The sequence below is a fragment of the Barbus barbus genome (genome assembly GCF_936440315.1).
Source record: "Barbus barbus genome assembly, chromosome: 26".
NCBI lineage: Eukaryota > Metazoa > Chordata > Actinopteri > Cypriniformes > Cyprinidae > Barbus > Barbus barbus.
In genome coordinates, this window is record NC_136754.1 from 11200613 (window position 1) to 11488970 (window position 288358).

Genomic DNA, 288358 nt, shown 5'->3' on the forward strand with positions numbered 1-288358 from the left:
TAATAAATAAGTGGACAAATCATTCACTCTTGTTCAATGCGAGTGCCGTATGCTGGAATATGAGCATTTATTCCGTCATCACCCGGGTGCTGATAGCGCGCGCACAGGTGAGACCTGAACAGCACACGTTGATATCGGTGTTTAGACTAAAGTCATGTAAGCTTTGCCAGCTCAAATATTCAAGAGCCAGAGGACGCGAGCTCGCGCGCGCTGTGAGAAGATTTGTGCGTGCGCTCATCAGAAGCGCACAAACCTGCGCCTCAGAACGCGCGCAAATATGAAGCTCTCTCTGAAGTATTGTGTTTTAATGGATAAATTCACACAAAATTCTGTCAAAATGCCCGTCTTGGTAAGTATCCTATAGCAGACATAGCCGGCTGGGCGTACAGTATCAGTGCTTTCTCTTAAAGTGACAGTTAATATTAAATAAACAGCAACAACAAAGAAATCACTCACTGCTCTTGATTGAATCGCTTTTGTAACTTTAATAAAGAGTAATCTTTAATTTATACAGTCAAATATGCAATGCTGTTTTACCTTTGATTACTTTAATCGTACTTCAATTTCTGTACCTAAAAACCCCCCTGAAAATCACTGATTATTTTATTTGTATCTTTACTCTATTGTATTTTTATTTGTGCTGTTGCTTGTAGTTAAAGGTCTGCTTTTATTTGTGTACACTCACAATGAAAACAAAACAGATTTTATATATATAACATGTAATAATATTTAGCATTTTCACATCAAAATAAAAGAAACTGAGCAAAGTACATGTCTTTTTTTTCCCTGTTGTACCGAAATTGTATCGAACCGTGACCCCCGAACCGAGGTACGTACCGAACCGTGACATCTGTGTACCGTGCCACCCCTAATATATATATACACATACATATACACACATATACACACACACACACATAGACTGAACAAAATTATAAATGCAACACTTTTGTTTTTGCCCTCATTTTTTATGAGCTGAACTCAAAGATCTAAGACTTTTTCTATGTACACAAAAGGCCTATATCTCAAATATTGTTCACAAATCTGTCTAAATCTGTGTTAGTGAGCACTTCTCCTTTGCCGAGATAATCCAGCCACTTCACAGGTGTGGCATATCAAGATGCTGGTTAGACGGAGCATGGCAAATTAGCCACATGCTGAAAGATGAATTTATATCAATGCCTTTTCCTGCAAACCACACTATTTTAGACAGTGAAACAGAGGAGTGTGGGTTTAATAAGCATGGATTTCTGAAAGCGGATGTACACCAACCTTCTCCCAACCCACTGTCCTTTGCTACCCTGCCATTACTTGTCCTTAATGTACCAAGGAGTTCAGTTCGACTGTCCCCATGTGCCCCCATGGCCGTTCTTGTTCTACTGCTGGTTTTAGAAGAGTGATTTATCACGTCAAATGTGAGTGAGATAAGATTTAATCATACCCCATCAGGTAGAGCTCGCCAGCACACCGCACTGACAAACTCATTGGTGTCGTCCTCTTTCTTGTCCTTGTCCAGGACACTCTTCACAGTGTCAAACTTGAAAGTCAGCAGCGTCTTGGAGAGCCCCTTGTAGTACAAGTACAGTGAGTTGTTTTCACTTCCTGTGGGGTATATGAAGTGAGAGCATTATTGAAGAGTTTTAGTATTTGTTTAACCAGATAAACATTTATTACCTTTCTACTTAATAATATCCCCTTCATTGATTTGAAATGATTAGAGAAGGTTTAATCAAGCAGCATTATTACAGTTCTGATTGTAACCAGATTGAAAGTTTTTGTGCCAAAAGCAAATGTTTTAACCAGTTCTGCATAGTGCCACTCACCACATGCTACATAGTCTCCATTAGATGCCAGACCCACAAAGTTCTTCTCGTTTATGTGGCCTTTAAATGACCGCAAACAATGTGGCTTGTTCACGTTCCAGAGTTTCAGCTGGCTGTCCGTTGATCTGTGAGGATGTTACAATTTAACTCAAGATGTTTGGTTTTCAACTCGAGAGTTGTTTGTAATTGCTGGTGTAATGGTTCAGATTTCTAATGGTGCAGTTTGGATCATGGCTCTGGTTTGAATAGCAATGCAAATGTTAGGAAATTAGAGTACGATTTGATAACCAATATTTTTGTAACACAACAAGCCAATACTGTTCCGGTAGCTGATGTTTTGATTAGGTTAAATGATACAGCAATACACCATTAAAAATTGTACCATACAATGTTTTTTCCAAGAACCGTTTCACCCCTATTATTACACATTAACTTCTTTCCACTGACTCTTACAATCAATACATTTTCCCAATGATATAGGATAAAAAAGCCGAGGAAATTTCAATGTATACATACGCAGACACAATCTCTTCTCCGTTGACAAATTTGGCATAGGACACTGCTTTCCTGTGTCCTTTGAAAACCATGATGGGCTGCTTAGTGTTTCTCAGGTCATAGTAGTGCACACAGTGGTCTGGAAAAGATTTAGAGTGAATTGAAAGGTTCTACGATTTGAACGAAAGGTAAAAATTTTAATAGATTTACTCAAATTAATAATGAACCTGCACATCCGAAGGCAAGGTGATATCGAGAGGATGGACTGAACTTGACACAGCATACATTGGCCTTCGCTTCAATGCTGGCTACTGAATTGTCCAGGTTGGTGGACCACAACTTGACTGGGGAAAAAGAGAATTCATTCTTAAGTATTTATAGAAGAATATCTCTATAAGAATCCCAAATGAAACAACTCAAAAATACCTTTTGCGTCATCTGATCCTGATGCTAATAGCTTGGGATCCATAAGGTTGAAATCGACACTCCAACACCGCTTTTCATGTTCCTGTGGAAATTAAACTTGAAGGTCAGAATCCAACTTAAATTAAGTCTGACGGAATTGCAAATCCCAGATGTATACACAAACACACAGTATTAAATTCAAAACGAACCCAAGTCTCGAACTTATCCAGTTGATAATAAAAAATAGTTTGTTTTTCATATATTTAATTTTTAATTGAATCTGTTTGTCATATTTAATTTATTAAATAAAATTTTAGAAAAGAATGTTGGTCAAGATGTGGAAAAAACATGTTTTCTCAGTATCTACAAAAATACTTTTTATCCCATTAATTGCAGAAATAATCAACAAATTAATCAATCATAAAATCCAACATCATTGTACATTACCGTTCAAATATTTCGGGGCAGTAAAAAAAATAAAATAAAGAAAAATAATAATAATCTTCAAATAAATTAACACTTTTATTGAGCAAGGATGCAATTGATTAAAAGTGACAGTAAAGACATTTAGAATTTTACTAAGGACTTCTATTATATATTTTTCCTATTTTATGTACTATAACAGAAGATGACAAGTGGATCTCTAGTAGGCTGTGAGTTAAGAAGGAATTTTGTAAAAACTGCTCTCCTACGCAAAGGGGTATAAGAGTAATGAATGTCATATGGCACTGCCTGACACATAAGGGTACCTGGTAGACCTTTGACCTCTGTCCCGTGAACCCATCCCAAAGAATGACAGTGCCCTCATAGTCGCTGCTCGCTAACAGATTTTTGTGGTAGCTACTCCAACTGATACAGCTGGAAAGAGATAAGACAGAAGAAAATGTGACATTCAGTTGCGCTACTGCATAATCTACCAAGAACATTGAGGCCAACCCCTGATTTCAGACACTCTTTATACCTAATTTTAGAGTTACATGTCATCTCGTTGACAGGATAATGAATGTCCACAGCATCCTGGATCACAGTGCCGTACTCAAACACTTTAATTTTCTTAGTGACACCGGCAATGGCAAAGTAATCACAGTCGCGGTCAAACTCAATGCTGCAAAAGAGGAAAAAAGGGGAGACAGAACAAGTGTTAGCACAGCGAGTTCTCCTGACTGTGCATGCTCATTATCTGCTCTACTTCCACTCAAACACGAACACTGAAAGAGACAAGAGCTGTAATGCATCCAAAACAGCCTCTCAGACGCTTAGGTGATCAGATATAAGCATGTCTGAAAATGTTGGTGTGATGAAATAAGCACTTTTTATACAAGCAGAGCAAGGTTCTTTGGTTGGTTGAGGATTGGTGTAATATATCTGAACATTACATAAAACACTGAAGTAACGGATGATTTGAGACAATTATTTTATTTGTAAACCCAATATTAGGCTTGGGAATTTAAAACTGAACCAAATGATTTTCATGACACTTGTTCTTTCACTGATGTGGAAGAAACACCATTCTAAAACACTCAAATCATGTTTCCTGCAACGTTGAATCTATAAAAGAAAATTGTTTAAAACTTAGTTGAGAGCTTACAGTCTGAACATAAAGTGATAAAAAAAAAGTGACTTGGCATGCCGTGAAATATACACTACTGTTAACAATTTTGGGGTTGGTAAGATTTTTTAAATGTTTTTGAAAGAAGGCAACATTTAATTGATCAGGAATACAGTAAAAGCAGTAGTACTCTAAAATATTACAATTAAAAAAAAAATGTTTTTGCTTAAATATATGTAAAAATGTAATTTATTTCCTGTAATGGCAATACTGCAATTTCAGCAATCATTAATCCAGTCTTCAGTATCACATGATCTTTTAGAAATGATTAATATGCCGATTTGTTGCTCACAAAACATTTCTTATCAATGTTGAAATCAGGGCTGCTTAAAGAAAAAAAGTTTGAAATATAAATAATTTATAACTCTATAAATGTCTTAACTGTCATTTCTGAATGATGTCAAATATGAATTTAACCCTTGTGTAGTGTTCATATTTTTGTTACTCAGCCAGTGTTCCTGGGTCAGCGGTGGACCCGCTGCAGTTTTGGGTTTTTAATTCAACAATCAAAAATTATTTGTTAAAATAATCAGCTGTTTACTTCATCCCAATTACAAGCAATATAAACAGCATATATGGTCAAAATTTGCCGTTTACCTTTGTTAGATCACATTTATGAATTAAAGTGCAGTTCTCAATAAATGTGCGGGAATGGCAGGGGCAGAAACAACACACACACTCGTACAGACTCTCTCTCTCACACACACACAGGACCTAAAATTTCCCCTCTTTTGTTTGCCCCTGTATGTAATATAAGTGTGTGTAATATAAACGTTTATTTGTTCTGATAAACGTTCTTCACAAAAAATGAGCCAAGGCCAATGAGTGAGTTTGAAATAATAATTAATAGTATCATTTTTCATTTTACCCGAATACCATACAAGGGTTAAAGCTTAACCCTTAATTACGTTCAATTTAATTGCTATATAAAGTATTTATTTCTTTCAACAACAATCAATAAATCAGTAAATATCTTACAGACCCAAAACTTTTGAACACTAGTGTAATGAAAAAAGGGCCTTAATAGATAGGACATATTGTTCTTAAACCTTGCAACAAGCATACAGCAAGACCTGCAGTTCAATTTTTTTAAATATTACTTTGTTTACGGCTGATTTAATGAATAGGTGAAAACGATTTACAAGAAAGCCTGAAGAAATCAGTAAACTGTCTCACTCACACATTCAGATCAGTTTAATTAATATCTGCTTTACCATTAAAACACAAGCCATTACTTTCAACTCTAAATAAACCAAGAATGTTACTTTGTTATGCTTTACTCAAGTTTTATCAGAATGAAATCTGTGTAATTGCTGACTTATTAATGTGAATGCACAATTAAAGATAACATTTGGGCATTTTGTTGAAGCTGATGATCATTTATGGTACAGAGATGAGAATCTTGATCAATTATATATTTTATGTATAAGCTGGCCACAATTTCAGCTTTTGTAAAATAGATGGTACTCAAAATTCACAAGCAATAGCTGTGATGTTGTTCAGTAATGCAATACTACCCTCTGCTGGTTACTTCAAGAATGGAACTGAACAACATGTGGTCTGAACTTCAATTAGAATTTTTGCAAACTTACCTGGACACAATACTGGAGCCATTATAGAGGTCACTAGCATAAGATAGGGTGGCCAGAGGCCTCACAGAGTTGTAACGGGTAAATTTTGATAGACACTCCATGAAATCATCCAGTTGGTTAACAGTTCTGCTGTCATCTATTAATGAGAAAAGTGACTGCGTTGAATATATCAGAATATTAGTTTTTATGAAAAGATACACAGTATGTATTGCTTTGAATCCACCAACCCGTTATTCGAGACATCCTACTGGAGAAATAACACTGCTCCAGATCCTCAAAGTGTGCCGTTAGTCTCTTACGTCGTGACGCCAGAGTGCTGTTGTACCAAGTTTGTCTTTTACCCTAAAAGTAAAACAATTAACAATGTATATCAGCATTACTCAAAGGGATATACACCAGCCATAACAGCAAATGAGAACAATTCATGAAGAAGAAAACTAAAAATTACTTGTGAGCTTCCACCAAAAGGGTGCTGCATGTATTCTGTGGGGTCTATTATGCTACTGCTGGAGACAGAAACAATAAATTATTTATTAAATAGAAGAACACTGCATAATTGTTAATAATTAGACTGTCATCTTATGTATATGATTTTAGACCTTTTTATTATTATTTTGAAACGCTATTAATGGATTTATTTAAAAGACTGCAAACACTTGCATAGTTGGTCTTACCTGGGTGCAGGAGAGGGAGCTTCAAACTGGGGTACAGTACTGTCTAAATTGGGGTCCATTTCACTCACTGTGTACATACCGCTCATTTCCTAACATAAAATATAATCATATCCGTCAGATGTACACTACGTTACAAAAGTTTGGGGTCAGTAGCACTTTTTCAACAGGCATTAAATTGACTGAAAGTGACAATAAAGACATTTATAATGTTATAAAAACATTACAAAACATTATAAAAAGCTATTTTTCTTGAAATAAAAATAATCCAAAAAATATAGCTGCAAGCAGCAATGACGGGGCCAAGCACATCAGCGGCAAAATTAGGATCTAAGCATAGTACGGAGCATCAGAACAACGGCAGAAATGAGTAATTGAATCCATTTCAAGATTTTTATTCGTCACATACACAATTATACAGAGTATAACCAGCAGTGAAATGTAAGTATTGCAGTCCAAATGAGTGAAAAATCATTTAAAACTAGCAGTAATAGGATTTATTGACTTTTAACCAACAGGTGGCACCGTTATCAAATCGATGTGGTGTGTTCTGTGTGAGGTGACAATGGCACACACAAAGTTTGGTGTCAATATGCCAAAGCATTGCATAGATACGGCCTCAAGTGTCGTTTTGGCATCATGCCTCAAATTCGTTGTTGTGGCATGTGAAAACCGTTTTGTCTATCAACACGAAATCCATAACTTTTTGTCAGCATGGTCTGAAGATGATATGATTCGATTTTGGTGAAAATCGGACCAACGTTCTAGGAGGAGTTTGAAAAAGTAGGTTTTTAAAGAAATTTAAAAAGAGCAGAGAGGAAGTTTGGCTGACTATGGCAAAATTGATATCACTACTCTCTGCATGACCCAAGGAATCCATTAATATGAGTCTCATTACAACAGGCAAAATTCACAGAAAGATACAAGCATTTATTTGAAATTTCATTATGGCTTTTGACCACAAGGTGGCACTGTTTCAAAACATTTTGAGCACTTTCAGGTTATGGTCTCCATGGTACATATAAAGTTTCATAATGGTACACCAATGCATTCGTAAAATATAGCATTTTTAATCATTATACCCCATTATAGTCAATGGCAATTTCATGTTTTGTTCAATTATAGCGCCACCAAGAGGCACAATCCCACCTAATTGTTTATGTGTCCTTAGAGTGTGCCCATACATGTGTGTGTTAAATTTGGTGAACATATCTAATTTTGTTTCGGAGTTATAGACATATTTGTGTGTAAGTAGATGAAAAATGACTGACTCTTGACTTTGTTTGCATTTTTGTGCCCCTTACTATCAAAATTTTGGCAATTGGGTATTAATATTTAGCTGGGACGCTATGTTTCCGAACTTCCCACAGTGGTTTCGTGTCGATCGGAGTAACTGTTTGTAAGATATTGGCAAATGTTTTTTAAGCGCTAAAATGCAAATGTAGCACAAGCCATAATGCTAAACCTGGCAAGTCTGGTATCGATGGACTCGGCAACGATTCAGGAGTCTAAAAAGGTGACTCCTGTAAAAATATGTCAACCCCACCCAAAGTTATTAGCATGTTTAAATTGGATTTTACCACTAGGTGGCGCTGCTTCAAAACTTCTCAGGCTCCTTCAGGACATCGTGCGGATTACCCATACCAAGTTTCGTAACGATACGTTAATGCGTTCGTAAAATATAGCATTTAACTACAAAATCCAACATAGCCGACGCCCAAAATGGCTGACATGGGAAAATTAGATATAGTTGGACTCGGCATGATGCACCAAATCTAATTTATATGACTTTTGGCCAATCCATTCACAAGTTATAGGCAAAAATATGCATTTTTCATATCTCCTGACCACTAGGGGGCACAGCGCCGAAACACTGCAGGTCGCCTCAGGTCATGCTTGTTATAACACATGCTTGTCATGCTTGTCATGCTTGTCAATCCGTCAAACCCTTGCGGAGATATAGCCTCAGATCCATTTTTGCGTGCTTTTCTGCGAATTCGTTCGCTCATTATTCGAGAACTGCTAAGCGAATCAACTTGAATTCCATACATTTTTACCACCATGGTCTGTTGATGATCTGAGCCAATTTTGGTGAGAATCGGACGAACCGTCTAGGACGAGTTCGACATAGTAGGTTTTACGAACAATTGAAGATTGAAAAAACTAAACCTTACGATTTTTTAATTTTGGACTTGATTCGACTTGGCTTGAGCCAAGGATTCAGAAGAAAAAATAATTTTCAGTTTGTGGCTTACGGTTCAAAAGTTATTAGCATTTCAAAATTGAATTTTTGGACAAGTGGTGGCGCTAGAGAGTTTGAGTTAGAGACTCCAAATTTGGTGTGGTTACTATTGACAGTATCATCTATCAGTGTGCCACATTTAACAGCTTTCCCGCAATCGGTTCTATGGGCTGCCATTGACTTTCGGCGGAAGAAACGGAAGAAGAAGAATAAGAACGCTAACGATTACAATAGGTTCCTATGCACCTTCGGTGCTTGGCCCCTAATAATAAGCAGCACCGCAACTACTTTCAACATTGATAAATGTTTCTTGAGCACCACATCAGCATATTAGAATGATTTCTGAAGGATCATGTGACACTGAAGACTGGAATAATGATCCTGAAAATTCAGCTTTGCCATCACAGGAATATATTACATTTTAAAATATATTCAAATAGAAAACAGTTATTTAAAATTGTAATTATAATCATTTGTAAATCCATAATTTATAATATAATCCTAATTTTATAATATGTTTCAACAAAAAACATGCGTCTTTCATAAACATTTTTAAAATCTTACCGACCCCAAACTGGACCGTAAAAAAAAAAAAAAAAAAAAATCTGGTTCACCGTATTAAACTGACCTCAACTCGTTTGATATCCTCCTCCAAAAAGTTCAGTTCTTTTTGTAACTGCTCCAGTTGCTGTTGAAGTACAGACAGGGAAACTTTGAGTTAAAGACCTCATTACTGTCAACTGTGCATTACTCAACATTTTAAAAATAGATGTGGAACTCAACCTCTCTTTTATTTCTTCTGGCTTCTTTCAGGAACTCCATTAAGATCTGGCGCTGAGCAGCTTGTGATTCCTGTAGACAGAGATCATTGATGGATCAGCAAAAGAGAGGCACTTGGTCTTTATGGGTCACAGCGGGGGTTTGGTACCCCCTTATAAGAAAAAAATTATCGTGACATCAACAATCAACCACGCTTCCAGGCTCTTTAACAAAGCTTTGAATCTAATGATCTTTTAAGCATTATACAATCTGTTATGCTTGTTAATGTTAATGAAAGTTATAAATTGACACCTATAATTTATAGTGAATATAAAGTTTTTTTTTTTTTTTTTTACAAATCAGAGTTTAGTCAGTATTTCGTATCAGTTAATCAGTCACATATAATAAAAGTCAGAAAAATGTGGCCTTTAATTGTAAAACTACATAGCAGACATGCAGTGTCTTTGCTGCTTACATTTCCATTTCACCACATGGCAAATAATATTTGATACTGTAAAAATTCTGCCAATTACTGATTGCCATTTAAGACATTTTAAAAAGATTATTACTTGCATATTCTTTCACATTCCTGTGCCATGCGAATGTGGTTGGTTGTGGTTTATTTGGCCTTATTTTTGGTCAAATGAAATGATTAGTCACAACTTCAGGGTTTGTGTGATCATATCTTGTGAAATTTGGTTTATTTTAATCCACAGAAAATAAAATAAATCTACAAAATTCGAATCTGCCAATCTTGGGAGTTTCAACAGCCTAGGTGCCACAATGTGAATGAAATGCTAATATAAAGCAGCTGTTCTCAGGGTGCCTGAAGAACCCAGAAGTGTTGGGACAGGCAACAGTAATGTTATCTGAGGATGTGTACCAACCGCCTCCAGTTGTTTCTTTTTTTGCAACAGGTACTCTAATATGTAGTTGACATTGGCTAAATCCATATTCTCTTGATCTGCACCAAGGACATCTTGGAAAACCTGCCATTTGGTTCCATTCTATAAACAGCATATGAAGCATGAACAATAAGACATCGTTTTAATGTGGTTGTTTAAACAGTTTCCACTCGTTATACAAATTAAGAGATGGATGCACTTACAGGGTGATCCCGTTTCAGGCGCTTCTCTTCACATCTTTGTTTTTGTTTTAGAATTAGTTCATTCACTGTAAAATCATTAGAGAATCATGTCAGCTAAGCAATCCATAAAAATGAATAATCAACCAAATGTCTGATACAGACACACATATAGTGTGTGGTAACTAGGGTTGTAACGGTATACCGGTATGGCGGTTTATCACGATATTGACCTGTACGATTATATCGTGCACATTTGCTTATCCGCGGTTTTGAAAAAAAAATGAAACCAGATCTCACCTGCGCTGCAGCGTATATGCAACTTCTTCCCACTTGACTGCTTAGACTCCACCCATACCTGTACAGCGGCGAAAATGTCAAGAGACAGAGGCTGCGAATTCTAATCTCTATCCCCCGCCGAAATTTTTTTTAAATCTGCAGTATGGGAATATTTTGGGTATCCGAAAAACGATCGCGGGGTTGTCCTTGAAGATGGATATCCAGTTTGCAAGAAATGTGGACGAAGAGTGGCTGCAAAAGGAGGAAATACGTTGAACATGTTCTCCCATATTCGCGAACACCGTTCCTCCGTTCCATTTATAACTTAAGGCCGTATTATTTCTGTGATGCAGAGGGAATCCCAGAATCCAGTCATGTAATTGGAGTCAATTACAGTATAATATAGATGCCACGTAAAATGTGCGATTTGATAGATAGATGGATGAATAAATCAAAACATAGCTGTGCAGTAAATCAAATCGCGATGTGCGTGTCTGTGAATATACAGCGCAAAAAGACTGCTATATACTGTAATTCTATATTCTGCGTGTCTCTGTATGAATGAGCAGTGCCGTTTCAACTAGTAGATCTAGTACAAACTGAAGTACGCATGATGCTCATGGTTTTTAAAGCGTCTGCTGTCTCACTCACTATGTGAAGACGTGAACACATGAACATATCCAGAGCTACTCTGAGAGAACACTTAATCATTTTATAATTTTATTTAAAAGAATAATCATCAAATACACTGACTGAAACTCATATGTGTTTAGTACAACCTGTCAAAAAAAAAAAAGTTTGGTTTAGCCTGAAGAAATAATGACTGAAATATATTACTATTGTGTATAGTTTTTTGTCCATGTTTTAATTTAGTAAACCTCTCGTGTAGACAAACACAAATTGTTACATTTCATCTGATTGCATTTGCAATAATATATTTTGTATTGAATTATAGAATCCAGACCAATTATATCAGACAACCCAGAATTTCTGAGGAAATAAAATACATTTCATAAGACTCTATTCTTAAAATAATAATTAATAAATTAAGAATAAAACTAAGTTCAGTTTTTTTTAATACAATTTATTAGACATGTTTTAGAATTTTAACACTTTGAATTAGTTTGACCATCCAAGTTATATCCACATTTCAGTTCCTATTTACATCCATGTTGTTGGTTCATTATTTGGTTATATGCAATTACATGCTAATTTTTTTACATGCTAATCATGTTTATAATTCTGTTAATTCTTTAGGGTCAAACTACCACTGCAAAGACGCTTCCTGATCCAGCTCAACCAACTGTGTCACAGTCACTTGCAAAAGGAATCAAGTTAGATCCTACATCCAAACCAGTGAAAGAATTGAATCATGCTGTAGCTTATTTCATTGCTAAAGACATGATGCCCTTTAGAGTAGTGGAAAAACCTGGCTTTCTCCACCTGATGAAGAAGGCAGTCCCAATGTACAAGGTACCATCAAAAACATACTTTTCCACCAGTGAAATCCCTCGCATGTACAAAGAGGTAAGGGCCAGTGTTGAAGAACAGCTGAAGGAAGCTGTGTGGATTTCAGCCACCACAGACCTGTGGACCAGCAGTAGTGGAGGTGGGGAGCCATTCATAAGTTTTACAGTCCACTACCTCTCCTCAGATTGGCAGCTTAAGTGCCACTGTTTGGAGTCTCATTTTTTTTGTGAAGACCACACCTCAGAAAACATCTCTGAGATGTTTGAAAATATGCTCCAGGAATGGAAGATTTCAAAAGAAAGTCTGTGTGGAATTACCACAGACAATGCAACAAATATGAAGAAGGCCTTTGCAGAGTTCCCTTGTGTTTGGCTCACTTGTTTTGGTCACAATTTAAATCTGGCCATTAGCAAAGCCTTGAAGATCCAAAGGGTTGAATCTGCTGTCAGGGCATGCAGACACTTGATTCAAGGATTTTCTCTGAGTTGGAAAAGGAAGAGAGAATTAAAAAAAACAAAAAAAAAAAACAGGCAGACCTGGAAATCCATGAGCATGCCCTCATCCATGACGTGGTAACAAGGTGGGGATCAACTTATGAGATGATCAGCAGGCTGTCTGTGCAGTCCTGGCTAGTGACAGGAGTACATGGCATTTCATGCCAAAAGATAATGACATTGCCACTCTTGAGAATGTCAATCAGCTCCTTCAACCACTCTATGACCTCACTGATGCCCTGGCATCGGAGAAACGGGTCACACTGTCCTCACTCACACCAGTACTGGAGCACATTGGCAGCGAAATCCTCTCTGGGCAAGCTGAAGACAATCTACTCATCAGACAGATGAAGCAAGTAATGAGAGAAGACTTGCAAGGGAGATACACAGAGCAGGTGGAACGAGTGCTACAAATCTCCAGCTTTGTGGATGCCCGATTTAAGGGAAGCGTCTGTAAAAACCTGGATGACACAGTTGAGGCATGTGTGGAAGAAGCTGTGAATCTTGAAACAGCAGTTCCTTTGGATAGAGAACATCCTCAAGAAGAAAGAAGAGAAAATTGGGCAGAAGCGGGAAGCAGCAGTACTACCACCACTAAAAAGAAAGAAAAAAGTCTATCTGGTTTGCTACAGCGAATCACTTCATCTAGGCAGAACAAGGCAACCTCAGGAAATGAGAATGTCAGTGATAAGGTGCTGTCTGAAATGACGATGTACAAGTCTCTTCCAACCATCAGCGCGGACACTGACCCACTGGCATGGTGGAAAACGCATGCTGACGAAATGCCTCTTCTGGCAAATGTGGCCAGAAAGTATCTTTGTGTCCCTGCCACGAGTGTACCTTCGGAGAGGATGTTTAGTACAAGTGGACACATTCTCTCACCTCAGCGGTCAAGAATGAGCCCTGAAAATCTCAACATGCTTACATTTCTTCATCATAACCTGACCTGAAAAAAAGCAAAGAAATGCATGCTGCTATGATAATCTCAGGAGAATATTAACAAACATGACCCTGCACATTTTGCTCTCCCATATATGCTGTTAAAGAGGAAGGACAGTTTGGTTTATTCTGGTCTAAGAGAAATAACTTATTCCTTATTTTGTTCAAATGGGAGATGTGCAGCTTTATTTTTCTTTTTTTCCCCCCAAAAGGCAGACTCATACTTCCATAAAAAGTTGTTTTATTTTCAAAAAAAAAAAAAAAAAAAAAAAAAAAAAAAAAAAAAAAAGTTACAATAAACCATGTTCAACCAAAAAAACATATCTGCTTTTATTCATTTAAGGGTCATTGTAGCTGATGATTACATTAATAATAATAGTTTAATACTGCGAAACCGTGATATTTTCTGAGACGAATATCATACCGTGAAAATCTCATACCGTTACAACCCTGGTAACAACAATAAAAGTTTACGTTGTCAAATTTGAAAAGTGATGAACATATTATTAGAATATTATTAGCATACACGTACCTAAGAAGTTGGGGTAGAGTTGATCCACGTTATCAATGATATAATTACATTTTGGGCATCTGTTGCTGTCCTCCAAACTCTGCCGTATACATTTATAACTAGATAGAAATGAAGACATGACTGTTTAAGTCTGCAATGGTTTGGAAAATGCAACATGAAAAGGCAAGAATAAACTCTCAGTTTAGAGAACAACAAGTGCTTCTCACCAGAAACTGTGGCCACACTTTGTCATGTGAGCTTCCTCTATCATCTCAAAACATATAGGGCTGTTAAGAACAAAAAGAAAAAAATGACATGCAAAGCTTGCTTCCTTTTTCCAATAAATCAACAAATAGCTGAGACTTGACATATGTTTTGAATTAGTACACAGTGGAGTTTAAAAGTCTGAGACCACCACCACACTTTTAAATAAAAAAATTCTAAATCAATGTGAGTGAAAATGTAAAACTTTAAAAATGACTTACAAATTAAACTTTAATGGTGGCATCACTCAAGCTGAAGTTTGTCAGATGTCAGTATAAAAGTGTCAAATGTCAGATACATCTATATACAATTTCATCTTGTATTATTTTCTTAATTTTGTCGATAAAATGCCTGTCTCTAACATTGTGTCCAATATCTCCTTTCATGGTCCAAATAAAAAAAAGCTCATATAAGTTTGAAACAACATGAGTAAAAGACAGACCTTTCCTTTATGGGAGAACTACCCCTTTAACACCGTTGTTGACAATAATCCATTATCTTTTTCCTAGGAATTACAGGACTAAGTGCGGAGATAATCACAGGATTTGCAAGATAAACCTGCAATTAAGCCCGCATGTGGGGAATTGTTCAAAACAAGCACACTCAAACTTCACTATCCAGTGGCTTTCGCTCTCTGCAACCTAGTGAGGGAAGGTGAATCTACTTACCATACAAAATCATTACTCTTGTCCTCAAACGGATTGATCAGACCGTTGTACAAGGGTCTTTTTCTGCTCGACGAGCCCGGTCGAGCGCTCTGTCCCTCGGCTAACGAGCCCAGAGTCCGCGAGGACACCCCGTTAGCCGAGCTGTTCCCGTTCTGAGCGCCGCTGCTCCCGCTGTTCGCTCCACCGGCGCCGCCGCCGTTACTGCTGCTCATACTTCCAGAGCTCGTCCCGGGGACGGACCCTGCTGCACCGCCGGACTGCTGCTGCTGCCGAGTGCTTGACATGATTGAAGCCGTTCGCGCACGTCGGAAGGCCAGAGCTCAAGATAAAACTGCGGGGCTTCACCGCATCCGGGCGGCTGTGGGAGATACGCTAACTAGCTAAAGCGACACCGATGAGAGAAAAGAGGCAGAAACTTCCACCAAGCGCACTGCTAGCACTGAAAGGCGCTTATTTGAGCACAGCTGAAGCGGTTCTTCTGCATGCAAGAGGTTCGCATTGGGTCTGCTCGAAGCTAATGTGGATATGCAGCTCCGCAGAGATTTGTTGACAACTCTGAGAGCTTTAGAAATTTCAATCCACGGTCTGCAGGATGTTCACGCGAGAACTTCCCCAAATCAAAGGTTCACGTGACTCGGCGACGGCATCTATTGGTTTGGAGGAAAACTGCAGGTGTCAATCAAAACAATTTTTCCAAACAACTGGTTCTGAAATTCTTCATTCTAACTAACCGTCGTAGATATTTTTAACCGTTTTTTTAATGCCTCAGTTTGTAATAATTTGAATATAGGCTATACATTTATATAAAATAGCAAAATTTTATGTAAAATTTACATTTACATCTGCATTTTTCAGTTTCATTCATGGTGATAACATGAAAAATGTGCTATAGTTTAGTGGAAGTTTTCTACAGAAAACTATTTTTATTTATTTTTTTAAATTAAAATAATATGAAATTTCATCTAAGACCACGAGATGGCTGGATCCAATTACTCAAGGCTCATTTGCTGTTTCCACATAGGCAGCCTACACACATTTTCTCAAGTTCTTTATTTAGATTTATGTTCATACATTATAAAGTCATTATTATAACAATAATAATAATAATAAAACTCTTTGTTTGGCATTAAGCATAAAGTTAGGCATTTTTATGCTGAAATATCTTGTGGGGTGTGTGTGATCATGAGCCTTTCACATTGTGAATGTGTTACATCCACAGAGAACTTTTTTATTCTTCTTTTTTTTATCAATAGCACATGAAGGTTAAAATGAACAGAAAAAAAAAAACATTAGATTAAGCATGATTAATTTTTTTAGCAATTATTATTAAAGCAAAAATCTTACCTAAGACACACCATAAACAGTTGCCAAATACGTTGTATTGTGTCACAGTTTTCTAAACAATATGCACAATATATACAGTGTTGGTCCTCTTATATAGGCTATGTACATTAAATGAATGCTAATAAAATAAAATGGTGTTTTAATACTTCTAACACAACTATTTCTTCCATGACTAAACACATTTTAAAAGTTTTAAATATGGTATTTTATTAAATAATTGATTTTATTTTTAGTGTATTAATTGCACATGAAAACTCAAAAATGTGACCTTCAGAGTTTACCATATTTGATGCTGTCTTACAACGTCTGATGCTATATTTAATCTGTCTATACTTTCATTTTGGCTGAACTATACAATATTGTCAGTGTCCACAATACATATTGTTGCATTTTTGTATTGTCATATACTGTGGCACAATACATTGTTACACCCCTAATAGGTAGATCAACCAACATGGTAAAGTTATGTCGGTCTAGGCTGTTCTGTTCAGTAGTCTGTGTGAGCAGTGCAGCAGAGGCTTCAGCTGAACAAGTCCTTTTGCATTCCGCTTTTTATTTATTTTTATTAATTTTCTTTTACAAAAAACCTCTTTACTTTGATTTTTCCCCAAAACATGTCCTCATATCCATCCTGAGGAGTGTAGTCAGGATGTTTCTCTACCTTAAGCTGTGGCTTTAGGAAAATAGAAACAGAGCCCCCCAACCTGTTCCCCCTTCTCCATCTACTTCAAAAACAAAGTGGTCAACATCAGTAGCCCACAGTTCTACAGAACCCACTCTGATCCAGACTCTTTTTGAGACCATGCCAGAGGAGAAGCTGCTCCAGCTTTCTACCACCCACCGTGTAACCACCTGCCCTCACGATCCAAAATATCTTCTCTGATCTTGTACCATACCTTCTCTCTGTCATTGGTACACGTTGACCAGAGGATGTGTCCCATCAGACTTCATAAATGGATATTTCATCCAAAAATAAAAAGATCTGTCATCATTTACTCATGCTCATGTTGTCTGACACGTCAAGCTTCATTAAGCACTATAAAAGTATCATGAAAGTAGCCTATAGAAACTCTACACTATTTTCCAAGTCTTCTGAAGAATCTGAAGGCACACCAAAAAAAAAAAAAAAAAAAAAAGAATGTTAAGACTGTAGGGTTTTTATTATTATTATTTTATTTTTATTTATTTATTTATTTGCTCTGCTAAATACATTAAGATACTATATATATATATATATATATATATATATATATATATATATATATATATATATATATATATATTTCTCAAAGTGATGTTAACCAGGCATTTATTGAAGAGCTTGAGGCCATTAGTGAGATTAACTAGTGTCAGCCTACATGTTCTGTATCTGTATACAATTTGCATTACGATTGCATGGCAGCATAAGAGCTATGATTAATCAGCTTTACCTGCTTGTCTGAAATAATTCCTATAGACACTCATGGCTGAAGTTTCCATTTTACACAGCAGGGGGAGTAATGTATCTTTAGAAGCACTACAGCCAGAGATTCAAATGAGGACACAGGTATCACTATATATCTATTTGACAGTCAAATATTATTTTGAAATTCTCAATTATGCAATAAATTCAAATAAATTAAAGAGACCACTTACCACATAACAGAACTGAAATGTTAACCCTTTTAGAATGCTGTGTATGGGTGAAATCTGGTTTAGGTGTATTAAGAATTAAAGATTATATAAAAACAAATATTTCTAGCAATTGACTTTATTTACATTTATTTAAACAGTTTTTTATTATTTGTTAAAAGTGTTACTGATACATTGTACATTTTTGGAATCAAGTGTTTTATTCAGTTTGCATAATCTGGAAAAATGGTAATTTGTTGCAGATTTACTGGATATCTTGCAGAGCACATGTGAGGACATGTGTAGAAATAATCATATATATATTTGACAGGGAACCATATCAAAGATGAGAATGGCTTATACTATTCTGATTGTACTGCCATATTAAATGTTATTTTGGTGGGAAAAATCTTTTTCTTCACATGCAATAAATTAATTACAGCACTGCTCTCCTTGCCTGACCTCCGTAATGGACCACACTTCAAAGCCCTAACACTTACTTTTGTTGATTCAGATGTTCTTTACTTGTATCTCATTGGAAATTAAGCTCTAATCACTGGAGTTGTTCATGCAGTTAACAAAAGCATTTAAAGCCAACTTAAATTCCAAATGGATAAGCCCTCATCGGAGTGAATCGGGCAAAATGTCTGGATGAGTTGTGGCTGCTCACATTGGCCAGCACTGTCTCAATTACAAATGGGCTAGCTGTGGTTGCCATTTTAAACATTTATATATCTCTTGTGCTTCTGTTATAGCCCTAAAGGGAGAAATAACCCCCTTTTAACTGATAATACACTTCAAATATTGAAGAGACTTAACTGATTTGCCATTGTTGAGTACAGTGTGTCTTTTGGAAGGAAAGTGGTAAATTACACCACTCAAAAAAGAAAAGAAAAAAAGGAAACATTATTTTGCTATTATCATGCTGAATTCATGTTTCTGTTCTTATAAAGCAAAAGAACGATCAATTCTATTGTTAATCTCTGGCTGAAAGGATAGCCTTGATTTATTTTACAAGTTTGTGATTGTCTTTCTTAAAATCGTATAATTTAATTGTTGAGACCCAACAATCATTCGCATGCACTAAGGATCCAATGGTCCAAAAAAACAATAACAAAATTAAATCTTTTAAAACATTAGGCACTTTAATTAGATCAGATGTCTGTCTTTGATATTAATGGGCAGCGCAGGAAAATGAGTAACAAATCCCAGCTGTCCACCTCCTGCCCGCCAACACACACATATGCACACACACTGTCATACGGATACAAGCATACAAAACAGATATATGATGCACTTACAAATATTACAGTGCATTTAATGATTGAGACAGTACTAAAGGAGCCACTTTATAAATTTACCACATATAAATATGCTAACATTATTGAAATATGAAGTGGTTATTTATTTATTTTTATTTTTGAGGATTTATTTATTTCTCTTTTTATTTATTCAGATTATCAAGAAAAGTGGTTAGAAGACCCCATAGTTCTGGCTTGTTGAAGATGAACTGTATCAACTCTCTCTCTGTCTCAAAATCCACTGAGATGTGTTTCTGAGGTATATCTAGAACATAAGGAGGGGAAATACAGAAAAAAAATGCCGTCAGATGCTCACTCCGAATAATCCAGTCTTAAAGCCAAGCCAGCCATGACTAACTAGGAAATGACGTTATAGTTCACACAGTGCACACCTGCTTCCCTCACTGTATCTTTTCAAATATCTATTCTGTGGAATTATTTGCTCTGTCGTGGAAGTTAGTTGTGTCTCCCAAAGAAAGAATTGGTTTTGTCACTGGTTGAAAATGTGGTGAGTATCTGCAATGAATTTATAGTGTCTATTTTTGATTTTCTACCTCTGCTGAAGAGGGAGGAATGGTTGGACTAGGCTCCTTGTTTTTTTGTCCAGCACATCAGGTTGGATTTTCCCATTGCGTTTCTGGTCATTTAGAATTGGTTTGGGGTAGGGCAGCCTCAAATGAAGGATTATCTCTTAGTGGTCCTTTGCAGTGGGGGGTGAGCACCGGGAGCGACCATTCACTTTTTTTTTTTACACAATTGCAGCTGTATCTCAAAGCACTTTGATACAAAAAAAGCTGAATGTTTTGCAGGCAGATCCTTGGGCTGGTTGTAGAATTCTTACCTCCCACTGTTAGGGCCCTTTTAACCCCGAAGGGGCCCCTGCCATAACTGCCAGTTACCCCAAGTCGGGGGCCGTTTGCAAATTGAGCCTGACAAAAACAGTGAGGCGAAAACTAATACGTTTAGGAAATTAAACAGTTGTAAGGTGTTGTGTGTGGTTGCTGAGTTGTTTTGTGGTCACAAATCTACTCATTTGCAAGTCACATCACCGTATATGCACCTGCAGTGCTGAAAGCCATTCAGGGCTATTATTCACTGTACAAAACAGTAAAGAATCTCTGACATATAAAAATGTGGCAGGCGAGCTCTGATATGTTCTTCATTGATGCGCTTGAGCTCTCAGCTGAAAGTGGAAATTCATGTATATTTTTGGAAAGAAATATGGCACACCAGAATTAATGTAATTAGATAAAAGTGTGTGTCCAATGGCACTTCATGATTCTGAGTGTTTAGAAGAGAATTGACACATTAAAACGTAATGTGCAGTTTATTCACAAACATAATCAGAAACATGACTAGTTTTAATCCATTAAACATTTCTGGGTCTTTCAAATTAGATTTTTCAAGAATAACAACACAAATTCCTGAGGGAGAGAAATGAAAGTTTTTACTTAAAGTTATCTTTGGTCTTAATAAGGGGAACCACTACGGCTTTCCCTAACTGCATGTTTTCAATATGACTGGAGCATAGCCCAGCGACTGAAGTACAGTAACTACACAATTCATATCAAATAGTAATAATAATAAATCACATTAGTAATTTAAGTTGGCTTGCTTTATAGGAATTCACTAAAACTAACTGTTAACAGTTAAACTGTTAGAACAAATAACTGTTATTTAGTATGTGAACTCTCATAGAATGCACAGCAAGGAAAAAGCCCCAGAAAGATGCAAACTTCCACACAGGGAAAATTGAGGCAACACACAGATATATTAATAAGCATAAATAGATTTGATTTGTTTTACATTATGTATAGATTAAGCAGTTGTCTCTCTCCAGCCATTTCACAACTAAACACCATTGTAAGGGAATTCTGTGTATTAGTTTCAGTGCTTGTTAGGAACAGGCTGCGTCTTGAGTTGTTGTTGTTTTTTTATAAACACAAATAAATTACAGATGCCTGCCTAATTTACAGATAAATTTTAACAGAGCAGTTTGAGCTAGAGGCTCAATTGTGTTCGGAGACATTTCTGTAGAAAGGAAAAGGGGAAGAGACAGATATGAACTGTACTCACATTGACAAGTCCTTCCAAACATAAATTTCTTATATAACACGATTTTAATGTTTACTAGCGTAACGTGAAAGGAGATTTTACTATTAATGCAATAAGTAGAAGCAGGTCCTTTTTGTCAAATTAGATTGTGCAATAAAATAGCTCCTTTATTTTTATTTGCCAAATTTCCAAAAGTTGACAATGATTTTATTGTAATAGCTAATTTGTTATATAGCTGAAATATTTACAAATTCCAAAGATTTGGCCTTTTAAATGTTTATTTATTTGTTATTTAATATTTTAAAGCCATTGTACATGCATATTTTTTCATATATTTTAAGGGGTCATTGTGTAATTCAATATTTCCAACATACAGGTAGAAACAGTAATAATATTAATTTATTTTGAAACACAACAGTATTAACAGTATTACTTCAATAATTGTTCAGTTTGGGAAAATCAGATCCACCTGACTATGTGCTTTTCATTCCCTCAGCATCTTTTAGTCATTTCTGTTAAGTTCTCCTTAAGAGAGTGTTCTGGAATTGCTCATAGGTCCATCCTTTTTTTTTTCAGTGTTTACACATCTCTCACTTGTCTTTTCCTACATGTGCAGTGTTTCAGCCCTGCTTCACATGTCAGGCAGATGTGCTGTCTCTTGCATTACATTACAGAAGTAGGTGTAGCAGCTAGATGTCAATGGCACTGGGGGAGAAAGTGAGAGGAGATGCATGCATGCAAAGGCTGGGTTGGACCTGGGTGAAGTTTTCTTCCCCTAATGGTTGGGTAAGGGGCTGGGTTTGTGATGTCAGGCTGGAGGAAACAGATAAAACGTTTAGCGCGTTAGTTTGATCTGATGTGGAGATGTGGAGAGCGCGTGCAGAGGGACTGAGCCTGGGAATATAGACACACACGGAGCTCAAGAGGACTCTCCGCACCATCTCAAGGTGATCCAAAGAGCCGTTTTCACTTGGACCAGCATGCCAAAAAGACAAGTCTCCTTTCAGTACCTCCACATTCTTGGATATTGATCCATATTTTGAGAAAATAAACTCTTTTAAGCGGACTTTGACAGATCCCTGATATCTGAAACACTCCATTGTCAGAATAAATCTCGACAGACTTTTTATTTGACCGTTTTGGCGGTTTATTCGCAGAACGAAGCGTGACCTCGAGCATTTGGACGAGACCCATTGCGCGCCGGTGAAAGGTGGCAATATCAAAAAACCTTTATCCAGCGTTGCATCTCTCCAAACAACCTTACACTGTACAGACAGCAAGCTATGTAAGTCTGCAACCAAACGCGGTATTATCGCTTTCATTCAACCACAACGAGGATACATTATTGCGCGTGTAAATGAAGTACAAGTGAATGACATTAGACTTTTACGCAGTCATTGCGCCCAAAGAGGCAGCTTTAAGTAGATACCTGAGACGCGAGATGTTCTGTTTGAACCTACACAGTCAAAAAGCAATGAGGAACGATTTAAAGTAGAACGTTTGCTTTCGGAAAAACAGACTCTCCACCTTAATTCACTGAAAATTTCGACTTCCCTTGTTAAGTAAAATTTTACAATTAAGTAAAATAGAAACTCATTAACACACCTATTGTAAATTAAACACAATTTATGCTATCATTAATGAAGAAAAGGGACCCAAAACAATTTAAGCAAATTAACTACTAGCTCCCATCCCAAGTGCAATTAAAAAACAAAAAACAAACTGATGTCCACGCGTTGAAAGCTACAGCTTCACCTCAATAAAATGATGTTTTTTAGACTACTGGCTATTATTCTTGCAGTATTTCACACATGGCCCCTAAACAGGGCTCAGCCAGATCATATCCAGAAGTATAAGCGGACACTGGCACAGAGAGCGGACCGAGCGCTTGTTGGAGAACAGTGTGGCTCAATCAGCAGCAAGCGGCCGCCGCGCTCCGCGGCGCAGCAGTACCCTCTAGCGGGCGTCGCTGGACGGTACACTCGTTTGATAGACTTGCACTTAAGGAAAAGTAAAACGGTGAGGTCGTGTTCAGGAGAGTGCGGCTCTAGTGGCATAGATGCGGCTGAATTAACTAACTGGGATATTAATGAGAAGGACACATTTGATGAACCCCAAGAAGAAACTTTCATATGGAAGAAAGAAGGCAAACAGTTAGGGGCCACTGATTCTGGCTCTACTAAGTCCATAGCAAAAGGACACCCTTTACAGACAGAACAGGGAAATGACAGAACAGACAGCTTTTCCTCGCTAAGAAGGGTTGCAAGGAGCCTTCCGGAGTTCAACAAAGAAGAGGAAGTCCGAAAAGATACACAGCACATCCATATTCACCACACTGACTTCTCTACAGAAAATGAAGAGTATTCCGGGGAGCAAGTGGAGCTGCAGAGCACTGCTGGGGAGCTGGGGAGGGCAGATGTACGCAATGTGCCTGCAAATTGGATGACAGCCGTATATTTCGGCGGCCAGGCAGAGCAACTAAAGGTGAACCCTGCCTTTGGCATAGAACTGCCCCGCTCCAGGTTCACTTTAGAGCTGTGGGTCAAGCCGGAGGGTGGCCAGAATAATCCTGCCATCATTGCAGGTAGGTGACTGTGCATTCATACATCATTCTCATAGTCCAAAATCATGTTTTCCATGTTGGAAGCAGGGATGCAGCTTTTTCTTAGGTTATTAAAATTGTTTTTCTAGGAATTGGAATTGTCATTGGCTATTACTTAAAGCAGCAGTTATAAATTGAAGGATGCATAATTTTCAATTAGCAACTGTCTAATCAGAATAAATAGTGCTGAAAGGCATACAGTCATACAGACCAAAATGATTATGGAAAGTCAGATTCATACCTCGAACTCGCCTCAGTTCATCAAGTGCATCAAATGGTGTGCGGCGGACTCTGTGTTGTGTCATGGCTTTGACACGTTGTTGTTTCATTTAAGAGGCCTTTGTTTGAGGATATCAGCTGACAAGCAGATGAAAGGAGAATGAGGAAATCAGCTGCTTACGAGGTGCAAACAATGAGTAGTGCTAAGGGAGGAGGAACAAGTGGCCACCACCTGCGCAATGTGTCCTGTCTGCTTTATTTAATCACTTGTGTAATGCATATGGTGCTTTGTGTTTCCAAGGTTTGATTCATAAGCTGCATGTTCTGGACACTGTATTCACACTGACAGCTAGCTGCCATCCAGCACAATTGTTTGATACATTTAAAAGATTTCAAATCAGAAACTAGGAGTGTTTTTTTCAAGATCATCAAACAAATTTTTAATATTACACAAAGATAATGCAAGTAAATACAAAATGCAGTTTTTAAATCATGATTTCATTTATTAAGGGAAAAATATGTCCAAACCTACCTGGCCCTACGTGAAAAATGAATTGCACCCTCCTGGAAAATCATGAAAGAACTGTGATTAACCACATTATTTTAGAAAGCTGAGTTAAATTTCACTAGCCAAACCCAGGCCTGATTACTGCCAGACCTGTTGAACCAAGAAATCACTTAAACAGAACCTGTCTGATAAAGTGAAGCATGCTTACAGAACAACACATCATGCCGCGATCTAAAGAAATTCAAGAACAGATGAGAAACAAAATAGTTGACATGTATCAGTTTGTAAGTGTTTTCAAGCCATTTCTAAGGCTTTGGGACTCCAGTGAACCATGGTCAGAGCCATTATCCACGAATGGCGAAAACTTGGAACAGTGGTGAATCTTCCCAAGAGTGGCCAGCCTACCAAAATTGCTCCAAGGGCGCAACGACGACTCATCCAGGAGGTCATAAAAGAACCCAGAACAACATCTAAAGAACTGCAGGCCTCACTTGCCTCGATTAAGGTCAGTGTTCATGATTCAACAATAAGAAAGAGACTGGGCAAAAACAGCATCCGTGGGAGAGTTCCAAGGCAAAAGCCACTGCTGACAAAAAAGAACACAAAGGCTTGTCTCACATTTGCCAAAAATATCTTGATTATCCCCAAGACTTTGAACTTTTGAAGTTGAACTTTTTGGAAGGTGTGTGTCCCGTTACATCTGATGTAAAACCGACATAGCATTTCATATCACCATCATACCAACAGTTAAATATGGTGGTGTTAGTGAATTGTGCACTCTATCAGAAAATCCTGAAGGAGAATGTCCTGCCACCAGTTTGTGACCTCAAGCTCAAGCCCACTTGGGTTATGCAGCAGGACAATGATCCCAAATACACTAGCAAGTCCAAATCTAAATGGTTCAAGAAAAACAAAAATAAAATTAAGATTCTGGAAAGTTTGGACTTAAATCCGATTGAGATGCTGTGGCATGATCTTAAACAGTCCTTTCATCCTCGAAAACCCTCCAATGTCCAATGAAATCATTATTTCAAAACTGCCTTTTGTATTTACTCGGGTTATCTTTGTGTAATATTAAAAGTTGTTGACCTAAATCATTCAAGTGTGAAAAATATGCAAGAAATCAAATAAGAATAAATAAAAAAAAGGAAGGGGCAAAAACCTTCTCACGGCACTGTATATATATATATATATATATACATAGGACCTTATTTTCCTCCAGCATGTTAGTTAGAGTTATCTTGCTGTATGGCATCTGAGTTTACTTTTTCAAAGCACACATTATGATTACAAAAACAAAAACAAACAAAATAAGATGTGGAACATCACAGAAGGTGCTGGATCCCCAAGGGAGCTTTCATAATCAGGTAAATGTGCATTTTTGTGTGGCTGCTGAGGAGGGTCAATGTGGAAATGATTATATTTGGAAGTGCTTCTGAGACTAGTTCCCAGTAAGGAGAACAAAGCCCAGAGTTCTCTGGTTGTAACCTGCGCAAGGCTTTTCCTCTACCATGGATGCCAAAATACATGCTTTTAGGCAAAAGGGGGTGCAAATATTATTCATCTGTTTCTAACACTGATGAGTCATCTATCAGACCTCAAAGAGAGCATTAGATATTCCATTTTAAAATCATCCACCACTTGGAGAAAATCAGTATTCCCCAATGACGTCAAATCTCACAAACCTCTTAAATAAATGAGGGGTTCTACCATCTTGCTATTGTTAAGATTGTATTATTTCCCTTTGACATATTCGTCATCATCACTAAAATTATGTGAACATTCACTTCAGCTCTTTCTGAGGTCAATGGATTTATTTTAACAATCAGTGGACGAACCTATTGTTATAAAGCCAGTTTTTAAAAAAATCCCTCACGTTGCCAAATGAGGGTTCAAAGGCTTTACTGGAAGTGGTCTTTTCAGTGCTAACTGCTAAGTGATACTGTTTGAAAACATTCACTTTTTCTCTGTCTCTCATAAACACTTATCATATCGAAGCCATCAGTTATACGAGGTTACAAAGATAGTATTTCTTCAGCACACTTTGTCTCCAGCCGTACTCAGCACTCCTGGCCAGTCTGAGGTACTACTATTATGAGTCTTTTATTCAGTGGGAGACAGACACTATAAAAACAGTAATATAAGAACTCAGGCTTTGAACATGTAGTAGCATCCAAGTGGATAGTACTCTGGAAAGGTTTGTCTTCAAATTCATGACTTCAGGGTTGATAAACGCAGAAATTAGCAGATGTTGTCACACGTTGCAGCTCTGCACACACATCGGCAGGCTTTTCCAATGAATGAAATTTCAGTGTGGTCCACATCCCTCAGGATATTTTGTTTAAAGCTGCCCATCTCTCGTTCTCACATTTGCAGGGAATAATGCACCCGAGTGTGTATGTGCTCGCATGTGCGTGTGTTGTTGGGAGGGTGAAGGGGTTCCCTGACCTCTCTCTGTCCTTCGCCAGGAACATCTGCCTGCCAGATGTGACTGCTCCTAAGAAAGGCGGCTGGGAATATCAGTGGATTTGTTGAATGGAAATGACTTTAACTCTTAAACTCTTCAAGATAATTAAACATCAATTACTCTGTGCTTGATGAAGCTCATTGACTCCTTCGTTTGTGCTTTTTTTCTAGGCGTGTTTGATAACTGCTCGTATCCCTTGAGCGAAAAAGGTTGGTCTGTTGGGATTCGAGCAGCAGACCCTACAGGAAGAAAAGATGGCAGGTTTTTCTTCTCCCTTCGCACGGATCGGGTGCTCAAATCCACCACTATCATCACGCACCAGCGTTACCAGCCCAACAGCTGGACTCATGTGGTGGCCAGTTATGATGGCCACAAGATGGCGCTGTACGTAGACAACTCCAAGGTTGGCGAGAGCAGAGAACAGTCGGGTGACCTATACAGTCCCTACATCAAGGCCTGTCGGCTATTTCTGCTTGGTGGGGACCAGTCGGATCACGAGCACAGTTTCCGCGGACATTTGGGCGGTGTCGTGCTTTGGGGTCATGCGCACACTCATGAAGAACTTCTTAAAGGTCACCAATCCCATGCAGAGAAACAAACTCCCATATTGTCCCAGTGGGCAGATTTCTCCAAGGTTGAGAATCAGTGGGCGCCCTACAAAAACCGTCACAACCCAGTCATTGTGGCTCTTCCTGTCCCAGAGCGGCAACTTGTTTCTCCATTTCTTCCACCTCCATGTGGCGTGACCATGTGTGACAATGCCGACTTCGCCCTCAGTTACAACCAGCACTGGCAACTGCGAGCCAAGAAGCGCCTACGCTATCGCATTGTGAACATCTGTAAGGATGATGGCAGTGACCCTACGGTCTCTCTCCAGCAAATCCAGCTCCAACACCAGGCCTTGGAAGATGCCTTCCGTCCTTACAACATCACCCTTGAGCTCAGCATTCACACCATCTACAACTCTTCCCTCCAGCAGCGATTTATCCTCAGCAACTGCCACATTGCCAAAGTGGGGAACCGCCACTGCGATCCCGAGTGCGACCATCCTCTTACGGGCCACGATGGGGGCGACTGCTTACGCATGGGGCCCTGCTACAACTGGAAGCGGAGGGATGGAGTCTGCAACCCCGAGTGCAACAGCATTCACTATGATTATGATGATGGTGATTGCTGTGACCCCGAGGTCACAGATGTCGCAAAGACCTGCTTTGATCCTGAGTCTTCTCAGAGGTGAGCATGTGCTTCAATATGGTTCCACTTTGGCAACTAACTTGAACCCAGGCATACTTTTAGTGGGATGTGCAAGAGGGGTCGTGTTTTGGTCTTAATTCAAGAAATGCAAAATCTTTCTAGCAAAAAAAAAAAAACCCCTCAGGATGACATCTAACTGCCTGCTTGCTTCTACAGAAATTGATGCAGGTACCATAGTCAGCTACCATATCATTACATCAACTATGTACATTAATGTCCTTAGCCGATGCATTCCTACAAAAACTGCTTGCATTAAAGTGCTAGGCCGACAAAATGATCGAAAGCATTCCCTATCCCTCACTCAGGATCACTGTGAACTGGTTATGTGCTTGTTAAATGTTCTCATAGCAGCATCAGGAAAAAGGAAACAAAAGTGTCTTATTGTGAAATAGTGTTCACTTTTTAATTTTTTATTTTTTTTTATTTTCAAGATTGTCAGAACATTCTGTATTACTCAACATGCAAAGCATACAAATCGGCCTTCTGGAATAACTTTAAAAAGCATGCAAAACTTGGATACAGAACTGAGCCAAAGTATACACTTTATGTCGCTAAACAACAAAACCAGAGGTCTCGGCACTATTCACTGTGAAAGTCAGAACAGTTTTGCTCCCATACAAATTGTTTGATGGCTTACTCGCAGTGTCTTTTATTTTTTCTGATGCTACGTATGCTACGTAAGCATGTGTACAGTTCACAAAACCGTAAAATCCTGAAAATGTGATTACACCAAGTCTTTTTATCAGCAGGATTAATTTGATATATGTCAAATTTCCAGATGCAGTCTAGGAAGTGTTGCTCTAGGCTCAGTGTGCAACAAGACCTTGTGTCTCAGCCACCAGCTGTTGATATTTTATGGTTGCTTAAAAACAAGCTTTCTTCAAGAACCGCCTATCTGTTCCTGAAGGTATCCTATAGAGATTAATAGGGCCCCAATAATACCATTGGATGTTGGTCTAAGAAACACTCTTTTGGTTGTTTTGCACTGAGACCCTTTTAAAGAGGACAACAGCATGTTCATAGCCAAAATCCACAGGCAGAACATTTCTTTCTCTCCATAGCTGGTGGATAATAAATCAGCTGAACGCCATCTCAATGCTGTTTGCACCAAGGGGTTAAGGTTTGACTGATTAGCATGACCCTGTCCCCCCTGCTGGAAGATGACGTACTTGCATACTCTGCAGTTCATTTGCCCTCATTTACAATAAATTATATTTTAAAATTCATTAAATATAAAACAGTTCTTTAAAATTGTAATATTGATTCACAATATTACTGTTTTTACTGTATTGTTGATCAGATAAATGCAGTCTTGGTGAATGAGATTTGTTAAAGCATTAAAATCATACCAACCCCAAACTTTTAAGCTGCAGTTTATATATCATCAACATTTCTTTGAATGGCTCTTATAAGTGTGAAATGGATAATTCTCCTTTTCAAAGATCCGGATTGTCACTAAAGAGCTTGGGGCTTGTTCCACTCAGCTTTATCATGATGTAAGTTTCCTGCGTTCCTGTGCCAGCCGAGTAACTGCCATTGAGATGAATGGGAATACTAAAAGATGTAGCCTTTGGGGAATTTCAGACCTCCTTATTTCCACTAAAACTAACAGTTTGTAGTAGTGATGACCTGGAGTAGCATACTGTCCTTGGCACGTCATATTCAAAAAACAATCCAATGGTACTGAATAACCCAAAGGTTAATTTACTGGACTTGTTTTCCTCTAAATATTTTGTGTCAATAAGCATAAATGCTAATAGCCAATAGGACCATATTAACCTTGGGCTCATAGACTAAGTCCTTAGAGAGGTCTTTCCTTACCATACTGGAAGAGTGTATGGCTAAGGCCGAGGTCCAGAGTTTGCAGAGAATTAATGCAGGGATGACATTTTGATGGCAATTGTATAGCGTCCTTTTTATGTGGAAGTCTGGGATTTCAATGTTTTGCTCTGTGAGTTATAACCCAGGTATCTGCTGCTGGGCAGTGAAGCTCGAGTACTTGCCAATGGCTGTCACTACGCAAATTTGTTGTTGAAGCAGAGAGAAACAGCACAAGGGAACCACCAGGTGCTTTTTGGCAAGCTCCAGAAATGGAACGAGAAGAAAGCAAAGACATTTTAGTCCAGACATTTAAGCCAATAGAACTGAACTACCTGATAACTCTTCTCTTTAGTAATTAACTTTGATAGATGCTAAGAAATTTCAGTGATTTATGATGTTTTTATTATTTTATTAATTTTGCTGCGTGATAGTGGATCAGTGTTTTTTAATGGATGACTTCATGGAAGTATGAATACCCAGAAAATGTGCCTTGTTTGAGTTATCTGACATGTCAATGGTGTGAGTTTAGGATAGATGCACCTTTTTGTTTGAAAAAAAAAAAAAAACGAATTCCAGAAATGTTGGCACGTTTTTTTTTTTTAAACTTGAATAAAATGAAAACTAAAAGACTTTCAAATCACATGACCTAATATTTTATTCACAATAGAACATGGATAACATAACAAATGTTTAAACTGAGAAATTTTACAGTTTTATCCACTAAATGAGCTCATTTCAAATTTGATGCCTGCTACAGGTCTCAAAAAAGTTGGCACGGGGGCAACAAAGGGCTGAAAAAGCAAGACATTTTGAAAAGATTCAGCTGGGAGAATATCTAGCAACTAATGAAGTTAATTGACATCAGGTCTGTAACATAAAAGGGATTTCTTAGAGAGGCAGAGTCTCTCAGAAGTAAAGATTCAGATGGCAGAGTCTCTCCAATCTGTGAAAGAGTGCGTAAAAAGATTGTGGAATACTTTGGATGCTGGTGTCCTTCGGGCCCTCTGACGACACTGCATCACTCATCAGCATGATTTTGTCATTAACATTACTAAATGGGCCCAGGAATACTTCCAGAAACCACTGTCAGTAAACACAATACGCCGTGCCATTTGCAGATGCCAACTAAAGCTCTATCGTGCAAAAAGGAAGCCATATGTAAACATGGTCCAGAAGTACCGTCGTGCCCTGTGGGCCAAGGCTCATTTAAAATGGACTGATTCAAAGTGGAAAAGTGTTCTATGGTCAGACGAGTCCAAATTTGACATTCTTTTTGGAAATCACAGACGCCATGTCCTCTGGGCTAAAGAGGAGGAAGACCTTCCAGCGTGTTATCAGCGTTCAGTTCAAAAGCCAGCATCTCTGATAGTATGGGGGTGCATAAGTGCAAATGGTATGGGCAGCTTGCATGTTTTGGAAGGCACTATGAATGCTGAAAGGTATATAAAGATTTTACAGCAACATATGGTCCCCTCCAGACGACGTCTATTTCAGCAGGACAATACAAAACCACATACTGCAGCTACTGCAACAGCATGGCTTTGTAGTAGAAGAGTCCGGGTGCTGAATTGGCCTGCCTGCAGTCCAGACTTTTCACCTATAGAGAACATTTGGCGTATCATTAAACGAAAAATACGTCAAAGATGACCACAAGCTCTTCAGCAGCTGGAAACTTATATCAGGCAAGTATGGGACCAAATTTCAATACCAAAACTCCAGAAACTAATAACATCAATGCCCATATATCTTCAAACTGTTTTGAAAAGAAGAGGAGATGCTACACCATGGTAAACATGCCCCGGTCCCAACTATTTTGAGACCTGTAGCTGGCATCAATTTTGAAATGAGCTCATTTAGTGGATAAAACTGTAAAATTTCTCAGTTTAAACATTTGTTATATTATCTATGTTCTATTGTGAATAAAATATTAGCTCATGTGATTTGAAAGTCTTTTAGTTTTCATTTTATTAAAATAATAATAATAATAATAATAATAATAAAAAAAAAAAAACCGTCTCAACATTTCTGGAATGTCTGGAATTAATGAGTGCAAGTCAAGAGGGGAAATATTCAGATGTTACATGTTTGTGGCAGAACCCACTTCCATCTCAGGATTTAACCCTGTGCCAGTCAATCCCTGGTGTCTACCAACCCGAGTTTCCCCGACATCCGTGATTGCTCTGATTAGAGGACTGTGCTGACAGTTTAACATTTTCATTGGCTGTTGTTTAGACATGTTGTATTTGTTCCCTGAATAAGCATTTTTGTGGCATCAGTTGGTTTGTGGTTAGTATTAGATTTCCTTGTTGGTAGCTTCAGAAACAATGGACAATATGTAATTTTTATTTTTGCTTATTTATTAGCCTATTATTATTACTATTGTTATTTTTTTCATAATTTATTTGATTAATCTGTAAGTATAAATATATGTTCTTCCTCAAACATATTCAAAGATTGGACTGGTAAATACAGTCAGCGCTCTCTGGGTACAATTATTATAGTTGGGCTTGGAGAGAGTATTTATGTGTTTTTTTTTTTGTTTTTTTTTTCGTGACGTATTGTCAAGTAGGGTGACCCATACTCGAAATTGGTGCTCTGCCCAATTTTTTGTTTAACCCATCCAAGTGCACACACACAGCAGTGAGTAGTGAACAAATGCGCACACACACACACACACACACACACACACACACACACACACACACACACACACACACACACACACACACACACACACACACACACACACACACCGTGAACACACACCCGGAGCAGTGGGCAGCCATGCTGCGGCGCCCGGGGAGCAATTGGGGGTTCGGTGCCTTGCTCAAGGGCACCTCAGTCGTGGTATTGAGGGTGGAGAGAGCGCTGTACATTCACTCCCCCCCACCTACAATCCCTGCCGGCCGGGGACTCGAACCCGCAACCTTTCGATTACGAGTCCGACTCTCTAACCATTAGGCCACGACTTCCTTGTATACTGATCACGAAAGCCACTAGAAATGTTAATTGTTTTGGTCTCCTACTCTGTAAAATGTGATTTGTTGCTTAAAAGTACAAAGTTTGTAATCTAGTTGCATTAACTTGATTTAAAATTTTTGGTAATGTTTAAACCACTAAACCAGTTAACCAGCCAATCAGTAAAACCAGTTCACCCAAAAATGAATGAATGACTTTATATATGAATATATAGTATAATATGAATTATATCATCATTTTCTCACCCCCAGGTTGTTCCAAACCTGTATAAATTTCTTCTGTTGAACATAAAAGAAGATATTTTAAAGAATTTAAGGGGGGGGGGGGGGGGGGGGGGGTTTATTCCTTTTCTACACAGTTCACACTCACTTTCTGTAAGGAATGCCAATTCTTTGAATGGATTTGTATGAACATTTTGTCCAATAAGACAGCAGAGGAAGTAGGCAAGATTGATTCGCGACACTCAAATATGTGTCCTTGTGAGTTCACACCTTATATTTGTCATGCCCATTGTACCATGGCTCATGCCTTGTCTTATACTTAGTCTTACACTTCATACAATGGGTCATGCCATATACTGTATTATTTTACCTCTCGTAATCATTTACCACTGTCTACCGTTGTCAATATTTATTATGGATTTGTTTAAATGGCACATTAATCCAATTCATTTTTCAAATTCGATTTTTAAGACTCACTGACCTTGTGGCATTATTGCAGTTGGTGAAATCAGATCTGTTCAGTGTATCTACATCAGTTGGCATTGTGGTGACATAAGAGAATCATTTTGAGAAGAGAGGACAGAGATTTGGAAATTTTGCCCATGCACATGTCCATGGTGTTCAATATTTGGTCTAGCACTCTCACAGTATACTTAATTGACAACAATTCACAATGTAAAAGAAAATAAATGTTCCAAAATATATTTGTATTTTACAGAACAAATCTGGAACAGCACATTGTTTAAGTTATGTGAACGTAAATTGTAAAATCATTTGAATTCTATTGCTCAATTAGCCCTGTAGGAGAGATTTAGGCAACACTCAAGAAGTACTCAAGAAGACTGGCTGAGCCTTTTCTTCTTGAATGAAAAACGACATAAGTACAATACTTGGTTTATTCTCACATGGAACAGGTCCAAGAAACAGTAGGTGGTTCAGCTAATAGGCTTGACCCTTTGGCATGATCCAAAGGGCATTAAGAACCAGACCTTTTCAAACCAACACCTCAATGATATGAGGTGAAAAGGCTTAAGCAGCTATGAAAGCAAAGGAGAAAAATGGCATGTGACATATTCCAAAGTAAAAATAAGTTAACATCACACATCAAAGCGCCTCTATGGCAATTTATCACAGCAGGGAGTAGAATAAAAAAGTCGTTTCATGCGCCATAAGCAGTTCAAACAATTAGAATCCCTAATCATAGTGACATAAAGTGATTTTTATCACTGTTGTTATTAAAACTGCTAATAAAAGTCAAGATGCGAATAAAAAAAAAAATGTATGACATCGTACTGCAGTAATTTTTTATGTTAGTTCTCTTACAAATTCCATTTGCTTACATCTGATGGCGTGAACTAAAACTATTTAAACCGTTGTTGTTTCAAACTCGTAATTCAGTAAAACTTGAAATTGTAATTCACTTCTATATCTTGAATAAACCAAATCATTCAAAGAAAAATATTGTGCATGTTGTTCATTCATGTTTATGGCAGTTTCCTTAATGATAACTTGTTTTCTATGCAAAGTTTCTTGACTTTCTGTCAATATCTCTGATGCAGGGCTTATCTGAGCGTGAAGGAACTGAAGGAGCTGCTCCATCTGAGCAGTTCAGACACTCTCAATGTGTTCTTCGCTAATAATTCGGCACGCGAGGAGCTTGCTGGGGTTGCGACCTGGCCATGGGCAAAAGAAGCTCTTACTCATCAAGGTAAGATGGATTACAAGAGCTCATGAACATTATGAAGTGAACAACCCAAGTCCAGTTTTATTAGAAGTGAGGTTATGTGAAAGTGAAGTGAAAAACCAGCCAAGTGAATTTGAAAACTTAATGATGGCTTATGACATGATTTGACTACACTGTGGTTTGGCTGGTTAGCATGGCTCATTAGCTCCTGATGGTAGATGCTGTAACTACACATCTGGTTTTAAAAAGCATCTTTTGTCCATTGATGGCCTTTCAAAAGACAGGAACACTTTTTTTTTAAAACAGAATTTTAAAACAAAAGACAACACAATATTTCATAATAAAAGACCCAGGACTTTACACAAAGACCATTCTGCTAGATCTGCCTCTTGGCCTCTAAACTCAACTGGGTTCATTCATTCTACCACGGACAATATCAAGTTAAAAAGTTGTTTCCTGTCACTACATTCCCCACAGCACATGTGTTTTTTTGTACCTAATGCCATACATCTTCTTGTTCATGACCGATCGCCTTAAATCTTTTCTTTAAAGAAACACATTCTTGTCTTTTCCTCCTTGTTGTGTGCATTTTGCCTTTACAAGATTAATGGGCCGTAATCTCAAGCATAAAAGAAAACACTTGCAGCACGCATAGATTTCCCTGTAGATTGCCCCTTAATCATTAAGGCTGTCCACTGGGAGAGAAGAAAAGGAACTCGACAACAACCAAACAAAAACAAAAGAAGGGTATTACACTGTTGCCATCTCCATCCAACTGCCAGCTGATTTTATAGTTCTCGTCATTGCTGTGTTTTAGAGCTCATTACAGCGGTCTCAGTTAAGTCCAGCTCCTTTATAAAGGAGATTTCTCTCAAGCAGGAAGGTTTCTTATGTAAGTTCCTCTCCCATTGGTTCAGGATGCATGACCAGACATTGTGGTCTTGGCTTTTTGGGTTATAGCCTTTGTTAATGAGATCATTTTGGCCTCTGCGTAGAATGTGAACTTTTAAACCGATATTAGCATGAGTAACAGTCTGTTTCTAATGTGTGCATGATAACACTTTGCATTCATGTTTAATTTGTTAACATTTAGTGCATTTATTAGGTACAAACAATTTTACAGCATTTATTAATCTAGAGTATTGCTAATTTCTTAATATATAGTTGTTCATTTTTTTTTTCATTCGGATTTGAATTTATACAACTTCTAAATGTTAAAAATGGTTTAGTATGCATATAAATGAACATAAAACTAAGAAAATAAAAAACTAATAAAAAATAAGAAATGCTGTAAAAGTATTGTTTTTTGCTATTTTTTGTTGCATTAATATCAACATTAAAATCATATTGCAAAGTTTTACCATACTTCATATATTAATAAATTTAATTTAATTTTAGATTCATTTTCATTATATTTTTACCCTCTTAAATATATATTTTAAGTCCCCCAAAAGTTATTTATTATGTGCTTATTACCCGACTTATTACCTGTTGTATTCTAGACTGCTAAATTGTACAATTTCACTGTTGTTTTCTTATTACATAAGTAGCCATGTAATAAACAGGATAATGCCATCGGCCTGTCTATAGCTATGTTTCCATCCACCTATTTTTATGCACGTTTTGGAATATCGCATTAAAAAAACGCTCGATAGAAATGCAAAGATGTGCAGAGATTCTAAAAATGCCCATAAAAAATTACACGCACAACTGAGTTGGATAAACTTTTTATCAGATAAGAAAAACTGCACATATACTACAATGGAATCACATTTACCAAATAAATTCCACCATGCGCATCAAAAATGTCATGTGACTTTGCACGATGGGACGAGATAACTTGACTAACCAGCAGACCGATCTCATTGCACAGCATCTGAAATGTTGTTTTGGTCGTTCTGAAATCATATATTATTATATTAAGTGGCTTCTTCTACTCTTCTTAGTGATGTTTAGTTCCAGTTTATCAGGACATGACGACTCGTTAAAGACTCGTTTATTCGCAAATGTTTTATGCGATATTCCAATTTTGTGCATAAGTTAAAATTCAAATCTTTGGATGGAAACATAGCTATTATCACAAAATAAACGCCTTCAGGCAGGAGTGGGTCCTCAGTGTCCTGATCACCCTGCTATGCTTGATTCTGCTCTCAATTGTCCTGTTAATGATCTGAGCAGAGAGTTGGCCTGAGACATGAAAGGTAACATGAAATTCATGAATGACTGGTCGTGGTGCTTTGAATCACCCAAAGATATGGCCCCTTTCTTATTTTCGCAGAGATATGGCACATTCTTATTATGCCTATAATCCACCTCTGCTTTTGATTTACCGTCATGTCATAACAGTCTTTGGTGCAAGACGATTTTTGTCCACAAATGTTTCGCTGGACCTGCATGGACGTTAAAAAGCAAGATTAGGTTCTCATAAATTAGGAGACTCGGTATGGTTTATGGTTTAATTTCACATAAATCACGAGCTTATTTGCAAGAGTACCTTGATGTCTAATACTGAGGAACAAGGTCAAGCTACTGCTCTGAATGCTTTAAGTGAAATCAGACCATAGCGTGGACTGCTGATCTTGTGGTATAACTGTAAACGATCTGTGTCTGTCAGATGTGTCTAGCCAAGCTCTGTCCATTTGTCTGAACTCCCATAAAACATGGATATTTCCTAAATAAAAAGGTTGTTTGCTCAAATCTTATATATCCGCTGTAAATGGCCTGTCTGGTGTGGAGCACAAATCTCCAGAAGAGAAAGATTTTCGCAAATGCCCACATAAACCAACTTCTGTTTTTAATTAGTAAACAAATTCTGTTTTTGCTTTAAAACCAAATAGCTTATATAAAATGCAAGTGCAATATAACCAAAATTATGCAAAATAGTCTCACAATGTAAATTCATATTTGTTCTTAAACAACATCTTCATGGATTTTAAACTGTTATAAATGTCACATTGTTTTAAGCTTTTTATTACATTATTTGGATATAAAACCAGATGCCAATGTGTTACTTTTCAGCAGGTGTGGGATCTTAAATATATTTTAATGTTCTGAATGTGGTGGTAGAACATTAGACAACACTGATAACCAGATGTATTGTTCTAATCCTAGCCACGGTGGTCCAGTTTTACAGGATAGTGCACACTGTTTTATGCAGCAATTTTTCAGAATAAGTCAGTTTCATATACTCACAGACTTCTGGCTTTGAGATTAAAGTTAACTTGAACATTTACACCTCAGTGTTCTGTCAGGTGAAAGCTTGTATTGTTGCATCAACTGCAGAGATGTCAATTTGTGTTATTTTTCAGGCGGAATGATTCTTAACCCCTCCTACTTTGGCACCAAAGGACACAACAACACCATGATCCATGAGATGGGTCATATTTTGGGACTGTACCATGTGTTTAAGGGTGTGAGTGAACGCGAGTCATGTGATGACCCCTGTCAAGAGACCACTGCATCAATGGAGACGGGAGATCTGTGTGCGGATACAGCACCAGCACCAAAGTCTAAAGTTTGTCATGACCCTGATCCAGTCAATGACACGTGTGGCCTTACCCAATACAAAAACACACCTTACAACAACTACATGAGTTATACAGGTAGACATGATCAGTTTATGTCTTCTGTTTGCTCACCAAATGCAATCAGCTTTACTTTTAAAATGATTTTATTGCCACTTATTGCCAGAAGTCACACCTACATGTGTGTCGTGTAATGCACAACCATTCAGAAGTTTGGCATCATCAGTATGATTGTTTTTTATGTTTTTGAAATAATTCTTGTGTTCACCAAGGCTTTGATCAAAAAGACAATGTCACATTGTATAAAAAAATAAAATAAAAGTTTTCTATTTTAATATATCTTATAATGTAATGTATTCCTGTAATAAGAGCATTTATTTAAAACAGAAATCTATTTTTTGATCAATTTAATGCATCCTTACTGAATAAAAGTATATATAACTAGTTATATAAAGACTTTAACCTTTTTTTTCATTACAGATGATGACTGTACAAACCATTTCACACCCAATCAAGTAGCTAGGATGCACTGCTATATTGATTTGGTCTACAAAACCTGGGTCCACAGCAGAAAGCCCACCCCTGTTCCTCTTGCACCAGTGGTGATTGGTCAAGATGCAGATTACGTCACCATTCATTGGCTGATCCCAATCAGTGGGCCACTTGCCCATAGGTAAAGTAAGGAGCATACATATAACAGACAAAGAGGGAATACATGTTTCTCAATGGTTCATTAGTTAACATTAGTTAACAATATTAGTAAACATGAACTAAAAATGAACAGTACTTCTACAGCATTTATTAATCTTAGTTAATGTTAATTTCAGCATTTACTAATGCATTATTAAAATCATAAGTTGTGTTTGTGTAACATTAGTTAATGCACTGTGAACTAACATGAATAAACAATGAACAACTGTGTTTTTATTAACTAACATTAACAAAGATTAATAAATAGTGTAATAAATGCATTGTTCATTGTTTGTTTAATACATTAACTATTGTTAATAAATAACACATTATTGTAAAGTGTCACCATTTATTTTTGTAAAACAGATATGAACCATGCCATGTGAATAAATACTGGAGCTCATTTTCATGATTATGCTAACTAAAGTATGCTGATGTAGTTGTGTTGCAAATGTGCCTCTCTAACATGCAGTTTTGCAGTGCAAAAACCTGCACTTTATTCATTAACAATTGCAATGCAGATTAACCGGGTGTTAAATGTTCTTGAATACCACAGCAGGGTATTTAAATTAAGTTATTTCATTCTATTGTGAACACAAAGAAATGTGATTCCATTGCTATCCAAATCACAGCACAGGATGTGATGTATTTTGAGCTCCCCACTATATCACTTTTATGGTGCTCTTGTTTAAATGCTTTTTTTTGTGGTTTTGTAGGGAAGGTGACATGAACTGTCATCTCTGTGATGAGAATGGAGCGCTCCATCAGTACACCCATGAGGCCACTTCTCCTCACGCCTGTGATTCCACTGGATACTGGACACCAGAGGAAGCAGTCGGTCAGTACTCAGTCATTCTTTATTATAACATTAGTCACACAACTTTACTTCATACTTGTGCATGTGGAATAACACAATCCATAAAAAAGTCTCATTGCTGTTGCGCTGTATATCAGCACTGATGAAATCCTATACGGCCAATCAAATTAGAGGACCAGGACCAACTGCTGTATTATAGTTTTTGTGTCATGATCTTACAAAGATTCCCTTCCAGGAACTCAAGCTGCGTCGAAAATGCTAGGGGAACATCTTTAGCATGAATACATGTGTAATCTGTCCAATGGAAGGGCGAGACGTCCCGGACGGGTGACGTAATCGACCAGGAAGCATAAAAGCACTTGCGTTGGAACCGGCGTCAGCTTTTTGTCATTCAGCAACCGCTACTCTGTGTGTGTGTCTGTCGATCTGTGTTGTGAGTCTTATTTAGTGTTGTTTGTCCCTACACAATCACTTGAAATACGCTCCACAATGTGTGCAAGCACTTGGGCGAGAGCAGATCGCATTACAGGCTGTATGTTCCTCCCTGTAAACGTTACATCACTGCTGGGGATACACACAGTCTGTGTGTGGTCTGCTTGAGAGCAGAGCACGCAGAGTCAGTTCTGGAGGGAACTGACTACCCGCTTTATTGAGCATTTTTCACTGCGTCTGCTTGCTCTCGGAAGGCTCTCTTTGAGGAGTGAGCTTTCACTAGCGTTCCTCCCGGTGCCGGTCCCGCTTCTGCCGAAGAAAAAGAAAAAAAGGGGGAGCGGCGGCTGCGCTCGTGGGAATCGCACATGGATCAGGTGGAGGGAATGAAGATGGGCGAGCCCCTATCTTCTTCCTTTCCCATCAGATCCAGCGCCTGCTCTCTGGGATCGGAAGCCCACCCCGCGGTTCTTCCCCCCAGAGAAAGGGCTCGACGCTCTGCCTGTCTTCCTCAGAGGAGGTGGACGTGAAGGACGTCAATGAGCTTTGTAAAGCTGCAGTGTTTGCACAAGCATATTATGAATGACAACATCATTATATTCGCACCGTCAGCTCTAAGTAATGGGGCTGATTGTGCTTCTCCCCGCCGTACGATCTCGAGGTCCCACCGCTGCTGAAGCACGGCGGCGAGTGAGATCGCGGGGATCGCAACATGGATCTGGCGGACGGGTTGGAGACGGGTTTGCCCTATCTCCCCCTGCATTCCCCAGATCTAGCGCTCTCGCTCGGGGCTGGAAGCTAGCGGTGCGGTTTTTCCCCCTTTGACTGAGAGCTCGCTGTTGTAGCGTGCATTGCCAAGGCGACGCATGCATTACGTCATTCTCATTCATATCAGAAGCAATGCCCCAGTTGGAACAGACGCTCGCGAGCTATCTGTCCCTGGCGCAGAGTCGTCTCTGAAGGCTCCGACCTCGCCCACCAAGACGCTGCGCACAACTTCAGCATTGGTGGGAAAGGGGTACGAGGCTGCAGGTCAGGCTGGTGCATGTCTGCACACCATGGCGGTGTTACAGGCGTACCAAGCCAACATACTTGCTTAAAGAGCTAGATGAGGGATAGAAGCTCAAATCTACTATTTCTGAGCTCCGTAGAATCGCTGGCCTCTGTGGTTTACCCTATTTGACATGGAGACGCCCCGCTTGCGCCTTCTGGCCTGTTCGGCGATACCGTCAATTCTGTCGTTGACAGGTACCAGGAGGCCCGTATACAGGCGGCGGCGTTCCTGCAGTTCCTCCCTCGCCGATCTCTAGCTCTGGGGGTGATGGAGCAGCCCCCGCTGTGTGCCAGCTCCTCATACAGAGAGGCACAAAACAGAGCGTTCCTACTCACGCACCCCTGTGGTGGGGCCGAGGTGACACTCTGGGTCAGGGACCTCTAAGTCTAAGCCGGATCTGCGGACCGTACTTTAATCTAAGAGGTCCTCGGCCAAGAAGCCCTGACGAGCATGGCCCAGGGCTTACTAGGGCAGGCCCCTCTGGGGAAGAGCGGGGTACACCTCATTATACGGTGTCCGTCTCACCCCAGTGCCCTCGGGAGACCAGTCTGCCAACCCTGCCAGAGTTCCAGGGCGCAGCTGGCTCCAGCGAGCGCTTCTCTCAGTTACTTCCGCCCCAAAGTGTAGCGGAGCTGAGAAGCTCGCCACCCCTGCGGGGGTCTCTAGAGCTCCTGGTTCGGCCGTCTCCTGCCAGTCCTCCGCATCAGGGCACTGAGCTAGCAGCTCTGAGTACATCAGATGCCAGTCTCGAGAGACTGGTTCCCTTAGTAGACCATCTGGCAGCGTGGAAACTACTGCCAATGTGACTCAGCGGGTCCTGCGTACTGTAGAGAAAGGCTATCGTATTTAGTTTGGCGCTCTGCCGCTGCCTTTCAATGGGGTGGGCCCCCGAGCAGGCTCTGGTCATGGAACAGGAAATAGACACTCTCTTGAGGAAAGGGGCCATCGAAGTGGTCACTCCTCACGAAAGAGAGTCCGGGTTCTACAGCCGGTACTTCATAGTTCCCAAGAAGGATGGAGGGTTGCGTCCCATTTTACATCTGCATCAGTTGAACCGCTCAGTCAGCAGACTGAAGTTCAAGATGCTCAAAATTCAAACAGGTAAGTATCTCAGATCAAGTCCGAGGACTGGTTTGTCACGATTGATCTAAAGGATGCACACTTCCACGCCTCCATCCTTCCCACTCTCAGGAAATCCTTTTGAGGTTTGCTTTTGGGGGTAAAGCTTACCAGGTTCTTCCCTTTGGCCTTGAAACTCTCACCCCGCACTTTTACATCAACGATTGGTAGCTCAATTAGAGCAGCTGGCGATTCGACATCGAGATGTCGTTCTCGCGCACTTGAAAGAGCTGGGGTTGAGACTGAACGCCTAGAAAAGTGTGCTTTCTCCAGTACAGAGAACCACTTATCTAGGCGTGGTGTGGGATCCGACCACGATGCAGGCACGCATGTCCCCTGCTCGGTTTGAGTCGATCCTCATTTCAGTCAAGAGAGTGAGAGAAGGCCAGTCACTCACTGTCAAGCAGTTTCAAAAATGCTGGGTCTGATTGCAGCTGCGTCCAACATGATATCTATTGGCCTGCTGCACATGAGACCCCTACAGTGGTGGCTCAGAACCAAGGGGTTCTCCCAGAGGGGAAACCCACTTCGCATTCAAGGTCACGTGGCGATGCCTACATGCCTTAGACATGTGGAGACTTTCTTGGTTCTCGTCTCAGGGCCCGGTCCTGGTCGCCGCAATAATGCTAGCGACGGACGCATCCCTCACCGGTTGGGGAACGGTCATGAGTGGCCACCCTGCCCGCGGTCTGTGGAGTGGTCGCCATCTCACATGGCACATCAACTGCCTGGAGATGCTGGCCGTGCTTCGAGCACTCAAACACTTTCTCCCAGACCTAAGAGATCACCATGTGTTGGTTTGCACCGACAACACAACGGTGGTCTCTTACATCAACCACCAGGGAGGTCTGTGTTCACGCCCCTTGTACAAGCTGGCGCACCAGATCCTTGTGTGGTCCCAGGGCAGACTTCGCTCGCTGAGAGCCGTCTATATCCCTGGGTATCTCAATATGGGAGCAGACATCCTGTCGAGGCAGGGGCCGAGGCCTGGGGTCATCCAGCTCCACTGGGACTGGATGCTATGGTACAGACTTGGCCGAGGCTTCATCTGTACGCCTTTCCCCCGATCGCTCTGCTCCCGGGAGTTCTGGCGAGAGTGCGCCAGGACGAGGTTAGTCTACTACTGGTAGCACTGTTCTGGCCGGGCCGAATATGGTTATCGGACCTGATTTCTCTCCTCAACGGCTCTCCATGGGAGATACCTGTCAGGAGAGATCTCCTTTCACGGAGGGGGGGCATTATTGTCCACCCTCGCCCGAGCTCCCTCTACGAGGAAACTTGTCACTTCATGGTGCGGAAACTGCCACCTCGACCCAGTTAACTGCCCGATTGGTACAGTGCTAGAGTTCCTGCAGGCCCGTTTCTCCGCAGGGGTAACCCACTCCACCCTGAAGGTTTACGTGGCGGCTTTTCGGCCTACCGCATCCTTCTCGGTGGCCTCTCAATGGGTAGGCACCCCCTAGTACATGTTTCCACCAGAGGCTGAGACCTCCGGCCAGAGAGCTTATGCTATGTGGTGGATCAGGATGCCATTCCATAGCCTCGAGTCCTCTGCTCTCCCCCTTCTTGGGGATCAAGACTCACTTCTCAGAAGTTGGCCTTTGGGACGCAGGCGCGACCACTTTAGCCACTCGTGGCCCTTTTTCTCTCGCCCTCGCTGTGCTCCTGAGGGATACACACAGGGCAGGTACTTGGAAGTCTGGTGGCGTGGGCGTTTCGTTCCCCTAGCGTTTTCGACGCAGCTCGAGTTCCTGGAAGGGAATATCTCAGGTTACGTATGTAACCCTGGTTCCCTGAAGGGAACGAGACGCTGCGTCTCTAGGCCATACTTCCAGCATCCCTGCCGGCGGTTGCTTCATTCCTAGAAGCTGATGCCGGTTCCACCGCACATGCTTTTATGCTTCCTGGTCGATTATATCACCCGCCCGTGACGTCACACCCTTCCATTGGACAGATTACACATCTATTCAGAGCGTGGTCACGCTGAAGGCGTTCCCCTAGCGTTTTCGACACAGCGTCTCGTTCTCTTCAGGGAACCAGGGTTACATACGTAACCTGAGACGTCTTCCATATTCATATGTCATGAATTGTAAGATGGTGAGCTCATGACTGAATGCCATCTCTGACATAAATATTGTTGGACGTGTGCTTGATGCTCAACACACCACTGAAAATGTCACAAATGATCGTCAATGTAAAAAAACAATGCCTGGTCTTTGATTAATGAGGATAGAGAGAATTTAGCCCTGGCTTCTTTCTCCGAACTTGTGCATTCACATTCAGGTGGATCGCTCAGACTCATGCGGGCCAGGTGCGTGCAAGTCTGGAAATATTTAGGGAATAAATCATTAAATCATAATTGCCTGGATAAAGAACACACTTTTTGCCATCAATGAATAAAAAAGGCCCTTGGCTCAGCTTCAAGTTTATTGCGCCCCATCATAAAAAGCGATGTGTATCCTGTGCAGCTTTTCAACTTTATACCTCACGTAACAGATGTTGTTGATTACTCTAATCAGAAATCTCTTAGCATCTGGTCTGCCCACTCACTGACGTGTCACGGATAAGACTGTGCTTTGAAAAGTCCACCCAAAATGTGGAAATCCTCCCCTGGTATGCAGTCGTCTTCATAAAGCACAGTATCATGAGAGAGGTCAAACATAAAATCATCCAGCTAGGTGGTTGTGGAGAGTGATTTTTGGCCCGGAGTCTTGTTTTGAGAAACAGATTGATGAGAAATGAAGTCTTAAATCTGAAAAAAATAAAAAATAAATATATATATATATCTCTAAGAAAACAATATCTTTGCGATATTAATGATGAATGAGATTTAATACCATCGGTTCAGGTCTGTAATAAGTTACGGTAACCTATTGTTTTTGGTTTATTTTTAAAAACATGATAAAGTGCATGATGACTACCTAATGTGAATTATTTTGTCGGTCAGTTAATCATGCCAGAAAGACTTTAAGAGCAATATGACAACACTGTTTGTGCAGTGTGAAATAATGCTCACGGTAATACCACAATGAATCATTTGATAACTTTATAAACGCAGACCAATTTGATACCAACAAATCATACAGTACCTGGATCTCTTACATGTACCGTAGCCTTGGTATGTGCTATAAGGCAGCTTTTTGAGAAATAAGGCTCGATCCAGGGTTAGCAGAGACCTGGTTAAGGTTGCTGAAAGAAGGAAGGATGACACGCTCACAGATCTTGCCGCATTGCTTCTCCCGGCGGGAGCATTACACCACATCTGATACAGTCATTAATTCTACCCTGCGTGGAGGCCCTCGCTCTGTTTATCTGACCAATTGAGTTTTATGGTTTGCCTTGGCCTGCTCCTGTTTACCCTGTACACATCCACACATGTGAGGCCACGCTGGTTGCAAAGGAGCGCTCTGTGACTCAAGGCTGCTGTATGTCTATCTGTCTCTTTCGACCTGGAGTACAGTTTAATCTATTATTGTAAAACCTTAAAGGCAGAGAGTTCACATGGCTTGATATTAAGACTTGTGCTCTTTACATTAATACACAAGAGGAGGAGTTTATCACTTAAGCATGCATTATTTGGGCATAAAACTGTCTTACAAATTAATCCCCTTCAGTTCAGTTTAACTAGGCTGTATTAATTTCCTTACATGTAAAGGACAATTATTATAGAAAATTTATGATTACAGGGTTATTAAGGGACAAACAGTACTTTTTCCCTGGAATAATTAACAACACACTGCTTTTGGCTGCAGGCTGAGATTTATTTGGTACATAAACAAGCAAATCGGTATAAATAAGTTTATATCCTGACAGGATTATATCCTTTTATATCTAAATATTATACAGTATATACTGGTGATTTTACTAAATTTTTTCATTGTTCATAAAGTCTAACTTTTATTTACCTTTATATAAATGTGTTTATTTATAACAAGCTGATTTACACATCTCTTTAAAAGTTTGGGATCAGATCGATTTTGTTTAAGGGAAAATAAAACTTTTATTCAGCAAGGGTGCATTCAATTGATCAAAAGTGACAGTAAATATATCTATAATGTTACAAAATATTTATATTTCAAATAGATTCTGCTCTTTCAAACTTTCTATTCATTTCACTGTAAAAAAAAAAAAAACATACATACATATATATATATATATATATATATATACATATATATATATCAACTTAAAATAATGTGTTACCCCGCTGCCAATTTTTTTTGTCTAGTAAACTCAAAAAAGTTTAGACAACTTATTTTATTTGACTAAGCAAAAAATAGTAAGGCAACGGGGTAACAAATAATTTTAAGCTAGAACTTTTTTATTTATTTACAGTGAATCCAGAAAAAAAAAAACATTGAAGTTTTCACAAAAATTAAGCAGAACAACTGTTTTCAAACTTTGCCATTACAGGAATGAATTGATTTTTTTTTTTTTAAATTAAACTAAAAAAAGTTATTTTAAATTGTAATAGCATATCACAATATTTCAGTTTTTAATGTATTATTGATCAAATAAATGCTGCTTTATCGACTCTCAAACTTTTGAACTGTAAGTGTCTGGATTGCAGTGGTGGAGCGAAGCTGTACAGTCCTGTGCCAGATTGTAGTAGTCTGCTGCATCTTAACACTGAAATATAAACAACACAGGCGTTGATCATGTGTGCAATTAAATGTTGCTATCAGTGGGGGTAGTTGATTCTTAGTGAAGCCCCCTGATTAGTTAGCGAGAGTGCCACCCCAGGGCTCTCCTGGGATCACCTTTCCCTGTCTCACTCCTGTTCTTCAGGCCACCGCGGGCATTAGCTCTTTGTTAAATAAATTATTTTGTGAGCCCTGTCTGTCCCAATTAAGGCACCAATCTGTCTCCTTTGCCAAGTTGCACCTGGGTCTTATGGTCGATTGAGGTCTGTGGATATGTGCTTCACATCCATTGCCAAGACATGTGTTTTTTTCCCAGACACTCTCTTTTTCTGTTTTCTCTTTCACTTGGTTTCTCCGTCTTTGCCTCCCATCCTGTCTTTTTTCGAAAATTGTCATAACAAGGTTGAAGATTCAAGAGATTAAATGGTTGTTCATAATAAACTCAAAATGCTCAGTTCCAAAATCAAGTGAACTGCCTGCAGAGGCACCATTTTAAAGTGTGCACCCAATGCAAATGCTGTTATAAAAAGCTTTGCAAATTAATTATGCTGCTTTTATTTTAATTCTAATAAGGAATAATTGCATGCATCTTGCACAAAGAAGTTAATCCCAGAATGCATTTTGATGAATGCAATTTACATTTAATACACTTGATTTTTTTTTTTTTGCTTAATTACTTAACTGATTTTTTTGTATATTCTATCTTTGTTAATGCTTATTGGCCTACCTTATTGTTAGCTTAGGAACATGCTAACATCCATAGAGGTAGAATGCTCCCTGAGAAGAAGATAGGCAAAGAGGCAGCTCACAAAGATAGTGAGTGCAGTTATAAGTGCAATGTGCAAAGCAGCCCAATATTTTGTCAAGTTTTTGAATGCATTGCTATGGAAATGCCCGTTTTAGGGCTTATATGGCAATTTTATTGCAATAAATTATCTCATCCTTCCAGGTGTATGTTCCATTTGCCAAAAAGATTCTTAGCCTTTGATTGCGATTTACAGTATTCTCTTTTTGGCTTTGGATGAAGTTTACGTGCATTTTTGCAGGGGCCCCTGATGTGTACCAGCCATGTGAGCCCAGCATGCAAGCCTGGAGTCCTGAAGTTAACCTGTATGAGCCCAACATGACCACGCCGTGCCCCCAGATCGAGGGCTGTGTGTTGGAATTGCACTTCCTTCACCCGGTTATCCCTGACAGTTTGACCATGTGGATCACTTACACCTCAGCCAGTGAGTACTGCCTGAATAAATCAAACACCTGACATTATGGGAATATACACTACTGTTCAGAAGTGAGGGTTCAGTAAGATTTTTCTTTTTTTAGTTTTGTAAAGAAATGAATACTTGTATTAAGCAAGGGCACATTAAATTGATCAAAAGTGAGAAAGACTTTTACATTGTTATTTATGTTTCAGTTAAATGCTGTTCTTTTGAAATTTCTAATCACAGTTTCTACAAAAATATCAAGCACCACAACTGTTTTCAACATTTATTATAGTAATGAATGTTTCATGAGCACCATATAAGCATATTAAAATGATTTCTGAAGGATCATGTGACACTGAAGACTGGAGTAATGGCTTCTGACAATTCAGCTTTGCCATGACAGGAATAAATTGGATTTGAAAATATATTTAAAATAATTTAATTGTGATAATATTTCACAACATTACCATTTTTTTCTGTATTTTTGATCAAATAAATGCAGCCTTAGTAAACATAAAAAACTTCAAACACATTAAAAAATCTTACCAACACCAAACTTGTGAACGATAGTATATGAATATTTATATGAATGAATTCTTGTTTTTTTTTTCCACAGATCAAAAGGCAATTGCTAATATTGTGCTCATAACTGAGAATGGCGAGATGCTCCACACAGGTCCTCAGCATGCTTTCTGTGACATTCCTTTGACCCTCCATTTACATACTAGTAGGAAGGTCAAGGCCGTTAAAATCTCCACCTTTGATAAGAAGCTGGAGATCGATGCTGTTTTGCTGACCTCGCGGCCCCAAAATCCTCTTTGCTCTGGCTGCCATCCCCTTCTCTACAGAGTACTCAGAGAACCACCAATCAGAGAGGACCAGAGTCCCGTCATCGTCAAACAGCCCACATACACTGACAGGTAAGAATATGCGTCTTTGTATGATTAACAATAGCACTTTGTTTTGTACGCAGACACTTTGAAAGACTATATTTTAAAATATTTATTTGAAATTGGCGAGTCATTAGTAATACTGTCAAGCGTTTTCAAATAATAATTTCTCTGTCATATTTTTATTGTGTTTCTAGTTGATTTACAGCATTTCTGGGAGTATTATTTTAAGTGTGGCTTAAGTATAAATGCTGAGCATGTGTTTCTAAAACTGTCATCGAATTGTATCTTCGGCATATCACTATTCAAATATTGTGCAATGGTTTTGTTTAGAATAACAATATCATGGATTTGACGTTGTCATTTCATTAGCCATTAATTTTACAAGTATCAACGCATAGCCAATTTCTAGTTCAGTTCCTGTGACATTTTATTCTGCTTGTTCCAATACTATTCTGCTTGTTCCAATACAAATTCATCAACGGGCACTGGATTGTTGTTCAAGTGCTTGCAATAGGTCAACATGTCCAGAGATTAATAGTGTGGATCAGAGAATGTAACATATCCAGAAAAGTTCCTTCCACAAGTCCTGTAAGCTCAGAAAGATGGAAACTGTACTGGGAATTGAGCTATGTGGATAGGGAAAGGAAAGAAAGACAGATTGGATCTGTGAGAGAGGTAGAAAGAGAGAGAGACCCAGAGAGAGAGAGTGGTACAATGAAACCCTGGAATATAAACCAAATGTGACCGCTTTACCCGTAGAAACAGTAAACACCCGTGGCTGTTTGTAGCTGCTCTGAAATTGTTTCCAATCTCTTGCTGAAGGGAGTAGTGTGCTTGATGTAGTTAGTGTGCAGTAAGTGAGAGACCTGTCATTTGGCATGCACGGAGACAAATGCGTGACAACGAGTAGAGGATGAAAAAGGAGTGGGAATGAAGATGGTTTTGTGGGAAAGTAGGCTACAGTGCCACCGTGAGGTCTGCAGCAAAAACAAAGCACTTTCCATGAAATGGGTAATATAGCAAACAGCTAGTGAAAGGAGGTGCTTAACCTTCAGAAAATGTTGATCGTTAACCTTGGGAGGACCCATACTAAATATTATATGAGCTGTTTTATTTTCTATGCATTTTTTATGAGATTTGTGGATTTTGCCAACATTTAGGGGACAGTAATATTAAATCCCAATTCTGTATGATGTTTGTGTGATTTTGTTGTATTGAAAAAATAAAATAAAAAATAAAAATATATAAAATAAAATGAATAAATATTTATAATAATAATAATTATTATAATAAAGATCAAAATATTGTTTTGAAAGTTTGTGGTCAGTTTTTGAAAAGTCTGTTATGCTTACTAAGACTGCATTTATTTAATAAAAAATACAGTAAAAACAGATATTATTTAAAATTGTAATTCAAAGCAATTTTTTTGTTTATTATATATAATTGATTTCTGATTATTGGAAACTTTAAAAAGAACAACATACATACATAAATTATAATATGGATGGATATATATATATACATATATATATATATATATATATATATATATATATATATATGTGTGTGTGTGTGTGTGTGTGTGTGTGTATTATAGATAGATAGATAGATAGATAGATAGATAGACAGACAGACAGACAGACAGACAGACAGACAGACAGACAGACAGACAGACAGACAGATAGATAGATAGATAGATAGATAGATAGATAGATAGATAGATAGATAGATAGATAGATAGATAGATAGATAGATAGATAGATGATATGTATATAGATAGATGATATGTATATATACATATGTGTGTGTGTGTGTGTGTGTGTGTGTGTGTATGTGCATATCTATCCATCCATCCATCCATCCGTAGCCTATATAGATATGTATATATATATATATGTGTGTGTGTGTGTGTGTGTGTGTGTGCGTGTGTATATGCACACACACACATTCAGTGGGGTTTAGTTACTTAGGACCCAAATATTGGTTTGTTGTAATTGATAAACTTGAATTTTTTTTATCATTATTTCTAAGAGTAACTTTTGTAAAAGTGCTGAATCATAGAAATGCAATGCTGCATTATTTGTAATTTTGTTGCTGAACATAAGAATGGCTTATTAGATTAATTTACTTATATTTACTTATTATGCTGTAAAAATTGTCTAAATATTACTTTTTTGGATGATGTTTTTCATTGAATGCTTTAAATAGTTAGAGTCAAGAAGGTCAAAACCTCTGAGGTTACACAAGCCCAAATGTGTACAGACATTTGATGCGTTTAAGCTCAAGTGTGTTATGTTCTCCTTAGTCACCTAGATGAAGGTTTCATGGGACTAATGGCCATTCTAGTGTACAGCCGCCACATAAAATATGTTATACCTCACCAGAGGTGGTCTTGTGCTGTAGGTCACTGCCTTTCTCTATAACTGACTGTGCTACGAAGAAAGAAAGAAATATGACTTTATCTTATCACTTGCACAGAATCCTTCATTGGATCTCCCTTTGCGACCTCAGAACAATAGCAAAAGTAGTCTCTCTCCCCTTCCCTGTCCCTGAAAGCAATCCATAATTAATAAGGGCAATTTGTTGAGTAATAAGACCCGCTGGAGAAAGTAGATGATGCTCAGTTAGCTAGGCATCCTCTTACCCCAGCCGGAAAACGACTGAAATCAAACAAGCCTTGGCAATCATGGCTAGACTCTTTTTATAGGGTCATTCAGTCAGATCAGATCGATACCCCCGAGGTACTTTTCAGCGGGACATGCAGTGATACCCTCAACATTAAAAGGTCATTTCCATTTTTAACAAGGTTAGATTTGAGTTCACCCTGAGATATAGCTTAGATCAAGTATTTCTGCAGCATATTTCAGGTTCATATTGTGCATTTGAGCTGTTGTGCTGAATATCATCACATCTGTGATTCCTCGGTATGGTTTATGATCACTTTTAAAGGAATATAGTTCACCCCAAAAGGAAAACTTGCTGAAAATGTACTCATCCTGAGACCATCCAGGACTGCGTTTCCCAAAAGCATCGTAAGCCTAAATTGATCGTAGCTCTATTGGTTTCAATTGGTCTACGATGTACTTATGCTTACAATGCTTTTGGGAAATGCAGCCCAGGAAGATCGGAACAGATTTGAATAAATTTAGCATTACACTACTCACTCACCAATGGATGCACTGCAGTGAATGGGTGCCGTCAGAATGAGAGTCCAAACAGCTGATAAAAACATCACAATAATCTATAACCTACTCTAATCTAGTCCTGTGAAGTGAAAAACTGCATGTTTGTAAAATCCATCAAGACGTTTTTAACTTCAAACTGTTGATTCCTCTATACAAAATATTTCTTTCTCAACTATATTGACACAGTTAAAATAATTGTATACAGTATGCCTGATTACAGTTTGAAAAATATAACTTTATTACTAAATATAGTATAAATTGACTACACTTTATTTGTTTGTCTGTTCATTTACGTACAGTGGTGGCCAAAATAATTAGAACACGAGTATTTTCACCAGTTAAAAAGAGGTTTCAAGTCAGTTATTTCTATCTTTTGCTGTAGTTTGTCAGTGGGAAATATCAGTTTACATTTGCAAACATTCATTTTGCCATTAATTGTAGTAATCTAGTGATATTTTTGTTTGCACAAGGGGTCTCAAACCATTTTTAGCTTGTGAAAATACAAGTGTTCTAATAATTTTAGCCACCACTCTATGTATTTACAGTGGTGTGAAAAAGTGTTGCCCCCCTTCCTGATTTTTTATTTTATTGCATGTTTGTCACACTTTAATGTTTCAGATCATCAAACAAATTTATATATTAATCTAAGATAACACAAGTAAACACAACATGCAGTTTTTAAATGAAGGTTCTAACATCTAAAGAACTGCAGGCCTCACTTGCCTCAGTTAAGGTCAGTGTTCATGACTCCACCATAAGAAAGAGACTGGGCAAAAATGGCCTACATGGCAGAGTTCCAAGACGAAAACCGCTGCTGAGCAAAAAGAACTTAAAGGCTCGTCTCAGTTTTGCCAGAAAACATCTTGATGATCCCCAAGACTTTTGGGAAAATAGTCTGTGGACTGACGAGACAAAAGTTGAACTTTTTGGAAGGTGTGTGTCCCATTACATCTGGCGTAAAAGTAACACAGCATTTCAGAAAAAGAACATCGTACCAAAAGTAAAATATGGTGGTGGTAGTGTGATGGTCTGGGGCTGTTTTGCTGCTTCAGGACCTGTAAGACTTGCTGTGATAAATGGAACCATGAATTCAGCTGTCTACCAAAAAATCCTGAAGGACAATGTCCGGCCATCTGTTCGTGACCTCAAGCTTGAAGCGAACTTGGGTTCTGCAGCAGGACAATGATTCAAAACACACCAGCAAATGTACCTCTGAATGGCTGAAGAAAAACAAAATGAAGACTTTGGAGTGGCCTAGTCAAAGTCCTGACCTGAATCCTATTGAGATGCTGTGGCATGACCTTTAAAAGGCGGTTCATGCTCGAAAACCCTCCAATGTGGCTGAATTACAACAATTCTGCCAAGATGAGCGGGCCAAAATTCCTCCACAGCGCTGTAACAGACTCATTGCAAGTTATCGCAAACGCTTGATTGCAGTTGTTGCTGCTAAGGGTAGCCCAACCAGTTATTAGGTTTAGGGGGCAAGCACTTTTTCACACAGGGCCATGTGGGTTTGGATTTTGTTTTCCCTTCATAATAAAAAACTTCATTCAAAAACTGCATGTTGTGTTTACTTGTGTTATCTTTGATTAATATTTAAATTTGTTTGATGATCTGAAACATTAAAATGTGACAAACATGCAAAAAAATAAAAAATCAGGAAGGGGGCCAACACTTTTTCACACCACTGTATATTGTATGAAATTGTTTTTAAGATTTCAATAAACATGAAGTTTATATTGAGTAACTTTAAATATTACAAATATTTTAGATGCAATATTTCAAGTTACTTTGATTTTAGTGCTTCAACAAAGATAGTTTCAAACAAAGCCACAGCAGAACCATTGCATCACCCAGCCACACACAGTAGTGGTGTTTTGTTCCTGAATGATTAGAGTTTTTGAACAGTGTTTAAACAAATTGTTTGAGGGAATAATCCAGTAACTCACCCATAAAGACGGTCACATTTCACTCCTGGATGAGTCATTGTTTTTGAAGAAAATGGTTGAATGAACGATTCGATTACTAACCTGCAGAAAGAGTCACCAAAAATCCCAACCTCTATTCATTCATTCATTCATTCATTCATTCATTCATTCATTCATCCATTCATATTAAATTCGGAATGCTCTCACTGCTTGCTTTTTGCTCAACTATGTAGATTTGGTCCTAAATGTGTTTGTGTGCTTAGTGATGTGCAGAAGGACGTTCAGTACCTGTACAGGATCCAGGTGGAATCAGACGGTTTGTTCAGTGAACTTTCCCCAGGCCTGGTTTACACTCATGGAGAACATTTCTGTGGTGATGGCACACTACAGGGGTCAGTATAAACTTATAGGGTCTGTCAGAGGCTTTGCATGTTATGTGCTTTAGTAATTTTTAAACAATGTTTCATATTTTTGAGTATTTGTTTGAGTCTTTTGTGTTTTGAAGCATAACCAAAGACCTTCCACATATTTCATAACTGTAACCCTTGGCATCGCTCTCTCTCCCCCACAGGACTGAGGATTGTGATGACGGGAATCTCTTAGATGGAGACGGCTGCTCAAAAAAATGCCAATTTGAACCAGGTTTCAAGTGTCATGGTGAGTCACACTCAAAAAAACAAATACTCTCACTGCCCACTGAGAACTCTAGCCCTCAGACTGTAAACACCACAACAGAAGTGCCAGAAAACTTCCTTACAGGACAATAAACCTTGGTAATAATCATAACCAGCTCTCAAAACAAAACAAAGCAAACCAAAACAATATAATATTGTTGTCTCCTGTAGATTCAGATTCCTCTGCTACTGTTTTTCTCTCATAGTGATATTGACGGGAATGTTGAGGTTGTCTTATTCAAAAATGTTCCAAAAATGCAAAAGCCCCTAATAATTACTGTACCTGAAGTATTCCTTTTGAAACTCAGCATTATGAATAAAATGCAACAGACAGTGACAATTTCCTCAATCCATTCTCATAATACTAGATGATTATAAGAAAATATAAGAATGAATGAACATAATGAATATATAATTTATATTTTCATTATGTTGCAAAATATTAAGTTTATTTCTCTCATTAGTCATTTTTAACATTATTGTGTCTTTTACACTAAATGCTGTTTTACATTTAAATGCAGTTGTTTTTATATTTCCATTCATCAAACAATTGCAACTTTTTCTATCGTTTCCACAAAAATATTAAACAGCACAACTGTTTTCAACATAGATAATAATAATAAATATTTACTTAGCAGAAGATCAGCATATTAGAATGATTTCAGAGGGATCATGTGACATTGAAGAATGGAGTAATGGCTGCTGAAAATTCAGCTTTGCCTTCACAGGAATAAATTATTACATTTTAATATTTGTTAAGAAATCATTTGTAGGTACGTGAGATGAAAGTACAATATAAACTAGAAAAAGTTTATATAAGGTCTGAGGAAGGTCAATTGACCGAAACTTTGCTAATAAAAATATTTATGTGATGATGCAATTTTTAAATATTATGCAAGATTTGTATATATATTTTTTTCATTTCTTAAAATACAAACCGTTTTTATTAAATTAATATTATTGAATTATTATATTACATTCTATTACATTAATATAATTACATATATTATTAAAGTATAATAAGATTTTACAGTATTACCGTTTTTACTGTATTTTTGTAAATACATCTTTGGTGAGCATGAGAGACCCCTTTCAAAAATATTAAAATCTTACAGACCCCAATCTTTTGATCTCAGCATGTAAATAATTATTTTCTGGAGTAACTTACACATTGTTATTTTTTAGTCCTAACTCTGTTAGAATGCAATAAATTCTGCTTACTCTAAAAGTCCAGTATACTGACAGTCAAAATAATAGTGTAATTGTGAGTTGTGGATCACCAGATCTTACTGTTGCTTTTTTTTTTTTTCTAGGCTGACCAGAAAAAAATAAAAATAAAATCCTCATTATGAATAATGAGTAATTTCCTTGACAGCAAAGTCTGTGATATCTGACAATCTGGTCTGAATATTTGCGCAATACATATGCATTCAAAGATTCAATCCAGATTGCAAAGTATCCAGTCCAAACTGTGGATTTCAGGTCATTTACTGTAACACAGCCGGTGGTATTTCATATAATCAAGATCATCTTATTCAATATTGTCAAAGTTTTATGTCATCACACTATTGGAAATGGTCCAAAGTGTTGCACATACAGTGTTTCGTAAGCTTCTTAACAATCGAAACACTCTAACTGTACACCATTATTACATAATGCACCTGAGTGAGAGTAAACGCAGTACAGGAAGAAAAAAAGGAAAATACTTCACCAATTAAGTCAATGCTGTTTTCGTGACTGAAAGCGCTACATTTTCTGTGAGCGTGAAGCATGAGAAGCCTCTAATTCAAACATGACCATAGACGAAGCAGTGACTGACTCACATGCCTCGAACTTCCCAATGTTTTCATAGTAGCTTGTAACCGCATTTTTGTGGATTTAGGGCATTCGGGAATGGCTTTTTTGCGATATTTACTCTAAAGCCACATTAGGAGCTCTCATATATTATCTCCACAAGCGTATTTGGGGAGCAAAGATCAACAAAGCTTAGGAGTAAAGCCTTGGGCATTGGCATGTGGGTTAGGTTAGCTGTTCTGCAGCAGAAACGGCCAATCAAATGCTTTTGTTTTTCATTTGTTGTTAGAACACTTTTGAGCACCTCGCCTTTGATAAGCTGTTCCCGCCGATTACCTTTCAGCATTCTCAGACAAGAGCTCATGCAAGACTCTGATGTCATTCACACGTGTCCCTCTCTAACAAATTCGCTTTAATGGTATGCTAATTCCCCTTTTAGCCCCACGTGCACTTCTGCAATAACTCATTCATACGCCATGACATCATCCACATATTTGCATGATCGTTTATTTAATCGTCCCTGTGGAATCACGCTCCTTTTTATTTTCAATTCACACATAAGTGAAGCTGAGTCTCACTGACTTACTATGAAAACACAATTAGATCTTGACAGTGGAGTCATTATTTGTTACTTCTGATGAGTTTGTGCTCACTCTCTCTTGCTTTTTCCGTCTCTCTCAGGTCGGCCGAGCCTGTGCTATGTTTATGAAGGGGACGGAGTGTGTGAGGAGTTTGAAAGACGTTCCAGCATCCAGGACTGTGGCTTTTTCACTCCTCAGGGCTTCACTGATCAGTGGGCGTCCACCGCCTCGGGCTCGCATCAGGACGAGAGCTGCCCTGCCTCAAAGGTCACCGGGGAGCCTGTGCTCACTCAGGTACACCAACTGTTTAGAATTCATTAGCCATTATGAACCATTTATTTGCCTCTCTAATGAACATGAATGAGCCACTGAAACGCATATTTTAAATATCCTTTTCTTTTTATATCCTCACCAGATGTGCAAGTCGCAGTATTTTGACATTAATGAAGTAGTGGCTCATGATGCCTGGAGCCCCTGTACTGCCCATCTGAACGGTTACTTTACTCAGGATCAGCCTATCTGGCTAAAGGTACACACACACTTGCTTAGTGAACAAACACTGAGTGTAAAGACTTTGAATTTGACAGATTATTCAGTCTATATTGATAGAAGGCCATTTGATAGAAGGATTAGCTTCCCTCTTTGCTGACCGCCTTCTCAATGAATAATGCACATTTTGTGTTTCCAAATATGCTTGAGTAAATTTGAATAATGTTTAGTAAAATAAAGGAAAATTTATAGAATTAAATTTGAGCAGTTTTATGTTCACTACTGTTTAAGTTTGTTTTCAAGTACTGTTTAAATTTTATTTATTTATTTATTAAAGAAATGAATACTTTTATTGAGCAAGGATGCATTAAATGAATGAAAAGTGACAGTAAATTATTTTATGATGTTACAAAAGATTTCTATTTCAAATAATGCTGTTCTTTTGAACTTTCTATTCATCAAAGAAAGTAATTTCCACTTAAAAATTAAGCAGCACCACTGTTTTCAACATAGCTAAAATAAAGAACTGTTTCTTGAGCACCGAATCAGCATATTAGAATGATTTCTGAAGGATAATAAAGACAACATTTTAAATTGTAATATTTCACACGTTTTTGATCAAATAAATGCAGGATTGATGAGCATAACAGACTTCTTTCACAAATCCCCCCCCCCCAAAAAAAATAAAATAAATAAATACATAAATCTGGCCACACTTTATTTTAAGGTCCAATTCTCGCTATTAACAAACTATTAACTACATTTTTGCCTCAATAAGCTTCTAATTTGCTGCTTATTAATAGTTAGCAAGGTAGTTGTTAAGTTTAGTTATTGGGTAGGATTAAGGATGTAAAATGTGCTCATGCAGAATATGTACTTTATAACTACTAATAAACAGCCAGTATGTTAATAATAGGCTTGCTTATAAGTAACTTGTTAATAGAGAGAATTGGTCCCTATAAAGTGTTAACAAAAATTTTACCAACCCCAAATTTTTAACGATAATGTATGTTCAGATTTATTCTATATTTATGGCACATACATGCCATCCATACCCACTCACACGGTTTATAAATTATGTTAGCTAAGGAGCCATATATTAATTACTAATAATACTGATACTTTGTTTTTGCAGGTAGGATTTGAGCGACCTGGTGTAGCAGCCTCTGTTATTATCTACCTTGCCTATGATGGTAGTTGGTCTTGCGAAAATTGCAGGAAAACAGTGACCATTGAACTGTGTGACACTACCGGAAAAAAACACAATATTGGTAACACATAATGTCCTTAATTTGATTGTGAAAGATTGTAAATTTTGTATTTTTATGTGACTTCGTTGTGTGTGCTTGTCCACAGGTTCGTACGAGCTGTCATGTCAGTATAACCCCCTAGTGGTGAATGTGACTCATAACCTGAGTGTGCCCTTCTACCAGACTTCAGCAGTGCAGCTCAACTTCTCCTCTTCTCAAGTGGCGGTGTTGGCAGTTGCATTGCGTACATCTTGTCACTTCAGCGCCTTTGCCCTGACCGGGTGCGCTGAGGGTGGGGTCTCCCACGACTTACAAGCACGCACACACACACACACACACACACACACATATATGTATATATATATATATATATACTGTATAAACACAAGTTAGGGATCTGTGCTATTTTTTAATGTTTTTGAATGGAGTCTCTTATGCTCACCAAAGCTGCATGTGTTTGATCAAAAATACAGTGAAACACATTTTTTTATGTAATTTATTCCTGTGATGGTAAAGCTGAATTTTCAGCATGATTTTGTGCTCAAAAAACATTTGTGCTGCTTAAAAGATTAAGATTCTTTTATAAATAGAAAGTTCAAAAGAGCAATTACTTGAAAAATAAATCTTTTGTAACATTATGAATGCCTTTACTCTCACTTTTAATCAATTGTATGTGTTCTAGCTGAATAAAAATATTATTTCTTTAAAATAAAAATAAAAATTACTCATCCCAAACTTTTGAATGGTATAAAAGATAAATACATCATATACTTACACAGAGTAGCAGATACAAATACAAATAATTCCATCATGTTTGCTGGTGGACATGATGTCTGTCAATGTCAACAAATAATAATTAACTCGATGTGTTTTTCTCACTCAGATGTGTGCGTAGGCTGTGCGGTACTGAGTCATGCAGTCCTCTAAACATCGAACACACGTCAGTCAGCTGTACTCCAGTCTTATTCCCCAAACACTGCTCCGTTTCTTGTCATCGTGGCTATACGCTCACCGTTCTCCATGGCCAGGGCCTTCCTTCTCATCAAGTGCGTAAAAGTATTGTTAACAGCCTGTTTCTCTCTCTCTGCAATAATAATAAGAGAAAAAAAATCACATCTCATTGATATCTAGTTTCTGCTAAAAAGCAGTGAGATTATATGAGAACAAATTACTTTTTATGAAGATTTTTTAGTTTTTCTGAGAAGAGATCTCAACAATGACTGTGTTCAGATTCTGCTAATAATTGAATTAGTCATTTTCCAGTTAGTGCTTCAGCTAAACATGTTTACATGATTAAAAAAATGTGATTAATGCCAGTCGTTTTATTCAGATTTCTAGGAATATTGGCTAAATCCGGTCATGTAAACACCTTATTCAGGAAGTCCAGCGGAACTGGAGGCCCATTTATACAGCATGCGCGCATGCCCAAACAAAGATAATTTAGGGTGATATTAGATATACACAGTGTTTATTCAATAGTTAGACTTTTCGCAACTGTTTTGGAGCAAGAAGCATTTTGCAAACATAAAAAGAAAGGCCTACTTTTGTAAGGCTTGTGACGTTCATTTTCCAAATCACATTCCTGTTTGTTATTGTGAAAGAGTTGATTAAATTATTGTGGAGAATTACTAAAATGCAGTGTAAGGACAAGAGCATCTACAGTAATTCTAGAAGACAAGAACAGGAACCCACATGTCTTAGTTTATTCAGATTTTGCAAAATACCAGCATATTCCAGTAACTGTGGAGAACATAAAAGCTTAAAATCATGTTCGCATGTTCAGTGTCTCAAATTGTGTTCACATTTACCAAAATACAAAAGTCTGTGAATTCAAACATTTCTCAGTAAATTATCTAAGATATCTAATTATCTAAAGATATTCACATTGATTTTATAACTCAATGAAACAGCGTCTTATTTGTGTCAAGTGAAATACTGTCATGATGTCTAATGAGCCTAATGAAACTGACTTTATAAGTGGTTGTCTTTCTGTTTGTTTTGTCCTCTCCTCTCCTCAGACGGAAGCAGAGCTGATTTGTGTGCATGGAGTGTGGGACCGTGTGGTGAGCTGTCAGCCAGTGGACTGTGGCCCACCTCCTCAGTCTCACGTCTACTTTGCCTCCTTCTCGTGCCCCTGGGGCACCACATTCGGCAAGCAGTGCACCTTTTCCTGTAACGCCCCGGCGATCCTGCAAGGTGAGGACGGGAACTGGGCTACCGCGTGAGACCTGAGGGTTTCTGGATTCCTCAGTACATGTGTCTGTTTCTGTGAGACTTTGGGCTTCCTTTCTAAAATAACAAGACTTTAAGTCAATAACTGTATATTTGTGGGTGATATGAATCCTTTTTGTGTGTTTGCCCATGTACTCTGGAAAAAATCCAACAAATAATTGTGCTTTTTGGCATTCCTGAGGTCATTTGATTCAGAACTGCTAGTTGCGCCAGCACTAACAGACATATAAATATTACTGCAAACAAATAATATGTATTATCATAAAATAATTCAATAATTGTACTGCAATTTTATTTAATGATAGTCTAAAACCATAAAAACGATTTTGTTACTTGAAACAAAATAAACTTTAACTGAAATAAAATATACAAAAAAACACTTATTTTATTTTAGCTATTTTTCAAGGCTAGTTATCATTTCTATTTAGTGCGTACATTTTGTAATTTATGCACTAAATAACTAAAACTAAAACTGAAATGAAAATAAAAAATAAAAAAAATTTCCTGTGCAACATATTTACTTTAAAACTTTAACTAATATTAAAAATAAAAACAAATTCACATTATTAATAAAACAATAAAAGTATCTCAATAATACGAAAACAACTGATAATAATGAAATTATTATTATTATTATTAATCAGTTGTTGTTGTTGTTGTTTAAATATGAAATTGATTTAATTTTAAATTATTTTATTATCTTATGTGATGTATTTAGTATGTCATGGACAGTCAGACAAAAAGTCTGGCAAAAAGATAAACACTGCATGGATATCACTATTATATTGCATGATTATATTATATTATATTATAAAACATAAAATACTTTATTGATTTGTTTGCTGTCACCGCTGTTATGGTTTGTGGTGAGGGTTTTCTGCTTTTTGAGGCAAATAGTGATTTAAAGCTGGACATGACACAAACAATGAGAAACCACAATGATAGTCAAAGTGCAGTTGTTTAGAGAACTCCAATCAATCTTTTTTTTTTTTTTTTTACAGTGCTAAGCTACGCATTTGGATTTTTGTATGTATGTGTGCTTACATTCAGTATATAGTCATTTGTGTGTCAGTGTTGTTCTTGCACTCATTCAGGAACTGTGCGTCGGTCTGGCCGTGGTCCCAGTCCTCTTTCCTGGCTGTGTAAATAGAAAAGTAGTCCTCAGCTGCAGGAGAACAGCACACAGGTGGAGATAGGAAACAAGCAAGTAGGCAAAAACAACAGTGCGTTTCATCCCATACTACTGAAGCCCCCAGACAACCCCTCATTTCAGACAGCGTAGAGCAGGCTGGCACTTATCCTTCTTGCCTCTGGATAACTAAGGCAAGGTGGCTCAGGGGTCGAGGGCACTCCTCACTCTCTCGCTATTTGTTTTAAATGCAGGCTTTTGATGGATCGGTCCAAATTTGTTCTTTTGGCAGGGAGCGGTGCAGTCTGTGGTCAGTGGCTTCACTGGAAGGTCCAGGACATTGCATCACTGAGTAGCTATGCTTATTGGTCTAGATGGCAAGGTTCTTGTACTCTAGTGTGTTAAAGTGATGGGCTGTAGTGTTCCTTTGGGAGTTTTTAAAATGTATTCATGACTTGACATTAATTGGAGCACACAAAAATAATACAGTGATTTATGCACTTAGTGAGAGACTTTTTTTTTCCTTTTTTTTTTTTGAAGTGGCGCAAGCTGCTTTTCATGCATGTTGGAAAAATGCAGTTTGCAGCCATTTTTGGTATAGCTAAATTTAAGCACAGCTACAAAGTAGGCAGACACCTTAAAGCTTAAAGGAATCATTATATTTTATTGACCAATAAAATTGCTTTAGAACTTGAACAAAATCTAATTAAATATGTTACTATAATAGTACAACGAGAGAGTCCTATATCACATGGCGCCTCTGCACCATGTGCTCTATTTTATAAAGTGAGATTTTATGAAACCCACTGTAATACTTCTCTTATTAGTTAATAGAAACTGATATATATATAACATTAAATATATATGACTTAATATGACTTTTAAAACATATTATATTACTGTAATTAATGTTTTGCATATTACTGTAAAACATTTATTCCTGTGCAAAGGTATTATTTCCAAACTAGTATATGTTGTGACACATATTTTTTTGTCATATTTATTAATTTATTATAAATTATGATGCTTTTCATTCACAAAATTACTTGAATACTGCTCTTCTTCTTTGAACATGTTTTTAACCTCTGTATTAAAATTAATTTGTAATTAATATTAAAAATGTAATTTTTAATGTAATTAAATTAATGTTTTAATGTAATTAATTTAACATAAAGAGTATCAGGGTAAAATAAAACATCCTTATTGATAATAAAGAATGAATGAATTAATAAATATATAAATAAATAAAAAACTTGAATAAAAGAATGATTGACAATATATATTTTTTTCTTTTTATGTCTAAAAATATTTTATCAAAACTACTTCACTGCTTATTGTTTGAATTCATGCTAAAAGTCATAGATGCGATCAACATGGTAGCTGGTTAAAAAAAAAAAAAAACCTTATCCTTATCTTGAAAAAATATATTTAAATACTTTTCTTCCTGAAAATAATGATTAAGATCACTCAGAAATAGTAGAACTGACTGCCCTCTTGCCTTCTTCTGAATAGCCCTTAAAGGATTAGTTCACTTTTAAAAAAACTTTTGCTGATAATTTACTCACCCCCATGTCATCCAAGATGTCCATGTCTTTCTTTCTTCAGTCGAAAAGAAATTAAGGTTTTTGATGAAAACATTTCTCCATAAAATGGACTTCATTGGGACCCAAACGGTTCAAGGTCCAAATGACAGTTTCAGTGCAGCTTCAAAGGGCTTTAAACGATACCAGACGATGAATAAGGTCACGGTTGAGGTAGGCGGAAGTACCGAGTCAGTAGGCTTTTTAATATTAAAACACCCAGGATACGCACACGAAATGGGCATTTTAAACGATAAACTGACACAAAGACATTTTAATATGTGTATATGGTCCTCCTTCCGCACATTTGTAAACACTGACTCGGTACTTCCGCCTAAGTCAACCGTGACCTTTTCCACGTAATTGCGTATTACGTGACATCACGAACGCGCATCACAGAACAGAGCAAGGCGAGCATTTGTGCTTATAAAACTTAAACTTTTTTATTTATTTTTGAAATGACCGATCGTTTCGCTAGATAAGACCCTTATTCATCGTCTGGTATCGTTTAAAGCCCTTTGAAGCTGCACTGAAACTGTCATTTGGACCTTGAACTGTTTGGGTCCCAATGAAGTCCATTATATTGAGAAATGTTTTCATCAAAAACCTTAATTTCTTTTCGACTGAAGAAAGAAAGACATGGACATCTTGGATGACATGGGGGTGAGTAAATTATCAGCAAAAGTTTTTTTTAAAAGTGAACTAATCCTTTAACTACTTATACTGACAGAATTTTTGTTCCATTTGGATGCAGTTTTCTTATCAGGATCTGTTTTTCAGGTGAAAGTGACACATTGGTTTGTCTTGAGGATGGACTATGGTCATATCCAGAGGCTTACTGCAAGATTGAGTGTCCGGATCCACCTTCTGTACCCAATGCCACGCTGCTAGTTCCTCAGTGTCATGGAGGCGGGCATGATGTGGGCACTGTGTGCCGCTACAAATGCAACCCGGGATATTACGTCACTGGCACGCTCAACAAGAAGCCAAGAAAGTAAGTTGCAGTCTGTATGGTTTGAACTGATTTCTAGGCATAGGTTACTGTGTTGACAAATTTTGAAGGTAAAATATCTGTTTCCAGCATCTAGGTTGCTCACATGGTTCTAATAAGATCAAAATCTTACTCCATGTGTTTCCAAATATCTTTCAGCAATGGAGTCAGCAGTGAACTTTGATGAATGGTTTGATGGTGTGTTGTTTTGGTATTCCATCCAATCAAGCTATAGCATATTTTAGCACATCTGAGGGGACTAGCGTTTGCACCTGCCTCGTCTTTATGAGTTATTAAAATGGCTGGTAAAATACCTCAGTGTCTTTTAACAGCTTTTAATTGGGCATTAATACCAGAAGTGATAGCCAGCGTGTCTCATAAAGCCATTTAAATGATCCTGTTTATTAAGACCATTGGCATGTTTGTTCTAAAAGGCATTTCATAATGAAGGTTCAGCAAATGGTTTATGACGATCTAAAGAAAGGTGTTATGCTATTATCGAGGTAGTTTTAGCCTGTGCTTCCGTATGATCTTTCTCAATGAACACTACACCCCAATTTATTTCCTCAGGATTTATTGGCTATTTGGTCGTACCAGATGGTTTGTGACATGGCTTAGATGTGAATAAATCCCCTGTGGCTGGAGGAGAATGTCATTCAAGAAACATAGTAATTGCTGCATTCATGTTGTTCAAAAATTCAGACCAGGAGCAGATTGAGAACCTACAATTACATTTCAGCACGTGTGTAATGTAACAAAACCTATCGAGACAGCTTTTTTGTACATTTCTCTAATTGTATACAACAAAAGTATGATACCTTGTAAGGCCATTATTGTTTAATTATGTTTTTATTCCATTATTAAAAGCATTAAAACTACAGAGTTCAATATATTTAAAAAGGCATTGTTATCTTAACAACATGCCAGCATCACAAGTAGTTAGGATAGGATGGTCTTTATAGAGACAGACAGCCATGTACACTGTACATGTGAAGTTACTAAGATTTTTTTTATTGATTGATTTTTAATTAATGTTTTAATTCAGCATGGATGCAATAAGTACATTAAAAAAGACAAATACATTTTATGGAAGCTTAAAAGGTAATTGTTTTTCTCAAAATTCCTTAAAATTCTGAGGGAAAAAAAACAGAATTATGAGATTTTTTTTTCTCTCAATCCTGAGTTTACATCTTGCGATTCTGAGTTTGCATTTTACGCTTCAATTTTTTGTTTCTACCACAGAATAAAAAATAAAAATGATAATTGTGAATATTTTGTCTCACATAACTTAATCTTTTTTTCACAATTCCTAGTTTATATCTCGCGAATTTGCCATTTTTTTCTCAGAACTGTGAAAAAAATCTCTTATCCCATAACGGAAGCAAGTTTCCATAGTTCTTTTGAATTTTCTATTTAAAGGGGTCATATGACGTTGCTAAAAAAGTATTTGGGTAATGCAATGTGTTTTTGCAGTTTAAGGTTAAAAAAAACATTATTTTCCACATACTGTACATTATTGTTGCTCCTCTATGCCCCGCCTTTCAGAAATGTGCCGATTTTTACAAAGCTCTTCGTTCTGATAAGCGAGTTATACTCTGATTGGCCGGCTATCCAGTGCATTGTGACTAGGGATGGGTACCAAAACTCAGTATTAAATCGGTCTCGGGGCTAAATTATGAAAGACCGGAGTATCGATAAGCTCTGACGTTATCGGTACTTCTCTCGGTATTGGAGAATTTAAGAAAACACACATGCATTTATTGTTGCTCTCTCTCTCTCTCTCTCTCTCTCTCTCTCTCTCTATATATATATATATATATAATGTCGCCAGCTGTTTTTATGTGCAATAATATTCAAACATTTGTCTATGATGCATTTTTGCTATGCGCAATTCAGAAGCCAGATCGCGCTCGCGCGGAGGAGCTTCAGCACACGCAACATGAAAGTCCTGTTTAATTATGATAGAAGAGAGAACCAACTATTCAAACATCTGCTCACACTTTAGGCCTGTGGCTGTTATATTAAGCTAAGTATTTTTTTTTTTTTCGATTTAGGCTTCCAAGGATTATAGCCGCATTTCTTCTAGCACAACTCCCTTCCCTTCATAGCGGCGCGGATTCGTTCCTCCGAACCAAAACTTAACATCTGAATCAGCTCAATCAGTGATTGTTATAAAATGCTGTCTTTACTGTTGCTACATTGCAGGACATATTTGATAGTAAAACGTTGAAAGTACAATCTGCACAAGTGATACTCTTCCCCAGGCTGAAATGTGTGTGCACGCGTGTGCCTGCGCGGCGGCGTGCTCCAAAACGGACAAGCGAAGTACACTTTGAGCTTCGGGCGCGTCGAAATAACACACTAAAATATGCCAAAAAATGCGTGTCAGTATATTGTCTTAAAGTGTCAGACTGGAGCTTGAGCCATCAATGTTAATCAAAGAACAAAATGCAAAGAGAAAATCACCCACAGCTCTTAATCTGAACAACGTTATAGCTTATCTATCAGTACATACAGTGAAAACTATGCAGTGCTCATTTACATTTGATTACTTTTGTAACTATTACTTACCTGAACATTAATATTAGTAGACCTTCATGGAAAAATGAAAGCACTGTTTATTTCATTTCGTTTGTGTGTTTGTTTTATTGTATTTGTCAGTTTGTTTTACTTTGTTTCTTTGTTCATGTTGTTACTGTATCTTATCTTATGTATATAAAACACTAAAAATACCTGCACACTGGTGCATTTACAAATTGATGAAGTGCAGGCATTTTTAGTGTTTTATATACATAAGATAAGATACTGTAAGAATATGAACAAAGAAACAAAGTAAAACAAAAAGTACCGATAAGAATACCGTTAAAGTACCGGATCGATAAGCAGTATCGGTAAGAGTAGTAATACCGTTAAAACCTTAACAATACCCATCCCTAATTGTGACTGGCCGAATACCTCAAGCGGGACACGGAAATGTTATGCCCCCTTACCATATTGTGATGCCGTGTCCTGGCGCGATGACACAAAAGCAATAAAACACATTATAAACGAGGCATTTGTTGCATCCAGTGGGGATATAATTACTGATTATAATGACTTATTCTGTCTTTTTACCCGTTGCGATGCATCGCCGCACCACGTACACATTACCATGTCTGCAATTGAAATCGGAGAAACGACAAACGACAAGTGCTACTCTACAATGCTCAAAACTCGTGTTTGAATTGTCAGTGGCAAATTCTTTAAATAAGAAAACATACTTACAGGCTGTGAGTCAGAAGCGCTAGACTGTCCTTGCAAAGTTGGAATTGCCCCACTTTATAGAAACAGCCTTTGTGCAAGCCAGCATTGTAGTCTACTCTTCCAGGTTCAGGAAATAGTCCTCTGTAAAATGCGCTGCACACTCTAATATTTGTGTGGAACTGTTCTGGAACAGTGTGGCAAATACAACTTAACCACTGATTTCTAGTTGTGCCCTCTTTTGGAAGCCCAAACAAAGTACTTTCGCTTTCACAAGGAAACAGTGTCTCCAAGACATGGCGCTGGATAATAGTTCCGCCTTCTTTCATTGCGTATACGTTTGGGCGGTGTTTTGGAAATCTTCCCACACCGTGACGTAGACATGTGGGGGCGTGTTTGAATGATTTGTTTATTATCTATCTATCTGTCCGTCCATCTGTCTGTCCGTCTATCCGTCTGTCTATCCTTCTGTCTATCTATACATTGATGTAAATTCTTTCTATATTTTTTCAATTTTTTTTCTAGTTTGTGTTTACTATTTTGACAACATTAAGAAATGTAGTAATGTAGGCCTTAGCGAGTGAACTGACTAGATTTTGAAACACAGCCAAAGTAATGACTTTGTACTAGTGCTGTCAATCGATTAAAAAAAATCGAACTAATTAATCGCACATTTTTCTACAATGAATATTAATCCCACCTAACATTAAAGTTTTTAAATATATATTTTATATTGCAATAATTTCACATTCAATATTCAAATGTACAATGTACAAACAACATAAAGACAGTATATTTTTTCTATTTCTTTAATAGCATCTTTTTTATGATTGAAGGCCAGCATCACTGATATCAACACTACTGATGTCTCTAAAATTGTTTTCCCCCCTGAATATTTAACCATTGACTGTAGCCAATCAGCATTAATTGAGAGCTATCAATTTTAACATTTATTAGACTTAACTTCTAATTTAAGTTAACTTAAAACAATCTTCAAATGAACCCATTATAATAAATGACATATTTACCTGTGCCCTTCAGCAGAAATATACAGAAAATGACCAAACACTAAATTCTAAATTAAATATAGATGAACCCCTTAAAGCTATAAAAGTTATTGATTTCCTCTTTTTTCTTTTGTTCTTGGATAAATAGACATCACAGCAGCTGGTTTTTAGCTTATTTGCTTGCTATTGCTTTAAAAGCTGCTGCTGCTGCTGAACGTGACGCGGATCTGACATGCATCTTATTTTCTCACAAATCTCTTTACCTTTTCTGACCCACTTCAGGTCTTAACGTCTCTACTAATGAGCGGACAAGTTGAATGGTGTTTTAGATGGGAGACAGTGCTGGGGTGCCTCAGGACAGTTTTTAAAACCATTTCAGAGACATGTTCTTAAATGTGACGCATATATAACATATGCATGCATGCACACATTTTTAAGGCAGCTTTAATCGCCTTTTTGGTAACTTCATGCCTTAACTGACGGCATTACTAGGACATTGCATGCACGTAGTTTCTTTCTTTCTTTGATATGAAATGATACAGGCTTACAGCGCGCGCCGTCACCTTTGTGCGTGTATTTGAAAACCCGCGCGCTACGAGCACAGTATCTTTTCCGTGCTCCTTTGACTCGCGCCTGGCACGGAGGCGACGTTTTAGTCTGAAACGCATCTGAAACGTTTCCCGTTTGATGTGGACATAAAGACATTCTACATCTAAATAAACACAATCATTTTTAAGAAAAAAAAGACAGAGGCAGTAGTTGTGAATGGGGTGGCCAACCGTAGCCCCGCCCCTGCGTTAATTGGGCTGAAAAAAAAAATTCTAAATAAAAATAATCGCACGGGTTAACGTGCTAATTTTGACACCACTACTTTGTACAGGTATTATACTATATATGTGTGTAAAAGTGTTTTACCCCTTCTTCATGCTAATGACTTGTTTTTCTCAGGAAGTTTCTGAGGTTGGAGTGTTTGGAGGGTGGGACATGGCAAGAGGGCAGCTGTGCACCTGTCACATGCCCTCCTCTCCCGCAGATGTTTGAGGGCATGTACACCTGCACCAACAATTTGGATTTCCATAGTATCTGCACCCTACAGTGTCCCGATCCAACAGAAAGGGTATTGTAGCACTTTGTAGGCCACCTTTATCTGTGTAAACTCTGCAGTCTTTAACACTCATCTGCATTTGTCCCTGCAGTCCAGCATTCGATGCACCAAGGATGGCAAATGGACTGAAGACTTTACTATGTGTAAGAAGATTGAGGGACCGTGCCAGCCTCCTCTTGATCTTAACCTGGTGGAATACAGCTGTGAGGAGGGATTTGACGTGGGTGAGAATTTAAACTGACAAGACAATTTACTGGTTATGAGATAAAAGTGGCCCATTTCAAATATGGAAATTACTAGTCAGTCGATTTCTAACAAAGCAATGATTATTGTCTCAATCATTGTCTGAACATATATGTGTCACGTGTTGGTTTCCGTTTAGTTCCTGTTTGCCCTTATTTGTTTTTTCCTGTCCTAGTTTAGTTAATCATTGTTTATTCCATTCACCTGTTTTGTATTAATCATCTTGTTTGCTCTTTTGTTCTTGTTCCTTTATAAGTCCTCAGTTCTCCCTTTGTCTTGGCCTGAGTTTAATGTTATTTAACGTTCATTAAAGGAAAGAGTGTGTTGATGCTACTTCGTTCTCGAGATCCTTTGTTTATTTTTACTACAACCACTAAATCCCGTAACAATATGCATTTAACTATTTTGTTTTATTTGGCTGTATATTTATTCCACTGCATTTATTCTTCCTAATAAGAGGTCTAGACATACTATACTGTACCTGGGCCACAAGACCACAGTCAGTAGCATGCAGTAGGATACTTTTGAGTGCCAACCTGCCAAGCTGTTCAACTATGGATGACTAGTCCGGAGCTTGGCTATTCATGTGCTCACATGAATAAATTCAACAGATGCAAATGATGGTTAAAGCAAAGCTTGCTTTGTGTCATGGCAGGTGCAGTCTGTTACCCAACATGTATTGTGGCCTTGAGTGACCCTGTGGTGTTAGCCAATAGCTCCAGCGCTGATACAGTAGAGCACTGGATGCTTCCCAGCAAAGTTCAGGTGAGGTGGTGGAGCCAGTTTGCCACAAATTGTTATTTGATATCATTGGCTGTTCTAGTGCTTTAACCAAACTCCATGTTTGAGAATTTAGGCACTCTCCATTTTTTCAACATTTACAATTAAACTATTAGAAATGCATTGGATATCATGAACTAATAAACAATATTTTACAACATTTATTAATTAGAATGTGTTCATTTACTTCATTTTTTGCTGCGGATCCACTGGTGAGCAAAATGATGTAATGCTAAATTTGTTTTACCCAATGAAGAAAAAAACTTGTCTACGTCTTGGATGACCTGAGGGAGAGTACATTTTTAGCAAATTTTAAATTTTCTTATAAAAAACAAAATTCGGACCCGGAAGTCCGGTAACTCATCCAGGACATGCGCTAGGGCTTTCCTTACCGTAGTATACCTAGAATGCGGATTGCCATAAACTCGTCAATGGTGAGGAAGCGTTGTCTCTTAATTGACGAGACATCACAAGATATCTCGTCAATGGCGGGGAAAGAGTTAATGGTTTGCTAATAGCCATAACTGGGCCTTAAAATAAAGTGTGACAACTAGTATTATCAGACTGAACATTATAAATTGTTACGGTTTTGTTCTTATAAAAAGATCTTACGTAGTCTTTATTGTAATGATGTAAGAGCTGATATTGCATTAAAAGATAAATGTCTTTTTAAGGGAACAAGTTGCTCTTGTCCATTAATTCAACCCACACACAAAAGGTTGCAAGTTGTCTTGTAAAGTAGTCAAGATTGACCCTCAAATATGCCCCTTGAAGTGATTTTTTTAGACCGAAATTAAATGTCTTTTTTCCCTGTTCCACACCATGACATGAGGTGTGTTTGACATCTGTCAAATGTAAAAGTGCTCACTTTTCTGATCTTTGTTTGGGGGGTCCTTATTTGGCTCTAGGTAGAGGAGCTTCCAGACTGAATACTTTGGATGCAAAATTGGAATCGCATTATTGGCACATCAGAGTGATAAGTTGGATTGGGTTTCCTTGATTCTCGCTCCAAGTGTTGATTCTGTCTCTCACTGTCATATCAGCTCATGAGAGTAGTCATTACAGTGTGATGTATTTATAAGAGACGCTTAAAATGCCACACGTCAAGCATGATGTCTCTGAAGGTGTCGGACTCCCATTGTTTATAATGATACATCAGCACCCCTAAGAACAGCTTGCTTTCCAGGAATGTTGTCCAATGTATTGCAGATTGGGTAAGACTGATGAAGGAAAGGTCACAGTAGGAGGGAGATGAATAAGCGATAAGCGAGTTTCTTTCCATAAATTCTGCTTTAGAAGCAGGTCAGCTTTCCAATTCTGAGAAAATGTCAAATCAGTGAAATATTTGTTCAGTTTTAAAGGACAGGAGGGAAAGAGTAACCCTTATTATATGTCATAGTTATTGGATATTAATTTGCAGTATTATTTTTAGGCACCATGTCTCCTTTTTGTCTTTTAAAATTAAGTTAGATATTGTTAGATTTCTGGAAAAGTCTAAATAAAATAGAAATAAATAGAAACACCCTTTTCAGATTTCCTCTCAAGAAGATTTGTTACAGGAACTTAATCAATAGTAACAAGTCAGCTTTTTTGTTTAATGTTGTCATCTTTACAATGCAGTGAATGACTGTCTCCATTTCCCTTCCCTCTTGTGTTCCTCTATTTCCCTTCCTTTGAAAGAGTATTGTCTGTACTGGCATGTTGAAGTGGCATCCGGATCCAGCACAGATCCACTGCATCCAGTCCTGTGAGGTGAGTGCTAAGTATATGACATCTTTCTGATTAGAGATGAAGTACAACATCACACAAGAGTCAAAATAGTCCCTCAAAGCTAATGTGATTTTGTGCAAGATGGAAAATATTCTAGATTTTCTAAATTCTAGATCATTCTGTCACCCTCATGTCATTACAAAACCATATGATTTTCTGATTTTCAGTATTTATTCAGTGTCTTTCAGTTCTAATGGGTGTTCATGCAGCTCTTTTCCATAGCACAATGGTTTATGTTGACCAAAAACGTCAAAAAAGTTTAAAACAGACAAACAATACAAGCACCCTGAAAGTAGTCCAAAAGATTTGATCACTGTATTTCAAGGTTTCCGAAGTCACATGATAAACATTTGAAGCATAGAAGTGAAAATAGTGTTGAAATTAACAGTTGAGTGTTTATTGTATTTCTGTCTGGATTTTAGCTCTGTCAGTGTCAGGAGATGGATATATCTTAAAAATGTGAAAGGGCGGAAAGATGTTTAGTACAGTATGTCATTCAAATTAATGAAGTGTTAGACTTGGATACATTTTTTTTTTTAATTCAAATATTTCTAATATTTCATAGATTAATTATTATTTTTCCTTAAAAACACTACTGACCATTTTGATCATTTTAGTGAATAACAAGTTTTTCTACTTCCCATACAAAGCTATGCTACATCAAAAAAAAAAAAAAATATATATATATATAATAAAAATCTACTTTAGAGTGCCACTGATAAAAAAAAGAAGAAAAGAATATGGGTTTGGAACAATATCACGGTGCATAAAGATTAAAGAATTGTATTTATAATACTGATGTGTACGCCAGCAGTATTTTAGATGTAAAACCAACAGCAAGAGTTCACATCTGCTTCCTGTTTGACAGATAACCACCAGCAAAGCGTTGAGGTGGTCCAGGAGAATCAGGGAGCACCGTAATCAGTGATAAATGATGACGGTGTTGATTTTTTAGTTTTACGTTCCAGTTATTATGTGTCATGGAGCTTCATGCGCAGATGGGGAAACCTGTTTTGCTCTTCACTATCTCTGTAGTCAGAACTCCATGTTCGTCTATTAAGTGGGCCGTTTGACCAAAATGGAACTCGCAAATCAAATCTATGATCCACTGAAACATTTTTTAGAAGCATGTATAAATACATCATAATAGGTTAGGGTAGTTGCACATAATGTCTCAAGAGTGACTTTGAAGCTACAGTTGCATGCGGAAGTTTGGGAAACCCTTGCAGAATCTGTGAAAATGTGAATAATTTTAACAAAATAAGAGAGATCATACAAAATGCATGTTATTTTTTATTTAGTACTGTCCTAAGATATTTTCAATAAAAGATGTTTACATGTAGTCCACAAGACCAAAAAATTGCTGAAATTATTAAAATAACCCCATTCAAAAGTTTGGGAACCCTTGGTTCTTAATACTGTGTGTGGTTACCTGGATGATCTACAATGTTTTGTGATGGTTGTTCATGAGTCCCTTGTTTGTTCTGAACAGTTAAACTGAGCACTGTTCTTCAGAAAAATCCTCCAGGTCCTGCAGAATCTTCAGTTTTCCAACATCTTTTGCATATTTGAACCCTTTCCACCAGTGACTGTATGATTTTGAGATCCACCTTTTCACACTGAGGATGATTGAGGGACTCAAACACAACAATTAAAAAAAGTTCAAACATTCACTGATGCTCCAGAAGGAAACACGATGCATTAAGAGCCGGGGGTGAACACTTTTGAACAGAATGAAGATGTCCAAATTTTTCTTATTTTGTAGAAATATAATTTTTTTTCCATTTAGTACTGCCCTTCGGAAGCAACAGAATCTACTTGCATGTTTCCTGGAAGACAAATTAAGTACAATTTACCTTGATCTTCAAATTCAAAAAGTTTTCACCCCCGGCTCTTAATTTATCGTGTTTTCTTCTGGAGCATCAGTGAATGTTTGAACCTTTTTTAATTGTTGTGTTTGAGTCCCTCAATCATCCTCAGTGTGAAAAGGTGGATCTCAAAATCATACAGTTACTGCTGGAAAGGGTTCAAATATGCAAAAGATGCTGGAAAACTGAAGATTCTGCAGGACCTGGATGATTTTTCTGAAGAACAGTGCTCAGTTTAACTGTTCAGAACAAACAAGGGACTCATGAACAACCATCACAAAACAAAAAAAAACAGTCGTAGATCATCCAGGTAACCACACACAGTATTAAGAACCAAGGGTTCCCAAACTTTTGAATGTGGTTATTTTAATAATTTCAGCTATTTTTTTGTCTTGTGGACTATATGTTAACATCTTTTATTGAAAATATCTTACTCAGGACAGCACTAAATAAAAATAACATGCATTTTGTATGATCTCTCTTATTTTGTTAAAATTATTCACATTTTCACAAATTCTGCAAGGGGTTCCCAAACTTTCGCATGCAACTGTATTTGCGCCCATAGGAAATTAAATCTGGATGAACCCTGTCCAAAGGGTCAAGTAATACAGTCATTCAGTTTTCTATTTTTATTTTGTCTGTATATGGTTTAGACATTCCCAAGTTTACATTTACGTCAGTAATGAGGCATTTTGTTGTCAGGGACTTCCGACACCATCCGCTCTCATATGGAGACATCTTTAACATCTCCAGTGGCCAAGAGAAACATTTAGCGCGATGGTTGATGGACTGCGTGCCACATCTTCCCACAGCATGCTGACAGATTGATTCTCACCGGTTCTCCTTTTATCGCAAAAATAAAACCAAATGGAAATATCTTTGCCACTGTAAAATGTGGTATATACATGATCATAAAACATATTATTCTGGTTTCTGTTCCTCCAGAGTCCTTCCCGCAATTCACAGAATCCTGTTTAAATTCACCCCGAGCACTAACTCATCAGACATTGTCGACAATTGTAGTGCTGAGGTGCCAAAGCAAATGAATGATCTTATCGGTGTGTGCGCAGGTCAGTTAGACAGAGGGAATTTAAAGGACGTTATGTAACTGATGGATGCGTTAAACCAGTTGTAAAATAATCACAAATGATGTGATGAAAGTAACATACCAGGCTTCGCTAAAAGTCAACAGAAGTAAGGCGGCAGAGTCGTGTGAAGTCTGGAATCGAAAATATTGTTGAAATTAACAGTCGAGTGTTTAGGAAAATAATGGATGACTGTTTATTGTAATTCTCTATGGATTTTAGCTCTGCCAGTGATGTCAAAGGCGTATCTTGAAGACGAAAGTGTGGAGCGGTGTTTAGTACAGTGTACCATTCAAATGTGAGACTTGAATAAATTGTTAAAAAAATCAACAAAAAATTTTCTCATATAAAAGGTAAATCAAATGATTTATTGTAATATATTCTGTTCTGATACAATTTTATGTACAAAATACATTTCTAATATCTTTAGAAGAAAATCTTTATTTAAAAAAAAATAACACTAACCCTAAAATTTATATTTTTATATATTTTTTAAAATTACATTTTATCTATTTATTTATCACCAGTTGCATATCCAAGATTTTTTCCCCGTGGATATCCGATTTGACCATTTTTAATCTAATTTCAGAGTGAAGCAGACAGGTTTTATGAACTATTCATTCTGCCTTGGAACTCACCATTCCTTTAGAGGGATGTTTTATGATATTCAAATAATCCTCATATCTGCCAGACCCTCTCATCTCCTCTTGCCCTCATTTGTTACCAAGCAAAACAGTTGCTTTTATATCGGAGACTCAGTATAAATTATACCACAGCACATGTTCCAGTTGCATCCAGAAGGTCTTTCCCATTACAGGCTGATGATAAGTGAAGAGGTCAGCTCAGGTTATGCTTTAGTTTATGTGTCATTATTAATACTTTATTTCAAACCATTAAGGCCAAACATAAGTAGACATTAAGTCTGCTTTTGCAACCCTTGGTTCTGGAGGTTTTCTCCTCCAGATGAATAAGAAAGCCAATGGAAGCTTTCTTCAGGTATTATAGTTGTCCATGTATTGGTCAGACTGTTGAAACTGTTATGAACTTCTGAGCTTTGGACTGTTGGGGCAGTTTGTTTTTTTGTTTTTCCTCTGCCTACCATCAAGTACAATTTACTGGACTGCTTCGAACCAGTTTTTGAATCAACTTTTTCCCCTTTTTGTGTGGCTCAATTTGTGAAAACCTTACAAATGATGCCACAGATTTATGAAGAACCACTGTTCACATTCCTTGCTGCAAATATGGTTAGAAGAATGGTCATCTGATTCCTTTCAGGGCATGCACTGGGTTTCTTCATCTTAACATTATGGAAAGAGTTGACAAGACAAAAACACAAAAAAACCTGGAAACACTTCATTCGGTCTTTCACTGTTGTGATGTGTTACCTAAAATTTGTTTTTCAGCATGTTCAGCTTTCATTTAAAGACAAAAAGGAAAAGTTTACATTAGGAATTAAATGGAGGGGAACATAATTAGTAGTCTTTTGGGAACTCTGGAGAGAGCCAATCAAGAGGCGCATACTTCAGTGAAGTGAGATGCCAGCACTAACATGGGGCCTCAAAACAATGTTGTCCATGAAAACATGTTGTTGCCATGGAGGTTTTGTTTATTCTATCTTTCGCTTAGCATTAGATGTGGTCGGTCAGGCAACCTGTGGAATGTGTCCTCCCTCGCGTTTAGGGATTTCATGTTTAGGGATTTTCATTTCTCCCAACGACATGTAGCCTACTGTATAAGATAAAAGACACCTTCAGATTTCAGTTTGTTGTTCTCCGGTATCTCAGATTGCAAACGCACATTGCAGAAACTGTTGCTAGGGGTTAATTGTGTTTTTAAAAAATACATATTTTTAAAGTCACTCATAGAAGGTTTAGTTTTCAATAAATTCATGTAATCTAAATCAAGCTTTGGATACTGCCCAAAAACATAGCAGGGTTGCCTACTAAAACCCCTCTTTGAGAGGAGGCCAGGAAAATGAATTTTAGAATGGATACCTCAGTGGACAGCCTGAACTGACACTGAGCAGTAGGTAATCTGAAGAGGCATTTATATTTATTATGGGAATACAGTAAGGTCATGGTGTCTTTCCTATTAGGTCTCGAAATATTGAAAACAAGTAATGAATTGCAACTAATTAGTGTGTGTGTGTATGTGGGCATATGTGGTTTATGAGACCAATTTTTCAGGTTTTATATATACGTTTTATATATTCATTTTATTACTTACAACTGAAAAAAATGTAGATCTTGAAATCACATATTGTCTAAATAAATTGAAAATAAATGCAAAAAAAAAAAAATGCTGAAATGAATCATGCTGGTGTCTTTGAATCGAAACATTGATGAAAACACTTAACAAATTTCACTGCAGCTGGAGAAAAAGAGCTGTTATTTTACTAGTTCTGTCAGTTCAGGTCAGATGGAGTTTTAAGGTTCTGCATATGGAAGGCTGTAGTTTGGCTAGTATTAATTCTATTGAAACTATGATTCAGTAGATTTTTTGGATAATTTTTTTGTCTAAATAAATGACAAATAAATACAACAAAAAGCTGAAATTAATTGTTTAAATGCTGGTGTCTTTGAATCAAAAGATGAAAAAACCTAACAAATTTAACGGCAGCTCCTTATACTTAAAATAAATCTATTGAGCAAAAACAGACAAAATTAGCAAGTTTCTGCCAATTTAATGTAATAATTAGTGCTGTCAAGTGATTTATCACAATTAATCACATCCAAAATAAGAGTTTTTGTTTACATAACGTATATGAATGTACTTTTTATATTTATTATGTATATATAAATACACACACATGCATGTATATATTTAAGAAAAGTGTTATGGTTATATATTAAATATATTTATATGTAATATAAATCATATTAATATAAATATATACATGTAAATACATTTAAATATTTTTTACGTTAATAATTTACATTATATTGTCTATTGTTTTGGTCAGATTTTGACTTTTCTTGATTATTGTTTTGTCTTGAGCCAGATATATGTGAGGTCTGGGTCAGATGATTTTGTGTAGTGCTTCACATGGTTGACTACAGCGCTGTTTAACATTCACTGGCAGTTTTCCTCTGCTGGCCGGAGCAGATGCATTCCACACATCCTTCCCATTTACTGTTACACGACTCTTTAGTTTAGGCATTAGGTCATTTTTCTTTTTCCAGCCTTTTCTAAAACAACACTATTAATGCACGTGTTTTAGATTCAGATATTTAACTTGTAGTATGTAACACGTTAATTTAAACACAAAGTGGTAAGATTGGTTTAAAATTGTTATTGCCAATAAATTCGCAATATGCGTAAGGTGATAAAATGGATGGAGAGTGAGAATAAAGAAATAAACAATATATACACAAGCTTGAAACTGAAGAATGAAAAATTATATTGCTTATGACTTGGAGAATGAGAGCACGGCAGGAAAAACATTTTTGGTTGGGTGTAGGTTTAGCAGGGATAAATTCTACAGAGATCTCCTCGCCAGCTGCTCTTGCACAGGGATGTGGAATCAGATAGAAGCTGGACTCTTTGAAAGGAATCCACATGCACAAAAGAGCCAAGAGTATCTTTGGCAGACCACTCTTGTTTTCTTGTTATTGGCATCAGATCCTTTAGGTTAGGTAAAATCCTTTAGAAGGCATTATGACACATTTAAAATGTTTATGCATATTAAATTTGATAATTGTAGTCCACTCATGAAGGTTGGATTTCGCTCCCTTGGGCATTGCAAAACAGGTAGCCATGTTCTCACACAGGTGAAGTAATGGCATCAGAGGAAGTACGAGGAAGTTTGGTCTGGAATAACAGATGCAGCTTTTTTATTAGAAAGGAATAAATGAGAAATGCCACCTACCATAAGGTATAACAGAAATCCCTTTGGCATGATTCATGCATTTTTTTCCTCTGAGATTCAAGGAACATCAGTACGGCCTCATGTTCAGAGAAAACTGTTAATTGTACATAATAAAATTAACTAACTCGTGCTTGAACCTTTGAAGGACTGTAAGGGCACATTTACGTATTAGTTCAGCGAGTTCAGGTTGGTTGGATAATAAACTGTTTCTGCATATGGAGGGCTATAGTTTGCCTCTATAGTATAATATTAATTCTTTTGAAACTATAAATTGTTCTTCGATTACATTTTGTTGTATTTTACATTATTTAAAAAAAAAATTATTTCATTATGTAATTGTTTTTAAATGATTATTTTAATGTTAAATGGTTAGTTCACCCAAAAATGGACATTAGCCCATGTTTTACTCACCCTCAAGGCATCCTAGGTGTATATTACTTTTTTCTTTCAGACAAATCCAATCAGAGTTCAATTAAAAAATGTCCTGGGTCTTCCAAGCTTTATAATGGGATGGGCGGGTGTTTTAATTTTTACGGAGTGTCTATGTACACTTAGTGCAAATAGCCTGCCTTGTTGGCAGAGGCTATTTACACTAACTCCACCCACCAATGTGTGATTGGAATAGTCAACATTATAAAAAAAAAGGTTGTGAATCATCAGCTCTAGTGGTGCAGATGGTAAAATGTGTGCTGTGGTCTTTTTGACATGACCGACCAGGGTTCGAACCCGCCTTTTGCCAAACTTTTTTTTCCTCCCGTTTCAAATCTCATATCACATCGTGAAGGCATTTATTTTCAATAAAAATGAAGGAAATAACCCAAAAGTTAAAGTAAATAAAGTATCGGGTAGGGTTAGGGTAGGTCTAGGGAGGGCTTTATTGTACCAATAAGGTGGCATCCATCTAATAATTTGAATTAAAATTATAATTTAAACTCAATATGTTATTATTGCATACTGTTTTATAATGTAATACAATACTGAAGTGTAGATAATTGCCACTATTTGCAACAAGTAGTATAATAGCAGACAATCTTGCTATTTTAACAGTGTAAATAGAATCCATTGCTATTTTCACTTAGTGTAAATAGCTACTATCGCCGCTGCTTTTTGTTTAACAGTCCAAAGTACTAATAAAGCGCATCTATCCATATTGTTATAACACAAAAACATGCCTCTCACAGCTCTGGGGGGTGAATAAAGGCCTCATGTAGCGAATTGACGTGGATTTGGTAAAAAATAAATAAAAAAAATCCATATTTAAAATGATATAAACAGCTTTGTGTAACTTCCGCTAAATGTTGTACGCGCATTCACGAGAGACTGCCTTTCTGGTGGATGAGGTAGGACGTAGGCGTAGCACATGCGAAAACCAACGTTTGTTTACAGGAGCAAAGGAAGCAAAGGTTCCTTAATTTAGCAAAGGAAAACCAGTCTCCTCTTGGCTTATATCGAAATCCTCTGACATTTTTCTTTACAAATGCTTCTGATTCGTGACCGGCGTTTTGTTTTGTTCTCTCTCCGTCGCGCTTCCGCATTTGTCTCTAATCACGCTACGCCTACAGTTAGCAGAAGTGAGAGAAAGTATGATATTTTTTAGTATGGATATTTTTCTTACAAAAACGATCGATTGCTACAGGAGGCCTTTATTCACCCCCCGGAGCCGTGTGAGGCACGTATATGTGCCTGGAATGCGCATAATAATATGGATGGATGCGCTTTGACTATTTTTGGACTGTTGAACAAAAACACCCACCCATGCCATTATAAAGCTTGGAAGAGCAAGGGAATTTTTTTTATATAACACAGATTGGATTCGAAAGAAGAAAGTCGTATACATCTAGGATGCCTTGAGGGTGAGTAAAACATGGACTAATTTTCATTTTTGGGTGAACTAACCCTTTAAGACTGACTAAAAAAAATAAAAAATCAGTCATTTAAATGCTACAAGTGAATTTAGGCATCATTTGAATGTAATGAAAAATGTATATCCATTCAATTACATTTAATAGTGTCATTAAATAGTGTTAACACTTTAAAATAAGGTCCCATAAATTATTGATTAACATGAATGTATTAACTAATATCAACCAACAATGAGCAATACATTTGTTGCAGTGTATATTCATCTTTGTTAATATTAGTAAATAAAAATACAATTGTTCATTGTTAATTTATCCGATACATCCATCCGATACTAATATATTAATATAATCTGATAATTGATATGGAACCAATATATTGTGCATTTCTAATTTTAAATGTATTACTATGAAACTTTTTGAATAATACAAGCAAAAATGTTCTTTGTACAGTAAATATACATTATTAACACATTACTCTGTTTGCATTACTCAACCAGATGTCTGTTGTTTTTACTTTTAAATGAGTTTTTCAACTCTTTTATTCTGCAGCCATTCGGAGGAGATGGTTGGTGCGACACCATTAACAACCGAGCATTCTGCCAGTATGACGGCGGAGACTGCTGTCCATCCACTCTCTCATCCAAAAAGGTAAATCTCATCCTAAAGGCTGTTCCTCTCATTCTCATTCATCCTACGGTGCTTTCTCGTTCTGCTGTCACAGCGCCAATCTCTGTCTCACATGGTGCCGCTACATTGTCAACCCTTTCCATGAACATCGCCCACATCATTAGGCACTCAGGTGGCGTGTTCTCCCAAAGAGAGCATGAGATTGGTGGGTGGGGGGTGTCTGTCATAAATATATGACTGGATAGAGCAGCTTTTATTAGCAGAGAGCCAGGTGTCAGCGGTCACGGGCAACTGTAAAACAAGCAGGGTCTGAGAAAGTGAAATAAACCGTGAGGAACAGCATCCTGTCACTGTAGGTCCAGCAGAGCTGCCATGCTTCTGTTTACGCAGGCCATGGAAAAGTCCGAGTATGTTGGTGGGGCAGTCTGGTTTAAGAGCGTCTAGGACACGAGCCAGAGAGAACTTTGGACAATAAAACACAAATTCCTCTCATCCCTCATCCCCGGTGGCTCCTGTTCTAGCATCCAAATACCTGCCACATGCACGGGAAACAAAATAATATGCACAGATACAATTGCGGGCGATCCGAAAGCAAACATTTGGATTTTTTTTTATTTATTTTTTTAAAGCATCTATCATGATTATTTAGCATGAAACCAAAGCTGGACTTCCGTCTTCCAAAGAATTGCTACATAAATGAGTGGATGCTCTCGAATGTCCCGCGGTTAGACAATTGCATCCTGTAAACATCAGGTGAAATCAGAGCTTAACGCTGTAGCTTCATATTTACTTTTCCTGCAGTAGGCCGCTTAGCTGGGAATTTGGGTTTATTTTGCAACCTGTGGTGATGGCACGAATCCTGGATGAGAACCTCCTCCTGTTGATTCTTAACATGTGTTCCCCTCCTTTACTCATCTGCTCACAGTCAGGCTCTCTCTCTCTCTCTCTCTGATTCTCTCAGTTCCCTTAAAGCCTGAATGCGACCGTCCTGTCCGAATCGATACTAGCAATCCTTCTAGTGTAAAAAACCCAATCCTTATGACTTTCTGGTTAGGAAAACAAACACCCAAATAGGCCGTTCTCAAAGTTTTTACATATTTCATCATTATATGTGAGTAATTTGGTAAACAGTTGTTATCGATCATACATCTGGAAAAAGGCAATGCTCATTGTTTTGATCAACTGCAATGTCTTAAAGTATTTTGAGCCGAATTATCCAAACCACACTTTGATCTCTCGTTCAAAGACCGCGTGTGGCTCCCACATACCGTATCAGATGTTTGTGGCCCAATGTTTTTTTGGACGTTGTTTGTAAAAGCGTGTCCGATTGATTGACAGGTCATTCAATTCGGGGTGGACTGCGATCACGATGAGTGCACCTGCCGTGACCCCGAAGCTGAGGAGAACAAGGGCACAGCCAAGCAAAAGGAGCCAGGAGCACTGTGAATGATAGCGAGGCGGAGAGTGTGCAGACAGCTCTCACATTGGCTTGAAAAGAAAATGTCAAACAATAACCTGAATGTTTCTCACTCCACATGAGAGCGAGGCTGATCAAAGGCAGTAATTCAAACCATAGAAGTGTATAAAAACAATCCTCGTCAACACTAATCTATGAAATAATACCTAATATATTTTCAAGATCACTAACATAGATATAGATGTAGATATGACCCATATTTTAGCCCACAAGCATTTACGTACACCAGCACACACACACACACACACACAGACACACACACACAAATGTTTCAAGTGTAGCTGATTTTTATGAATATTTTATACAAATAGCTCTTGCTTGTTGTGAGCCACATTCTCAATATTATTTCCACCTGTTTCATTAATACAGGTATATAAATAAGTGCTTATCTCACACTGTCAGTTCAAGATTTCAACATTTTTTTGCTCTCCTTATTCTTATTTTATACCCTTTACATGTACATGCAAAACCTATTAAATGCATGTGTGCTTTGGGAAAAGAGTTCATTTATAGCTATTGTAATGGAAATATATGATACTATTTTTGTATGCTCTTCTGTCTGTTAAAGTGTAGGTTCACTGTCATATCAATAAAGTATAAATACACACAAGTCTGATGGGTTTAAATGAGTTGATGTCTATAATTGTGCTCAGTATAATAAAAAAAATCAAGATTTAAATATCAATGTCAAGATTTAAGATATCTTTTAATATAATTTTTTTTTTAAACATCAAATGATGCAGAGTGAAATTACAATATGGAATCCTATGAATAAGGCTAATATTAATTGTTAAATTATTGTAAAAAAAAAAAACATTGCTGAAGAAATAGAATCATATTATAAAGAAGAAAAAAAAATGATAAATTTTTTGCAACGTCAAAATTCTTAAAATGTCAAAATCGTCCAGTGAAATCACAGACTTCTTTCTGTTGATTTATGCTGGCCAATCATTTAGTCCGTTTAGGTCTCACCCGTTTTTACAATCAACTTTACAATCTGCTTCCAACCAATTAACAACTGGTAGACAGAAACATTTGCTCGCCTTGCATTTTTTCCCCTGATAATTTTTAGTTTTTTTGGGGATTTGGGGATTTGGGGAAGTCGTGGCCTAATGTTTAGAGAGTCGGACTCGTAATCCAAAGGTTGCGGGTTCGAGTCTCGGGCGGGCAGGGATTGTAGGTGGGGGGAGTGAATGTCCAGCGCTCTCTCCACCTTCAATACCACGACTGAGGTGCCCTTGAGCAAGGCACCGAACCCCCAACTGCTCCCCGGGCGCCGCAGCATGGCTGCCCACTGCTCCGGGTGTGTGTTCACGGTGTGTGTGTGTGTTCACTGCTGTGTGTGTGCACGTTGGATGGGTTAAATGCAGAGCACGAATTCCGAGTATGGGTCACCATAATTGGCAGTATGTCACTTCACTTTCACTTTTAATTTGCTTCACTCAGATATATGTAATGATACATTAAGAAAGGATCTGTTGCTATACTTGTTTCATAGCAACTTCAAAAACTGTGCAGTCCTCATTACTTTTGTTCAAATTTAAGTTGCACAATTAATTAATCAATGAATTAATTTGGGCAATTTTATTTGGAATAGGAAATAAAACATAAACAAGACATGTTATTGTACACAACTTTAAAACGGTTATTTTCATAATACTGCTTATACTTTAAAAAACTCCTGTACAGTTTCTTGACCTCTCATACCTTAGTTTGAATACTACATTCAGCACATTAGTAATGTGTTTAATAGTTAATTAACATTTACATTTGTTATAGCTCTTTCCATATCTATAAGCACTACAGAGACAGACATTTTCAGCACATTAAGAAGATACAGTTTTAGTTCTTGTGAAAAAGTCCTACCTATACAAGCTGGTGTATGCACTATTTGACAAATACACCACTAGGTCTAAATGACACTTTAATGCAACTTTCCTTTGACTGTACACTGTACATTTTTTATGTGCAAGCCCAGAGACACACCACTTGAATGCTTCTTGAAAAAATCAGGGCTGCTCATGTTCTCACAAAATATTTTCCTCTTCATAATTAAATTACCAATTAATGTTAAAACTGATGGAGCAGATTTTCTAGAGAGAAGCCCTAAAGGGGAGGCCGCGCTGAGGTACGGCCCCTGACTGGTCCTCTTGTTGTCCAAGTGGGTTTAAAGTTCCTTGGGTTCTCCGTAATCATTGTACATAACGGAGAGCATCTGATCTTCACAGGCCTTACGTAAGTCTTGGCCGAGATTCACCCAGCTGAGCCCGACTGCTTTGGTATCTGTATAACGACAAGACAGATACTTCAGGGATGCTCTGCGCAAGCCAATTTTTGGTTCCTGGAGGAGACCCCGGCACCAACCGCTGAGTTCATCCAGCTGAGACAGGATCAATCCTGCTTTCCTGCAGTAGCAAACACAAAGATGATACTTATTGAGTAATGTGTGTTAATGTTTATATATTACAGATTGTCTGGGTTAATGTAACATATTTTAAGCAACTATGCAAAATTATTTTGAAAAAAGAAAGAAAGAAAATTAAATTCAGCATGGATTTAATAAATAGGTAAAAAATGACTAAAAACTTTTAGAATGTTACAAAGTACAGAAAGAATAGAATAATTGTCAAAAAACAAAAAAGCATAAAACAATGTTTCCACAAAAATATATTAATAAGCAAAACTTTTCAACACTTATAATAAATATTTATTGAGCAACACCAATTTTAGAATGATTTCAGAAGGATCATGTGACACTGAAGAGTGGAGTAATTACTGCTGAAAAATACAGTTTTCCAATACAGGAATACAATTTATATATATATATATATATATATATATATATATATATATATATATATATATATGCATCTACTATCAAATTACTTTATTCAACAACAACAGCTTCTCTCTTGCTGTGTAAGTGACTCAAGTTAGTATTTTCTGCTAACATCCATTGTGATATTCCTACTGCACAGTTTTTATTATATTGCTTTCAGTGTTGGGGGTAACGCATTACAAGTAACGCGAGTTACGTAATAATATTACTTTTTTCAAGTAACTAGTAAAGTAACACATTACTTTTTAATTTACAAGAAAATATCTGAGTTACTTTTTCAAAAAAGTAACGCCAGTTACTTTTTGGCAGCGGCTATTTGCACTGTGTAAATAGCGATAGACGCTATTTACACTAAGTGCAAATAGCATATTTTTTTAGTGACAGATGCTATTTACACTAAGTGCAAATAGCGATGGATTCTATTTACACCAAGTGAAAATAGCAATATTTTTTAACGATATGCTATTTACACTAAGTGCAAATAGCTATAGATTCTATTTACACTATGTTAAAATAGCAAGATTTTCTGCTATTTATACTACTTATTGCAAATAGTGGCAATTATCTGCATCTCAGTATTGTAGTACATTATAAAACAGTACGCAATAATAACGTACTGAGTGTAAATTATAATTTTAATTCAAATTTATTAAATGGATGCCACCTTATTGGGACAATAAAGCCCTCCCTACACCTACCCTACCCGATACTTTAGTTTCAACTTTTTGATTATTTCCTTCATTTTTATTGAAAATAAATGCCTTTCTGATGCGATATGATGCAAATATGATATTTGAAAAGGGAGAAAAAAATGTTTGGCAAAAGTTGGTCTCGAACTCAGGTCGATCGCGTCAAAAAGCACACGCCTTACCATCTACGCCACTGAAACTGATGTTGAACTATTTACTTCTTTTATTGTTGACTAACGCAGTCACACGTTAGTGGGCGGAGTTAGTGTAAATAGCCTTTGCCAACAAGATGGGCTATTTGCACAGTGTAAATAGACACTCCGTTACTTTTTCCCCATTTATTGACTGACTGTGCGCTGTGTGAGCATGCTGTTACTATAGATCTAAATGTGAATGTGCATGAATTCATCCCACTCGCAAAAAACAGATTTAGTATTCATCAAAATGAATTAAAACAGTGAAATGCAAACTCAGAATATGACGCAAACTGCAATAATTAAATATGTTAAACAACACAAATGTATCTAATCCCATTTTATTAACCAATGTCTTTGCTGCTGACCTTTGATGATCCAGTTCAACCATACTAATAAGCAAAAATGACTTTAGATAAACTAACAATTGTGCTTCATTGTTTTTTTATTGCCGAAGAGTGTTAAACCTTCTTATCCTGAGTTTTACTTTACAGACGTGAATTTACTTTTCCTTCACAAGATACAGGGCTTTTACATTTGTATTAATGTCATTTCTTGTATTAAAAACAATCAAGCCCTGCTCTTATTTAAAAAGTAACGCAAAAGTAACGTAACGCATTACTTTCCATAAAAAGTAGCTAAGTAACATAATTAGTTACTTTTTTAGGGAGTAACGCAATATTGTAATGCATTACTTTTAAAAGTAACTTTCCCCAACACTGATTGCTTTTACGCAATGCTCTTAACACTGATTTGAACATTTTCTTCCTCCGGTGGTTTTGAGCATTGAGCATTCCATTCCGTTTATCCGTTCTGAGAATGCCCACCTCACAAGCTGCTCTGGAGCATGAGACAGAAAGATTGATGGGAGACTCCAATATAACAAATATAAACTGCAGGCGATGGCCATATTCAGCTAAAACACAGGTCTTCTGTCTGCACCCCTTAAACGACGCTCTTCAAAATCTGGACCGAAGAGTTTGACCATAAATCAAGCCTGTGGTGTTTTTATATCAAACTGTAATGGCAAAGCCTTGAAAAAGAAATGTTCCCATCAAGAAGCTTCTAAGGTAACACAGGACGGATTAGGTGAATGGGAGCTAAGGTTAAGTACCTGTGAATTCTATTAGCGATGGTGACTTTAGAGGGGCATTTATTGAGTATGTGCGAATGCGATGAAGCGCCAATATCCTTCGCAAAGGACAAGAAGCTGAAATGCGATACCAAGAGTATGGAAAGAGTGCCTCATTCCTAAATCATAGCTTCACTTCAAACCCCTGCCAAACCAGAAGCTCAACACTCTACCACATAAATACCAAAAACCAACTCTGTGTGGACCAAGCAGGCTTTTGGGGTAGCTAAGTGCATTTTTAAGTGTGTTACGATTAAAATATGGCTTAAACCGATTAAATTGAACGCAGGATGCCTTGTTTGATTGCCTTTGCTATTTATTGAGGTTTCATGCGACAACGTATAAACTCATTGTTTACTTTGACCTCCAATTAATTTACAAGGTATATTAATTGAATTTTAACGATGTCAGAAATCACTCGCATATTAAATGAAAAATATTCCCATCTGCTGTAGAGATGCTGTCATTTATATCATTCTTTTGAGTGTATTTATGTTTTTAATATCTTGCCACATTTCAGTGGTTGTAGGAATTTGGATGTTTATTTGCTTAAAACAAAACCCTGTGGTTTGTTATCCTTTAATTTTTCAAGAAAGTCCGTTTTGGTCTCCAAATAGCAACGGTTGTCACCATAAATCCCAGCATGTATGGAAGTGGAAAATGGCCCCTTATTTCCAAGGTAGGTTTTCAACCTCTTGGGCTCTGCCAGTGCCTCTCTCTCACTCTCGCTTTCCGAAATCTCTTGCACTAGTCTGGGAGGAAACAATCAGCTGCATTCCACCGACATCCAGAGTAACACACCTACCCACTTCCATAACATCCATTTGGAATGGCCTTATGACTCAATGACTCAATGACTTCTATAGTAACTCTACGGCATTGATGTCCAATGAAAACAGTGAAAGAACTTTGAGCGAACAGACCGGATTCCACCAATTAAAGCGTGCGTCAGTCCAGCCAATAGGTCCACCAATTAAGAATGAGCCAGAAGAAATTCTGTCTTGATATCTCAAAAAGAAAGAAAACACAGGGAATAATCTTTTTTTTTAAATCTATTTTGTTCCAAGTCCGAACCGGTTTATATACTGAGGGGGGCCAGTTTAATTACAATTATCTTGTATTATGACTAGTTCATGAAAATTGCATTTAAATGCTGCAGATCAGGAAACCCCAGTGAACTTTTGTATTAGACAGAAACAAATTCTCTTTGTTTATATTTCCATCATATCCTATGCTGAAAAAATGCTGTATGGACGCAAAGAGATTGGAAATGACGCATACGAGTTGTTTGGAAGACAGATGCTGGGGAGATAATGGCCCATCTCCCAAGACCTCCACTAGAACAGCTTATCTGAAGTCTAAAAACTTGCGCAATATTTCATGGAACTGGGTCGATCATAGGGGCATGATCACACGCACCCTTCATTGTGCAAATATCTGGATGAATTAATTATGAATGGATGTTGTTTTGGGGTTATTTCAATGCATTTGACGGCTTTAGGGTGGACTAATTAACCTGTTATTTCAACTCGGTTCTCAAATCTCTCTGATGGAGAATGACATCACTTGATCAACAAACCTTTTACCCTTTAGCACTCATAAGGTCCTCCTTAAGGAAAGGTTACTAATAAATATTTACTATGTATATATATATATATATATATATATATATATATATATATATATATATATATATAATACATTTAAAATATATTTAAAAAACTGAGCTAGAAAACTTCAAAAGGTATGGAGATATTCGACAGAATAAAATAAAAAAAAATATTCTGAAATTAATTTATTACATACATTATCTTGCAAAAAATTAAATAAAAGGATTAAATGCAAGCAAGCAAGCATAAATAAATAAATGTAAAGATAAAATACATATTAAAATAAAAAATTAAGTGAAATGCCCACCTTGAAAAAAATGTAGCAGACAACATTAAACATCAATATATAATGAAACTGAATATATCAAGAAATGTTGCAATCAATAAATATAAGCATAATAAAAAAGTGAATAGAAATAAATACTGGGTGAAATGTATTAATGTAAAATGAAAAGTGATCCGAAATACATTATACACATTTCATTGCACTTATTTCATTGCACATTGCATTTATTTATTGATTCTGTCATTCTTTTATTGAATGATAGTGAATACAATATTTGCAATAAATGTTGCTTAATAATATTAATAATAATTTCTTCAGGATACAAAGCATAAAGGATAAAGATAAGTTTTACTCATAATACAGTTAAGGCACCCTCTCAGATAGATAGATAGATAGATAGATAGATAGATAGATAGATAGATAGATAGATAGATAGATAGATAGATAGATAGATAGATAGATAGACGCACCACCCAAGTGACAACTTTTGTACGTTTTTTTTTTTTTTTTCAGTGCAGGAGCTAACCAAAACATGCTAACTAGGCAAACCTTGACTCCTCGGGTATGACTGAGAAAATATCTCAGAAAACATAGGCCCGAATCTGATGCAATGCACCTACTTTTAAAGTCCTCACAGCAGTTCCCTCTCATCAGTCATACTGGGTGGGATAGTATTTGATACAAGTGTGTTTTAATACAGCAACTCAGGAGCAAGAAAGGAAAACCTTGCAACATGGAGACAATTAAATACAACCTTTCAATTTGAACTGAGGCCTCAGGTACGGTTGTCCAAATGGCCATAATTAAATTCACCTGCCTCTACTGTGCATCAGCGAGGAAGCGTTCAAGTTTTATATCCAACACATGGCTGTGTTTAGAAGTGTTTCAGTGCAATTCGAAAATCCAGACCTTATTTGTCTTTGGTTTGTTTTGGAGGGTGTATAAAGATTACCACCCTGTTTTGTGGTCAGCGTGATGCTTTAGTGATCCCTTTAAACGTACTGCAATCAGTCTGATTGCATACAATTTAAACCTAATTAGCACAAAAACCCTAATCACATATCTGACATTAAGATCCGTAATAGAATAATCTGTGATTACTCTGTAATTTAGGGAGCAATGAAAAACATAAAGCAGACACATGCTTGTAAAACAAGATATCGGGTTTAACTGCAATCAATAAAAATTTATGTGTCCCCCTAACATTCCCACATGCATTCCACGGCAGCATCCCATAATGTATTCTGCCAAACTCAATGAAAAAATAAATCCAAGATTGTATGTGTCCAAAATGGGTGAATTGTTCTTAATTTGCTTAATTCTAAACTATGTCGTTTATTTAAATGTATCTTGATCATTATACTTAATATCCATATATATGTTTTAAAGTGTTGCAGAATATTACGCTGTTAGCATAGCAGCATGATAACGTCAAACTCTACTGAAAATTTGGAACACTCTACAGAATTTCAGCGTATATAGAACTTTCCAATTTGGTCACTTATGAAGTTCCATTATAGTCTTAAAAGGCAGCTAGGTTTTGTCACAAAGCTTCATCAGAGAATCATCTTACAAACCTGGGCCCCAGTTCATCTTCACAGCGCCAAGTAAACTCTCCAAAGCTCTCGTAGCGCAGGTTGTAGTGGTAAAGAACTCGGTGGAGGGTCGGTGAGCCGAGGTCCATGAGCGTGTTGTAGGCCGTCTGCTGTTCCTTCCCGCTGGTGTAGCCGTTAAACAGATTATAAATCTTGTCTGCTATTTCTGAGGGGACATTCAAACAAATCAGACGACTTATAATCCTATGCATACTTTCCAAACCTAAGAAGTTTATTCTACAATTAGCAAGCAATTCTCTACCTTGAGCCTTGACATCATCTACGGCGGGACAGGGAGTTTTGATTGTCACCTCACTCAGGCTGGAACGCCGACCCATGTTGTCCACCGCCCATAGCCGAAACCTGCCGTTGCAAATGCAAATGTGCAAATTTTTTACCGTAATATGATTGGGATATGTTACAAGTCAAATTTAAACGTCATCTCCAACATAAGCACTACAGCTCAACATATTTAGAGGCTATTCTTTCTTTTCACCAATACTACTACTACTACTACCAATAATAATTATTATTATTAACCAATTTAATCCCAAATTTATCCCAGACATGAAAATATCCAAATGACGTGTCATCAGTAACCCTTTGAAATAATCAATAATTATTTTTTAAATTTTTTTTGGAAAAGTGTGTGAAAAATTGTTTTATGTTCGTGACCGGTGGGATATGGAGAGTACTGAAATCACATATTTCTGCAGTTATAAAGATTGTTATATATCTTAGCTCAGCTATTTTAAACTGTTTGATCACATTTAATATTATGCATAAAAAACCTTATGCAACTGTAACCAGTTCTACTTCACCTCGCTCCGAGCGGGATTCGAACCGCAGTCTCCAGCGTGAGAGGAAGGCACTCTAACAAGGAGGCTAAAGGCCACGGCCTCTAGTGTCAGTCGCTAGAGCGCCTCTTTTTGAGATCAGAAGAGGGAGGTTTACACGCACCAGCACTTACTTGCCTACGTCTGTTACCCTCCTAAACCTCACTCCCATCTGGGTCACGGCACCAAATGTAACTGGTTCTACTTCGCCTCGCTCCGAGTGGGATTCGAACCGCGGTGCGGGAGGTTGGCACTCTAACAAGGAGGCTAAAGGCTACGGTCTCTAGCGTCAGTCACTAGAGTGCCTCTTTTTGAGATCAAGGTAGTGAGGTTTACACGCACCAGCACTTACTTGCCTATGTCTGTTACACTAACTCCCCCTAGTCTCGCGTAGCCAGACCTTCAGACTGACGGCAGAAGGTCTGGAATATATGTCTGCTTTTATTGGCCAAGGCCCGCCCATGAGGCCCTTTGACCGACATGTCAAACAACCAATCATAGTTAGTTTCGTTTAGCGTCACGTTTCGGGGCGTGGAAATGTCGCCACAATAACAAACCAGTGTGTGAAACTCTCGGATGTATTTTAAAGATTCTATGCCCCGAACTTTAAATATTTCACATACTTTTGAAAATCCAGCGTTTGGTTGACCCTGATAAGCGTTCATCGTCACAGTTGGAAACACGACGCCTTTCTTCTTTCGTGAGGGGGTTTGGTATCACGGCATCTTTGTTTCCCGGCGGACCGAAAATAAACGTGACACTAGCGTCTCATATAATTCAACCAATCAGATTACGACTTCAACATTCCTGAAGTGTTTCCAGAAAGGTGTGCCATATGCATCAGACGTTTGGCCAACGGTCCGTGGGCGTGACGTCTGAGGCTGAGACTAAACCCCCCCTAACCTCACTCCCATCCGGGTCACGGCACCAAATGTTCTACTTCGCCTTGCGATGAGCGGGATTCGAACTGCGGTCTCAGGTGCGGGAGGCGGGAACTCTAACAAGCATGCTAAAGGCCATGGCCTCTAGCATCAGTCGATACAGCGCTTCTTTTTGAGATAAGGGGAGAGAGGTTTACACGCACCAGCACTTACTTGCCTACGTCTGTTACACAGCATTGATAGGAACCCTCCGATAAAAAAAAAATTAAACCATCACTGCATTTCAAAATTGTTACTTTTTTCTAAAATATAACATCCAATTTTTATATCAATGCTACGAGTATTACAACATAATTATTGTACAATTTTAACAGTTGAATTTTAAATTTAGTGCAATATTTTGTCATTGCAACATTTTATTGTCATTTTCATTTGCAACTGCCATTGGATTATATTGTAAAATAAAGTTCATCACTGTCCCACCGGTCACTATTGTGACCATCAACATGTTTACTCACTCTATGACCACACTCAACAAAACTGAATATATGCAAATGCATATATTAATACTAGACACCCTAAAGATAATGTGTACCAAAAATCTTTGTCATATCTTTATATTAACATACTGTACCAGCCTTTCGTTTTGGTGCCTTGATGCATTCATCATCTGCTCAAGGTGCAAACAGAAATTAATCTGCTCTGGTCATGTGACAATTTCCACTAATCATATGAAACTGCATATATTTAATTGAGACCCTTTATCTGTTCCATATTTGCACTAAGTGCACTAAAATATCAGTTGGTACGTTTTGTAGAGCTTTATAAATGAAAAACTTTTTTACGGTCACTATTGTGACCGGTAGGATTAAATGGGTTAATATTTTAAGATGCATTTGAATGAATAAATGTGTGTATTTGGGTTTATTCTTATTTATTTATTAATAATAACAACAACAACAATAACTATTATTATTATTATTAGTAGTAGTAGTAGTAGTAGTAATAGTATTTACTAAATAACAACAACAACAACAATAATAATAATAATAATTCCTTTTTTATTATTATTTCATGAATTATATATTTTGTAGTCATTTAAGATGCACTCAAACAATAACATTTATCAAAATAAAGGTCAGGGTTAAGGTTAAATGAATAAAGAAGTGTATTTGGATTTATTCCTTTATTCAGTTGGAAATAACACTTTCAAATGGATCTCGGAAATTATGAACCATTACCTTTTTTGGAGCCCTTTGAAGTTCAGAGTGAACAAATTGTTTCAGTGTGTGAATTATGTAATCATATAACAGCATATGCCACCATTAAAATCAAAATGCATGACTGCACCACTCCCATTACATAAGCATGAGTTTACCTTCAGCTCATGGCTTTGATTTGAGGATACCTTAAGTGCAGACAACTGAACTGAACAATAGCAAGCAGCTGTGGCGGTGTACCCACTCACTCCTAAAACATTGCTGCAATTACTTTATCACTGATGATATATGCTGCGGGCTATGAGGCACAGGTTGTAAAGATTAAGTTGAGCGATATCCCCATCTAGTGGAAGATATTATAAACAGCTACCACCTGCAGTATAGCAGCAGTGAGATCCTCCAAGCGGAGAGTGCATGTGAGGTGGGGAAACATGAGCCGCTCTTATATGTGTGATTTATGGATGAAGAGGGGTTCATGCAGTCTAAACTGCTCTTCAAGGGTTGCATATATTCTTTTCTCTTAAAATAATAATAATAATAACTTAGTTACTAATATTAACTATGTTTAGATTCCATGCACATGTTTGGTGATAGCTGTGAAAATAAAGTCTAATATAATTAATAAATTAATAAATAGGAAATTCAATTCAATATTTTTGTTGATGTCATTTTACATTTTAAAAAATGTTAAAATAAAAAAACCAAAAATGATGCTAAACAGAATAATTTTCACTAGCGGTCTCAGACTTTTGGACCCCACTGTATTTTTCTTTAACCCTAAAACTCTGAAATGAAGCTGACAATAACACTGAACAGGTCCATAACTAATATAAAGACAATCCGTGCTTCTTTGAACAACGGCCAAATATCAAAAACATTTGGAAAGAGGTATAGTAAGGAGGACCCAATCCTCCCTGTGGGTTGGTGTGTTCACAATGCATGTGTGCGCTAACTGCCTGCATATGTGCAGGACATGTAGCACAGGAAATCAGGAGGAAAGGTAGCCGGGCGTTTAAATTCAAGCACCTACATGATCGAATACCCACGTGAAAGCTGCAATGTGTTTAACAGAGACAACAGAGCCAAAGACAGATGTTTGCAGACTTCAGGGGTTAGAGTACAAATACAAATGTAAATCTTTTTTTATATGCAATAACAAATGCTTTTATGGTGTGTTTAAACATTTTTAACATATGTATTTATGATGGTGATTATAATTATTATTATTAGTAGTAGAAGTGTTTTTATGTTTATATAATATAATACAATTCATAGAATTTAATATTAATTCACTATACAAATATATTATTTTTCTTATCATTAAACAGATTGCCCATTTTAGAGTCACAACCCTCCAGTGAGAACCATTGATTTATTTATGATGGTGATTATTATTATTATTAGTAGTAGTAGTGTCCATTTTTGTATGTTAATATAATATGATCATTTACTATTATGCTATTGTATACTATTATTTTTTCATTACTATTAGACATTTGAAGGGCCACTAATTTATATCATAATTTACTTTTTTATTAAGTTTCCTTTGAGCATTGTTATTCATCGTATATTGTGGTTCCTGTTTTTCATATACTCTCACAATATGCTACTAATGTCAAATGTTTACTTGAAACTTTTCTAGTTATATGCATCTCCCTTTAACGCATCAATCTTTCTATTGCTGGTTCTGCAATTACCACGAAGTGCACCCTTTGACTCACTTTCAAACCATTCCAGAGTATGAAATGTTTTCCCAGCTGTATCTCAAGCATGTAAAACTAGCCCAATTTGAATCGGTCTTACTGGGCGCGCAGACCATGTTCTTCCCAGTGGCATAAAAATGAACGTTCCTGAAAAAAGGATGTAGTACGTCACGAAACAACTATCCAAGAGAGTCGAAACAGACAGGGGCCCCCAACGCAATTACCACATCCAATAGAAGACGTTGGGCTGATGTCACCAGCTTTTATACAAAAGTGATGATTGGACTAAATTACATTTTCCAAGAATGTTCCTTACCTGCTACAGACACTGCCAAGCCATTTACTGAAAAGCACATTCTAAATCAACTACTGATATTGGAAAATTGACATAGGTAAGAAGTGCTCCAGACATATTTTACACGAATCGTTATCAGATTTTCACAGCCTTAGTTGGATGTAATTGCTTAGACTCACGCAGATATTAAAATCCCTCATCTGACTGAAGACATGCAACTCAACGTCAGTTCAAAGTTCAAGTCCAATCATCCAGCCAAAAGTGGGGCCTTTATGTTTTGTTTCTTACTGAACTCCAAGTGACTGTTTCTCTGCCACGTGAGGAAAAGTCAAGGAAACAGGTGTTCCATGCTGAAAAAACCTGGCATAATATTTACAATAAGAAATGCTGTGAACATGAGGCCTGAGTGACTAACTATATTACAAAAATTTATACCACTACTACTACTACTAGTGCTGTCGATCAATCAATTAAATAGATAAATAAAATGGATAAATAAAATGGAAACTAATTATTCAAAAATCATACAATGTGATTTTCTGGATTGTTTTTTTTTTTTAATATTCTGTCTCTCACAGTTGAGGCGTACCTACGATGAAAATTACAGATCTCTCCATTCTTTGTAAGTGGAAAAACTTTAAAAATCGGCAGTGTATCAAATACTTATTTGCCCCACTGTATATATATATCCATACACACATATGTGAATATTTATATATGATTTATATACATATATTATGTAAACAAACTTTTATTTTGGATGTGATTAATCACGATTAATCGATTTGACAGTACTAATAATAATATATAATATTTATTATTATTATTATTATTATCATACAATATTCTGATATGCATGTTGAAAATGATAATAATAAACTGATAAAATAATAATAATAATAATAATACACCCAATGCCTTTTGATATAGATTGTATTATTATTATTATTATTACAACATGCATAACAAACTGAATTTATATCAATATAACGTTATGATAGGACAGGTGGTTTTAAGGGTAGTGGGTGACAATTTAATATAATTTTGATAAAATCAAGAGAAAATCAAATTAAATGACACATTTGTGTTAAAAACATTATCATAATTAATTCTCTGATTCATTTCAAAGTGCAAATGCTGCTATTTTGAAAAAAAAAATGGGGCAAATAAAGTCATTCGTTTTTTTAGTCCCGTTATATAGCAGCAGGAACTCACATATATGTAATGTCTGGCTCCAGACAGCGTACGATCAAGGAGATAGAGGAGAGGGGATCAGGGATGTCGCCGAGCATCACACACGGAGATTTGGCCCCTGACATGATGTCATCCACGAAACTCAACATGGTCTCTGTGAAAAGGAGAAGACTTTGTTTAGCGCACACACACACACATCTGGTCAGCTATCCTTGTAGGGACTCTCCATAGGCGTAATGGTTCTTATACTGTACAAATATTTTCTATCACCCTACACCTAAACCTACCCATTACAGTAAACTTTGTGCATTTTTACTTTCTCAAAAAAAAAACTCATTCTGTATGATGTATAAGCTTTTGTACCCATGGGGACCTCAATTTAGGTCCCCGCCGTGACACGAGTTCCCATGAGTCTGTGTGTATTCAGGTGTAAGTCCCCACTAGGATATATAAACCTACACACACACACGCACATAAACACAAGTTTACAGGACCTAATAACCCGTTTTGATCTCCCATGTTTTTAGGCCACCAAACCATTTAAAACAAACTGTTTGTTTGTTTAGTTTTAAGTGTCTCTAATCAAGTATGATTAATGATATGTTATTAGGAGACAACCATGCATGTGCAGGGAAAACAAACATCAGCAAAACAGCCCCATCTTCTCAGGAAAGCCTCTGCAATGGGAACACAGGACGCTGTTTTGCATGAGGATTTCCCTCACCCTGAAAACCCCTGCCTGACCCAATGCTATGAAAACAAGTGTTTCCCTACTTCCCCTGGTCAGTGGAACACCTTGAACCTTCCAGAGATGGAGACCCTGTGGTTTGGACATTTTGACCGGAGAAGATGTCAGTGGTTTGATTTCACACCAGACGCGTGACCCAGATCGAGCTATGAGTGTCTGCCATCTAAAACCAAATAAAGAACCCATACACAAGTCACCTGTGGAGCTGATGTGCTTTGCCTTTCTTATTAAGAAGTGGACAGGAAGACTGTTTACCCAGGTGGCCTGCATGCGTCACAGGACATGAGCACAGGCGCCTCGTGTGCTATGAAAGGTTCCCCCTCCCGTCTGTGGATGGGGAACCTTTTAAAAGTGGTGGTCACCCTGCTTGTCTTCCTGGAGGCCTCCTTTTCAAAAATACCAGGCTTCTGAGAACACGATGCCAGGATAAACACGGAGGGGATAAGAGTGTGTGTGATTATGTGCTTGCTGTCACCAGTAAGTATTTACAGTGCTTGTGGAGTAGAGAGTCGAGGAACACATGCGCTGACGTTAATGAAAAGTGACATTGTGAGGAACTGCAACAGTTCAGGTCATGTTTATCCAGTCAAAGACAGTTCCACCGACAACAAGCTCTAACATCTCTGTTTTGTGTTGAAAAAAAGGTGAAATTTTGTAAAAAGGCAATAAAACTTTGATGAGTGTGGAAAATTTCACAAGTGTGTTTTTATGAGATGTAAATTGTGTACCATTTATGATTTTTTAAGATTATTTATGGGACTTTTTTGTGGGAATACTGAATGGGAACAGTGGAGTACGAAGTGATTTGGCTGCTCACTGTTTTTTTTTAACATGTTAAAATAATTTATATTACATTTATCTGGAAGCCCGTTTCCACCACAGTATAAAATAATTAAAAAGGTAATTGTGACTTTTTATCTTACAATTTTGAGTTTACATCTCAGAAGATTGCACTTTGCCATTCTGTTTTTAGTTTCCGACATCAAAAAAAAATAAATTGTGTGACTTCTCATAATTGCGACTTCTGACTTTGTATCTCACAATTTTATTTCTCACCGGTCTGAGTTTATTTCTCACAATTTTATTTCTAATAGTTTATTTCTAATAGTCTGAACTATTAGATAAAAAGTCACAATTACCTCTTTTATTGGGCTTCCAATAATTTAATTCAATTAAACTAATTTAATAAATAAATAATGTTTTAAACATAAATTATTCTTATGATCTAAAAAATATATATTTAAAAAAAAAGTACATCAGAAACTCACTGTGACCTTGGCAAACACTGACAAGCCCCCTGGCAAACCTGTTGGTGTAGTTCTCAGAAAACAACACAGAAGGGAGAAATTTAGGACTTGAAATTTATGACTTTTCTAAGGAAGATGATAAAGACGTTTTCTTTATAAAGGATGGTAAATCATGCAATAAACGAATAGCATTATGGTGACTAAACGAATATTGCCAGTATAATTTAAGTTCAGTATCCATACCTTGTTTCTTAAGCTTAACACTTTAATCATTTTTTTTTTTCGATTCATACTCATTTTCTCCATTTTAAGTGTCGTCATGCACTGGCATGGAAACTTCCAGTCCAGTTCCCTACAGCAACAGGTCTGCAGGAAAAAGGTTTCCAATAAACTGTCCACATAACTAAAGTCATCAGTATCAACTGTGTGCAGTGTTTCCATAAGACACTGAAACAAATGTGGTCCTTGACACTTTAACTCTCTTTGACAAATGGTGATATCAAAATAATAATAAGCTAAATAAAAAATAAAAAAATACCTATCAAGATATCCCCACCTCTTTATCAATCTAAAGTTTGTCTGACAATGGTTACAAATACAGGTGTCTGGCAAATACAGCTGAATTTATACTCTTTCATCATGTTCCATTCTCATGCCTCAGTCCCATTTTTTAACGGGAAAGGCCTGGGTTGACATGACCACACTATGATGCCTGGCTGCCCTCTGTTAAACTTTCATGGGCTTTAACCAAAAACCATCTCTGATTCTCATTACCTTGTTAAAACATCAAGGTCCAGCCAGGTAAAGGATCCCAACCTATCCAAGAGAATTTGCAAGACATTTTTGAGGAGAATCACGCTCAACGTTGAAGAAATGATACACGCAAGTCCAAATCAAATAAAAAACTTCTATATGCAACATTTCATTAAAAAAGAAAACACAAACAAAAACATCTATTTGCTGAAGGGAAGAGGTCTGCCAACTGAATCAAAACTTGAAAATATCAGAACATGACTTCATACAGCACAATGGAAAGCATTGAAGATGACACCTGGCTTGCTCCATCTATCCTTTGGCAGAAAGAAACTTTTCAAATGTATAAACAGTTCAAACATGTGAAAGCACTTTGACATGGTCTTATACAGAGAATAATACATGTGGTAGGTGAACATTTATTTGGGAATACCCTGTCCTAGAATGACCTCATTTAGGGATTGAAAAACATGCCAATTAATGTTCCTCTGATTTATCCAGAATTACAAATAAATAAATGGCATGGTTAAATTTACAGAAAAACACTCAACTAAAGCATTTAGTGTTTTAAGCAGATGTTGTTAGTGAAAGAAGAAAATGAATTTTCATAAAAGATCTGGCATCATATATGTAAAAACCAGCCAACCAACGGGAGGACTAAAAGATGTTGTCTTAGAGTGCATAATATTTTCAGTAGGTCAAGGCAAGACCCTTCTCTCAATATCTGAGCCAAAGACAACATTTCTCAAATGACTCCTACAGCACATTTAGCCTCAGAAACATCAATACCTTGATGTAAGTATCAGATTTGTGCATTACTGAAACAAGATAAATCAACTGTGGATAAAAAGAGAACATAAACCTTGATTGAAATACACGTGTGTATGGTAAACACTGAGCCATGGTGCACAAAAATATTTGTTTTGCCTATGAAATACAGAGGATTCCATTAAAAACATTCAGAGGCAACAGCTGTGAACTGGACTCATGTGAGCTGCTAGTGTTTTGAGCCTAAAGCTTTTCCACAATGTTTGCCATATGTCTCCTCTAAACTGATTTGTTGTTAGCCACATACACATTACGGTTTCTCCCCTGCAGTGAACCAGGAAGCTGAATGTGTATAACTTAAACCATACTGTAGCAGAGGACACAGAGCAAGCACAAAGAGACACAGAGACAGACAGGCGAAGAAATTAGGAAATGAAGGAAGGAAGGAAGGAAGGAAGGAAGGAAGGTCTAATTTTATGAGACCCTTGGCCACACATATAGAGGAAGAATTCTATTAGAGAATATGATAGAAGGAAGGACTGAAGAAAGCCAAGAAGAAAAATAAAAGATTTATATTAGAGAACTGGGGGAGTGATGTAAAGAAAGAAAGAAAGAAAGAAAGAAAGAAAGAAAGAAAGAAAGAAAGAAAGAAAGAAAGAGAACCTGCCCTTTGCCACACATACAGGGAGAACTTTCTTTCTAAACTACAACTAAAATCAAAAAAGAAAGCAAGAAAGAGAAGAAAGCTTCTATTAGACTCTGGGAACAGCCTGAGCCTGACCACACATATAGATGATCTTTTGTTTCTGTTGAACAGGTAAACATATCAATTACACAACTCCAAATCCATCACAGGAGCAGCTCCGTATCCAAAGAGCTGGAAGTTTTACCAGTTCGATTAAACAGCAACGCTCTGGTACCAAACACACGTGGCAGCCCAGCAAAGTACTCTACAAACAACATCTGGCCTTCGTTGTCTACTTTGATGAACAGAGAGCGAGCGATGGATAACAATGGTTTGTAATGTATCAATTCTTGGCATTTCCTCCGCAAAAATGATTAACAGACTCGATCTCCCACGTGGAACATATTGTCTTCTTAGACAAAAAGAGGATATAAAAGGTTAATTGTAGCAAGAGGAAAGGTGGGTCTTAGCGTTATACAGAGTTTACTTGGATGGGAGTAAAAAACTAAAACTCTTTAATCTGCTTTCATTTTCGTGCAAAGAGCTTTTGATATAGATGTTACACTTGCCATCTACGTCATAGCACTGCTAAGAGCTCAGCTGCCGCTCAGCTTCGATTAAATTGTGATACATACTCTTTCCTACAATTTGATATACTCCCACACTTGACAGCAACCAGCAGGTGATAACACTTAGCCTTCATGTGCTGTAAAGGTAAGAAAAATGCCTGGAAGACATGTTTATATACTAAATGTGACTAAACACCAAACACACCAAAGAAAGTCCCCCAAAAGAGTGCATAATGAGAAAATACAAAGAACACATTTGAAAAAAAGAATTGGTCCAAAACGAGATACAGCAATCGGTCATCTTAAACAGATTATAAAACATATAACAATCATAACTTCTACTCATAAAAACTGTAAACATCTGAGGTAATCATAAAATCACAACACATAAAGACGTGACCAATTGTTCAAAATTGTAGGGGAACCAAGTATAAATTTGATTCTGACTAAATGACCACAAACAAATTAATAATAAAGAATAGACCTTATTTGAATACTATTTTATATCACTGATTGCTGCGATTGACCAATCAGAGTCAAGTACTGATAACCAAAATTACTTATTTTTAACTAATAACCAAAATTATAAACACAACACTTTTTTTTTGCCCCCATTTTTCATGAGCTGAACTCAAAGATCTAAGACTTTTTCTATGTGCACAAAAGGCCTATTTCTCTCAAATATTGTTCACAAATCTGTCTAAATCAGTGTTAGTGAACACTTCTCCTTTGCCGAGATAATCCATCCACCTAACAGGTGTGGCATATCAAGATGCTGGTTAGACGGCATGATTATTGCACAGATGTGCCTTAGGCTGGCCACAATAAAAGGCCACTCTAAAATGTGCAGTTTTACTGTATTGGAGGATCCGAAAACCTGTCAGTATCTGGTGTGACAACCATTTGCCTCACGCAGTGCAACACATCTTCTTCGCATAGAGTTGATCAGGTTGTTGATTGTGGCCTGTGAAATGTTGGTTCACTCCTCTTCAATGGCTGTGCGAAGTTGCTGGATATTGGCAGGAACTGGAACATGCTGTCGTATATGCTGATCCAGAGCATCCCAAACATGCTCAATTGGTGACATGTCCGGTGAGTATGCTGGCCATGCAAGGCCATGTTTTCAGCTTCCAGGAATTGTGTACAGATCCTTACAACATGGGGCTGTGCGTTATCATGCTGCAACATGAGATGATGGTTGTGGATGAATGGCACAACAACGGGCCTCAGGATCTCATCACGGTATCTCTGTGCATTCAAAATCCCATCAATAAAATGCACCTGTGTTTGTTGTCCATAACATACGCCTGCTCATACCATAACCCCACCGCCACCATGGGCCACTCGATCCAAAACGTTGACATCAGCAAACCGCTCACCCACACGACGCCATACACACTGTCTGCCATCTGCCCTGTACAGTGAACACAGGGATTCATCCGTGAAGAGAACACCTCTCCAAAGTGCCAGACGCCATCGAATGTGAGCATTTGCCCACTCAAGTCGGTTACGATGACGAACTGTAGTCAGGTCGAGACCCTGATGAGGACGAAGAGCATGCAGATGAGCTTCTCTGTTTCTGACAGTTTGTGCAGAAATTCTTTGGTTATGCAAACCGATTGTTGCATTGTGGCTGGTCTCAGACAATCTTGGAGGTGAAGATGCTGGATGTGGAGGTCCTGGGCTGGTGTGGTTACACATGGTCTGTGGTTGTGAGGCCGGTTGGATGTACTACCAAATTCTCTGAAACGCCTTTGGAGATGGCTTATGGTAGAGAATTTAACATTCTATTCACGGGCAACAGCTCTGGTGGACATTCCAGCAGTCAGCATGCCAATTGCATGCTCCCTCAAAACTTGCGACATCTGTGGCATGTGATAAAACTGCACATTTTAGAATGGCCTTTTATTGTGGCCAGCCTAAGGCACACCTGTGCAATAATCATGCTCTCTAATCAGCATCTTGATATGCCAGACCTGTGAGGTGGATTATCTCGGCAAAGGAGAAGTGCTCACTAACACAGATTTGTGAACAATATTTGAGAGAAATAGGCCTTTTGTGTACTTAGAAAAAGTCTTAGATCTTTGAGTTCAGCTCATGAAAAATGGGGCAAAAACAAAAGTGTTGCGTTTATAATTTTGGTCAGTGTATATAGTCAAAAAGTTGTCTAATATTAAACATTACACTGCAATAAATCATTAGACTAGAAAGCATAGGCATACAATTCATTCAACCTGAGGCCATGTAGATGAGTTTGTTTCTCCATCGGAACAGATTTGGAAAAATGTAGCATTACATCATTCACTCACCAATGGATACTCTGCAGTGAATGGGTGCCGTCAAAATGAGGACCCAAACAGCTCATAAATACAGTCCAGTCCATCAATCAACATCTTGCAAAACAAAAAGCTGTGTTTGTAATAAATAAATCCATCATTGTTTTTAACTTCAAACCAATGCTTCTAGTTGAATAAAAACCCAAAATGTAGTTTTTTGTTATTATATTGAACTGAAAGCCAGTTTATGCACAGTGTTGCACACATTACATTTCATGCAAATCATCCATGCTAACACACACGTTTTCTATTTGGAATTTCAGAGACCTAAAGAGCATCCTGTTTGCTTTAAAGCGCAACGTTTCGTTGTTATTCTGAATGCACACAAATAAACGTAGAGTCTTTACAGATAAAAGGCTACTTTTATCCGTATGACCAAAAATTATACAGAGATTTTAAGAGCAAATGAGCTCACCGGCACCTGTCCTGCAGCGAGCGCGCTATTCAGCTTCCACTCTCCACACAAACACTTCAATAGCACACATTTCTCTAGGTTAACATCATAATGAGCGGCCATGTAAAGTTGCTACTACATCTTTCAGATGAAAAGCCATATTTGAGGCCGACGAATGATAGGTGAGCGTTTGGATATTACCACATAGACCAGCCGTTAACAATCTGTCTGTCACGCACTGCGTCGTTCACTTAACCAGCCACACCAAAGCAAACAGGAGGAGAGCATAAAGAGACAGGGCAACTAGAATTGAGTTCAGAATTAAAATATACAGTTTGTAGTTTATTTATATAAATGGTATATTTGTGTATAAAGTTGGGTATATAATTACTATTCCCAGTCCCGCCCGGTTTCTCTCCCGTCCCAATCACGTGATTCGTAGCGATTTTGTTTCCCAACCCGCGGGATTCCCGAAAAAATGTCAGCCTCTATTGGCCAGAAGCAACTGTTTTTTTTAAAGCTTATTTCAAATATGAAGCCTTTCTCTTCAGACATTGATTAATGGACTGGAGAAAAACAAATTACTTTTGGATTACTGTGATGTTTTTAATCAGCTGTTTGTACTTTCATTCTGATGGCATCCATTCATTGCAGTGGATCCACTGGGGAGCAAGTGACGTAATGCTAAATTTCTCCAAATCTGTTCAGATTAAGAAATAAACTCATCAACATCTTTGATGGCCTGAGGGTAAGTATATTTTAAGCAAAATATAATTTTTAGGTTAACTGTTCCTTTAAAGATGTAAGAATGTGTAATTTCATATTAATTATAAACAGAGGCCATGTGGTTGTTGCCCGGCAGCACGTTAATGGCTCCAGACCAAATAAGCATTTCAAATACGTGGAGGTGGGCTTTTATAGCACAGCTCAAACCATCTTCATTTCTGTTAAACCTGTAGATCAGATACTGTACATCATAAAATCATCTGCCTGGATAGAAACCTTAAGGCCCTCGAGTTCCAATAACAGGAGGAGACAACATGTTTTTATTATTTTGGACTATTGTGATCCTAAGATGCAAAATGATCACACACAGTGGAGTCACAAGGTAAATCTGAGATTCAAAATCTAATTAAAACTTGGAAATAAATAGATTGTTTTACAAGGTTTGGGGTCAGTAAGATAAAAAAAATAAAGAAAAAAGTAATTAATGATTTTATTTTGCAAGGATGCATTAAATTGATCAACAGCGACAGAAAAGATATTTCTAATTTTACAAAGAATTTCTATTTCAAATAAATGCTATTCTGTTGGAAATTTGGTTCAATGAGAATAATAAGACATCTTGAGCACCAAATCAGCATATTAGAATGATTTTAGAAGAATCATGTGACACTGAAGACTGGAGTAATGGAATAAACATTCTCAGACATACACACACACACACACACACACATACATACATACAGTACATGTGCAAATGTAAAAGCACCCACCCAAACGAAAACAGCTCATAACACAGAGTTAAATACCTGTCCAAAAGTATGTGCACGCACAGACACCCAGATTTGTGGGAGTATGAGTGAATCAGTGTGATCAGTGCCAGCTTCCGCAGTGCACCTGCTCAGGCTCCAGAACCTGACCCTGCTCACAGACACGGAGTGAGATCATCCTCCAGGAGCCATGCAACGGAAACATTCCTCAGGAGTGAAACTGTGTCTTCCACCTATTCGGGAAAAACATTGCCTTTATTTTTTATTTTTTCAGAAGCTCTTGTCTTGCCCGCTGCTTGGAGGCAAGGTCCCTCTGCTTTACTAGGGGAAGTGTGGCACCCGGTTCTTTATGCCACCTGTGGGAGAGAGCGTGTGTGTTTATGGGTAGGATGTTATGTCCCTATGACCCTCGAGTAAACCCGGCTGTTATTGTGCGATCAAAGTCCTGACATCAGTCTGGCGGGGAAAGCTGTTTGTTTTCACAGCGTGTCTGGTTGGGGTGAGATGACTGAAGGCAGACTTCCCATTTACTCGGTTCCCACACCATGAGAGAAAAGAGCACATGCTATGATGTCACGTTGTGTGCCTGATTCCAATTAAGTGCTCTATTAGCATGCAAAACTGGCAAAGACTCACGGTGTGTGCTATTGCTATATTATTAATGGGTTCACTCTCACTAACACACTCAGATTATTTAAACTCCAAACATGTCTGGTAAACATTTGAAAATCCAAATCAAGTCAGTTTTTACAGGAATAGTTCACTCACAATGAAAATTCTGTTATTATTTGCTTGACCTCAGACAAAAGTAAAATCAGCCACATCTAGTTTCCAGGCAACCATACACAAAATAAAGCACTGGACATCATTTTCAGGAAGAGACATTGTATATGTGGTGAAGGAAATCGTATGGCAAATGTGGCTCATGTCATTCATGTGCAAAAATGTGATTTTTCCCTTTCCAAGTGAATTCTGTGCATGTCCACAGTTACAATGATTTACAGAAAACTGACGTAGGAGCATTTTTAGACACTTATGAGTTTAGTTTTCGCTCTCTACTAAAAGTTAAACAGTTAGGAAATTTTAAAAAAAGCATCATAAGACAAAGCCAAAATTACCGTATTCCTTCTGTAGTCATATGAGAAACAGATGACAATTCAAGCCATTGTACACTGATAATCTTGCTCTACAGTCAAGGACCAAAAAAGTGAGTTGAACCTGAGAACCAGGTCAATCAGATCCATTAACAAATCATTCTTTTGAACCAATTCTTTTAAGTGAGCTGATTGATTCAGTTCACAAATCAAACTGCAAGGGAAGATTATCAGTGAATAACGATAAATACTTGACAGGGAAGATTGTGAACTGGCTTTGGAAAAGTCCTAAAGATGTTTCAGAATTGTGTTCCTTGTTTCCTTGTGTGTTCCACAGGAAACAAATAACATTTTAAAACAACATTTAAAATCTGTCATCATTCACTCACCTTCATGTCATTCCAAACCTGCATTTCTTTCCTTCTTCTATGGAACACAAAAGAGGATATTTTGAAGAATGTTGGTAACCCAACATTCACTGGGACATTTCTCAAAATATCTTCTTTTAAGTTTCACTGAAAAAAAAGTATGTCATACAGGTTTGGAATGACAATAGGGTGAGTAAATGATCACAGAATTTTCATTTCTGGGTTAACTATTCCTTTGAGTCAGGTGAATGAAATGGTAATTTGTTAACAAGAACATCTGTGCTTTGTGAGCTATTAGTGCAAGACATGTCAAACAAATCCTGGTAAAACATAAACAGGGGATTGTAATGACTTGCAGCGTGGGTAGCAAGTTACAGCCTCTGTTTTTGTGCAGCAAATGAAGGACATTCTTGTACAAGCTAAGACAATCCCTCATATGTTTCCTGAAAATCGGATAAGGTTTTATAATCAGTTTTCAGACAGCCTGTGGAGTACATTCTGAACTTTCCAGAAAAGGCTGAAAAGTTGATGGTTCTGGCCACATTTAAATCTGAGGCTTGTAAAGAACAAAACGTTACTTCTGCGGATAAAGAGAAAGAAACACCCATACGTATCTGTCTTGGAGTAAGACCTCTACTATAATCTCCTCATCAATCTCATTTTCACAATTCCACATTTGGACTTGATATAACATGATGTTCTTTTCTACTTTAACAGCCACGACGTGTCTGAAGTCTAACTTGGACAGGAAAACAACAGAGGTGGAGGAGGACAGGCAATGGGCATGCCTTTAAAGTGAAAGGGGAATGATGAAGATAGAGGAACATATAACAGGGAAGCCAAAGGCTGTCACGGTGCAAACACAGTTTGGGACTCCGCACTATATTTGGTAAAAGTACCGCTAAAGTGGGAGGACATGTGCTCTGCATCAGTCTCTTTTATAGCGCTAATGATACAGGTGTAAGCCTGAAATCATTTACATATAAACAAGGGCGTAGCAACCATTATAACAGGGGGGAAATGATCATTATACTTCAGGAGTTTCATTTTGCTTGGCTGCAGTTCCAGAGTAGCCTGCCACATAAAACGACTTCAAGACCCAACAGAAGCATTAAAGACTACATTGTCAAAGCACACGCAGCCGAGGGTTCAATTCTCTCTCTCTTTAACTTTCTCTATCTCTCTCCCCCACTAATATACATGTATAATACAATATTTAAAATTTAAGACAGTGTGATTTTTTTATGTTTTTAAGAGACTTTAAAAAATAAAATAAAATAAATAAAAACTTTTTGTAAGCTCACCAAGGATTTATTTGATTAAAATATACAGTAAAAAAATAAAATAAAATAATAATAATAATGTGAAATATGAATTTAGTTTAAAATAACAGTTTTTATATGTATATATTTTAGAATTGATTTATTCCTCTAATGGCAAATCAGAATTTTAAGCAGCCATTATTCCAGTCTGTAGTGTCACATTATCTTTCAAAAAAAATATTATTATAATCAATACTGAAAGTAGTGGGGCACAATATTATTTTGGACACTTTGGATACTTTTTTCAGTAGTTTATGAGAGACCGAAGGTTTTTTTATATATACAAAAAATTGTAACACTTTGTAACACTGTAAACATAACATTGAAATTTTTTTATCAATTTAATTTATAAAATTCATGTATTTCATTCAAAAAGAACAGAAAAAAATCTTACTAACCCCAATCCTTTGAACAACAGTATATGTGCTTTTTGTACTACATACATGTACATAGGGATAGTTCATTTCTTTCTTTATTTAAATAAAAAAAAAAGAAGAAGAAGAAAAAGAAAAAGGTTTTTCCCCCCTTCCATTTTTTTTATTTTTAACTCAAGCAAATTCGACAGACACAGGAAATTGGGGTCGAATAGGCTCATGGTTCCCACAAAACAAACCCAAAGCCAAATGCCATTTTTATGGCATTAGTGTATATTTATTTACACTTTTAGTCTTGCACTGCCAGTATTCAGCCCCTGGCAGAGGTTCACTATAGGAAAGGAAATTGGTAGCAAAAGGAACGTGTCCTAGATTTAAAGTTTCTGATATTCATCCAAAGTTATTTAACATATGACCATTTTTGCTTCATCCTGAAAGGCTTAAATCCTAATCATTACCAGAATCAACTCTTGCTCTGCCCTTCACAGCTTCAAGGTGGTCTTTCTCATTGTATTTACAGCACTTCACAGTTTAAGCTGTGAGCAGATGAAACAATCATCGGATATGTCTGACACATACAAAACAGTGAGCCACATGTGTGTCTTAAGTCCTTATGGAGCACGGCAAGTCCAGTATCAAGAACTGCTTTCAAGGCCTTCTGAAGAAACATTGATCATCTATGTTAAAAATCGATTTCAACTCTCGCCTAAAGTGGAATAAAATCTCTGGCGCTGGAATAGAGCACGGTAAGTACCTAAGTACAAAGACCAAGGGGACTTGAGAGGTGAAAAGCACAACTTTAGAGTTGAAGGCCCTGGGCAGAAAGCATATGTGTGTCTGAGGTAGGCTCCTATTTGGAATGCCAGGGCCTTTCAAGTTAGGATATATTCATTTTACTGAATGAATTGGCAGAACAATAACATGGACTTCTTCCAAGATCACCATGTCTGATAAATGAGGCTTAGAATGAACATATATTCACCCTGATTGAGGTGAGAGTTTTTGATGTTCATGGAGAAATCCCATGTGATGTCCATTATGCCCAGAACTGAGATGTGAGACACATATTGACTTAATATTCACCTCAAACTGTTTCATTCTTTTAAAATTACACAAATACATCACTGTCTAGAATCTAAAACAAGGTGAAAGCACAACATGGAGGGTATTTCAGATCATGCTGCAGGGTATTTCAGATTATTAAATATTTAGAGGCCAAATGGGATTCTTAATCGAGAACTTTAAAAGCAGAAAATACAGACAATATGTCAAAATTATCACAGGCCAGAATGACTGAACTATGAACGAATGAACTAATGATCAACTGTCGAGAGTAAGAGGTGGGCAGTTCACACTGAATTCAGACTAAAACGCTTCATTTTGGTCTCATTTGACTGCAATAATCTGATCCCATGACACAGATGAGCTGTTATTATGTTGTTTGGCAAACTCTAGATGTGCTTTCGCTTGTTATTTTTAGTAATGGTTTCTTGCGTGCTTCCCTCCCACATGGTCCGGCTGAATAGTTCACTTTTATCTGCTTTCTGCTACCGAACTATGAAGCTAAATCAAAGTGATCATTGGCTTCTCTCATGGTTTCGTCTTGAATGATCACCCTGTCTAGGGAGTTTCTTTGCCTTCTGATATGGCTTACAGCCCCCGATAATAGGAACAATGGTGTCAACATCCAAACACTTGGGTAATCCTCTAAATTTATGCATTTGTTTTACTTTATCTCAGGAATGGTCTTTAATCTTTATTTTAACAGCCGTCCCTCAGATTTACAACCCTTAACTGCAGGGTTCTTCTCAATAAATTGTGATAGTTATTTTAATTCCCAGGTAGAGGTAAATTTTAAGGCAACTATGTGGGGGATTTCATTGCACAATCAAAGCCTCTGCATCAGAGGAACGGAATATTGGAATAAAATATTAATGAATTTTTTATTGCATTGTTTCATTGTTTCAACATAACATACAGCCACATTATTTCATTTTGTGGTTCCGACTTAGTGCTGGCAAATCCAATTAAAATTCATTTAGATTTCATATATTTATGAGCAGTCAGTTGCCATTATCACAAAATAAACCCTGACAGGATGATCAGGACCCCAGCGTGAGGCAGAGGGATCTTGTATCGCCCTGAAGGACTTTAATTTGCGATAATGACTGTCTGAATGTACATTATCCTGCTTATTACACAGCTACTTCCCAAATAAATGGGCATTAGATATTGATTCCCTTTTTTAGCCTTTTTTGTAGAAGACATCAAAGGCAGGCAGTTAGATGTGGATATTATACATCTCAAATGTTTTGTATAAGCTCATATCATAATTTACCTACCTGTCTCAACTTTGGAGTGATCAGTCCGCTCTGTCACCTTCTCTTGACTGATGAGATAATCAACAATTCTCACTCCGATTGGTGGCTCTGCATGATTCCATTCTATGATGACCAATGAACTGCTAGGTTCGTACGAATGGGACAGCTTGAGCCTGACAAGAGTATAAAATCAACAAAGACCATTTATGACTTAAAGATCTGAACCTCTACTTTAAAACCTCACTTCAGAAATTGTAAATTCCCTAAACTCACATTGGTTGAGGCAGAGGAGCACAGGTCGGGAGTCCATCAGTGCCAAAGGCATTGGAGTCACATCGACACCAGTCATCAATAACATCACCTTTAGCAGAACACCACAGTACACTCATCATGGCCTCTTGCAGAGCCTACATGAAAAGACAAAGATGCAGAGCATGTCATATTAATTCTAATATTAATTATATACACTTATTCTAATATTTTTTACACTCAGTGAAGTTTACTGTAGAAGTGGGGAAATGTCCTCTACCACCACTAGAGTGCAGCATCTACCTGGATTATGCATATTTTTACAGACCAAAAATTAGGATTGCTAATTTATTAAAATGAATGAATGGATGAATGAATGAATGAATGAATGAATAAATAAATAAATAAATAAATAAATGTTAATTTCTATATGCTTTAATTTATTTTGGTGGAAAGGGCCAACAAAATTAGCAAGTATTTATATTTCCATTCAAATAAATACATACATGTGTTTTTGATTGATCTTTAGGCTTACATTTCTGGTAAATAGCACCTGGATATGTTTAATTGATAAATAGACTTTTTCTTTTCTTTTTTTTACATTTTGCTATTTTTAATGTTCCCATCTCTGTACTGGTGCAATTGGTCCCACACAGACCACCTGTCGACTCCACTAACACATTGTCCATCCGCAACCTTTGTTTTCCCAAGGAGGTGTCCCAGCCTGGCTCATTGCTGCTTAACTTCAGTGGGTAACCTGGCAAGGGCTGCAGGGTGAGAGTATAACATTATGAGTCACAGATACCTGGTAGGTCTCGTTGCTGTTGACCAGCTCGTAGATTGGCGTGGCTTTAGTGATGTTGAGCAGCACAGGCTCTGCAGGACGTGCAGGCCCAGGGCTCATGTGGCAGAGGTGGCAGGACAGAGGGCACTGGCCCTGGCTGCTGCAGTCCATGCGCACCCCCGCCGCCATACGCTTGGCACCCGAGTCCAGCAGGCTGGCAATGTATGCAGGGTAAGTAAGCGTGCGTGGCTCTTTGTCTCGCTCCTCTGACTCGTCTGACGGAGAGTTTCCTGAAAAAACAGAATTCAACATGATTTAGTTTTGAAAATGAGTCCTTAGAATAGGGCTGTTTAATTGATTACATTTCAATTATGAATCGTGGTTGACAAATATAATTGTAACAACAAATATGAAAATATGATATATTATAAAATATTACAAAAAATTATTGTGTAACTATTAAGTATGAATATTATTATATGAATATAAGTAATACATATTTATTAATAGATGGTATTATTATTAATAATACATTTATTAATAATAACATTATAAAAGTGACAAATTAGGAAGCTTTGCTTCTATTTTAAGATCATCTGAAAATAAATATAATACTATAACTAACACTATAAATGTTTTAAATTGTTATTTAAAAAAAATTAAAACTTAAAATAAATGTTTATTAATTAATAAAATCAAATTGCATGTCAATATTTGTTCCATCTGCTCTATCATCATTTGAGCCTAAAATGGAAAGTGTTTTGAGTACAGCTTTGCTACTATTTTAAGCCCATCCCAAAAGTATATGAACTCACAGTTGCTTACTCTGCAGACCTCCCCACATACAAAAGCAATCAGCAAGCTCAACAGCCAATTAGGGAATACCCTTTCACTGCAGCACACTTTAATAAAAGGCACACACTTGAGATTTTAAAGACACACACACACACACCACACTGAGATTTTATGAGCCAACAGTGTGAGAAGAAAATGCAATGTGAGAACCCATTATTCCTTCAGCCTTTCACAATATCAGATGGGCCAAGTTTAGCCAAATATTTTGCATAAGAGACACACAAGGAAATGAAAATGCAGCACCCCATAGTACACTTAATATTAAAGCAACAAAAGCCCTGCTGCAAAATATGTAACATATATATTACAAAATATAATGCTTTCTTAATTACTCATAGGATTCTAAATCATCTAAATTGTATCTTCCATTGTATTCCTTTGAAGAAAAGCACTGTAGCTGTGCCAAGAAAGCACAAAGCTCTTTAAAAAAGGTCTGTTATTAAAAGGCCTGTAAATTGCACATTTTGGATGCCAATCAGAAAAGCTTGAGCTCCTCAGAAAATACTAATGTGTTAAAAGTGTTTCATCAAATTCGATGCCAGCTGTAGATTAAGAAGGCATTACCAATAAAATGCTTAGCCGGTGCTTTAATTAGACAAGAGTGAGAGAATGAAAAAGCAAGAAGAAATAGGGAAGAAGAAATAAGGAGGGCTGGAAGAGAGAGAGACACAGTGGGAGAGCTGCACACTCTACAGTGTGCCAATTTGCTTTGACATATTTTCTCTACAGCTCTGGGTTTTGACAGTTATGGCATGATGCATTGCAGGCCAAATTAAAACATGAGAGTGAAGGAAAACATCTCATTAGATAACTTTCATTTTAGTCAGTTGATTTGCATGAAAAAGCACAGAAAATCTTGTCATCTCTAGTGTCTCTTTAAGCTCAGAGCTCTTCTCGGTGAAGCAAAAGCCTTTGATATTCTCAGTGGTTTGAAGGATTGCCATTTATGACTGCATGCAAATTGTCAGCTGTGACAAAGGTGAGCATTCGGAAATTCCTTCGCACAAGCATATTTTTATCACCACCAACTATAGAAATTCCCTAAAATAAACCCTGTGCCTAACAAACCAAACACTAGATGGCATTAGAGCTCTAGGAGGGGATGGCAACCGCTCATGAAAGCAGAAAGGGAGGGGGTGACGTAACAAATTGCATTATCATGTCTGCACGGATCTGAAAACACAATCTGCACGATAAAGTACGAAGATAATGAACATTGCTTCCCCCTCTCTAATGGGTTTGACAAGTATGGAAAAGGATGAAACATCAAAATGGAAAGTCATGAATTTCTCTGCGTGTATCCAAAATCCAAGGAGCTTTCAGTCAATAATCAGGACATTTAAGCACCCCAGTCAAGCAATTTAAACGTGTTGCAATGCATCTAGGCTCAGGATGTATTTGAACACTTTAGCAAAGCTTGATAAGCTAATCTCACAAGAAAGATGGTGCATGATGATTATCACACAGTCCTTATTCAAGCACCTGCTTTGTTCACAGTGCATGTGGATTGAGTTTTAAACATCCAATCACAGGGAGCTCAATGCTAGTCCACAATAACATGTAAATACTCTTCCAGCCAGTCTCTTTCTATCTCACTTCTCTCGCCTCTCCTGACCAGCCTTTCAATCTTTCTTGTGTTCGTTTTATTCGACCGGTTTACGCATGCAGCTGCTGGTCTTAACTAACATGCCCCTCTATCTCTTAATAAAAGCTGCCAGTGTGGTACAGGTGAGAGTGACTGGGTTTATTTAGCCGTGATTGGGCCTGCCTGCAGACACAAAGAGCAGTGACATCTTGTTTGTGAAGCACGAGGGCTAAACTTATTCATCTGTTGGCCAGCACGGCGTAGCTGGTAACGCTCCCCAGGACCTCGCTCTGCAATCCGGGGCTTGAATCTGAAGCAATTTGCAACGGATTCTAACATGCCTTGCGCAGAACCGGCTGAGGGCTTTATTTTTTATTCTCAAGAACGACGAGGCTTATATCTAAGCCATATTCCACGGTAATTGTCACAATGTGCAGTACAGGACACTGTTTTGAGCTGTAATTGCATGCAACTAGGAGGAGAGACTGACATGCAACAATTTAGGGATTTTCTTGGAGAGATAACCAGGTAAGAATGACTCACAATCACATCAAAGCAGGCGGTGATTGTACAAACATTGTTAATGGGAACTAAGTACCAGGAATGTAATTTGTACTGTGCAGTACACATAAACATATTTTTGCAGTTTAGATGTATAGTTGTGTATATTTATAAAATGTGACCCTGGACCACAAAAGCTGTCATAAGGGTCCATTTTTGAAATTGAGATTTATACATAATCTGAAAGTTGAATTAATATACTAAGGATAGGACAATATTTGGCCGGGATACTGAGGGTGTAAAAAAATCTAAATATTGAGAAAATCGCCTTTAGAGTTGTCCAAATGAAGTTCTTAGCAATGCATATTAATAATCAAAAATGAAGTTTTGATATATTTATGGTAGGAAATTTACAAAATATCTTCATGGAACATGTTTTACTTAATATCCTACGAATTTTTGGCATAATATAAAAATCGATAATTTTGCTATTGCTACAAATATACCCGTGCTGCTTTTATATATATATATATATATATATATATATATATATATAAAATACACATGCATTTATTTTTTCATAAAATTTTTAATTATAATAATAAAATGGTAGTTTGAGTCAGTAAGTCATTTTAGCTGACATCTAATTTTAGTTGACAAAAATAATATTTTGTTTGATGAGAAAGAGCAAAATTATTTTATATATGATTTTTTTACATGCAATAGATATTTTACAAAACATTGTCCTTAATGTGACCATAATATTCTTTCTAGATTTTTCTTCTCCAGAAAAGTGCATTGTTAAAATTTTTCATCAACAGTAATTTATTTAAAATATAAACTACTACTAATAATAATGCACATTTTTCATCTTCAATAACATTAAAGCAATTATAAAAAAAACAAACAAAAAAAACTTTTTGCCAGTAATTTCATTAATGAGATTAACACTCCATTTCGATTTCTAGTTCGGCGGACCACTGGAACCCCTACAGCAACAGTGCCATAATCAAATATTTGCAGTCTGCTGTAAGTATCCCTTGGAGTTAGAGGACGATCTCAGCAACAGGGATTCTGTGCCAGCCAGGTGCCATTTCCAGGGCCTTATCTGTCTGTGCACGGCAAGCAGCTGGCATGCTTTTCACGAGCGGATTACACGCTAACGGTGCTGTTCGCTCGTGCTATCATTTCCGCTTTTCGGGGGACATGCCGACCTTCAAGCGCAGCTCAAAACTTTCACTCCTTTTAATTGATGGATGATTTAGAGGGTGTGTGAAAGACTTTTGAAAGACAATGAAGAAACAAGATCAAATGCGAAATGACGGCTGCATTAATCTGAGATTAGAGTAGAGTTATTAGCCTGAGGAGCATTAGATTGTATAGTAAGTAAAACTCAGAGATGGGCTCCGCCATTTTCTTATTTTGCTTCTCTGTCCAAGGCTAAACTATTTTGAGTCTTTTTACAAAAAAAGAAAGAGGAAAAAATGCTAAGAGTGCTGAAATATGCATTATACCTCTTATACTGGCAGTGTAGGATGATCCAACATATCTGTGGTAAAGAAAAGGTGCAGAAATATTTTGAATGTGGAAGAAAAACTAATTTCACAGAAAGATTGAATTTTGCAGTTCGGATAAGAAACAGAATGGTTTTAGCTAAGAATGGTTTCCTTCCCTTAATAATGTAGTTATTGTTTACTGACCATCAAGTCTATGGGGTCCAAAAAACCTTTGAAAGGAAGTCATAAATCAACAGTTTTCTCCAAAAACAAAATGATGTCATCATTGACTCGAATGTTGGATGATTGGAGGAGAAAATGCAGGATTTTAACCCTACCCTGCCTTTTTGAACCAAAGTACACAGATGAAGAATTAACCATGTGTGACTTTTCCAACGAGAAGATACAAATGTGCATCTCATAGCTAGTGCAAGCTGAGCATTTGTGGTTAAAAAGTACATACTTTTTTTTTTTTAAGATAACGACCAATCATTTTGCTAGATAAGACCCTTATTCCTCGGCTGGGATTGTGTAAAGCCTGAAACTGCAATTTGGACCTTCAAACCATTGGCCACCACTGAAGGCTATTATATAGAGAAAATTCCTGGAATGTTTTCCTCAAAACACTTAATTTATTTGAAAATTAAGAAAGAAAGACATGAACATCTTGAATGACATGGTGAGTAAATTCAAGAAATTTTCATTTTGGAAGTGAACTACTCCTTTAACACACAAAAGAACAGCACCACAATGAGGGAACTACCAACAAGTCATCTGCCCTGGTTAGAGACATCAACTGAAGAACGTCTACTAGAAACCAACAGCACAGAGAATACAGCAACCTCCAGAAATGCTGTCAGAGGAAACAGGTCATAGCTTTGTTTGTGTTTATCACTTTTTCTGTCAGCTAGACTCATGAATTGCTAAATATCCCAAATATTTTCCTCAATACATTTTAAATTCCCCCGGTGCTTCTATCAAAATTGAAGCATGCACTAACCGAGCACACACTGCGCAGCAGAGGCCAGTATTATTCAAGCGTGTCTGTGTTGCCGGTGTGAGAAGACGGTTCCACAGTGACCGGTCGAAAGATTAATTAAGAAGAGAAGTCACTGGGGTCCGGTTTGTCCAGACCTCTAAAATGAGTAACCAAGGCCAGGAGATGACTGCTCCATCAGGTTTCTGTCTCAAGCCCTCATTCTGTCACACAAACACATTTACGCACAGGTCACCCCGTGTTGACATGGCAGCAGGCCTACTCATTTTTAATCTTTTCTCTCCATTGTACTGGCTACATTCAGCTCTCTTGGCTTCACCTGCAAGAGGCTCAGAGACCCTCTACAGTGAATGTTGTACATGAAGTCTGAACTCAATAAAAACTTTTGCATGATTAAAAACCTACACAATTAGAACAAAATACATCAATAATAGAAATAACCTTGGGCTTTGCAAAAAAAAAGGGTTAGTTAAGAAAGGAAGAAATCCAGACGTTTTGCTGAACCCAACATAGTGGAATGACACTGATGACCTGGACCCATGCATAATACAGAGCAATCCTTTGCTGATAGAGTATATACTGCATGCAGCATGTAGGTAGGCAGGTCTTTTCAAGGTGGAGCATGTCAGTAATATGAACAACATGTCTGTTTACTCTGTTAATACGCAATTATTATGGTCATATTGAGACCATTTCATCATCAATGCATCATATAAAAGTAAAATGAGTTTTAAATAAGACTTTAACTGCTGTCCAGCAAACGCTTTGTTAAGCTGTGAAGGAGAACACAACAGCAATGACAGATTAATGTGTATCAGCAGAAAGTGAGGGCTTGCTAAATGAAGTGGCACCGTTAGTGTGAAGCTGGAATGATACATCCATCATGGACTCCACCAATGAAGCCTGCATATGGTTCGAGTTCTACACCAGTGGTCTTTGAGCGGGAGAACAAGACAAATGGGTTGTATTATCAGGTTTTAATTGTCATTACTGCACAAAGATTAACCTAGTTGTCATGCATCCAGCCAGGTATAATTAAGAAATTATTCACCTGTAATATAAACATGATTATCAATGATTATCCATTGTATTATTATGCATGCTACTCTAACTATAAAGTTTGATTTGACAGGACCATGTCAGTGATTATATGCACATTTTAACAAATAAATAATTTCCGTACGCATCTTGATTGGATCAAAGTAACAAAGCCAAGGACATGGGTTTAATTATCATGGTGCAAAATTGCTAATAAAATAGGGCTTTTCACACTGCACATACTGCTGGATAAAGCAAAGTTTCACACATGTACTTTTGTGGCGCCAACTCACAAACTGCAGTGCTAAAGGTATACAGTGAGAAATAATGCAGTGCTAGAACGTCCAGCAAGTTGTTTAGCAACAGACAACCAATCATAAAATGCCTTGGTGCTTCCTTCATTAAGTATTCATGAGCTTTGTACAGCAGAAACTGTAAAACAAGGGTCGTGTTTTACTATGTGAGAGAAGACTGAAAATAACAATGCTACCTGTGGGTTTACAAAACTACAGTGTTAAATCAGGGTAAAATGAACAGTGTGAAACATGAAACAGGAATTTAGAATGGAGAAAAGTCCAAATGTACATTTTGGATGCTGTCATTATATATATATATATATATATATACACACACACACACATATATTTTACATAGTAGCAGGCAGTATGCAAATAAGACTCCTAACATGGAGATAATTTGAAAACATTTTAGAATCATAACTGAGATGTTTCTAACTCTCCCTAAACAACCACCCATTTGTGCTAAGAATTAATGATGCTGGTGTACTTTCATTATTCACCATGCACACCCACCATAAATCAGTCTCTCTGCAGCATCTGTAAGTACGTACAACTAATCAAGCTGAAAAATACCACTGTCATGCTACATTTTCAAAAAAAAAAATGCTTTGTATCTGTTAAGGGATGTTGTATTTCAATTTTCATTACATGGCTCCATTTAGTAACAATGTTTTTCCCAAATTACATAGTTGTTTGGTGATAATGTTAAAGTGCACCTTTACAGTATGCATTCCAGCAAAAGCATTAGTCGTCGCTAAAGTCGTCGTGACGTATTGTCAAGTATGGTGACCCATACTCGAAATTGGTGCTCTGCGTTTAACCCATCCAAGTGCACACACACACAGCAGTGAGTAGTGAACAAATGCACACACACACACACACACACCGTGAACACACACCCGGAGCAGTGGGCAGCCATGCTGCAGCGCCCGGGGAGCAATTGGGGGTTCGGTGCCTTGCTCAAGGGCACCTCAGTCGTGGTATTGAGGGTGGAGAGAGCGCTGGACATTCACTCCCCCCACCTACAATCCCTGCCGGTATTGTCAAGTATGGTGACCCATACTCGAAATTGGACTCGAACCCGCAACCTTTCGATTATGAGTCCGACTCTCTAACCATTAGGCCACGACTTCCCCATTATATATAAACTCTTAATGAGAGACTGATAACGTCATGTCAAAAACTTCACAAGAATCCACAAGGAAAGCCGGTCAAAGTCATTCCGCCATCCGATAGGTTCAACTGTATTAAACAGTAAAATTACAGACAAATCTGGTGCATCAGGTATAGGTGGTTTTGTGCAAATTGTCATTTTGCCATAATTTTATTTTGTGGCACCATGATTGACCAGTTTTCTTAGCAATAACTATAATAAATAATTACAATAAAATATAATAACTATTAAAAAAAAATAATAATGAAACAACAATTAATAATGTATAAAAAATGAGTAATAATCATTAATAATATTTAAAAGTAATAAAAAAAGTATGCTTTTTGATCTGACACTAGCAATGGTCATAGGTTTGATCTCTGTTGTATACCTTGAATTCATTATATACAACTTTGGATAAACCATCTGACAAATAAATACATGTAAATGTACTTATTCATTAAAAAAGAGCACTAGGACAAGTCAAAGTCCACAGCTGTCATGAGAGAGCTCAGCATCTGTTCAGTAGTCTTGTTAGGAGCAGCATGATTATTTTCCCATTTAATTTCTAGTCCTACGGGAGGCGAACTTAAAAAAAAAAAAAAAAAAAAAAAAAAAATTGTATTTATTTATTAATACAAATAAATAAATACTGCAGCTTCCTGATAAGTCAGACAACAGCACCTATTATGTTACATGAGTTTAAGAGCAAATCGATCATTACGAAATAGCACCCTGAACAGTTCAAAAACAGATGTCTTGAACCTAAAACACTTATTCTGGATTCCTCCTGGAGCCTCCCGCAGTGAGAGTTGGATCATGCCGGTTGCTGTCTGATTTCTATGATCAGTCTCTGCTCTCATCTCCCACACATCAGATCACTGCCTATTGTGTGTCTGTCCTTCACGAGGATGCCTTTGCATTTTGAAGGTTTGCATCATATTATGTAAGCCCTTTTATAAATACAAGAATTCATGTAGTGTAGCTGTAGGGAACACATGACGTGATAAAACATATTCACTGAATGCAATATATAAATCACTATGGATAAATGCATAAATATAAAACTGCTTGACCAATGGTGTCTTCCTTATTGTCGAGCTCATAAACGTCTTTATGCATAGATATGCAAGCAGCCATGATTCTAGAGACCAGAACAGAGACTCAATAAAGTATTCTCTCAATAAAGTGTCCTAGCAGCAGTTAAGTTTCAAGATGTGTCATTATGTGGAGTTATAATGGAGGGTTCTGTTTAATGAGATATTTAATGTCTTCACTGACCTGCTGCATTCCTCCTAATTTAAGTTTCAGTCTTTATTACACCTCTGCATGATGATATTGAAAGAAATATGCAGTTGCAAGTGATATGAAAAAAAAGTCACGGTAAAAAATCCAATTTACAAGCAGTACCTTTAAAAATACAGCAATATATTTCACCATATCTGTGGAAACCATGATACTTTTTTTTTTCAGGATGAATAGAAAGTTCAAAAATGTTTAATTAAAAATCTTCTGTAGCATTATAAATGTTTTTACTGTCACTTTTAATCAATTCAATGCATGCTGAGTAAAGTATTCATTTAATTTAATAAAAAAAATTTAATCTTACCTAACCCAAACTTTTGAATGGTCGTGTATCATAAATTCAGCTTTGACATCACAGGAGTAAATATATTCAAATAGACATCAGCTATTTTAAATTGTAATAATATTTCACAAAAATTCTATTTTTTTACTGTATTTTTTGATAAATTAAATGCAGCCTTGGTGAATATAAGATACTTTCAAAAACATGCGATTAATCTTACAGACACCAAACATCGGAATGGTAGCGCGCACATAAATAAACTTCATTACTTTATGATTGTCCCTAGGAAACTACAGCTAATAGAGCTAGAAACTGGTGAAAATAACAGCCCTCTGTATTTCTCCTGAACCAGAGAAGCTCTCAGCATAACATCTGAGCACGATGTGTGCAGGCTTTCCACTCATGTCTGGAGTTGATGTGCGGTGCAGTGTTGTGCCGTGTTGTTGTTGCAGTCAAAGTTCCCTCAGTTGATGTGAGAGGAATGTGTTGGTGGTCATGCAGAAAAGCAGCCCAGAGGGTTCAGTCATGGGTCTGTGCAATCCTGAGACATCCAGGACTCTGGCCTTGCTTGATACCAGCCAGGTCTTGATGTCAGATAAAATACATTGGCTTTCCTTAGCCCTTTCCCTATTTCCTGCAACAGTGGCAGTGACCCCATCTTCATGGAAATCCCTCTCAAATTATGCATGCATGTGCTGAAACTCCCTTTAGCAACACAGCCCAACAGTCTGAGACCACAGGAAATATCGGGGATTTAAAAAAAAAAAAATGTCAACCTAGAAATAAACAGAAATGCTCCAGATTTTGAATTATTTAAAGCTATACATACCCTATATATTTCCCATATATAAATATAAGATATATATAAGATATATATATATATATCTTTTCATTTCTCATTAATTTCTCATATATATTATTAAATTAAGAATATTGTTGGCTCTTCAACAAACTCCTTTTTGTTAAAAAAAAAATATGTGGTTTTTAGACATTTGGATGCTGTATGTGAATAAAAGATAACTGGTACCCGTTGAAGGGCATCAATTTGTATCATCTGAAACTCTTAGCCAGAATAAAAAAAATACAAAAATTAGTTAAAATACATAACTCCCTGATTCTGAAATCAGCATCTCTAATCTTTCATTCCCTCTAACTTTAAAGTGAAGACCACTTGGCCGATGATGCATAACACCACACACCTACACGTCTCTTCTCCTTCCTTTTAAATGATAGACAATAAACTCCCAGCACTTCTGCTGCCACTATAAAGAAGTCGAGAGTGTTTACAGATTACTAGTCCATTCAAGTGCTGTGATAAATCAGAGAGGAGAGTGTTTGTCGTGATGAGCCTGATAAGTGAGTATGTGTGTCCTCAAAAGTGGGGCAAAGGAATGAGGAATCACAGCATGGAGGATGGCTGGAGGATATATGAGCGGCACAGAGGGGGAGCTTGTTACTGCAGAGACTCACACCGTCTGCACCGAAAGCAGACTAGTGTGCCAGTTTAGCAACCATATAACCCCCCCTCCTCCATTAAACCCACACTGGCACACACTGCCCTCAGCGTTTGCGAGCCTCTTTCCTCCACCCGCTCCTCCCAGGAGATGTAATTAACAAAGAAATTACAGTGAAACACACTGCTGACAGGTCTCTCTGTCTCCAGCAAGGCTAAAATGCGTTAATCACTTTTGCCCATTATGAGCGACAGAGAAAACCAGGGACAGTGCCAGAATGTGACATTTCCCCCCTAAAATGAAGCGACAATTAGATGCGAATTAATTGTATTGTAAGAGAAAGACTGCAGCGTGCTCAGGTAGTTCCTTGTTCCCTCACAACACCAACCCTCTGAAGTCGTCATTAGTCTTTATTAAAATGCATTTCTAATTTAGCAAAACCTATTTCACTAATGCATTTCAATGACAAGGATCATTTTGAAAGATGACAGCATGGGATACTGGCACTCGCTTGTCTGCTTCAACCCTTGGACAAAACTAATATGTGAAAAACATTGCGATATACAGGGATATCATCAAAACTTATTATTTTTATGCTCAACAAAGGCTGTATTTATTTGATAGAAATACAGAAAAAAGAGTAGTATTGTGAATTTATCTATCTATCTATCTATCTGGGGTGTAACGGTACACAAACCTGACGGTTCGGTACATACCTCAGTTTTGACGTCACAGTTCGTTATGATTTCGGTACAGCAGGGGGAAAAAACCTAAACATTTTATATTTATTTTATTAAACAGTGCTATACTGAACAAACTGCTCTTTCTTTAAATTAATTAAATTATAATAACACATTTTCTTAGGGATGAAAATCTACCTCAGTTTATGCTCTGAACTATAGGGAGCCCTTTTACATTAATATAAATTTACAATTAAGAACAGAGGCCAAATTTAAATTTAATTACTTTTTATTTTTAAATATATTCATCAAAACTCAACTTAAAAAAAATATGTAAATTGCACATAATGCCATTTTTAAATTAACTTCTAAATTATAAAATTTCTATTTGTTGTTGAAATGTAGGCATTTACACAGTGGCTGCCATAACTTGTTTCATAACAAATGTATTTAAACATAAATTAAATAATTAAGATATTACTAACAGGTAAAGTTAAATATAATGATAATATAGTGTAATAGGCCTATTCCACGAAATGCTCTTCTTTAGACTTAATTTCTCTAGCAAATAAATGAGATGTGGACACTGATGACTTGCCTGAGGTAAATTAAATGCTATGTGACATTTTGTGTACAAGTTGTTTTACTGATGTCTTTCCGCAATTGAAACACTGATTGAGTGATTACACTAGGCATGAGAAGTCCATTCATGTTTATTTTACCTTAAAACTAGTAGTAAAGATGAAGGGATGATCGTGTTCACTCGGGCTCTGTGCTGCCTTCAGAACTGAAGCGTTTATACAGAGATCAGTCACACCACATCAAAGAATGTTAAAACGGCATTTATTGTTTAAATTTGCTGGAAATTTTTTTTTTACAGAATTTGAAACAATATTTTGTCACTAAACTTTGTAAGTAAAGATGCAAAACATTATTTTATATTTATTGCATTTAAAAGCCAATTAGTCTCGCGTAGCCAGACCTTCAGACTGACGGCTGAAGGTCTGGAATATATGTCCGCTTTCATTGGCCAAGGCCCGCCCATGAGGCCGTTTGACCGACATGTCAAACAACCAATCATAGTTCGTTTCGTTTAGTGTCACGTTTCAGGGCGTGGAAATGTCTCCACAATAACAAACCGGTGTGTGAAACTCGGATGTATTTTAAAGATTCAATGCCGCGAACTTTAAATATTTCACATAATTTTGAAAATCCAGCGTTTAGTTGACTCTGATAAGCATTTGTCATCACAATTTTCAACACAACAGCTTTCTTCTTTCATGAGGGGGTTTGGCGCCATGGCATCTTTGTTTCCCGGCGGACCGAAAATAAACGCGACACTCGCATCTCCTGGAAATCCGGTTTAATTCAACCAGTCAGATGATGACTTCGACATTCCTGAAGTTTTTCCAGAAAAGTGTGCCATATGCATCAGATGTTTAGTCAACGGTCCGTGGGCGTGATGTCTGAGGCTGAGACTAAAAGCCAATAGGCTACAGTTGCCAACCATCTAATATAATACTGAATTTAATCTATGCAAAACACCATTCCTCGATCTAAATGATGAAATATAAAGACAGTTATTGCACTTTCAGTAAGTGTTGATTAAATGTTTTAAAATACAAAGCACTTAAAATATTTATTTACAGTCTCTTTTCTAGTGTTATAATTTGGTAGAAACTAAATTGATATGTGTGTAATGGTGTGTGACACTTCAGCTTGATATTAAAATTAATTTATTTTTAGAACAGATGGCATGAAGCCATACGTCAGTAAGAAGTGATCACATCTCAAATGCATTTTAGCACTTAAGTCAGTCAAGCAACGACATTTTTATACATATGCTTCAGCCATACACTGTGACTGTGTAGCGCTTTTTTTTGCAGTCAATTGTTATCTGCACCAATGGTTTACTGAAATCTCAAAAGACTTATGTTGTATTAAGAAATGGAGAGTGCCCCTTATTTTCCTTAAGTTCGCAACCACACACCGTTCTTCCAGACGACACATGAGGCGGTGGGATGGATATCTCACATCCCTTCCTAGGTTTTCTTTTATCAGAGCATAGTTTAAATCCACATCTCTCCAGCATAAAGATGTGCTGCTGGCAGATGGTTGCTGGGAGCTCCGTGATAGGATGTACACCGAGGCAATAGAGTTTGACTGAACACCTGGGGGACCAAAGGCAGGGTAGAAATCTCCCCCTGCATACAATGAGATTTGGTTTCCTACCCAGGACGAACTAACCTTGCCCTCTGGTAAGTGCCTGTCCTTGACCGTGCCGGCATTGGACAGCGTGAGTATAAAAACCGTAAGCCAAGCCTGAGAGGACTGAATGATGTTTACTAAGTAGCTCTGCTTTCCTCAAACTCCTCTCTCCATTTCACTGTGTTCAGACTGTCTCTTTAGTGCCAATTCCTCATTCAACATCAATTCATCTCCACTTCTAGATGCTAATTTGGATTGACTTTTCGTTACAAAGAATCGGCGACATCAATTATGGCCGGGGTGAATTTTCTAATTAATATGCGTCGCCTAACAAACTGTAGGGTACAAAAATATCAAATGACAAACAGTTAAAGCAGCCAGAGGGAAAATCTGTTTAATGCCTCTGCTTAGCAGCTGATACCCACTGCACCCGCCACGAGTGCTTTCCGAGGAGATAAGTGATGACATGGAATTAGCGTATAGCATGGTGGTTTAAAAAAAACATTTTAGATGCTGGTATATTCACTCCTGCGACCTACTTCAGGTGTGTCTGCAAGGAAATCTGCTGAGGCTCATGGGAAGTTTATAGCTGGGATATAAAGCTGAACCAAAGTTATGGTCAAAGTTTGACTTTGTACAGCTGGATTTCAAGTCTGTTCATGTGTCAGGCCTAGTCAAGAAGAAAAACAGGAATGGGAAAGATGGAGTCTGGGTATTGAGTAAGAACATAGAGTACTATCACTGTGATCAAACATTAAAGAGCAGTTACCAAACACTCTCGACTGGAGACTTTGTAGAACTATCTGTATAGCAAGAAAGCAAAACACCACACAGATAGAAGAAAAGAAAAAAAATTGTGTGTGAACAACTATAGTTTGAAGTGTAAAAAGACTTGAAGCCTCATGTACAAACAATCTGAATGCACAGATTGAGTGCCGGCATTCCTTTTTTCAAGTTTGATATCTGGAGTATCTGGACCTTGAGACTCCCAGCATAAGAGATGTACCGTTTTCATAAAGCATGTTATCAAACAGAATATGAGGGTTAAAAGAGTAAACTTGCACAAATGTATGCAGTCTGTAAACTCTGGTCCACACTTACACATGCTTTTAGAAAGAAAAAAAAGGCCTCTGATTTTCATTATGAGCCTCTTGCATCATGCTCCAACCACCAGATCTATAACATTCAGTGTAAAAAAAAATGCTTGTACACGACACATACACACAAATAAATAAATCTAATTCATCCTACTGGAAGTATAAAGAGCTCAATATGCTTCCACACAAACACGTCTCCTGCTCTTTTTCATTTATTTCATCTCCACTCTCTGTTTCTTTATTGTCTTGGCTGATCTTCATCAAAGTAGCTAATGAGTTCCATTGGAACTCATTTGAAGTGGTGAGTATATTGCAGTAATAAATTATGTGTGTGCGCAGCAGGATATTATCCTCCAATGGCTGATCTCAGTGTAGCAACTCTACCATGCTCTCAGGATGTCATCTTCATTACCAGGCCTGAATTTCCCTGACTTGATCTGTCTTTGTCTCTCTCTTCTTACTTTTTTCTTTGTCCCTTTTATTTCAAAATGCATTCTCTGCTCTGCCTCCTACCCCAAGCACAGGTGCTTGAGGAAGCTGAAAACACAATTTTGTTTATTTTACTTGTTAAGAAGGTGTAGCAGAACACTTAATAATGTGTATCAATGATTCCCATGCAATTCTTCAATGCCGCAAGGCAATACAGATACGTTATAGAAAATATCTCACAAAAGGGAATTCAATTTGATTTCTTTTAAATTAATACTGTTACACAGTAAGGATGCATTAAATTGATCTAAAGTTACAGTAAAGAAGTTTATAATGTTGGGAAACACTTATATTTCAAATAAATGCTGCTCTTTCAAACTTATAAGTGCTGTCAAATGATTAATCGTGAGTAATCGCATCCAAAATAAAAATGTTTGTTGACATTATAAGTATGTGTATATTTCCTATGTATATATAAATACACACACACATACAATATATATATTGAAAATATTTACATGATACATTATACATATATGCATATTCTTATATTTTATGTTATATATAAATATATTTAATATATAAACAACATGTTTCTTAAAAATATACAAGCATGTGTTATATATACATTATATATATATATACACACACACACACAGTACACACACACACATTATGTAAACAAACTTTTATTTTGGATACAATTAATCATTTGACAGCACTAATATATATGTGTGTGTGTGTGTGTGTCAGTTATATAACATTTCAAAATATGACTGCTTTTATTGTATTTTTCATCAATATTGTATTTTTATATGTGTGTCAGTTACATAATAATATTTCAAAATAATACTGCTTTTATTTTTCATCAATCAATCAATCAATCAATCAATCAATCAATCAATCAATCAATCAATCAATCAATCAATCAAACAAACAAACAAAAAACAAATAATAAAATAAAATAAAATAAGCATTTTAGCTATATTGTAAGCTCCACATTTTACAATCGTTACTACAACACTAAGCTACTATACCCTGAATTATTTTGGAAAAAAATATACGAAACCATCCACTTAAGGAATAGATGTCGCAGTGAGTGTCTCATTATATTACCATTGCAGTCCCTCCGTGCCCATCTCTCATTCCCTAGCATTAGCTCTCTGCTATCATTAAGCTAATCTGATGCCCTTGACAGAAGCAGCTGGGTGGTGTGTGTGCCCCTGCAGTCTGGTGCGGACCGGCACAGTTTGAGTCCATTCGACAGCAAGAAATGGGCTGCTGAGCAGTGGGGCGCATCGTTACATAGCACACTTCCCTCTTCCTGTCCATTACTTTCCCATAATTTCCTCACATGCTGCCCATCCTGCTGAATACTCTATGTGCTCCGTGTAATATCCATTACAAAAGGAAACACTGTTGGATGAGCTATAAGAGCACAGATGACCTTATGTAGAGATGCAACAGTGCTACTAAGCATATGACCTGGATGATAAGCAGAAACCCTGAATTTCCAACTTCCTACTTGGGGAAAAAGCAAGAAAACTTGGAAAATATGTGTGTAGTTCTTTAGGAGGCAAAATGCAGAAGCATTACATGTCTTTGCATGACTCTGAATGAAACACAACATAATTCAGAGACAGTTTCTCCTGAAATGTGAATGCAAATCAGATTTACTGGTTGGGTTGATGCCCCTTGTGTGGTGGAATGGGAGAACGAAGCCATAATTACAGAAGATTGACAGTTTCCTTTAGGTAATTAGACGTAAACTGATGGAAATCCCAGGTGAAAATTAGAGATAGGAGTGGCAACATGTGCTGCTTGTTGAAAACTGATTATCTCATGAAAGCATAAACAGGGAGAAGTGTCTTCTTTACTTTTTTGCGAATCTGTTTGTCTCTGCGTTGCTGCTTGTAATGTGACCTTACAGGCAATTTTGCTCTAACAGGCTTATGTATATGATGCAGTAATTGTTAGGACTGACAATATGCATCCAATTACTGTCGTTATGCCATTAGGAAGTCATGCATTCATCTTGCCAACCTCGATTCATTACCCTGTAGCTCTGTAAGGACATTTATATACATCTAATCACACTTTTCATTGCCTCTAAATGGAGGTCTGTTTTTTTATAATGACAGTCCTTTCCAAAGTCTCTAATGACTCACATATCCTTTATAGACACGATTATAACTTAGATTAGGGTTTCAATGAAGCATCATTAGTTCCTCACATGAATCAAATGCATTTCCTAAATGTATCATTTCAATGCATCATCAACTTTGTGCATGATCATTAAGCTGAAAACATGGAAAAAGAAAACTCAACAAATGGAAAAGTTAGTACTCTTGGAGGGAAAAAAAAATCTGTATTTTTGTCTTTGTTGTTTTCCAGTAAGAAATATGTAAATATCCTTACTATATGGAAGATAATAATGTTAATATTATTATTATTTAAAACAAATAATTAGAAAAAAACCTGGTATAATAAAATTTCAATCATATTGTTTATATTTATTTAAAGTGCCCCATTACGGATTTTTTAAAATTACCTTTCATGCGGTGTGTAACACAGCTCTAAGTGAATGAAAACATCCTGCAAAGTTTTAAATCTGAAAGTGCACGTGTATAAAGTTATTGTCTCTCAAAAGAAAGATTCGACTCGAATCATTTAAAGAGTCGTTTTTAAAACGAATCCCAAGCCGTTCCTTGTCGAGATGACGCTGCGCTCTCCACTATGAGGCTAAATCCGGTTTTGCCTTCAGATTTGAAAATGCAAATTCATTCTTTGCCACTAGGTGCTGCTTTTGGAGCAATAAAAATAGCTGTTTCCCTGGTAACCGCTGTACACAAAGCAGCACTGCACTCACAAATGCTGCTTTATTAGGCATTACAGGCATGATGAAATGGAAATGAAATCGACCAATCGGCAAACGGACCAATCACTGCAGATTAACATAATGCAAAGGGTTTGGAAAAACGAATCGTTGATAAAATCGTTTGGGAGTCATTGAGCAAATAAGGTAAACATAAATGCATATTATAAGAAAATAATAGTGATTTTTGACCTTGTATGCTTTGAACCTTTCATAACCATAATAGGGACACTTTAAACATGCATAACTTTTGCTTAGTGTTGTTTTTGGCGGCTTGTTTAAATTTTTTAAGCCACTGATAGCACAGTTGCAATCGTTGAAATGGCGCATAAAACCTTTGCTGGCCTTTGTTAGCGAATTCACTTTTGGTGTAGGTCTTCCTTTCTCAGTTTTGTCTGCAAAAGAGCGCCTTGAAAAAGACGATTTTAGTAGATCAGCAACAGGATCTGGTGTAGGCGCCGATGACTGCAGCTGTCATTTTAGTGGACATTACACAAATGAAAATGAATAAATAATCAATAAAAACATTTTTCACACAATTTTATTTTTTATAGGTCCAGCAGAGAAGGCCCTGCTTCCCCTGTCGGCCCACCACTGCGCTAGTAGTATAGACGAAACCAAAATTTTCTTTTAGCCAAACCCATTTCAAGCAAGGTTATCTTATTATAATAATAATAATTCATTACATTTATATAGCGCTTTTCTGCTTTTCTAAGCACTCAAAGCACTCTACATTGTGAGGGGTGGTGTCTCCTCGTCCACCACCAGTGTGCAGCATCCACCTGGATGATGTGACGGCAGCCATAGTGCGCCAGAACACCCACCACACACCAGCTTACTGGTGGAGAGGAGACAGAGTGATGAAGCCAATCAGTGTAAGGGGATGATTAGGAGGCCATGATGGTCAGAGACCAATGGGCAAATTTGGCCAGGATGCCGAGGTCACACCTCTACTCTTTTCGAAAGACATCCTGGGATTTTTTTTATTTTTTATGACCACAGAGAGCCTAATGCAGCTCCAGAAGTGACACTTGAAACAGAAATACTGCAAAATAATCATAATAATAATAACGCGACTAAGCGAGTCAAAATAACATTATAACATTTTGTTTCGTCTCGTTTTAGTCAACGAAAATGAAGAGACATTTTAGCATAGTTTTTATTTTGCAAAACATATTTAGTCTCGTTTTTATTCGTCAACAATATTGCATTATATATTTAATTATAGTCATCGTCCCATGACCAGCATTTACGTTGCGTCTCGTCACATTTTCATCACGTGATAAAGGTTCGTTGACGACAATATTTAGTCACAATTTTCGTTGACGAAAGCACTACTTTTTGCTAGGCATAACAACCCCCCCCCCCCCAAAAAAAAAGACCAAAGCAAATGTAGTAATGAATTTGATTTTCTATTTTTTTAAACGACCAAAATAAAAAAAAATAAAAAAAATCATATTTATTCATTCATTTACCCATTCATAATGGAATTGATTGAGAATATATGTTGAATTAAGTTGTTTTATGAATTAAGTTGTTTGTTTTATGACACTAGCATAAAACAATTTCATTTTTAAAAATGAAAATGAAATACAAATTTAATGCTTTAACTTAAAATAAGATACAGTCAACAGAGTAATTAAATTCAATTTTCACAAAATTATATTTTATTTAATTTAATTTCAGTGCAATGGCATTAGGGAATGGATTTTAACCTGACACTTTTATCAGAGGATCCTGAAGTAAACGGCTTGCACATCTTTTGGGATTTCATCGTGCTGAACCTTCTAGTTACCAGCCCACATCTTAAATGACTACTACCCCACCACCTAACTACAGATGTGGAGCATTAAGAATTCAGAGGTGGATATTAATGAGAAGAGTTCCTGATGAGATGCTGGTGTACATTCTTCCACTGTATTGCACACAGGTCATCTAATCAATGTACGGACAGGCCCAGGGGATGAGAAGAGGAAAGAAAAACATCTCAGGGCAAGGTCAGCATGTTCTTGCCCAGTAGAAAGCCTGGTAAAGCACCATGCATGCTGCCCCTGGAGGAGCTGCTGGATATGTTTACGCTGACCCTTCATACTGTTCCCCAAGGGACTGGACCATCCAAAACACAGCACGAACAACCAACTGCTAAATATTAATTTATCTCTCTGCCTGTCTCCTCAGATACCAATCAATTTCTGAAATTGTTCAAGCTATGTATTTCCTCCACTTTTTCACAAACACACACACACACACACACACACACACACACACACACGTTTACTTAGCTATCTAAATGGGGACATTCCATAGGCGTAATGGTTTTTATACTGTACAAACTGTATGTGCTATTGCCCTACACCAACCCTACACCTAAACTTAGCCCTCACAGGAGACTTTCTGCATTTTTACAATTTCAAAAAAACTTTGTTTAGTTTATTTTTAAACCCGTTTTACAAATGAGGACGTCCACAAAGGGAGGTTTTTGGGTACAAATTTGTCCCCAAAATATGGTTAAGTAGGTACACACACACACACACACACACACACACACACACACACACACACACACACACACAAACACAATCTCTCTTGCTCTTTATCCTTTGGTGCAGCTCACACCAGGCTTAGTGTTTGGATTGCTATCCAGAGAATGATCCCTAATGGTTATCTGACAAAAGTAGAGAGCAAAGAAGGCTGAGGAATCCAGAGGAAGATCAATATCTGGGATAGTGAGTTTTCCTATGGCAAAGGCCAAGTCCTTCTCAGGCTCCCAAGGGTCACTATGAGATGTTTACAAGGACAAAACATCATAGGAATCTCCAAAACAAGTATGAGGGAAATAATTATGCTTTGACTGAACCAAATGTACCTTAACACAGTCAAACTCAGACTAACCTCAATGTGTCAAATGCCAAAAAAAGAAGTAGTTATAAAAAGTAAAAAAAAAAAAAAGTTAAATAAATAGCTTGGAGAAAAAAATCGGTATCAGTACATCATTTAAAAAAGTATAAAAAAGTTGCATAATTGTAACAGATTTAAATGAACTTTGCCATCATCTGATATTCATTCTTTAAGTTTAATAATATAATAAATATTATCTTCAGCAATTCAAATAATGTGTGTGTATAATTTTGTGATGCCATCTGTAGTGATTAAAAGCTCTCATTTTAGTTTTTAGTATTTTATTTTTCATTTAGAAAAATAGTATAGAATTTCAATTGGTGCGTTAATTATTTAGGTCAAAAAGTCCAAAGTCCCAAAAAAAAAAGTCTCATTTGGGAGTTGAATTTCTTGCACAAATAACTATTTTATGACATATACCACTGTAATATAATTTTGTTCATAGTGCCAATATTGATACACATCAGACTGAAAACAAGGTTGTTGTGTGTTGTTTGCTATTTGGTTGTATCTATAAATGAGTCCTTTACAATGCTGTGGCCTTGACAATGGCAGGTTTCTCCAATGGCTTTGGCCCTTGTGTGATTTTTATCTTGCATAAAAACCAATTAAAATAACATTTAATGTTTTTTTTTTTGTATTGAATGGAGTTCAATCTTGTGACTGACACAGTGTCAACCCAATAAACAATTCTCGGCTGATACCTTTATAAGACTGAATATGGGACATTGCCTTGGTGTTCACAAATCCTTCTGAGTAAAATCAACAATTACAGAGAACAAGATATACCTATAGCATGCAAATAATAAAACAAAAACTCTCTGAGGTATTAACATAGAAAACAATATGCCAGAAGGTTCATCTTCTTTAACAATGCATTTTAAACAAGCTGCTTCACCAGCTCTGATATTTTCTTTTCTTCTTTTCAAAGATGAAAAGACAGTGCTGTTATCTCATCCGCCAAACACTGACCTTGACACTCAATCCAACACTATGTCTATTTATTTATTTGTGTGTGTGTGTGTGTGTGTGTGTGCATGTCTGTGTTACATTGCTTGCAACTAAGGGTGACTCAATGGGCAAAGTTCTGATACTGATTTCAATGTTTGACAAGTTCTGCAAGTTTCCCGTCTTTGAGACTATCAATCTAATTAGTTTTTTTTTCAGTAATTTTACCTTAACTATTATTTTTTTCTCATAAATGCTTGAGTTTCCCAAAATGTCCCAAAATGTCATAGGCTAATTTTAGCATCAGTACGTAGCTTTAATTGATATGTTTTTTTTTTATTATTGTTATTCTAGAGGACCACCGAATGGGAAGATTTATCAACAACTTTCAAACAAAGGCACTCTCTGCATATTTTTCAGGCTCAAATGTATGGCCCACCGACTGATACAAATTGTTCACAACACTGGAAAGAACTTTCTGGCAAGCTCTAATCTGATTGGATGACTTTATACAACCTTCAGGAGTAAAAGCAAACAATATTTTTAGCTACTCTACTGAAAAGTCATGATTACAAGTTACCAAGTTGATACAGAATTTACCAAAATTTGCTAGACTAGAGACATCAAATATCCAGACTTTTGTTTGAGAAGCTTATTAAGAAGTCAAATACATAGATATTCATAAACATAATTGAATATTCCACTTTGTTTTCTGAGTTGTCTGTGAAATAGATATGCACTTATTATGAGTCTAAGCACATTTCCTGATACTTTTTCCATTATTTAAATTATTTTCAAGTCTGTTTTTGCGATATAATCTATTTCAGATAAATCCACCAAAATGAAAATCTTGATAACTTTCTATGATAACTTTGCTCTGTTCTCTGTGTAAACCTCAAGATTTTGAATTACTTCCAGACAACACTTTCTGTATCTACAACAAATGAGTTGCTATTCTGGGAACCAAACCACGATCTTACGTTTTACCCTATTGACAATTCCATGTAAAGGCAATACAGTCATTTTGCAGGCATGTCTACATTGGTTGGTATAGCAATGACATGTTAGATGCCTGTGCAAACCTTCAAGCAGCATACTTGAAGCATGAAGAGGTGTCAGAAAACTGGAAATTCATCCTGTGGTGCTCAGCTCATGTGGTGCATCAGATGGAGTAGTATGTCCTTTATTTTCACGCTGCGTGCAGTGTAGGGTATAGAATTGGATAAGACTGGCTGTCACATGTAGTTCTCAGAGCATTTGATGACAGCTGTTCTCTTACCAATGTCTATTTATTGCACCATTTCTACCATCTATGGCATGAGATGTGTGTGTCAATGGCAAATGTGTCATGTCTTGAACGACAAAAACAAAACAAAAAAAACCCCAAAAGATTTCAAAACTGACTGAAACACTGCTGGAAATCTGTTATTTGGATTAGATTTCCAAAAAGGAATACGGTTGTAATTTTTGATTTACACTGGAAAAAAATGGCAGCGGCTATTTTTGGCAGTGGCTATAGTGTAAATAGCGATAGATGCTATTTACACAAAGTGCAAATAGCATATTTTTTGCGATTGATGCTATTTACACTCAGTGAAAATAGCAGTATTTTTTAACGATATGTTATTTACACTAAGTGCATATAGCTATAGATTCTAATTACACTATGTTAAAATAGCAAGATTTTCTGCTATTTATACTACTTATTGCAAATAGTGGCAATTATCTGCACCTCAGTATTGTAGTAAACAGTATTCAATAATAAAGTATTGAGTGTAAATTACAGTTTTAATTCAAATTATTAATGGATGCCACCTCCCTACACCTACCCTAACCCTACCCAATATTTTATTTTCAACTTTTTTATTATTTCTTTCATTTTTATTGAAATTCATAAATTTTCATTTTCATAAAAATAAAATAATAAAAGTGCAAACAGAACCATAAACCCTTGTGCACCATACAAAGACATTGGCTGAAAGATCCCGAATATAAACTATAAAAATCAAATATGCCCTCAGAATTGTGGCTATACATATACATATACATATATATATATATATATATATATATATATACATATACATATATATGTTCTAATCCATGTTCACACCATTGAGTGACAGATGATCAGCTTTTCTGTAAAAGTACAATGTATTTGAGGGTGAAATCATAAATGCTATGTTGCTAAATCAGTGATACTCTCAGCTTGCCCTAGAGAGAAAACAGCATGATTTTCACACTTTGACACATCTGAGACGTGCTAACCGAATTCAGAGCCAAATCCCGTGGCTGTTTGAGACAATATAGGCGGTCCGATGGTTACAGCAACACCTGCTGTTCTCTATGCTTACACAGGGAAAACATAGCTATAGCTTGCGGTAAGCGTATAGCAAAATGACTGCCTACTTTATTTAATCATCACCCCGAAGTACTCTGCGGAGTGTAATAATAATAATACGAAAGATGTTATACAGTATATCATGTCACGCCTGCCGGAGACTTTGACTACATGTGTTTTCCATCCCACCCACAGGCTCTGCACTATTGAACACACGGGGTGGATGAAGAGAGTGAGTGTGCATATATACATTATTTAACAGTCCCTTTCCAATAGTCCCTCTGCTATAATAATGCCAAAGTATATCCATGAGTGTCCTTACCTCAGCGGATACCAGACCCCAGCTGAACTGACACCCACTCGTGTATGGGGGGGGGGAAAGAACGCATTAATTATTTATGCTATGAACAGCGATGCACACACAACCCCCCTAGGGGGAAAAAAAACACCTATGGTTCAGGGCCGAAACAAAAAAGATTCCACATCTCAGATGAGACTGCAATATGTTGTATTTGTAGTGCGGTTACCCAGTCACAATATAAATAGGAAAATTGAATGTGACATAAAGAAGCAACAAAATCCTCACTGAATCCAATAACGGAGAGATAAGGTCACATTGTGAGACGTAGTGTGTTATCCTATAAAATTACATAATCCAAAATGGTGATTGTCCTTTGACTCAAGCAGAATGCAATGCTGATTTCCATTAGCTATACTCAAATCGATAAGCAAATGAGGTCAGAATTGATGAGCTAAATTAATACCTTTTATATGTATAACCATTGCAAATGTGGAAAAACGTATTTTTGCTTCAGCACAGCCTATTTGCATGTTTTCTTCATCAGTTTCAGTTATTTTGTGCTACAATTATTGTTCTCTTCCAAAAACTTAACAAACTGCTCACGGAGACAGCATTTTAAGGACCACAGACAGGAAAGCTGTTCCAAAATGTAATTACGCTGCCTCAGATACCTTTTTTTTTTGGCCAATTTCTAAAGAAATATGTATGATTTACAGAGAAGGCAATTACAGAATGCACTGTGATGAGCTTAATGGAGGAAATAAAAAACAACCAATAGGCAGTTCAGTAGGTTTGAGAAAAAATATCTTTAACTTTTCTAGGAAAGAAAAACTAAAAAAAAAACTAAAAATTATGTTCTAGAAGTCAGAATCAGAATGAGCCCAGAATGAGCTTTATTGGCCAAGTATGTTTACACATACAAGGAATTTGTTATAGTGACAGAAGCTCCACAGTGCAACAGAAAGACAGTAACAGGACAGGACACAGGTAATGAAACAAAATAACAGGAAATAGCCAATAACCAATGTACAAAGCAGCAAAAAAAAAAAAAAAAAAAAAAAAAAAAAAATACACAATATATAATATAGGTGACTATGTATGTACAGGTCAAGTATGTGCAAATTAGAAATGAGAAAATAAAAATAAAATAAGTGAGTGTGGTGAATGGATAATGTATTAGTTGTGTGTTCTACGTTTATTTATTGAGTGTTCATGAGATGTATTGACTGAGGGAAGAAACCGTTCCTGTGTCTGGTCGTTCTGGTGCTCAGAGCTCTGTAGCGTCAACCAGATGGTAAAAGTTCAAAGAGGTTGTGTGCTGGATGTGAGGGGTCCAGAGTGATTTTACCAGCCCTTTTGCTCATTCTGGAAAAGTACAGTTCTTGGAGAGTGGGGAGGGTTGTACCAATGATTCGCTCAGCAGTCCGGACTACCCTCCGTAGTCTTCTGAGGTCAGATTTGGTAGCTGAGCTGAACCAGACAGTTATTGAGGTGCAGAGGATTGATTCAATGATGGCAGAGTAGAACTGTTTCAGTAAGTCCTGTGGCAGGTTGAACTTCCTCAGCTGGCGAAGAAAGTACAACCTCTGCTGGGCCTTCCTGACAATGGAGTCAATGTGAATATCCCACTTCATGTCCTGAGAGATGGTGGTGCCCAGGAATCTGAATGTCTCCACTGCAGTCACAGTGCTGTTCATGATGGTGAGTGGGGGGAGAGCAGGGGGGTTTCTCCTGAAGTCCACGATCATCTCCACAGTTTTGAGCGTGTTAAGCTCCAGGTTGTTGAGACTGCACCAGACAGCCAGCTCCTTAACCTCCTGTCTGTAAGCAGACTCGTCACCGTCCTGGATGAGGCCGATCAGTGTGGTGTCGTCTGCGAACTTCAGGAGCTTGACAGAGGGGTCTTTAGAAGTGCAGTCGTTGGTGTAGAGGGAGAAGAGCAGTGGGGAGAGTACGCAGCCCTGAGGAGCTCCAGTGCTGATGGTTCGAGTGCTGGATGTGAATTTGCCAAGCTTTACTAACTGCTGTCTGTCTGTCAGGAAGCTGTTGATCCACTGGCAGACGGAGGTGGGGACGGAGAGCTGAGTTAGTTTATTTTGAAGGGTTTCCGGGATAATGGTGTTAAAAGCAGAGCTGAAGTCCACAAACAGGATCCTCACATAAGTCCCTGGTCTGTCCAGATGCTGCAGGATGAAGTGCAGTCCCATGTTGACTGCATCATCCACAGACCTGTTTGCTCTGTAGGCAAACTGCAGGGGGTCCAGTGATGTCCTTCAGATGAGCCAGAACCAGTCTTTCGAATGATTAGACACATTCATACAAACTACTGTTGAAAATGTTGGGCTTAAATATGATTTAATGTTTTTGAAAGAAGCCTCTCATGCTTCTTATATTTAAAAATGTAATTTATTACTGTGATGCAAAGCTATTTTTTCAGCTCATTACTCCATTCTTCAGTATCACATAATCGTTCAGAAATCATACTAATATGTTGTTTTATTATTATCAGTGTTGAAAGCAACTGTGCTGCTTAATATTTTTGTGGAAACTGCGATTTTTTTCAGGATTCTTTTATAACTAAAGCTCAGAAGAACAGAATTTCAAATAGAAATCTCTTGTAATATAAATGTGCTGTCTCTTTTGATCAACTGGTAATTTGTCTTCAAAGTTTTTGAATCAAAGTTTTATTTATTTATTTGTTTTATTTTTATATATATAAAAAATGAACGGTAGTGTTTACTTATATATGCAACAACAGTTTATTTTACACTCCGGTGACCATTTAGTTCTCTTGAGAATTCTTGTCAATTATGTTTCACAACACTGTGTATGAATTAATCCTCAACACTTCTACTGAAATGTTGTAAAACTGTGCTAAAATTCTAATTCAAGCAGCCATTTAGCTTTATTATAATTGCTGCCTTGCATAGATGAAATTACAGTTTACAAACAGACGCTCAACAGTAACACTCCCAGGTTCTTCTGGCACCTTGGAAGCTAAAACTTAGCAGCGTGTGTGGCTGAAACACCACATTTCAAAAACTCTAAATCTTTTTTCATAGGCAACTCCAATTTACGCTGTTTTCATTTTCAACCACTTTAAATTCTAAAATGCACAGAAAACTGGAGTATGACCATATACAGTATGTATAAGACCACCAACAACTATAAATATCTATTCACTATAAACCAGTTTCACTCTATAATTATGTTCATAAATTTGATTAAACAGATTTCATCTACAAAGGTCTGGCAACAGATAACCCTGTTTAACCCACAATTATGTTGACTTTTATCTGCAAAACTTTTTGAGCCACCACCTTACTTTCAGAAAAAAAGTTTATGACAAGACAACAAAATTCCCAGCATTAGGATTTTGACAAACTGATCAATCAGAGTAAATGGCTTCAGACTCACTTTAATGTTTACTTGTGCCCTTCAAAGTGAAGCCCAACAGACTGACTTTCAGCTAGACACTTTTCAAAATATCATTCACAGAGCACAGCTTAAAATAGACAAAGACTGACTGATCATGATGTCAGAAACAATAAAAAGTCACAACAAGACAACACTCTGAACAGCGCACGTAAAGACAGGAATCATTGCGAAGCTACAGTACTAGACTATTGTGATTTTAGCAATGTAGGATTGGCACAGAGAGCATTTAAAATTCAAAGCCGCAGCATACGTCAAACGTTCCCATCAGTGGATTATGTTGCCTTCTGAATATCAAATTACACTGTAAATAAATAAATTTAAGATAACTAACACTGAAAGTAGTTCAATTGTTCTGTGGGGAGATAAGCATATCTAAGATTTGAAACTGTAAGAGTTTGATTAAACTGCGATATCCATAAATTAAAAGTCACGATAAAAGTCTTTTTTTGTTATAGATACAACAATACAATGCTTTTGAAGGAACAGTTTACTCAAAAATTGAAAATAATGTTATCATCATGTTGTTCCAAATTCTTATGACGTTATTTCTGTCAAACACAAAAGGAGAGGTTTAGCAAAATGCATGTGCTGCTCTTTTCCATAAAGAGTGAACAATGAACGATAGCTATTAAGTAAAAAAAAAAAAAACACAGCTAAAAGAGGTTTTTGGAAGAAACAAAAATTTGATAAAACTTAAATTTCAGTCTGTTTCTCAGATAAAGCTAGTAGCCTATATGCTTTCAGAAGACATGTAAAATGGCCTTATGAATTATTTAGCTTTTTATCATTTTTGAAGCTTCTGGTAACAATCCATCGTCACTGTATGGAAGACAGCAGCATAAACATTCAGCTAAACATCTTTTCTCCTCCAAATATGCAAGTTATACGGGTTTGCAACAACATGACGGTGAATAAATTATGAACTTTTTGATTTCTGTGAACTATCCCTTCAAGCAAACAAAATACACATCACATCCTTCAAATACTAGATTTGCATGAATGCAATTTACATTTTTGCATAACGCATAATTAGGTAATCAGCTGAGTCACAGTGTCATCAAAGACCCCATGTTTGTTTTTTGCAGCTGACAGTTATCTGTCAGAAAGCAGAGATTGGCAGTGAAAGTGATGGGTGCACTCTATCACTAGATCTAATGAAATCAGCTGGCATCACCCTGAGCTGTAAAATATGACACCCACTTTCACCCGGCCATTAACACCAGCTGTGTGTTGGCTGGTACTGAAGCTGATCAACGCTTTGACACATGCGCATCCCACACACACAAATGCTAACACATGTATGCAAATGCAGCCGGTACTGGGACGGAAGCATGAAGTCAGCAGGGTGTTATGGACTAGTGCAACTGCATTTTAGAATGGAATGCCACACTGTTTCAAATTCCAGGTATAATTATTATTCTATCCAAGTGATGATTTAAGCATAGTTAACAGAGGCTCTAAAAAATGGGATGCTGAGACTGGACAGTGTCACCTGAAGCTCAATCGAACTGTACCACCATTAAATGAAGCTGCAGTACCGACAATGAACAGAAGAGGGCAATTTAGCTGCATCCAAGCACAAAATGAAGGTAAGTGAGTGAAGACTAAAAAAAAAAATCTTTCTTGATCTTTCATTTCTTCCACTTTTTCCCTCCTTTTTCCTCAGCGACTACCGCTCACTGCCAGTTACAGTCCTGTTTTTATTGCTCTGTATTAATTAGGACATCCATTAGGTGGCTTAAGTCAGACACAAAGATATAAATCCCCTTGTTAATTTGGAAAGACGAATCAGCGGCGCTCATTATGATTAAATTAGCAGAGATCTGCCGGGTGGCTGGACCTTTCTGACATGATTGTGATCATCAGCTCCAAACATCGGACAGCAGTTTCCCTTTAATCTCTATTAGCATTCTGTACCTAATCTCCAATTTATCACTGGTTTAAGTCGCTTCCCTTGACATAATCATCTATTTAATCATCATAATGATGCTATATAATTTACTCAATCATTTTTTATACAGTATTTCAAATCTTTTGCACTGTGAAAACACCACACGTTATATTAAATCATATTTTGTACAGCTTGAATGTGTTTGACTGCATCCTAGCATTGATTAAACCACTCATGAACTTATATGGGGGCATATTTCTTGGGACCACCAAGACGAGAATGCTGTTTACAGCTTGCACATTGTTCCTTGAGATGGCCTTACGTGAGCATTGCTGTTATACTGAACAGCCATGCAAACCAATTACTGGACCAAAGGACTCCCTTGAGTTAGCTGGCGATACCATTACAGATCCCCCCACCATGTGTAAGAGTTGGTAATTGTGGGCATGTTTTGGCTTCCTCTACACATAAACCAGTCCAGGTGTTGGGAAGCGTGTGAAAGATGACCTATCAGAACATATTACGTTTTCCATTTGGGTGCAGGTTTGAGTCAGGTTATGAGATTTTGCGATCTGGCCTCAGAGTCGAGAAGTTTCTGAATGGCAGCACTGCCATAAATTTTAGATCACAATGTAGTTTTTGTTAAGACAAGGTCACAAAGTTGCTGATTGAATTTAGAGAAATTCTAAGGCTACGGTGACATTTAGCAACTACCTGGTGTAGTGTCCTTCTGTTGAACTCAGGAAGATTCATCCTGTTGCCACATTTTTTTAACTGGAATATCAGATCACAATTTAACACTAATTTATAGGAAGCTGAATAAGAATAGATTTGTATATCATAATACTAATCAGAGTAACCAGAATTATTCATATAGAATACCAAAAAAGGATATGAGTGCTGTTGGAGAAGAGCTTGGACAAATTGATTCACTGATTTGATCACTTTTATCTTCTGAAAACCTGGATACTGCACATAGAATATTTATTGAGGAGCTAAAAAAATGTAAGGAATAAATATACAAAACTAGTTAGAAATAAGTCTAGAAAGAATAATTTACCATGGATTAATGAACAAGTATGGATGCTTATGAAAAAGCATAATACTGCCTTAAAAAAAGCTATAAAATCTGGTTTGCAACAAGATCGACTTATTTTTAATAGTTTAAGAAATAAGGTAGTTAAGACATTATAGCAGGCTAAGGCAAAATATTTGGTTAATATTCTAAATGAGGCTGAAGGAAATAGTAAAAGGGTATGGCAAACTATTAATAAATTGATAAAGAAAGACATTAAATCATGTAATAAATGTTTAGAATTGGATTTTAAAGGAAGCATAATTTATAAACCTGATGAAATTGCTGATGTATTTAATAATTACTTTGTTGACTCAGTTCAAACTTTGAATGATACATTTGGAATAAGACATAAAGAAATTAAATCAGTGAATTTTTAAAAATCTGCATTTCATTTGACAACAGTTACAGAGAGTATAATTCAGAATATTATAAAAGATTTTTTTTAATTCTAATGCCAAAGATATAGATGGTTTAGACTATAATTTAAAAAAAAAAACAATAGTGATATCTTTTTAGCACCAATTACTCATTTTGTGAATTTATCAATTACACAAACTACATTCCCAAGTTGTTGAAAAACGGGGTTAGTTACCCCAGTCTTTAAGACAGGTGATCCAACTAATGTGGTAAATTATAGGCCGATTTCAATTCTATCAGTAGTGTCTAAAATAGTAGAAAAAGTAGTAACTGATCAAATTGTGAATTTCGTAGATATACATAATTTATTGTGTCCTATGCAATTTGGGTTTCGTAAACAGTATTCGACAGAAACTGCTGTGTTATTTTATTGAGCAAATTTGGTCAAAATTAGATAAGGGTGGGGTTGTGGGTGCTGTGTTCCTTGATTTACAAAAGGCATTCGATACACTATCACAATATTTTATTATCTAAATTATCAAATTTAAATTTTTCAGAAGATAGAATAAAATGGATTGAGTCTTATCTTACATCAAGGAAACAGTGTACCCGGATTAATAAATACATATCTTCTTTACGAGATTGTCCCACAGGGGTTCCTCAGGGGTCAACCATAGGGCCATTACTCTTTAGTTTGTATTTGAATGATCTTCCAGATGTTTGTCCTGATGCACATATTCAAATGTGCGCAGATGACACTGTGATTTATGTACATGACAAAACAAAAGAAAAGGTGGCACAAAAATTATCTATTGCAATGACAAAAATTTTAGATTGGTTTACTCAGTGCTGCTTAACATTAAATGCTTGTAAAAGTGCATGTATGTATTTTAAAATTAAAAAGAAGGAGGAGGTCCAACCAGCTATATTAATGGTTTAAAAATTACAAATTGTATCAGATTTTAAGTATCTTGGAGTTATTTTAGATTCTCATTTAACATTTGAAAATCATGTTTGAAAAATAGTTTGTGCAGTGTCACCTCAACTTAAATTCATACGGAGTCAACTTTCAATAGAAGCTTCAAGAGTTTTTTGGAATTCTCTGATCTTTTCTCATTTCTCTTATTTTATTACTTCATGGTCAGAAGCAGGAAAATCTATTTTTAAACCTTTATATACTTTGTATAAATGTGCTCTAAAAGTATTTGATAGGAAACCTTAGGTATCATCATTGTTTGATTATTGTAAATTAAAATTTTGTAAATTTTGTTTTTTTACTTTTGACAATTTTATTGTGTTTTATAATTGTTGTCTAATGTACAAAATTGTTAACAATCTTGCACCTTCACCCTTGAAGGAATTTGTTTTTTCTTGTACTGAAAATAAAAGACAAACTAGAGCTTCGTCTAGATGTGATTGTGCAGTGAATTTTAGAGCTACTGATTTTGGTCGTTCAGCTTTCTCTGTTAGGGCTGTTAATAACTGGAATAATTTACCAATTACTATAAGACAGTGTTCTACCTTAGCACAATTTAAGCTACATTTGAAATCATGGTTAAAAACGAGTCAGGTGTGTGAGCATTGAGTATTTCTGTATTTTGAATGAAACGTTGAGTTGTAAAAATTGTATAATTGTTTGTAGGATGATGCTTTGTAGTATTTATAGGGGATATTTTGTAGAAATTTGGATTGTAGTTTCTATGAGAAATCATATTTTTTATCTGTTAAATTTTGGAGGGAGTTTACTGTAAATGGTATTATACTGAGGGTTTTTTGTCACATAATTTGTTTTGTATTTGCCTGCCCAGGGACAGCAGATGAAATTTAGCTCTGTAGCTAATTCTGGGGCAGTTTTCTATTGTCCCTGTCAAATAATGAATAAAATAAAAAAATAAAATATAAAACAGGTCTTGTTTCCTGATGCAATTTATATGTTTGGCATATGATGTAATTATTTTTGAGACTGTACTTCTTAACTCTTTTGAACTTAAATAGTGCTGCTCATCTCTGTTCTTTAAAGCTGCTGACTACCAATAAAGCCAATGTGACTTGCCTTTGCAGCTGCATTTGCAATATAGTAATAAGTTACTTCAAAGCAATTTTTGTCTGCCCTTTTTTTATTTGCACATTTTTTTTTTTTTTTTTATGGGAAAGGACTTTAGGAAAACCTAAAGTTATACTTTCCCAACATTACAGAAATTCTGCTGCACTGAAAAATGATTTTATGAAACCCATTTCCAGGACACCGTGCATGATGTACATAGTCATATTTGAGATGATTTGTGATGAAATGTGAATATTATGACGCAAGTCATTATTAGTCAAAAAAGTGGAAATTATGCCATAAAAAGTGAAAACTATGACAAAGACATAAAACTGACATAAGACGTTAAAAAAGATGAAATCTTTTGAAATTATGTTTAAAATGATGTCTGAAATTATGACATAGACAAAATTCGAGGAAAAAATATATGAAGAAATTGGACTTTTCATATTTACTTTTTACCCCATGATTATGAAATTATCACAATTTATTTTTTTAATCTCATAAAAATTACTTGTGTCATAATTATGATTTGTCATAATTTTGACTAAATATGTATTTTTTGTCATAATGTATTTTTTTGTCATAATATTTTTTAATCAGAATTGACATTGTTTTCTTTTCTTTTTCTTTTTTTTTTACCAGAATTTATATTTTATGTCAGCATTTCAAATTTATGTGTATTACTTTTTATGTCATAAAAATTTGGTTTGCACATAGTTGACCTGTTACTGCAAAGAAAGTAAAACAATTACCCCTGGTTTCACAAACAAGGCTTAAGCTTAGTCCCAGACTAGTTTGACCAGTAATGTTTTTTCTTCTAAGACATGTTAATAAAAATTACTTAAATGTCCTAATTAAACTATGACGTAATCCTGGCTTAGCCTAAACCCTGTCTGTGAAACAAGGCCTTAGATAAAAATAAAACAATTTAAAATCTCCGCAGAGATATAAACTCCTTGACAGGAAGGAAACGTTTCTGAAATTTAGCAAGACAAAAGAAGAAGAAAAAAAAAGTTAGACATGTCTTTCATCAATTAGCTGAGTAGCAATGGCTTAAATAAATTATTTGTTTTGTGCAGTCTCTGGCTCTTTAATCTTGCCTTTCAATACTGTCTTATTTCACACATTTTAAAGCAACTTTTTGCCTACAGGAGCAGAAGAATGCCAATGGAAATCAATTTTCACAGTGTAACGGTTGAACCGGTGAACTATGGATCATTGTCAGCCAATCACAGCACTGGATTGTGTTGATAAGACACACTTCAAAGTACTAGTGGCCTTGATAAAAAGCCCTGCACACTTTGCTCATCGCTCTTCATTTAGCACAGCAAATCATGCATCCCGACACACACACACACACACACACACACACAAACAGCCTATTCATTTGCAAAGTCCATAATGCATGAGTATCTGTTTGAAAAATGCACACACTCTACACCACACACGGTAGATTTTTCTAGCTCATAAACTGCAGATAATATACTATTTAGAAACTATAAAAAGATTAATTTATTCCTCTTTTGATTCAATATAGAATAAGAATGTTTTTCCACACCACACAGTGTAGATTAATATTATAGCTCAAATTATTTGACATCTAATTAAAATAAGTGCTGCCAGAATAAATAAATAATAATGAATAAATATGCTTTAAATACATTTATACAATTTCTGTATGCAGACAAAGTAAAAACCAAACATGACTTACTGTACAGCCAATTACAATCTAATAAAACAAAAAACAATATGATTGCTGAAATGTCTCCCCAATAAGCATATAATAAAATAAATAAATAAGTCATGCTCAAAACAAGATTATGTATTTCTGAAGATTTTGTATTTGTGATGTTTGCGTCATTAATTCATAATGCTGAGTCATCCTAAAGTTCGGGGAATCTTGTTAAATCTCCATATTTCTTAAAAGTGTCATTTGGAATGAAGCCCATATACCATCTGTGGTCTAACAGTCAAAACAAGACTGAAAATTTGTTCTGTGGCTCATCTGTTCATCTACATTAACTAGACCGAGAGAGAGAGAAAGAGAGAGGAGAAACTGGGTGATCATAAATTCAGCAATACAGGAATTCAAATGCCATGGACAAATCCATACTTTGCACGTTTCGAGAGAGATCCAGAGGGCCACAGAGGGGTGGTTTTGCTCTTCAGTTGAAGGACAATCTGAATTATCTCTGGCTAAAGGTTAAGACCTCTAACTACCTCTTACTCCTTCACCAAACCTGCTCTTCAGGAGCACTAACAAGATCAACGGGGAAATAGGGGATGTCAAAATAAATCCATGGCTTGGAATAAAATTACAAACGTTTTCTTATGGGAACGACCTCTAGGCTTTTAAACTCCTCATTCAGAACTACTCTGATCTTTTCTTGTGGTTTAAATCTTATAAAATGTAATACCATCACTGGTCCATGGATGAAAAAGGGATTTTTCATCAACTTTGTTTCTTAAAAAGGGCCAAAAAGTTGACAAATATCACACCAAACAGACATGAGTGGAGATTTAAGATGTTCAGATTCTTTAAGCCTAAAGCTAGCGATGATCTCATGGCTAAAATGCTTCTCCCCAAGGTCGATTAAGTAATCAGGAACGCGGCAGATTTATATTTAGCTGTAGTTTAGCTCTGTGCGCTCTCATTCCCAGATAAGGGCAATATCAAGATTGATCGTTGACTGACACACAGAAAAAAGACTTAAAATGTGTGTCTTGAAGCCTCAGGAGCTGAAGAACTGAGGAAAATATGCCTCCTTTGTGGTTCTCACAGGGATCCACAGCTACTGACATTTACTGATCCCTTTCTCTCCTCCTTTCATCATTGATCATTTCCTGTCCTTTCTCTATTCTTCTCTCAATAAAAATGCTTTTTCATGACTTAGCTGAAAATGTGAAGCCAAAGTATTATATATAAATGTATCCGCAAACACACCTAAGAATTTATGGGTTCTGTTGGTGGGCAGGAACAGTCAAAAAAAAATTCTGAAAAAAAAATCCATTCTGCTAGCTATTCATGAAACATAAGCAGAACAAATTTCAATGTACACACAAACGGTTTTATGCATGAGGTACACAGGAATTTGTTCCGCTCTGTCTTTACGATGACCCAGCTTGCCTAATACGGTGAGCTTGTTGTTGCAACGCATTGATATCGGGCTTATATTTTTGCATGATAAGCCAAATATCTGAACCCAACTATGATTTCTGAACTGTAATATTCTTTAAGCCCCAATGAAGATATTCAGTGAGTGAGGACATCTGCTTCCCTTTGATTTTAATTGTTTTACAGCAGAGCACCCAGAGCCCATTCATCAAGCTCCTGCACCACTGCAGGCTGTGAGCTCCTGCCCTGCAGAGGTGCAGCTCCAGGGAGCTCTTCTATGGCAGCTCAGGCCAAGAGAGCAGCTCTACACTCTTTCATTCTTTTAATCAGCTTGCCCGATCTCCTTTTCTCTCCCCCTCTGTATTCAGTTCTGCCCATTAATGTACACATTCCTTGAAAAACCTGCAAATGTAAAGTGTATTTTTAATAAAATAAAAATGAAAATAAATAGTTTTTTTTTTAAATGGTAAAAACAATTAAAAATATTTTTTTAGTAGTCTTCCAAAAAAGATGACTTTCTCACTGTGTCTCTCAATTTGAATTTTGAATAGAACTGTATAGTTAGGTAATATAATTTACAATATAAATGTAACTAATATGTAATATGTAACAGAGTAATGGTCAAAAGATCAGAATAATTACGTTTCTCTCTCTCATTTTCAAATCTCATGCTTACCAAGGCTGCTTTTATTAGATCAAAAAATACAGTAATCAATGCAATTTATAAGAAAAAACTGTGAGAAATAAATATAATGTATTCCTAAATTTCCATCAGTCATTTTTTCGGTCTTCAGTGTCACATGATCCATTAGAAATCATTCTAACATGCTGATTTGCTGCTCAGTTATTATTAATTATTTGTAGTGCTCAGTTAATAATAAAGTTTCTTATTAATAATGTTGAACACACTTTTGGTGCTTAATATTTTTGTGTAAACCATGAAACAAGTTGCTGTAAATTATGTGAATATTTCACAGTACTTGATATTTACACAATATTGCAGCATTGGTGAGCATGAGAGACTTCTTTCAAAAACATAAAAAAGGTTACTATTCCTTTTGACCGGTAGTATATTATATAATGCTAAACATTGTTTTCTCTCCCATGCACACATCTTCCCCACCGTGAAACAAATCCTCAGGCAGTGGGTAAGAATCTCTTTCTTACCCAGGTTTCCTGATCCCTTTCTCCCCTCTCTCAATCCTACACCCTCTGGGCCCTCTGGAACTAGTCCCCACTGCAGTGGTGGTTCGTGCTCGGCCGTTACCCTCCCACCTCGCTGTCATAAAGGGCATGTAATGGGAGAAGGATGAGAGTGAGAGAAAGTAAGAGAGAGAGCATGTTGTGTTGCAGATTGGCAAGAAAGAGCATACAGTACGAGTCGTGTAGGAGATGGAGGAGGTGGGAGCGTGGCTGTCAGAAAAAACTATTCTTGTGTCTTTTTGTGCCCTGCGTTGAGCACAGCTTGTCTGTAAAATCTATATTTCATCTCTTCAGAATTCAGAATTTTATGATGTTGAGTTGGTCCTGCTATCAATAATGTATTGATCATCAAGTCATATCTTATACGCTTAGTATTGCTGATCTCCAAAAAGCCATTTTACAGGTAAATCTCAGGGAATCTTACGAGAGTATTAGAGGAGACACTGCAATAAAGTTTAAATACTTATTCGACATAAAAGTTTGGAGAGGTCCAAACTTAGAACAGGTCTTAAAACAGGTCTATTCATTTATACTGTTATCAGCACATGTTGAAGTATATTCGTCTCTTATCTCTTAGAGAATATGCGCTGTTAATGCAGCGTTAGAAAACTCCATCAGTTTTTTTTACTTTCACTTTCTGTATGACTGACGTTTAGACGTTCACTGGCATAACTATTGCGCAAAGTTTGCACGTTGCTTTTGTGATATCCATTGGCTCACCTTCATGGTTTAAAACAGAAATATTTTCAGTATTGTGATGTAACTGCAACCCCCCATGCATATGTATCTTAAACGCAGGGATACATGAAAGAGGAATCAAATCGGTGGTATGCCGCGCTGTCTGAAACACATCTCTATGCTTGTGCGCGCTTCGGGTGTGTGCCAGTACAGCGCGCAAGTAACGAATTGAGTTGTGTTTCGTTTCTTCTTCTGGTGTTTTTAAATAGCTTGAACATGTAAAAACGGTGTGTTTTCCCCAGAACTTTCTCGCGAGCCGGTAGGAATTCTTCCACGGCCCGGTAGTGGGTCGGGACCCGGTGGTGGGGGACCTCTGCTATATACAGGGTTGCAACCTGGTCTCATAAAAATACGTACCTCTGTGCACTTTTTGTGCGACACCGTTATACGTACCTTACTGCACATTTCGCCGCAGTTTCAAAGAGAAATGTCCACTGACTGGCGCTAAAACACAAGTTACATACGTGAACCCTGGCATGTTTTTATTACGTTGATATAGGTACGTATTGCTGTGTTTTTATTATGTTGATACATGTATGTACTGCGGCGGTTCAGAATTCAAATATCCGGGGTCTGTCCCTAAAAGTTAATGCTCTATCGTGTTTGAAATACGCCCTACACCAAACCCACCCCTAAACCTACCAGATAGTGTTAGCAAATGCAAAACTGGTATAAAAACGTATTTGTTGATGCAATCGTGTCATTTCAACTTCCTTTTATGCAGATTTGAATTGTTTTGTCCTGTTACACAGGATTCGAACCGCAGCTCCTTGCCTCCTAAGTATGTCTCCATACTCCGTGAGCTACCGAACAAACTTACCCTCAATGAAAACCCATAGATACGAGGCTGGATATGTGTGATACTAACATTCAAAAGCATCAGTTTTCAAATCTCCCAGCATATTAATATCGTTTTGAAGTCGTAACATGATATTCTTAAAGTAATTGTGCGAAAAATACGCTTTATTAATCCAAACTCTGTAAATTTGTGTGAAAAGGAGTAAAAGGTGTCGGAGTTTTACTGCCGCTAGTGTTTGTTTCTTTAGGAAACTGAAACTGCAGTAATATGTAGTTATTAGTACGTATTTTGTGTCTCGCTAAAAAGTGCACCCAGGTACGTAAATGCCATGAGACTAGGTTGGTATACAGGCAATGCTCATATTAGTCGAGTGCACATTATAACAGAAGAGAGAAAGCTATCTAATTCAAAAGAGAGGGAGTCCTAATCTAAAATACTTACTGTTTATTAAAAATGACATTTAGAACTGGTTAAATGCTCCATTTGCTGGTATGATGCCCAGCTTTCAATTTGCCTTCCTCACAAAAACTTTAACTCACGAACAAAGGGGGAAATAAATGTTTTTTTTTTCAGCTCTCAAAAGTTATATATTTATATATGAAAACATAATAAAATAAAATAATAAAAACTCAAAGAAGTAACACATTTCATGACAGTGACATTCCCATCTGAATTTGTGTGTTTCGTATGTTTTTTTGTGTTTTGCTGAGGCATCATATCAATATTTTCATTTCCTTCAGCCAGTCTGTGAATATTCATAAGCTGTGTGGTCGACGTTTTTCCCCCAAACATTCAAAAATGATTAGGTGGCACACTTCAGCTCTGGAAAGGTTTGTGCTATTTGGGGCAAGGGTACAAATATGGTTTACCAGCCGAGTCTCCAGAGAGCTCATTACCCGTACCCAAAGAGCAGGACCTTTAGCTGAGTCACAGGGGGTATTAAAACCTTGCCCTGCATCTGTTCTCCTCCTCACAGCAGTCCACAAGCACCTGCCTAACATCCAGCATCTGCATTCACCTGCATTCTCAGAACCGCTGACATGGCCTCAGGGGGTCATGATCACAAATCGCCACTAATTTATGGCACCCAAGTGTAAATGCCATTGAATGACAAGAAATGAAAGAAAGAAACACTTCAAAAACCAATTAATATAAAAAAAACCTGATTTCAGTGCTACATTTAGTGCTGTGATAGTGTCCGTGGCCATATCAGAGGCTAGCAAAATGAAGAATAATGGAGTTTTCAGGTAGGCAGGAAAACTGATTTAAAGCCATCCATCAGAAGAGCTAACGTTCTTGTGAACTGCAAGGTGACGTCCTTGGAAAGAAGGCAACATGCCCGTTTCGACCAAGGGAAACCGCGGTGTTGGAGTTATTAGGCCGAAACAGCAGCGAGGGGAGAGCCATTATTTATCTGATTTTACCTACGATACCAAAACTACCAGTGTGGCTTTGAATTGCTGTTTCAACAGAACTGTAAGTATTTAAAAAGTTATTCAATTCTATTTGAATGCTTTGGGCTACTTGGAAATCTAGAAATCTAGAATTCTACACCTAAGGTGGTGTAGAATTGGGTTCTGTGCAGTGTATCTTCATCAGGCACTCATTAACATACACATATTATTTTACCTTTAACCACTCTTCAAAGAAAATACAGAAAAAGTACAAACAACACTGGAGCCCGTTTTTCAAAATATCTTCTTCAGTGAATAATGACAACTTTTATTTTTGGATGAAGCATCCCTTTTAAGGGACTGTATGTATATACAGAGGCTTCCTGTCACTTTTGTATATGCTGCCTCAAAGTTCTGTTATTTGTGTTGGGGCAACACTTTAGTACAGGGAACATTAGTTGCTTATTAGCATGCCTATTATTAATTATTAAAATTAATTATTAAAATAATTAATTAATTCTGCATGACCATATTCTACATCCCCAATCCCAATACTTAGGAGTTTATTGAGGTAAAAGTCATAGTTAATTGTTTGTTAATAATGAGAATTGAACCTCAAAAAAAAGTGTGACCGTACTTTGTGTCCACAAGGACTTTTTATCATACAGATGAGATAACACAGGGATATACTTGATCTTAAACACTTTACCTGAGCGTGGATGACAGAATGAATTATATTTTGAGGTTAAGTTACACTGAGAGCATTGACCGCACCTATAATTACCGGATGGGATAGATGACAGAAAGTGAGTAGATTTGTTCTAAAGATAAATCAGCTCTTACAACAAGGTCATGAACATTAGGAGAGGGTTTAAATATAATTCACTAAAGACATTATGAGGAAGAGATATCGAGTTGAAGATGTGCCAGTGATAAGGGTCAAATTATTTTCAATTTAGGAAAGATATTACATTATATTATATTATATTATATTATATTATATACAGTACATAAATCATAATTTCTTTACTTGTATCAGGATGTTATCTGACCGAAGCACAAAAAAGACACGTCTACATCTATGTAAAAAAACAAAAAAACACTTGAATTTTGCTCGCTTCCAGTGTGTAAAGTTGAAAAACTTATTCTAGTTTGTTATGATGGATGGGATGGATATGTAGAGTATGTGGTCTTTATTGTCAGTTTAACACTTGTAAACATTAAGTGCAGCTAATTGCCACTTGTCTTTTTTTTATGACAGCCCAATTAGTGGTTAGAATGTTTGGATGTTAATATGTATCCCATGAAGATCAAAATGTTGCCAAATAAATGAGAATATCATAAAAGTTTGCTTTTTTTCTACTATACAAATCCCACAATGGGTGATCCCTGAACAATCACCACTGTGGCCTTAAGTAAGGCACTTAACCTCAGGTTGCTCCAGTGTAATAATAACTGTACTGTCCAAAGTTGCTTTGCATAAATTGTCAGCTAAATGATAAATTAGAGCAACGCTAATGCACAACTTATTCTCCCCTGCTGAAAAGACTAGCATATATTTTCATTCTAGGCTGGTCTATGCTTGCTAGTGCTGAGCTGGTGAATCAAGTTAACTAAGTTAGTCTTCCTTGTTAAGATAGTTAGTTAGTTAGAAGCTTAGTGTATACACCAGCAACATCACATACAAAGCACAACCAAGGCAAAAAGTTATATTGTAATTGTCTCTGCATATTACAAGAAATTGTAATGCATTTCTCAAACATTTCTAAAATAAATGAAGTGCTTACAGTGAATTAAAAAATAACAAAATCACAAATTGTTCTGTGATGAATCATGATTAATCACACCTTACATTAAATAGATTTTCACACTGAATCTCCAAATTAATGTAAACATTAAATAACAATGGTATTTTTTAAATATATATATATATATATTAAAGGTATCTTTTAACTATGTACTATGAATGAAGAAAAATATCACCAATACCAGTACTGAGGCTTCTGTTAAATAGATTTTTTTCAAATAAATGTCTGAGGATAAAATGAAGAAATCTATTCATTCAACATTACAATACAATTTGTGGCACCATTCTTTAATAGGCTAACATTTAATAGGCTAACACTGTTACAGAACAGCTAAAACATATTTAAAATAAGTGAACTTAAAACATTCTTCACATAAACCCATTTGTTACAGCTCTCCACAGAAGACAACAACGACGAGGATAATCCACAAAAGACTTTAATGCTGATTCATATGAATAGCTCTGAGTAATAGCAACACTGGTAACATAAATAATCACCAACAAAACTGAACAGAAAAGATTACTTTAAATAGTGCAGCTGACGACGAGCGAACAGGTGATGGGAGTTAACTAATAATAACTAATGAGCAAATGAATCCTAAAGCTAAACTGAACAGGAACAATATCAGGAAAAACAGGAACAGACAGATGAAACAGAAAAAGACAAAACTCAAGTCCAAACTCCTAACACCATTATATATATTTATATATATATATAAAACTTCAGCAGGGGAAAGCACAGATAAATAAATCTCAGAAATAAACACATTCATTTTGACAGCCCTAAAACAAACAAACAAACAAACAAACAAACAATTTAATGAATTGCGCACATCACATCATTTGGTCTTGCAAGAATTTATAAAAAAAAAAAAAAAAAAAATTGTGATCGTTTAACCTGACAAATTTAATCACATATGTTGACCTTTTCAGCAGGGTCACATGGCCATTAACACAAAACGCTTTTAGCAGAACATGGAGTACTCACAGACACCTCAGATTTTTTCAAGATTCAAGATTCAAGATTTTTATTCGTCACATACACAATTATAAAGAGTATAACCAGCAGTGAAAATGTAAGTCAGGTCCGCTCCAAGGACAGTGCAATTGTATAGACAAATATTAAGAAAAATAAAAGTAGAAAAAAAAAAATAAAAAGAATAAAATAAAAGATAAAAATATATATAAAAAATATAAATATAAATGTGCAGGTCAGTATGTTGTTGACATAAATAGTAATATAACAGGAATGTGCAAAAGAATGTGCAAAAAAGTTGTACAGGGTATTTAAATAGCAGCATATGAGGTAGAAAAAATTATGAATAGCTTATTGAAATAGTGATGTTAACATGGAGTCAAGTGATGTTATGACACAGAGTTAGAGTTTAGGAGCCTGATGGCCTGAAGGAAGAAACTCCTCCTAAGTCTCTCAGTTTTTGCCATCAGGCTACGAAAGCGCTTACCAGATGGAAGCAAAGTGAATAGCGGTTACCAGGGTGATTTGAGTCCTTGATCATTTTGACAGCTCTACTTTTGCAGTGTTTGAGGTAGATGTCCTGCAGAGAGGGGAAAGCAGATTCTGAGATGCGCTCAGCTAAGCGCACAACTCTCTGTAGTGCTTTGCAGTCCTGATTTGAGCTGTTTCCATACCACACTGAGATGCACTGAGTCAATACACGTTCTATGGTCACTGAATAGAAAGTTTTCAGGATTGCTGGTGAGAGCCTGAATTTCCTCAGCTGTCGCAGATGGTACAGTCTTTGCCTGGCTTTCTTGACCTGTGTTTGGATGTGTGTAGTCCAAGTCAGGTTCTCAGAGATGTTTACACCGAGGTACTTGAAGCTACTCACCCTCTCCACAGGGGTCCTACTGATCATAAGAGGAGTGTAGGGCTGCTGCTGTCTCTTCCTAAAGTCCATGACCAGCTCTTTAGTTTTGCTCACATTCAGAGAGAGACAGTTGTCCTGGCACCATGATGTGAGTCTCTCTACCTCATCCAAGTATGCGGTCTCATCGTTGTTGGAGATGAGGCCCAGAACCACAGTATCATCAGCGAATTTGATAATAGATGTGGAGCTGTGAGAGGACACGCAGTCATGCGTGCAGAGAGAGTAGAGCAGGGGACTCAGGACACAGCCCTGTGGGGCTCCTACGTTCAGGGTGATGGAGTTTGAGGTGAACTGGCCAACTTTCACCACTTGAGGTCTGCCGGTGAGGAAGTCTTGAATCCAGTCACAGAGTGAGGAGTTTAGGCCGAGGTCTGTGAGTTTAGAAGCCAGCTTGATGGGGACTATAGTGTTGAAAGCTGAGCTATAGTCAATGAATAGCAGCCTTACATAATTCCCATTGTTGCTGTCCAAGTGTGTGAGGGAAGAGTGGAGGACGTGAGAGATGGCATCGTCCGTAGATCTGTTTGGGCGATAGCAAACTGAAGAGGGTCCAAAGTATCAGGGATGGAGGAGCAGGCTCTTTACAAGTCTCTCAAAAACCTTCATGACTATAGATGTGAGGGCAACTGGGCGATAGTTATTCAGGCAAGAGGGTTTATTGTTCTTAGGCACAGGGATTATTACGGATTTTTTTAAATGAGGTGGGAACCACGGAGGTAGCAAGGGACTCATTAAAGATAGACGTGAACAAACCAGCGAGCTGATCAGCGCAGGACCTCAGAACACGGCCAGTTATCCCATCAGGTCCGGCTGCGTTCCTGACGTTCACTTTCTTTAGCGCCCTCCGAACCTCATCTTCTGACACGGTGATTACAGGATCATCGCTGCTCTGCCTGCTGCTTCCTGACGCGTTGGACGGCAGAGACGCGCTGCCGCCATTGCAATTGAAGCGGCCGAAGAAGGTGTTTAACTCGTCGGCCAGCAACGGATCTGCTCTCACCTTCGCGGAGGATTTGTTTCCGAAGGCACAGATGGTCCTCAGTCCCTGCCACATCCCTCGAGAGTCATTGAGCTGGAAATGAGACTCAATTCTCTCTCTGTATCTGTGTTTAGCAGCTCTTACTGTGCGTCGGAGAGCATAGCACGATGCTTTGTACTCGCTCATATTCCCGGTCAGAAGAGCCTTATTGTAAGCGGCAGTGCGTGTGTTAACCGCAGCACGGATTGTTCTGTCCACCCACGGTTTCTGGTTGGAGAATGTCCTTATCGTTATTGTTTCTGTAGCTTGCTCGGTTAGTGTGTTTACAAAGCTTAATGCTACATCCGTGAACTTGCTGACGTCATAAGAACTCGCCCGGAACATGTCCCAGTCGACGTCATCAAGAGCCGTCTGCAGCATAGCCTCTGAGTGGGAGGACCAGCGCGTCACTACTCTCTGCACCGGAGGATCCTGAATGAGCCTTTGTTTGTATTCCGGTGTGAGAAGAATGGCGGCATGGTCCGATTTGCCAAAAGCCGGAAGTGAGCGGGCTTTGTAGGCATTCTTGAACTGAGTGTAGCAATGATCCAGTGTGTTTGGTACTCTAGTTGGACAGGATACATGTTGGTGAAAGTTCGGCATGACCCGTCTGAGGTTAGCTTTGTTAAAGTCCCCCGCGATGATAAAGGCAGCATCAGGATGTTTGTTAATGTAGCCGCTGAGCACATCGTGAAGTTTAGACAAAGCCAAGCCGGTGTCCGCCTGTGGTGGAATGTACACAGCAGTAACTATAATCGATGAAAACTCCCGGGGCAGATCAAATGGAAAGATGTTCCAGATGAGGCGAGCAGGAACGCGACAGAATGGAGATATTCCTGGGATCACATTTTCATGTTAATCATGAAACACACTCCTCCACCCCTGGATTTACCGGCCTCTGCTGTTCTGTCCGTCCGAAAAACAGAGAAGTTATCACTTGGCATTACAGCAGTGTCCAGGACCATGGACGAAAGTCACGCTTCTGACAAACAAAGGATGTTATAGTCCCTTATGTCCCGTTGGAAACTAATCCTTGCTCTAAGATCGCCCATCTTATTCTCCAAGGATTGGACATTTGCGAGCAGAATGCTCGGAAGGGAAGGACTGTGAGCCCTTTTTCCTGAGTCTATCTCGAATCCCAGCGCATTTCCCGCAGTGTTTCTTGATCCTTCGTCTCGAGGGGTTATTGTTCATCTCTGCGTTCCGAAGAATCTCCAGAGGCCATGCTGGATTCCTGGATAAAGTGTCCTGAAACAGGTTGGTGTAGCAGTTTCCAAAGTCCAAAATTGTTTCTTTGTTATAGGTGATCAGTGCCGACGTGAGATGTGTAAAAAGAGAAAGTAAAACGAAGTAAAAAAGTAGATAAAAACACAATCTTAGCGGAGCGACCTGGACGGCGTCCGAACAAAGCGGCGCCATCTTGGAAGTGTCTTGTGTCGGGTGGTGAGAGTTGGGGTGGTGTCGGGTGGTGAGAGTTGGGGTGGTGATGGCGCAGTGGATAAGACACATGCCTTTGGTGTGAGAGACCCGGGTTCGAATCCACTGTGAGACACCAATGTGTCCCTGAGCAAGACACTTAACCCCTAGTTGCTCCTGAGGCGTGCGACCTCTGACATATATAGCAATTGTAAGTCGCTTTGGATAAAAGCGTCAGCTAAATGAATAAATGTAAATGTAACCCTAACACAAGACACTTGCAAAAACGACTGAGTGTTAGATTATCAAACTGCAGTACACCCACAGCATTTCAGTACACCCACAGCTTTCTTCTTTTTTGCTCTCATTCACCTTGTTCTCATCTCTTTAACCTTAAGTGTTCATTGAAAATAGAAAAGTGCAGACTGAGGCCTCGATGCCTTGTCGGATGACCTTGGTGCCTATTTCCTGAAGAAATGTCCGTGTGCATCACAATGCACTTTTTCATGTTCACAGCACTGCTATTTCACGATTGCCCAAGGGTGCATTGTCAATAAACTAGCCATAAGCATAGAAACCGAACAATCCTTGGCTGAGTAACTCTATAGGCCGTCTAGCCCATCTCTAGCAATTCTTCATCTGTTAACGTCACACTTTTGTTGTCTTTCCAAATAAGTTCCGTCCTAACTGACCTTGTACATATATATGGGCTCAGCTGAGTGGAGCTGAAGCATAAAAACTAGGTGAGCCTGCCCAGGGGCCTCCTGAGTACGGAGCAGCGCTGGCCTGCATTCAGCTTTAGCCAGCCAACCAGCCTTCTCACGTCTGCCCTTGCCCCCTTTTATTGGCTGAACAGATGTGACCAACCTCCCAAGGGCTGTGTTGAGTTTTACTTCCTCAGCTCCTGTCCACATCCTCTCCAAATGGGCATTATATTATGAGAAAACCAAACTTTGGGTGCACTGGACCAAACTCCTACAGTATGTGCATATTGAGACAATAGTTTTTTTTTTGTTTTTTTTAAATGTTATTATTTATTTAGCCATGCATAAATATTAAATCTTTTACCTTGGCATAATTTATGGATAGGTAAAATATGTTTTGCTTTGTTTAACTCCACAAAAAATTGAAAGGTTTATCTCCTCATAAAATAAAATAAAATGGTGCATTCAAAGCATAAAAACAATGGTTCTTATTTACTAGCCATGAGTAAAACCACAGCGTCTTCAGGCAGAAAACACAATTTATCGATAAGGTAACACATTTGTTCTATATTTAGCATAATATCCAATAATAATCAAAAATATTTAATAATAAATATTATAGGGTCACTTTTTTATTTCTAATTATTAAATAAACAAGCAAACTTTGCAGACGTCACATTATTATTAATATTATTAAGTAATTTTAAAATAAGTCTTACTATTTACAAAACAAACAAATAAACATACATCTGTGCACAGTTTGCAACTTGTATGCACTTACGTATTAGTGAATGCGATCCAATATATTATGATCTAAAGCAGCGAATTAAATATTTGAAATTAATATGTTTGTGTAACTTACCTTTGCTGATATCCTGGTACTCCAACCACAGCTGGCGTTGGACTTGCTTGTTGGGATACCATATGGTACAGGATTCCTCAAAGCCATACACTGCCTCCTGGATAAAATGGTTGCCAAACTCTTTTAAAATGGACACAAAGTCGCTGCGCAGGGTGGCGCCATCCAGTGAATGAATAGCTGAACTGAAGGCTGAAGAAGAAAGACAAAAAAGTAGTCATTTAGTTGTGAGAGGTTTTAGAGTATCACATCAATCTTTAAATTCCATTTCACTTCAAACCTTAAATTCACCCTGATTAAAAGCAGAAGCTGCATTATAGATCAAACAAAAGAGAAAAATTCAAACAATGTTGAGATGTGAAATATGCAAAGCTTTATTATTACATTTTCAGTGCAGCTAAAATCTGCAGGATTCAAAACTTAATTGTCAAAGATTTATTGTCAAAGCTATTTATTGTCTTTATTGTCCAATACACTTACACATACTGCAGTGGACATGACAAAATAAAGAATGTGGGAAAAGAAAGAGTGAAAACATGATCTGTAAGTGCGTGAAATGTTATCTGCGGAAACAAGGGAAGGATAAACAACAAGGCCTTGCAGAGGTATTGAGTGCTTTTGTGTAGGCTGATGTCTGACCTTTTAAAAACTTTTATTGTTGTTGTTGTTGTTGTTTTTAACACAGAATATCCATCAAAAAAATTAAATGTAAGCTTTTAGTCACAGAATTTACATTTCCCTGCAGCACTTTAGAATATAAAGTACTTGTTTGCATTTACTTTTGCAAAAGACCTCTGCAACTTTTGTCAGACAGTAGAACTCAACGTGTTTGCATGTTAACAAACCGCTGTTCATTTAAAGTCGGCATGAAATTCTTTAATCAAAATCTGAAAATGCTCCTCCCTTCTAAAATGACGGGCCTTCTCTAATGACATCAGTTTGACGGCTTGGGCATGAGCGTGACATCCTTAACCATGCCCCTCCAACGGTCTAGTTAATTTCTGAATGAAACACCTACTTTACTACATCCAATCAATTCGCAGTAGAAAAAAACAAGCTATGCCCTCTATTTTCCTCATTCAATATTCTGTTTCTCTCGGAAGTGCATCGCAATACGGAAGTAAAAATGGTCGCAAACTTCCGGTTTACGCGTACTTGAAATGTTACTAAAAATGTTTCATGTGGCTATTCACAGAATGCTCAGAGGAACAGTCCTGTGTTTCAACACAATGTTTTTATATCTTGCGCAAAAAAAAATAAAAAAAAATAAATAAAATAGTAGCTACATTTTGCATTATTCCACTTCCTCTCATGACCTTCATGTCCGGGTTTGCAAATTGACCTCAAGTTAGAAGATGCAGAAACAACAGGGAAAAAAGTGGAATTGAAAATGTAAAAACTCAACTTCTCAGTCATATGAAATATAAATCCTTTAATGGTAACTGGACGAGAAGAGAGGGAACTGGTGCAAGCAATATGAGCGCAAGGAAATCAAATTTTAAAGGCCATTCAAGCCATTCATTAATAGGGAGTATTTCTTATAGAACTGCACTTGGAATCTGACATCTGCTCATTGAACATACAGCGCTCATTAAACAAATGAAGTGAAGTCACTCACAGTCCAAATGCATGGCCAAAAAAAGAAACCTAAATTGACAATAATAATACTCTGCCTCTTCGAAAGCTGTCTTTTGTCTTCCTTGAAGCTGACGTGTGTCATTTCTGCACCACTACCATCAGAGAATGAAAAAAAAAGGTTTCCTGAAAATTCCACTGCCAATGGTTGGCAAAACAGATATCCCCGCCCCCAAACTCACACCATTGGTTGAGTCAATGTTGCTGAGTCAGGACGCAGAGTACTGTTTTGATAGCGCCACAGTGTTTACAAAGAAATCAACCTACAGATGGCTTACTTATAGTTGTCTCTGAATATTAAGCTGGGATAGTATAAATCCATGCAATATATAAATCCATGTAAATGGAAGAGTGAAGGTGTTTTACCTTGGGAGAGGGTCCACTGATTGAGCTTCACATGGTACATAATGGACCGCAGTTTCCAGTGCTGAACCAGTGGATAACCAGTCACCTCACTGTAGTTTACCATACCTAAAATACACAGAAGAATAGAGTCATATTTAGGAGAGGGAAAAAAAATGAAATGAATGAATGAATGATATTGTTCTACAACTTCATGAATTTCATACAGAAACAGTAAGTTCTGGAAGGACAAATGTGACCCTGGACCACAAACCAGTCATAAGTCAAATGGGTATATTTGTAGCAATAGCCATTGTATGGGTCAAAATGATCGACTTTTCTTTAATGCCAAAAATAATTAGGATATTATGTAAAGATCATGTTCCATGAAGATATTTAGTAAATTTCCTACTGTAAATATATCAAAACTTAGTTTTGATTAGTAATATGCATTGCTAATAATTTAATTTGGACAACATTAAAGACAATTTTCTCAATATTTAGATTTTTTTGCACCCACAGATTCCAGTTTTTCAAATAGTTGTATCTCAGCAAAATATTGTCATATCCTAATTGAAAGCTTATTTATTCAGCTTCTAGGTGAAGTATAAATCTCAACTTTTATTTTTTATTTTTGTCCATGGTCACAAACAATTTTCACTTAAAACTGCTAGAAAATTTCACAATTGATTACAAAGAAATAGCAAGTAACAGAATTAAGCATGACACATTTAAGAAAGACTGAACTAGTATTTTCTTGCAAAATGTACTCGATTTAGCTTTGTTTTATTTAAAGTTTCAAAAAATGTATTTTTAACAGTGTAGAAGAGATTGTCCCTTGTTCATCAATATTTTTGACCCGTTTTCCTGGAAGAGAAAGACTGTAAATTTTATATTACTTCATTGCTTTACTTTTTCTGTAGTTTTAAGAGTGTGTTAGCATACAGATAATCTCAAAGCTAACACACGTGGACTAAAAGTGAGCAAACTTTAATTATGATTACGATAACGGGTTCTGCTTTGTGCGGTGTTGACAGCTGATGCAGAGTAAATGTGACTGTAAATCCTTTAATACACTGACAATCCCAATATGAAATGATTTTTTGGAATAGTGTTTGCTAATCCTAACCTTGCTCAATTGGGTATATTCTCTGCACTTCATGAGCGCATGACTGCATCACTGCAAAGTGCACCCTGATCTGCTGTTGCTCGAACATCGCAGTATTTTGATTACACAGAATGAAATGAGGTACAAAAAACCAACAGTTTTTCTGTCAGTTCTAAAATGAGTCCTGAAAATTAAAGCACTGACTGGAAACTAAAATAATGATACAGGATTTTTGATACATTTCTACACATTGAGAATAAATCACACTTGCTAATATTGGTGGATTATCTTAAAGTACAAAAATGAAATTTGTTATGTCAGAAGATAACAGTGTTTCCTAGAAAATTCTTACCACAGACGATTACCACAGTATTATTAATAGAAGACACAGAGTAGCTCAGCAGATTTGTTTGAATGAAATCCATTGCGGCATTTTTCATTTATCATCCCAACTCTCTTTAACATATGAGCCATCGCTTTTTTACCCGTGCTTACCCTGTGAGCTAAAATCTCACATATCGCCATATGTTGAGCGGGCGGTGTAATCAATCATCTCGTCTCCTACAGCAACTGTCAGCCATGCCTTGCCATCTAGGGAATGCACAGCCGTGTTTCAATTTAACCCCACCTTAATATATAGCACATCTGGCTGATCGCACAAATTCAAAGCATATCCGGTCTGCAACATGCTGGCTGGGCATTAGAGCATATTGCTTTCTAAACTTGATCTGACACGTCTTTAGAACTAAACCCATTCTGTTCCGTCTGTAAAAAAAATAATTCCTCTTGACATTATCATGGATTTGCTTCGCTGAATCATTTTAGGCCAGCGTTAACATACGAAATGATGGATTTGCAGAAATAATGAATTCATAATATCTGTAAGCTGTTGATAGGAGGAATCCCATTATAAACAGAGCACAGGTGCTAGAGACAACAGCACTACATCATCAGATCAAAGCCTTTTGTCTTAATGAGCGGGACATTCTTGGACTCTTAATGAGAAAGACAGACACTGAGTGTGCTGATACGCTCAATAACTTGACAATGTGTAAGGTCATATAAACTGTTCCTTTATCAAAGTCTTACATGATTCAGCAAAACCAATTGGCACACGATTTTGCCTTTTTCATGAGTCAGGCATGGTTTAAAAAATGTGAAATGCAAATAGTGAACTGAAAATGTAAAACCTCCCAAACTTTCCTGTCTAGGGGGAAAAACTCTCATGGTAATCTATTAGCATTGTGCTAATACTGTATGTCAGGCTCATCAGTAAGCTGGCTATATTATATATCAAACCATATTATCCTGATGTCTTCAATATTTTTTTTTTTTGCAGGATGCAGCCAGTGTTCCACTCCACTTTTTTTGAAAATAGGCTCATTTTCCAACTCCCGAAGAGTTAAACAGCTGAGTTTTACCGTAGTCGAATCCATTCAGCTGATCTCCAGGTCTGGCGGTAACACTTTTAGCGTAGCTTAGCATAGATCACTGAATCTGGTTAGACCGTTAGCATCTCGCTCAAAAATGACCAAAGAGTTTCGATATTTTTCCTATTTAAAACTTGATTCTTCTGTAGTTACATCGTGTACTAAGACTAACGGAACATTACAAGTTTGGATTTTGTAGGCCGATATGGCTAGGAGCTATACTCCCATTCCGGCGTAATGATCAAGGAACTTTGCTGCCGTACCATGGGTGCAGCAGGCGCAATGATCTATGCTAAGCTACGCTAAAAGTGCTACCGCCAGACCCGGAGATCGGCTGAATTCGAAAACGGTTAAACTCAACTGTTTAACTCTTGGGGAGTTTGAAAATGAGCCTATTTTCAAAAAAAGTGGAGTGTTCCTTTAACTTCAAAAGTGGAAAAGTGGAAAAAGGAATACTAAAGACTTGTACATTGTTTAAAAAATAAAAAAAATTATAATACATAATAAAAAATAAATCCCCAAAACAGTGGAAAGTTTGGAATAATTCACATTTTTAAACCTTATGCTCACCAAGGCAGCATTTATTTGATAAAAAACACAGTAAAACAGTAAAAGTTAATATTGTGAAATATTATTACAATTCAAAATAACTGTTTTCTAATGTAATAATGTATATTGCAAAATATAACTAATAGCTGTCATTTTCAGCAGTCATTACTCCAGTCTTCAGTGTTATGTGATCCTTCAGAAATCATTCTAATATCCTTATTTGATGCTCAAAAAATAAATACAAATCTTATTATCGGCGATGTTGAAAACAGTTGTGTTGCATTTTTGTGGAAACTGTAATACACAAAACATGTGGGGGTAAAATTAATAATAATAATAATTAATCGATTTAATTAATTAATACTTTTATTCATTAAATTGATTAAAAGGGATAGTAAAGACAATTAATGTTATAAAGATTATATAACAATGATTTGAGCTATCAAGCTTCTTTTTTCCCACAGTTAGTATTTTGTATTATATTGTAAATATATTTTGTAAATGTACACATACTTATTGACTCACTATACAGTTGAACAAAGAGCCCAATTCGTCTGAAGCAGAACACCTCCAAATCCATACACTCCCGCGCTCTCTGGGGCAGACGGCTTTCTGACACGGAGCACAAATGTGATGAATAAGCTCCTAAATGCGCTGCTCTTGCACTATCCTCACCTTGTGCAGTTCCCACTTAAAACCATCTAAAAGAGAACCTGTGTGCCCCTGTAGAGTACAGCAGTGTCAGAGCGGAGCGCGTCAGAGTTTGGATAAATAATAAGCGCCGAGCGCACAGCCCCTCTTTTCTTTTTACTCTGCTAAAACCCTTGGCTTCAGAGGGCCATGTCTCCTTTTTACCCCATGGGCGCCTTGCTCTCATTGTCTGACAGAATGATTAATATGACTGAACTTCACATCACAAACACAAGTTCAGAGGCTGGAGTCATCTTTGCCATTCTGCTGCATGCCTTTGGGTGGTGGCATCATTAGCGGGGAATGATCAGGCATGCAGGCAGACAATCAAGGCCCACGCTGCCATTTGAATATGAAAGTGAGCACAAAAAACCAAGCCTTAAATAAACACATACCCATATCTGTTTAGAAGGGCTGAACATATGTACACACACACATGCACACTGTCAGACATATATCAAAGTGACAAGACAAGAGAAAATCTTAATATCAAATTGCATGCACTCTACGCCCTGAACAGTGGGGCGACAGCATATAACTCATGAAGGCGTGGGCAAATCCTACTGTTTAAAATCCCTTCGCTGGGAGATTCACAGTGACAACCACCGCTAGAAGACATCGCATGGCTCATGAAACCCCATTAACAGCTGCACCCTGAGTTCACTCTTGGATGAGCGAAGGAACAGATGACTACAGGGTAAATGATTGAACACTGGGACGTACCTCAAATCGCAACAGGCTTATCTAAGAGAGGGCTAATGATAAAGCTGTGAAGTCGACTCAAACTCAAACTGATAAGAGTATAATGTAAAAAAGGCCTAAAAATACCTTTAAAAAAGTTTCATGTGGTGAAAACAATGGTAATTTATGGTAATTTATTTCATGGACCAATTCTCACTATTATCTAGTTGCTTAACATGCACATTACTAGCATATTGGCTGTTTATTAGTACTTATAAAGCACATATTAATGCCTTATTCTGCATGACCATATTCTAGATACCTTAATACCCCATACCTAAACTTAACATCTCCTGTTCTAACTATTAAAGGGAAAGTTCACCCAAAAACAAAAATTCTGTCATTGATTACTCACCCTCATGTCGTTCCAAATCTGCAAAACCTTTGTTCATCTTTGAAATGCAAATTAAGATATGTTTGATGAAATCCAAGAGCTTTCTGATCCTCCATAGACAGCAAAATAACTACCACATTCAAGGTCCAGAAAGGTAGTATAAGGACATTGTTCAAAAAAAGTCCATGTGAATACATTTATATACAAAGAAAACAAAAATAACAGATTTATTCAGCAATTTCCTCTCCATTTTTTTCTACCACTGATGTCACATGGACTATTTTAACTATGCCCTACCTTTCTGGGCATTGAATATGATAGTTCCATTACTGTCTATGCTGGGTCACTAAGCTCTCAGATTTCAATTGTTGAGTACTTAATGACAGAATTTTTATTTTTGGGTGAAATATCCCTTTAATAAGCAGTAAATTAGGAGTTCATTGAGGCAGCAGTCGTAGTTAATAGTTAGTTAATAATAGTAAGAATTAGTCCCTAAACTGAAGTCTGACTAAAACAATTTTATGTAACATAAGTGAATCAACCTTATACATTAAGTTACACCAAGAAGTATTTAAAGGTTACGTAGATCAGGTGGTCACTTTTTTTGTGTTTAATGCTGTGAAATATTTAAAACTCATCCAATCTGCACTTTAAGTGTCAAAACTGTACTTTATTTTACAGAAACAATATAATATTTTACACAAAAGTGGGAGTGGAGTGTTGGAGTACAATGCTGACATGGCTGTTATGTCAAGTGGTGAATTTGTAAAATGAAATATGTTGACATCCCAAAATATGGCAATGGTTTCAATCAACCAATATAGCCTAACTGAAATGTTCAGAAAACTTAAACATTTTACCAAAAAAAAATAAATACAATTGCACTACACTTTTACAGTTCATCCATAAATACAATATTTCAATTAAGCAAATTACTGTTTGATGCAATTTCTCTATATATCATGGTAAAGTGGTGCTTCAGATTATTTCACTTTAAGAAATAACTGTTAAATCGTGTCAAATTCTAGAAACAATTTACTCTGCAATTTCAGTAAATTTAGCCTAAAAACCAGTTAATTGCTTATTTGTCTCTACGCATCACGCTGGGATAGAAGAAAGTATTTAACATTGAACTTGTAAACTTCTTTAACACCTTCTTTGTGTAAACGAATGTAAAAATGACAAATCCTATTCATCGTTCAAGTAAGCCCACTCATTAACCCAGTCATTTGAGAAACTGACAGAACTTCTTTTAGAACTTTCTTTCAAATTAAAAAGACACCAAGATATCACATTTTCAGCAGCACAAGCACACATGTGAAATGAAATGACAGTGTACTGTCTGCATTCTTGTGTGCTGTCAGTGATGCTGTGAGGTGTAAATATGTGAAAGCTCAAGAATATTCAAATGTTTCTGGTTATTATAGCTCCTTAGTGACATTTAAGAGACACATTTACCGCCCTTCAAATTAGCATACAAGAAGGACGCATGCATCTGAGTGCATCCTGTAATTGAGTCAAAAAGTCATGCAAACAAATTAACACAGTAAACAATTTGGCCAGCAGGACATTATCCGTCAAGAGGATCTATCTGTTCCAAATATAGATGCTCGAGGAGGAGCGGACACTTCTTAAAAGATCAAGGTGACACACTTTCCCTCTCAGCCATACTGAGGGACGTCTCTATCAGAATCTCCAGACATCAGAGCAGATAGCTGCCTCTGTGCTTTACTGGTCACTGGGCCATATGCTGCCATTTTAATTGAGAGGGACTTTGGGAGAGGGACTATGTGCTCCAGAATGAATCACTGCCACTCAGACTGATGTCAGTGATCAACAAGGGCTCTCCAAACCAGCAAGACCACAGGGAGAACGGATGTTGACACCATCACTGCTGCCCGTATCCTTAACTAGACCTGAACATATGTACATAAGTTCCTTCTTTCATTCAACTCGTCGCCCTAGAACTCTCAGATCCCCGCAGATGCCAAAATTGGGGTGTTTGCATCGGCCACAGGCATCTGAAGGGCCACCCGCGAAGGATCCAGGGCCCATGCTGTGGCACCCACTGTATTAATTATCACATCTAATGTTGTCGGCTAATTAATTGACGTTTACAGCAGGAAATGGCTCCAGCAATTCTATGCAATTAATCAGTGTCAAAGAATAAATTAAACCCCAAATGTGATTACCATTGAGGACTGCGCCCAAATTTAATTTTAATGGGTGTCTTTTTTTTTCTTTCTTTCTGTGTATGCCACATCAAGTTCTGTTTTCAACTGAAATTATGGATTTATTCCACACTTTCATCAGCAAAATGTATGAGTGGATATAGTAAAACAAAGAAGTTGTGTTGATGATGGTTGAAATAAATGTAAAATGTCTGTAATTCCATCCACAAAATGGCAAAAAAGATAATTTATAAATTAGGAGATGCAATTAGCACAAAAAGGTTCAAGTTCCTACATTCTGTAGAACGTTCATGCACAACTGGATTCCAGTTTGCATAATTATGAAATAATTATCAGTGACATTCGTGAACTGCTCAACTCAACTTGTAACACAAGCTGTTGTAATATGAGGGACAAAAATATTTCCTTAGCAACTGTTCTGGGGGCATGTAAGGTATAAAGAACAAGTCAAAAATTGTGAAGAATGTCTTTTCAATTACGGCAGAACAGGCAAAGCTGTTTTTACCCTCCTATTCATTTTGAATTGAACTGAACTATTAGAGGAGGGTACACTTTTCTTGGCATTTGACAAGTGCAGCATTACGGCAGACAGAAATTCCACATTTGTATATTAATAAGTGACAGATGCAGCAGACTGAACAAGCCGCAAAACCCGCACAACATGCTGTCACTGCAAAGCATAAACAATAAATAAACAAAGATGAAAAGGAAATGTGATGTATTCTGGCATCACATATATCAATTAAACATGAACTTCACAAATCATCCAAGGCTCTGTGAGACTTCTACTCAAAAAACAAAGAATTAAACATCCAAAATGCAGGACTATTAGGGCAAAACTTAAAAAATAAATACATAAATAAATAAAAAAAGTCTCCCCCAACACAAAAATAATTGCATTTTATCTTGGTGAGATGTGCTCAACTAGAGATAAAGTTAAAAGCAAGCTTCTAACACCTTCTTATTGTTCAATGTAGTATACAATGGCTTTGCAATAATAAAAATGCATTAATAGAAAATGACAACAACTTCATAATACAGATCCAGAGATGACATTCATGTTAATAAACAAAAACACAATTCATGATGGTACTACAACTATTGATTATTGAGCAGCTAAGCTAATGCATAAAAAGAGGCTTAGGAACTGATTCCCTGAAGGTGTGACCTCCTCTTCCAATTCCAATTACTAACAGGTCTAATAAAGTATAGATAGCATGTGAAGTTCCCCACTGCGAAGAAAACATCCCGAAGGAGCACCTGTCATAACAAGAATAAAGCGTGTTCTGTATTCTGAGGCTACAATAAACAAATACACAAGTGGCCTTGAAAGTCATCAGAGTTTTCATTCTTTATTTATTTTTACTGGGAGGTATTTTGTACTGTAGTTTATTGAGAAATTCACAGACTGTATTGCAATTAAGCAAATGAATCAACTCCTGGGTCAACATGCTAATTTGTTTGATGTAAGCTTTTATCTCATTTACTGGAGATTGTTTATTAAAGATCTGTTTTCAGCTCAAAATACAGATGTGATCTGAGTCCTTCAGGGAGTTAAGAAGAATTAAACTGTTAATGATTATTAAATCACAGTTCTGAATTTGACTTTTGTAGCAAACAGGATTTAGAACTTCAATTTAAATCTTAATGCGAGGAAGCAGAATTAAAATAAATTAAAATTCAAAGAAATACATATAGATAGACGGAGAGATAGACAGACGGATAGATGGATAGACAAATATATGTATGATAGAAAGACAGATAGAAAGATAGACAGATGGATAGATGGACAGACAGACAGACAGACAGATAGACAGACACAGATAGATAGACAGACACAGATAGATAGATAGATAGATAGATAGATAGATAGATAGATAGATAGATAGATAGATAGATAGATAGATAGATAGATAGATAGATAGATAGATAGATAGATAGACAGCTATATTTTATTCATAACTATAAAAATAAAATAACTTTTACAGTGTAAATATACAGATATAGTTAAAACATCATATATACTTAACATGTACTTTATTTCTAATAAACACTGAACAAATGGTGTAGAAACAATTTCCACTCAGGAATTGCTAATATATTTCACAATTAATTACAAAGAAACAGCAGTTATTGAATTAAAACTTTGAATTAAAATTAAATTTTGATAAAGAAAGACTGAAATAGTATTTTCTTGTAAAACATGTTTGTAGGGACCAAAAATGTTTGTTTTATTTCAAATCATTTTTACAGTGTATATATTTAATTTGTATATTAACAATGCAAGAACACCTCATTTCCCAGAAAGCATTGCTTGTATTGTTTTTTTGTTTTTTGTTTTTGAATTATAATTCAACATATTCTTCTTCTTGACATTCCAATTCAAATTCCAACTCATGAATAGAAAGGAACCCAATTCTTTAACTCTGAACTGTGCACAACCTTGTAACACACTACAGATATACAAGAGATGAGAGATAACAGATTAAAAATAACAAGCACACAAAGTAATAAATCACAGAAGACGCAGACAAAGTTTTGAAATTCACAGCAAGGTCACCTATCAACTCAAAACTTCTTCTGCTAGACAGAAAAACTGTCCATGACAGAACTCAAGCAGAAATAACACACTGCCAAGCACTAAAAGCACGGCAGATACTCATCGGTTCCACTCCTTCCCGTGTAGCGTCTAGGAAACCTCGCGGACTGAAACTGCAAGGTGGTATCTGCACACATGAGCGGTGATGAAAGAAGATCCAAACATGAAACAGGAAATCTCCAGCTCATCGATCCTGCTGGGCCATTCTTTGGGATTACAGGAACTCCCACTGCAGAGCATCCACAAAGGCCTAACTTGATTGGATCCGTCCGATTAAATCTGGACCTTGTCACTTCTGTGCCATCTTCAAGAGCTGCATTCGGGAGATTGCCCAAGCACAGCTAATTCTAAGAAGCGGTGATAAATCCATGTGTCAGCCATTTCACTCAACTCTCTTTGCAGCCTCCTTTGTGTTTGATGATCAATGGCATCTATTCATCGCCCGCTCACCACCCAGTACCAGCCCAGCAGGCTGTAGCACCTGTGGTGTTTTTGCATCACGTAATGTGTGTTTTGAAGTAATTTATTTTAGTGTTTTCATTCCGATTGCCATGAAACTGTGCTGCCGTGCGTGTGCCTTTGAAAGAAACCCCAGGCGAATTGTATGTCACAAAGACAAGTGTTGCTTAACCCGGACACCCCACCCTCAAAGAATCTCCATCTGTGGCCATGAATGTGAGTCACCATTTGCATCAGGAGGCAGAGATGATTTCCTTCCTTTCATTCTTCCAGCAGGAAATCTGCTTAGTGCCAATGTGCTTGCTACCTGCATTCCAATTAAATCAAGATGTATTTGCCTTTCAAAGCTTCTCGGCCTTCTTCCTTTCCCTTTGGAATAATTGATGTCCTCTGGTCCTATGATGAATGACTTCCAACCCAGAGATGAATAGAAAGATGAATGCGTTGCCCTGAGAGGGTTGGGAGGAACGGTTCCAGGAGTGCTGACATAGTGACAAATACACTGACCGTCGTACCAACTTGCCCAAATCAGCAAGGGAGGGTGGCAGAGGCCTGACAACTTCAACGACCGCTCAGGTTTGTGCCACTTGCCCATACCATACCCAATTACCTGAGCTAGTAACTAATTTAACCTCAGGTGAGTTTCAGAAGTGATGTCTCGAGACAGTCGAGGGAAAAACACAGCGATGATGTATTAAGGGCATGGGCGAGAAACAAAAGCTTATCTTAAAACAGGAGTTCAAACATTTTTTACCCCACTTCTTACATGCTGCCGCAAATAATTTTGCATTGTGGTAAGAAAAAGAAAGAAACACTTCATTTAAAACTCGACTGTGATTAAAGGGACAATAAAATCAAAACAAAAAAAAGGATGTATGAAGTCCTGTAATTTCCCACATATCACACAAAATAACATGTCGATAACTTTTTTTTTTTTTTAGAAGTATCTTATGCTCACCAAGGCTGATGCATTTGATCACAAATACAGTTAAAACAGTAGAATATTATTAAAATAACTGTTTTCTGTTTCACATATTTTAAAATGTAATTTATTCCTACTACGGCAAAGCTGAATTTTTAGGAGCCATTACTCCAGGCTTCAGTGTCACATGATCCTTCAGAAATCATTCTAATATACAGAATATCAGTATTGAAAACAGTTGTGTTTAATGTGCTTTTGTGGAGACTGTGATTAAAACAAAACAAAAAAAAATAAGCATTAATTTGAAATACAAATATTTTGTATTATAACAACTTTATAAATGGCCTTACTGTCACCTTTTTATATTATATATAAAATAACAAATCTTACTAACCACAAATATTTGGTGTTGTGTATCAGCCAATTTGCAAACATATAAGGCCCCGTTTACACTAGTGCGGTTATGCCTATCGTTTACACTACTCCGGCGTTTTTGAGGTCGAAAACGGAGACTTTTGAAAACGTTGCAGACCCATTTTATTTTGAAAACTCCGGGGTTGCGTTTCAGTGTAAACAAACCAAAACAGAGACATTTGAAAACAATGGCATGGCAGCCCAAATTCGCATTGCGTATCTTTAGAAATGATCCGGGTAGAAATCTAGAGGTAGATGCCTCATTTGACCGCTCCAAGCACGCAGACGCACCTGTTCTAAAGTTCTTAATGTATCTGTATATATCTATGGTTGTACCTACACGAATGGTCACATGACATACGTTTTCGGTTGTGTAGTGTGGAGATCGTTTCTGAAACGCAGAGGAAACGCCAATGTAAACAGGGATCATTTTCATTCTAAAATGCCGTTTCAAAATGAAAGTGCACTAGTGTAAACGGGCCTAAGACAACTGTTTTCATATCATTAGTACAGTACAACTGAAAGGGATAATTAAACCAAAAATCTAAATTCTATCTTCGTTTACTTAAAATATAATGATTTCAAACTTGTACGACTTTCTTCAAACATTCTTCAAAATATCTTCTTTTGTGTTTCCCAGAAGAAAGAAACAACATTAATATATTATTTTATATTTCTATTTAATTCCCTCGTTACACAGTTACACAAAATAATCTTGTGTAACACAAAAAGAGCTTTACTGGACTTGAATCACAGAGTTCTGCTGGTGAGAGGACAGAAGATGTGCACTCCAAAGAGCTTTCTATGGATGTAATTAAAAGTCTGAATGGCGTACATGTGCCTAATATGACTAATGAGTCGTGTATTATGCTTAATTTGCAGTTCTTGCAATAGAGGAGCTTGGAGAGCATCAGGTGCTGGGGTGATGAGTCTGAAGGGTTGGAGAGCTCTGCACCGAACCACCTGCCTCATACTCTTCCCTCCCAGGCCTGCAGCACGTCACACTGCAATAGATAAATAACCTCTGTCTTCACAGCCAAGGCCTCAAGCATGACTGACAGAGGATGACTCTTCTAGATTACCCATTTTAATCTTCCCGCAAGTATCCAATATGACCTCTCATAAGTCTCACCTGATGCCATGACCATTATGTCTGAAGACCAGCTATGTCAACCATTGTTTCATTGAGCGAATGCACCTGCACTCCCCGGAAGCTCAAGCAATATTACAGACCCACACCGGACCATTTCATATACTTATGACCTTTAAACTGGACTACAAAGTGGAATTGAATGGTGGTTGGGGAATCAAGCCATAATAAAATTGCTGTAAAATGTGATAAATGTCAGCTTTTCCTTCTCTAAATTTAGCGCAGGGCAAAACTAGCTGTTCAACAACTAGGGCTGGGAATTTAAAGTGTTCATTTACTGCAATCTAAAAAATGTATTTTAAAAAACAATAACACATTTAGCATTTAGCCATGCTGCTTACACTGCTATAATAAAAATATAACATACCTACCCTAGTAAAAAAAAAAAGAGATTTAAAATACATTTATTTCATACTAAGTATAGTTCAAATTTATTAACATATTTAGTGACATACAGCTCAAGCCTTACTGATAACAAAATGTAATTAAACTTTATTTGGAGCATCACTTGTGCACAATGCACATTTCTTAATATTAAGCCTAAAATGTGTTTTAATGTCACTATTGATAAGCATTTTATTATCTTTGAATAATATCTGTCTTTAAATACAAGATATTTAAATTGCACCTGAAGTGTACTTGCAATAGTTCCACTTTAGCATAATCAAATATACTTCAGTATATCTTTAGTTGGACTTTAGGATTACTTACAGACAATTAAAGTGCATTAAGGACAAAATTAGTTGTTCCAATTTAGCAGACTTTAAGTATACCAGTTTATTTTATTTTTTTTATTTATTTTTTTACTGGAATAATATTTTTTTCTACCATCAGAGCAATTCAAATTTGATGTACCACCTAAAAACATGCTGCCCAAAACACTGTCTGACTAAACTTAGATGGTATTTAATAGCAAATCGATTTTTATGAACTGTAGCTTAATTTCATTTTATAATTGTATGTATAATAATACATCAAAATAATAAAATAAAAATTTATAAATTGATAAACATTTTGGCTAATGAAGTCACTTTTGTTCATGTCTATTAAGTGTTTTACTGTCTTTAAAGTATCTTAATTTATAAGCTTTTTTCACCAATGCCATTTGCATTTTTTTGCCAATCCATAAAGTGAACAATACTTCAGATTTATTCAAGGACTTATGACAAGATACACAAGAAAATATATAATATATAAAGATATATGTATTACAGTACATAACATTCTGTTGCTGCAAATAGCTGCAAGACAAAGAAAACATAAACAAGCACATAAGATTTCTATTTTGTTTGGCCTTTCCTGCTGTTTATTTTACATCAGACCTTGATGAATATAATCCTTCATTCTTTGGCAGTATGATATGGGTGGCCGAAGCCAGAGGGTGAAGAGTATGATGAAAGGTGCAGCATTCTGAAGCCTCATTTGACCCTACTGGATTTCCCCGCTACCCCCTTTTCTTTCTCATTAATGGGAGCATAAAGTTGACCCCCCACAGTATTTGGGGTAAGGGGCTTCCATGCAGAATACTAGTAGCGCGGTAAACTCCAGAGGGGAGTCAGATTGGTCAGCTAATGAGTCCTGACAGAGGCAGCAGAAGCCAGAAGCTCCTGAAAAATGATTTTGTTAATACCCTCTCCGTTTTCTGCCTCTTCATCATCTACTTGATCTGGCAGGAGATAATGCGAACCAGTAGAGTTGTTGCAAGTTTTAAGAAAATTTATAACATATGCACACAAACACAAACACTGAAGATGGATGTGGAGTGTCTTGACCTGAATTGACTTTGAATAATTTTCCCTTCTTAAAAAACAATTAAATAAGCAATAAAGTACTAGAGGCAGTGCAGTTTTATGACAAACAGCTATATGTTTAGTGCTGTGAAGCCAGGACTATCTGTTTTATAAAGGCATTAGAAATACTGAATGGACTTGTGATCGTGCTTAGCAAGAAATCCATGTGAAGAGAGTTACTATTATTATGGATTTAGCAGCAAAGAAGAGGAATTACTTAAATAAGGTCAAGAGCGAGATTAAGAGGCTTATTTAATCAATACAAACATTTATAATCTCTAAGACTAATAGCAAGTTTTCAAAGCTTAAAATTGCTATTTGTTTGTATATCTCTTGATAGTGCTGAAAAAAGTATTCAAACTGTACAAAACAAAATGTGGTGGTGATGGCGCAGTGGATAAGACACATGCCTTTGGTGTGAGAGACCAGGGTTCGAATCCACTGTGAGACACCAATGTGTCCCTGAGCAAGACACTTAACCCCCTAGTTGCTCCAGAGGCGTGCGACCTCTGACATATATAGCAATTGTAAGTCGCTTTGGATAAAAGCGTCAGCTAAATGAATAAATGTAAATGCAAAATACATAAAGTATGAGTGCATATAACAATGCATTTTGTCCAGTATTAGTTATATTTATGTCATTCTCACAGATATAGAAATATTTGATCACATTTTTATACACATACAAAATATTCATATTTGTGCTATTCAAAGGTGCCCTTTCTTTCATTCTTGTTAATCTTTTCACAAAGTTTCCGTTCTTTTTGGACTTCTATTGAAATATACACAGTGTGACTCAGCACTCTGAGCCAACAGAACACAACACCAAGCTCTTCTATGCATGAGTCACTGACTGACAAGATAAAGCCCTTTAGGCTGTTATTTCATGAGGTGGTCTCAGTGAAGCAGTTATAATATTTATCTTAAGATATTGTCACTCAGCTTATGTAACACTGCTAGCACCAACTCTATCTAACACTGCTCCTCAAATGAATAGGTGACAGATTACACAATTCATCCATCTGAACCTCAAAATGGTAATACAGAACTGTATTGGGTGGCTTCTTACAACAGTATAAACTAATGTAGCCACTGAGATGTTGAGTGATTGATCAGGAATTTATAGGTTCTTACCAGTCAGGTACTCTGGATCAGGCACTGGATCAGATAGCTCCTCATGACACTGGGCTTCAGTCGGCACAGACGCAACCACCATGCCATCTGGGAGCTGCTGCTCGATGCCACGGGCAAAGTTCTTCTGCCTAGACAGCAGAAGATAAAGGAGACAATCTACTCAAAACACAGTGCCATGTTCATTCATTCGTCAATCACACAAATCCTACATTTCTGCCAACTCACTGCAGCAAAGCCTATAGAAAAATATAAGATTGTGCCTTTCTGCATTGTTAGTTAAAAGCTCACAATGTTAGTGTTTACTGGCTATTTTGGTGTAAGCTACTATATCCATATTTCATAATATTTTCTTGTTCTTTCTTCTCTTCATTTAGCATTACTGTTCTAATGGATCATTTGATTGATCAAATTGCCATGAAGCACCACTTTTTTGCAATTAGCAGGTCATGTAAGGTGAGACACTGCAGGGGAATAGGGTAAAAAAAAAAAAACTAATAGTTATCAACTTACTTACCTAGTTGATTGATTACATTGATAATTGCTAACATTTTTTGTATTACAAGCTTTCTAAAATGTTTAAATATGCAAATGAGGCATTATTTAATGACATATGCGTTAATTTGCATATATTTCTAGAACAAAAATCCAAACACTGGATGAAGTTGGTTTAAAAATTCTTATTTCATTTTATTGACATATTAGACTCAAAAGTTTTTACAGAGGGGATTTTGGGTATCTCATTTTGTCACTCCATAATTCAGAAAATACTTAGAACAGACAGAAAACAATAAATATCACAATTTTGGGGGGGAATAAAATGTTGTATATAATCAAGCAAATTATATATGAACAAACCCCTCTGTAAAAACCTTCAGGATATAGATAGGAATAAAGATGTAAAGTTTGGTGTGTGTAAGTGCTACTGAAGTGGAGATATATGGCTCAATGTAGGAGAGAAAAAACGGCCTTTAAAAATGTGTATTGTAATTGAAATCTATTGACACAAATAGATAAAGTGCTATAAAAGAAACACTTAACAGTGTCTTTTGTATGTTTTCTTTTCACTAGTCTGAAAAAATACTTTATGAAAAAAACAAAAAGCCCAAAATCTCAAATTTGACAGGTGCATGAAAAAACTGTTTTTGCCTGCAGTGTCTCCCCTTAAATAAAATGTTTACAAAACATATTATTAAAATATTTAAGAGCACTAAGTGCAAATAGCTTTAGATATGATTTACACTAAGTGAAAATATCAGTATTTTTTCTTTGCACGAAATGTAAATAATAGTTAATGCAATTTGCACTAAGGGTAAATATTTTTGGATGCTATTTATATATATATTTATACTTTCACCTCAGTGTATTATATTAAACTGTATAACAGTATTTATTAAAATAAATGTTTATATTTATTAAAATAATAAATAAATGCTGCCTTATTGGAAACTTGAGGCAGATTTGAACTTTGGTCAGACACTATTTGCACTTAGTGGTAATAGACATTATAATTATTTGTAAAGAACATTTGGTTTAGATAATAAAAAATATGTGCACAAATGTAGAAGGGGCTTCTAGGTCAGACTGAATAAATATAAATAGGGACGAAGGCGTGAAGTGTAAGTGGATAGGATACATTTGAAATGGTGTTAAGACATTATTTTCCATTATATTACATAAATATCGTAGGGATGCACTGAAAGAAGGTAAAGCAGCTCAAAGAGAACAAGAACACAAGAAAGCAGTGGGCAATGAAATAACTGTATATCTAAATGAGATCTTCTGAAGAACTATAAACTAGAGGAAAGAGTAAGAAAATACAGTTTGAGTTTAAACAAGAAAATAGAGATAAAAAGCAGGAAGATGGGTTCAACTAGATATAGTTTAGTTTCAAAGCAATGCGAACAAATAAGTATGCATTGGACTGATGGATAAACTGATACAGCAGCAAAAGACTCAAAGATGCACAAACTAGAAACTCGGACTCAAAATTTCTCTATGTATCTTAAGTCAGATCAAGGTTAAAGAATTCTGGGACTGAGTATATACTGTACATGTGTGGAAACAGAACAATGCGATATAAAAAAAAAATTTATATCAAAGAAAAGTATGAATAAAAGCAGGAAAGGAGAATACAGAATAAACAATTTCTTTTTCAAGGCAAAATAAGCACCTAGAAAGCACACCAGGGAAATAATGCGACAAAATTCTAGAACGATGCCTGCAAGAGCATCTAGTAAATGAGCGAGCATTCAGGAAATTGTACCAGGAAACATTATGCAATCTAAATATCTCTTCAAGCATTACTGTCATACCCGATTTATAAAGTGGACTTGGATGAAAGAATTATATTATCTCTGAATACACAGAGCACTGTACAAATAATTGGGCTTAAACAGGGGAAAAAAAGCCAGAGGTTTACAAAATGCATTTCATCTTAATATCAGAATGAAAACTGGTTGAAGTGGAACAGACTGTCATTCATATTCAACAAACAGTCATATATGTGGAGGTGTACAGTGCTAAATAGCCGCTTCCTGGATGACTAAAAACGTTGAGCTATTTATAAAGAAAACAACCATTTACTTGGCTAAATAATACTAATATGCTCTATCATTCATAACCCAGAACATTACAAATCAGATTCTACTGACGTATATTAGATTGAAGGTTTTCTAGGGCAAATTAAATCTGGCATAAACCTCAAAAACTGTTCCCAAATACGCCCTTTTGGGTGTGCTGGAAGGTACACTGTAGCACATTCTGCAGAAATTTCTCTGAACACCGGGGGATTTCCTCCCCACATCTAATAAAAATGTAAAAAAGTTGTTTCTCTTGTCAAACTTGAAGCTCACGCTTCAATAGATGCTCACATATTGAAATATTAATAGCTCCGCGTTATTGCTTGTCAAAGTCAAATCTGATAAAAGGTTCAGTTCCCCACGGAGCTGGTGCAGCTAAATAGAAATGTGCAATAAACTTAGGGGCCAGTAATTTTAATGAAAATGATGCATACGGTTCTTAAGTTTCTGAAAATTATTATGCGGCTAAAAACCCCTGTGAATTAAAATGTCTGTGATATTTGGTGCATAGTAATAATACAAATAATAAAGCAATATTAAAAATAAATGTGAACACAACTTCATTGCTCACTACATCTTATATCTTACCACAACTTTCTCTTAATATTAGCATATGAAATCAACTTCAGTAAACTTATATGTATGAATAAACCTGCACTTTTGTCTAAAGTTTTAAATGCTTGTTACTTTTCCTGTGGAATTCTCTAAAAATATAGACTGCATACAGAAAATTCTCATGAGAAAATCCTCAGTTGCGACGTAACTTCATTAATCATGTGCGTCGAAAAAGAACGGACATGCAAGAGGGAGATTTCAGCAATCATATCTAGCAGCACGGTAATTATAGACAGAGCATGCAAGTTTTATAAGATGCTCTGGGCGTCACAGGTGGGATTATCTGTCGAATGAGAATAAGGGAAAAATATAAATAATTCAAAATGGACCATTTTGAGTGTAAAACTAGGTGAACTGTAATAGAGTGTAATACTGATAGAAGATGTCTTTAAAAGACAAATACAAAATGGCAGGGTCAGAAAGCTAGCACACAATACTTGGAAAATGAGAACTAAATTTTGCAGCAAGTATGTTTAGTTTTCTTTCAGTTGAAATAAGTAATTTCATTAAAGTTGTCTGAAGTTGATATTTCATTTCTGGCAAGATAATGAGATATCCAGTTGTCAATTAATATCATTAAGAGATGATTCCACACATAATTAGTCATAATATGTGGGCCCAAATTAATTCATCTAGAATGGCTGAATTTTGAGCATGTATTTGTAGCTTGTTTAAAGCAGAAGTGTGCGATTTCTGTGCCATTGTGCAGAACTGAGGTCAAAGAAGTTTCCTCAAACACTCCACAAACCTCAATCAAACAGATTGATTGAGTCAGTGTTGCTGTGTTGGGCTGATTAAGATGCTTGAACAAACAGAAACATTTGATTCAATTAGTTATTATTATATAATTACAATTCATAATAATTAAAAGTATTGTTTTTCATATAATTACATAATACGTACAGAAATACTTTTTTTTTTTTACATTATAGTTGTGCTAATATCATTAGCACAACATGAAATCAACATTCCATTTATAAGAGAAAATTCTAATTACAAAGGAAAGTTAGAAGAGCATTTGAAAAAATGAGCCGTATGAAAATAGCTCAGACTTCAGGCTTTTAAATATAATCAGACTGTTCACAGCCCGTGTGTGATGTTTTAATTTAGTGCTGGGAGAAAGGTAGCACTTTGAGTTTCTTGCTGTGGATAGAAACACCCAACTGGGAGATTTTAAGTGAGGTAGTCCTAATCATGATTCTGCAAAGTTCTAATGAGAACAAAGGGCACTAAAAAATTCATTAAAACCAGCTCAAAGCATGCTGGAAAAGTGAAACTGGTTAAGGCTGGAACCCAGAGGAGAGGGAAAGTAATTAGGAAAGGGCACATGTTTTTAGGTGGAAAGTCTCATGATGATAAAACAGAGATCGAAATGAAATCTGTTCATGTCGATCCGTCGTGGCCTAATGGTTAGAGAGTCGGACTCGTAATCCAAAGGTTGCGGGTTCGAGTCTCGGGCGGGCAGGGATTGTAGGTAGAGGGAGTGAATGTCCAGCGCTCTCTCCACCCTCAATACCACGACTGAGGCGCCCTTAAGCAACGCACCGAACCCCCAACTGCTCCCCGGGCGCCGCAGCATAAATGGCTGCCCACTGCTCCGGGTGTGTGTTCACGGTGTGTGTGTGTGTGTTCACTGCTGTGTGTGTGCACGTTGGATGGGTTAAATGCAGAGCACGAATTCCGAGTATGGGTCACCATACTTGGCAGTATGTCACTTCACTTCAAATCTTGCCTGGCAATGCACACAAGATATGGAGGAGGAAGTAGGAGTAGATATTTGGAACGCTCTCTAAAAGCCTGTGTATAGTATTTAATTAAGATGTCAACAAAATGGTTGCATAATTTACTTGCTTAATTTCTTTGCACTCTGCTCTACAAATGCAATGGCACAAAGATATAGACTGCTACTCAACAGGACTGCTTCTCAACAAGCTAGAAATTTTGGCAGCAGTGCCATAGGAAGTTTTTGGATAAAGACTGTAGCACGGGCTTGAGCGCAACATCCAGTGGTTAACGCAGACTCAGAGTATTGTATTTGAAAAACAGGCTTTGTAAACCCCTATGTATGTGTGTGTGCAAACTTCAGAAATATGCAGTAAAGGTTGGGTTGTCAGAATTTGTATGCATCCCTTTCGTTTTCCATGTAGACGTTCCGACATTCTCTGTAGCTATCCATCAAAGAAACTAAAAGCAACTGACTACAAACACCCTCGAAATGCCACAGCAACTATCCAAAACAATCCATCCATTCATCCACCTACCTACCTACAGCAAATACCTAGAAGTACAGCTTGTAAAACCTAAATTTCAAGTTTTATAGAACCATTTTAAACTTCTTCACAAACTTTGGTAACACTATTTTAATGTGTCCTTGTTTAAAGTTACATGTACTATTATAATAAAACAAATTATGCATAAATACATACAAGTAACCCTAAGCCAAACCCTAATCATAACTCATATAGTAAGTAGTTAATTAATATTACTCTGTACTTTAATGCGTTTAAGCTTAAATGTCAGAATACCAAAATAATGTTCACAAATTTATCAAATTTATGTTATTAGATAGAGACAAAGAGAGAATATACAGATATATTTACATGGGAATTACAAAATTGGCACATAAATAGTACTAATGTGTAAAAATGGCACTGTAACATGTCAATTACTGCTTGGGGAGGTGCCGATTGGGCTTGCAACATGCCAGATGCTACATCTCAAAAGAATATGTATAATTAAAATGATAAGCAAGGACATGCAGTTGGCTTGCAAATAAGCAGTACCAAACCAGGATGAATTAAAAGCTAAATTAAGTTGACAATTGACATGCACACAGATTGGTATTTTGAGATGAAACTGACTGGAATGGACACATTCTTTCAGTGTTATAATATATGTGTGTTTAACTTTAAATGCATTTAAAAAGGAAACAGAATCAAAGTACAAGCTAAAAGGCTTAGGGTTGGAAAAAAGAGTTGAGATTACTGTCTCTATCGAAAACAAAATTTAAGATATTTTGTATATAAACATTAGACCCCACTGACTTTCATTGTTTGGACAAAAACATTGAAATATGAGTAAACGATAAAATAAAATTTTGTTTGAACGAAGTAAGCTTTATATAGATACCAAATTGCAACTTTTGTCAAAACACTAAATTGAACGGAATTGCTAAACCAGAATTTTCAATATGATCTCAAATTGTTTACTTCAAACACTTCCATGTTCAGAATATCTCGGCTTTTAAAAGCAGCCTTAATAAATCTGTCCTGCACATTCCCTGTTTCGTGGCTGTCCTCTACATTTCTTCATAAAAGTTACTCTGGCATGTTCATCTGTCTGAGAACACCACTGATCTGAAAAAGCATCAAACAGGAGCTAATGCATTATGCATTGTCTATTGGGCAGGTTGTCACAGGAAATGCATTGCACCTCACGTTCAGGATTAAACCGCATGAAAATGTAACCATGCCTTTCAAATATGAGTCCGATGTAAAAGCAGCTGCTGTGTGACAACCCAGACTTGTGGGTAGTAATTTTGGTGAAACGCCAAAGGAAACACACGGCCTTGTGTAAGTTTAAAACAGAATAATAAACAACTTCAACCTCTCTGGATGGATTTTATCTGGCAGTTGCTCACTCTTTTCCCTGTTGCATCATTTTGGAAAGAGATGAGTTACCACTGTAAGTATATGTTTAATTCCTCCTGAATTTATTGAGTGTACATTGCATGCATATGAGTTGATGTAACTTGAAATATAAATAATTTGCCATGTTACTCAATCTCACTTTCTCTTTGAGAAGAATTCACTTGGCACTCAAAATCCATAAAACATGGCGCTAATTGTGTTAAAATGAAACTGTAATATTTAAAGTCAGCACAAATACCCTTCTTTCTATGTGAATTAGGCTTATTATTATAAACTATATACAGAAAATGCAATTTTATTATTATAAACTATATACAGAAAATGCAATTTTCCTGGGACACAATATGTTGTGTTACTAATGAACCATGCTAAGCAGGTGTTAACAAACTTTCTTTAAAAAAGATAATCGAATGATAAAAAAGAGCATTATAAGCATATTCACTACCGTTCAAAAGTTTGGTGTAAAATAGTCACTTGTGCTCACAAAGGCTGCATTTATTAGATCAAAAATACAGTAAAAGCAGAAATAATGTGATTTTTTTCCAACCTAAAATAACCATTTATATATATATATATATATATATATATATATATATATATATATATATATATATATATAAATTTAATTAATGTAATGTAATTACGATGACGCATTGCTGCCACACATATTATTTTTTTCACTCAATTATATTCTAATAACGAGATATGTTGTTTTAACGACATCTTTTCCCATTAAAACGACATTGTCACGAATCCTGACCATGCACTTCCGTTCACTAGCCACCAGAGGTCACTCGTTCACCACATGGACTCATACACAGCTGTTCACAATGATCACGCCCACACCTGAGAACCATCTCGCAATCACCATCACCCAAACACACACTATATAAACCATGGACTTCCTCAGCATCGGGGCCGAGTATTGTTAGCGTATATCACTCCCCAAGCGATAGCAACTCTACAGAGCCATCATCCTTGTCTTGCCCTTGCCATACCTGTTTGCCGATGTCTGACCCTGCCTGTTTCTGACCATGTTTTTTAATAAAGCCTTGCATATGGATCCGCATGTCTCACGTCTCGTCAGCCCCGTAACAGAATACTCGGCCACACAAGGATCCAGCGGCTTTTCCAGAGGACATTGGCCAGGTATGGACACTGCACGACTGTTGTTAACCCTCGAGCAGGGTTTGAGACCGCTCGAGGAATACATACAGGAGTACTTAGATCTCGCCTATTTTTCTGATCTGCCGGACTATGCACTAATAGACTTTTTTTGTGAGGGCATCAATCAGCCGCTCAAACGACAGTTAATCCGTGAGGGTCCCCGTGCGTCACTCAGTCAATTTATGGACTATGCTTTACTGTGTGTGGGCTCCTCTTTTACTGTGGGTGTCGCGGAGGAACACGACACCTCACTCACTCACAAAATGGCGGCAGCAACAGCACCCCTTCACGTCGTCGCCGTCAAGCCAGAGTCTGCTCACGTCATGCCTGCCAAGCCAGAGTCTGCTCACGTCATGCCTGCCAAGCCAGAGTCTGCTCACGTCATGCCTGCCAAGCCAGAGTCTGCTCACGTCATGCCTGCCAAGCCAGAGTCTGCTCACGTCATGCCTGCCAAGCCAGAGTCTGCTCACGTCATGCCTGCCAAGCCAGAGTCTGCTCACGTCATGCCTGCCAAGCCAGAGTCTGCTCACGTCATGCCTGCCAAGCCAGAGTCTGCTCACGTCGTCGCTGTCAAGCCAGAGTCTGCTCACGTCGTCGCTGTCAAGCCAGAGTCTGCTCACGTCGTCGCTGTCAAGCCAGAGTCTGCTCACGTCGTCGCTGTCAAGCCAGAGTCTGCTCACGTCGTCGCTGTCAAGCCAGAGTCTGCTCACGTCGTCGCTGTCAAGCCAGAGTCTGCTCACGTCGTCGCTGTCAAGCCAGAGTCTGCTCACGTCGTCGCTGTCAAGCCAGAGTCTGCTCACGTCGTCGCTGTCAAGCCAGAGTCTGCTCACGTCGTCGCTGTCAAGCCAGAGTCTGCTCACGTCGTCGCTGTCAAGCCAGAGTCTGCTCACGTCGTCGCTGTCAAGCCAGAGTCTGCTCACGTCGTCGCTGTCAAGCCAGAGTCTGCTCACGTCGTCGCTGTCAAGCCAGAGTCTGCTCACGTCGTCGCTGTCAAGCCAGAGTCTGCTCACGTCGTCGCTGTCAAGCCAGAGTCTGCTCACGTCGTCGCTGTCAAGCCAGAGTCTGCTCACGTCGTCGCTGTCAAGCCAGAGTCTGCTCACGTCGTCGCTGTCAAGCCAGAGTCTGCTCACGTCGTCGCTGTCAAGCCAGAGTCTGCTCACGTCGTCGCTGTCAAGCCAGAGTCTGCTCACGTCGTCGCTGTCAAGCCAGAGTCTGCTCACGTCGTCGCTGTCAAGCCAGAGTCTGCTCACGTCGTCGCTGTCAAGCCAGAGTCTGCTCACGTCGTCGCTGTCAAGCCAGAGTCACACCACGTCTCCGCTGTCAAGCCAGAGTCACACCACGTCTCCGCTGTCAAGCCAGAGTCACACCACGTCACAGTGCTCCAGCCAGAGTCTGTCACACCCAAGGATTTAAGGTCAGTCCTTCAAGTTCCCTGTCTGATATCCAGTGTGATGGACCCACCACTGATGTCAGTGCGAGTAGCTGGCATTCCCAGGGCCTCAACCCTGTCTGTTACAGAGACTGTTCCCCTGACCTCGGTACTTCCCGTTATGGCGGTTGCCATTTTGAGTGTGTGGGCTGCACACTGTGCTCCTGAGGCCTCTCCTGTCCACGAGTCTGCTCCTGAGACCTCTTCAGTCCACGAGTCTGTCCTAGAACCTCCAGAGGAGGCGGCGTCCACTGCAGAACCACCAGAGGTGGCAGCTTCCGCTGCAGAACCTCCCGAGGTGGTGGCACCCACTCATGAACTCACTGTCTGCCCTGTCACGGCCACGGAGGCCGTCCCTGAACTCACTGTCTGCCCTGTTACGGCCACGGAGGCCGTTCCTGACCTCATGGTCTGCCCTGTCACGGCCATGGAGGCCGTTCCTGAACTCACTGTCTGCCCTGTCACGGCCATGGAGGCCGTTCCTGAACTCACTGTCTGCCCTGTCACGGCCATGGAGGCCGTTCCTGAACTCACTGTCTGCCCTGTCACGGCCATGGAGGCCGTTCCTGAACTCACTGTCTGCCCTGTCACGGCCAGAGAGGCCGTCTGTGAGCTCACGCCCTGTCCTGTCACGGCCAAAGAGGCCGTCTGTGAGCTCACGCCCTGTCCTGTCACGGCTAAAAACGCAATCTATGAATCCTCGTCCTGCCCTGCCACGCCCCCTGAGATCATGAATGCTCTCCCTGTATTGTCTGTCTCTGCTCTCCCTGTGTTGTCTGTCTCTGTTTCCCCCAGATCTCACACTCTGCCATGGTTTCCTGCCCAGTCTGCTTCCTGGCGAGGGTCTTCTGCTCAGGTCTGGTGGTCCTCTGCCCCGCCATGGTGGTCTTCTGCTCGGGTCTGGTGGTCATCTGCTCCGCCGTGGTGGTCTTCTACTCCGGTCTGGTGGGCTCCTGGTCCGTCTACTCCGCCCTGGTGGGCTCTTGCTCGGGTCTGGTGGTCGTCTGCCCTGCCATGGTGGTCTTCTGCTCGGGTCTGGTGGTCGTCTGCTCCGCCGTGGTGGTCTTCTACTCCGGTCTGGTGGTCATCTACTCCGCCCTGGTGGGCTCCTGGTCCGTCTGCTCCGCCCTGGTGGGCTCTTGCTCTGTCCTGGTCTCCGGTTCCGCCTGGGTGTCCTGCTCTGCCGGTTCTGCCTCAGTCCCCGGTCTTCCCACTTCCTCACGGACCTGGCCCTCCATCCCTCCCCCTGTTCCGCCTCCGCTCCACCGCCCTCCTGGACTATATAGGCGCGTCTGGAAGCCGCTCCTTGGGGGGGGGGCTATGTCACGAATCCTGACCATGCACTTCCGTTCACTAGCCACCAGAGGTCACTCGTTCACCACATGGACTCATACACAGCTGTTCACAATGATCACGCCCACACCTGAGAACCATCTCGCAATCACCATCACCCAAACACACACTATATAAACCATGGACTTCCTCAGCATCGGGGCCGAGTATTGTTAGCGTATATCACTCCCCAAGCGATAGCAACTCTACAGAGCCATCATCCTTGTCTTGCCCTTGCCATACCTGTTTGCCGATGTCTGACCCTGCCTGTTTCTGACCATGTTTTTTAATAAAGCCTTGCATATGGATCCGCATGTCTCACGTCTCGTCAGCCCCGTAACAGACATCTTTTCTCGTTAAAACAACATCTTTTCTCATAATAACGAGATGTTTTATTGTTAAAACGATAGCGTTTCTCATTAAAACGACATATTTTCTCCTAATTACGAGATGTTTTCCCGTTAAAACAACATATTTTTTCTTATAATAACGACATATGTCATAAAAACAATATATTTTCCCGTTAGAATAGATATAGTAGCCTGCATTATGTGAGTGAGCTGACCGTCCTGGGCTTGGAATATTTCTTTATTTGAATGACTGAAGTTTGATTTAACAATAAATCGAAATACGAACAAAAAGAAATGGAAGATGTCTTTTTAACGAGAAAACAACTTGTTATTATGAGAAAAGATGTCATTAAAATGAGAAAAGATGTCGTTAAAACGACATATCTCGTTATTACAACATAATTGAGTGGAAAAAATAATGCCTGTGTGGCAGCAATGCATCACCGTACATTCCTGTGATGGTAAAGCCGATGGTAAATTTCCAGTCTTCAGTGTCACAAAGAACCTTCAGATCCTTAAGAAACTATACTACTATGTTGATTTGGTGCTCAAGAAAAATTTATTTGTGTTATCACAGTTTGTACAGCTTAATACTTTTTTGTGGAAACCGTGATACATTTCAGTTTCTCTGATGAATCAAAAGTTCAAAAGAACTGTATTTATGAAAATATTTTTTGAAAGTTTAAATTTTTTTTTTACAATTTACTCAGACCACGTTTCTAAAACTGCCCAGTCCTGCAGATTTGCTTTATCAGGCCCTTTCTTTCGGAACATGCTTCACAACTTGTTCAAGCTCGTATTCTGTCCAGGCTGGACTATTGGAATGCTCTCTTGGCAGGTCTTCCAGCCAGTTCTACGGTGGCCGAGAGAGCTCAACGCGCTGCAACTTCAGAAAACACATGCAAATAGAAAAAGCACCAGCAAATCAAGAAAACATCTTCATCAGTTTGACAGCAGGTGGTGCAAATGCTCACAACACAAACAAATAAAGAAACACACTGCAAATGCTCACAACACAACCAAATTAACTGTTTCTTTGTTCTAAAAACATCTCTTTCTTTGATCCTCCAACTCTAGCACTCTTTATTCTAATTATTTTCTTAAAAAATAAATAAATAATAATAATACTAGCTTCTCTATTCTTTTTGTATTCTCGATTTCTTTTTTTTTGGTATTTATTATACAATTAACAAAAGCAAGAAAAGGCCTCTAACACTAGCTTGCTCTATTCTTTTTCTATTCTATCTGTTTTCTTTTTATTTATTATATAATTAAAAAAAACCTTGCTACGTGTACTGCGTTAAGCTAACTGAGACTTGATATAGCACTTGCGTATCATTGCTCTTTTGTTGATTTTCCATTGCTTCCATTGTCGTCATTTGTAAGTTGCTTTGGATAAAAGTGTCTGCTAAATGACTAAATGTAAATGTAAAATTGTCAATGTCTTTACTGTCACTTTCAACCAACTGAATGTTGCCTAGCTGAATAAATGTATTAATCACTTTAATAAATAAATAAATAAATACAAATGATGTACTGAACCCAAAGAAGTATAAGTCTGCTTAAAACTCCCTATCTGAACATTCACAACCAACTTGTGTTCAAATTGTATGGAGGTGTTCAGCATATATTATGTGGATATTGTGCACCTTTAACACATTTGTGTAATTTCTTTATTGAATCAGGCCCTAAAACAACAGAAACAGTGCATACAAATAAATGGTAATTTTAGTGAATACTATTTATTCTTACTAAGTTCCCCCTTCAGTGTCTCACAGTGATATAAAAAACAAACATTTAACCACCAAAAATCTCATTAATCAAACATAAAAACATTTAAAACCTCACATCAGATCAGATAACCTTATATTGAATAACCAAAAGGCAAGCATTTGTCTCAATTAATCATAAAAGTGTTTTGTTTATCCATGGCGTTCGCTTTAAAGATTTCCATACCTCACCCTAGAAGATCAAATAACATTTCATTTCCTGCCTCTGCTCCTCCTGAGCAGCAGCATTTCGACTATTTCCTCAGGTCTGAAATTAATTGTCGAAGCCCTGCTATAATCTATGAAGGATTAATGAACTTACCGTATCCTCCTTTTGTTTAACAGAAGATCCAGTAGATTCAGCTGGCCCAATTAAGCCCCATTAAACCAAACTTGCTTATGGTCACTTTTAATTTGCTCCTCGCCATTCCACATAATTAGAGCACGCGTTAGGCCCGCGCCTCTCAAAAGGTGAAGAGAACAGCACAGAGAGTAAGTCCTGGAGCATGAGGGCCAGTTGTGCTTTTCAAAGGCTGCCTAAACCCAACGTCTCTCCGGGTGCCTCCAAATGAGATCAGAGCTTTTGAGATTTGGCTTCTTGATAATATTAACTCTCCTCCCACTATTTCTCCATCACTCAGGCCTCCCTCCTCCCGTACCGCGCCAATCAAACCATGTGGAGTAAATGGATAAACTGCTGCAGGAAACTGCGCCTGTAAGTGTCCGTGTTTAATTTAAGGGCCGTCAATGACTTTGCATGGTGACCTTTAGGGTGAGCTGACCACAGTGCTCTTTTAATTAGAGGAACATTCAAAGGGTCTTTGTGTGTAACAAGATTCTGCTGTGCTGTATTTCACAGGATTTGTGCTTTTATTAAATTAGACTTGATGATTGGATAGTTTAACTACAGTCCATTTAAGAGCTACTGTACAGTACAAAGACAATTTCAGACAAATACTGGACATATAGTTTATGCTATCATTAGTAAAACAAAAAAAAATCTTTAAAGGTATAGTAAAACTAAAAATATTTAAAATATATTTTGTTTTTGTTTTGTTTTTTGGGGGGGGGCATACAAGAAAAGTCAATGAGGTTTTCAGCATTATTCCTTTTATAATTTAATTTAATTTAATTTAATTTTTGAAATGACATGAGGGTGAGTAAATGGTGACAGAATTTTAATTTTTGGGTGGACTATCCCTTTAACTTACTAAATATACACTTTGTTGGCCTATGTGGAATTAAATTATTCTTTAAAATAGATGGTTTGCTTGGCTAGATAAATAAATAAGTTTACATTAAGAGTTACAGGCTAATAAAATGAAATACTTGGTGGAAAGATATTGTTCACAATAGATATTGTTCCAAAGCAGCTTAAGAAAGGGGCGGGTAGCGCACATGCTACGACTTGTAATTTCCTGATCCTAAACTTCTCTGATTTCCTTATCATATCCTGTCACCTCTCCGCTGTCATGTCAATATAATTGGCAAAAGCTCCATAATAAAATGAATAAGCCAGTGGAGGACATGCGTTATGGTTAACAGTTAACTCCACTTTCCAAACAAGCTAAACAACACCCCTTAAGCCTGCTAAGATCACTGTAAGAGTAGGCTCCAGTGGCGTATAATTCATATTTCTGAACTGGACATAGGAATTTTTGTTTTAATAAATCCAAAAGAAAGATAAAGGTGAAATGAAATACCACATTTCACATTATCAGCACAACACTGCTATTAAAAAATGAGTAAAAATAAATCATCAATCATCCTTAGCACTGGTAAAATCGAGCACAATGTAAAACATCACCTGAAGGAAGCCTTAAGGACCTGTCCTGATGTAATGTCTTTGGTGTGGTTATTGTAGCCATAGAAGAGGTCCCCAAACACAGTCTGGTTGGCTGGGATGTCAGCTGTGTCCCCGCAGTCCACTCCCTCAGTGCAGGCTTCTGACAGCGGCTGACATGAGCGGCCGTCTGCTCTTCTCTTATAATCTTCAATACATCTACAAACATATGGCAACGAGAAAAAGATATGAGCTAAAGGAAGAGAGGAAAGGAGAGTAGATGGCGGCAAAAGTAAGATAATGCTTGCCACTATCAGTCAAGATATACCAAATTATTCTTTATAATGCTTTTTTCATCATTTTAGAAAGTTGGTAAAGTCTATGAAACCATACTATGAAACCACACAAATGAGAATATGGGAATTATTCAGTGACCAACAAATGTCAAATCAATAAGGCTTGTTCTAACATCCAATATCCAGTTCATTGTCAATAAAGCTTGTCACATTAATTAAATGTTTGGACATTTTTTAAATAAGAATAAAATTAAAACCAAAAGAATTTCAAATCACATGAGCCAATATTTTATTCACAATAGAACATAGATGACATAAATGTTTAAACTAAGAATTTTTTAAATTTTATGCACAAAATGATCTAATTTCAAATTTGATGCCTGCTACAGGTCTCAAAATAGTTGGGAAGGGGGCATGTTTACCATGGTGTAGCATCTCATCTTCTTTTCAAAACCGTTTGAAGACGTCTGGGCATTGAGGTTATGGGTTCTGGAGTTTTGGTGTTGGAATTTGGTCCAATTCTTGCCTGATATAGGTTTCCAGCTGCGTTAGAGTTTGTGGTCATCTTTGACGTATTTTTCCTTTAATGATGCGCCAAATGTTCTCTATAGGTGAAAGATCTGGACTGCAGGCAGGCAAATTCAGCATCCGGACTCTTCTACTACAAAGCCATGCTGTTGTAATAGCATCAGTATATGGTTTTGCATTGTCCTGCTAAAATACACAAGGCCTTCCCTGAAATAAACGTCGTCTGGAGGGGAGCAAACGTTGCTCTAAAACCTTTATATACCTTTCAGCATTCATTGTGCCTTCCAAAACATGCAAGCTGCCCATACCGTATGCACTCATGCACTCCCATATCATCAGAGATGCTGGCTTTTGAACTGAACGCTGATAACACGCTGGAAGGTCTCCCTCCTCTTTAGCCTGGAAGACATGGCATCCGTGATTTCCAACAAGAATGTCAAATTTGGACTCGTCTGACCATAGAGCACTTTTTCACTTTGAAACAGTCCCTTTTAAATGAGCCTTGGCCCACAGGACACGACGGTGCTTCTGGACCATGTTCACATATGGCTTCCTTTTTGCATGACAGAGCTTTAGTTGGCATCTGCAGATGGCACGGTGGATTGTGTTTACTGACAGTGGTTTCTGGAAGTATTCCTGGGCCCATTTAGTAATGTCAATGACAGATGCCGATGAGTAATGCAGTGTCGTCTGAGGGCCCGAAGACCACAGGCATCCAACAAAGTTCTTCAGCCTTGTCCCTTACGCGCAGAGATTTCTCCAGTTTCTCTGAATCTTTTGATGATGTTATGCACTATAGATGATGAGATCTGTAAAGTCTTTGCAATTTGACGTTGAGGAATGTTGTTTTTAAAGTATTACACAATCTTTTTACGCCCTCTTTCACAGATTGGAGAGCCTTTGCCCATCTTTACTTCTGAGAGACTCTGCCTATCTAAGACATCCCTTTTTATAGATAATCATGTTATAGACCTGGGCCTGTATTCCTAAAGATTCTAAGAATCCTTTTAGAGAGCTCCTAATTTAGCTTAAAAATTTCTAACTAGGAGTCTTAGCTTAAAAGTGATTCAGGACCAATCTGAGAGCAACTCTGAGTGAGGAAAAGACAAAAACTTTTATCTTAGTGAGGAGGCAACCCCATTGCGAGCTATGACACAGTCTTTTGAAGACTGTGATTGGTTGGTTGTCCAAGAAGGAAATAAAAGAACGCTTTTAAGAGTAGGGTTTATTATAAGCCTTCATTTTGAAATCTCTCTCTCTCTCTCTCTCTCTCTTTCTCACACACACAACACACACACACACATTATATATGTATATATATTCTTTATTTTTTTATATACCATGCTGTCATACTTAACGTATTTTATAGGAAATGAACAGCGACATAATAAGGTTCTGAAAGTGCTGTAACAGATCCAAATCATCACTGCTGCATAGTTGCATTTTTCCAGTTGCCAAATATGTTAATGTAGTTAATGTAGTGATTATGTCCATTTCTGGCACTATGGCATTTCTGCGCGGTGTCGGAGATGTTAGCATGTCTCTAATAAGATCAGTCACAAACATGATCCCTGCACGATCTTATGTGTAGCGTCTTATTAACTCACTGTCGTGCTTTGTGTGCAACACATTTCTTCTCCCTCTTCATGTTTCGTCCATTTTCTCCACTGCTAAAGAAACTCTTTAGCCCCTCAAAAGTCCTTGTCCGTACTCCTAACAATTTTGGACCTTAACACCTCTTTTAAGGGTTAAGATGCTTTCTAAATTACTTTTTTCTTTACTAGGATCTTTTCTTTAATTTTAAGATGAAACACCCACATTTCTAAGAATTTTCTTAGAATTTTGTTACTAGGAGCAACTCTTAGCACTAAGATTTTTCATGAATACGGGCCCTGATGTCAATTAACTTAATTAGTTGCTAGATGTTCTCCCAGCTGAATCTTTTCAAAATATCTGGCTTTTTCAGCCCTTTGTTGCCCCCGTGCCAACTTTTTTTGAGACCTGTAGCAGGTATCGAATTTGAAATTAGTTCATTTAGTGGATAAAAGTGTAAGATTTCTCCATTTCTCCATTTGTTATGTTCTCTATGTTCTATTGTGAATAAAATATTGGCTCAAGTGATTTGAAAGTCTTTTAGTTTTTGTTTTATTCCAAAAAAAAAAAAAAAAACATCCCAACATTTCCGGAATTCAGGTTGTTCTCACGGTGCACACACGAGGAGGAAACATGTCATTGTCATGTAGGAAATTCATTGATGTCTTTACTGAAGACATCAAGGCAGGGCAAGACAATGCAAGTCTGACACAGACAGGAACACCGGGGAGTAACGAGTAGACCAGACCAAATCAAACTGAACAGACAGGACTATAAATACATAGGTAAATAATAGATAACGAGACAAACACAGCTGGACAAGGATTAACTAATGATCACACTAGACGAGGACAGGAAACAAACCAAATATGGAAACATGAGGCGGGAACACATGACACACACGACAGAGGACTGACAGTTGTACATTATATTAAGTAAGGAATCATAAGTGCATTATGAATACATTAGGATTTATATATATATTTTCTTTACATCATAAAGACATCACTTCACAAAATAGAGCAATGTGTAGTACTAGTTCAGCATTCAAAACTAGAGGAACAGGTAATGATCTCACAGCGTAGCATCTGTTATGAATTTAAGGTTGGCAATTCTTTTTATTTACTGCAAAACAGTATCATTGTAATAGCGTGACAGCTCACAGGAGTCATTTATATTTATGGGACTTTGAAACTTAGCTGTCACTTCTGCTCTGTACTACTCAAGCAACAGAAAGAAAGAGGTGTCAGGGCTTAAACGCTCAGTCTCACTTCTCTTGGTAACACACTACAGTTTTACAGGAAACTGTCATCAGCGTAGGTGAGACACATCCTCTCGGTTGCACATCCATAGCACAGACAACGATTTAAGTGGCTTTAGATTGCCTGTCACATTATCAGGATCTCCAGAGAAAAGGAGAATTATGCACATTTGCCAACTTCAGTTGAAGCGACATGCCTATAACAGCGAATGATCTCTCAGACTATGAATAGGTCAGGAAAAAGGTTATGTTAGCAGGGAAGATGTTAGAAAGTGGCTATTTATTCTACCTGGCTCACATTCTCTACAGCTGACACATGAAAGTCTGGAAGTTGAAGGAATGGTTAGTGTTGTGTGATGCATGTGATGTCATGTCAGAGTAAAAGCAATTCCACCAAGACATGACAGGACACAGAAATGGCATTTGAGTTGAGTTCCCTTTAAAAAGAATAATATATACACTATCATTTTTTTTCTTTTTTGAAAGAAGGAAGAAATGAATACTTTTATTCAGCAATGATGCATAAAATGGATAAATTTTCAACATTGATAATGCTAAGAAATGTTTCATGATCACCAAATCAGGATATTAGAATGATTTCGGAAGGATCACGTGACACTGAAGACTGGAGTAATGATGTTGAAAATTCAGTTTTGCCATCACAGGAATGAACACATTTTTACATTTTAAAAATATACTAAAATACAAAACAGTTATTTTAAATTATAATAATATTTTATGTTATTACTGTTTTGCTGTATTTTGATTAAATAAATGCAGCCTTGGTCAGTATAAGAGACTAAAAACTAAAAACTATTAAAAAAATCTCACTGACCCCAAACTTGAGAAACAGCAAATCCTTTTTTTTCAGCACTTGACAATATATATATGTATATTGGCAAGCTACGGTTCCAGCTTGGATATCTTACCAAGTACATTTCAGGTTTGCCAATGTTTTATTTGAAGCCATGTTCACGCTCAATTTAAATAAACATATAAACAGAAATGTGTGAACAGGTAACAAGTGTAGCAATTCATACACAGACAAAAACAGCCGCCATGGTCTAAGAATGAACGCAGACAAAAAAGGAGTCACTGTGAGGTGCTGTGAACTGCATGAATAATCAGCTGACCTAACCATAATGCACTTACTGTGCATTTCAGAACATTATTCAAAAGAAAACAGCAGAAATTCAGTCTTCAAAAATAGCAGGTGTAAATACCAGCACATACCCTGCTGTTTTAAAAAAGCATGAAAGAAAAAAAAAAAGATGGTTGAGAAAGCCTTGTTAACATGTCCACATTTAGTTATCATACAGTCTGTATGTGTGTATAGAGTGTGTTATCTCACCCGCAGAACATCAGGATGTTGTAGAGAGTAGGGTCCTCCTCCAGAGGTGCCAGCTGCTGAAGGCACAGCTGTTCGCAGCCCCCATTAAAGCCGTCAGAGCAGTCAATGCCAATGTGGTGGTCATAGCAACCAGTGCCATCCTTCATCGGGCTCAAACCAGGAGGACACTGGGGAAATAAATAAATAAATAAAAATGTATTTTAAACATTCTCTGATCTGACATAATATCCCTTTATCTTTGGTATGTGGCAATTTCAACATGCATGCATCACAGCCATAAGAAATAACAAATAAGCTTAATGCATGTGTAACAGTGTGTTGTACTAATGTGTATTTGGGTTTCCATGTTAATTTGTGCTTAATATTTGAAATCTTGTTTTTTCTAGTAGTATTGTTGTTGGTCCTGGATGTTTAGATGAGTGTTTCAGCTACTGCAATATACAGTAGAACCTCCACATCATCTAGTCACATCATAAAAAGTTTATATAATTTTTTTGATAAAGTTATAATTGCTTTGGTACATTCATGCAACTGCTTATGTACATGATGCAACTGATTATGTTTGTCTGCAGTTTCCTACATTATCATTTACTACTGTCATGTTGCTCAAGATGGTTGATCTATTTGTCATAAACTGTCAAGCATTTTCTACACATTTCTATTATACCTTTTTTTCTATTTGCCATGAATTGTTAAAGTGAATCTTGACTTTCACTAATGAAGAGAATACAGATCAACCAATTATAAAGCAGTTCTTTGCATCTCATTAAATGGAATGCACAATGAAAAAACATGATTTCTGGGAATTGTTAAAAACAGAGTTATCTGTTTTTGCAAATGAACACTTCATATATAGACAGAGGACAACACAAGAGTTACAAATTCTGACAGTGGACTTTCTCATTTTTATTTTCGCATTTGTGCCCATATTTCTTTTTCTTTTCTATTTCACAATGACGTTGTAATGTTTTTTTTGTTTGTTTTTGGTCAGACCACTAGTAAAAGTATAACTGTTAAATCTATCCAGTCTTTTTCAATCAATATCCCACATACAGTAATGTGTAAATTTGAAAAGGAAGAGTACGGAGAGGAAGAGGAGGGAGAGGAAGAGGAGAAAGAGAAAGAGGAAGAGGAGGAGAAGAAGGAGGAGGATGATGACAACATGGAGGAGAAAGAGGAAGGGCAAGGGCAAGAAGACAAGCATATTTTAGTTGATGATTCCCAGTGTTGGATCAGGCATGCAAGAGGATTTTACCCCGCTGTGATACAGTACAGCCTGTGATGTTGAAGAGGTTCTTTGGCCTGTCCCAGACCAAAAACTAGGGCAAAATAATTATTTTTGTTGTTGTTTGCTGTTTTGTACTGTACTCTACAGTACATTAAATTAAGGAGTAAAACACTTGCAAATGCAAATGCACAAATTTATTGTGTTAATCATGTAAAAAGTTTTTTTTTTTTTTTTTTTTTACAAGCAACACTTATTACCAGTTTTTGTTATTTCCAGTTTTTGTAGTATTGTTTTGAATTCATCTCATCAGTGTGTAAAACTGTGTTGTAGTGTGTGTGTTTTGAGGATGTCTGAGAGCAAAGTTTGGTTTTTCAGCAAGATTGAATTGTTTTGAGTGGATAGCTTCATTTTGACCCGAATATAGGAAGTTTGGGGAATTGAGTTAGAAGTTATGGATTTGTGCAAAAAAGAGGCATAATTTCAAGAAATTTGTTTAAAGTGGTCATATGATGCGATTTCAAGTTTTCCTTTCTCTTTACAAGCTGTTTGTGCATAGATAAGGTCCCTGAAGTTGCAAAGACTAAAGTCTCAAACCCAAAGAGATATTCTTTATAAAAGTTAAGATTCTGCCACAGCCACCTAAAACAAGCTCATTCATGACAACAAATCCAATACAGCTCACAAATCGTATTTTACTTGGAAAATATCACATTCGTATGAAAAAATGGACTAAAGCTAAGCCAAACTTTGAACATTTTATAAAAGAGATTAAACAATATGGTACAACATTTGATAAAATTAAGAACAAAAAAGCAAGAAATCTTAAGAAGCTTTTTGTTACTTCAAATTGTTGTAATTGAACCCCTGGCATGAATTGTTTCACTTATTCTTATGAATATTTGTTTTTGTACTTGCTTGTACAAACCCTTGTATAATTTTTGCATAATAATAAAAAAAATACTGCTCACAAATCTGTTTTTAGAATAGTAAAAGCTTTTTTACTGTATAGTCACAATGTTATATTGAGTTACATTTAATAAAAAAAAAACACTGATAAAAGCAAATATACCCCCACTTTATTGGTATTTAAATAGTAGATGTTTATGTTGAACTGTATTCTTGAACAGATGGCCCTGTATTAAGCAGTATATAAAAAGTGAAACGTCCGTGCATTTGACAAATATTGCATGTTATTCACTTTGCATGTTATTCAGATGTTATTCATCACTACCGGGAGCAGAAAGAGTCAGGCTTCACGTCTCTGCTTTCAATTCCGCCCCCGACTGCAAGTGGCTACTCTCGGTGATAAGTCTGTGCGGAGCTGCATGAAGTCGAACACACCTTACATCACGGTGTGGGAAGATTTGCATAGCACCACCCAAATGTACACGCAATGAAAGAGGGCGTGACTTTTATTCGTGCTGTAGCATTGTTGTTGCCGACGCCATGTCATGGAGATGCTGTGTTTCCTTGTGAAAGCGAAATTACTTTGCTTGGCCTTCCAAATTAAGTACACAACTAGAAATCAGTGGTTAAGTTATATTTACAACACTGTTCCAGAACAGTAAAATGCAAATATTCGAGTGTGTGCAGCGCATTTTATGGAGGACTATTTCCTGATCCTGGGAGAAAGTAGCCTACAATGTGAACACTATGAATGTCTGCGAACAGCCATTCCAACGTCGCAAGGACAGTTTGGTGCTTCTGACTCACAGCCTGTAAGTACGTTTCGATATTTAAAGAATTTGCTACTGACTATTCAAACACAAAGCTTTGAGCTGTTTAGAGTAGCGCTTGTTTGGCACAAATGCAGACGTTATGTTTATGCGGCGTGGTGTGGCGCAGCAACAGGTAAAAACGCGTAAAAAGGCTTTATGAGTCATTATAATCAGTAATTATGTCCTCACTGACTGCAACAAATGCCTCGTTTATAGTGGGTTTTATTGTTTTAGTCTCGTCGCACCGGGACCATAAACTGTAAAAAGGCCAGGACATGGCATCACAACATGGGAAGGGGCGTAACATTTCCATCTCATGCTTGAGGTATTTGGCCAATCACAACGCACCAATCACAACGGCCAATCAGAGCAGACCTCGCTTCGTAGAACGATGAGCTTTGTAAATATCGGCGTGTTTCAGAAAGGCGGAGCATAGAGGAGCAACAATAATGTATAGTATGTGTAAAATAATGTGTTTTTTGAACCTCGAACCACGTAAACACATTGCATTACACCAAATAGACAAAATAATGTTCTTTTTAGCAACATCATATGACCCCATTTAAGCAATTGAGAAAAAATGTATTAGGATTTCAGGAATATCATTACACATGATGTACAGTAGGTAGCAGAACAGATATCCTACAGAAGTTTACACTTTAAAAAATACTTCTCAAAGCAGTCAATTAAAACTAAATACTAGATTAAAAGACTAAATAAAAGATTTTTGCTGAATGTTTTACAAGAAAATACTATTTCAGTCTTTCTACTTCAGAATTTCATGTTTAATTTAATTTGTTACTTGTCATTTCTTTGTGATTATTTGTGAAATTTACCCATTGTGGTTTCATTCTAGACAAGTTCCACTTCTATGCCATGGCGAAAGTTCTAGCAAAGCATGCTAACTGTTCTGTCTTTGGCTGCACTAACGAGCACAGAATACTATTTAGAGTCCCAGCCTCAGAGGAGACATGAGAGCAGTAGATTTATTGATTTATTTACTGTATATTATGCTGCTGCCACACAGATCTAATATAAACGTGATTTCTTGGCGTATTTTTTCAATTATTCTAAATGGGAGCGCCGCGTTTTTTAAAACGCCAAGAGCGTGCTGAGCGTCTTTTTTCACGCTGTGCACCGAGCGTTTGGGCGTTTTTTTCCCGGACTACCATAATATTGTTATGAAATATAATGTTTGGAGAAACATTTAATTTGCGATGCGTCTGCCATTACTTCAGAGTATATTCCATATCATAGCAACCACAGCATCTCAACGGAAAAAAATGCTGCGCTTCCGAGAGCTCACAGTCGAGCATTTTCAGCAGATCACCTGGTGTTTTCAGCTGGCAAAAAACGCTTTGGTGGACACGCGGCCTAAGACATGAAAGAGAACTTAGTTTAGTACTCACATACCATGTGACAGCTGCTTTCTGCGCATTCGCTTTGTATGCGTGCTCTCAGAAACACGTATATCAGAAGTTTAAAATAATATGGTTTAAAACGCATGATTTCAGTGCTATAGACATGATAATCAAAACCAAACAGGTGTTTTTTTTAAGCACAGCCTTATTCTGGAAAAGGGGGCAGGGAGCAGCATCTAATTTGCATTTAAAGAAACATGCACAAAAACAGCATGTTTCTTCTTCCAATCAAATTTTTTAAATTATATAATAAATGATCTGTGGGGTATTTTGAGCTGAAACTTCACAGACACATTCTAGGGACACTTGAGACTTATACTACATTTTGTAAAAAAGGGGAATAATAGGTCTCCTTTAAAAATAACATTCACTAACACGGAAGTTACACTACATTCACAACTCCATGCCTGTTTTCTGTCTTTTCCCCAAGCTAGTGATGCCACGTTCACGCAATGTTTTCTGTCAGCTTTTGGCTTCAAAGGGGATTTGACAGGTTGATTTTTACCAGCCTGGAAAATGGGATAAAATGTGCCTTCACACCTTAAGTTATAAGCTTCATATACTCTTTCTTGCGGCAGGTGTCCATACTGTAGATTCAAGATGGTTACATGAAATATGTCTGCAACTGTTCAGAAATGCTTCATAGGAATCCATATTTTGTAATGAGAAAGCAAGACAATTTAATTTCTCCAGTATTTTGAGTGAAATTTCTACAAAAGAACAAGCTTCTCTACAATTAGTCATTCTCTATTCAAAAACCATTAAAATGAGAGTTTGAAAGGGTATAATTTTCGATCACAGTGGGCGTTGATTCAGGCATTAAGCAGCTTTTATAATAAAATGCATTAAGAGAGAGTAAAATTGTATAGCTCCTTAACAAAATAAAACAAAATATTTTTTTCCTATCATATAATTCAATTGCTAATACTTTTAGCCTATTAATACAAGGTTGTTGAGAGTAAAAAACAAAAACAAAGGAAATGACAAATAAGTCTATCACAGCATGATATACACTTCACCATCTCGCTTCCTCAGATTCTTCAGTGGCAGATTCTTCTGACCACCACCTTTTCACTTGACCTCATTCGTATTAGGGATCAAAGCACAGATGTTGGTAATGCATCTTAGTAGCACATCTTGTCCCTGGATGCATCCGTATTGATTTTGTCAGTTAGCAACAGCTGACAAGACATCTGATTTATTACCAGCAATGTAAAGAGCGTAGGCCACCTCATCTGTGGCAGATTCCTTAAATCACAAAGTCCCAGTTTGATCAGCTGAATAGAGGACATTATTGAGGAAAGGGGAGGGTTGTTAGACAGAAAGCAATTTTTTCACATCATTTAACCGCTCGTCCTCATTTGACATTATGGCAGTGCTCTAAAGGGGTGCTATGGAAGATTTTTTAAAATACAAATAATAATTATTCATTATTTTATTTTTATTTTATTTTTTGCTTCTAAGCTTCTAAGCTTCTAAGACAGGCAATATTTTTTTTTTTTAAAGCAATAAGTTGTGATTTAATCACTTGGAAAGTCAGAACTACTCATTTGATCAGGAATTTCAGTATAGGCATTTTTAGGTCCAAAATCACTTATATAAAATAAATATAGTTTTGCACATCAAGGGGCAACAAAATTAAAGATTTTGGACATTGAAAATACATATTCAGATTAAAACATGTATTTAGAAATAATGGGGAAAAAAATCATGTAAATATATTTTAACATCTACATTGCCTGTATGCTATTTGTACATTTGAAAACATTTAAAATATATATCTTGCCAAATGAGCAATGTTTTTCATTGACTCTTCCCTGCATAGAAAAACCATGCCACAAAATTTTTGTACATTTGTACATTTTCTTCAACAGCCTTTTTAGTGGGCTAAAATGTGAAAAACCTCAGTGCCAGCTGAGGTCAAATACATACTTACGGTGATTGATTCTGCCTTCTATTCCAATTTTTTTTCTTTGTGACCATAGATTTAAAAAGAATGGATGAGTCAAAGCATTAGTGTGAGGAAATGGGCAATTTATAATAATTATTTTAAAAGCACTGCTAAAATTTGAAGACAATGAGTTGCCAAGGAATGTGTACATGAAAATATCTGAAAAAAATAGCTTGTCCAATGCAATAATAATAATAATAATAATAATAATAAATACATAAATAAATAAAGCTATTTTTTGTCAGTCTCACAGTGAATAATGCAATTCCTGAGCCAAAGTTCAATATTATTGCAGTCTTCTATCTGAGCTCAAAGCATCCTTGATTGAAAAGCACTTTGTAGCACAGAGGACATGGTGAGACAGTTAATGATGCTAGAGAAGTCATAAAGGTTTTAAATGCAAGATAAACTGAAAAAGCCCTGAACTACTGAGCCTTTTAATCTCATTTCCAAATGGGGATGTAGTCCCACAGCTTTCCAAAGCTTAAGAGAATTGCCCATGTGATTTTGTCATATAGGAACAAATCCCTTTCAGACTGTCGGATATGCAAATATAAACACTGCCAAAAAGCCAGAAGAATGGGGGAGATATATATATATATATTGGATAGGTGTTCTGTATTCTTTGTTCTCCCCCATTCTTCTGGCTTTTTGGCAGTGTTTATATTTGCATATCCGACAGTCTGAAAGGGATTTGTTCTATATATATATTTATTTTCTTGTGAGAAAAGAAGAATCCATCCCCAAAAAGGCATAGTTGCAGATGAAAACAGCTGTAATATTGTTCTAAACATGAAGCCACCGACATATGTAACCCTGGACCACAAAACCAGTCATAAGGGTCGATTTTGTTTTACTTATTGAGATTTATACATTATCTGAAAGCTGAATAAATAAGATTTCCGTTGGTTTGTTAGAGTCGGACAATATTTGTCTGAAATACAACTATTTGAATATCTGGAATCTGAGAGTGCAAAAAAAATCTAAATATTGAGAAAATCACCTTGTAAAGAAAAAAAAAAAAGTTTTGATATATTTACAGTAGGACATTTACAAAATATCTTCATGGAATATAATCTTTACTTAATTTACTAAAGATTTTTGGCATAAAATCAATAATTCAGAAAAATCTACAATTTTGACCCATACGATGCATTTTTGGCTATTGCTACAAATATACCCCAGCAACTTAAGACTGCTTTTGTGGTGCAGGGTCACATATTGTTGATTATATATATATATATATATATATATATATATATATATAAACAGACAGACATGCACTGCATCTGTAAAGCTGAAAACTGACGTGTACAGTTGCTATAGAAAGTGTTATTTTTATTATTTAACAAATTAGCGTTGCCTTCCTGGTAAGTTTTTTTGCAAATATAATTTTTCTTGGGAATCAGTATGCCTATGTTCAACCTGAATTTTACAGTGAATTTTACATATTATAAATCTTGCTTTAGGGACTGCAACTTGCTACATTAGCATGGCCAAGTATTCCAGCTGATCTAGACTGTCCCTCTATAGCAGATAGTCACAGAGATGGATACAGTCCTTTAAAGCCACCTTTTGATCCTGGGAGGAAAAGAAGAAGAAGAAAAAAAAAAAAACAGTGGCGTTTCCTCCCTGCTGCGCATCTGGATCACTCGCACCGAGTTTGCACTCATGAGACCTTTGCCAAGTATTGACTAGGAACTCAGAAGTGCTTAACAGCCAGAACATGATAGGAGACAGAACAGCTTTTGGGGAGATTGTGAGCAGGCTGTCAAAGAGAGATGGAATGCATCAGTAAGAAACCGAGAACTCTACCTCCAGTGGATGACCTCAGCTTAAACTTGCTCTCAGCAGTCAGGTTATACTGTAATACTTCTTTATACTGAAACACTTTTGAAATATATATATTTTTATAAACAATCTGAAAATGCATCGTAACTCCTCAACTTGTATAATTTCAAACATTTCAAATAATAGCAAATAGTAATATATAATTAATAGTAAAAAATCTTTGCAGCCTAAATATTACAACTACTACTAATTATTATTATTATTTTAAATATTAATGACGCTACCATTCTCTAAAGTGTGTGTATATATATATATATATATATATATATATATATATATATGGTAACACTTTAGTATAGGGACCAATTCTCACTATTAACTATTATACTACTACTACTACTACTAGTAGTCTTTATTATTTATTTATTCATCTAAAAATACATATGTAAAATATTTGGTTGGAAAAAAAGTAATAATAATGGTAGTTTTTCAATATTTATTAATGAAGGATTTCGCATAGTGTTGAAATTCATTGCCATTCTGATTTTATACACTACTAACACATACATTCACATAATTCATTCACATACAGACAGCTACTGTACCAGCATCTGTCAGCAACATCAAAAAGTCTCTGTTGAACAAGCCTGGTTGGCTCGCTTAGATCTAGAGAGGAGCCAATTTGTTTTTCATGTGGACGGCTGGATGGACGACGGGCACCCCTCTGTGTCCCACAAAAGCACTCAACACCTAGTGTGCTGGAGGGAAAGGAACTAATTAATCACATCATCATTTAGCGATTATCAGAATATTTCCAAACTAGTGCACTGTTCCTCTCCCCAGGAGTGCCATACATCAGCTAGACAGAGCAGATCGCAACGAGCCCGCTCACGCAGACTGCGATATTAAAACACAGAAGCCGCAGTAGCACTGCTGTCCTCAGACAAGGTGTTAATTGATTAGGGGGGGAATGAGGCTCTCTGGGGGGCCCGTAGCGAGCTCTTATGATTAGACAGATTGAAGCATCATTTTTATAGCTTCAGTCATCTGTTAATTACAAAACATCAAGCTACGGGCTCAACAGAAGGGTGTGTTATGATTAAGAAGAGCAGGATGAATTTAGAGTTGAAATTTTTGTAAAATACCGAGAAGGCCATAACATCTGTTTCATTAACAGCAGGTTTGGTGCTGTCCATCAAGCTTTACCTAAAGGAAATAGCAGTGCTCGCAAGGAAGCAAAATAATATACGAAAATAGAGACAAGACAGTAGAGATCAATCAATCACAATTCAGTATGCAAATACAAGTACGAAAGAAGACCCAGCAGAATTTAGTGCTGCAATGACCTCATCTGTCAATCATTTGCTGATTCCTCCTCCCCCTCATAAATTCTTGTCAATCTGCACTGAACACCTCCCCAAATTATGCTTTGGTTTGAATGCATGCTTGCAAATACTATTAGAAAACATGCTAATGTAATTCTTTTGATTTTGCAGTTACATGGAATACATTTGTCTTTACAATTTATTTATTTTAGCCTCTCACCAGTATAACAAGACACAGAAACTCATTAAATTACTGTGTAATGTTTAATATAATAATATAATAATTTCGGTGGGGGATTGTGTGTAGCTATATCGTATAGTTTTACTCATTCCCGCAGCTTTCAAGTTTATAATGAGGGAAATTCCTGCAATTATTCAATATAGCATGTAGGTTAGATGAGCAAATAAATCCACACAAACTATAAGATTAAATAATTTATTTGAAACCAGCGTTTGAAACCATAATAACTCGCTCAGAGCGCGCTTCACATCAGCGCATCTTGTCTGCACTACAACGAGCACGCTGCGATAAAAGACTTTCGCATTTCGGACAGCTGACAGAACTGTCACTTGACTAATTGGGTCATTGTCACAAAAAATTATAATTTGCACATCTTTTTAAAGTATTTTTAAGCCATTTGGTACTCGCGCGCTCCAGAGACTGTATTCTGTGCACTCACAGAGTCACATCCAAAGTGCGCTCGTATAAAGCCGCCTCGCGACTATTACATAAGACTTATTTTTCGTTAGTTGTTGAGCTTAAGTGACCAAATACACACAAAATGACGTCTAAATGGCCGTCCTGGCGAATATCCTCTTTAGCACAGTAGGTTCCTAAATGTAAATATTTGAGAAAGAAAACGATCTGTGCATTCAGTCTTGCGAGAGCAGCCGTTCACGTCGCTTCTTTTGCGCACTGAAGTTTGTTATTTCAAATGTAGATGTGCGGCAAGTGTGCTCATAATAGAAGATTTTTCATGAAATATATACACGCTATTGGTCAGCACGGTCTCTTTCATTGGCGCGTGAGGAGGGGGATCCGCCAAAATGAGGTGCCGGATCGGCACAAATTAAGGATGGATACAGTTAAACCAAAATTTATTCAGACACCTTCAACATTTCTCACATTATCACAGTTTAGTCGCTATAGTTTACAAAATGGTAATAAAATATGACAAGAACTCTTTTTGCTTGCTCGCGCGCTGTTTGAAACTTTGGCTCCTGCTCTGATCGCACTGCTAAGCGCTTCCAGCCATTAACATCTGGCTGAGCATTGAACAACTATCAAGACTTAGTCAAACTTCTAAAGAATCTAACATCTGAAGCCGTAAGAACTGAAACAAATTTCCTAAGAGCGTCATCACGTCAGAAAGAAGCCAACCAACCACTGAAGGGTATCTCAAGTGACATCACGCAACAGCGATTTCAGCAGCCAATACGCACCCAGGGTTCCCGCGAACAGGAAAGGAACGGAACTCAACTTAAAGCAAGTAGAATCAAACAATTCTTCCTAATGCTGCTGGAAACTGGTTGCATTCATCTTTAAGTGTAAAGATAGTAAAGTTCCTTGCTTGTGACTCCCTCAGGTTGAAGTTAGAGCATTCTTGAAAACGGGCATTAGAACCTTAAACTCCCTTAATCTCAAAACAATTCATTGCAACGTATTCTGTTTGTGTTATTTAGCTTAGTAGTGTGTAGAGTAGTAAATAAACTTTGAATTTATTAAGAAATCTTTGTCTGGTGCTGTGTAATTTCCAAGTCTTAAACTATTTGCCAAAGATTGCGTTACCTATGCTCAAAATTTACCTAATAAATTCTGTGTTATTACGGTGGCCACTAGGAATAAAACTGAATTGTTAAAAGATAACGTACTGATTTTAATGCTTGCTGGACAAGTCGTTAATGAGGTATCGTTAACAAGATATAAGTTGGACGTTTTGATTAATATCGATTAATCATGTAAATATCAATATTGAATCTTAAGAATAGATTCCCCAAAATTTTAATTAAAATAAGGGCTAATCCTTTACATTTGGTTTGACTGTATATCATTCGGTAATTTTTTCACACTTTATTATGCCCATTAAAATGTATTTTACAAGTTTTTGTTGCTTCCACTGTTCATTTTTTTGCTCTATGGTACATCATCATTAATTTAATAGCATTAGAGCTGCTCCATTGTAGCGACTCAGTACTGTAATTACACGGTTTGCTGTAATAATGCAAATAACCAGTCGTTATAAATCTCTTAACTGTAATATTTTCAGAAATAAAACTCGCTTTTTTCATCTGAAACCTGCTGCAATTTATATTCCAAAGCCACTCATATGATGCAGAATCATTCATGAAGCAAGCATGTATTTGAAACGCGTACGTATTTGTGCTGGTGTATAATGGGACGGAAAAGTACAGAACAGCCTAGCGCATTTCACACAGGCTGTTAGTTTCCCTTTCGCCAGAAAGTCGTGTATGCTTAAGGTTGAAAATAAATGATGGTTTATAGTGAAAACCCCTATAAATTGTCTTATATTTACAAATTATGCGTGTGGTAAGTGAGCGAACATCAATAAAGATCACACGACAGAAGTGTGCGCGCGTGCGCTCCCTCCCTCCCTCCCTACTCTTAAGTAACCCACTAAACATTGGACGTCGGATAGACGTGCAGATCATGTCTATATTGGGTCCGTCGGTCCATGACCAATTCTGGACATCTATTCGACGTCCAAACTAGGTCCACTATTTGGACGTCCAACCATGACCCAACTTGGACGTCATTTTGACGTTCAACATTTGACCTAATCTGGCTTATTTTTTTTGGACGTCATTTGGACGTCTATGGCAGTTGTGATATACACATTAGACGTGCGGTAGACGTCGAAAAAAGACGTCGCCTGGCGTTACAAAACAACCCCATCAATGGACGGAAATTGGACGTCCAAAATGACATGGAAAAGATGTCACTACGACGTCACATTGCGCAGTGGGAACTTGTGCATTGTTTTACTTACTTATTTTTTACATATCCACCCGAACTACAAACTATCCAGTGATGTCTGTGAGAAAGGGATATTCACTCGACGAGCTTGTGCATCTGCACCGCCGCGCGTTCAATCCACTCAGCATGCTTTGCTTAGCGCATCAGCTCGCGCGCATCAGCTATACAGGCGTTAATACTGAATGTTTAACATTAAATTCATTGCATACACATACTTCGTAGACATCCTTAATCTATAAGAACTCCATTCTGCTGTCTGTTCTGTTGTCAGTGTTTCTTTGTCTGAATATGGCACTTATCACATGCTGTGTGGTATTGGCGTTTGGTATCAGGACACTTTAACGAGTACAAGTCGGCTACAGGAGCTCAGTATCAAGCCTGATACTGATACCAGTATCGGTGCATCCCTAATTTAAAGAACTGTTAAGTTGGTAAAACAAACAAAACAAAGAAAACAAAACAACAACAAAAAAACATAACAAAACTTACCTAAACAACAAAACTAAACGAACCAAAAACAAAACTAAACAAAAATCAAACTAAACAAAAACCAAACCAAACAGAATGATGCATGGCACCCATTGTCACTCAGTATTCAGAAAATACAATCAATGCAAATATCTCTCAAATGAAACATCACAATGGACAGGAACAGTTATCTAACAAGGCTCGTGTTAGACATGTGCCTGCACAAACCCTGATTCGCATGTTCATAAACACGAGCAGGAGATCATGAATGAAGTCAGTGTCAGAAAGATGGATGAGACACAGCACTTTTCATAAACCCTGGCTGAAACAATCCTCCCATCAGCAGGACCAGCCAAACACACTAATCATGGCACATGCCAGAGTGACAAATCAAACACTTTCAAGCATACCTCAGCCAGATGGTGAGTGAAATCAGAGCTCCTGGCTCATTTCATGGCTGCTTAACAGCCACAAGTGAGGACGAGAGAGTGAGTGTGATGTAAAAGAAAAAGAAATGGAAGAAACAAATACGATTTTTCATGGTAAGTGACATAAACTCCTTCAGCAGACACTTTTTTTTTTAGAAATTGAGAACAAGAGAGTGTTCTTTCTTCAAATTTGTATAAACATTGGAAAGTTTATGGTGATATAGGCGTCGAAATGGCTTTATCTCTGTTTTGTGTCTATGACAGTATGTAAACAAGTAAACAAAGAAGTCTGCATCAAGCAAGAGATAACAACACAGCTGAAAGAGACAAGAAAAGAGGATTCCAAAGGGTAACAGACAGACAGACAAAAAAAAAAACTGGAGCTGTCAGATTAATATTAAAAATGTGTAATTAAATCATAAAAAAATTGTTATTAGTTATTAAATTATCAATGCTGAAATAATAATAATAATAATAATACAACTTGTAATATTAATATAAAGCTAACAATATATGGACTTCTAAAGTAATTTTTTAAGTAATAAAAATGAATAATAATACAATTTTGAATTAATAAATTATTTTAATTTGGGGGCTTTTCTCAATTTTTACTTCTATATGCAGCCCTAAAAAAAAGACAGTCAACGCCAACTCACCACACAGCCAGTGGAGTCCAATTTGCGATCAGAGATGCAACGGAAATTTCGGCTGCAGCCTCCATTGTCTTTTGAGCAGTCGCGCACCGGGCCAAAAGAGTCGAGGAGCACTTCCAGACTGTCGAAGGACGAAGAAATCATCAGCTCCTCCCTGATGAACAATGACACATAGAAAACTCAGTTAGTAATAGCAGGTCAATACTGCAAACAACCTCTAGTATCTTTAGCTGTCATTAGGACAATCTACTTGTTTATTATATTATAATCACTTTATCCAATACATAAAAATATCAAGAACTGGATATAAAAGAGGCAAGTAACGTGAAGCTGAAACTGACTATTGTGTCTTCTCTACGCTACTACCATAAATCCAGCTAAAGGGAAAAGCTTTCCAAAGCAGCAAAAGTAAACAACAGCACTGATGGCTAAACCTTGAACAGATTAACTCCATTGCTCTAACCTTGGTTTTAGCTGTGTGGCTGGAAATTTGTATTGGGTTATTTATATATATATATATATATTTATATATATATATATATATAATTTTTATTTTTTCCTTTCTAGAGCACTTGAAACATCCAAATATTTATCATTACTATGAAATATGAATGGGCAGTGGTCATGATGTAGGAGCAAACCAGTGACCTTTTATTGTCTAATATATTTTAAGAGTGTGAAATCACCAGGCTGCTGTAGAAGTGGAGTGCTGTGATAAATGGATTCATAGTTCTGCTACTGTGATTTCGGCTTCAAGACAGAAATACTGCCTTTATGTTCCAAGTTTTGTTTTTCCTATTTTTCTGTTATGAAGTGACCGATGATTCCTGTCTCAAAGCCGAGACACGGTCTGTCAGTGTTTAAAAATTATGCAAATGACAATCAAATACATGCATGCATAAATATAAAAAGAGAGAGAGAGAGGCAGAGAAAAAAGGAATTAATGGTTACACTTTCAGATCATGCATTCAGGCATGTCCTGAAATCTTAAACGAATAAAACAAAACAAAAACTATTTTCATCATTACTACATTTACTTGTAAAGTTAATAAAATATCTTGTTTTAGTTTTTCATGACTATGTTCCACTTCTCTCCACCATTAGGATTTAACTGTCTGTCGTTACTGCTGTTAGTTTTCTTAATCCTTCAGATTCACAAAACAGTCTGTAATGAAATGTGTCACTATATTTGTGTAAATAAATGTGTCAATATATTAAGGTCAGAATGGAATGTCTGGGGACATTGTTAAAAATAAAGAAGAGAATAAAAGTATCTATCTTGCTAAAAAGATCAAGGATTGCTCATATAGCTTATTTAAAAAGAAACAAATAAATGAATACACAAGCATCGCACATTTCAGCATCACAGTGAACTAAAATCACTGGAGATTCTCAGTAAATGTCCACCTTACTTAATAAAAAACACTGCAGTTCTCACCCCAGGTTCCCTCTCTCACCAATCGTAGCAAAATACTAGTAGTACAAGAGAAGGAAAACCTTTTAAAGCCATGATGTTATGGTCGTTAGGGGGAGATGTTAATCAGAATCAGAATCAGAATGAGCTTTATTGGCCAAGTATGTTTACACATACAAGGAATTTGTTGTAGTGACAGAAGCTCCACAGTGCAACAGAAAGACAGCAACAGGACAGGACACAGATAATAAAAGAATAATATACAAATATCCAAATAGGCAATGTACGAAGCAGCAAAAACACAATATATAGGCAACTATGTATGTATAGGTCAAGTATGTGCAAATTAGAAATGAGAAAATAAAAATAAAATAAGTGAGTATGATGAATGGATAATGTATTATAGTTGTGTGTTCCACGTTTATTGTTGAGTGTTCATGAGATGGATTGCCTGAGGGAAGAAACTGTTCCTGTGTCTGGTCGTTCTGGTGCTCAGAGCTCTGTAGCGTCGACCAGACGGTAACAGTTCGAAGAGGGAGTGTGCTGGATGTGAGGGGTCCAGAGTGATTTTACCAGCCCTTTTGCTCACTCTGGATAAGTACAGTTCTTAAAGAGTGGGGAGGATTGTACCAATGATTCGCTCAGCAGTCCGGACTACCCTCCGTAGTCTTCTGAGGTCAGATTTGGTAGCTGAGCTGAACCAGACCGTTATTGAAGTGCAGAGGATGGATTCAATGATGGCGGAGTAGAACTGCATCAGCAGCTCCTGTGGCAGATTGAACTTCCTCAGCTGGCGAAGAAAGTATAACCTCTGCTGGGCCTTTCTGACAATGGAGTCTATGTGAATATCCCACTTCAGGTCCTGAGAGATGGTGGTGCCCAGGAATCTGAATGACTCCACTGCAGTTACAGTGCTGTTCATGATGGTAAGTGGGGGGAGAGCAGGGGGACTTCTCCTGAAGTCCACGATCATCTCCACAGTTTTGAGCGTGTTCAGCTCCAAAATACTAGTAGTGCAAGAGAAGGAAAACCTTTTAAAGCCATGATGCTATGGTCGTTAGGGGGAGATGTTATCGTAATAAGGCAGAATATATAATGACTCCCATTCCAGAGTAATGAGGGCACTTTGAACAAATTGAGACAAATCTACCTCTGTGAACAAAGGATCTCAATTGGCAGGGCTTAGAACAGAAAGTCTGTGGAAGCTCTAATTAGTATCTTAACTCCAAATACAAAGCAAGCATTTGCAGACTAGACACTGAAAAAGTGCAGCCTGTTCTTTTCAACAGCAGCAAGAAGTAATTAAAATGAACCTTCACTTAAGACTGTAATAAAAGAAGGCCATCCACAGAGTGACAAATGTGATACATAATACTTTTTAATCAAAAGCTAAGACACTAATCAGTCATTATCTCTGATATAGTTCTAAAGCCTTCAATGTAACTGCAGACATTGCACTCAGCTTTGCATAAAAAATAATAATAATACTGCTTTATTATAACAGCTCAATAAATAAGAAGTTAATATTGAGTAATTTTGGACAAAATATTACTTTGTCTGTATTCCAACAGAATTATTTCCAAAATTAAGCTGCTTTTCTTGAATAAATCAACACTTTTGAATGAATTGGTTGGGTAAATAATTCAATGATTAATTTGTTCCTATAGTAAATTATTCAGTATTATTAATGACTCACTAATTTAGATAGTCACTTGTTTTATTCCTGAATGAATCACTGTGTTCGAATGAATCAGACTTAATGATTCACTGACTCACTCACTCAAAGTGTCACATGTCAGCACCCACTGGTGTGACTATGTTACCTGCGGAAAGAATCACTGAAATATTGTCACCATTATTCAGACTGATATTCTGTCAGTTGATGTACTACATCAACTGTACATTAGTGTGTCAGTTGTGTCATTGTACATTGTACATTACATTTTAATTTGAATACATACATTTTAATCTAGGAGACACTGAAACTGATTCATAACTTCTGAACTTTAGCTTCAGTTGAATTTAAAATTGTATTTTTGTTTTAGACATCAATTTCGAACAATATTTGGCAGGTCCCCTGTGGTCTTGCTGCAGACCACCTACTGTATAGTCACAGACCCCTGGTCAACAATCCTGCTTAAACAGAAATGCAATGAAATTCCAAACATCTCCTTTATAGACACCAACACTGCATTCTCTCTAAACTGATTGTTCTGTGCAGTTCCAAGATTGCTTTTCCTTGGATCAGATTATGCTGCTGGGAGTAGAAGCAGTGTACTGGTCTGCTTGCACAATGGTAGTGAAATGTGTTTGCTGTGCTTGAAATGAACAAATATTTACTATGTGATGTACGAAGTCAACAGCTATGGTAATTTTCCAAACAAGCAGGCCCTGGCTAACGCGGGGAATTGCAGTCCACAGATATTCAAAATATCATAAAAATGTGTAATTATACTAACATTTAAATCTCTAAGGAATAATTACAGCTTTAACAATGGTCAAAGATGATCAGCGCAAGTAATGATGCTTAAATATAGAATTTCCCTCTTCTTTCACAAGTAGGCTATGCCAAGTCAATAAATTCTAGACTAAATTCCAACCAATGAGCCAGCCAAATTATTTAATATCTCATATTAACCAGTCCCTCCAGTTTTTTTGCGATTCCGTGACAGCTGAATACAATGCAAAATAAACAAAATACCGCATTTTTTTGTGATCCTGCATAATTCATAATTTAACCGCAAAATAATCGCAAAAAAAAATTAATAAAAGATAATCTGCATCTAATCACATGCGATTAATCGTGCAGCCCTATTGGGGACACTATTGGGGCACTATTGGGGCCCTATTGGGGACGATATCGCATTTCCAGCGATATCGTCGACTTGAGTGCACAAATACTATTAGAACTGAACTGAGCTGGATGATGACATCGCTGAATTCAATAATGAAATACCTTTAACTGAAAATAGAGTGTTTACTATTGTCCTTCTGCACTACCGACACACTATTCCTATTTGATACTGTACAGCTGCTTTGACAAAATATGTATTGTTAAAAGCACAATATAAATAAAGGTGATTTCACTTGAGTTAATTTGGTAAATGTGATATCATAATTTAAAAGAAAAAAAAAAAAAAAAAAAATCGCAAATTTGTCACAAATTTATGGAAATTACCACCACAAAATCAGTGAAATCCTGGAGGGACTGATTAATGTTGCAGCTGAGGTTATAAATGCCTTTTTTCTTCTTTAGGGTTAATGGTACCCCTTTGGGTTTTCATATATGGCTCCTATATGACTCAATTAAATAGACCTTAAATGGGGTAGTTCACCCAGAAATTTAAATTCTTTCATCATGTACTTTCATTAGTTCATCTTATGCTACCCCAGATAGGGGTAGGGATACTGCTTATATATCCTGCAGAAGAAAGTAAACGATGGCATTTTCATAATTGGATGAACTCTCTCTTTAAAGACCAGGCAGTGCATTATCTCTCTGATGAATGTTTATTAACATGGTAAGAGTTATTTTGAAATATTCCAGTGTACTGAAAAACACTTGGAATTGAGGCAATATTCAGCAAGCCCAGGGCACAGGGGACCACATGGCCTGCCAAATTTTGTATGGTGGACCCTGCGAAGCTAGCCACTCTGCGGGAGATCAGTAGGACACATTTAGATGACCTTTCAAAGGAATAAAAATGAAGACATAGCAAAGAAAATTTCACTTTCCGCGACATATACGTATATTGGTATTTAGGCTATGTATAAATATAACACCTCCATGAACATGTCTTTAAAAAAAATATGAGGAAAGACAATAACAGCCAAATGAAAAACCATAAAAAACGAATTAATTGTGTTTGTACAATATGAAAGTGTGTGTGTTATATGGACAGTAAGTTAATTAGAGACAGAAATTACTAACTAGATTCAACTTTAACAGCAAGGTCTCTTCTAATTAATATCAGACAGTGATTTTTTTTCCCGAGGATAACAGCAGCATGTTTTATAGGTTATTTCCAACTTTATTATTTCTTATGAACAAAACCATATCTATAATTGAATTTCCAAAGGTAACTTTTCCATTTTACTGCCTTTAAGGCCCTGAGCACTGAAATATTTAAAAGTTCCTTTAAGCACCAGCTACCATGATAATTCAGTGAGAGACTAATCACAAGATTAATCAATTTTTGGTTAAAAACAAATTAATCAAATCAGCATGTGCCCTTTGGCAATGCATTCAAAGCCCCTGCAAGGTCTGGGTAATATCAAGACACATCAATTTTGAGGCTTTACAAAATTAAATAAATAAACACAAAAATACAAGTCCCCTCGTTGCAGTTCAATAAAGGGGCTCAGTGGAATCCTTTACTAGTAAATCATCCTCGTATTTGACAACTCGCAAGAAGTGCCATTCAAACAATAATGCCAAGTATAGTAGCTAAATTATATCAATAGACGCAATTCTATTCAATACTGAAAATAAGAATCTCAGCAGAATTTCTGAAGAACTAAAAGGTACAGGATGACATAAGTGACACAACTGGATCTTGACATACATGTTTTAGACCTTTATTTAACTACCAAAGCCTTTAACTGTATCTACTTTAGTGAAAGACATTGAAAACACAAAACACAGAGATTTCTGTAATTTACTGTAATTATCGAGTCAACTTAAAGACACCCAAGACATCCTAGATCAGTAATCTTTAATTTGTTATGCTCAGTTGCCTAGAGGTTTTCTAGAGTGTTTAGCTGTTGTTGTTTTTTTTGTTTTTAAAGTTTAGTTACTTTAACTATAGTGAAACCAGAGTGTTTTCTCGCAAGTCCATGTAATGTCAGTCAAAAACCACATTTATGTATCATTATCTTTGACAATTCCTTGTCAAATATGGCACGAAGGAATACTATAATGGAAAATGCATAAGGTTCAACTTTAATTTATGCAATGAATTTAGTCAACAGCATCTAAAGAGGAAGAAGTGACCCTTTACTAAACTCTGACCACCTTGGTTACCGTTACGTTCTCAAATAAGCTTTAAAGCACATCTTTTTCATGAAAAGTGCAGTTTTAAAAGTGGTAAAAATACACAAAGAAAAAAGACATTTAAAGACATTATCAAGTTGCACAGTTATATGATCTGAGGTTCATACAATATATTTACTGTGGTACAGAATGAACTCTTTACTATCAACCTTATTTTGGCCCAAATCAATAAGTATTTGAATTCACTTCAATTCACTTTACTTTACTTCACTTTTTTAGCTTGGATTACATGCAGGTGCTGTTACTGATGTTGTGCAACATGCACTTCTTACGATTTATTTAAAGATTTGATAAAAACATACATTTCTGTAAATTCCATTTAAAACGTTCAAAAACACCCTGGAACTTCAAACACTAATAAAATGCATGTATGATAAAATGGTGGATGGCAAAAGTTGCTATATTTGGTAACAATTTTTAAGACAGGGCTTAGTGAAAGATCACTTATCATAAAATAATCTGGAGGCTGGAAGGCTGCTCAAGGATCGGTCCAAGCTGTTTTAAAATAAGCCCTAATGTTTATTTTATTTAGACTTTGAAATTCTTAGGCAAACTATCAACTAATGCATTTCAGCATGTCATCATGTTCAGCTATTCTTCGAAACAAGCTAAGATTGAAAATGTCATCTCCTACAGTACCTGACATCCACTGCGTCCTCCATGACAGTCATATCTGTCTTGCACTTGGCAGAAGGGTTGATGGCCAGCTCAGCTGGAGGAATGACAAAGCTTTTGCTAAGTGGCAGCCACATGCCTTCTCCAAGAGTGTATGTGAACCTGAAACACAGAAAGGCAAAGTGAATATTTCAGAAACCTCTCACCATGTTCCCAAAAAAACATATTTTACATCATTCAATCTGTTATAGGCTGCTGCATTGTGAGACAAGCTACATTGTAAGACAGGAAAATTGGCATTTGGATGACAGTAGTTTTACAATTCAAAAAAATAAAGTAAAAGTTTTTCTCTCGAGGATCCATGAGGGTTAAATTGAAATTCTGGGTAGGAATCTAAAAATAGTGGTGACCGGGGTAACAAGGAATGACACATTTTCACATTTAAAAAAAGACACAATATTGTTCATATTCACTGAATGTTTTTTTTACATGAAAAAAAAAAATCCATACATCCTCATGAGAGTCTCCCACATGAATGTAATGACTCCTATTCATTTGGTTTACTGTATCCGCCTCTGCGCAGCAAGTGTTTAACAAATGTGTTTTCTTACAAATCCGTCTAAAGGTTAAAACAGATTGTTGACAGGAAAAACAAATAGCTGCAAAATAAAATATAACCTCTTTTTCAGTTTGACCCTCACTCTGGAATGGTAGCACATTTTAAAACTTGAGTCATTACCGGAATGCTTATCTGACCTTGAAAACTCCCCCCACCCCCCTGGTTTTAGTGCTGAGAGACGTCCAGGCAGATAAGATCAACTTGTGGGTGGATATCCATAGAGGACTACAAAACAAAGCAACTGAGCATTGTAAAATAATGCCCAGAACAGAAGGTCCAAAGAGTTTGTGGGAGTAATTGAAAACCAGCACATCTACAAGCTAGCTCTGTTTTACTGCAATTCAATTTGCTTTGAAATCCTGAGATTTCGACTTGGTGTCATAAAACTCAATCAATGAATGCCGTTTTGTCCAACACTGACTTGCATATAATGGAAAAAGTCTTTAAGACACGAATATGAACATACTTTTTGTTGTTGTTGTTATTGTTTTTTTCTGTGAAGAATAGCCGGATGCACTTGAAAGATTCATTGGTTCAGTCACTCGCTGATTCATTCCTTCATTCATTTGCTTTCCCCCTGTAAACTCAACTATCATTTTATTCCACCCATGCATCTCAAGAAGGCTGCATGTATATGAGCTAAACAATCACCCCAGCAATTCTATTTGCATAAGATGCATTATGCAAACAAAAATATTGTCTGATTACATTATTGGAAGCACTTTTGTCTTTCCAGGATTATGCATGCGAAGATGTGATTTAAACCTACACTGTAAACATAAAATGACATTGTATCATTAGTCGCACAATAGAATCATGATGAATCTAGATAAAAACACTTGTTAGACTGACAAAATTCATTGTCCAAAATTCTGTTGTCCAAACTAGGCTAACTGAACCAAACCGCTTTATAATTAATAAAGTTGCTTTATTAAAGTTGCTTTATTGGTTTATGAGCTCCCAGTGCACATTGTGGCATGAATAAATTATGTGGTTACTGTTATAGGAGTATTGTTTACTGTTTACTCACTTTATTTATGCTGCTGTTGCTGTTTATGTACACTATCATTCAAAAGTTTATATGTTTATATGATTGTTTAATGTTTCTAAAAAAAGGTATTTCTGCTCACCAAAGCTGCATTTATTTAAAATAAAGTAAAACATACTCAAAAAATCTGTAAAAAAAGTAATAAGGTGAAATATTAATATAATTACTGTCTTCCATTTTAATATATTTTAAAATGTAAAATATTCCTGTGAAGGCAAAGCTGAATTTTCAGCAGTCATTACTCCAATCTTCAATGTCACATGATCCTTCAGAAATCATTCTAGTATGATTATTTGGTGTGCAAAAAACTTTTTTTTTTTTTTTTTTAATCAATGTCAAAAAAGTTTAATATTTTGGTGGAAAACATGATACATTTGTTAGGGTTCTTTGATGAATAGAAAGATTATAAATTGAAGTTTTCACAATCACTTTTGATCAATTTTATGCTACCTTACTGAATAAAAATAATAATTTCTGTCAAAAAATAATCACATACTATGCCGAACAAAACAAACCCTGAATTAACTTCTATAAAACAGAAAAGCTATAACCCTCAGATTACCCTCCTCTTGTACTAAATGGAACTCTCCAACTGCTACTGTTTAATACACTGCAATAAATTGCTTTTCTTGATCACAGTTAAGTCTTTTAAACTTGCTACAAACTACAAACTACAAACCACTACAAACTGCCTAATTTATTTATTTTCCTAAAGTAGTTTCAAATGCAGGTTCTTCTATTGCAGTTGTGCTCTCACTGTTTATGCATGGCTACGGAGTGTCTATTTAATAATACGGAGTGTCTATTTACACTAAGTGCAAATAGCCCGCCTTGTTAGAAAAGGCTATTTACACTAACTCCACCCACTAACGTGTGATTGGGTTAGTCAACACTAAAAAAAAGACACTTATTCAGCATCAGTTTCAGTAGTGTAGATAGAAAGGCACATGTTTTTTGACGCGATCGATCTGAGTTCGAGCCCGCCTTTTGCCGAATTTTTCAATTCTCATATTGCATCAGAAAGGTATTTATTTTTAGGTGTAGGGAGGGATTTATTGTCCCAATAAAGTGCAATCCATTTAATAATTTGAAATAAAACTATAATTTACACTCAATACGTTATTATTGCGTACAGTTTTATAATGTACTACAATACTGAGGTGTAGATAATTGCCACAATTTGCAATAAGTGGTATAAATAGCAGAAAATCTTGCTATTTTAACAGTGTAAATATAATCTATAGCTATTTGCACTTAGGGTAAATAGCACATAGTTAAAAAATACTGCTATTTTCATAATAATATATAGCCCTAATAATAATAGATGCTGGACAAGGCAAAATATAAATCAATAATTTTATTAACTGGCTTATTTAATTCACATTTGAAACCTCACAGAGGGCAATGCACCAACATTATTATTCTTCATTAACTACATAAATAACTATCAATTTCACATTTAAATATTAAAATATTTAAAAAGATTACAGTTGCATCTCAAAAAATTGGAATATCATGAAAAAGTCATTTTTTTTCTTGTAACTTATTTCAAAAAGTAAAACTTTCATATATTTTAGATTCATTACATGTAAAGTAAAACATTTCAAAAGTTTTTTTTTGTTTGTTTTAACTTTGATGATTAGAGTTTACAGCTCATGAAAGTCAGAAATCCAGTATCTAAAAATATTAGAATATTTCTTAAGAACAATCAAAGAAAGGATTTGCAAAACAGAAAAGTTCAAGTTCTTTAAAGTATGTTCATTTATGCACTCAATACTTGGTCGGGGCTCCTTTACCACAAATTCCAGCATCAGTGAGGTGTGGCATGGAAGCGATCAGCCTGTGGCACTGCTGAGGCACTATTGAGCCTTCAGCTCCTCTGGATTGTTGGATTGACTGTTTCTCATCTTTCTCTTGAAAATATCCCATAGATTCCATATGGGGTTCAGGTCAGGCATGTTGGTTGGCCAATCAAGCACAGTAATCAAGCACAGTAATATCATGGTCAGCAAAGCACTTGGAAGTGGTTTTGGCACTGTGGGCAGGTGCTAAAGTCCTGCAGGAAAAGGAAATCAGCATCTCCATAAAGCTTGTAACCAGATGGAAGCATAAAGTGCTCTAAAATCTCCTGGTAGACGGCTGCATTGACTTTGGACTAAAACACAATGGACTAACACCAGCAGACGTCACGGTAAAACCATAACTGACTTAGGAAACTTCACACTGGACTTCAAGCAGCTTGGATTCTGTTCCTCTCCAGTCTTCCTCCAGACTCCAGACCTTGATTTCCAAATGAAAAGCAAAATTTACTTTTATTTGAAAAGAGGACTTTGAGGGCTTTGGACTAGAGGTCTGCATTGGGTTTGGGCTCCCGCAGGACCCAACGCAAATCTCGAGGGATCGGGCCGTTTTTTCTTTGTTGCGGGCGGTCAGAAAATTTTGCGGGAGACCCGCAGGGAACGGTGAGATTTGGTGTGTAATAGAAATGGAGTCAACACATTAAGTTGAGAAGAAAATTAGAGCGGCGGTTTCCTTGACAAAAGCAAAGCAAAGCAAGGCAAGTCAGACATCTGGAAACAATTCTCAGTTGTCACTGAAAAAATGGGAAAGAGTTAAAGTTCGTAAGTTGCAATAAATGTGCACAAGGACATAAATCTGGCACCTCTGCCCTGAGGCGACATACCTATTCTCTAGGTTCTATGTGTTTATTTACTTAAGTTAAAGTTATTTCATATTTTGCTTTGGCTTATTTAGCCTACTTAAACTATTTGTTAAAAGTTAAGGTCATTGCACACTGAGTATGAATTTTTCGCATGCCTTTTTCCGATTTTTCGTATGTCTCATCCTTTCCTATCAAAATGCATGCTACCGATGCGAAAACGCAAACCGCATGCTACCGATGCGAAAACAAAATTGGAACCTGATCCGAATTTTTTGTTTATGACGGACGAAAGTCTCAGAGGCAGTGTGTAAATGTGATTAACACAGCCTTAACGTGAGGTCGTATTTATTTTTTAACGTGCAAAAATTTCGGACTAGATGTGAAATGTCCTTTAAACTGTTTGTTTAGTAAATCGTTTGGTGCGTGTGTATCAAGCAGTAGGCTACTTTTAAAAACCGAGGTGCTGCTATTTGTGCTTTTGTTTTAACGGTTAATGTTTTATAACGCTAATAAAAAAAATACCCAATGTTTTTGTCAGTTGTAGTGCTTTGGTTTAGCATTACTTCATCTCATTTAAACGCAATCATGTTCAAAGCCTGCTATTCTGGATGTTAAATTAAACGAATATTTGAGTATTTGTGTAGTCAAAAGGGCTCTACTTTGAACCACTGAACAACAGTCCAGTTCTTTTTCTCCTTAGCCCAGGTAAGATGCTTTTGACGATGTTTCTGTTTCAGAAGTGGCTTGGTAGCCCTTTTGCTAATGTCTGAGCGTGGTGACTCTTGATGCACTGACTCCTTGTGAAGCTCTCCCAAGTGTTTGAATTGGCTTTGCTTAACAGTATTCTCAGGCTTGCGGTCATCCCTGTTGCTTGTGCACATTTTCCTACCCAATTTCTTCCTTCCAATGAACTTTGAATTTAATATGCTTTGATACAGCACTCCTTGAACAGCCACCCCTTTCAGTAATGACCCTCTGTGACTTACCCTCTTTGTGGAGGGTGTCAATGATCGTCTTCTGGACCATTGCCAAGTCAGCAGTGTTCCCCATTATTGTGGTTTCAAAGAACAAGAGATACCCAGAATTTATATTGTATAGATGGTCATTTATTGAAACTCAAATGGAAATATTCTAATATTTTGAGATACTGATTTTTGACTTTCATGAGCTGTAAGTCCTAATCATCAAAATTAAAACAAAAAACTTTTGAAGTGTTTTACTTTACATGTAATGAATCTAAAATATATTAAAGTTTCACTTTTTGAAATGTTACAAGAAAAAAATTTACTTTTTCACCATATTCTAATTTTCTGAGATGCACCTGTATACTATGCTCATCTTTAAATTAATGACTTTTCAATAACATCTAAAAAAGCAACATATATTATGCATATCAAAATATTTTTTTCAGGAAAAATGGCTCATTTTCATATGAAAAGGAACTTCATTGCATTTTCACGTGAGAGACCATTCCTATACACATCTGTTACACAAGATGTGTTAAATACCTCATGTAATAGTGGATAGGACAGACAAGCAACTGTGAACCACATTCTTTATTAATGCACTGATAACAAGAGGACTGTCACTTGTGGAAAAAAAAATGCACAGGTAAATATGCGTTTAATGCATACATTTTAAACTACTAGAAAATGCAAATGCAATTCTGATCACAATATGCTGCAATACACAGCAAGCTTGTTTTTCAAGTTGCGCTCATCAGTCTGGATTTCTCCACATGAATCTCATCACACCTGGGTGCTGTGTGTGCCTCATCAACTGTAACCACAACTAATTTATGTCAATATATCATCCATCATCAGCTACCATTTACATTAAATCCAATTAAACCTGGATCATTTCATGTGCACACAGCGTTTTTTCCTTGTCATATATGCTTTTAATGGTAAACTGATCTGTTCAAGTAACAGTTTCTTGTCAAATCTTGGGGGCAGAAATTTCAGTGCAGTCCATACTCATATATGTTTCATAAACAAAATTTTTGAACAGCACAGATTCGCTGAAAACTCATCCAAGCGTTTTGCAATATGCAGATTCAAGAAAAAGGGGATGTAACGTGAAGCTTGACACATCTGAATATTGTCGCCTGCTAGTGTGAAACGGCTTCAATTTAGTTTTCCAGGAAAAATACTTGTAAATGGATTACTGAACAAAACACGGAGGCAGGGATAAAACTCCCTTGGCACAGGTGGAAGTTAAAAGGGAAAAACACATCTATCAAAAAAGTGAGGGTACCTTTTAAAATATCTCAGCACACTGAGTCAATAACAAACAAAGATGGAACGTCAGAACAGGAGGGAAAAAAAAATAACCGTAAAAAGCAGTTCTGTTACAAGCAGCAGAATTCAACATATTGATGTGGGTACTAAAGTTTGCTCCAGATGTTTACAGACGCAGTAGCTATCTTTGAATGGTTTGCAGATTGGAAAGTAAATCAGATTAGAGTGTTTAAAATACAGACGGTTAGCTGCACCATAACAACATCTTTCCGTCTCTCATTTTTGTACTTTATAGTTCCACTTTAAAAGTTTAACAAATATCAGTCACATTATTTCTGAGTCTGATATCGGAAGCTAGATATATAAATGAATAAGTGAAGCATTCAAAATTGATTATGGCCTTTCCTATTCATTCATGGCACAAATCAATAATGTATGAGGAAAAGCTGTGTGAAATTGAAAATAAATCTTTCATTCAAGTCGTCTCAAACATTCACGTCTGTGCAGGTTTGTTTGGAAATAAAACATTTAATTGTCCCAATGAAATGCATTTGTTTGGTGGCCCAAAGCCAAGGGATATGAGATTTTACACCTTTTGGGGGTATAAGTCAGATTCCAATTACAAGATGCCCTCCTGTGTTGTTTTCAAATGAGAAAGAACATTGATTCATAAGATTTGTAAATAAATAGCTTGTGATTTGTGCAAACGAATTAGGGTTGAACAATCAAAGGACTTCGGAATGTCATGGATGAGATCTATGAATGATTCAGAACATGTAGATTATGCGTGGCAACTGAAGGTAACCATATGTTGCTACAATTGGATTAGCACTGCTAAATATTCCAAAACATACACCTCACAGATTGAAACATCTCCAGTGCATAAAGCAATGCACTGATTAGTCTTGAGTCTCCTGTTATAGTCAGAGGTAAACATTGTCTAAATCCCCGCCTTTGTACATGGATGTTTTTTTTTATTTGTAGGGAACTGCATTCAGTGGCCCTGTATTAAAAGTAATTACAACATTTTTTTATTTTCAAGTTTTATTTAAACTGTGAAAGGAGCTCTTTGAAGCCGAATAAAGAAATGTCAGCTTAGCCAAAATGACAAAATAAGTGTATTCTATTTCACAAGCTACTCCGTCTCAACAGAAGCCTTTTTTTAAAGCTTAATTTCTGCAGTCATATGAAATGGAATGTTCAGATTTTTTTATTGCTTCTAATTAACTGGTCCTGTATTTGTGTATACATTGTTCATCGCACTACTTAGATATCTTTTTATACCTCAATTTGAACTGGGTCACAAGCTAAAAGGCACAAATAAAGCGATCTTTCTTACCTAAAAATACGATCAGATGGCTGCTCTCCCATCACCAAGTCAAAGCCACGTTGGAAAATTGTGTAGGGCCATGGGCTGCAAAACAGAAATGGCATAAATCAAAAACAAAACAAATAATTCATGCTTAAAAAAACTGCATGTCACACCATAGACTCTTCATTCATTGTTATACAGCTCCAGTCTTCACTAAAGCCACGTGACCTTTAAAATTGCATGCCTTTGTGATGAAAACATAACCATCTTTTAAAAGGGGAGTTCCTTTTTGAACTCACATCAGACCAATTGTTTCTCATATCAATATCACAGAAATTCCTCCAGCAGATGTTGTTTGTAAAACTGTGACCTGACAGCAGCATCTCCGTCAGTCAGGGCCATATAGACGTGAGTGTGACTTCAAGTGTGTGTTTATCCAAAGCTCTATGTGAACTGATGGAGATTAATGCAGAGAGGCAGCTGTGGGGACAGGGGCTGTCGCTGCAGAATAAGAGAAAAGACAAGGAGCTGATGCCTCTCTAAGTAAGCTGTTACTCACAGCAAAAGAGCAGTCACAGCCTGGTTAGGCCACTTCACACCACAGATCACCTACTGCCGTTTAAACATCAACATTTGTCCCGCAGCATTCGTAATTCATTAGAGAACCAAAAGCAGGAGCGTTCTGAGAATCCATTACACAGAAAGCTGCAAAATCTAAAAATAAAATAAAATAAAATTCTTGGTTTTGATATACAAGTAAAACAATAATAATAATAATAATAATAATAACAATAAGAAAACAATACCATACTGACAATTCATTATAGAGGAAGGTGAAAAATAAATAGGTTTTTGTATACAGAAAGTAAGAGCATTCTGAGAATTCATTACACAGGAGGAATAAAATAAAATAAAATAAAATAAAATAATAAAAGTCAGTTCCATCTACATTTTTGGTCTGTACTTGTGATGTCTGACAGTTTAATTCACATTTACAAGGTAAACAATAACAATAACATTTTGGGGGAGTGAACTGTTCCCTTTATAAATAGATATATTACAAGATGATATAGATATAGATATATAAAACAAGGCCCAAGTAGCTAAATGAACATTTGCAAGAAACAGTTTAGGAAATATCTTGGCAATTTGAAACTTTAAAAAGCAGTTGGCAATGGACTTTCTTTTTCCTCCACTAAGTGTTAGAGTCAATTAAAAACTGTTCACACCTTCACAGCATGGCACAAAGGGAACAAACACATCCAGCGCTATTCCACTCCCCTAAGGCAATCTTCCTCATTGTTCCAATTTGATTTCTAATTATCGGATCCATCTCACCAACCGTCATCACTCCCATCTCCCTCCCAATTAAAATGCCAAGGATTTCCTCACCTCCAAGTCTTAATCAAACTGCTCCAGAGCGACAGCCTCAAACCCAGATGAGCATGTGAAACTCTCCTCAAGGAGGGTCTAATTAACTTCAAACATCTTAAATACAAGTCTTTCCGGGATTAGAAACTTGTGCTCCTAACATTTAAGTGTTTTGACTGTATCTAGACTGCTAAAAAGCAAAACACTCTCATTTCATGCCATTCTTTTGTATTTGTGCTTAATTCATCTCTCTCTTGACTTGAGAAGCAGCAGTTTGGTTAGGCACACTCACATTTACCTCAGAATGAAGATACCATCTGTTCAGATGCAGTTAATCTTATATTCAATCCTCTGATCAAATATCTAAGGGCAACAACAAAAGTTGCAAAACTAAAAGAAGTGCAGCAGAATTTCAAAATAGTTATTTTCTCTTTGATCATTTTAATAGCAGTACTTGGATATGAGGCATGCAAGTGGCGAAATACATCATTTCATATGCGTGTAACACAATTTAAAATGCACAATACGTGTATCTCATTGGTATACTGAAATGTAAATCACTGTCACGCAAATCTAAAATGACCCAGAGCTTCACCGCACTAATCCCTTTCCAAATTCCAGAGGAAGAGCATCATGCAAAAAAGCTAATTAATTCAAACAACCCAATTTAATTTCCCTACAGTGCATAACACCTGGCTGGCTATAGGCACTGGAGACATTTTTACTACAGATAAAAATCATGGCCAACTTCAAGGTGGCAGATCGCTGATTGTATGGTATGGTACTCACCCCTGATTTGGGCCCCATTCGTTGCGAATACACAGATGCTTATGAACAGGGTCCTTCATGTAGCCATCGAAACAGAGACATTCTCCTGCAAACAGACATAAAGTACATTTAAACCATCACTCAGAATGAGAGAAAAACATTATTAGTATTATACAATTGTGATGAGCAGTGATTATCATTGTCAGGATGTCAGTTAGGATGGTACCAGATTTCTGTCAACATACTATTGTTACTACTGTAATATCATCATACATTTGTAAGGATTAGCCCTTATTTTAATTTAGCTTTAAGGGAATCTATTCTTAAGATTCGATATTGATATGATATCAATCAAAACTTATAATTTCTAAGGTTTTAACGACTCGTCCAGCGAATCATTAAATTCAGTATATCTTTAACAATTTTGTTTATCTTATTCGTGGCCAACAATAAAACAAACCAGTTAAAGTTTCATTGGTCAGAGCTTTGAAGGCATGTGTGGATCCTCGCCAGATGGTGTATGGCTGAGAGCGCTTAACAGCGTGATCAGATGAGGAGCCGAAGTTTCAAACAGAGCGCGAGCAAGCAGCAAGCAACAACACACCAAAGTTGGGTGTCTGTCTTTATTGGGCTGATTTCAGTCTGCCCCTTTTTCTGTTTGATCCAATCACAAGTGTTTCTGTAGGGCGGAGCCCCGCCCCGCCCCGCCCCGCATGGCTCAGTTTTCCGTGCGTAAATCCTTTGCTGAATTATTTCAAAAATGAAGAACATATCTTAGCAGATTCCTATAAGTGTTTTAATCATACATTACGATGAGAAAAGTCAACTTTCATCCACACCAAATTAAAAAACTAACTTTCATGCAAAATCAAACAACAGGTAATTGGGCATACACAAAATATATACATTATTATTATATACTACATGGGTTAATGCATCGATTAACATGCTACCTTCTAAATCAGGGGTTTTCAACCTGTGAGGCGCGCCCCCCCCAGGGGGGCGCCAGCACCTGTCAAGGGGGGCGCGAGCATCAATTAAATCAGAGACGTTGCCTTGAAGATTTACGAATACGAGCTTTCAAATCTTCAGCCATCCGCTAGGGGGCAATCAGACACCCGCTGTTAGGCGACAGTGAGAATGGTGTAAAATAATTTACGGTTAGTCATGTCAGAAATCCAACCATTGGCATGTTGTTATCTCAGAAACGGGCTCAGCCATCACACTGAATCAGGTAAGCTGGTTATATGTGTATGTTTCTTAATGCTACGCACTGGAAATGCAGCAAACAATATGTGAATGATGTTCACGCACTTTGGGCTCGCGCGGGGGGGGGGGGGGGGGGGGGGGGGGTTGGCTGGGCGAGTGAAATTAGACAAACTTGGGGGGGCGCATGTCCTAAAAGGTTGAAAACCCCTGTTCTAAATAATCACACCAAGCATATGAAAGACATAACATAAACACACAACCTCAATATATATTGTCTATATATATATATATATATATACATGTTGCTTTCGGAAGCAGCAACAATTATTATTTGTCTTTCGGAACACCCATAAAGGTCAGATTTTCTTTGTTCTGCCAATAAGAAGAAAAGGCGCGTTACTCTGCTGGGGAGAAACGGGAGGTTTTGGTCGTATCTTGCCTCAACGTCCCGCCCTTGGAGTGTCATTAGCCAGGTGGCTATGCGTGCGTTGGTCACCACGCCATCTCTGATGCCTTGACTGTTGAGGAAGGTGACCGGCTGGTGATAAGTCTCGATGATGACTTTCTGTGCACCGATGTAATTAGAGAAACGCTGGATAGCCCACACAGTGCAAAGCAAAGCTTTTTCGCAGTCTGAGTACTTGCATTCTGGGGGAAGCAGCGTTTTGCTGGCATAAGCGACCACTCGCTTGTCTTTGTCATGGAGCTGGTATAGGCCTGCGCTGAGGCAATGATTGGAGAATCCAGCGTCCAAAATCGAATTCTTTTCCTGGGTCTGGATAGGCCAGGCACAGAGCAGAGCACAGGTGCTGTTTGAGCTGGCTCATCGCTGTGTCCTGGGCTTCCGTCCAAACAAAGCGTTTTTTCAGGAGGGAGGTTAGTGGTCGGGCGATGTCAACGTAGTTTTCGATGAACTGTCGCGAGTAAGTGCACACTCCCAGAAAGCTTCGCAGCTCAGAGATGTTAGTCGGCACTTTTATGCTTTGAATTGCTTGGGTGCGGTTAGACTGTGGCTCGATACCGTTTCTTCCGACAAGCAGTCCGTCATAGCACCACTGTCCTTTGTGAAGGGCGATTTTGGCTCCTGCCGTTGTCTGCTGGTTTAGGACGTGATCAATTTCCTTGAGGTGGTCTTCCACACTTGAGCTTTTCATCAAAATATCATCTACGTAGACGAGGTTGCCTTTGGCTCTGGCGTCAGGGCATACTTTGTTCAAAAAGATGATGAATTCAGCTGGTGAGTTGGCATAGCCGAAGGGACACCATGTGAATGTGTACTGTCGATTGCCAAAAGTGAATGCCAACTTGTGTTGGTCATCGGGGTGGCCAGGGATCCTCCAGAACCCGGAGGCGACGTCCAGTGTGGACAGGATTGGCGAGCCTTTGATTTTGGGAATTTCTTGGTCCAATTGGGTCATAGGCCATCGTGGCAATGGTACTTGCTGATTCAACTTGCAATAGTCGATGGTGGGCCGCCATTTGCCATTGGGTTTTAGGACTGGCCATATCGGGGCATAGTATGTGCTGTTACAGGGCCGGATGACCCCCTTTTCCAGCATGGAGTCAACAATTTCTTGCACTGGCTCATATGACGCTATTGGAATCTTGTACTTTCGCACAAATGTGGGTGGCGCATTTGGGTTTGTTGGGATGCGCACAGTGTGGATGTTGGTTAGTCCACAAGCCAGGGAATCCTTTGCGAAGGAGTCCTTGTACTTGAGCAGAACCTGTTTGAGTCCTTGGCGATCCACTTCGTCATGGAGGGCATACGCCTCACTCAGGATCTGTTGAAGTTGTGCGTTGAACCCGGCGTAGGGTTCTTCTGCAGTTAAGTTATTTGAGGGGCTTTGGACCCCGTTCACCTGTGTAGGTGATTCTGTCGCAGGCTGTGTTGAGACAGCGTAGACAGCGTGATGAGTGTCATCTGTTAGTTCTGAACGGCCGACGCTTTCTCTGGACACTGGCAGAATGGAAGTGATGGCAATGATTTCTTGGGGTTTTGTGAACGTTACGGTGTCGTTGTATTCGTCTGCCATTAGCTGTGCTGGTATAGGGCCTATGACAGGTACCATCAGTTCAAAGTCGTGGAATGCCTGGCTGATGAGCCATCCCAGGTGATTGGCTTTGGGAACGTGGATGTCTTGGGCCGTACAGTTGTTGAACAACACATACACAGCACGAGATGACATTTCGATGAGAGGTGTGGCTTCCAGGGTCAGTCCTAGTTTCAGGCAGGTCCTGGAAGGTTGGAAGAAGCCTAGCTTATTGTTGAGAGTTTGGCCAGGTCCCATGTTGAGGCAGACACTGACACTCTTGCTGTAGGCAGGTATGGTGGCTTCTTGCTCTGTGATCATTGCGCATGTGTCTGGCATGGTTTGACCAGATTGGAGGTTCTTGAGGTTGACTGAAGTTGTCAGTTGGTGTGACAGATTAGCCCATATGATGTCGTTCATGGTATCAATGCAAGCATTGAGCCGGACCATGATATCCGCTCCAATGTAGATGTCATGAGGCAGATCTGGGACGACGAGGAAGTAGTGACTCAGATGTCTGTTGTTCCATCGCATGTCCAGAGCGCAGATGATCTTGGAGGTGGCCATGGTTGTTGACCAGGGACTGAGAGCGAAGCGGCTGTGCTTAACATGTGGTAGACTCTGATGTCTTTGCGTCAGTGTTCTGAATAGCTTCAGGCTGATGGCTGAGTTCTCTGCCCACAGGGCTAGTGCCGCGTCGGCCACTGATGTGCCTTGGACATCTATTGCTGTCATGATTTGAAGGGGGACTGCGTTTGATTCAGGCTCCTGCAGTGAGCTGAGGAGAGTCTTTGCTGCTTGTGCTTGATCCAGGTACAGGCTTTGCTACTGCATCATCAGTCAGTGAATTAGGGGCTGTGTCTGTGACTTGACACTGTGACTTGTGTCCACATCTTTAGGTGCTTGAAGTCTATTAGAGGTTCGAAGCGATTAGGCAGATCTTTCCCAATGAGAATTGGATATGTCTTGAGTGGTGAGATGTATACTGGATAGACGAGATCCATTGATCCCACCGTTAGGTGGATTGGGGCTACATTTTTCAGTTGGAGACATATGTGGGAATATGCTTGGAGGTTCAGCTCACACCTCTGGAGTCTGAGGGTTCTGTTAGTCCTTTTTGTTCTTTCTTGGACCTTTTCGAGGAGCTCGGTGGACATTAGAGTAATGTCGGCTCCCGTATCAAGAAGGGCTTCGACTCTGATGTGTCGTTCAATGATGATGGAGCGGTAGAACTTTTTTGCTATACTTTTCTCAATGAGATCGCCTAGAAGTTGAGGGACTGGAGTTTGGGAGGAAACCGTTAGGATATCAGGGCTGATGTGGTGTTTTTCTGAGAAGTGGCAGACGACCAAGACAGCACTTTCAGGAACTTGAGTGGTTTCATCAGCAGGTGTTTGTTGGACGCTGCTGTGTTCTGGAGCGTTGGGTGCTGAGTTAGTGTCTAACTCTGTTGCTGGGTTTTCAGGTGGGGTTTTGTGCCCATCTGAAGTTATTGCAATTGCGGTTCTCTGAGAGTGAGGTGAAGGAGTGTTGTTCTCCGTGGCTGGTTGGGTGAGCTGGTCGCTGCCTTCTTGTCCGGCCGCTAGTCAGGCTGAATCTGGTTTCTCTTTCTTTTCCCATTTCTGATCTTCCTCTTTCCGTTGGAAGAATTCTTTCATCATTATCATTTTCATCAGCTCTTGTGAGTCGAAAGACAGCGGTGTCTTTTGTTCTTGAGTGGATTCAGTTTGAGCTCGGTCAGCTTGAAATCTTTGAGAATTCGTTCGTCGATTTCTTGGGCTAGTCACTCCAGTGTGAGTTTGTCGTTTTCCCTTGGTGTTTCCGTTGGATTCCCATGAGTTTTTTCCTCTTGAGTTTCCAAATGAGCTTTGCTGGTTCCACGATCTCTCCTATTGACTCTCATGAGGCCTTGACTGGTCCCATGTCTTTTCCCAATGCCGTCCAGGTGAGCGTTGACGTTCACGCGGTCCATCCCAGCGTTCATACCTCTGTTTAGATCTGGTACCAGCGTGGGAGTCTCGTTGTTTGTTGGACGAGGGTGAATTCCACTCTCTAGGTGGCGGCTTGGCATTGTCTTGGCATTGGGCACCCTCTAGAGCCAGCCCTTGACTTTGAGTGTTGAAGTCAAGAACTGCTGGGCTTTTGCCACTCTTTTCTGAGGCCATCTTTTGTTTGCCGTAGGCCTTCTGCGCCAACTCTCGCAATTGCTGATCATTCATTGTACGTGGACATGCGAGAAAGCCAAGATGGTGGCTCACGCCGGGGTGAAGGTTCCTTAGGAAGAGAGTTTTGAAGTTTAGTTCGTCCTCCATGTCGGGTTCGTTGCAAGTTCCGAAGTATGCTCGTCTGAGTCGGCTGTAGTAGACTTGAGGAGGTTTGTGACGTCCTTTTCTTGTCTCCAGGGCAGTCACTAGGCCTTATTCGGACTCAGGGTCAGAGAACTCTTTAATGAGTGCTTCTCGAAGCAGTTGGTAGTCAGTCTTTGTGAGAGCAGGCTGCCTGTACAGGAAGCTGCGAATTTCAGAACTGGATGTGAACTGTATTCACTGATGTGAATAGCTATGATGTTTTTTCTTTTCTTTTTCTTTTTTTCAAACTTGCTAGATGGGAGTCTCACTTTTTTCAGCATCTTGCTGACTTCATGCCAATTAAAAAAGTGAAGAAAGACTTCAGCTTTTAAAAAAGTGCCTGGAGACACTTGTGTTGTATTCCATTATTTTGTGATCCAGTGAAATGGAGAGAAATGGCTTTTATTAAGCTTTCAGAATATTTCTCATTTTCATTTTTTGTGACAACTGTGGCTAATATACTCCCTATGATAATTAAGTTTTATTTGATTATCAGTCACTGTAGCAACCAGAGTTTTTATTTTCTTTCTTTTTGTTCTAAACTGCAATTAACACTGTAATTTTTGGTGAAGGGGTTTTAATGAAGCACATCCATATAAAGTAAATAATAAAACTTATTTTCCATTTTGTTTCATTTCTAGAACATACCTAGAACATGCCAGTGCATTTGGCGATGCAATGCAGTGAGTACTCAAGACATACTGCTGCTGCACACATAGCATATAAAATAACCCATAGCAGATCTATACAGGTGGAGCTGGGGAAGGTGGAGGGTTTCAGAGGAACTCTGAAAGCGCACTGCAAAATGATCAAGTGGATGCTAACCAGCCATTTAAATGTAAAGCAGCAAGCTCATTGGCTGTGTATATAACATGAACCAATCATCTTGTGCCAAGTCGTTTAATGCTGTGAATATCATCAGTTACATTAAGAACCCATCAGCCGGCACCATCTAGAATTTCATGAAAGAACTTGGCATTTATTAATTTAAAAACAAGTATATAAGTAACAAATATATCATCTTCTCTTCAGATTATTAGTCAACAAATTCTTAAAAATTATCTTAAATTCAAGCTGGTGGAGGTGCACATTACTAAGCTGAGTGGTTGATAAAAACTACATGACTCACAGAGAATTTCGTGTTTTAGGCCATTTCAAAGTCATTTTGATGCAGGAAGTCATATTTTCTCAACCACCAACATTTATTTTTAGTCCATTTCCGCCAGTTTAACCCATTCAGACTAATGTGTGAAGCAGCTGTGAACATGACATACCGATTTGACCCCATGAAGTCGCATGACTTCGCCTGTACTTTGCCGGTACCCCCTTCACATTCACACCATGCCCTGATCTGAAGTTTAATCATCTCTCTGTATGACAGATATTAATTCACCCCCCTCAGGGTCAAGTGAAAATGACCTCATTGTCATGTTTACATTAATATGGTGATTCTCCAGCCAAGCAGTGCTATAAATAGGTGCTGTTGTGTGTGTGTGATGAAGCATATATGCATGCACAGCAGATTCCCTGTGTCAGCCGTCTTCAGTAGCGCTCATGGCTCAGACAAGTCTAATCACTCTGAGTTCAGCTGATCAGTCTTGTCAGGCCAAACTGCAGGCATGTCGGTCATGATTTGGGTTCATGGGACTGATGAGACTGCACCCTGAGCAGGACATGTGTGAGCAGACGGATGCAGGCACAAAGGGGGCACAGAGGGAAAATGGCGTTGGCAAACATGGAAACAAATGTGTTATGAGTGGGAAGAGAATATCTGAAAAAGGCTAAGTAAAACATCTGTTGACATTTTGAGCAAAGCAACAGTCATCAATACGCTTGGACAATGTCAGTGATTATGTTGAATTCTCAAATTATACACCCAGAGTTCCGTGAATGAAATATATGTGACCATAAATTTTGCATTATGTAGACTAATATTGGATTTGTAACACTGATGCTCTGACTAATGCGAAAAAATTGATTATTGGGCAACTGTACAGTTTGGAGAGATATTAATTTGGACAGAGGAAGCTATTAACTTTAAGACGTTAAAGAAATTCTACCAAACTCAATACATTAATTATGATTACTAATACAGCAAATGTATATTTGTCTACTTTTGTCTTATCAAACTTTTGTGAAATATTTTAATATAAAATACATTTCAAAAGTTTGGGGTCACCTTTGGGGTCAGCAATATTTTTACAGAAAAATTAATACTTTACAAAAGTAATACTTTTATTTAGCAATGATGCCTTAAATTAATAAATTAAATTAATTTATAAAATTATATTAAAAATATTAAATGTATATTTCACACAATTTACATTTCTTTTTAAATAAATGCTGTTATTTTGAATTTTCTATTCATTAAAAGTATCAGCTTCCACAAAAATATTAAGCAGAACAACTGTTTTTAATATGAATATAATAAGAAATCAGCATATTAAACTGAATTCTGGCAGATCATGTGACACTGAAAACTGGATTAATAGCTGCAGAAAATTTAGATATGCCATTACAGGTTCAAATTACATTTAAATTATATTAAAATAGAAAATAATTTTAAATTGTAATATTATTTCACAGTATTTCGGTTTTAATATACTGTATGATATATATTAAACTTATAAAATACATACAATACACTTCCAATTACTCTTCTAAAAGTATAATTGTCTTTAATACAAAAAAAGTGCAGTGCATGAAAAAAGTAATTTACCCTTGTCAGTCATAAACACTTAATTTGATACATTTCTGATCATTAGCATATTTTGGCAGGCCAAGCATAAGGTCTAGCACTGCTATTATTGGCATAGTTACTTAGTTGCCAAAGTAATTTGTAAAATTGAAATTAAACTTGTACCGTAGGTAATAATAGCATTTTTATCAATTCAAATGAGATGCAGGGAGTCTTTATGACTCTGGGTGGTAAATGACAATTTTGCCAGGAAACATGTACCCAGTGGCTCTATGATTGAGTGATTATTGAGGATATCCAGCAGGCACTCTGCCAGTGCTGTATGCATAAGAAATACATACCTTGTTAATTTATCTCTTCACGGAATACATGCAGAAGTAGATTTTTTTTCCCCCTATACTGTAAGGCGTAGGAGGCATTGAAATAAAAACCTATACTCTATCATTTATAGCCATTTATTGGCCATTGTGGATTTTTTTTTTTTTTGACATTCTCTTGGGTATTGCTGCAAATGTTACTGATTAAAAACCCAACAGGACGTAAACCAAAAAAATCTAACTTTTAAGCTGATAAAATCAAAATTGTATTTGAAAGTATTCAAATGTTCATTTATTCAGTCCTGTGGTGTGACATCTCTACATGACAGAAAGAGATTTGCAGCATTAATAAGCATAAAATAAGTCAAAGCTTACTTATTTGTAAGTACGCAGCATATGGGAGTCTAACTGTTGGAAACAACATGTCAAAATCGCTTAATACCTTGAAATTGTACTGCTGTGCGGCAGAAGTGTCCTGCAGTGTGACATGTTGTACTCCATCTTAACTGTTTTACAAATGATTCTAATTTTATTATAATTAATTATTGTGCATTCTGGTTTCAAAACCTACACGATAATTGAGAGAAAAAGTTGAAGCTAAAAATGGTGAACCTAAAAGAAATGGTCACTAGCTTTTAAAGGGGTCATTGGATGCCAATTTTCCACAAGTTGATATGATTCTTTAGGGTCTTAATGAAAAGTCTATAACATACTTTGGTTAAAATTTCACAATGTTAGTGTAAAAAACACCTTTTCTACCATGTCAAAATCAGCTCTGTTTTTAGCAAGCCATTCTAGTCCACGTCGCTTTAAATGCTAATGAGCTCTGCTGACCCCGCCCATCTCTTCCTTTGGGTGACGAGCAATACTATTTACTTTAGCCGCAAAACTGGTTAACTGGCACGTTATTAGGAAAGGCGATTTGCAAAGATTCATAAAAAAACCTTATAGGCCTTTATCACACTTCCGCGTGCGAAAAGCAGAAGATTCAAATAGTAGCGTAAAAGAACTTCCGCTGCAGCCTCTATCAATGGCTGTGCCCATAGCACGGAATTGTTGTGGATTATTTATGTAGAATTCAGCACATATACGTCTTCTAAAGACACCAATCTCAGTTTACAACAATTAATTGAGTATTATGAAACGAAGGAATATGTTGCCATGATATCCCCATGCGTATTTCGTGACTTAAACAGGAGCATGCAAGGCATACTGTATATGTATAGGCAATTCTTCACAGTCTGATCACCTTATTTCAATATAGAACAGCAAGAAAACTAGACAAACAATGTATCACATTAATAAGCATTAGAATTAGCCAAAGCTTAAAGCATTAATTATGACTAAAGGCTGTATAGAATTATTAAATTAAAGGTTTAGGGCAAACATGTCGTATTAAACAATGCTCTCATTTTTTCATGTGCTGACTTTATGATGCAATTGAAGTTGTTCAAATAAAGAAATGTTTCCAGTCCATAGACGATAATTAAAAATAAGTTTGATCATCTTAATCGAGTTATACTCTGTGATTGCATGCAACGATTAAATATCAGTATACTGTGAACAAGAGCGGAAGGTTAATCACAATAAATGTAATTAAAAAATTAACAAAATAATATCAAAAATAAAATTAAATCAGTCCGATCATTCCTCGAGCAGTAACTTGAGCTGCGTTCTCTTCATTTATCTGACTGGCAACACCGGCAGCGCTGATAGTCGCGTCACTCATGTAGGCTAATGTTACACATTGAAATGAAGGATGACATGATACATGGTATGGAATCGGTATAAATACACAGTTTTAACATTGACGTCAATGTTCAACTAAACTAAATTAGTTTAATTTTCTTTAAAAAATTGCATCTGTCCATTGACAATAAAGCAGGCGGAAATTCCCTTACGCTACTAATCGGAGCCGGATGTGACGACACACGGATTGTGATAAAGGCCTATACTCCTTCTGTAGATGAAGCTGGATCACGAATAATTTGTGCGAACATAGACACATTTAGGCAGATAGGGGATCGGCGCATTCCCTTCAAAATTAAACGTGTATGTAATGTAACGTTAATCCTCTGCATCATCAGCGGCTCAGATGTCGGGAGTTAATGACGACTGCTATATTCATTATTACATCCAATAACAAAACACCTCAATCACTCAGTCGGAGACATCTCTTCTTCCCCTGCACCAGAGTCGACAGAATGGCATACTGATGACAACTCACTCAGGGTGGGTCTAAGGTCTTGTCAATCAACTATTGTGGGAGAGGTTTGTGCAGAACTATGTCATTCTGACAGGAATCTCAGAACAACCTGATTTGAGAAAGGGGATTTTAAAATAGGGATTTAAATAAAAAATTAAAAAAAAACACTGAGTGGACTTTTATCATTATAGGATGGATGTGTACACACACTTCAACTTGTAAAGTGAATTTTGCATCCGATGACCCATTTAAAAAATCTAAACTGCCATAAAGAAGTGTACTTTGTTTAACAAAAAATGCAAAAAAAATAAATTAATCTTAAAAAAAAAACATGTACTGTATGTCCATGTTCAACTACCCTTCTGATTTCAGCATGTTAATACCAGAACTAATTACTTGCACAACTTTGACCAGTCAATTTAACACTGACCTATTAGGAGAAAAGATAAACAAGGTGTAATATCAGAGAACTGCCTATAAAGCAAATCATTCATTTTTAGGCGAGATCAATCTTTGTTTAAAAATGTGTGCAATCTTTAGTGGCAAGATGCAGATAAAGTGCATTAAAATTTAAGATGCAAACAGAAAAAACTTCCCCCACTGTCTGCAATTATTTATACGTGACCCTGGACCACAAAACCAGTCTAAAGTCGCCGGGGTATATTTGTAGCAAAAGCCAAAAATACATTGTATGGGTCAAAATTATCAATTTTTCTTTTATGCCAAAAATCAGTAGGATATTAAGTAAAGATTATGTTTATGTTCATCAGGGGTTCAACCGTAATTTTACGAAGCTACGAGAATACTTTTTGCGTAAAAGAAAGAAAAAAATTTGTCTGACAACAAATGCAGCTGACACAGAATAATTTTTGTTTTCTTTGCATACAATAAGTATTCTCATAGCTTCATAAAATTACGGTTGAACCCCTGATATCACATGGATTATTTTACCGATCTCCTTGCTACGTTTCTGGACCTTGATTGTGTAAGGACCCTTGCTGTCTATGGAGGGTCTGAGAGCTCTCAGATGCCATCAAAAATATCTTACTTTGATTACTCTAGAAATACAAATACATTTTTACAAATACAGCAAATGTTGTAAAATGTCCAAATAAATAAATACACATGGTGCATGGTCAACTATTCTTCAGCATTTCAGCATGTAAAAACCAAAACAATTTTTTTTCAAGAACTTTGTCCAATCTAACGAATACTAAGTGACCTATTATGCTATAATGCGAACAAGGTATAACATGTTGGATTTTAGTGCCCTATACAAAATACTGCTGACTTCTCCAGTTTATTTATATTTGTGTGTGTGTGTAAAAAGAAATCACTACTATTGGATTTAGACAGAGAGAGTGACTGTGTAGAATTACTTATTAATGAAGTTTTTAAGTCCCAAGTAATTCCTCTCTTTCCGCAACCCCAGAGAGAGTCTGCAGGGGATCTATTATTCAGTCAAATTAATGAAACGAAAGTGCAAGGATCAGGTAGCCTGAGACACAACATCGTGTGTTCCTGTTTAATAAATGTCCCCTGAAGCCTGATGGGAATGAGGGGGGTGAACAGTCCGATTCTCATCTCAGCTTTTACACATCCTCCGTGCCTCTGATTCACAATCTTTTTTAAAGCGCTCACAGCTCCAGTTATTGCCGCTCCTCATCCATGCTTTCATCAGTATCTCCCTCTCCCGTTTGATTGAGACAGTCTCACGGTTTGCCACGTAGTCTGCCCCCCCCCCACACACCGAGGCTTTCATTAAGAATGCATCCTACAAAAAGCACAATGCAATTATTGAACCGTGGCAGTACCAAGGCCTCATCCTTTAGATTTCATTTGTGAGGAAAGCAAGGCAAGTTCCCAACGGTTCAGCTTTGATTCATTTAGGGTTAGAAGATTCACTTTTCAAAGCCCAGTGGAGCTCCTCTTTTGAATTATGGATGCAAACAGGAGGAACTTGTCAACAAATGATAACAACGTTGGACTGATTCCTGTGGCAGATGATCGGAGAAACAGCTATAAAGCGAATGTATTACCATTCATTTCGATGTACCTGGATGTATGTTGACTATGTTTTGCCTGACTGGAACAACTATAAAACTGAATAGATCAATCTCAGCTTACAAAGTTGCAATCTTTAGTGGTAAAATGCAGACAGTGCATTAAAATGCATGATGCAAACAGAGAACGTCTGCCTACTGCCTAAGATTATTCATAAATGCTGTCATAGGTTTCATAGGTATGTAGTGTGTCCTGGCATTTTTTAAACAATGAAACGGATTGGAAAACAGTGTTAATAAAGCCAACAATCTCCAAATATGATAATAATACCTTCCTGGAATACAAAGACAGCTGTTTGTTTTCAAAATTGAATTTATATTGTCATTATACTAAAACCAAAAGATAAGATTAAAATGTCATTTTAAATTTAATTCAAATGTATTTATATAGCATTTTTTTACAATAAATATTGTTCTATACAGCAAATATTGCCTTATAAAACCTCAGTGAGCAAGCCAAAGACTATACAAAAGAAACAAAAAGTATCTGCATATTTTTTTTTTTTTCAAAAGCATACTGTATGCAGATGTTTTTCTTTCTTATAAAAAACTATGGTTATCAATAGAAAAAAACAGCCCAATTCATCTCATTACATTCAACACTAATATATGCAATATGTTTAATGTGTTAAAATCAATATACAGTGGGTACGGAAAGTATTCAGACCCCCTTCAATTTTTCACTCTTTGTTATATTGCAGCCATTTGCTAAAATCATTTAAGTTAATTTTTTTTCCTCATTAATGTACACACAGCACCCCATATTGACAGAAAAACACAGAATTGTTGACATTTTTGAAGATTTATTAAAAAAGAAAAACTGAAATATCACATGGTCCTAAGTATTCAGATCCTTTGCTCAGTATGAATGTCAACAATTCTGTGTTTTTCTGTCAATATGGGGTGCTGTGTGTACATTGAGAAAAAAAAAAAAGAACTTAAATGATTTTAGCAAATGGCTGCAATATAACAAAGAGTGAAAAATTGAAGGGGGTCTGAATACTTTCCGTACCCACTGTACTCTCTTAACATATTCAACAAGCCTTTAAACTATTTCTTTTTTGTATTCCTATATTACATATTTTAATATTAAATGTATTACAAAATTTAATATTCCTGCTTTTAATCACGGTTTACAAAATTGTAGGATTTGCAAATGAAATGACACTAACATACAAATTACAATATGAAAAAACAATAAGTCAAACTTATGCAATATGTACTAACTGATTATGTGCAATTCTGCCACTGGTCTGTGTTGACTAGTCATGAATCACATGACTTTTGTTGCACTTTTTCTTTACATGGTGATAGGAGGAAAATTGAAACCGGACCATTTTGCATTCAGAGAGCACAATATAAGCAAGCTGCTTAGACCTCAAATGGTCCAAGTTCATTTGGAGTGCAAACATACAACTCAACATTCCAGAATATAATCAAGTATCATCTAGAATATTAATGCTTCCCTGGCTCAGAATATCCTAAATTTTGAACATTCCATTTGATCCGTGCTTTGCCTGATTTACATCCCAGGCAAAGAGGAAAAAAAGAAAAAGAAAGAAATAATAATTAAAATCCAGGTCACTCAAGCTGTATAAGCCGAAGTCTTATATTACAAAGATTCATTGCCAAGCATTACTGTCCTCACAGCTCTCGCTCAATTAGGCTTTCATTACTTAATACTGTTCACTCCAGAGAGACACCTTCAGAGAAATCTGCAAATGAAATGACAGATGAATCAGAGCTAAGCCTCTATCTCCTGTCCCTCCTGCTCTTTAAATGAAGCTGCTTTACAACTGCAGTTCGGTGAACACATTGATTTTACACAGTGGAGGGGATGGGCACTCATTCACTTGGGTGAAGGGGTGGAACGAAAGATTATTTTATGATTAGTTAGGCAAAGATGCAGACTAATGAAAAAAATCCCAATGTGCAGTTTGAAGCGATAATTCAAGCAAAAATGAAACTCTGATGTCATTTTAACCAGTATGACTTTATTTCTTCTGTGAAACACAAAAGAAGAATGTGAAGAATGTTTCAACTGTTTTTGTCCATACAATGAAAGTCAATGGGGTCCAAAACACTGTATAGACAAACATTCAAAATATCTTGTGTGTTTCACAGAAATACAAATTTCTGGCATGAAACTCAGATGGCGCAGTTCGATAGATCAAACTCAGTATGACATACATGGCACAGGTGATTGGTTCTATCCTGTATCGGTAGCCCATGAGCGCGCTGCTCAACATTTAAATACATTATGTATGTTTGTGGTAGCAGTTTGCAGCACACTCCAGAAACCCTCCACCTTCCCCAGCTCCACCTGTATAGATCTGCTACAGGATAGCATCATGTACTGTATGCAATGGGGGTTATTCATGTTGTATGTGCAGCAGCAGTATTTCTTACATGCTCACAGCAGCATGTTGTGAATGTATTGGCAGTAGCAAGTCTCGGTACATGTCTCGGCAGCGTAGCAGATCTATTCTGCCAAGACCAAATACATTAACATTGTCATGTACGTTACCATGCCAATCACTCCGAGAGTTGTCATGACAGAACTGTTTTTGTTCAGTCTAAAACAACATTTGACTCCATTAACTTTCATTGTATGGACAAAAAATTCAAACACTCTGCTCTTGTGTTCCACTAAGGAAAAAAGATTTGAAGGAAGATATGAAGGTGACTAAATGATGATGGAATTTTCATTTTTAGATGAAATATCCTTTTAAGTATGTCCCTCAGAGTGTGTGTTGCTTCTGGTGTCAGACTTTCTGCATGAGCTGTGTGAAGTACAGAATCATGTCAGCTGGTGTTGTACCTGTATCTGGGTCACACTGGTGCTCACAGGGGTCCAAGAGACGGCGGCCACATAGATCATTGACCCAGGGGCCACTGGCATTCTGCTGGTAGTACAGCAGCACCTGGGCAGGGTTCAGCCAATCAGATGCATCCAGCTGGCTGCCCTGAAGCAGAACGAATCTGGAGCCTGAAAGAGAAGAAGAGAGGACATCTGTTAAAAGTTACATCAAGTAAATTAGTGAACTCTATTAGTTGGTGTTCAGAATATGAACCATAAAATGGAATCTACAAATGGAAGATACAACTGGTATGTAACTGTGGTACAAAAATGTTGGGCAATTTTCTATTTTGTCATTGAGCACAATAGAAATGGTGGGGATTTCGATGCATCACGTGATTTGAAACTATTTACCAAAGATCTTCCTATGTCTTATAAGTGAGTTATTAGCCATATAAAACATTTGCGAAACGAGTCAAGGAGAACAAAATTGTAAATTCCTGATAAGCTTGCACTAAATCTCACTAAGAAAAGTGGGAGAAGAATATAATAATTTTCATACAGTATATAATTAATTATTTGTGCCACTGAGCAAGCAGACAAAACACAATAAATGTGGTCATTGCTTTCGGAGGTGGATGTCTGCTATTTGGGAACGCAGTTGTGTAAGAAAGTTCTGGGAGCAACTATACTGCTCAGGCATTTCGGAATGACCATAACAACATTTCAGATGCTGTGCAACGAGATCACTGGTTAGTTCGGTTATGCTATCCCAAAGCGAAAATCATTTTTGATGTGCATGGAGGAACTTATTAGGAAAATGCGTTTCCATCTCCCATTATTCGCATTAACCCTTTTTTCGCACAAGACAAAAAACACCTAAAGAGAGGGTAAAACACTTTTTTGCGGATTAAAGGATTTTGGGTGTTTTTTTCTCAAAATTTGGCGTTTATATCACTCGTTTCTCATGTGATACTTCAAAATGTGCATTAAAACAGGGTGATGGAAACAGCTTATCATTTATTCAACTGATTCATTAACGAAAACACTCTAATTGTACACTATACCATTTGTGTCAAATCAGCAGTACTAAGAGACTAAAGAAAGAGTGTTTAAGCAGCATGACCATTTTTCCCCCATAACTGCTAGGCATAAAACTGTTTTAAACTTTAAAGCAAAGCAGAATACTTATAGCTGAAATACTATGCTTTATGCACATATTTCTGTTTTATGGTTCATGCAAAGCTGTGGATAAGATACAACAGTACAGATAAAACATCTGAACTGAAAGCGTGATGTATTCTGAATTATCCCTCTGAATATTTCAAAACCATGAACAGAATTTATTCTGCAAAAATCAAGTTTTATCAGATCTGCTTTGACATCAAGTTTTACCCTGTAATACTGTTATACAGTTATAGACACATCTTAAATCTGATTTTTCCAATTCAAAAGGCGAACTGTGAATCCTTCAAGTCTCCTCTTTTCAGATTTCTTCCACTTAGACATCTATGTGAATGTTAATCTACCCTAAAGCACCAGACCCAATAGAAAAGAGCTCTGCATGGAAGACAAAATGACAGATGAGCAAAGCCAGTCACAATCCATCATATCGCCCAAACTCTAGAAGTGAGGGCTGAAATGCCAATGAGCTGAAAGAAAGAGAGCGAGGAAGAGCAATAGAAGAGCGGGTAAGAGAGAAAGAGAGTGGCCTGTAGTCTTGGACTGCAGGTGCAACATTGAAATTCAATAACAAGCTCATCCAACACAAACGCAACTTAGGTCCAAAGCACAAACAGAGAACCCTTGGGGAAAGCGGCTAGTTGTTGTTTACAGTTGTGTACAAGTGTGTGTCTGGAAGTGTAGTTCTAGGGACTAACTAACTAAAAGTAGCACTACTAACTTGACTAAATTCTTCATATGAAAACAGCTCTGCTGTTTTCAAAATAATGTTGCTTTTTCCAGTCACTTGCTACTTTTTTCCAACAAGTAGCAGTGCAGCGTTACAAAATGCTACATCACAGTTTCTCTCTCTCTCACGCACACACACACACACACACACACAAACACACAAACAAACAAACAGGCTAAGGAAATAATCTATCAATATTAATTTCTCCCAGTTGAATCAGTCTGTTCGGATTCAGTGATTCATGTACTGATGGTTCAGTAATGATTCATTTGAGTCCCTGTGCAGTCATGTTTGAAGCAAAGTTTTAATTTAAACTGCAGTTTTAGTCAACATGTTCTCATGTTTCGTTAAGTTGTTTCTAGTTTTATTGATTTTAACCAAAAAAAAAAAAAAGAATTATTGGGCTAAAGTCTGCTTTTTGCAGCTCAGCACAGTTTGTACTACATTTTGTTTCGATAAATAAAATTATTTACTTTTATTCAATAGATACATCATTAAAATATATTTTATCATCATTAAAATATATTCATTTTCAAAGGACAGAAATGTCAAATATTTTTTTTAAAGCTTCTTACACTGCTTTAACTTGAGTCTCCAAAATGGTTTAAAATATATTTGATTATTTTAACAATTCTTACTTGATACATACTGTACATTTACAACATAAAAAAAAAAAAAAAAAAAAAAAAGAAATATCACATGAACTTAGTGCAGAATTGACTTTGTGTTAAAGATAATTTCCAAGTGCATAATGAAACGCTGATATGTAGGAAAGTGCCACAGTGAGTTTTTGTGTTATTCTAGTGGTTTAGAGAGAAATAAAATCAAATGTGCTTTTTAATCCTGTGCCCTGTTGCACCCTAAAATCTAATATTTTTATATCTACAAATGTATTGCCTCCTTTAAATAGATTCAATGCATTTTTTTATAATAACTTGCAGTGGTGCTAACTACCTTCAATCTGAAGTCAGGTTCACTGTAGCTTCCCTGCTTGAATAATGAAAAGATGGTGGACAAATGTGAGTTGAATGCTAAACTATCAGTCCACATGTGAATAATTTTTAGTATTTGTAAATGTAAAAATATGAAAGTGGGGTTTTCATAATAACTTGTCATCTCAAGTCTCAAGTTAGCTAACATGTTAAAGCTAACAGCAACACCAAATGAAACCAACTGTCTGAAAAACTTCTATGTCAAAATAAAACAATAAACGGGAATGCTTCATTTGAGACTCTTTAAAAATTAATTCACTAGATGCCCAAGTACACAGCGTAGAGTGCAAATACATGGTGTATAGCCTAGTACACGATTTGAAACACAACTATAGAGACTATGCATTTGTGTCTGATTGTTCTTTGAAGCTTTCAGCACACATCTGTTTGGCTTATCACTAGAGACAGAGCGAGAGTCGGCATGACATTTGCTTTAATACAGTAGAAGTCGTGGGGGGTAGACGGGGGGCCGAGGACCCCCGCTGCTCAGGGGCCGGACGGGAAGCAGAGCGGGTGATGAGATTACCGTCTGCAATGAGGTGCTCCGGAACGTGGAGTATGACTCTGACGCTGAGGCTACAGGAGAGGTGAGACGCACAGACCAGGCCGATCACACAGCTCACCACGCTGATCAAAGTCAGGGTGGTCTTGTTGATAGGACTCCGTGGGGAACCTGGAAAGAAGAGAGAAAGAGAGAGAAAGCAATAAAAAAGCAATGCTACAAAACTGGAAAGTTCACATTTTTATGTGTACCTTGGGAAGGCACAAGGGAGGCAGTTAAAAAACAGCCCACATCAGGGTTGGTGGTCCATGAAAGGAGCACTGGATCAAACCAGCTGGCCAAACTCTGGGAGCTGCGGCAGCTCTGGCACGAATTGAGCAGTGGAGAGATAACGCTTTACCTTTTGAAGTCTGCTGCTTTTAAGCTAAATACTGCAAATGGCAAAATATGAAAAAGAGTTGTTTTGACTACGCTTTTGTACTACAGCCAAACTGGTTTGATGTCGTGCTGCCCTGTGCATCTGTTACACGTAAAATAAAGGCACAAGACACTGCAAATGGTGTATGAGTATTATACAACTCACAAGATGACATAAACACACCCATTCACAATGTATGAGGACACAATACTCATGGATCTGATTACCGTCATATATAGTAGCTCATTAACACAAGTAACATTTAAAACTGTTAATAACATGTCAGGATAAACAACAATGAAACAATTGGAAACAACAATGAAATACATATGAAAGAAAATCAGATGGTACGTATACGGTGACAAAAGTCAATATACACGTGACAACAACATATTTACAATGATTATGTACAGCATATGAAAAGGAGTAATTAAGGAGTTACAAATGACATCCATGTAGACGATTAGCATTGCAGTAATGCTGCAGAACATCGACTACAAAAGTAGGAACCCCCTTTTTGCAATATTAAAGCATAGATAGACATCGCCATCTTAAGCATGGATGTTATCTTAGAGATATTGCATAAAAAAAAATAGAAGGTTGACTTTTGAAGAAATTAAATGATCAAAAGAATACAGAAAGCATTGATTCAAACATTTGCACGCATCTGCCAGAAATATGTGCTTCTTATGGGAACTGTATTCATGTAAATCATGCATGCTATGGAACCGGTGCTTTCGCATTTTGTCAGTTTGATATAGACAAAATTTGACTTGGTCCTCACTGAAGACCACATTTTCAAGAACTAATTACAGCAAAACTATTTTAAAATAATTAATTTTAGATAAGAATATAATCTGTCTTTTTGTCCCCTGGCCTATGTCCTTTAGGAGATAGCTCCAACTTTCCAACTATGAAGAGATAAATGCCAGCATTTAGTACTTAAGCAGGGGTTAGAACATATGTATATGGATATATTCATGCAACATTTAAAAGTAATATAATACTTTTATTTTAAATCATTACTTAATATATTATATTACTATAATATACACAGAGATTTATAATAGTATTTTTATAATACAATTAATTGCCACAGCTATTACAGATTACTACACCTTCACTTTACTCAAATACGACAGTTCATATTAACACCTACTTTTTTAAAATGTAAACGTACGCAAACATGTCTATCAAAATCAACACGCTGCTCTCACCCAATCACCAGTTTCTGCAGCGATGTTGGGGGAAAAACGCGACACAAGCCATGTCTATTATTAACTTAAGTCCAATTAAAGGTGTTATTGCTACAGCTGACTAGTAGTGTTTTTGACAAGTACAGGGTTTAAACATTTGGTAATTAGAGGGGGAAAGTATTAAAGCAAAGTGATTGTCTGTTAGTTTCCTTTCAAGTGGCAGCTCCTCAAGAGTTTAGAGAGCTTTGCATTCAGTCTGGTCTCTTCAGAAAACAAATGTAGTGCTCCTCAGGGGACAATACAAGAGTTACAGACAGACTCTAGCCATTAGCGTCTGAGAGTACTGTCCAACCGGTTTGTCACACGCTCTCTTAGTGCTTAACATACACACATTTATGGCACTTAATGTTGAATGGTGGTCCACACAGAGCTGCTAAGCTTAATGTGCTTAAATACTTGTAAGCTTGCATTTAGTCATCATTCATTTCAGAGGAGGTCCATGGAGTTCACAAAGAGGCTCTGAAGAATTCTCTTAGCAAACTCAAAAAATGCTCAGGGACTCTCAATCCAATCTGGACGACAGTAAAAAAAGTTAAGCATTTATGCTTTCCTCTAGCTTGTTTTAACACAGTATTCAACTGCAATGTCAAATCAATGGCAAATCTCACATGTAACGACATGCCTCGGTCGGTGAGGTAGTTGTAAGGCAAGACACTTCACAACTAACGTTTTGCTCGGTTTTCGAACAAAGTGTGACACGAACACCAAATGGCCACAGTCAGGCGGTGCAGGTTGAAATCATGCGATGGTGTTGAAGTCCTCCTTACCCCCGGAGCCCCACGCGGTGTTGACGTTACCGTTTCTCATACCTCGACTGCGACGGCGGCTGCGGTTTGGGTCGGTGTAGAAGGTCAGCTGTGGCTCACTGTCCGCCTCCGTCCCAGAGTCTCCGTCCGGGTTCAGGAAAGTTGAACCCGCTGTAGAATTCACACAAAAATCATCCATCAACTAATTCATCAATAATAATAATAAAAAAATGTAGTCGAGTTTCAAGATAAACCTTCAAGTTATTCTGTGTTTAAAATAACCTGAAACAATTTAGACACAAATTATGCTGGTCTCAATAACGAAAAACATCAACATTAGGCCTAATTATTGACTGACTATCCAATTAAATCTTAGATTATTTCAAAGTCAGTTTAGAAAGAAAATAATGATTTTACCTAAGACGTACAAGAATATTTCCAAACACTATGTCATTCTGAGGTTTTGAAATTAAATAAATGTGACAGCATGACAATAGGATGATTTTTTGACTAATGACCAATCCCTTTGTTTACTTATCTAGCATCATTGATTAATACAGCAAGTAATTATAAAGAGCTATAAACCACAAACAACAGATTCATTAGAAATATTGAACTGGAAAGCCATGTGATTCTGTTAATGAGGGAATATCTAACAGATAATGCAGCAAAACCACAGCAAAAAACATTTGCTATTTAAATTACAATTGCTAAGGCACTTTATGCACTACTGTTCAGAAATGTAAATTTGGGGCAAGTAATTTATTTATTTATTTTTTAATTAATTAATTATTTTCTTTCTTTCTTTATTTTTTTGAAAGAAGTCACCAAGACTTTTTGGGATTAAACACTTCTGAACAGTAGTTCATGTAAAGAAATCATGTTAGATAATAATCTTTTTTTTTTTTTTATTAATGCTGGGCAACAATTAATTGTGATTAATCACATCCAAAATATATATTTTTTGTTTATATAATATATGTGTGTGTGATGATATGTATATATAAAGACACACACATACAGTATATTTTGAAAATATTTACATGTACTGTATATAGATTTATCTATTTATATTCATATAATTTATATTATAGATAAATATATTTAATATGTAAACAACATTTTTTTCTTAATTATACACATGCATGTTGGTGTATTTATATATACATAATAATTATACATAGTATACACATATATTATGTACACAAAAACTTTTATTTTGGAGGTGATTAATCATTGTCTAGCACTAGTTTATATACAAAATGTGAATGAAATTATGCAATAAATGACATACGATGATAACTCAAAATACAACAGTGGAAAACATTTATATAATATTATAAATATAATAGTGTTTTGACACAAAGCGCTTATAATATAATAAGGTGTACAAAGCATTCAAATAAATGATATATAAAACACATTAGAGACTGTATAATTGCAACCATACATCACACACAGCACACACCAAAGTGACATACAGAGAACAAGCCGGTACCCATACAGTAATTGCCATTCTGTGAGATGCGCTTCTCCTCTCAGAAGAGTATTGGGTAAATATAAGTAATGAACAGGAGGTAAGGAGTGTGACTGAGATAAGAGATGCATGCCTCCTTAGGCTCTTTTTTGCCATGCACAAAAGACACAATTTACTCGTCAGAGCTAGACAAACGCTTTCATTATGCAGCATGTGAGGAAGAGATGCATGAGCGCACTGACCCGTGGATTAAACAGACTCGCGATGATGAGAAATAATGTTTTAGTTGCTCCGTATTCACACAACAGTGTGGCTGTCCATTAAAAACATCTTCTCTGTTGCAGAGGAGAATCAAACAATTATCATTTATAGATGAGCCATCTGTACGGAATGAACGAACGAAGCTTATTTTTACAATATCATTTCATACCACCATAAAACAACACATGAAATATTCAAAGCGGTGATGCAAACAAGACACAGGCGGGTCATGAGAACAGCAGGAGTTGTGATTGCCCTACAGTGAAATCACAAGTTTTAAAAGAGCACAACTCTGAAAGTAAGCATTTTATTTTAGCACATCACCGCATTACAGTGATATTGAATGACAAATCAAATAATTCATAAATGAAAGTGTACAGAATAAAGATGGATGAAAAGTACACAAACAATGTGAAAAGCCAGTTGTCCTCAATATGTCTTCAAAAAACATTTTGGAAAGAATTCACTAAGAATTACTAACTACAGTGTTTGTTTGCATGTGCTGCCTGCATATTTTCTGCAACCCTATGTAGAAAAGGAATAACGAAAATAAGGTAACATAATGTTTATATTGTTTATTATTTATTTTCATTATCATTTTTTTTAAATGGATATCTGTTACCATGATCAAAATAAGGGACATGTTTGTACTAAAAGAACATACACCGGTGGTCACTTATGCTCATCAAGGCTACATTTATCGATCAAAAAATACAGTAAAAGCAACAATATTGTTAAATATTATTACAGTCTAAAATAACTGTTTTCTATTTTAATATATTTTAAAATGTAATTTATTCCTATGATGGCAAAGCTGAATTTTCAGTAACCATTACTCCAGTCCTCAGTGTCACATGATCCTTCAGAAATGTACTGATACAGTAATATTCTTATTAATGTTGAAATTAACATATTAATGCTGTCTTAATATTGAAAACAGATGTATTACCTTTTTAAAGATTCTTTGATTAATATTAGTGCTGTCAAACGATTAATCGCGATTAATCGCATCCCAAATAAAAGTTTTTGTTTACATAATATATGTGTGTGTACTGTGTATATTTATTACGTATATATAAATACATACGCATACAGTATGTTTTGAAAATATTTACATGTCTATATTTATATTCATATAATTTATATTAAAAATAAATATATTTAATATATAAAAATATATATTTTTAAATATATACATGCATGTGCGTGTATGTATATATACATAATAAATATACACAGTACACACACATATATTATGTAAACAAAAACTTTTATTTTGGATGCAATTAATCGCAATTAATCGTTTGACAGCATTAATTAATATAAAGTTCAAAAGAAGCACATTTACTTGAACTAGAAATCTTTTGTAACAATATAAATATACATAGTCACTTTTGACTAATTTAATGTTTCCTTCCTGAATAATTATTTTTTTTCTTTCTTAATTTTGTAATCTCTCTTTTTTAAAAATCCCCCCAAAACTTTTAAATAGTAGAATTTCATTGTTTCCACAAAAATCTAAAGCAGCAGAACTGTTTTCAATCTTCATTATTTGACCGCCAGTGTACATATATTTCAATTGCATTTAGCGCCTGCTTAAACCGAATGCCGGATTAATAGACTGCAGGCTTTTGTGCTTAAATACCATGCAACAGTTTAGTGAATTCGACCCTTTTGTTTCGAAATGCCTTAAGAGCACACCAGTAAAAATGTCTTGATTATAGGCCTATAATGAAAATCCAACAAAAAGCTGATGAAACACCTGGCATTTAAGACTTCAAACGCTAACAACCATTTCGAAATGACACACGCCGGCACGCCAATGCCTCTTTTTGTCTTCGTAACAAATGAGAACAAAAGAAGCACCTTCAAAGGAATTAACCATAAACCTCACAGAGCAGGTGAGGATTGTGCGCTAGCCTCCACAATTAGGCAGGGGCCAAAGGTGCAAAGCTCCGTGGAGGGGAATAAAAGATGAGCTTGTTTAAATATTCAACACAGAGTGCCAACAGCTTCTCGGCATGCAGTGCAGGTGCACACGCCTCCTGCAACAAAAAAGTTATTTTGTACCGTCATTCAGGGTGGTAAAACTCAATCATTTGCAAGGTCTTGGAATCACAGTATCACCAGAATGATCTCAAAACGAGGAAAGGTGAAGCAAAAACACCTACGCCGATACCACTGACCTAGAGATAGAAGAAAAACGCCAAATGCCGAGAGCAACAGTTTTAATTTGTCTAAAGAAAAATGAGGGGTATAAATAGATGAGGTGAGAGAGGCAGGTGTGACTGAGGAAGAAAAAAAAAGAAGAAGAACTTGAGCGGATCTGTGTGCTCACACACGTTCTCCTCCGGCGACATGAACGGGTGTCTAAACATAGCCTTTAGCAGCTTTCGCGTTCACGGATTGTTCTGAGAGCTCGCTCATGAATAGTGATATAAGGTTCATTAGAGAGAAAAAAAACAGGCAAAAGTAACCTTTTTAAAGGGAACAGTCATGTAGTCATAAACCATGCTAAAAAATAAAACAAACAGGGCAATATCAGTATGAATATGAAAAGCTATGGAAATATGGAGTTGCTATTTTGGAGTTGTCAGGAAGAGCTTTCAGAGGCCAGTAGCCCAAAGACAGGCTCAAACCCTTGGAGACAAACTCATGCATGGTGCAATCAGTGGATTGGCAATACACACTCCGCCTACATATATAATGATTAAAACAGATGAGAAGTTTAGAAGTTTATTTCCTCATAATAATCTGTATGCCCACAATTCTATGGCATTGCTAAAAGGAATCAGCAGTTCCCATGTAACAATAACTATTACTTAAAGGGCAGCTATACACACACACAGGCAGTATTTTTTGTGTTGTGTTGACAGATATGCCATTCTTGATTTCTGAAGAAATTAATACTTTTAATCGGCAAGAATGCATTAAATTGCAAAACAGTGAGAGTAGACACATTTATAATGGTACTCAAATAAATGTTGTTCTTTTGAATTTTCTATTCTTCAAAGAATCCTGAAAAAATGCATCAGTTTCCACAAAATATTATATACAATATACAAATATATAAACAAATGAGCACCAAATCAGCATGTTAGAATGATTTCTAAAGACTGGAGTAATGGCTGCTGAAAATTAAGCTTTGCCATCACGAGAATAAATTGCATTTAAAATATACATATCTAAATAGAAAATGTAATTTTATAAATTGTAATAATATTTCACAATATTTCAGTAGTTTTGCAGCCTGAGTGAGGCATAACATGTACTGTTCCATTAGTACTTTATTCTGTAGGCTGTGAAAGTGTACTTTAATGAAGGAAAAAAATCTAAACTAAGATAAAGTGAGTAACATTCAACTGATCGTGTGATCTCAGCATGGCAACCCACTCTAAGACTAACAGCTTTTATTAGATAGGACTGAAGTCTTCATGGGAGTGCAAATTTTTAAACATTTTTTTTCTACTCATTTCTGTAAAGCTTTTAATGAGGCAAGAATTCCTGAGTGCACCTTTACATTTTTACATTCATATGCAGTGAATGCACAATCCAAGTGCATTGGGTATTAAAAAAGGCTGGTTTGAAGGTCAGAGAAAGGCCGTACGTCTGTTGGACTGAGGTAATGAAGCATTAAAGCATGAGCAGAGAATCAAATATTTGCCCAGCTAGGAAATCAGAATCTTACTCAAGGAAAACACTTCAGTGGACATCAGCTATTTGTGCTCAAAGTAAATATAAGAGAAAGGATCTTGTCTTTCACAGTAGAGATATCTTTAGACATATTTCCCTAAAAATCGCCACCACCAACCAATATCAAAAGCACATCAAAAAAGCATATGAATACCTCATCAAATCAAAGTTTTTAGTAATCTGATCAGCCAAGCATAAAACTAGAGGAAGAAAAGTTCAAATCAGGAATGGGATAGCAAAGACAGTGGAAGACAAATATTTGTGTGTGGTTATGATCACAGAGATAGACAGTGGTTGGAATGAGATCTGTGTGGATGGAAGGGGATATTCAGTGGGGGTGTAATGGCTCCCATTTCTTACGGTTCAGTCTGCATTGCGGTTCTGTGGTCATGGTTTCTGTACTATTCGATTGATGCCAATAAAAAGACGTAATATTTTAACCAGCAGCACATCCTATTTGTGATCAAATTTTCAAAAGGTATGGCCAACTCTGCAACCCAGCAATTGCATAAAGGCTGTAAAAAAACAATATATGTGACCCTGGACCACAAAACCAGTCTTAAGTCGCTGGGGTATATTTGTAGCAATAGCCAAAAGTACATTGTATGGGTCAAAGTTATACATTTTTCTTTTATGCCAAAAATCATTAGGAAATTAAACAAAGATCATGTTCCATGAAGATATTTTGTAAATTATACCAAAGCACAGTGCAAATTAGCGTAGTCGCAAATAAGCAGAGCCAATGCTCTTCAGATGTGGGTGATCTACTTATACAAAACAGGCGAAAAGTAGTTTAAGACATTCTTTTTCGGGGCGTTAAATAATGGCACAAACACAAGTAAATTGAGGAGCGCAAACATTAATAAATGGCGTTGTGTGATTCATTTTAATTCTCTCCTCCCATAAATTTTGCGTTTGAAAAGGAAACTCTTAAAAATGCATATTCAATAAGGTCAGGCACAAAAATAACTGACAGTACTATTTTAACACCAAAAGACGGTTTGCGCTGGTGCAAGCTGTTAGTAAATCTGGCCGTATATAGTATAAGTGACTTTAAAGGGATATAGGCTAAGCTAGCAGGCTAATCAGCTAACATTATGCTAAGTTAGTACATAAAAAGACATGACATGAACAACAGTACAAAATGCATACTGAACCGTTGCAGGAACCATTTCACCCCGATACCCAGACTCACCGTGTGTTTTGTTGGATAGACGCTTGCGCTGGTTGGTGGAAGTGTTGTGTAGGAGGAGCGTGTTTTGCTGGTGGTTGCTGTCGACAGGACTGGTAGCTATGATGTTGTCCTTGTACTTGCTCATTAGGGACAGTTTTGTGCTATCGTTCCCTGATGGAAAAAGGTTACAATTAGGAATGAAGAGAGGCAGACAGATGAGCAGCAAATAACAGTCCACCAAGGGCATGTGGAGACACTTTATGTAAACACTTGTCATTCAGAAGGGTGAGACTAAGTGGTCTATGTGAAGTATATCCAGGGTTATGTTACAATGAAGCAACTGAGAGCCTTCACAGCCCAGCGATTCAGGATATGACATTCAGTCATTCACCATTACGCAATATCGCCATCCCCTGTAGTTAGTCTGCCCCTTCATAATGAGTAAATTGCACAACAAAGACAACTGGCACTGCAGGGTTTTTATTGTATTAGGCAAATTTCTGTGACAGCATGAAATCGCTCCTCTGCTGCAAAGCTTTTTAGGGGTATTTATAATGGGCTACTCTTCAAGGCAAACATCAACATCATTTCACATCTGATAAGGGGCGGCCATTCCAAATTCTGTGTGTCCAATAGACAAGGCCAATCTGGCACAGACTCAGGTCTGGTAATGTGACTCTATTCTTGACTATAGCAGAGCTGAAATGGGTGCCATGGGTGCCATGAACCCACGGCCAAATAAGCAGTTTTGCTTAGCAGGAATATATAGTGTTATTACTTTGATATTATTTGGGAAAAATTGCTTTAGCTAGCTAAATAAATAAATATGTCATGTTGATTTCCTCTTCGCAGCTGTTTTGATATAGGCTTTATCCAATTTATGTAGCTCGCACTTAACCTAGGCTTTCTCACTCGCAGCTGCATATCGAAAAGGCGAGCTCTGCAGCTGACTCTTGAGCTCTTGAGGTGAAATAAATATTTTCAGGGCCAGCAATGTGCGAATGATGTGCTTAGCACATGCAATTTAAATCTCACAGGTTCCTGGTTGTAAAAAATAGATTTAGTGTCACAGTGTATATATGCATAAACCAAAATAATGTCTTTAGGTTTATGCATATGCACATGGTACATGAAAAAAAAAAAAAAACTATTTCTAAAGTGTTTGCTTTTTTAATGTAGAAAGAACTTGCTTTATGCTGTGATCATATGCATTCACCTATGCCTGGTTTATGTTTACATGTTTGAAAATGATTAACAGTTGAAAACATTAGAAATTTAGTAAAGTAATCAAAAGTAAGCTTACTTTAATAAAGTAACTGAAATAATTAACGGTTTATGACATTTTAAATAGGGTAACTTGTAATCTGTAATTTATTACTGTTCCAAAGTAACCTTCCCAACTAATGGGCAATGAAGCATTCAAGCTTTAAAAAGGATGTAAAAGCACCATAAGAAATTAAGAATTATTATGAAAGTGGTTTAGTGACTTATATATATTCAAAGTTTCCCAAGCTACAGTTTTTAGTGAGAAAAAGTGTAAAATATAATTCATGATATAACTGAAAATCGTGACATCCACCATCTCTTTGGCACGTCCATGAGATATTTTCAATAAATTGGTTAATCCAGTTCATTAAGCCATGAATACTCATGTGAACAGTTTGTTTTGATTTGCAATGATTTGTTAAAGCATAAAAAGACTTTCTATTGAATTTCTTTTTTTTTTAATTTTTAGAAAGAAATTCATACTTTTATTCAGAGAGTGACAGTTAAAGGATTAGTTCACCTAAAAAAAAATTAATTCTGCCATAAATTACTCACCATCCTGTCGATCAAAACCCGTAAAGCCTTCTTTTATCTTTGGAACACAAATTAAGATTTTTGATAAAAATCCAAGAGCTTTCTGACCCTCAATAGACAGCAAGGGTCCTACCACACGATCAAGGCACAAAAACTTAGTAAGGACATTGTTAAAATGGTCCATGTGACATCAGTGGTTCAACCATAATTTTACGAAGCTACGAGAATACTTTTTGTGTGCAAAAAAAAAACAAAATAACGACTTTGTTCTAGGGGTGTGCATTCAAATATTCGGTCTGTAATTATTATTTGAACTATAAAAACACTATTCGAATTTTACTATGTTAATTTGCTGGCTGTAAATGCAGGGAATCCATGATAAATCCTAAGCAGTTATAACTACATGCACTGGGTGGCGCTGTGAAGCGTGTTAAGTTGATAGTATTTGATCACAGAACATCGTCATCTGTTTTGCGAAGTTTAGATTTACTTTGATCTAAATGATCTTACTAAATGTAAAATGTAATTACTTCTAATCAAATGAATTAGTGAAACTGATTTATCATACTATCACCACCACAATGAGAAATCATGAAATCCAAACACAGTGGACTGAGGAAAGACAGCTGTCCATCACTGCATTCACGACTGCAGGTAAGCACAGCTGTACTCCATTGAGCCGAGAAGAAAGTGCATCTGAAAGTGAAATTATCTTCAGACATATATAAAGTTTTCTCGAGGGAGAGTGGTTAAACACAAAGCACTAAGAAACTGTTAGCACACGTATCTTTATCAGCGCGTTCTTATTGTTATCAGACTGAGGAAAAAACTTTCACCCGAGCACGTGGATATTATCGTTTCTCTCAGAATTAATACGTGAAACAATTTAAACACAATAAATATAGGCTGATTCGAGTATATGTAGCCTAAATTCTGTACCGTAATTGGAACAGTCTGCTTGATTTTTCTGTTTGCTCTGCTTGATCTTGAATGCTTTTTATGTATTTATTGTTGTTGTTGTTTATACGTTTTCAACCAAAATAAAACCTTGCGATATAATGTAACGTTGTTGTAGAACATTGTTGTTGAGAAGCTTGTTCAGAAATCGTGAAAAAAAATTAAATCTCTAAAAACTAAATCTTTCTCATTAAATCTCATTTAAATAAACAAATTTTTGAATATTCGTTTTTTATGAGCCCGAATATTCGAAATTTTAGGAAAATGCCCATCCCTACTTTGTTCAAAAATTTATTTTCTTCCAGGACAGTCTTCCACCATTATCAAAGCATGTGCTTCACCTTGTTTACAAGCAGAGGAAAGCAATGCACATAGGTCGATAATGGTGGAGGACTGTCATTTTAAAGAAGTATTTACTACGGTTCTGTGCATTAATCGTGGTAGAACCCTTGCTGTCAGGGTCAGAAAGCTCTCGGATTTCATCAAAAATACCTTAATTTGTGTTCCAAAGATGAACGAAAGTCTTACGGGTTTGGATCGACATGAGGGTGAGTAATTAATGACAGAATTTTCAATTTTGGGTCAATTAACCTTTAAGACATTCATAATGTTACAAAAAAATATATATTTCAAATAAGTGCTGTTATTTTGAACTTTATATAAATCAAAGAATCCTGTAAAAAATATTTTTTTTTCCAAAAAAGATTTTGAGCAGCACAACTGTTTTCATCATTAATATTAATGTTTCTTGAGCAATCAGTAAATCAGCAAATTACAATGACTTCTGAAGGACGTGACTTTGAAGACTGGAGTAATAACTGCTGAAACGTCTGCTTTGCAATCACAGCAATAAAGTACATTTTAAAATTATTATTATTTTAACTATATTAAAATAGAAACATTTATTAGTGCACTGTATCATTCACTGTATGTATTCATTGTATTTGTGATTAAATAAATGCAGCCATGGTGAGCATAAATAGATTTCCTACCAAACAACCCCAAACTTTTGAATGTTAGTATGCAGCATCTGAAGAAATGGTTACTGAAGATTTAGAAGACTTGATTTACTAGGATAAATCAAAATCCATTGAAATTGCATTGAAACAAACTTCCAGTGCATGCTCACATTTGAAATGACATATGAATTTGTGAAATGAAATGAAATAAATTATTATTATTATTTTTTTTTATGAACAACCCCTTTTACTTAGACTTTTGTTAAAGGACTTATGCAGTGCAGTGTGCTATGGGCTCACAAACCTGGAGTGAGATCCATGCCAGCTTTGTCATTGCACCCTTGAAGTGAGTCAAGCGTACGTGTCACCTGACTGGTGAAGTCCTCACCGCCATTCATGCACTCCCGCTGCAGGTGGTGGCGTAGGTCTGTGATGTCATACTCGTACCCATCCAAGATCGGAGTCTCACGGATGCTGAGGGTGCCGCTCGAGTTGTGCCCCTGTCCGCGAGAATTTCTCAAACTTTCCCGAGCCTGTCCACCCATCAGCACAGAGGGGATGTAGTGGATCTCATTGGCTGCTTCAGCACTAGCGCTCTTTTGTGGCTGAGGTACACGACGACGTTTGCACCAGCGTCTACGAGTGTACAGGATCAACACCAAACACAGGATGGACAACAGAAGAGCGATCATACCACCCTACAGAGACAGAAAATGGAAGGGAAGATGGAAAATGGGAGCGAGACAAATATATTAAGAGATACTATATTATAAAAAGATACTCTACTGAAATTCTTGGTATAGAAAATTAAAAGGTTACAAGAGAAACCAGAGGATTTTATTTTTTATGATTGAAGAAGAATTTTGTGCATTTGCCCAGATAACTCCAATCACAATTAAATACTGCCCAAATTATTCCATCCAAAATTATATATGAGGATTTATAATTATCTGATTCAGGTATAAAGATACACAGGGTTGAGGAATTTGTGTAGGCAAAACCCAGAAACAAGCATTTTAGCACTTGCATTTCTACTCTTTTTTTGGTGAAATGCCTGAAATTGGGTCGTGGCTTCGTTCGTCTTCGGGACACAATTTAAGATATTTTTGATGAAAACCAGGAGGTTTGTGACTGTCCCATTGACTGCCATGTAAATGACACTGTCATTGCCCAGAAAAGTATGAAAGACATCGTCAGAATAGTCCATCTGCCATCAGTGGTTCAATCTGAATTTAATGAAGCAATGAGAACACTTTTTCTGTGCAAAGAAAACAAAAACAATGACTTTATTCAAAATTTGTCTCCTCTGCTTCAGCGTAGTGGCATTTTTGGAGAATATCCACTTATCCGTGCAGTGCGGCTGACACAGAACAGCGAACGCTGCTTGCGTTCAGTGGATATTCTCCAAAATGGTGCTACGCTGAAGCAGAGGAGACGAATTGTTGAATAAAGTTGTTGTTTTTGTTTTCTTTGCACAGAAAAAGTGTTCTCATTGCTTCATTAAATTCAGATTGAACCACTGATGGCAGATGGACTATTCTGACGATGTCTTTCATACTTTTCTGGGCAATGACAGTGTCATTTACATGGCAGTCAATGGGACAGTCACAGTTGTTTTCATCCAAAATATCTTAAATTGTTTTCCGAAGATGAACAAAGCTTTTACGGGTTTGGAGCGACATGGGGGTGATTAATGTGTTAGTGATTAGTGATTAATGACAAAATTTTCATTTTGGGGTCAAATCAAATCAAATAAAGATCAAATAAGTTTCTGCAAGCTTAGTGACTGTGACAATGAAGTCATGAAGTCATGGTGCAGTGGTATTTCAGTTCTGTAAAATGTGCTGTATTTTGTAGTTTAACTGAGTATCAAATATTTTACCAACATTTAATCTCTACTTGACTACATTTTTGATTAAGTATATGAATGGTTTACTCCACTACACTTGAGATGACTAATCCAACTACTCATTGCACCTAACTTTTTCTGCAGCAGTTTATTTCTGCTACAAAAGAAGTGAAATCGCCATCTACAGGGCATTGGAGGTTCTATATCTTGTGCGTCTTGCCTTTACTCACCAAAATTTGTCAACAAGGCTACAGTACACGAATCTTAGTGCATTCGCAGGTGACTGTGAATTTCAGTTGTTTCATATATGAGATGAGGACATGGCTGAGACCTTTTTAAAGGATATTGTGGTTTACTTTATTTTTGTAGGCTTGCACTTTACTTTATAGGTTTATTGAGCCTATTCAGTAAGAGTAAAATACCTAAGTACTGGTAAAATCAGATACTCTAAGACTTTTATGTAAGTCGTATTGGTGGCTCGTAACATGTAATGGAATCATTTTCGCTGTAATTTATTTGTACTTTTATTCAAGTATGGTTTTCAGGCCATCCTTACACCTCTGCTGTTGTATAGTTCATTTATAGCCTAACTTCAGATTTTTACTTCTCATGAATGTATTTAGACTTCAAAATTAATAAAAGTGGAGTTCATTCATGAAGACTGTGATGTTTTTTTTATTTCTGCAGTAATCTTAAAGGGGTCATATGATGCGATTTCATGTTTTCCTTTGTCTTTGGAGTGTTACAAGCTGTTTGTGCATATATAAGATCTGTAAAGTTACAAAGATTAAAGTCTCAAACCCGAAGAGATATTCTTTATAAAAGTTAAGACTGCCACGCCCTCCTAAAACGGCTCATTCAAACATGCCCCCACATATCTACATCACGGTGTGTGAAGATTTGCATAACACCACCCAATTGGATACGCAAAGAAAGAAGGCGTAACTTTTATTCTCTAGTATTGTTGTTTCTGCCCCCATGTCGTGGAGACGCTGTGTGTTTCGTTGTACATGAAAAAGTACTTTGTTTGGCCTTCCAAATGAGTAAACAACTAAAAATCTGTGGTTAAGTACATTATAACTCTGAAATTCAAACTAAAGACCCAAGTTATAAATTGCAGCATGTTCTTCCACTGATCTGAATTTAAAAATTATGAATTTCACCCATATAAAAATTCCCTCATATTCTCATGATATCAAAAATTAGTTAGACCACGTTAAGAATTAGTATTCCAGTTAAATTTGCTCTACCATACATAAAAGCTCTTCTTATTTATATACATAATTTATGATGATCCAAAATATGTGTGTGATTTAGAAAGAACTGAAACTGCAATAAATTGTTAGTTATTGATTTGAAAATTCTCAGCACTTTCAAAGGCATTACATAATTTTCTGGTAGTGCAGATATGTACATGGCCAATCACAGCGGGAAAAAAGAGGTCTAGAAAAAAGGGTAATTCATTATTTGTACAACCCGTTTGGCGCTATAAAAAAACATATTTGCACACAAAATTAAAAAAAGCATTTAATAATCATGATTTCAAAGACATATACAATAAGTGCATTTGTGTAGCTAACTGAAAAAAAAAATGGAGTACTACTTGTTTTCTGTGCATTTTAAAAATATGACCATTATTATGACTAATTATGGGGGGGGGGTACAGAAGTTCCCTTGTAGTCGCTACAACAACGTGATTATAATCTATATATGCTGCTAAAGACAGCTGGATAAAAACCATACAAGACTGTGGCCACATACAGCACCAGACCCAATAGCTAATTAGTTTTGCGTAATTCGATTTCCTTTGGGTCCATCACTTTGAATTAGCCAAACAAGCAAAATGTAACTTCACTGCGGAGAAAATTACGGAAGGCTGCATGTTACAGACAGTTTAAAATTAGACCAGATGGGATATCTCTTTATGAAGGGGAAACTATTAAGACCAAACAAAACATTGCAGTCTAGCAGCATGAAGAGACCTAATCGAATTAGCCAGCGGATACAAGTGGTGCTATTATGGGTTTGTCACATTCTTTAACAAATTTAAGCAGATGTCCTGTAAGTCATCAGCTCCCAAAATGGTTATATTTTGGAGCATTCTGTAATTTTATTTGGCAAAAATAAAAATATATATATATTAGTTGCTTGGTGCCAAATTTGTTATTTCAAATGAACTGAGAATGTGCTTTAAAACAAAACATATACAGCATGTGGCTTACAGCTGTGAAGAAACAAGGCATTTACCAAATAATTTATTTTTCCCATATTAGCAACCATTTAAAAGACTTAAGCCATTAACCATTGGTTATATACTATATATTGATAGTATATTTATATTGATGGTATATTTATATTGATAATGATATTTTTAAAAGACTATATATATATATATATATATATATATATATATATACATCATTTTATTTGTATTATTAATAAATCATTTTAATATTGTTAGTTGTTTACAATTATTTTATGCCTTTCTTGTATTTTACTTAATTGAACAGGATTAAAATTCTGCAGGACAATCTGTCCACAAGGCACAATTTTGTCAAGATTATTGAAGAAAAACTATGCAGAGGATGATGGTTCTGCATTTCTTCATGATAAATCACCTCCTGTTTTGCTGGTAAAATCAATGCAAAATGTGCGTCACAATCTTTTGTTTAAGAATCTCATTGACTTTCATCCCTCTGAAAGTATGAGGATGATAAATAATTATGATTTCTTAAGACAAAAGTTCTGTTTTTCTTGTTTGTTTCTGCATGAGTGTGTGTCTTGTGAGGCCAAGGGACCAGGCCAATATTAATGAGTGGGTCATTGTAGGACAGTTTTCCAGATGGGCCTTTATCTGATCTAGGTGGCGTTTGCAGAATAAATGAGAAAGGCAAGAGGAAATGCCCTTTCCGTTCAAGGGTGCATGTGGGCATAAAACAAGGTATTATCAAGCACTTAAACTCTTAAGTATAGTTTACTGAACTGGTCAAGACGCCCATGTTTTATTGTCTTATTTATTACACTTCCTCCATTAAATGCTATTTGGTGCCAATATCTTTGATATCCATGTACAAGCATGGACAGTATCCAAAGCAAACAATTAAAGGAAAGTGTACTTGTATATCACTGTTAAATAGCATTTTTCTATTTTGTTTAACTAGATTTTACATTTATATTTACAGTTGGTCATTTAGCAGGCACTTGTATCCAAAGCGAATTACAAATGAGGACAATGGAAGCAATCAAAATGAACAAAAGGGCAATGAGATGCAAGTGATATAACAAGTCTCAGTTATCTTAATGCAGTACAGGTAGCAAGGTTTTTTGTATTATATAATAACTAAAAATAAAACAGATAGACTAAAAAAAGAATAGATCAAGCTAGAGTTAGAGGCCTTTTTTGCTTTTGTTAATTGTATAATAAATAAAAAGAAAACAGATAGAATACAAAAAGATTAGAAAAGCTAGTGTTAGTTTAGTGTTAGTTTTTGGTTTGTTTAAGAAAACAAGTAAATGAATAGAGTGCAAGTCTAAAAGGGACATTTTTTTAAGATTGTAATTAGAATAGAGAGTGCTAGAATTAGAGGGTCAAATAAAGATGGAAGAGATGTGTTTTAATCGATTCTTGAAGATGGCTAAGGACTCAGCTGCTCAGATTGAGTTGGGCAGGTCATTCCACCAGGAGGGAACATTTCATTTAATTTTAGGTTTTATTTTTATACTTCCTGCTTTCATTTTAATTTTCCTTTCATTTGAAGTTTTAGTATTTTTGTGTTTTGTCATTTTTATTAATTTTGCTTTAAATAATATGCCTATATAGATTTTATTAAGTTTTAGTTTATTCAATTTTAAATATTTTGGATTTTTTTTTTACATTTACAATCCTGTTATTTTAGATTTTGAATATGAGACATGGTGCCCATGATTAAACCATAATTAAAATATCATCATCCTCTTTCTTCTGTGCTAGCCTGCAGTGAAGACGACCATGTGCATAAGAAATGCACTCATGGGAGATTGTGCATTTAAGAGGATGCATATGTATTACTCAATATTCATAGACTTTTCATTTTAATGTCCATGTAAACTGAATTATAAATACCCACCTTTCAGTAAAGAGTTACGGACTGCAGTGTAACCTGAAATAACTATTCCAGGAGTGTCATCCTCGTGGCTACCTAAGAGATTCATCTTTCACCGCTTTTAACATTGCTTGCCCCTCTTTCCAGCATTCTTAGCCATTGGTTACATTCATGCAGCCCAGGGCCCTTGGGAAGGAGCTCAACGCAAAGATATATCACTTTCCTCTTATGGCTGCTAACAGGGCAGAAACTCAAATCTCCAGCAGGTCTGTTTTATAAATGGAGTTGAGCTTTCAGGATGTTTACACCTTTGCATCCTGGTCTTGCTTTGCAGGTGCCTATAGAGATGCATAGCTGAGATGGGACTGGGAAAAACAAGAGCATGTAACATCTGAAACAATTTCGGAAAGGTCAGCGTTTTGGGGCTTAGTGCAGCTGTTGAGTTCCTTTTTCAAAATACCTACTATCAATTCTGTTTAGGTAAATAAATCCGTTTCATACATCCAAAAAAATATATACAAGGATTGAGAAAAGAAGCATGTGTTTCCTCATACATACCTTCAGCTTCGTTTTATTGGCTGTTAGCCTATGCGAGAAGAATTGATTTCTGCTTTATTGCTTTAGCTCTCCTTCGTATCCAATTCTGTATCCACCTTAATGCCACCCTGCCAGTTTCCTCTGAAACACTATCTTCTAATATTCCCAGAAGATATGGAAATTATCCATATATATTTCAGAAAAAAAATCACTGTTTACCAAGAGCTACACCAGCACAAGGTGTGTGATGTGCTATTTTATGGGCGATGGGTGTAGAAAACAGAGAAACAAAGAAAGACTTTAATCACATCGTAAATTCTGGATTTATTAGTTCAGTCGAAAACAAAAAATAAATCGTCTGAGACATTAATCCAAGGGCCAAGTTATTGCCACAGCAACAAGGGAAGAAAACCAAAAGAACCAACATCAATCCAAGAGGTCACCAAGTGTGCTTCTGCTGAAAACGAAATGTGAAATGACAAATGACGTTTCTTATAATATTTAAAGCGATGAAATCATACCGTAGGATTGCTTAATGAAATAACACAGGAAGCTGAGAATCTTTAAGGATGCATTAGTTTAATCAATACTGTAATTACGTTAGCCTCATATATCTTTCAACCACTATTCAATAGAGAACGTCTATGGCCTATCAACAACACACTGAGAGTGTATGCAAGTTCATTTCAACAAGTCGGAGATGGAGTCTTTTTTTTTTTACAAATACAGTGGCCCCCAGAATATTTGGACACAAAAGTCATTTAAAAATGTTTGAATGTCATTACATTAGATTAAAAAAAAAAAAAAAAAAAGTGCAATTACTTTTCAAATTTGTAAATAAAACAAATATTACTTTCTACTTAAAGATGTCAGTATTAATTAAATGTGTCACTTGCTATTTCTTTGAGTGAAGACTGATTCTACACCTTTTTTAACATATTTTGGGCCAGGTGTACTACACAGGGAAAATTAGCACGAGAGCGCAATTCCAAAACAGTGCCGATGGGCGTGGAAATCTCTGTGGGTGATTTACTGACAATAAGCAAATTAAAGAACATAGATGCAACATCTCATTTCCATAATGACCAACACAATCTACCAAGCGCAGCGCAAATTAGCATCAGCATACAGTATGTTCGGAAATGGATAATGTGTTCTTCTGGCAAATAAATTAATATGTGTGGAAAATATCCTCTCCCTTATACCACACACTCTCTGTTCTCTGTGGTGCCTCCTCCTAGCAAAAAAATGTGAACTGCAAATGATCCCAAGTATACAGCCTCATCTGTAAAGCATGATGGAGGTGTTGTCGTGGCATGGGCATGCATGGCTGCCTCTGGAACAGGCCCTCTCAACTTTACTGATGACTTAATGTATGATGACAGTAGCAGAATGAATTTGGAAGGGTACAAAACCATCTTGCCTTCCAATATTCAAGAAAATGCCACCAGATTCATTGGGAAGTGCTTCATATTGCATCAGGACAATGACCCAAAACACCCTACCAGTTCAGTCAAGGAATTTATAAGGGCAAAGAAATGGAAAGTCTTAGATTGCCCAAGTCCATCTCCAGATTTAAATCTGATTGAACATGAATTTCAGCAGCTAGAGAGGAGAGTAAAGGCAAAAACTCCCCAAAACAAGCAACAATTGGAATTGGCTGCATTAAAGGCTGGGAAAAGTATTTCAAAGGATGAGACCAAGAGTCTGGTGATGTCTATGGGTCACAGACTCACTGCTGTGATTGTGTGCAAGGGATCTGCAACTAAATAATAGTTTTTTATCTTTTATATCTGCCTAATGTTCAACTGTCCCAATACTTATGCTCACATCAATGAGTGGGATGAACTCTAAAAGTGCTGTTCTTTTTATTTGGTAAAATATGTATGTGTTGAAACGGCTAATAATAAAATGTGACATTCTGTAGTTTTGTCTCATATTCATCTTTTAATCATATCTGCAAATGTCTTGACTCCACAGCCAACAGAGCAATTTTGTCTTTACTGTTCCAATACTTTTGGAGGGCACTATATATATATATATATATAGAGAGAGAGAGAGAGAGAGAGAGAGAGAGAGATAATGTAAAGTTAAAATACAATTTTGTTTATATATATATATATATATATATATATATATATATATATATAAACAAAATTTTATTTTAACTTTACATTAAATAATGGCAATATGACATACATTTGTATTTGACAGGTAATAAACTAAACATACTATATAAAAACCATAACAATACCAGTTTATTCCTTTATAGCAACAGGCTGCCACATATGCTTGTGCACCACAATAAATGTATTGTCTATTTGAGGGAATAATAATAAACTCTACATCATTTTTTTTCTTCCCATAGACTTGGTTGTTTTTATTCATTGTGTTTATAAGACTAAAAAACTGCATCTACTATTGTGCTAAATCCAGGACACAATACCATCTGTTTCTGTTGCCAATTTGAGGATGGCTGTCAGGTGTTGTGATATAGATGCAATGAGAACTGTGTTACACGAGATACCGTCTTTCCACCCAGTGTGTGCAAATCACTGCAAGGGCACGGCACAGCTGAGCCAGCCATCCGCAGAGAGATAAACCACTGGGGAACAAGCTTGAGGCTGGCAAATGGGAGAAACAGGGGTTAGGAGCAGCCTATGGATGTTCAGGCTTGCTGAGTAGTGCAAATTGCAGCTTGTAAAACGGACAGCTGAATGGAGGGGGAGGTGTACCTCAAAAAAGCTCCCTGTTGAGAATACAGCCACCTCGGAGAACATTAGTACGAAGCGGGTGTGGAACAAGGTGGAAAAATAGCTCACTAAATAGCAGAGGTCCCGCAAGTGGTGGTGGAATGTGTCATTTGATTGTAGGTGGGATTTGGTGACTTTTGGTGACATTTGCGGAGACCCACCTGCAGTTGACTCAATTGCACGTCTATTACAGAAGCCCAATGACAGTGGCCGGGAAGAGGGTGGTCGCTCTTTGACAGCAAGCCACTGCTGCTTTCAATAGGTTACACATTACCCCCTAAAGAGAAGAAAAATAAGCTGAAATGGAAAAAAAAAACCATTTTCAATTTACAACGTGGCCTTTGTGATAGCAGCTGGAGATACGAGCCGAAGAATAGATGGTTAAAAAAAGAAGAAAAAACCTCATCAAAGTCAAAATAACAGCACAGCTGGGCTTTCATCAAGGCACATTTGACTAGTGCTTATCCGTCCACAAACCCTAAACTATCACGGTGAGATGGCAAGCCTGGCGCCGAACAACCACCTCGCACCACTGAGCTGAGCAAAAGCCCCAGCTGGCCTGAAGACCGCCACGTATGGCCCACAATAGACATGGACGGGCGACAGGTGTCTACACTGGCGGCCCACTCTCATTGGGACTGGCATCGTGGCAAAGCACTCAAGGAAGTGACATGATTTTAGGGCGTACTAGGTTTAGGAGCTTGCCCTCCGGCCGAGACGAGTCAGAGCCAGGAGGGGATGCGGCGTAGGTACCATCTGTCGCAGAGGCTGCCCGTCACACCACCGATGAAAAACTCCCACTCTTCTCCAACCTTGCAATAGCACAGTCTGAGCTCTGAAGGCTAAGAATAAAATGGCAAAATCAAGTGGATAGGATGGGTGCAAAAGGAAAGAATATATACTCTAAAGAAGGCTTTTTATTCTCTTGCATCCTTTGCAAATTTGAATACATTCAAGTTGAGGACTCAAGGTCATCTGATAATTTTACATTCTGCGAGCATCAAACTATGTACAGCAAAGCAGATATGACCTGTTTTGCTCAGATTTTAAAATGGAAATGATCAATCACTTTTCTGCCTTTGAACAATGCCCTGAGAAAACATAATATCATAGGGCAACAGAAGCTCATGGTAGTCTCTTTATCTGCAAATGTTCCAGTTCAATTAATGTTTACGCAGTTTCAAGATTAACTTTTAAGAGACACCAATACCTTTGCACTTATTCAAAATATTATAGCATTAATTACTTGTTGATATTTATTTTTATGTATTTTTTAACTACATGGATCAAATCCATTATTTCCATTCAAATCATTAATGTTTAAAATATACATATATACACTATATTGCAAAAAAAGTATTGGGTCACCCCCTTCTAATGAACTTGTTTGACTACTTTAGTAATTTCTATGAGTACAATCTTAATGTTTAAGCATATAATGATATTCTAGGGAATTGCGTGCTTCTAATTTTATATCAACAGTTTGGACAGGACCCTTTTCTATTCTAACATGACAGTGCCTCTGTGTTTGAGGCACGGTTCAAAAAGTCATGATTGATTCAGTCAGTGTGGAAGATCTTGACTGGTCTGCAGAAAGCCAAGTCCTAATCCCAGCTGAACACCTCTGGTGTGACTTTATATGCAGACCTTGAGCCAAAAACTCATCACCAAACACCAATGACTTGTACATAAGGGTACTGTAATTTTAGACACGTCCAAAACTGTTGCAACAGAGATGGAAATACAATTTTTAAATAGATGAATTATGTTTCCATCTTTGTTGCCACAGTTTTGTTAGTGCCTTGTTCTGTTCTAAAGAAGGGGGTGTCCTATGGGATGATACTAGACACAAAATTATTAATAGATGCATGCACAATTATCCATGTACTGCATAAATTTTATGCATGTATCTTACTAACCACAAACAAATGTCTTTCAATTTGAGTCTGTTGAATTCAGGATTAAATGATTGTGCAGCGATTTTCACAAATACAGACATATTTGCGTATAAAATGTTGTGATCTGCATTAATATATCATAAATTGCTCTTGCAAAAAGGAATCCGTGCATTTGTGGATCATGTGACACACGTGCATTTATTGACATCTTGTTTGCATTAATCGTGTTCGGTTCATTTGCATTTCACGACGCCCACACACACAACTACCAATGAACAAAGCCCAGTGCAATTCATTAATGTGTACACAATTAAAACAATTCTCAAATGTGCTGAAATAAATGCTCATCACTACACTGAAATAAATGCTTTTCAGCCAGTTTCTGCAGATTTAAGAATTACATCAATGTGCAGCATTTTGTTCAAATAGAGACTTATTTTTGAATACGAATGTTATAGTTTATATTAAACTATCATAATTTGTGCATGTAGCGATTAAAATGTGCATTTGTGGATCAGGCGACACATGTGCATTCATTCACATCTCTTCTGAGTCGATTCTATTTGATTCATTTGAATTTTGAGACTTTCGTTCCGCCCGTTTAGCCTTGCCCAATCCACACACACACACGGTACAGCTCGCGATCCACATTTTCAGAGGGTGGGCTTAATGTCCTTGATTTTAGTACTCTAAATATTATTTTTAAAATCAGTTGGATTAAACATTGCTTGGCCCAAAGTAAATCTATATGGTTTCAGATTCCCAATTAGTTTTTTTGAAAAGTGTGGTGGGTTATCCTTTCTACTATCCTGTGACTTCAAATACAGTAAACTTCCCATAAAATGATCTAACTTTCATAAGCAATAACTATAAGCATGGAAATTAGCCTTTACATTTCTTTCCACATTCATGCTGTTACGTGCAGTGCTGAACAAAGCACACGAAGAGGAAGGAGAACGATTAAACAGTCTTTTAATATACAATCCAGGAACAAATACAAGGAGTCTCAGTAGTCCAACAGCACAAAACACGAAAACATGAAATAATAACCGACAAACTAAAACTCAAATGCAGGAACTTATAAAGGGCACATAATGAGGACCAACAGGTGAACACAATGACTAATTAGACAACACGGGGAAAAGGTCACAAGGGAAGACACAGACATGTTACAGTTAAGCCCCCTCCCGGAAAAGCACGTCCTCACGCCGTAATCCAACTGAGGAGGGAGGGTGGGGGCTCTGGAGGAGGGAGTGGAGCAGGAGAACAGACAAACAACACACAGAACATAAAAGTCCATGGGGGAGTGGAGGGTGGGAGGAGCCAAGGGGAAGCCAGGAGCAGGAGGAGCCAGATGAAGACCCAGGCCACAGTCACGATGGTAGCCCACGGAGGAGCCGACGGAGGGAGGAGCCATGGAGGAGAAGTGACCGCTGACTCCATGGGGCCGACCAACAGCGGCGGAGCAAGTGGTGGTGGAGCCCGAGGTGGCGACAGAGAGCCTAAGAGCCAGGGTGAGGCCGAGGATCCGGAGGGCCAAGGCGGAGCCGGAGGCTTCGGCGACCGAGGTGAAGGCGAAACTCCGGAAGGCCGCAGCGGAGCCGGAGCGACAGAGGACAGAGGTGGAGCTGGAGGGAAGGAGGAGCCCAACGGAGCCAGAGGGACGAGGCGTAGCCAGAGGACTGTAGTGCCGAGGTGGAGGTAGGGGGACGACTGACCAAGGCGGAGCCGGAGGGACGAGGGAGCCCGGCGGAGCTGGTGGACTGATGGGCTCCGGTGGAGACGAGGGAGCTGGAAGCCAAGGTGGAGCCGCTAGGTCGCAGGACCGAGGCGGAGTTTGGGTCTCGGAGGCTGAGGGAGGAGACGAGGGATCCTCCAGACTCAACGCCAAAAGAGCTGGAGATCGGCAGACCAGCGGCGAGCCCACGCCACAGATGGTGAGCTGAGGGTGAGCAGAGAGATGGGGACCAGATCAATGAGAGTAGGTGGGAGAGGGAGGTTGGGTGGGATAAATTCCCAGGAATATAACTCAGGAGATGGCTTAAGGATGAGTGTGTCAGGGTGAAAGTCAATGAGATCTCCCAGGTCCAGTTCATGCTCACCCCCAGCGGTGGCGCCGTGGGCGGGGCGTTCCATCGGCGCTGCGATCTCCACAGCTGAAGCCACCGTCGGTTGAACTGCCGGCTCTCGCACCTAGTCAGACGCTTGGGGCTCGGGGACCGTCCCCGGACAACTGCGCTCATGTGGAGGTGTTCAGTCCAGTTCGATAAAACGAGCAGAGGCAGCTATCCGGGTAGCTCGTATAATTCGCCAGGAAAACGAAATCCTCAGTGTGGTCCCCGAGAGAGCGGTCCCCCTGCTCCAGCAGGAGGACGAGGGCAGCAGGATCCATAATAACAAAAAATAAAAAACTGGCAAAAAACGGGAAAACAAAACGGGGAAAAAACACTATCTTACGGTTTTGGTCGTTTATTCTGTTACGTGCAGTGCTGAACAAAGCGCACGACGAGGAAGGAGAACGATTAAACAGTCTTTTAATATACAATCCAGGAACAAAAACAAGGAGTCTCAGTAGTCCAACAGCACAAAACACGAAAACATGAAATGATAACCAACAAACTAAAACTCAAATGCAGGAACTTATAAAGGGCAGATAATGAGGACCGACAGGTGAACACAATAACTAATTAGACAACACAGGGAAAACTAGGTCACAAGGAAAGACTTTATGCTGGAAGTGCATAGCTCATAACATATATATATATATATATATATATAATCAGAATCTAATCAGCAAATAATTACACTTGCATATCTTTTTCTATGGTGCCTTCTAAAAAAATTATCATCTCAATCATAAGCTGTAACAAACATAAAACCATCAGTGAAAATTAATTTGGTCTAACAACAACCTTTATGAGCTTCTACCTCATTTCACTCTACACAACCTTAATCACGGTGGTGTCTCAATTGTACAGTGATCACATTATAAATCTTGCTTGTACATCTGTGCTCTGAATAATTAAGTAATTAATGACCGGGACCCAATCTTTCAGCTGTTTACAGTTCATGGACATCAAAATACAATCTATTTGTGCTTAAATACTGTGCTGTCCTTCATGATACGAGCATAATGCCCTGAGAAGAGAAAATTGTTTGGATCCCGTTGCCTTCCTCAATGAGGCTGAATCATCTGCTGACTTCCCACATGTTGCCCTTAGAATACTAATAACTATCTTTGTGGGGATATCAATGTCAGAGTCTGTGTTTGAGATAGGAGGCATGCAATATTCTTCAGCTTCTGAGGGATCAAGCAGGGTTCGCTCAATAGAGGAGGTTTCCCGGAGCTCGGAGGAATCATATTCCGACAGGGATCTTTCAGTAATCAGTGGCTTTGCACAGAGAATTTACTAACCATCCAAAACAACTGCCTTACTGCTCTAATGTGCAATTGCAGGATTTGAAATTCAAGCAGCAAAGGAAATCCAACAAAGCCTGGAGCCCCCATATGTTCCTTTTACTTTATATAGAAATAATGAGCCATTTGTGCATTTCCTATTAAAATATTTGCATACCAAACACTTGACTTGAATACTGACTTGAACAGCCATTCATTCAACCTGTGTTTAGAACTCTTCATTCATCTGAGCTACACAGCTCATCACCGCTAACTCTGCCCCATGCAAACCCCACTGCTGTTCAGCATGACAATTTACAAATATGGATTTTCCACTAATTATACTGAGTGTGTTTAAAAGCTTTTAAAATCCTTATGTCCTCAAGAGTCTTCGCTCCAATTGTTCTGAGGCTACTGGGGATGACAGTAGTATAACGATCTGAGAGAGGAGAACCATGAAGCCAGGAGGCGTAACCACTAATTGACTGAATCCGAACAAACACTATCTTCCTTTCTATCTCACACACAACTCGCACAACACACACAACAAATCTACATACTGTTTTCTCTCCTGACTCGGTCTACATTGAATCTACAGCTACAGAAGTGCAGTTTCTGCCACTCAATAAAACATTTAAAAATTCAGACTTTTTTTTGCAATTGTGAGTTTACATCCCACAATTCAGATTTATTTCTCAGAATTGCATGATATAAACTCACAATTGTGAGTAACAAAAGTCATAACTGTGAGATATAAACTAGCAATTGTGACTTACAAAGTCAGAATTGTGTGATAAAAACGTATAATTCCGTTACAGTCAGAATTGCGAGAAATAAACTCAGAATTGTTTGTGTCTTGTAATTCGACTTTTTTTCTCAGAATTGTAAGGGAAAAAAAGAATTGTGAGATTTAATGTCAGAATTGGGGGGAAAAGGCAGAATTGTTATACAAAAAGTCACAATTACCATTTTCATTTATTTTAAATTCTATGGCAGGCTTCCATATACAGTATAACAGTTTTGGAAATTTTCTGGAAATGTATTTTTGCTAATTTTCAAATTATTTTTATGTATAGACTTCATTGTTTTACTGTTATCGAAGACCCAGAATTTAAATCTCAAAAGTATGAACATTCATCATAAAAATACTATGACACTATAAAAATATGTTTAAAGGAACACCACTTTTTTTGAAAATAGACTCATTTTCCAACTCCCCACGAGTTAAACAGTTGAGTTTTACCGTTTTTGAATCCATTCCGGGTTGAATTGATCTCCGGGTCTAGCGGTAGCACTTTTAGCGTAGCTTAGCATAGATCATTGAATCTGATTAGACCGTTACCATCTCGCTCAAAAAATGACGAAAGAGTTTCAATATTTTTCCTATTTAAAACTTGACTCTTCTGTAGTTACATCGTGTACTGAGATTGACAGAAAATGAAAAGTTGCGATTTTCTAGGCCAATATGGCTAGGAACTATACTCTCATTCTGGCGTAATAATCAAGGAACTTTGCTGCCGTACCATGGGTGCAGCAGGCACAATGATATTACGCAGCGCCTGAAAATAGTCTCCAGCTATATCATAACTAGTTACCTAGCTGGGGACTATTTTCGCTGTGTAATAGTTCCTAGCAATATCGGCCTAAAAAATTGCAATTTTTCATTTTCCGTCAGTACACGATGTAACTACAGAAGAGTCAAGTTTTAAATAGGAAAAATATCGAAACTCTTTGGTCATTTTTGAGCGAGATGCTAACGGTCTAATCAGATAAAATTATATTAAAGTGCTGCCGCCAGACCCGGATATCTGCTGAATGGATTTGAAAATGGTAAAACTCAACTGTTTAACTCTTGGGGAGTTGGAAAATGAACCTATTTTTTAAAAAAGTGGATTGTTCCTTTAAGGGGTATATTTATTGCGTGAAACTGATTTTTGCTAATTTTTACACAAACTGCTGCCCCCAATTCAATTATTTCCATAAATAACAATTAGCATATAGTGCATAGTCCATAGTGGATCAAAACCAAAAGTTAGTGTACTCAGTTACCATGGAGACAACAGTGTCAGGGAAGATAATTCATGCAATGAATTATGAGAGATGTGATGTGGGAAAAAAAAAAACTGAACAGAATGCTTTTATTGTGTGTCATCTCCAATCAATCTGTAATTTTCTCAAATTATGCAGAAGTGTGAAATTATTGTTTAATTGTCAGTATTTATAATACACAAAATACTAGCTATGAAATTAGCTTTACAAAGACAATGGGGTCTGACATTTTATTCCAAAATAGTTAAAATGTCATTTTCATCACAAAACAAAAGTGAGAGCAACACCCTTACCTTTACCTGTATTTAAAAAAAAAATAATTCAAATATAAGGTACCATTTGATAATTGTTCCTAATTTGATTAGCAAAATAATTAAGAAGAATTAGTGCACCAATAATTAGTGCAGAAAACCTCAAGTACTCAGACTCAGTGTGGGTTGCATACCATGACAGAGATGTGCAGGATACGAAGTTCTTCCTCGGCAGAGTCACTAGCGGGATAAGTGGTGGCCGCCGGGCCAGGCAGGTTCTGACTACCGTCCTGATGGTGGATGTGGAAGAGCAAAGTGCCATTTTCCAACCACTGCTGCCTCCAGCGAACCAGGGGGATGTCTTCAGAGTTCCCAGAAATCTCTGCAAATATAAACAGAAGAAAATCAGGTTCAGTAAATGTTTTATGTTGCATTGAGAAGTGTGTGATGGTTTGCAGGATAAATCATAAATGCTCCTGTCATGCAAATATACGCAGTATACTGTGACTATACATTATTCATATCACTCCAGACATTTTAGGATTAGCAAGCAATCCCTACAGCATTCAAACTTCACAAAAAAACGTGAAACAGCCTCAAGTCCGGTTAATGGATGCAGAGACAGATGACTTGAGCTTGTCAGAACAAATACACATTAATAGGAATAGTGCTACTGGACGTCACATTAACAGACGATTTAGGCAGAGAAATGATAAATAGGCTTTCCCTTTACTCGCAGCTCAAACTGAACATATGTTCTTGACATTGCATAAAGTCTGTTTGATATGTAAGGACAGAGGATTTGGATAAGCCTTTGAAAATGAGTAACGTGTCATTTTATGACAGTTTATTGAACTCTATGGGTGGGGTGATTCACTGGATACGTGCTTTTAATTTTTAATGGTTGCTATAGAATTCTCTTTTTGTTTGTCTGATTAGGCGTTTGTTCTTAAACATGCTGATGTACTGCTGAAACAAATGAAAAACAAAGCTTTTGACCTGTGCTGCCTCTTCTGCATTTGTAATATTTTACACATAGGGGAGGCAGACATCTCCTTTCAAAATGTTGCTTGCAGACTGCAAATCGAGGAGAACCCCTGACCCACTTTATTAGTTGTATATGCACAGACACAAGCCAGAGTGACTCTGCACTTCATCACTAGACGTCACACACAGTCCCAGGGGTCCCAGGGGTACGGCACCTTTATTAATGAAACAACACGCATGATACAACAAACAAAGGCATGTTACAGGAATAAATCACTGCTGTTTGCTTCTTTCCTGTAAGGTTTTCTTTAAGCATGAGCAGTTGTGCCCCTGTGGACTTTTAGAAAATAAACTCTCTTAAAACACATTTTCAAGTTCTTGCTAATTGTGTTTTTAGTTCTATTTTCCTTCGAAAGTCATGGACACTTCCTGAACAATATCATTTAATTTCCACAGCTATGTATTTGGTTTAATAGTATTGTGATGCACACAATTCCTTTGTTTTGTTCAAGTCTAATTTCATTATCTATTATTTTGTGTATCCCAAAATATAAAACATATAAAAAATAAATTAAGTTTATAATTATTTAATATGTTCACAATTTTTGAATAATTTGACAACATTTCCACATAAACCAAAAAGAAGGCAAAAAAGTAAACATTTCTGTATTTTGGTTCATCATAATTATAACACACAACTTGTATGTACTGTAGCTCATATTTTAAAAACAGATTTTTATATTTTAAGAAGTTTGATAAGCAGCAAAAAATAACTGATAAAGGTTTCCAAGTTCCAAAAGGTTTCCAAAACAATGCGACCTTCATATGACAAAAAGAAATTCAACTGCTGGGACTTAAATGTGTCCAAAGTTAAAGAAACGTGCATAACATTGTCCTCATTTCAACATTCAGCAGGATGTGGTTTTGATTTGAAATCACTTTAATTTGACATTAAATTAATACTTTTTTTTATTTTTGCTTATCAAATCTTTCATCAAAATGTGCATACATGATATAAAAACAAGAACCCAATAGTTGAAATTAATTAACTGTGTTTAATTAGCTGTTAGAAATCTGACTTTGAATTCAATTATGTTCCCGACAGGTCATGCATTCTGTAAAATAACCTGAAGACTTTCATTTCACACCCTAAATCCTTTCCCTCATCACAGAGTTTTATTTTTTGACGATGCTGTCAGTTCAATCAGCTCAACCTATTCAGTGTCATGACAAATTTGTAAAACCAACCATCAGAATACATATATTGGAGAGAAAACTGTTGTAATGTCAGTGGAGGCCGGCATCAGCTCTGTTTTGAACTTCAACATGAAAACAAGCACATGTGAGGGTCACTGCACCTGGACACATGTTAAAAAAAAATTCCCCACAAGCCACAGTAACACATTCACAAATCCTGTCCAATTGGGGGGCCTTATGGGGCAAGTGTTTATCGTGAAGAAATTGTTGACCCCAAAATGAGCTTTCATTTTATGCAAAAGTACGGCATTGACATTCTGCTAAACATCTATTTTTGTGTTCAACAAAAGAGAAGGAAAAAGAATGAAAGAGGTTTGTTAAATGATGGCTGACTTTCCATGTTTGGATAAACTATCTTTTTAGTATAGGAATAATGATGTGCAATTACCCATCCATCCTAGGCTGCCCTCTTTTCTCTTTTTGTTGTTTGTTCGGCATAGTTTTGTTTTGTATGTCCTTTAGTAACGCCACCCATGGATTAATTTATTTTTGTCATGCAGTCCAAAACATGGGTTTTGGAAAAGGAGTAAAATTAGGTGTAAAAAAATAGGTATGAATCATTCCAACTGTTAATAGGGAGCCAGACTTTGGTCTGAAACTGTCGGACAATCTGAAGGCTGAACGCTGATTGTACCGAATTCTCTTTTAAATGCATATCGGGAAATAGTTGCCTCGAAACAGCCGTTTAAATGCAGGAAAGCACAAACCAAAGGGAGAGAGAGAGAACAAGAAAGAGAAAAAGCTAGTACTATTCATCTCACATCCTGATGCAGTGTTAGAGCCCGCCCTCCCCTCTCTTTCACTGTGTCTATGCTTACAGAGATCCACAGACTCAAATATGCATTCTGGCCTTTGGCTAAATACAGCCATTTACAAAGGCCGCCTCTGAGGAAGAACCTTTCTAGAACTGGCCAGGGTGTTTGGCATCATATAAATGTTCATAATGCAGACAGAACAAAGTCTTACCCTTCAGAAAGCGCAGAGTGCTGGCTTGTCACTATGTGGGATTCACATTTTGATTTAAAGAGTGACTATCTCTGAACAATTTTGAAATACACTTTTTGTTTTGGTATTAAAAAGATGCATGCATGCAGGAGGACTAAGGTTGCAATCAGCTTTTGTTCTCCATAGTTTGAGGCATTAGTTATATGGTCATGTATGCTAGTAAGCAATTATTATAAGCAATTATGTTCTAATTGCCATTGTCTGAGACTAGGCATGGTGAGCTTGTGGAAAAGAACAATGGCATCTAATATGGTGCAATTATCCCAACTCTATTCTCATGCTTATTTTTACTTCTTCAATTCTGGAAATGTGAAAGTTTGCATAAACTATTTTAGAAAGGAATTTCCATTACTGTACTGTACTGTAAACATACAAAAAATAATACAAATAAGATCAATAATTAATTAAAAATAACATTTTTAAAATTATTATTTGTAAAATATATAGTGCATGTAATACATTGAATGATCCAAAACTTCAACATTGTAATTCATGTTAGATTCACAAACGTCTTCTGCAGTTATCACAGCATTAGAGAAACAAGAATCATGAGGGATGAACATGACAACTCAACTCGAGAGATGTTTTGTTCACAGCAGATCAAAGTTTACCTTCACCAGCCTGCTCCAAGGTATGTTTCCTCTGATGGTGCCAATTTTCCTCCTGAATAAGAATTAAGGCTAAGCAATCAGTCAAAGTCAGTTTTACTTTGTAAGCCTATCCAACACCCCGAACATTAAGTGCAATGGCTAGTAAATGGTAATTTGTTAAAGATTCAAAGCCATGTTTAATATTTCATGTTGGATAATTAGCCTTAAGACTGAGTACAATGTACAGAAAATGCATGCCTTCAAGGTCTTTCTTGGCATTATTATATGGACATACACTAAAGAATGTTTGAACAAAATCATTCCATGTTAAATCATAATTAATTACTGCAATTACGTTTTTTTCTAGAATAATCAACAATGACAGATATTAACCCTATAAAGTCTATTTAAAAGGCCTCGACATTATCAACATACACATGTCCTGCTTGTCATGTGTGTTCTGCACTGAAACCTTTTCTGTAAAATTAACTTTTATATTGTTAGTAATATTTTAAGATGAACACTGGATTGCAGCAATTTAGGAATAGGTTTACTTGATTATCCATGAATCTTTTTTTTTTTTTTTGGAAAATATAAATTTGAGTATCAAATGTGACCCTGGACCACAAAACCAGTCATAAGTATCACGGGTGTATTTGTAGCAATAGCCAACAACATACATTGTGTGGGTCAAAATTATAGATTTTTAAAAGTATAGATCATGTTCCATGAAGATATTTTGTAAATTTCCTACCGTAAATATATCAAAACTTAATTTTTGATTAGCAATATCCATTGCTAAGGCAATTTTCTGATTCCAGAATTTTAAATAGTTGTATCTCGGCCAAATATTGTCTTGTCCTAACAAAGCTTATTTATTCAGCTTTCATATGTATAAATTTCAATAAAAAAAAATTGACCCTATGACTGGTTTTGAGGTCCAGGGTAACAAATATGATACATAAGGCTTTTGAGGACTGTTTATTTGTACATACCTCAGTCACCATTGTATTGCACTGCATTATATTATCTGGCCCAATAATAAATCCTACAGAGCTTTGATCATAAAACCCCATCAGGTCAGATGCAACTGACATACTAATTCTATGCTATACACCTCAAGGTAGATTGAAGCACAACTTTAAAGTGAACTGATTTGATATTGTAGCAGAAAAAATAAAAACAATAAAAGAACCCTCAATGAATCAATCTTCACAGTATGAACTATTTTTGGTCCAAATAAATCTGGTTTATGTGAAATATAAAGTGGGTTATAGTTTCTATCAGGGGTTATTCTATGGGGCTTTACACCAGATGAGATTCTGCAATAGGCTGACCTGAAGCTTGCAGATCAAATAATTATTATTTTAAATAAACCATCAAAAAGATACCACATAAATCACAGTTTTTTTTTTGTTTGTTTTTTACCGGGTGTACACTGCATTTTTTTATTTTCTTTGATTCCTTTGACAACAGTACAATGTGCAGTATATCATAAGTCACAACTGACAGTGTTGACTGGCCGTTTTACATCATTAATCATGTTACATTCTGATGTCCTCGTAGACACACAAAATTTAAATGGTATCACTCAAACCAAGCAAGCAATGCTTTGCCTGGACAAGGAAATATAATATATATCCATAAATACAAACACACAAGCACAAGTCTTTCACACACTCATACAAGCACACTGCTATAAACAGACACACGCTGCGAGAATAGTCTAGAAATGTTTTTCAATAATATTCAGCTTCTTACAATTTTTTGTATAACACTTTTTCCATTTATTACACCTCACTACACGATCCTGGCAAACAATTCTGTATATAATAATTTTCTCTTTGTCTTCATTCCAGTAGAAACATTCAAAAATTCCTTAAAGAAGATCAATTCACCTGAGAAGCCAATTGCATAAGATATTAAGACTTGTTTTCAGAGCATGCATTGCATCAGAATATAGTTGTATTTTGTCTTGTTCTGTTGGCTGACTTGTTTTAGAATAAGCCCCAGGTTTAAAACAAGCCGTGTATTAGACTGAGCTGGTACCTTCATCTTAAAGTGATTTGAGTTCCAAACCGAAATCAACGACTGTAGAGGCACTACAACGACTGCTAGATTCATACATTTCACATTTAGAAACTCTCTATAAATAAGCACCACCAACCCGCCAATGCCACCTGCTATTTTTTGAGCCACTTGGAGTGCTAAATAATGCACACCGCAGGGATGAAAACACATACACACTTGAGAATCTGCTGAGCATAGAATCCTTCACTTTGAATGTTGGCTCTAAACCTTGAGCCTGTTAATGTATTACAGTTAACATGGGAACAGAGTGGCAAATGACTAGATATAAAACCATGCATAATATAGTGTGGTTAGGTCACATGTTGTGGCTTCACTTAAATGTGACATTTCATTTTGTCTAAGAATCTCTATAGCATAAACCATCAGGTTTATGGAAATGAATTCCATTAACAAATATTTACCACTCTTATATCATGTTGCATTGTCCAAATCTGTCATCGTATACTAAAATAAATACATATAAAATATTACTTATTAATTGTGTGTATTTAAATAGGGAACACATGTTCACTATTAATTAAGAGTTTTCCCTCAATAAACCCCTAATTTGCTGCTTATTAATAGTAAGGCAGCTGTTAAGTTTAGGTATGAGGTAGGATTAAGGGATGTAAAATTCAGAATAAGGTATTAATATGTGCTATATAAGTACTAATAAACAGCCAATATGCTAGTAAAATGCATGCTAATAGGTAACTAGTTAATAGTGAGAATTGGTCCTTAAAATAAAGCTTTATCAAAAAAAAAAAAAATAATGTAATTTTCATTGCCATAATTTACAAATGCTGCAAAACAACTTGAGATGTGGTAAAAAAAAAAAGTAGCACATTGTTAGCAGACAATATGCTCTCTTAAAACCCTTTTCAGACAATAAACTCTCTTAAAGCACTTTTCAACCATTTTCAGGGTCAAAACCAAACAGCCTTTAACATTAATAACAAAACTTACATGAACACCCACTAAGAAAACATGTCAAAAAGGCCAAAGTGAACTAAAGTACTGCATTTTCAGCAAATATGCACTAATTTGTCACATGACATAGACAAGCTAAACTGGTATATATTTTAAATCACCGGTAACGTGACAATTGCAGTTCAATGAGGCTCATCAGCCAGGCACAAGCCTGCTATTGCACTACAGCACAGAGCGTTGTTACCAAGTCTTATCACAAATATTCAGGGGGAACCACAATATCACTAGTCTCAGCCTTGGTGGGATGCCGGTGGAGCGTCTACATATTCAGTCAAGTGCGTGTAGGTTCTTTCCATTTCCATTGATCACATACACCAAGAGGCTAATCTGGGGACACCGCTTTAAACTCTGAGCTCTGCTGAAGTAGCAAAGTTTTCCAGCATGATATTTATATATATATATAACCACCTGCATGACAAAGAGGCCTCTGCCTCCCCCAAACCAGCAGGAGGCAAACAAAGCAAGTCCCTCAGCAATGACTCTCCATTTGCGACACAGCGGGAGGGTTTCAGAAGAAATTTTCAAGGCAGTCAGGCAGAAGCGTGGGCATGCCAGTGTCGATCACAGACACTTAACTGGAAAGCATATGCATTAATGCTATCAATAACACCATGCTCAAATTAGTGGGTAATAGTATACAGTTCAGGTCCAGGTTTTTTATTTATTTTTAATTTTTTTGGCATGACCATGCTCATTTGATTTTCTGCAGTTTTACTCCTAAGGCTTGCTAAGATTTTTGAAATTAAAATTCTGTATATGCAAAGTCTTCACTTTAATATGCAACATTTTAATAAGGGATGTAATGTTACACGTATTTGTACCGAAAAGTTAACATCCCTTTCTCTTTACTACTAGTTGTAACACAAAATAAACATGAATGTTAATTGTAACCTTAGTCCCAGTTTAAAAAAAAATTACACTTCCATAATTTACTTAAAGTGCTCTATTTTCAGACACTAATTTTGTACTTAATATACTAAAAATTATTCTTTAGTGCGTCTTAAGATAAACTTAAATCAACTCAACTGTGCTATTTTGGAACACCATGAATATGAACTAAAATGCACTTTTAACATAATATCTCTGAACTTGTATTTAGTTACCACTTGTATAGTGGTACCACAGTTGAGTACACTTAGTTGATCTTAAGTTTATTTTAAGAATTACTAAAGAACCATTTTTAGTATATTAAGTACAAAATTAGTGCGTGATACAGAGCACTTTAAGTACATTATGGAAGTGTACTTTTTTTTAACCTAGAGTAGGCTAATGTAAAAGGGCTTCCTATAGTTTAGAGCTGAGGTAAACCACTGTTTAATAAAAAAAGCAATTATTATTCTTTTTTTTCCTTGCTGTGTCGAAACCATACCGAACCGTGTTTAATCGATACTGCCCAGGAGAAAAGATACTGTTAACAGATGTTGTCTTTCTGCATTATTCATTAGTATTATTCATGATCCAATATTATATGGGATATGTTTATGATGTTTAAACAATAAAATATAAAATTCTAAAAATTTAAATTAATTAATTTCAAATAACTAAAAATTATTAAACAATAATAA

General features: G+C 37.1%; 3 protein-coding genes across 4 annotated transcripts in view; 1 reads left to right on the plus strand and 2 right to left on the minus strand.

The window, feature by feature from the left end:
• Positions 1–16082, minus strand: part of LOC306846163 (E3 ubiquitin-protein ligase COP1-like) — a 19065-nt gene extending 2983 nt beyond the window's left edge. The window contains exons 1-18 of one of the 2 annotated variants that reach the window (XM_079379304.1): positions 15306–16082; positions 14601–14660; positions 14395–14492; positions 10705–10769; positions 10484–10603; positions 9621–9689; positions 9466–9525; positions 6599–6687; positions 6373–6427; positions 6152–6266; positions 5925–6060; positions 3685–3828; positions 3473–3581; positions 2745–2826; positions 2546–2662; positions 2340–2457; positions 1824–1948; positions 1442–1602 (exon numbers count right to left, since the gene is read on the minus strand). In XM_079379304.1, the coding sequence (XP_079235430.1) occupies positions 1442–1602; positions 1824–1948; positions 2340–2457; positions 2546–2662; positions 2745–2826; positions 3473–3581; positions 3685–3828; positions 5925–6060; positions 6152–6266; positions 6373–6427; positions 6599–6687; positions 9466–9525; positions 9621–9689; positions 10484–10603; positions 10705–10769; positions 14395–14492; positions 14601–14660; positions 15306–15589 (2007 nt within the window). In that variant the 5' untranslated portion in view covers positions 15590–16082. Of the gene's footprint in view, positions 1–1441; positions 1603–1823; positions 1949–2339; positions 2458–2545; positions 2663–2744; positions 2827–3472; positions 3582–3684; positions 3829–5924; positions 6061–6151; positions 6267–6372; positions 6431–6598; positions 6688–9465; positions 9526–9620; positions 9690–10483; positions 10604–10704; positions 10770–14394; positions 14493–14600; positions 14661–15305 lie in introns of both variants that reach the window. The other variant, XM_079379303.1, reaches the window with a different exon arrangement.
• A 7298-nt stretch (positions 16083–23380) lies between these two features.
• Positions 23381–84479, plus strand: LOC306845807 (pappalysin-2-like; the record flags this gene model as incomplete). Its single annotated transcript, XM_079378785.1, has 23 exons — positions 23381–24200; positions 27583–28645; positions 35247–35395; positions 38680–38973; positions 39376–39568; positions 40302–40423; positions 48694–48876; positions 49469–49772; positions 55122–55250; positions 55430–55515; positions 58008–58201; positions 58323–58436; positions 59532–59667; positions 59753–59927; positions 60530–60692; positions 61665–61842; positions 65368–65581; positions 70774–70942; positions 71022–71154; positions 71829–71938; positions 73634–73705; positions 82956–83054; positions 84372–84479. 23 exons carry the CDS (start codon positions 23381–23383, stop codon positions 84477–84479), a joined length of 5208 nt encoding a protein of 1735 aa, XP_079234911.1.
• Positions 84480–86080: 1601 nt separating this feature from the next.
• Positions 86081–236811, minus strand: LOC306845808 (astrotactin-1-like; the record flags this gene model as incomplete). Its single annotated transcript, XM_079378786.1, has 19 exons — positions 86081–86915; positions 92838–93021; positions 93118–93218; positions 99006–99138; positions 113478–113629; positions 113730–113863; positions 114511–114779; positions 162989–163177; positions 164987–165091; positions 180475–180602; positions 195173–195367; positions 200178–200344; positions 214159–214309; positions 221262–221399; positions 231279–231363; positions 232980–233031; positions 234086–234522; positions 235584–235829; positions 236505–236811. The coding sequence occupies 19 exons, from the start codon at positions 236809–236811 to the stop codon at positions 86678–86680; spliced, it is 3411 nt and encodes a 1136-aa protein (XP_079234912.1). The 3' UTR covers positions 86081–86677.
• Positions 236812–288358: the final 51547 nt, after the last annotated feature.